Here is a 248,356-nt window from a genome sequence, read left to right as displayed (position 1 = left end):
AAGAACCCCACACTGTTCTCTACAGTTCTCTCAGTGTGGGGTTTTAATCGGGGCTTCATGCTTCTTTTCCAACCACTTCGATTCTTTGCTGAAGCACCTGGTTATGTCTTTCTTCCATTTTTCCTTGGGCTACTTGTTTTAGTATATCAGCTTTGAGAGTTCACTGTATATTCTGGACACAAGTGCTAATCAAATATATGGTTTTCAAATATTTCCTCTCATTCTGCATTTTGTCTTTTCATTCTTTTTACAGTGCCTTTTTATGAGCAGAAGTTATGAATTTTGATGGAGTTCAATGTATCAACTTCTTTTATGGATTATGCTTTTGGTATGTAAGAAACCTTAATCCAACATTGCAGAGGTTTGGGGCCTGTGTTTTCTTCTAGAAGCACTTGTGCCTGTGCGTGTGTATACAATGTATACAATGTACATATGCAGGTAAATAAGTACATGTTCGTATAGCTTTCCATCTGTGATCCATTTTGAGTTTTTTTATATCGTTCCAGCTATGGATCAAAGTTCTTTCTTTGCATATATACTTCCAAATACTGTTACAGCATCGTTTTGAAAAAAGATTTTATTTATTTATTTTTAGAGAGAAGAGAAGGGAGAGAGAAACATCAATGTGTGGTTGCCTCTTGCGCTGGCCCCACTGGGGACCTGGCCTGCAACCCAGGCATGTGCTCTGACTGGGAATTGAACCAGGACCCTTTGGTTCATAGGCCTCGCTCAATCCACTGAGCTACACCATCCAGGGCTGCACCATCATCTTTTAAAGGATATTCTTTCTTCACTAACTTGCCTTTTTATCTTGATCAAAAATCAGTTTTCTGAGTGCACATACTAGTTGGTCATTTCTGTACTTTCTCTCCTGTCCCATTGATCTATTTGCTTATTTTGACACCAATTATAGTTTCTTGATTATTATAGCCATACTGTCTTGGATCCAGTGATGTTAGATAAATAAATTCATTGTTTTTCCACAAAGTGGTTTTGGCTATGATAGGTCCTTTGCATTTCCATACAATTTTCAGAATTACATTTCTACCAAAAGCCTGCTGGGATTTTGATTCAGATTGTGTTGGATATATAGGTCAGTTTGGGATAATCTTAACAAGATTGATTCTTCTGATGCATGAATACAGCTCTCCACTTATTTAAACTGTCTTTTTAAATTTCTGTCCACAATCCTTTACAGTTTTTAATGTACTTGTAGCAGATTTATTCACAAATATTAAATATTTTAAATGGTATTGTATATCATATTGCTTTGAAAAATTTTGATTGTCTTTGTTTTCTATTGATAGTATATAGAAACACAATTGATTTTTGTTTGTTGTATTCTACAAGCTTGCTAAAGTCATTCCTGTGTTTTAGTTACTTTCATATACATGTCATCAATTTTTCTATTTAGACGATCATGGATTCCTTGATTAAAGACGGTTTTACATCTTTTCCAACCTGGACACATTTTTTTCTTCTTGTCTTATTGCACCAGCTAGCACCTTTAGTCCAGCGTTTAACAGACATTGTTACAGCAGATACAATTGATTTCTTCCTGATTTCATCTTTCATCACTGAGTTTGATGATAGTTACAGGTCCTTCACGATGCCCTTTATCCTGTGGAGGAATTTCCTTTCTAGTCATAATTTTCTGATAGGTTTAATCAGAAATGGATGTTGGAGTTTGTCAGATGCATTTATTTCCATCTATTGAGATGATTGTATCGTTTTTCTTTTCCTTTCTTTTATAGGATGACTTACATTGTTTTAAAAAAAAATTAAATCAATTTTGTGTTGTTGGGATAAACCCAACTTTGTCATGATCCCTTTAAAATATATTATTGATTTCTATTTGCTAAAGTTTTGTTAAGTTTCACATCTAAGTTCATGAGGAATATTGGTCTGTGGTTGTCTTGTTTTTTTGTACTGTCCTCTTGGTTTTGGAATCGAAATGTTGCTGGCCTCATAAAATGAGTTGGAAAGTATATTCTTACCTCACTTTTCTGGAAGAGTATGGGGAGAATTGGAATTATTTTTTCCTTAAATATTAGGTCCAATTTATCAGTGAATGTTGGTGCCCAGAATTCTCGTTACTGGAAGGTTTTTCACAAAAATTCTGTTTCTTTAAAGATATAGAACATATCAGGTTATCTGTTTCTTTTTGAATATGTTTGATAGTTTATGTCTTTCAAGGGATTTTCCCATTTCATGTAAATTGTTTAATTGGTTGGTCCGAAGCTGTTCATGAAGTTTCCTCATTATCCTTTTCATTTCTTCAGCCACTGCAGAGGTGTGTGTCCCTGCTCTCATGCCTGATCTTAATCATCGGCCTCTTTGATGTGTTTATTTATTTATTTTTTACTGACCGGCCTGGCTAGAGGCTTATCTATTTTATTTATCTTTTCAAAGAAGCAGCTTACAGTCTTATTGACTTTTTCCAGTTTTTTTTTTCAATTTTATCAATCTCTGCTTTTATCTTCATTGTTTCCTTTATCCTACATACTTCAGGTTTAATTTCCTCTTTTTTCCCCTAGGTTCTTAAGGGGGAATCTGAGGTTATCGACTTGCAAGCTTCTTCTTTTCTAGTATAGGAATGTGATGCCATCCATTTTCCTCAGAGACGGCCAAGCACGCCCCACGTGCAGCCCTGGGCGGAGTCGATTTCTTCTCCTCCTCATTTTGCAGCACATTTTCTGCTTCCTCCACGCCTGGTGTTTCTCAGTCAAACGCCTGTTAGCTCGTTAGGTATGAGATATATTTGTATTTCTTATAAATAGCCTTGAGCTTTGTCCTGGGGGGCAGAGAAGCACTTGGAAATATTTTGATCCTTTTGAGTCTAGTTTCTAGGGTTGGTGCGGTAGGACTGGGGCAGTGTTTAGTCTGTGACTCACGATACCCCATGATTGAGATACGATTGTTCCGGGTTCCCTGCAGAATGGCCCCTGACTCACAGGGTCTGGCTGGTGGGAGGCAGCTCTGCCCCCGGCCCTGCAGGGCACCAAACCCCATTCCCTCCAAACCCTTTGGGCCCTTCCTCCCTCGGCCTCAGGCGCTGGTTGTCTCAAGTGCATGCGCTGATGATACCCTCCTGACCAGGGTGGCCCTTTGCGGGTCATTGGGGTTCTTGCTCCCTGTTGTGCTGTCCTCTTCCGTACTCTTCCTGGTGACCTCTGGCCACGTTGACCTCTCTGGCCTCTCATCTCATTCCCCAAACTCGGGGAGCCTGGGCTCCAGCTGGGCCCCCTTCCCTGCAGCTGGGCTGGAGGGTGTCCCCAGACGGGGAGTGAGGGAATCGCAGAGCTTGCCTCAGTGGGTTCCGTCTCTCGGGGGCGAGGCCCTTCGCTGCCTGATGTCCAGGGTCCTCAGAACGAGTGCTCCGCACCTTCCATCCAGGGTTTTAAATTATTCAAGCGGGAGGGCAGAGCTAGTCCTTGTCGCTACGTCCTGGTTATAAGCTTTAAGCTAAAGTAGTTCCGGTTTAAAGATAACTTACCTTTCTCCTGTCAGCAAGGTTTGTGTCTTTTCGTACAACTAAGATTCTTTTTCTTTTTCTGTGAATTGCTTATTCATTCCTTGGCTTATTTTTCTCTAGGGTTTTTCCTTCTCCTATGATTTTGGAAAATTCTATGAGATTGATATAGTAGTGATAATAATTTGTTATTAACATTGTGTTTTAAGTTCCAAATATTTTTCAAAAGTAACATTTGTCACTTTAATTTTTATGTTTTTTGTTATGCAAATGTTTTTAGTTTTATATACAAATATCTTTTTTGCTTCTAAATTATTAACTATACTTCTTTAAAAACAAACAACATAAATAAGCACATTAGGTTCTAATGGAGCAAAACAGATCAACTCTTTTTTTTTAAATCCTCACTCAAGGATATTTTTATTGATTTTTTCTTTTTTAAAGAGAGAGGAAGGGAGAGAGACAGACAGACAGACAGACAGACACTGGTGTGAGAGAGGAACATCAATGAGTTGCTTTCCATACACACCGTGACTGGGGATTGAACCTACAACCTAGGTATATGCGGGAGTCAAACACACAACCCTCTGGCATATGGGATGACACTCCCACCGACTGTGCCACCTGGCCCGTTGGTAGGATGAACTCCAGTCATCCCCGGGGTGGGGGCACTAAATTTTGGTGTAATAGGTGGACTGTCTGCACCCAGGTGTTTTTTAGAGAACGGTGTTTGACGTACATTTGCACTGAATGTTTGCATGTACATTAGAAATCAGTGGCTAAAGTCGAGTGAACTTCTTCCTGTAGAAGTCAGTGGTCTAGTTCCTCCTTCTAAAGCTCTGGTTACAGCCAAATGGTTCCCGGGAGGAAGTTCCAAGTGCAACACTCCATCCCAACCGAGGAGCCGGGCCGGGGCCAGGCACCACCAAGCCCCGAGCGCCTCCTATGGGTCAGGCTCGGTAGGGAAGAAAGGGTCCTAGGAGAGAAAGGCGGCGGTGGATGTTGGCCTGTTCGTCCTCCTAGCCTCTGGAATACTCATCCCAAATTTGGAAAATTTCCTTCCTGATGGTCCTTGCCCCCCTGACCCCAAGTCGGTGACTCGCTTCCCAGCTTCCCTTGCAAAACAGGACAGTCATGTGACTCGGGCTTCACCGTGGAGAAACCTTGATTTGCGAGAGAGAAATGAGTGAGGACGGAGTACAATGGACATCTGCCTCCCTGTGAAGGTTGCAGCAGGGGCCACGGTCAGACCGGGGCAGGTGGGGCCGGACCTGCCGTGCAGCCTGCGGTCAGCCTTGGGAGCTCGGACGGCTGAGCTCCGTGGGTGCCGCAGTGCTAGAGATTTGCCGGAGGGGACCAGCGGGGCATTTGGATACTGTGGCCACCAAACCTGACCCTCAGGCCCTTTGGGGGCCTGGGGGCCCTAAGGCCTCTTGGTCAGAGCAGGCAAACTTCCGGCAACTGCCCACTATCTAAGGCTTGTCAGTAGGGAGACACATTGGAAAGTCACAGCTCCTTCACAGCTGACAAAAAGGAAAGAGAGAAAAACGAGAAGAAATCCTTTGTTTCCCGCAGAGAATAGAGATGAAAGAAAATAAAACCGCCAGCCGTCCCGTCCCTTTGTTCGGGGAAATAGGAATCGAGCGTTGTTTTCCTTGTGCCGATGCTGCGCAGCGCGACAGGTCGCAGTGGGACGCGGACAGGTGCCCGGAGAGCAGAGCCCCGCGCCGAGATGGGTGGGGATGCGGAACACGGCGCCAGCCCGGGTCACTCCACGCAGACACGTCTGGAAAACAACCCTGCAGGCTGTGAGGGTGGCAGCGTGTTTGTCGCGACCTAACAGGAAGCTCAAAGGTGTTAACTTGATAAACCAGCAGGAGGTTGTTTCCCACCCCACCCCTGTCCCACCCCCAGCAGGACCACTTAGCACCGGATGAGGACAGCCTTTGGGAGAAACGGAGAAACATCCTCAGAAGTGACCATTCACATGTATGTCCCACTGCTGTGAGTCCCGTTCTCTCGGGAAAGGCTTTAGACGTGGGGCGAAGCCTCTCCTCTTCGTGGGTGCCTCACGGGTCTCAAAGCCGACGCATGCATTCATGCACGCAGCCAGTCATTCGCGGAGCATCTGCCTGCCCAGCGCTGCTCCGAAGTCCGTGAACAGTTTGCAAATTGCCGCGGTCTGTGGACTGGACAGGCATCCCATCTCTCACAGCGTGGTGTGGCAACTCTTACCTATGTCATTGTCACACCCCAAACTGTAGGCCCTGCCCAGCCCCCTGCCTTTTCTCCTCTGCCAGACTGGTCTTCTTAAAAATGCAAATCACTTCTTGCTTACAGCCCTCCAGCAGCTCCTCCTAGAATAAAGCCCAGATTCCTTCCCGTGGCCTGCAAGGCCTTGGAGGGTCTGGCTTCTCTATGAGCGCATCTTCCGCCTCTCTCTCCCTGGTGCCCCCTAATTCAGCCACCTTTGTCTTCTCTCTGTCCTTCCAACATGCCACGGTAGGTCATCTTAAGACCTTGGCACTCCTGGCCTCGGACACTTGGCTCTCTGCACATTTCTTTGCCACTGCTCAGGTTTCAGCTCGGCGAGGACTTCCCACCCACCTATCTTCCCCGCAACCCCTCTTCTCTCCTTCCCACAGTGCTGTGCTGTCTGTCACTAGCGGTGGCAGTGGACTTGGCTGATGTCAGTGGTGGGGAAGGGAGCGGCAGCTTTCCTAGTCAGACACACCGGCCCGTTCTCCTATCCTCGCTGCCGCATGGCCTGAGACCGGCTCCTTCGTCTCTGGTTCTATAACGATGCAAGTCCGGCCATGTGTGTCCTCCGATCAGAGCGTGCAGGCTTCCCGGCCCCTCTCTGGGCCCCGGAAGCCATTCCAATGGGACCGTTACCCACCTGCCCTCTTCCCCCTCCTTCCCTTCTCCTCTGCTCCAGTCCCTCTGACCCTGGGGCAGCAGACCTGCTGCGGCCTCAGGCCCTTTGCCCTGGCCAGGCTCTCTCTGCCGTGCTCCTCTCCCCCCACCCCCGGGGATCGCCGCCTCCCTTCCTTTGAGCCCTCACTCCCACGTGGCCCCTCAGCGAGACCTCCCTGGTTGGCGGTGGCAGCCCACCCTCCCTCCTCTGCGCCTCCCTCCTCCCCTCCCTTCCTGCTGTCTTTCCTCCCTGGCACTCGGCGCCTTGTCGCTTGTATCAGTGGCTTGTTTACTGGTTTATTGTCTGTCTCTCCCGAGCCAAAGACGGCTCGGCTCCCTGGGGAGGGCTTGTGTCTGCTGTGTCACTGATGCGGTCTGGCACCTCGGGTGGGGCTGGCTGTCGGCAGAGCTGTTGAGGGAATCAGCGAGCAGGGTGTCCGGGTGGTGAGAGCCCCCTCCTGACATCGGGGTGGTGAGGCACCCCCCGGTGGGCCTTTAATGATGCCAGAGGCTCCCTCTCGCTTGAAGAGCCACCCTAGCACCACCTGCACTGGTCCCCGCAGCAGAGCGAGTTTGCTTAACACACAGCGCCGGTCACCCACACAGAAGGGTGGGGTGGGGAGACATGGATGGAACTTGGCTCCTAATCCATTTGACATCCTGTAAGAAAGAGCTCAGTGTGCGAGGTAAACGAGCCTGGGTTCTAATCCAGGTCTTTTCTTACCTGTATAACCTCCAGCAAGTTCTGTAACCTCCCCGAGTCTCCATTCTCATCTCTAAATGGGGGAAAATCACGTGGATCCTAGATCCGCTGGGAGGGCGAGTGAGGTGGCGTGCGAGGCGTGGGCCAGGACTCTGTGGGGTCTCGGGGGGGGGCATCTTGTCGAATCGGACTCCCAGGGAGACCCCTGGGGGTCAGGTCGCCGTTCCACCACCCACCCCGGTGGTCTGCTTTGTCCCCCTTAGTTCGGGCTCCTCCGAGCTGTCAGAAAAGCTCCCGAGGGTCGGGGAGGGCCCTTTTCATCCCCAGAGCTGGCCACCTCGAGCTTTTTGCTGATGCTCAGTTCAGTTTTCTCAGAGAAAAAAGAAAGGAAAACCATGAACTGAAACAAAATTCTGCTTCTGAAAGGCAAAGCCTCGGGAGACAGAGGGACTGGACGCTTGGGTGGTGACGGCCTGGTCCCCGTGCTGGGCTCGCAGGGTCTGTTCCCAAGAGGATGGGCACAGAGGCAAGGACCCTCGGGCCGCCCCGGGGTGGCTGGCCCTGCTGTTGACCGTGACACCCTTTGTAACCTGCGCCTGAAGGTGCCTTTGAGAAGCAGGGGAGGCCTGGCCAGAGAGGGTGGCTGAAGAGGCCTTGCCTTTGGCCAACAGAATTCATCCGGGAACCTGGCCCCGTCCCCTCCCTGGCCCTGGCATACGGTACGGACGCACCCATCAGTGAGGTCCCAGCTCTCCTGGAGCGTCCCAAAGCCCGGGCTGCACCACCAGCTCACCTCCTGTGACAGTGACAATTCCCCTGCTCCCGTCAGACTCTCCCAGAAGCAGAGCCTGGGGCAGGGATTTGGGCACACGTGGTTTATTAAGAAAGAGCCCCTGGGAAGTCCCAGTGAGGGGGCGGGAAAGGTGGCACCCTCGGGTCAAACCCAGCCTCAACACCTTCTGGAAAGGCAACAAAGCAGAGGGCACACGCCAGAGTTTGTCCAGCCCCACGCTCTGCACTGGTCGGTCACTAGCCGTGGGTGGGGGCAGGGAGGACCAGGTGGACCCTCGAGCTCTCTGGGCGGGGGGGGGGGGTGAGGAGGCAAGCCTGGGAAGGGCGCAGGGGCAGGACCTGGCAGCAGAGCCTCCAGGGGCCGCCTCCCCTATGAACGAGGGGTCCTGGCTGCCCCCACCTCGCTGGGTGTGGGAGTGTCCTGCGTGTGCAGGGCTCACGGGTCCTGGTGTCATCGCAGTCCTTGGTCTCCGTGTCTCAGCTCTCCCCTGGGCTCCGCTAATTTCCCCCTGCCTCTCAGCGCCACCAGGTTCTTCCACGTGCTCCTCCAGCCCTTTATTGAGTTTTTATTGTGGCAATAACTTTTCGTTTGCAGGAACCCTCCTACTCTTTTTTAATTTCTTCAGACTAGCTCGTCCTGTTGTTTTATGGCTGCAATATTGTCTCATATCTCTCTGAGGAGGTGAAGTCGATCGTTGCAAGTCCTCTTCTCTTCCCCGAGTTGACTGTTTCCGTCCGGAAGAGTCGTTCTGTGTCCCCTCCCCCGGGACACTGCTCTTTCCACATCTGTGTCTCCTGGCCTGGCCTGCGGTCGGGGGGTAAAGGACCACGCTGAGAGGCACAGGCGGCTCCGTGGGCCTCCGCCGGGCATGTGTGACCACGTTTGGCCACCCGGCTTCCCCCGTGAAGACAGGGTCATCTGCGGGCGAGCCCGTTCCAGGGGCGTCGCTCTGGTCCATACAGTTGGTACAGACAGGGCGCCCTCCCCCCCATCAGCTCCGCCCTGGGCACCAGTCCCTGAAGCGAGGTTTGCTCTCCTGGGGGACGCTCTTCCTTAGAAGGGAGAATCCAAGTTCCGTCTCGGAGACCAGTGAAATGCTGCTCGGGGGGGCTGCGGGGGCACTGCTGGGGGCTGCGGGGGGGGGGGGGGTGCCCGGCTTTCCCACAGGCATTTTCTAAACTTTTTATTGTATAACAATGTTGGGTTTACGGAAGAGCTTCAACGGTAGCATTAGAGTCCCCACAGGTCACTCATTTGTCCCCAGAGTCAATGTCTCACATGCCCCGTCCAGTTCTGTACTCTGAGGGACGGACTGGGTGTGCTGCGGTCACCTGAGCTTGGGCTTCTCCAGTTTTTCCACGAGTGTCTTTCCTCTGTCCCATGACCTGACCCACCATCCGTCATTCATCCGGTCACCCAGTCTTCTCAGTCTCTTGTCACCTCACCTCTCTCACCTCTTGTCACACTGCCCGGCGTCCCTGTCTTTCATGGTAGGTGATGCTCGGGTATTGTGTGGGCTGCCTCCCCGCCGCGGTTTGTCTACTATTTTCTCAGTAGACTGGGGTGACAGACTCTGATGATGATGTGCCTTTCTCGTCACTTATCATTGGGCACGAACGTCACTGGGACTTTTTATTGGCTCGCCCGGATGAGAGGGTGTCTGTCAGTAGACTCATTCTCCCATCTCTCCCCCTCCCTCCCCTTGCTCTGCGGGTTGGAAGCCACAGAGGTCAGCCCGTGAGGTTCTGGGACCGCTGCAAGGTTTCTGTGAACAACCCGGCCGCTTGGCATTGGTGGACCGACTGGGGCCTCCGGCAAGGCTGGCTCGCTCTCCGGGACCCGGAACTGGGAGACACTGGGTGTCGGGGCAGGCTCTCTCCAGGTGCATATGTTTTAGAATGAGAGGCCCATAGGAAAATGTTTCAGCTCATCACGGATGGAGCTGCCTGGTGGCTTGAGACCTGTCTGGATCCCGGGTTCCCGCTTTGTGAAAAGGGGTGAAGGATTTGGGCCTTGCAGAAACCTGAGGGTGCCGTGGGAGAGCCCAGGCAGAGGGCCTGGCCCGGGGCGCTGCTCCTGGCGGGTCCTCAGGAACCTCCGTCCCTCCCACCTCAGCGGCCTCGGCCCTTCCACCACCCGAGCCCTCATCCTGAAATTCACAGTCACCAGAGCACACAGGACTCTGACCTCAGTCTTTTCACAGGACAACATGATGATGAAAGATGAAAACCAAGAATTTACAAGGGCGTGCTCTCAGCTGCGTCAGGTCTCTCTGGTAAAACCGAGCCAAAAGGGCCTGGGCGGGGTCATCACCAATGAAACTGTGACTCGTGCTCTCAAACCAGGGGGCGTCTTGTTAAAAGCCAGGAGCTCAACCCAAATCTGTTTTCCCTCCCCTTTCCTGACAGAACCTCATTTTTGGTCGGGGGCATGTCACCACGTCCCCCCCGGGAAGGTGACCCTGTCTGCAGCTTACAGGAGCGGGGGACTGCTGGTCCAAACCCTTCAGAGCGCTGCCTCCTCCACACCAGCTGTCAGTGCCGGGCGGACGTGGCCGGTTCTGACCCACGAGCCATCAGGGCAGGGCCAAGGGACTACAGGGAGTTTCCCCGGGCCACACACTGTCCTCGGCCTGGATGGCATGTATTTCAGGTTCAAACTGCCAGGTGGGTAGGCTTATCGGTGTAAAGACCCTCACACGCCCAGGGTGCTGCCCAATGTGGGAATAATCCCTCCAGGGATAGAGGCTTAAACTGCGATGCCCAGAGCATGCTGGGAGCACGCCCACTGTGACCCTCAGGACTGGAGCGGCGGTGCGGGCCGGCGGGCGGAGGCCCCGTGGAAGGAGGTGTGCAGAAGGCGGGTGGATACATCCTGGGCTTCTCTGACTCGGGGCCTTGGTGCAGCAGGGCTCTCCAGCAGCTTAGCAGCTACTGGAGGGTAGGGATTTTCACACGTTTCCCCTGCCAGGCGTGTCTGCAATCAACCCTTACCCTCCCCATGAAAGAGGCAGTGGGCTTTGCTGAAGGGTTTGAACTGAACTTTGATGGGGGCCGCCTTGCTAGTGGGTGGGGCTGCCATGCCGGGCACCCTTGAGCTGGCCCTGGCCACGGTCACATTTGGGGAAGAAGTGGGGCCTTGCTAAGGCTTGGACGCTGGGCTTCTTGCTTCACTGGCACCTCTCACCAGCCCCGGCACCGGGGCGTCAGCTTGGCTGCAGTCGGTTCCTGTTTGGTTATTGTTTCCTGAGTGACCGTGAGAACAGGTGTGGTGGGGGTTGGGGAGATGGGGAAGGGCTTATTGGCAAAAGAGGACTCAGGATTTTCTTATTTCAATGATTTTATTTATTTATTTTTTAGAGAGAGGGGAAAGGAGGGAGAAAGAGAGGAGAGAAACATCAATGTGTAGTTGCCTCTTGCACGCCCTCTACTGGGGGCCCGGCCCACCCCAGGCATGTGCCCTGACTGGGAATCGAACCGTTGACTCTGGTTCACAGGCGGGCACTCAGTCCACTGAGCCACATCAGCCAGGGCATCAGGATTTTCTTGTCCGGCCCAGAACACCACCCGAGAACCCTCTGCTCTCACCCTTAATTATTACTATTATTTATTTTATTTTATTTCTTAATCTTCACCTGAGGATATGCTTATTGATTTTAGCGAGAGGGGAAGAGAAGGGGAGAGAGAGAGGGAGACATCAGTTGCCTCCCAGCCTGCCCTGCCCGGGATCGGACCTGCAGCCTTTCGGTGTTAAGGGACGATGCTCCAGCTGAGCCGCCGGGCCAGGGCTCACCGTTGACTATTGAGAATTGACTGACCATGACGTGTGAAATGAATTCCTGTTTAGAGAAAAGCATTGAGTGGAGCTTAGAGGCTGGCTGTACAAATAGATGCTTAGAATTCAGACGACGTGAGGGTGGCGGCGTGTGCCGGGCGGGGGTGGGGCGGGCAGAGGGTCTGTGTGTAGCCTGCGCCTCCCGTCTCTGTAGAGAGAGTCTGTGTGTGGGGGGGGGATAAACTCAAAGGGGTGAGACACGGAGAGGGCAGTCCCCACGCCACCTCTCTCTGACCTGGGAAGCAGCTACTTGTTCTTTGTGACAGTAATTAAACACCAGAGGCCTTGCCATGACTTCATGTTCAAGGTCAGAAGAGGAAATATTGAGAGACACTATGCATGGGGTAAATCCTCAAAGGGACAAGCATTTGCCAGCTCTGCCCCGCCGCTCGGTGGAGTTCGAGGCCTGGAGTGGGGTGGGCAGGGCACAGCGCCCTCAGTGGTCTGGTGTGGTAAGTGTGGCGGAAATGAAACCGCACAAAGCAGGGGCACTAGACAGAGGGCTGCTGGGAGGACGGAGCAGCACAGGACGGAGGCAGGCGGACGGAGGCAGTGACTTTCCATAACACCCGACTGGAGCGGGGTTATTGACGAGGGCCCACAGTGGGGAAAACACCCACCAATAACCCAGTGGACCATGGAGGTCTCTGCAAGTCCTTTCCCGTGGGAACCCTGTAGGGCTGCATTGCCAGTGAGCACGGCAGCTGTGCCTTCTCTGCCACCCACCCCTCGACCCACGAGTGCCCTGTGCTTCAGAGGCCCCCACACGGTCTCTGGGGCCATGCCCCGCCCCCTGCAGCTGTGGTGGGAAAGCACTGCGGACTGGGGGAAACGTGTGGGCGTGGCCAGGCGGGCCAGAGGGTGGATGGGTCTAGATTCTGATTACACTGAGGGCTGGCCCTGGCAGGGTACTGTCCGCAAGGCCCGGAGGTTTGTTAGCAATGCCGAGTCTCCGGCCCCTCCCAGACCCGCTGATGGCTTTCTCGCCACACTGGGCTGGGGCTCTGTACCCTGAGATCAGGGTTGGAAGGAGGGAAAAGGGAGGACTCAGGTGAAAACTCTGGACAACAGCTCTGAAGAAGGGGGGTTGGGCCCTCGGTTCAGAACAGCCTCTGAGAAAGGAGGAGGGGGGAACCGAGGGGAGGAAGTCCCGGGAAGTGGTGTGGGCCGGGCCAGACTCGGGAGGCCACCGAAGACAAGCTTCACCCCCTTCGAGGATTGGTGCGGGGCTCACTTTCATCTCATTCATCTGGAAATTATTGGTTACATCTCTGAGCCAGGTGCTGTGAGGACTGGGAGATGAGGGTGTGGGGGCGGGGTGGGCACAGCCAGGAGAGGACCCACCCCCTCCCACTGGAAGGCGAGGAGGATGAGTTGGGGCAAAAGTAACCCTACTGTACAGGTGGCAGCAATTGAGCTGTGAGTCGGTCCCAGAACACCTGTGAGTGGAAGAGAACACACGTGGCGTGGATTAGTGCCACGAAGAGACGTGGAAGGCTTCGTGAAAGAGTGGAAGTTACTGGTCGTTGAGAAACGCCTGCTCCAACCTGTCTGGACGGGAGTTGAAAGGCATCTCGGGGAGACGGCTGGCAAAGTCCGCATGGTACGGCCAGCCCTGGTCCCTCTGCACCCGCCCGGGACTGGGGAACGGTCTGACCCATAATTTGAGGACATTTTAAGGGTATTTTTGTTAAGGTGGAGAATTTTCTGCATATTTCCCCTAGTGTATAGGCTGCACCTTTGTAAGCATGAAATAATGAAGATGATGATAATAGTAATGATTATGTAATTATAGTAATTATGTAACTTGTGATCAAGTTGGATGGAGCCTTGAATTGCTAAGTTTGGTTTTATTCTCTGGACACAGTAAACACATCACTGACCTGTTATCTGCCCCCCTCAACACACACACACTGTGTGTTTATTGTTAAACTTGGGGTCTTAAAAGCACCATCCCACCCGGCCCCAAATAAGAAGGAAGCTGTGGGAAGGAATGTCCAAGAAAGTTTATTCTGAACAAGGAACAATGCCGACTTGAACACAGCCGGGAACACCAGCGTCTTTCTGGCTGCTTCCAGCTCCTGCCCCCAATTCATGAAGCCCACCCACCGAGAAGCCCCAGACGTTGCCGGGGTCCCCGTCGGGGGAGAAGCAGCCCGGTTGTTCCCCGGAGGGGACAGGACAGTGCCGACAGGGAATGAGGAATGAAAAGTGTGTGAGCCAAGTAAATGGACGTACGTGGGCGACAGCATCTAGCCATCGCCCTGGCTCGAAGGAGGAAAACAAGGACCGTTTAAAAAACTAAAAATATAAAACCACACATTACATTATAATGTCTCTTGAGGAAACAGAGAGGAAACTGACAGCCCCAGGGATTGATTTACGGTGTAAAACGTGAAAACTGGAACTTGGGTGAAAAAATAAAAACATGGTTGAACATCCACCCACGGGGACGTACAGATGAAGTTAGTTCAAAGAATCGCACACGCCGGGCTCATTTCTACAGAAAACCAACCTCGTGAGTGAAGAGGGTGGTCCCCCCAACTGTTGGCCACGCTGCTGAGCAACAGCTGCGTCCATTCAGCGGGTGGTCCGCGCAGGGCGCCTTGCAGCCAGGATCAGAGCTAACCCTGGAACAACCCACAGGGGGCGTTTGTCACACTGATTTTTAAGCCGAGGAAACTGACGCTCAGGTAGGTGGTGACGCCAGTGGCCTAAGGGCTTCCGGTCAGTGAACAGCGGGTGGCGTCTGAGGCCAGGCCTGAGCCCAAGTCTAAGCTTCATCCCTGACGCTGCGGCTTCTTCCCCATTCAAGGTGACTGGCCCTCAGGGAGCGTGTTTTCCGCCTGGCCCCATGGTCTTCCTCGGGTAGGCTTCCTGTAAGGACCCAGGCTGCCTTACCCCCTTCCCAGGGGAGAAATCCTGAAAATGGGGTTCAGGGACTCGGTTTGGGGAACTCTGATGGCGCTCAGGAGTGACCGATGGGCAGTAACTTGACCTCGTGAGCAGGCACCTACATGCCACCCCAAGGATGGGGTGGGGTGGGGACCTGCTTACATGAACAATGGGGTGAGGCGGTCTTCTGTGAATGTGGGGGAAGTACGTCTGCAGCCCCAGACCTTGGGGACCAGGCTGGTCTCCACGCCACCACAGGAGCTCAGAGCCGGGGCTGGCAGAGAACACAGGAAGACACCTTGGTCTGGCGCCAGGCCTGGGGAGGTGTGTCCACAGGAAGGGCACGCGACACTTGCGTACTTTGCCTTCCAGCTGCGTTTTCTAAAGTTCTGTCCGAGGAGCCAGATGGACTGTGCTGCAAAGTTGGGGGTGGAAGCGCACGTCCACCATTGCGGTTGGACCTGCACGTGCAGAGCTCACAGACGCCAAATGTTGTGCATGTCTGCTACCCGGCAGCCCTGCAGTCAGAGGCGGGGCAGGGAGCTGCTGAACCCCTTTGGCAGATGCAGGAAACCGAGGCACAGGAAGACCGAGGCTGGTCCCAGGTTGCACAGGGGATCCTTCTGGCAGCTGGGACCAGAACCCGGGCTTCCCAGCTCCAAGCCCCAGGCTCCGTCTGCATCTGATGTGGCCAGAGTGAGGCAGGGACTGTCCTGGCACAGATGGGTGCAGACCCCCTGGGCGGCCCCGGGTGGTGGCTTAGCTGCTGCAGCCCCGGGAGCAGGTGGGGCCCATGATGGTGTTGTTGCAGCCGTCCCGGAGCCCGCCCGGGGCCTGGCTCCCCGTGCGGCCCTCGTTGTCCGGGTGCGGGCCGCCCTGCCCCTGCTGCCTCCTCAGCCTGCAAGCAAGCACAGTACCGGCCTGCGTTAGTGACATGGGGAGGGGTAGCGGGATGTCCAGGACACACCGGGGCCAGCAGAGTGCTCGGGAGCCTTAGCCCGCACTTCCCCCCAGGCCTAGTGAGTGCAGCACTCTGGAGCCAGGTGGGCCTGGGCTCAAAGCCCAGCTCAGGTGTGCTCAGGTGAGTTAGGTGTGCTCAGGTGAGTTGTTGCCCATGCAGAGGCTCAGTTCCTCCATCAGCACAGTGCAGATAGTAATGCCCACCTGTGGCCCCCGTGAGGTCTGCAGGCATCGTGGACGTGACTCGCCTGAGCTCGCCATCAGTACAGGTGGTGGGGCCCCCACACCGCCTGTGCACACCTTTGCACCAAATGCCTACCAATGGACTGGCTGCCATGTGGGATGGAGGCAGGCAGGGGAAACTCTGGTGGGCAAGGCCGTCGTCGGGCACAGACTGTCCCACAGGTAAATACCCAATCGGGGCACTCAGACCTGAACAACAGCTCACGAGAGACCAGTGAAGGGACTGTGATTCTGAACGTTGCATTTTTTAATAGCGGGCCACTGGTCGCCTTCCAGTGAGTTAAGATGCTAACACCCCTCTGTTTCTGGGCTTCAAGTTCAGGTTCACGAATGATCCCACAGTGGTCACCGAATGAAACCAAGACATGGAAGGAGGAAGTAAGAAGTTGGAGCTCAGGGGGGGACGGCTCCAAGCCAGGCTCTCGACTCCTGCTGGTCGGACCATGCCCATCTCCCGAGCCTCAGTTTCCCCAAGTAACATGGGCTGGCAGCCTTCACTTGGCAGGAGGTTTAGGGGATCAGAGAGGCTGGGTGTGAAATACCCAGTGTGGGGCTGAACACGATCACATCAGTGCGCTCGGCCTTGTCTGAAAGACACAGGGTTCCACCCAAATGTACTTGACATTAGTAAGTGCGGAGGGCAGCCGTGCAGCCTGATTTAAATGAAATTCATGTCCTTTCCACGTGCAGGGCCCTGGGGACGATCCCCAGGTGAGTACAACACAGTCCACAGCCTGCCTGGATCACGGCTCTGTGTGTGTGTGTGTGTGTGTGTGCAGAGTGCATGTGTGTGCGTGCGCGCTTGCTCACGCCCATCACGTGGGGATGCCCAGTATTGGCAGCGGCGCCCCTGTCTGAGCAAGTCCTTGGCCATGCTGAAACGCCAGCTGCAATGCTGTTTTACAGGATGGTCACTCGGGGGCCCCTGCCTCCTGTCCTTTGTCCAACTGCAGGGACCAGGACCCAGAGGGCAGAGTTGAGGTCCGGTAGGTGGATGGTGTGTGGAGGGGAAGGGAGGGGAGGGGAGCGGGGTGGCCAGTTCCCTGGGCGGGGCTGCTGCGTGCCTCAGAATCTTCTGCCAGTTCTCTCCCCTGCCCTCCATCCTAGAAGACTCGGGCACCTTTGGAGAGAAAATCACCTCCAAATGAGGGGGAAACGCAAGTGACTAAGAGACCTGGGAGAATGAGAGTGGAATCCATTTACTTCCGAAGCAAGATGGCGCTGGGGAGCGCTCACCACTGTCCTGGGGGACAGTTCTCCAGGGCTTCTGCAAGGTAATCAGGAATCCCTTTCAGATTTCCTTTTAAATGCCCCAAAGCTGGGACTTTGTATTTAAAAATAGTGTGTGCACCCAAATACGGTTATCCTGAGAGCCAGCACAGCTGTCTCCAGACTGCTCTACTCCCATTTTAACAGAAAATGAAACTTCGATGCTGCTTCACAGGAGTGGAGCCTAGTGACACGGGAGCCGCGATGGCTTCTGACCCTGGTGTGGGTCAGGGAAGGCTTCCCGCAGGAGGCGGTGTTTGAGTCGGGCTTTGAGGACCACAGCTGAGCCCCTCCCAACTCAGTGTCCTTGCCTGTCTCTAGCTGGCCCTGGATGCTGGGGTCCCAGCACAGCCCACACCCATTAAAAATAATAATAATGATAATAGCAGTAGTAATCATTTTTACTATGCCAGGCATTGTATCAACAGCCTCATTTAATCTGGTAACAACCCCAGTGCAAGGCAGGGGGCCCCAGTGGCCAGTGCTGGAGACGAGGGCCAGGGCAGCCAAGCACCGGGCCTCAGGCCGCCTGGGCAGCTGCAGCACAGGACACGACCCCAGGCTGTTTCGCTCCAGCGCTCGGACCCCCAACCACCCATAATCCTGCCCCTGTGCCAGCACCCCTGGGCCGGCTCCGTCCGCTCCCCCATTTCCCACAAAGATGCTGGGGCCCAGTGGGGAGGAGCCAGGCAGGGACCACGGCTGCTGTCCCCCCAGGGTCACAGCAGCTTCCTGGGACTTACTTCTCTCGGTTGAACACGATGAACTCCTTGCGCACGGTCTCCAGGCCCTGCTGCAGGTGTCCGTTCTGCGGAAGACACAGACCGGCACTGTGAGTGACCGCGGCGGTGAGGAGAGACTGGTCTAAATGGGACCGGGGAGGCCTGGCGCTGGGGCCGGCTAAGGGGCAGCAGCCGCCTGCACCACGGGCAGCTGGGCCAAGGGGGCTCGGCAGACAGAGACGTTTTCCTCAGGGTGAAGCCATGAAATCCAACGTGAACGCCCTTTGGGGCGGGTTATGGATGGAAAATCATTAGCTTGGCTCTTTGGTCACTGGAATGTCCCTTAGACCCAATGAAGCACGCAGGGGTGGGTGAATGCAAGGCCACCCTGCAAGGTGCGCGTTCCCGTCCGGAACAGGTGCCAAGAGCCACCTGTGTCACCAGTGCTCTGTCACCGCACACCGGACAGACACCCCCTGCCCCCCCATGTGTCCTTGTTAACACACACTCAGGGGCACAGGGCCTGGGGCCCAGCGTTCTTCTAGGGGCTCCAGAGACAAGTTAATTTCTTTTAAAAGAAGCAGAAAAGCCCCAGCTGGTGTAGCTCAGTGGATTGAGCGCAGGCCTGCGAACCAGACAATCGCAGTTCGATTCCCAGTCAGGGCACATACTGGGGTTGCAGGCAGGTTCCCTGCAGGCCAGTTCCCAGCAGGGGACGCATGAAAGGCAACCATACATTGATATTTCTCTCCCTCTCTCCTTCCCTTCCCCTCTAAAGATAAATAAATAAAATCTTAAAAAAAAAAAAAAAGAATGCTTTAAAAAAAAAAAGCAGAAAAAATGAACTCTTAGTATTCAAAGTTACATTAATCCTCGCACCAATATGGCCATAAAATGTAATTTTAAAATGTTTTTATGGAGGAAGGGGCAGTTGAGGGTTGACTGGGCCCCCTTATGAAGCACGTGTTGAAGTTTGAAAGTCCTAACTCCTCAGCCGGTGAACGTGGCCTTGCTCAGAGACAGGGTGGTTGCCACTGTCACTAGTCAAGATGAGGTCATATTGGGAAAGGGTGAGCCCCCAATTCAACGGCAGGTGTCCTTCGAGGAAGGACACAGGGCCACGGAGGGGAAAATGCCACGTGACGGTGGAGGCAGAGGGGAGTGATGCAGCCACCAGCCAAGGACCGTCGGACGGCTGGCCTCCACCCCCGCCAGGCGATGGGGGGGACCCTCCCTGCAGCCTTTGGAGCGAGCCTGGCTCTGCCAGTGCTTTAATTTTGAGCTCCTGGCCTCCCAAATGGTGAGAGAGTAACTGTCACTTATTCCAAGCCACCAAGGTTGTGCCACCGTGTTACGGAGGCCTAGAAAACAAACACCTAAGGCCAGCGTGCCCCGGGCCCCACGGAAGTCACAGTGCGGCCCTGGCTGTCTCTGCAGCATGAAACCTTCCCCAAGGGTGCTCAGAGGACTCAGCACCCTTGGTCTGCTCCTGCCCTGGGACAGGCAAGGCTCCCCCTGCCCCGGGGGACTCAGCTAACCAAATGATCAGAGCGTGGACCGTGGCTCTGTTCCCAGTTCCGGGCGGTGAAAAGCCACGTACTGGATGGGGGCATCTCATTCACAGCAAGTGAAAGTATCTGGGTGGGTGGCCTGGCGTGCCCCCCCACCCCTCGCCCAGTCACCCCCACAGAGTGCAGCACCCCCGGCCCCGCCCACGCGGCACTCACCAGAGGACAGCTGCCCTGCGCGCCGTCTTTGGACCTGCTCTTTGCCAGTCTCTTCTTCTTCTTGTGCAGTGGCTTGGACTCGAGAATCATTTCCTCCAGTTCGAATGTGGGGTCGCAGTTCAATCGCCCTTTCTGAAAGGAGAGCACAGTTTCTCTTTGTCCCGCCTGCCAGGCTGCACCTCCTCTCTCGTCCGTCCATCACCCAGTCACTCATGCCACAGGCGATGACCGCCCACCACTGCAGGACGTGTCGCTCACGTGCACTTTTCCTGACGAAAAGCAGCGCATTCCCACGGCACACGTCTCCGTTTCCCCGTAACGCTCCCCGCCCACCGTGGACGAGCCCCCCATCACCGTCTGCGCACCCCCGAGGACTCCCCATGGACTCCCAACACTCTCTTCTATAAATATCGGTTTCAACTGTTCAATTTAAAAATGCCATTTCTGAGACTTCCGCCAAGATGGAGGCATAGGTGGATGTGCCGTGCCTTCTCACACAACCAAGTTTAGAGACAACTAAATGTTAGCAACAGAAAACACAGCCAGAACACGGAAAATTGAACTTTTCGGAAGTCCGTTAACAACAAATTCTTCAGCCTGACCGGTAAGGGGCGAAACCAGCGGCTGGTGAAGCGGGGTTGCACAGGAGGTCTCGGTCAGCCGGACTCAGGTGCAGAATCCAGATGCGGAATCCAGGCGCAGGGTTGGACCTAGTGAGCGACCGAGCGAGCCACCAGGCGAGTGACCGCAGGGGAGACAGCGGGGGAGTGGGCGGTTGGACCTGGCCGGCAGGTCCCCGCGGCAAGCGGCAGTGGAGGGCGCCGCCATTTCCCCGCTCTGACCCCACCTCCACATACAGCGTCATAACCCAGCGACTCTGAGTGGCCTGGCCCAGGTGAACCACCTAAGGCGCTGCTCCTCCACACCCAGCTGTGAGAAGCGGCAGAGGGGGCCGCCATTTCCCCGCTCTGACCACGCCCCCACATAAGCGTTACAACCCAGTGACCTGGGAATCCAAGGCGCTGCTTCTCACACTTAAAGGACCCAAACAGACCAAGAATGGCGCAGGAGGACCTCAGAGCCCCAGAGCCCATAGATCTAAGCGATAAAGAAATAGCAAAACTCACAGACGCACAGTTTAAAACATTGGTGATCAGGATCCTCACAGAACTAGTTGATTATACCGACAAATTAGACAAGTATATGAAGGCGAAACTAATTGAAATGAATGGAATTGCCCAGGACACCAATAGCAATGAAAAGGAAACTGGGACTCAAATCAATGGAGTGGACCAGAAGAAAGCAAATAATGGCCAAACCGAAAATAGTCAAGAAGCAAGAATTCAAAGAAATGAGGAGAGTCTTAGGAACCTCCAGGACATCTTTAAACGTTCCAACATCCGAATTATAGGGGTACCAGAAGGGGGTAAGGCACAGCCACCAGTGGAAAACTTATTTGAACAAATAGTAGAGGAGAATTTCCCCAATCTGGCAAAGGAAATAGACTTCCAGGAAATCCAGGAAGCTCAGAGAGTACCAAAGAAGTTGGACCCAAGAAGGAACACACCAAGGCACATCATCATTACATTAGCCAAGATTAAAATGAAGGAGAGAATCCTAGAAGCAGCAAGAGCTAAGGGGACAGTCACCTACAAAGGAGTCCCCATCAGACTGTCAGCGGATTTCTCAAAAGAGACCTTACAGGCAAGAAGGGGCTGGAAAGAGGTATTCCAAGTCATGAAATCTAAAGACCTACATCCAAGATTGCTCTATCCAGCAAAACTTTCATTTAAAATGGAAGGACAGATAAAGTGCTTCTCAGATAAGATCAAATTCAAGGAGTTCATCATCACCAAGCCCTTATTATATGAAATGTTAAAGGGACTTATCTAAGAAAAAGAAGTTAAAGAAACATGAACAGTGAAAGGACAACAAACTCACAGTTATTAACAACCACACCTAAAAGGAAAGCAAACTAAAAGGACAGCTAGATCAGGAGTGGAAACATAGAAATGAAGATCTCAAGGAGGGTTAGCAACAGGGGAGTGGGAGGAAGAGAAGGGGGGAGAAGGTACAGAAAATAAGTAGCATAGAAAATAGAAGTAGATAGAAGATAGTTGGGGGGGCAAGAATAGCATGGGAAATATAGAATCTAAAGGAATTGAGACACATGGTCATAAACTAAAGGGGGGGGTAATGGTGGGGATGGGGGTAGGGTAGAGGGGAATGAAGGGGGAAATAGAACTGTAACAGCATAATCAATAAAAAATTAAAAAAAAAACAAAAAAAATATCCTTAGGTGAGGATTAAAATAAATAAGTAAGTAAATTTAAAAAAGCCATTTCTGATCAAATTCCTCTCATTTCCAGTCCTGGTTGTCTGCTCCTGCTGCGGCTGCAGCCCACCCACTGTGGTCAGGAGGCCCCCAGGGGCTCCCTGCCTTCCAGACCTGGGATCCGAACCCTCAGGTGGCCTTTGTCTGTGCTGAGACCCAGGATGCCAGCTGCCCAGGCAGCAAGGCCTCGTGGTTGTAACATCAGCAGCTCTGGAGGCACAATCTCTCCCAGTGAGCAGGTCGGCCTTCAGGCCCGAGTCTCTGCTGGCCTGATGTATCTGCCTCTCATTCATTCACTGGTTCACTCATTCATTCCAAGGCAGGCTCTGGTGCAGACAGCCTGAGGTCCCTTGGTCACCGAGCGATCCTGGCAAATCTCCCAGCCTGAGACTCCCCACAGGCTCAATTCCCGGGCGCGAGGCGCGCCACCCGCAACACCCTCCACCCTGCAGGCTGCTGTCATTCATTCATTCACCCATTCTCACTGGTCAGCAGCCCCCGAGGCCTCTCGGCTCCCACAGAATCCAGCCGGTATGGCCTGGTCCCCAGCCGGGGAGTTTCAGGAGGATGGCAGCCACACCGAAAGGGGACATTACGGGCCACTAATGTCAACCTGGGCACCTCTGCAGTGGGGTGACCACTGAGGCTGCTGTAATTTGCAGAGGAGATAGGGGCTGGCTGGGAAGCACCCCCCGGAAGTGGGGCCTATGTTTGCTTCTTGTCCAGAACCCGTTCCCGAGACCCTCACGTGGGCCAGCCACTGTGTTTCACACTGAGTCTGGAAGGAGGGGTGGGAGGCGAGAGACTGCTCCTGGGTGAGAACGGCGTCCCTGGAAGGGGGAGCAGCGTGTGGCCGGGCACGGAGCGAAGGAGCAACGTGGCCAGAGGTGCACTGCAGGCTCCTCTGGGTGTGAGGGAAGCCCGGGTCCTCCACAAGAGGGCTTGTGTGGGACTGAGTGCATACGTGAGGGTGTCTGTGTGAGAGCAAGTGTGTAGTGATGGCATGTTGGAGAGTGAGTGTGCACGTAAGTGTGTTTGGATGGGGCAGGGGAGGAGCGGCAGGTGAGGACCGAGGAGACGGCCGTTGCCAGAGCGGGCATTCAGCCAAGGGCACCGAGCGTGACCTCCAGTGGGTGCGTTAATGAAAACAACAATGACACACACATACAACACACCTACACACTCACACACAACACATACAAGACATAAAACAGGTCACACACATGCACACCACACAGCACACAGCTCACAGCTGGCCCAGCAAAGCCCTCCAACTCCCATGGAGGGAGGAAGGGGAAGGGCAGTGACCGAGCAGCCGCTCTGTGCCCGGCCTGCCCGGGGCACCTGGCCTCCACACCCCACTTGTTTCTCCCACTGTCCGAGAGGTGCATGAGGGGACAGAGAACCAGAGACAGCTCTGGGGTGAGGAGGGAGGTCAAGGCAGCTTCCTCTGAGTGGGACCCTAAGGAGTTGGGCTGGGCAGGTGGACAGAGGCCTGGGCAGCGGCAGCGGGAGCGCCCAGGCCCGGAACACAGAGGCAGAGGGTTCTGTGACCACCGAGCCAGCACCTCTGCAGCCCAGCTGGGAGGGAAGTCAGGACAGGGTGGGCTCAGAGGACTGCAGGGCTGGACCTACGAGGACGGGGTGCCAGCCTAGCTGGGCAGGGACACCGTGTCTTCTTGTCAGGAGAGCCATGAGGAAACCAGCGTCACCAGGCTGTGCTGCCCCCGCAGGGCACGGATGGGCGGGGGAGGGTGTGAACTCGGAAGGGCGCCCATGCGTCCCAAACACCGTCTACAAAAGGGGAAGCCTTGGATTCTGGTAGGAACAGATTTGGGGAAACATTTTTGCATCAAATGGAGCAAGAGAGTCTTTAAGTTAATCTGACACAAAACACCGCTCTGGGAAGTCGGGGGTTCACCTCCACACCTACCCACCTGGGGCCTCAACAAGTCTTTTCCCCTCTTTTGCCCTTGTGGTGTGAGTGTGGGTGTGTGTCTCCGGGTGGAGGCCTGCTGGGCCTGGGGGCTGCCAGGGGTCCCTGCAAGGCCAGCTCCTGCGCCCTCGTGCTGCATCTTGGTGAACGTGGACAGACACTGGGAGACACAAGCGGGGTGTGGAGGCCGCACTGCTGCTTGGTGGCCAGCGACAGGGGCCTCCAGCACAGCAAGGCCGGGACCCTGCCGAGGGCGGCGGGCCACCACACGGGCCCCCACTCACGTGGGGCACGAAGCTGGGCGTCAGCGCCTTCTCGAACACCGCGTCCCAGTTCACGTCGGCCAGGTAGGGTGCACTCTGGACGTCGCCGAGGCTGGATAGGCGGCTCTCGGGGTCCTTGGTCAGGAGCTGGGGACACAGGGTGACCATGCTTGCCTGAGCTGAGTGCCACCAAGGTTAGCAGGCTCTGTGGGCGGGGTCATGGGAACCTGAGGGGCCTCTGCTTTGTGTGCCCTGGTGGTGCTGCACCCTGCCCGGGAGGCTGTCACTGGAAGTGCCACCTGCGCTCCTCTCTACAGCAGGTAGGGACCGAGAGGTCAGGCTGCTTCCACAAGGCCACCCAGCCAGGGACTCTGGGCAGGGACTCAGTTAGCCCTTGGGGACTATGGCCCTGTGACATGCTGGCCCTCACAGGGGTCTGCAGAGGCTTCCAGTTAAAAATAAAAAGAATCAGCCACCTCATCTCAGGACTTGCGGCTTGAAAATGGGACGTACAACATGTCTTCAAATTTACCCTGGACAGTAGGAGGTGACCCCCGTGGCCAGAGGCCTGACCTCATTGGTAGCCAAGGGAACACTTTTCAGCTTCTTTTCAAACAGATGTCTCCTGAGAAGGGCGACAAAGTAGAAAGACGGCCGTAGACTGTGACCTTGTACCCCAACAGGCCTCTGCCTGTCCGCACTCTGCCTTATCCAGTGCAAAAAACGCCGGGGATACGAGCACAAGGACAGCCTCTCAGGGGCCGCTGGTGCTCTGTGCTGGTCCGGGAGCAGGGTGGTCACTCCTCCGTGTCTAGGTCACAACCAGGACAAGACCCAAGGGGGACTGGGCAGGTTGACATCCACCTGCTGACAGAAGGGAGCTGCTCCTTAGCAGGCGGCCCCTGCATGAATGGAGTGGATTCAGAGACCCCACTGCGCTGCCCCGCAGGGGCTCAGCGGTTGGGGCAGCCACTGTCTGACTCACTGGGGGGAGCGGAGGGCCCCGGCAGGTGCAGAGGGCTCCCTGTGATTCAACGACCAGTCAGGCTAAGGACACTGACTTCTAAGGACCAGGCGGTGAATCTGCTCTACAGCGAGTCAACTCCTTAGTCATTCAGTGTGTCCGTTACAGCGAGGCGGCCGCGGGCACAGCTGGGCGTGGAGTTCGGACAGCTTGACTCAGACCCCGCCTCCACCCCTAATGCCCTGTGGCATGGATGGAACCATCTCGCTTTCCAAAACCTCAGTCTTGTCAGCTGTACTGTGGGGATCACACCACCCCTTGGGTGTAACTGGGGGTCACGTGAGCAGTGCCACCAGGGCCCCCGAACCAATGCTGGCCCACACACTCCAGTGCATTAGACTCTGCATCTTGGAGGTTCCAAATGACCAGAGCTGAGCACCAGCCTCAAAAGGAGGGCACCACGACCCCTGCCCTCGGGCAGGCCTCACGGCCACCTGGAGGGCTTATGAATATGCAGACGCCCCAGCCCACCCTGGTTCCTGACTTGGAGGGTCTGGGGGGTGGGACAGCAGAGGGGCTCCCAGGCCGAGCTGCCTGCCGCGGCCGCTCGGTGGACCACGCCCCGAGAACAGCTTCTGTGCTAACAGCAGCAGCTCTTGCAAAGAGCCAGGAGGTGCCCAATCTCCCAAAGCTCGGTGCATTAAAAGGCCGATTGCAGCAAACATTTCACAGAGACACCTGCGTCACATATTTCTACGTATCAGGAGCTAGCGGCCATGAGAAAGAGCCTGTGGCTTTGCAGCCAGAGACGGAGCTCTACGCCAGACTCCGATGCCCAGCGGCTTCGTGACCCTGAACGCAAGTTAGAGCCCCTGCTCTATTTCCTCGTCCCCTGAGTGGCTGGCTGGCCTGGCCTGCGCCCTGACTGGCTCCCTCTAGACAGGCCGGCGGCGTCCCCTCACCTTCTTCAGCAGGGCGACCATGCCCTGGCCCCACGTGGAGGAGTAGTGCACGCGCTCCACCTTGAACATGTGCAGGACCTCGTCGACGGGCGTGGCCGAGTGGATCTCGTACGGCCTCTGTGGAGGGCAACGGGCAGAATTAGGGGGGGCACTGCTGATGGGGACAGGAGACGGCGAGGGCGTGGCTGGCACTGTGCGACCACCAGGAACGGCTGCCTCTTTCCTGCAGGTAGTGCTGGGTGCTCCTGTTTCACAGCAGAGCAGGTGGCCCGGACCCATGGGCCACCAGCAACCAGCCCCGTGGGGCAGTGCGGGCACCGGTCAGTGGGTGCTCCGTCAAGGCCGTGGGAGGTTGAGTGAGTTGACCAGGTCACACGGCCAGTAAGGGGCAGAGGCACGATCCACACCCAATGGCCTGACTTGAGTCCCCACTCCTGGCTCAGGACTGGGAGCCTGGGGGTGCGGCCTAGAGAGATGGCGTCACCAGGAGCCCAGCCACACCTCAGTCACGGCCCCCACTTCCTGGCTTGACGAAGCAGGGAGTTATTACTTGTCACACAGCTCCCTTCGCCATCTTTGGCTATTACGTCTAAGTGAAATAACGGGAAAATACGTGCCGAACGCCCAGGACACTAGGGGACCGGGGACACGGGCACAGACAGGAAGGTGGCACACTCCTGGGCCGCACCGCGCGGTGGGCCCACACGGGCCGGCACTCGAAGCCACCAGGCCAAGCGGCTTCCTGGGTTTGAACTGCCACTGATCAGCGGCGGACCTCGGCACATGACCTTCACCTCTGGACATCTGAGGGGCTGGACCAGAAGCTTGCTAACGCTCAGGGACCTCAGAGCTGAAACCCAGGCCACCAGGACCGGCACCCGGGGCTCACTCCTCACACAGAGCTCCTTTCCGCAACCCGGCGTGTTGACTCCACACAGGCCTGGTTCCACCCGAGCGCCGCCCCCCCTCCCCAGCCCCTGTGCCCACTCACCCAGCCTCGAAGTAGCTCGTAGGCCGTGACGCCCAGGGACCACCAGTCCACGGGGTACGAGTACCCGGGGCCTCCGTCCACACACACCTGGAACACCTCTGGGGCTGCCAAAGACAGGACAGAGAGAATGTCACCATGTGTCTCAGTTCACACTCACCGCCCCTTAGGGAGGGGACGTGGGGACAGGAACCATGAGGCCAGTTTCCCACCTGCTGCACGACGAGCTTCCTGCCCCCATAAGCCAGGGGTTGGCTCCAGAAAAGCTGCAGGCGTCACGGGAAACACTGGTGTGACCACCTGGGCAGAACAGGTGGTGCCCCACATGTGCGGGGGGCTGCCTGCTCTGCCAGGTGAGGGGCAGCCCCCGGAGCCGGGGCATTCAGCGGAGCGCCCAGCACGGGGGATGGGTGGACAAGGTCTCAGTTAAGAGGGAGAAACCGCACCCAAGGGGCTGGGAACTTTGGTGACGGTCACTCTGCTTCCGGCACCAACACCGGGTCAGGAGGCGCGGCAACCAGGGGTGTTTAGAGCCCTTCGTGCCTGCTGCCCTCTTGGAGGCAAGTTTATTTCAGCAGACGTGGGGCCTGCCCCAAATACCCACAGCAGGTAACACCAGGGACTAAAGGCAGGTTGGGGGTGCCAGGGGCTGGGGGAGGGGCAATGACAACGGTCCGGAACTAGCCGGTGGTGGCGGCCACATGGCATTCTGAATGTGCCAAGTGACACAGAATTGCTGCTTTAACTCGGTTAATTCTATTATGCGAATTTCACCTCTGTTAGAAAGAAGCGCAGGAAGGACAGAGGCGCAGAGCGGGGGAGTCACCTTGTTGCCTCACCCCACCTCCCTGGGCTGGGAGTGCACCCTAAGCTGTAATTGCTCAGTTTGGCCTCCGGGAAAATCTAGTGAAATGTTTATAATTTCTAGCGAATGCGTTTGCAGATACGATTCTGTTTTGCAGTTGTCAGGGCAGCCAGAGTCTCCCGGAGGGAACCGCGCCACACTGTGATCGGGAGCGCCTGGACTCGGGTGTCGGACTGGCATTTGGACACAGTGGCGATGGGAAGGCACCGATGCTCGGTCTGGGTGCTGGGTGGCCGCTGGACACGGATCTGACCTTTGGCCCAACTCGTCTCAGTTTTGCAAACAGGATACAGCCATTTGTTCAGAGAGTGGTTAGGAGGATTCAGCGAGAGTTGACGCCCAGGCCTGGCGGGTTGGCGCGGGCTGAGAGCTGCGGGAATCTCAGGCAGGATCTATATCAGCGAACTCGGATGCACGCACCCCTTCCTGGCAAGCTCATCCTCCCCACTGTCCCCCCATTGCCCAGAAGCCTGGGACCCTCCTAAACTTCATCCCCCGCAACCTTGTGACCTAACGGTCGGCAGGCCCTGAGTTTTGCACTTTCTGCATCTGTCTCCCCCTCTTATCTGTCCTAGATCCGCCTGCATTCGACGGTGTGGGTCCCGCTTGTTCACGGAGCGTCTGGTGGGAGGCGTGTGGCGTCCTAGCATGAGCTGGCCCTGAGCAGTGCCGCGGTTCCCCATCCCGCCGGGCCCGCCCTGAGCCCCGTTCCCTGCCTCGCCATCCGCACACGTCCTCCTCCAGGCTGAGGGTCCCCCAGACAAGCAGTCATGTGGTTCCCTGCGAGTGTCCCCAGGGTCCCACGGCAGCTGGGCTGTCCACGTGCTCGGACTGAGTGGGGGGGCAGGGACGCGCCGTGATCAGGGGAGCGGCAGTGTGCGTCACGGTGTTCCCTGGAAACCTTCGTCATGCCCGCCAGCCCCGAGCCCACCCGGTGCTCAGGGTAGAAACAGCAGCTGACAGATTCTCTCCCGCTGTCACGAGCAGTCAAGTGACAAATGTCTGGAGCCTGTGAAAGGTGACATTCTCTCTTCCCCTTCATGCTTGGGGCTGATGATACAACATAACATTTATGTCATAATCCATATGCCACAAAAATGACTGCTCTGGTGGCCCAGAATCACAGCGCCATACGGACTTAGAGCTGAAGTGCGGGTCCGAGACCATTCCCGTCACTCCGTGTACAGGTGACGGAGCTGGCGCAACCGCAAGGCGCCAGGTGCTCGGTGAAGGGTTACGTGCATGGCCGCTCCGCACCCTCCCAGTCACCAGGCCAGCCAAGTGCTCCGGTAACTCCCACTTTTCAGATGAGGCAGTCAAGGCATAAAGGGGTGTGGTAGGCTGAAGTGTGTGCCCCCAAAAGGTGTCCAGGCGCTAACATCCAGCACCTGAGAACGGGGCTCATTTGGAAATAGAGTCTTCTTGGGTGTGACGGAGGTGAAGATCTCCAGATAAGATGTAGGGTCCACCCTGAATGTCTTTATAGGAGGAACAAGAGGGAGACTGACACAGAGAAGGCCGGGGAGGGGGCGGAGACCACCAAAGCGGCCACAGTCCCGGGGACCCCTGGAGCCACCAGGAGCTGCCAGAGGCAGGAAGGACCCTCCCCTGCAGCCTCCGGAGGAAGCACGGCCCTGTGGCACCTTGGTAATACCATGCCCCCAGAAGGTGAGAGGGTGACTCCTACTGTCTCCAGCTACCACACCTGTGGGTTTGACCTCACCTGTGGGTTTGCTGTGCAGCCTGGGATGTGGATGCGGGGTGAAGACAGTGCCCCCAGCCACCCGGCTGGTGTGGCCGAGCGGGGCAGTCCCTCCCCACCGGGTTCCTGACTCCAGAGTCCTTTCTCCGACGCTGTGTGGCTGCCAGGAGTGAAGGTGAGACCTGAGGATGGATGGGTCCTGGCGCGCCCTCACGCCTTCCTCCCCGCCCTGCCCTCCCACAGCCTGGAGCTCAGCCAAGTACACAGCAGGCACTTAATAAATGCACAATTGGCTCTTTCACCACTGAGGCCCCAGAGCTGGTCCAGCTCCCGGCCTCCAGGTCAGTGTGGCAGCAGCAGGGTCCTGTGGACGCCACCCTCTGGGAGTGGAGCCCTAGGCAGATGGAGGAAGGGTGGTGCGGTCTGTCACCACAAAGGACTCGGGGTGGGGGGAGGGGACTGGGCAGACAAGCCTCCTGGGCTTCCCGCTGCTGGGAGAGGACAGCACCGATGAGGAGGCCCAGTCCCCGAGCCCACAGGTGCAGAGCCCCCCGGAGACGCACTGAACGGGAGAACAGAGAGCAGGTGCTGCCCGCTCCTCCCCACCCCCAACAGACCGGCAGGTGTCGGGTGGCGGGAAACGAAGGTCTGCTGCCCAGGGACAGAGGGCCAGGGAGTGGCCCTCTGCGCACAGGCCTGAGGGATGGCCCAGAGCTGGATAACACACGGAGCAGACCCTTCAGCAGCCCCTCTCAGCTCGACCCCAGAAGAGGCAGGTGGAGAGTGACCAGGCATCAAGAATCTCACACAGGCTCAGGCCCTGGTGAGAGGGGCTCGGTTGTCCCTCCCCCTGTCCCCCCAAAATGAAGGGACGGTCCTTTGAACAGATGGCGCTGGAACAATGGGGTGGCTAGGTTCCCCCAGAAGCAGCCGGATCCATACCTCACGCCGATTCAATGATGACCCCAGAAGGGACGTGGCTCCTGGGTAAAACCCCAGAGCGTCAGACCTGGACCAGAGGACAAGGCGAACCCTCGGGAGCTCGTGTGAGAGAGTTTTAGAAGCGACACCAGATCCGTGATCAATAAAGGAAAAACTAGACTTCATCAACTCTGAAGATGAAGCTTTTAAAAGCTTCTGCTTTATAAAGACTCAAAAGATGCTGAACCACTGTCTGGTTGCAAATGTACGAACAGCACGCACCCGAGAAGGACTTACAGCCGGTACCTGTAAGGGCTCTCATAGGGCTTAGTGGGAACAGAGCAAGCCATCAGTGCACTCACGGGCAGGTGACTGAAGGGGCGCTTCCCAAGGAAGGCACAGGGAGGGCAGTGAATGAAATCATGCTCAGCAGTATCGGCCACTAGGGAATGGGGGATCGAACCTGCTACCCACACGTCGGGAAGGCTGGCCAGGACGGGGCGGAGGCAGAGCTGGGTGGGGGAGGCGGAGGTGGACCGGCCTCTCTGGAACACAGGTGGGCAGCTCCTCGGGAAGTCAAACGTGGACTTTCATGTAGCCCACGGACCCCCCACCCTCCACTAGGTAACTATTCCAGAGAATGGAGGACGGAAGTTCTTATAAAAACCTCTGTGCAAAAGTTCTCGGTGGCTTCATCAAAACTACGTAAACCTAGGAACAGCTCAAACGCCTTTTGGCTGTGACGGACAAGCTGTGTGTGTTCGTGCAGTGGGGCTCGGCTTGGCCATAAACAGGAACAAGGAACCGAGACGCAGGACGACACTCATGGATCTCATCGAGAACCACGTCGTTCTAGGTGAGAAAAACCAGATTCAAATGCCACAGACAACACGGCTCCGTTTGCGTGACTTTCTGGAACAGTCACAATCATTGGCTGCTGGGGACTGGGACGAGGGGATTCTGGAGGTGATGGAATGTTCTGTACCATCACAGTGGTGCCGGTTATATGACCGTAGGTGCTTGTGCAGATTCACAAAATTATATGCTAAGAGAGTACATTTTACTGCATAAAGTTTGTTCCTCAAAAATAAACACTTCAAACTATATGTTTATCAGTTTGATGATTTTTAAAGTGATTGTCTTCCTTATAAGCAGCCAAACCAGTGAGGGCAGAAACCTTGTCTATTGGTTCACAGATGTATCTTTGGCCCTAGAACACTGCCTGGCACACAGAAGGTGATCAGTTAAATCTCTGTTAGATGGATGGATGGATGGGTGGATGGGTGGGTAGATGGATAGATGGTGGATAGGTAGATGGATAGATGGATGGATGGACAGACAGATAGATGGATGGATGGATGGATGGATGGACAGATGGATGGATGGATAGACAGCAGCTTCTCAGGAAAGACAGTGAGCACTGGAGCCTCGCTGGCCTGGGTCGCAATGCTGGCCCCGTCACTTTCTCTGGGCCGCAGGGCCGCCAACCCCACTAGCCTCCCCCATTCCAGCCGGAGAGTATGAGCACCGCCATGGTGGCTCCACAACCACCTTGTTTGCTCACTGCGGGTCCTTGGGGAAAGGAACCAACATCTGATGAGCACCGATGAGGCACAAGCCTCATGCTCCCCCCAAGCACCCACCATCCCCCAGCGGACCCAGCTCCAGTACGAATTGTGTGCATCGGGGCAGGTAATGAGAGTTGCCCAAGTTCATCCAGCTGCTAAGGGGTAGACCTGTGAAGCCCTCAAGTCACCGGGCCCTGCCCCTGCAGGCCTGGTTACCCATCTGCATCTCCAAGGCCACACAGGAGGTGGATCCCGTGGGTCTGATCTTGACTGTGGCCGGCGCTGAACTCCCTTTGGCCTCCCGAGGCTCTTACCAGGGCACTGAAGATGCTGGTGCTTCAGCCTGTCTCACCTCTCCCTCCCCACCGCCTCTTGTTCTCCAAGCTATAAAATAATGGAGAGGCCAGGCTCACTGAGCACCACATTGTTTCTGGCCTTTGTGCCTTTGTGCTGGCTGTTCCCTCTGCCAGAAACGGCCTCTTCTTGTCCGTCCCCAACAAGCCACCTCTAGGTGTCCCCGAGAAAGGGAGTCTGTCATGACCGTGACCGTGGCCTGTTCACATCTGCCCTACACACTGGTCTGCCCCACCAGACGGGGAGCCTGAGGCCGGAGCACACGGCCCCTCTGAGCCCAGGGCCTCCTGGGTGCTCCGTAACTGTCTGCCGAGTGAAGGCTCGGTTACTCCCTCCGTCTCAGGTGAAGACCTGCGGAAGCCCCAGGCGGCTGCGGGCCGGTGCTGACATCTCGTCGGGCACATTTCAGAGATGCTTTTCCTCTGATTGTGAATTCCATCTGCTCTTTTAATGAATGAAATTTCACTTCCATGCAAATGCTTCTTCCAGGATCACCCTTCATGAGTCACCTTTGGGAGTTCACTCATCAGCCTGTTCCCTGAACTCGTGTTTGGAACAGGAACGTTTACTGGGCCTTTAAACTGAACAGCTCGAGTGAGCGAAATCAGCGAACCTGCCAGGTGACACCGTTGGGAGCCGACAGCCCCGGGACTTGGAGGACCTGGTGGATTTGACTTCATCTCTCCCCCGGGCACCCCCCGCCTGGTACTGCCACCCCGACCGTGTCTGCAAACACGTCCATTCGGAGACTCGGTTTTGCCCTCTGGATCCCATGCGCCCCACCCCTGCCTTCCTTCACTCACTCGGGACTGAAGCCGCTCTACTTGGAAGGGCACCAGCAGCCCTGACTCCTCCTCGCAGCTGGGACGCCTTTCTCACGTCCCAGGGACACAGCTCTGTGACACAGGGGACCTCAGTGTCCCGAGGCAGCCTGTCGTAGCGGCAAAAGCACGTGCTCCAGACCCAGACAGACAGCTTCAAACGCCGCTCCCTTTACTCGCTGGCTGTGTGGCGCTGGGCAGGCCCATCACTGTCTCTGGCCCTCAGGTTCCCCGTCAGTGAAATGTAGGACCCTCACGTGGAGCTGCTTCTGGGGGTTAAATGCGGAGACAGACACGCTGTAGGGTCACAATACGTGTTGATTTTCTTCTGCCTTTTGAAGGTGGGGTCCCCGTGGAGAGTGGCTGGCCGAGCCACCACAGGTCCTGTATCTCGGAGGCTGTGACCGGGACATGGTTGCCTGAGATGTCAGGGGTGGGGGGGACTGGGGACGAGCTGATGCACCTGAGCAGAGTCCCTGCCGGGGTGCCAGGAAAGTCCGCTGTGTGCGCTGGCAGAGCAGGCTGGGAGGTCGGGGCTGAGGCCGCCTGGTCTGGAACTTCTCCGGGGGGCCGGGACCTGCATTCCCGGAGATCAGTTTGCTTTGGGAGCCAGCTTACAGGAACCCAGAACTCACATACAGAATGTCGGGGGCCCACGGGGAGCTCCTTTTCTTTACGTCACTGCTCTCTCCTCAGCCGTCTCTGGGGAGATGTCTCCTCCGGCCTCTCCCTGCTCCTTCGGCAGGATGTCCCCCAGGACTCAGAATTGGGGCTCCTCCTCCTTCACCCTCCCGGATCGACTGGGTCACTGCCTCAGCTTTCTGCACCTCAGCACTGGAAACTGCCCCCGTCCAGAGCCCTGGAGGGTCTGACGGTTGTGGGCTTCCTCGCAGACACCACAGATTCCAGCTCGTCACCCCCCATCCCAGATGCCTGGGGGCAGCTTGGACACCCCGCCAGCCCACCCTCCTGCCCTCCTCATCTCTCCTGAATCTGAAGCCCGTGACCTCTCTGGACAGACTTGCCCCGGCTCTGGATCTTTCTGGAAAGGGACTTCAGAGAGACCTTCAGCAGTGAAAGCCTTCCTGGGGTCCCCAGGGGACCATGTGGAGGGAGAGGACCCCCCCCATGGGTGCACCTCTGGGGTTCGCACTGACCTGGGTCTGCCTGTCACCACTGACGTCGCCCTGTGCAAGTCACCCAACTTCTCCCAGCTTTGGGCCCACTTTGTGTTTGTGAGGGTGACGAACAGGGTGATGGACGGAAAGCACTTCACACAATGCCTGACACAGTAAATGCTAAAAAGTCACATTTTTACCATTAATTATTGCCAAACTTCATTTGTTGGGTGTATTCCATAAGTCAGAGAGGAACAGCTCAGCGGAGGATTCGGGGGAGGTGATGACGCAGTGTTCAAATCTCCGTACACCCACGTACAGAACCGACGGAGCAGACAAACAGCTAAACCAAGACTCCCGGGCGACATTCACTACAGAACGAAGTTGTCCTCACAAACCCCAAAATTAAGTGTGTAGGAAGGAAGCAGCAACGGCCACAAGCCCAGCCTGGGACCCCTGCGCAGAGGGAGACGGGGAGAAGCGAGGCAGCCTGGGGCGAGCCAGAGAGCAGAGAATCCGAAGGTTGCGGCCGTGGGGAAGCAGGACTGGCCGACAGACCCGAGGACTTTGGCCAGCCCGACAGCAGGGGCGGGAAGGGGCCCTTGGCACGTCTGCACAGGTGGCCAAGCTGGGACCCCAAGTCTCGCTGGTCAGAGCAGCAGAGCTTCCTGCCAGGACAGAGCCCAGGGAGATGCCATCGGGAGTGCAGTCGACGGGGGACATACGGACCCGGGAAGGGTAGGTCCAGGTGGGCAGTGGAACCGAGCCGGGAGCCGCGGCTTGAACGCCGGGTTCGTTGCCTCGGGTTTTGGCTTCACAAACAGAACAGAAGAGGTCAGTCCGTTGAGTCCGAAAAGCTGCCCTAAATTGCCCCGTCTTCGAGAAGCTCAGGAAAAATCATCTTACATGAAAAAGAGCAACAGAGAAGTATCCAGGTCAAAGTCCACTTTATTACGACACAGAGGAGAACAAAGAGCAGAGTAACACGTCACAATGAAAACGCACCAGAATGACGTGCCAAAAGAAAAAGACCCAAACCGTAACCAACTGCCTGGAAGAGTTCGGTGGCGGGGTGGTGGGCTGGCTCGGTACTGGCTCCCCAGGGAACCCACGAATCAGGCCGCCGGTAGCCCAGCCCGTGCGGCCCCTCCCACAGGCTCCCCGGTCGTGGTCACGGTGACCTGCTCTGGCCAATTGGACATCGGGAAATGTGAGGCGAGCAGGGACTTGACAAGCATGTGGGAGATGTGTTCCCCTTCTCGAGACTACTGTCACCATGCAGCAAGCACACCCTGATCCCCTTGATGACTGGAGGCCACACAGAGAGGCCCCTCCCTCCCGGCTGAGTCCCCGCTGAGCCCCGCCCCCACTGACCCACTGGCTGAAGCAGCGGGCCCAGCCGCAACGGAACCAGCAGAAGAACCATCGAACCAAACTGGGGCAGAATTGTGAGAAGTAATACGTTGTTATTGTTCTAAGCTACTAAAATTTTTAAAAGATTTTATTTATTCATTTTTGGAGATGGAAAGGCGGGGAGAAAGAGAGGGAGAGAAACATCAGTGTGAGAGGGAAACATTGGTTGGTTTCCTGTCATATGTGCTCCAGTTGGGGGCTGAACCCACAACACAGTCACATGCCCTGGTTGGGAATCGAACCGGTGACCTTTTGCTTCATGGGGCGACACCTAACCAACTGAGCCACACGGGCCAGGGCCTGAGCTACTAAGTTTTGACGTGGCTTGTTACTCAGCAATCAGGAATTATTACAGACATCAAGCACTAAGAACTAATAAAGACATTAATGAAGTTGTACAAGACATAAAAGAACAACATAAATTAGAATTTAAAACTTCAGAAATCAGGCAAGAGAACTCAAGAAAAAATTAAAAATGTAGGAAAATTATTCCACTAATAACTCCTTCACTGGAAAGCACATGAAGTAAATGAAAACAACAGACCGCGCTTTAAAAGAAAGAGAAAGAAAAATGAGGAAGAGTTAAACAAATGAAGGAAAAGCTAAGAAAGATTTGCAAACGATCAGTCTTGAAGGCCGGCACACAAGACCCAACATGCAGGTAATAGGCGTCCTTAAAGGAAATGAAAGGAGACGGAACGTTGACCAAGAAGACCACGTCCATCAAACGTCAGGAAGAAAAGCCACCCCGCAACCACACGCCGTGCACAAGCCTGCAGGCCCAGGCGACGGACACCGGCGCTACGTTCCGGCAGCACCCAGAACATTAACGGACGCTGATGGAAAGGAAGGACGGGCTCGTTCACTTGTTTGCTTGTTTTCCCCTAAGCCCAGCGGGGCAGCAGTTCTTAGAAGACACAGGGGAAGGTGTTCCTGGCAGGAAGGCAGCGTGGGGAGAGCCCGACAGTGTCGGAGAGCACAGCACATACTAGGGACGGTGGGGGCATAGGGACGTGGAACAGGGGACACACACTGAGGCCCCAGCCCCTGCGCAGCTCACACCCCGAAGGGGTCCAAACACTCACCCATGTAGGGCTTGGTCCCAGCCATGGAAGAAGCCTTTTCCGCCCCGTTCACAACTGTGGCGATGTTGAAGTCCGTGATGTGGACATGTCCTGGGGCAGAGAGAGAGAGAGCCGTTAGCAGGAGCTGCAGGCGGCGGGGCCCTTCCCGTGCGACTGAGGGCGGCGGTCTGCGAGGTGCCGCGTAGGGAGAAACCGCTAGAACCGCTACTTACATTTGCTTTTTGTCTGACACTTTGAAAACATGCTTTTCTTTTTCTTCTTTGCAGCATTATTCACAGTAGCCAAGGTAGGGAAACAGCCTAACAACCTAAGTGTTTGCCAACAGGCAAATGGGTGAAGAATGTGCTATGTCAATACCGTGAAGTACTACTCAGCCATGAAAAAGGACACCTGCCTTTGGTGACAATGTGGGTGGACCTGGAGGACATATGCTAAGTGAAATAAGTCATGCAGAAAGACAAATACTATATTGCAGGAGAACACTTACTTGGAGTCTAAAAAAAATGAACTCACAGAAATAGAAAAAGAAGTTGCCAGGCGCTGGGGGTGGGGCAAGGGGGGAGGTCGGTAAAGGGCTTGAACTCTGAGCTGTGAGATGAACAAGGTCTGAGCATCTGATGGGAAACACAGTGACCATGGCTGATGACACTGTTGGGCGACTGAAATTTGCCAAGAGTAGAACGTAAATGTTTATACCTACGTCTGTTTCATGTGCAGGTTTTACAGTACAGTTTTTTGGTGGTCCAGGCCTAGGACCTATAAATAAACGGATCTATTTACACTGAGGACATGACAAAAACGACGATGGATTGAAAGTGTAGAGGCACTGACCCAGAGAGGGAGGCGCCTGGCAAGTAAGAGACACGGGTCCACGTAGACTCTGGGTCAGGGAAACTGTGAGTGACCACGGAGGGGGCGGCGCACAGAGAGGACCCTCACACCCAGGGGGCGCTCTTGTGCCCAGTCTCTCTGCTGTGGTCAGTGGAGGCCTGAGGACTGTATCTGACCAATTGAGTGGGGAGGGAGCTGGGGGTTGAGACCCTCCTCCAGCCAGCCTACTGGGACGTGAGCAGGCCGGGTGCTCCCACAGGCAGGTGTCTAGACCCCCGTGAGGGAAGGGGAGGGGCTGGAGACAAGACCTGAGCAAAGGGGAGGCGGGAAGGAGGGGCAGGGGGCGCCTGAAGGGGCGGTACTGGCTCTCTAGGGAACTTGGAGCATAAACACCCAGCCTGGAGACCCTCGAACACCGGATGTAAGTGCCCTCACATTCTTTCTGATTTGTCGTCACAGGCTGTGAACATGGCTGGTTGGACTGTCACATCTGAGACACATTTGGCATGGTGGGACTTTCATACATAGGTGGGTGGCATGCACAAAGCTGGCTTTGAGGGGACTTGGAGGGCACCTCTAAGTGACGAGTCCTGGTGAGGAGCCCCTGAGAGAGGCATGTCTGATGCCATCAGCCATGGTGGACAGAAAAAGCACCAGCCGGTCCACAGCCAAATCCCAGAGGTCGGCTCAGCTGCCTGCACTGACGTGTGAAGGACCACACTGCCCGGCACTGTGTCCACAGTCCTGGGTGTGACACGGCCATGAGATGCTCGGGGATGACCGGCAGGCCCCTCCAGGTGCATGGACTCTGCTGGGAGCCCTTCCTGGCCCGTGCCCCGTGTCCCACCCAGGCAGGGTCCCTAGCGTGTCTGCAGCCTGTAGCAGCCTCCGGGGCTGAGCTGAGTGGCTCTGCCGTCCATTCATACGCCCACAGTCCTGCCTGCAGCCAGGCTGTGTCGGGCAGGGCCTGGGGGCACAGACTCAAAGCTTGACGGCCTTGGTTTCGGTCTCAGATTTGTTGTGACTCAGTGGGGGCCAGTGAGAACTGGGGAGATGACTTTCCGGGCGGATCAGAAAATGAAGAGTCGTCTTTGTTTCAGGAGCTATTAAAGTGATATTCTGTGTCTTTGTCCAGTGTGACAGGACCCCCAGAACTGGAGCAGCCTCGTGCTGCCACAAAGCAAGGCAGCCTGGAGATGGAGCCTGTCCACGGAGAAGCTACAGCTGCAAGGATATGGAGAAATGGGGCTAGAGCTTGATCAAGCCCTGCCTGAGGCTGTACCACTGGTCTTTAGTTCTACCAGCTGAAAAACACCCTTTATTGCTTAGGACAGCTCAAGTAGGGCCTTTGTTCCTTGTCACACACTGCAGGTGTCCCTTTGAGACAGCCACTCACTATGAGACTTGGACAACTTTGTCCACTCTGTCATCCTCTGATTCCTGAACTAGGGGGTGGAGCTAATATTAATAAGCAGCTTGCAGGGTAGTTTTAGGCATTAAACAGGGTGGTGAGGGACGAGAATGTGACATTTGAGCAAAGGCAGGAAGAAGAGAGGCAGCAAGCCACTGAGCCACTGGGGAAGAGGGTGGCAGTCACACAGGTCCTGCAAGGGACCAGCAATGGGCTCAGAGAGGGACAGGAAGGACCAACTGTGTAGGGCCCTCTGAACTAAGGACATGGTCATTTACTTCAAGGAAGACCAGGGGTGACATGATCCAACTCACTTTGGGACTTCACATTGGCTGCTGTGACCGGATGGCAGGGCCAGGGCCTGAGCAGGGGGCTGATGCTGAGGGAGAGAACCCACCCCCATCGGGCTAAGCCCCTGTGACTGGTCCCACGTGGGCGCCAAATCTCACGTCGATCCTGGAAGTACTCTCGTTATGAGGGTGCGGCGCCCTCGTTTCACAGGAGAGTAGCCTGAACTTCCAGAGACCAGTGGCCTGTGCGAGGTTACACAGCTGCATGGTGAGAAGCCACACTTTATCTCCGGGTCCCCTCCCTCTGCCACTCTCTGTTCTATTGAGGGGACAGCCCGGCTCTGCCCTGCTTCCTCCTGGCCTCGGGGGCCCAGATGCTGGGGAATCTCTGAAGCTGACTGCCGGTGACACCGAGTTCAGGCACAGCAGGTGTGACAGATGGCAGAATTCCACTTCTGTTCTCGGCACCATGAGGAGCTGTAACTTCCCTGAGCATTTCCTTTTACGGTTGAGTAACACGTGGGAGAGCGGGAAATTAGTGCCTTAGGTCTCCTAGGATTTCCTTCTGGGAGAATGGAGACTGACTATAAAATGTGCTAATATGAACCAAATTTTAGGCTACTTGCTTTGCAAAAATTGAAAACATTCAAAACTCAGAGAGAGAAGGAGCCCGGTACTATGTGGGACCCATCAGTACAAGTTCTGACGAGCATCACCCGTCAACACTCACACTCTCGGCCTGCCGATGCCTCCCGCACTCGGCACGCTCCTCTCCGTTCTCCGGACGCACGGAAACCTGTATCATGTCCACACCTTTGCCAGCATTTGGAATGCTTTCCCTCCCCCTCTGCCTGGTGGACTCCCATTCATTCTTCCAAAGCTGGACTAACAGTTATGTTACTGGTACATGCATATCAGCCTTTGCTTACATACCTCCACTAACAGGAAACTCACTACTGCAGAGAGTGGTCTCTGACTGTGTCTTCGTCTGTCACCTTGGACTACGAGACAGGGTATCATGGGCAGAAACATCCATGTTTATTTCTCACAGGACTGGGGCCGGAAGTCTGCGATCAGGGCGCCAGCCTGGCGAGGAGCCAGCACAGGAGCCGGGTGAGGGAGGCTGCTGTGCACACAACCCTCTGCTTTGTCTCCCTCTCATCACACTTGAACTGGGGGTAAAGTCTGGGAACATCTGCCCCCACCTTGGCTGGTCTACAGGGTCCACAACAGGCCTAAGCCAGAGCTCAGAGTGGTGCTGATGAAGAGAAAGATCTGGAAGCCCAAGAGAGTTGAAATCAGGTCTATGGGCAGGCCCAGCCGCCCCAGCTGCCCCTGCTCACTGCTCATAGTGACCGCACTTCCAGGAGCAATGTCATGCAGTGTATCACAGGCTGCCTGTCTTCCGCTCAGGGCCATATTTGGGCACTCCCTCCTCCATCTGCCCCCCTGCCCACCCCACTTATCTTCACAGGATCACAGGGAACTTATCACAGGGTAGCAGCAAAAGGAAAGAGAAATCGTACCGAATCCCCCGCACAAGCTTGTCCAGGCTCCATCACTGGCAGCGGTGGGGGCGACTGTTTCCCAGTTTGCCCTGCCTGGTAAGGGGATGGACAATTCTGCTTTCCCTCCACTCCCTTCGACTTCACTTCCTCCCGTGTCCTGGCCAGTGGGAACGAAAGCAGGGTCTCCCACCTCATCCGTGTGCTCCCGGCTCCCCTGTGCAGAGGGGAACAGTGGAAAACACGCAGGGAGAAGAAACCGACGCCTCCGGGACTCCCTGAGCAGCCTCACTGAGATTTCAGGCTCTCGTCCTCCTGTCCCCTGAACCCATTTCAACACCATGGGTGTTGTGCTTTTGCTGGGCCTGCTCGGCACTTGCACCCCATTCAATGTTACAGGGAAACCACCCTGTCCAAGGCTTTTGAGAGAGCTCATCAACTCTCCTTTCTCTACGTCCCTGCCTCTTGATGTTAAGCCAGTAGTCTTCTGGGTTCATTACTTATTGCAGCACAGCCAGGGCTACGTGACCCACGCCCTTCCCAGCACTTCCCTTCCACTCTGCAGGGCATGAAGTTTTATGCCATCGTGTTAATCACAGTGAATAGCATTTGCAGAGAAGTTCCATAAGCGTGACCCCCTCTCTGCAAGGACCCTGTGAGGTACTGTGCTAGAGACTATCTTCTGACACTCAGCATCCTTTTCCAGTCTGTTCTTTCCTACCTCCTGGATCACAGGGGCCAGGAAGAGGGGAACCACATTTCCCGACTCTCTTGCAGCTAGGCTCCTGGAAGATTCAGGCTCTGCTGATGAGATGCACCCGGGAGGTTTGGGAGGTAGAAAGAACAAAGAGGCTGTTTTCTGGGGACACAGCCAGGGATGAGCAGGCTTAATGGATGGGGGTCTTTGCTGGGGCAGGACTTGTTACCATTGTCTTGTCTCCTTCCTCACAGTGTCAAGGGCTGAGGAAGTTGCTACTTAACCCAGTGCCCCACACCCAGAATTCAAGCCCCACGTTCTACTTCATTAAGCCGCTTTCTCTTGAGGACACTCAAGACCAGATAAGTAAGATGAACTGAATGAGGACAAGCAGTGCCCAGGGATGGAGCTGTCCCTACCCCCAGAAATGGGTTGGCAAGACCACTGCTTTTTCTGCAGGGTCCCGTCACCTTCCCCAACTCATCCCAGCTGTGAGGCTCCTCTCCACACAAATGTGCTCCGTGAGGCCAGGGGCCTGGCCCTCCATGGCTCCCACCCAGCATCAAACACTGCTCTGGGGACAGGGAGCCATGAACAGTCACCATCAGGCAAAGCTGGAATTTGGACCCGTGTTGGCAAAAATCTAGAAGCTTAAAATGTGCCAAGGGTGGGTTTGATGTCAGTACATTCTTAGGCCCCGCCCACCCTCTCCTCACTTCCTGTGGAGGTGGGGCGGTTACAGTTACAGGAAGGGCCCCTTTGGGATGAATGGCAGCCTCGCTCATCCTGGCTCTGCCCAAGCTCCTGCTGGCAGGCACAGCAGCCCCTGGTCCTCCGACTCTCGGTCTCACCCCGGCAGCCAGTCACCCGCCGAGGAGGGGTCTGGGGGGTGAGGCTTCCTCTCTCCGGGGCCCTTTGGACTCACACAAACTCAAGCCTTTATCAGCAATGAAGGTGACACTTTGGCATCTGCCTGCCACTGCGTTGTCCTGTTTTGTATTTGTTAGGACCCCACACGGAAGGCAGGGCTATGATGGGTGGATTGGTGCCTCTGCCCCAGTTTAGAGACTGAAGCCCTCGTCTCCAGCCCCAGGACCACAGGGTGGGGCCTCGCTCGGAAACAGTGCGGCTGCCGATTGAACGGGTTCAGATGAGCCCACACTGAAGTACGGCGGGCCCGTGTCAGTGCACCGGTGTGCACACAGGGAAGGGCTGTCCAGACACACACACGCACACACACATGCACACACATGCACGCATGAGGAGGATGTCTGGGAGCTGGCATGACGTGGCCACACGGCAGGGGCTGCCTGACTCCCCAACCTCAGACTTTCCGCTCCCTGCCTGTGAGAACGAGTCCTGGCATTTGAGCCCCGGGCTCCATGGGACTGGGTCACAGCAGCCTCGGGAAACTAAGACGGGGGCTATTTACTGGGGGCGCTCAGGTCATCCCAGAGCCAGTGCCAGACAACTGGGGCAGCCCCTCGGCCCCAGAGCCCCTGCAGCCTCACCCATTTTGTTCCACAGAAACCACCGGGACGGCGCTGGTCCACCTGCCCTGGGCCGGTGGGACGTTCGGACTCTCCTATGACATTGAACTACGCAGACACTTCCCTCCCAGCAGCCTTCTGAGGGCTGGTGGACCTCAGAATCCCATGCCACCTCCCCTCCCCACCCCTACACACATGGATAAACCCAGAGTAGCTTGTAATGGCATTCCTACACTTCCTCCATAAACTCTTGGAGTCCCATCAGGAATAGTGACCCCCCACTGTCAGCTCCTCGGGCTCAGCAGAAACACCTGTACCCCCCACTGGTCAGCGTGGCGCCCCCCCCACCTTCTTCTCTGTGGCTCCAGCCCCTGCACTGAGGGTTCAGGAGCAAGACCTGCCTGGTTTGGCCCTTCCCGGAGCCTCTGCCTCCTGACATGGGGGCGATGGGCTCTCCGTGTTTTCACTGGGGAGGAGTGGGTGTCAATGAGCTGCCACCGCCGCTTTGGGGAGCAGGCTCTCAGTGCGGCCCATGAATAGAAGCTGGAGGCAGAAAGGAGCCAGCAGACCGGAGGCAGCCACCGTGGAACACACAGCTCGTTACTCACGGTCCCTGAGAGGAGGGGCGCGCCGTGGCATCGGCGGGGGCACACGGGGAAGCCCGGGGGTTGTTGCTAGGCAGAGGGTGGCACAGGGGACTGTGGGCGAGAGCCTTTTTGGTGGTTTCTGCGGGGGAGAATGAGCGAGGCAGGGTGCGCAGACTCAGGTCGGCTCCCCTGAAGACTATCCGGGCTCTGGGGTACAGGGGCTGTCGGGGTGCCTGGCACTTGGCAGGGGACAGTGGCCTGGAGTGTGAGGCAGTCAAGCGTCAGAGTGCAGCACACAGTGAGTTCTGCAGGTCACAGCCCAGCCCTGGGAAAGTCAGAAATGTGGTGGGGGGACCTCATGGCCTCCTGAGGGTGAAGCTTTCTCACTTGCCCTCAGGAATGCCAGGCCCCCAAACGCTCTGTCGACCCCACTCATGCTGCAGGATCCCACATGGACATACCCCCTCCTCCAGGAAGCCCTCCGTCCACCCTCCACCCCAGCCTCGCTGACGTTCTGCTGTTGCACAGCCCACCCCCGCCGGTCCCAGCACTGACCCTGCTGCGTCAGAATGGCCTCTTTATTCTCCTGCCGCTCCCTCAGCCCTGGCTGCACCTCCGAAACACCGGGGAACTAAAAAACCCCAGCGCCCAGCCCTGGTTGCTGTGGGTGCACTTGGCTTTGGTACATTTCAGAGTTCCTGGGTGATGTGCAGCCATGGCTGAGAGCCGCCTCCCCAGGCCGTGAAGTCCTTGACCGTGGCGGCTCTGTGTCCTTTGTCTCCAAGAGTGAAGGGGCACTTTCCAGAATATGGAGGACAGAGCTGCGTGAACTCTAACCAAGGGCCCTCGGGGTCCCCCCGGGCACCGGGCAGGCGCTGCCCTCCCTCCCTGACTGCGTCTCTTCTCCTGCCTGTGGGAGGTGAGCGCTCTACAGGAGCGAGAGTAGCCACTATGTCTGACGCGCCCACTCTGCCCACCGGGCAGGTGGCCCTTCCGTGTCCACCGGCCCCTCCCAGACGACTGCTCGGAAGACCGCGCTCTCCCCCCGGATCATCCTGTGGCCACGTAACACACAGTGTCCTCGCTCCGACGTCAGTCATGGGACTTGCTTTCCCCCTGGGGGTGGCAGCAATGTGACGCAGGCAGAGGCTTTCCCTGCTCTGGCTTCTGCTGTGGCCACGTGGGACCACATGGGACTGCCCTGCCAGAGGGGGCCATGTGGAGCAGGCCGGTGTAGCAGCCGGCAGCCAGGCAACCCTCAGACGGGCCAGTGAGCATAGCCAATACCCCCAGGGCTGCCTGGCTGGGCCCACCTGACCTCCGTCTTAGAAGCGAGCCCTGCCTACGAGAGCTCAACCTCCTGGGACCTGGGAGCACCATGGCGCTTCTCATTCACACCATCAAGGTCACGGTGTTGCTCCTCACCCAGCCCCACCGTTCCGACAGGGAGTGAGGGCGATCCTCGGCCTTTCATGATGATTCGAGTCCATTTCCTCCAGCCCTTTGCCCTTGGCCTCAGATCACACCCAACTCTTCCCCCACCACCCCAGCCTAGATGCTGTGCCTTCCTTCAACGCCACCTCCCCCCAGGTTGGTCTCTCTGCTTCCGCTACATAGCCGAGAGACCCCCGATCTCCGAGAGAATCAAAGCGTCCGTTGTGGGAGATGAGACCCAGCGGGGGTGGGAGAGCCAAGCTGGCTGGGGGGCACAGCTGTGTCTGCGAGAGCTGGGGACCGTGTGTGGGCAGCGGGTTCTGAACATTAGGAATAAACTATTCACGCGTTTATTTGACGATGCTTGTATTTCATTGTAAACACAGCTGACCAGCTTGTTCTCTGAAAAAGCACTTCACTGGACCAACGATCAAACTCCTAAAGGAGCCATGCACAGCTCTCTGTTGGGCCACCTGCTCTGTGATGCAGTCACTGAAAGGTGACAGGGATTTAAGGTGTGGCATGGCGGCTACAGCTAACGATACCAGCTTGTCCATTTGACACCTGCTGACACGTAAATCTTACATGTGCTCACCACACACGAGAAAACGGTGACTGTGTGAGGTGAAGGACGTGTCTACTAACTTCACTGCAGTAGTCACTTCTCACGTACACGTATCGCGCCACACCACCTAAAGATGCGATTTGAATTCCCAATCATGACTCCGTGAGGCTGGGGAAGAGGGCAACCGTGGCTAAGGACACAACTGGAAAGCTGACGGGCATCTGGGTCACAACTCGGGGGAAGGCGGGCCCCGCCTGCCGGGGGAGGAGACCTGTGTACCAGAGAGCGCCCTGCACTGCCCATGAAGGCTCCTGGCCATGACAAGGGAAGCGGGTAATAAGCCATTCACTCCTTAGTATAAAGTAGTGTGGTTAGCACTCCACCCCAATGCCCAGCAGAGACACTTGATAAAACAGGAGCTTGGAGAAGAGGGAGCAGGGCGGCTCCAGAGGCCCCTGGGGAGTCTACTGGGGGCTGCAGAAGGCAGGCTGGGGGCCTGTGCGAGTCTCATGAGAGGTGGCGAAGGATGGGGAGCTCAGAGTAGAGGGATCCGGGAGGAAAGTGGGAAAGGACGGAGGTCAGAGGTTGAGGACAAGGGCAGAAAGGGAGGGGAAGGGAAGGATGGGGAGCTGGAGGTTGAAAATGAGGGAGCGCAGAGGAGGCGGGGGTGCGGGAGCGCTGTGGCCGGGCTGTGCGGACAGGGCGGGAACTCCGGCGCTGGCAACGCCCAGGTGCCCCACAGGCTCACTGGGGGTCTATCCTCAGATGCAGTGGCGGAATTATTCTCATAACCTTCTGTTCCTGCCTTAATTTTGCTTCTGGACATTTGCCCAGGGCCTGAAAGGCCTTTGTCCAGCAGTCCTCCTCTGTCATTGGGGGAAGTCCCTGAGCATCTTGCCCAGGGCCCCTGGCTCCCAGACAGTCTCCCACTTCCCCTTGCCCTGCCTTGAGCAGGGAAGGGTCAGGGAGAGGCTGGGGGACAAAGCCCTCCTGCTGGCACACTCCACGGTCCTGTCTTGGACCTTCACCTCCCCTGCAAGGTGGTACCACTTCTGTTTTGTTTCTGGGGAGGCCGGGGCTCAGAGGGGTGGGGCATCTTGGCTATGGACACACAGCTAGTTGGGGGGTCAGCTGAGCTCACGTCCGGGGTTCCTGACTCTTAGATACAAACAGAGGACCTGCATTGGCACCCGAGCTCTGCCCAGTTCCCTGGCATCTCCAGGCCGCCCCTGACCTTCCATTCAGGGGCACGGGGATTTCAGCCCACTGCCCTGAAGTGTTCAGTCAGGTCTCAGTGGCCACTGGGAGACTCGAGCCCCGGTGGCCCACCCAATGTGACAGGCCTCTGGGACACTCTGGCAGCATGTGGGGCTTCTACAGGGGCTTCAAGAAGGAGCCACGGCCTCAGCCTGTGGGGGCGGGGGAAGGGGTCCGGAGGAGCCAAGCAGAAGAGGCAGCACCTCAGAAAAATCCCCAGCGCTTTCTCTAGCCGCCCCTCCCCTGTCCCTAAAGCCCGTGGGGGACAGTCAGCGAATGCAGTCTCCTGGCTGCAGAGCTGCCACTGGCCTTGACCGCAGGGGACTGTCAGGTCAGCTGGCTGTGCACTGTCGGGCCGTGCCCCAGACCCGTGGTCCTGCCGTGCCTGGGGGCCACCTCCCCGGGGCTGACCCAGAGCACGGGGCCCGGCTCACCAAAGCAGGTACAAAGTCCCCCTGGAGACTCCCACCAGACTGAAGGTGGGAACCGGCTGCCACGGAGCCGGCCTCTCCACAGGTGGCCCGTGGACCAGCGGAGCCGGCTCACCCGGGAGCCGCAGAGATGCAGAGTCTCAGCCCCACTTCTGACCGACGGGACCAGTTTAACCCGGTGGCCAGGCTCCTTTCGCCCACGAAAGCTTGAGGGACCAGGTGACGCAGGCTCTGTGGAGGGCTGATTCCTGACTTCTGGCTCACTGGCCACACACTGTCCTACCTGACCTCCAGATGGCCTGGAAGGTGGCACTGAGCCGTTTTCCGGAGCCACCGACCCACAGGTGGGGGACTGGGGGAGAAACCCTGGGACTCTCCCACCCTCTGTCAGCCCAATGTCTGCCTGGCTGTCCTTGCCAGGTCGCCAATACCCATGTCTTCAGACATGAATCCTGAAACACACTCACCTTGGCGGGACACGGACCAGCACTTCACACAGATGCTCACCCGCCAGCACTAAAACCCCAGGGAGGCTTTCCACTCCATCCTGAAATCCCCTCACCGGGACCCCCAACTTCCCCGGGCCTCCCTCTTCCCCCTCACCTGCAGAGCACCCCCCGAAGGCCTACCGTGCTCGTCCAGGAGGATGTTGTCTGGCTTGATGTCTCTGCAACAGAAAAGAGAGAAGCTGAAAACACGGTGCCTGGCGCCACAGACAAGCACGCGGCAAACGCGGCACTCGGGGACACAGGCCCCGCAGCACCCCGCCAGCCGGCCGCCCCAACCGGGTGCGAGGCCTCGGACGGAGCAGTCAGTGATGGCTGTAGTCCCGCGGAGCACCCGCAGTCTTCTTCCTCCTGTTTCCTGGGACTGCGAGCGGGCTCTGTGTGAGCGGTTCTCCCGAGAACATTTGTAACGATTTCTGGCCTCTCGTGTCCCCATAGCGAGCACCTCCCTGAGCACGTGGTCTCTGCCAGCAGGTGTAGGCGCTTTCCCTCGTGGATGTCATGAACCCCCCACCTCGCTGGGACACGCCTCCCGCACCACTGTCTCCTGTCTGTGGACACGGGAGCTGAGGCTCTGGGAGGGTCGGTGACGTGTGCGAGTTCTGACGCGCCCAGGCGGGGCTGCCACACCCAGCCCTCCGCCAGCGTCGCCGTGGTCTGTGAGTGAGGAGGGCCTGGCCTCTCTAAAGGGTGGTAAAAACCAAACCAAACCACACCACCAGCAGCAACGAAAGGGAATGTACCACAGAGACCATTGTGGCCCTAGAGCATTTAATGTCTGCCCTTCAGGGAGACAGAGCCTTTTTAGGGGCGCACAGCCAGCCACAGGCAGGAAAGCTGGGTCAGGGAGTTTCGGGGTCCGCTCCTTGCCACAGTAGCAGGGCCCCCGCCTCTCCGAGTTGCGCTGTTGAGGGAGGGGCTCCGCCTCTTCACTGCTGCACCCGTGGTGCCCGGCGGGAGCAGACGCAGGCAAAGGGAAACCAAGCTGGGCAGCAGTTCACACAGAAAAACGGACGGGACTTGGGCCGTCAAAGTAGGGGAACAAGATGCCCTCGTAGAACAGTCTCAATCCCACGTACGACACCCACAAGCGGGGTTCACAGCCACGGAGCAGGTGGGGGCTGGGGGGTGGACAGTGACCGACAGGAAACCTGCGGGTGAGGGGATGCTGGCTCAGCTGACCTCGGGGGTCCTGCGGAGGGCGGCCGGGGTGCCAGGTGTCAGACCGCACCCGGGCTGAGGGCCTGGTCGGGTGTGTACGGGGAGGCTGCCGTCTAACGGGCTCTGGCCGGGACTGGGCACGCAGTGAGAGAGGACCGGGGACCACGTAAAAGCCCCCGAGGCCTCCGCCGACACCAGCTCCTTATCGCCGACGAGCATGCGCTTCCGAGGCTCGATCTACACCACCGATTTCAGACGGCGAGCGCCATGCTCACTGACCGTGAATGTCAGCTGCTCTGAGGTGGACGGCAGCTTCTTCCCAGGTCAAAAGCACTCATTCCTGGTTTATCACATGGTAATTCCACCCGGAAACACACTCGGCTCTCAGTGACAACACGAGGTTGTCACGGCTCCAGGGTGACAGAAACACTCAACCTGTTTACACCGTCGTTGTCAGTGTGACTCTGGGAGTCGGAGAACGTTGACGGGCATTAAGTACATGGACCCCATGGCTGAGGTCACAAAACAGTGGATCTCAAGACTGATTATTCTCGGAGTCCCCCCGGGGAGGGTGACCTCAGGAGCTCACAAAATGAAAACGGGGGCAGAAGCTGCAGGGTCAAGTGACTGTGGATCAAAGCAGCGAACACTGGTTCCTGCCAGGTGCCCCCCAGGGAGGTTCCCAAGAAACGACAAAGGGGACGAGTGTCATCCCCAACCCACAGCGACTCTTTCGAAGGCTCAGTTTCAGCAGATGGGAGCGAGGCAGCCCCCCCGTGCTGGCTTTGAAGAGGTCAGCAGTCTCACGTGAGCGGGCCACACGGCAGAACCGCAGGTGCCTCCAGGCCCCGGGTCCTGTGGCACCAGGACTGAATCCTGCCACCAACCATGAGAGCTCAGGGGCAGTCCAGACAGGCCCAGACAGAAATGCGGCCCAGGGGGTTGCAGGTCTTTGACACCCTGGGCCGAGGGGCCAGCTAAGCTGCATCTGAACTCCTGACCCAGGAAAACTATGAGAAAACACATGTGAGTTATTTTAAGCTGCTAAGCTAGTGGTTATTTGTTTTGCAGCCACAGAAAACTGAGACACTACCTGATCTGGGCGGATGGACACAGTAGCCCCATCTGACTGCTGCTGGGTGCACGCAAGGATGCTCGAGATGCTACTCATGCAAGCAAGGCTCGGGACAGCTCCCAGGGCGTGAGAAGTGCCGGAATAAACGACAAATGATGGGGGTTACAAGGAGCTGGGGATGGGGTGGGGCTCAGGGGGGGATTCTCCAGCTTCCGGCAGAATGAGGTAGATCTCTCTCGGGAGACGTGCCAGCTGACTCCCGCAAAGCTGTGGGAGGAGGCACAGCCCCGCCCCGGGATTTAATGAGAACCGCACGTCACGGAGAGGTGCGTCATCGGAGCCGGCGGGCTGGCTGGGTCCAGGACCTTTTCCTCCAGTCTTGTTTTCCACTCGGATTGGATCGTAGCTCAGCTCCGGTGCGCCGCCCCGCCCCACGTGGGCTCGCGTGTTCAGAAACGGCGCTGGTGTGGGAGGGAGAGGCTGCCACAGTGTTCTCTGAGGACAGGGCCATCACTGCTGAGCTGGGCGCGATGACACTTTGATGGAAAGGACACATCCGAGGCTGCTGTAAAACCCAGTTCTTGCTCTTAAATGAGTCCCCAGCCCCCAAATAAAACAAAGCACGACATGTCAGCTCAGCTACTTTTAAAAACCGCCACAGAGATGGCCCTGGTCCAGAGGCCAAGGAAGTCTGTGGGGACACTGTGTGCGCGCCCCTTCACAGGGGTTTCTGAGTGATCCGTGCGGGCAGTCCCGTGTGGCAATGAGGACAAGTGACTGGGTGGACAGAGAGGCACGTCTGTGAGATGAGATCTGTGCATGTTTCACCACCAGAGAAAGAATCCTGCTGTGATGTGTGTGAAGGCGGCAGGAAGACCAGGAGGGCAGGCAGGGTGTGGCCGGGGCCGGGTCCTGGGTCTGCCTCCGGCCGGCTGACCGCAGCCTCGGCTTCCTCAGCTGTGAGTTGGATAATATTACGTACGCTGCTTGTCAGGGTGAGGGTTTGTTTGTTTGTCTCCGTCATTTTTATTCTGCCCATTGTTAAAGCACCTAAACCCTCATCCTAACCCTTACAGGAACTTAGCTTTATCATGTTCTAACACAAAGTCAATCAGGCCAGCCCTCTGATCCAGAAGCTTCTGTAGCTCCTATCGCCCCCCAAAGAACGGTGGCTGGGGCCAGCGGGGCGGGACTGGGGCCGGGGTTGGGAACGGCTCTGGGGCGGAGGAGGCCTGGCTGGGGTGGCGGCTGCAGCCTGGAGGCTGAAGGGACCCTCGTTTGGAGGGGGGGTCTTCTTTGATTCCGAAGCCCGCTGCAGGCTGCCGGCTGTGGGGAGGGATTCTGGGGGCTGTCCTCTGCTCCGCTGAAGTCTAGTGACTCCGTTTGAAATCGGTGAGCATTTATGAGAAGCAGCAGCATGGGGCCGGGCCTGCCGGAGGCAGGCTTGTCGTCAACGACAGAGGGAGGCTGGGGCCTGGCAGTGGGGGAGGCGTTTGCTGGGGTGAACGGGTGGGACTGACCTTGGTCCCTGACCTCTGTCTGAGGCAGTGTGGGCGGGGCCTTGCCCACATCTGTCAGTAAGCTGACGTGGGACAGAAAGCAGGTGAACTTGGTTCTCACGTTTGGGGATCTCTGAACATATTGACATGGACTGTTCTAGAAACTGGGTCACAGTTAGGAACTCCACCTCACTGCTACTCATTCAGTGTGGCTTCTGTCCCCTTCTCCAGCTTCCTGAGGGGGGCAGGGACCAGGCAGGGACATAGCCCCCAGTGCCATGCCTGAGAGTGAGCAGCTAACCTTTACTGAGCGCTTAGTATGTGCCAGGCTCAAGTCTGAGCCAGTCACATGACTTTAACCTGTCGTGTGGTGGCTCTGTGTCAGGTACTGGGGCAGTACTTTGTCACCGTACCTAATTCTGGCGCGACTCTTAGAAGCAGGTATCACTACTCCCATTTTATTGATGAAGAAGGAACTATTCAGAGAGGGTCAGAGGTTACGCATCAGCAGACAAGGCCCATGCTCTCGGAGCCTGGTCTCTAAGCTGGTGTTTTCTCCTGGGGAGAAAACCGAAGAAAAGCAATGAATCAGACGTCCTTGAATCTAAATCAGACAGCAGCAATTCGAGGAGCATGCTCGTAATGAGCATCCGATATGATAAGCAAAATTACGTCATCTGTGTTTCAGAACACGTTTACGACAGCGCCCTCATACAAGGGCGCATTTGCTTATTAACGGGACCCATCTGGCTCTGCAAAGCCCGAACTTGGCCCCGCAAAGCCTGAACTTGGCCTCGTCTCTTCCTACACAAACCCCGTTAGTGGCCGTCTGGGACCGGTGGCGCTGGCGTCCGGACTCTGGGCTTCTGAGTGCCCGCAGAACCTCAGCTGTGAAAAGGGAGTTGCTGATATGTGGCTGCCAACCTGTCAACCTGGCCACGGAGGACGTGGACGGTAAGACTCCAAAGCGCTAGCATCGAACGTGCCCAACAAGAGGGGGAGAGAGCCAGTGGGGTACAAATTCGGGAGGAGGCACCGCTGCCCCGCCGCAGGCCCCAGGCCCACTCCTGGACAAGCCTTTAGAAAGCGTTGGCCACAGGCCAGCATCCAGACTTCCTAGGGCTTTTCCTGATTGGCCGGTCCGCCTGGCTCCCACCCCCTCACACCGGGTTGCCGCCACAACACTGGGTCGTGTTGCTTCTGCCCGGTGCCCAGGTGTGGGATGCGTCTGCAAACGGCATCGCTGCAGAGGTAACCCAGTGAAGGCGAGGTCCTGCTGGATTGGAGCGGGCCCTGAATGCCATGACCAGGGTATACAAAGACAGGAAAGACTGTGACCCGCACAGAGAAGAGGGCGGTGTGCAGACGGGCAGAGACCGGAGTGACGCATCTACAAGCCCAGGAAAGCCGCGGAGCCACCCAAAGACTGGAGAGCGGCAGGGGACGGCTTCTGGCTCAGAGTCCCTAGGAGGAACTGAACACGCCAATGCCTTATTTCTGACTTCCAAACTGTAAGGGAATAAATGGGCTGTTTCAGGCCACCCAGTGTGTGGCACCGAAGTGTCTCCTCTGGCCCCAGGGCCCACCCTGCTTCCCTGTGCCCTGGCTGGATGGCTTGGCCCGGCCTCATTCACTTGCTCACCAGCTGCTCCTGGCGCTCAGCAGGTGCCACCTCACTCATCCTCATGGGACCTGAGCTAGCTTCCTGTGGTCACCACCACATGTGACCACAGACCCAGCGACCTGACACAGCACAGATCTGCTCCCTTACAGTTCTGGAGGCCAGACGTCTGAAGCAAGCCCACGAGGCTGAACTCCAGCCGAGACCCCAGGGGGGGAGTCTGTCCCCTGGCCTCTTGGCTTCTAGAGGTGCCCGGCCACCTCCGTGCGCCTTGGCTTGTGGCCCCGTCCTTACATCGCTCCAACCCCTGCCTCTGTTGTCACACCTTCTACCGCTGGCTCTGAGTCTCAGGCTTCTGTCTCACAGGGACACGAGTGGCTGGGCCGGACCACCCACGGGACCCAGAATCATTTCCCATGTCACCATCCCTAACTGGATTGCACAGCAAGGCAGCACAGTCACAGGTTTGGGGGATTAGTGTGGCATCTTTGCAGGGGGGACATTATTCAGTCTGCATTGTACCCCTCACAAGTCCATATGTGGAACTCCCAGCCCCCAGGACCTCAGAATGTGCCCGTATTGGGAGATCGGACCTTTAAAGAGACGATTAAGGTAAAATGAGGTCATTGCCGTGCGTCCTAATCCAACCTGGTGTCTGTATAAGAAGAGGACACCAGGACCCAGACACACACAGAAGGGCGACCACGTGAGGACATGGAGGGAAGGCAGCTGCCCACACGCCAAGGACAGAGGCCTCTGAAGGAGGCAACCCTGCCAGCACCTTGACCTTGGACTTCCAGCCTCCAGGACTGTGAGGAAACAAGTGTCTGTCCTGGAGGCCCCCAGCCTGTGGTATTGTGCTATGGTGACCCCAGCAGGCTCATACAGGCGGCCCGACTATTCCTGCTCTACCGACAGCGAGACTGAGGCTGAGCTCAGTGGGACGTTCCTGGGGTCTCAGAGCCAGTCCTGGGGGAGCCGGGCTCTGCCACGGGCCAGAGACCCATGACGGGACTGAATGGCGAGGAAGCAACTTTTAAACAGACACCCAGCCTAGTGAGGGGGCCCTGTCTGCATCCAGCCTGAAACCCCACACTGCATCTCAGATCTTTTTTTTTCCTCGCTTTCTTCTTTGGGACAGGAGGTGGGGCCAGTCGAGCCATGCTTGGGGGCTGCTGGTCTGTCTTTAATCTTACAAAGAACAAACATCAGCAGCGGGGCTGGGATTGATTAATTTTGTTCAAAAGCTGTGTCACTCCGTGGGGCCTGGATGGAAACTTGGTTTCTACGGCAGCTGCACTCAGCTAATTACTCCTCAGTCCATCTCAGGCAGGTCTGGAAGCTTTTAGGATTAACAGACACATTCAAGGATGCCCTGGGTTCCCTGATTCCTTCACGGATGGATGAGCCCAACAGCCCACTGCCCTGGATGCGGGGAGGGGGTCACAAAGACCCCGCAGGCCCGCCCAGCTCAGTGTGGCTTCTCTCCAGTCGCTCCTGGAGTACCGAATTGCAGCGGCCTGTCCTGAGCCATCCACAACCTCCACACGGCCCCAGCCACTCCATGCACAGCCTGTGGAGAAAAGTAAGCATCTGTGGAAGGGCAGGACACTGCCCATGGCCCCACGGCAGCTGAACAACCCTAGGAGCCCTTCACCCAGGAACAGCTCAAATCCTTATTCAACCACCGCTCGGTCTCAGTTTACATCTGTAAAATGGGCAAAAATAAAACGATATGCAAAGAACCTAACTCAGCTCCTAGCACACAGTAGGTGCTCAACACAGGTGACTCTTTCCCCCACCCCGACTGAGCAGGGAGTCCAGAGGGAACACAGCGTAGCAGAGGCGAAGGGCTGACCCCAAAGTGACTATGGCCATCTCTCAGGTCCGTGCAGTTTTATGGTTCAAAACCACCCCCTCCCAAACTGCAAGTCATTCGACCTGCCCGCAGCATTAAGTTCTCTTTGTGGACGAGAAACAGAAGCCGAGAGATGTGACGTGATTTCCCAAGGTCACAGTTGAAGAGTGGCAGCAGAAGGCTTTGAACCAGCTCTCCTGATGCTTGTCTCTTTCTCACCTGCTGGGTGGTGCGCAGGTGGTAGGGGTTAGCCCAGAGACCCCTGTGCATCGTCCCAGGCCTGGCCCTCTTTCCAGACTCCGCCTGGGGCCCCCTGCCTCTGCTGACTCTCACTGGGCGTCACCCTCCCTGAGAAGCCCTGGATGGACCAGGTCACTGTCCTGGGCCTCCCTGCTCCCTGCATGTCACGGCAGTGCCCACGATCCGTGTGTGTGTCCGTGGGATGAGGCAGTGGAATGGAGGCTTTTCCTTCCCAGCAGGGCCACGTCCAGACTTGCAGCCCTGAGGGGTGCCGGGCACGTGTGAGGTGTCCGCCCATGACTTCCCAATCTACAGCCCGTCGTCAGCAGGCACGGGGCGGACGCTGGCCGGAACGCTGACACTGAGTCCAAAGTCCCCGAGACGGACTCAGGTGCATGCAGCCAGTCGGTGTCAGGTCCCGGCTTGGGGCTCAGGCTCCCAGGGCCGGCAGGGGGTCCCCAACACTTCCCGCTCCCTGGAGAGCAAGGCCGAGCTCTCGGTCTAGTTCACTCACTTTGGGCAGCTTGGCAGTTGCCCCGAAGATTTGGTCTCACACTTTCCTCCAGGACTGAGTCACAGTCAGCTCCTGGGTAGACCCACGGCCCCCAAGAGCATGCATTTCTGTCCACGTGCTCAGACGAGGGCCTTCCATTCTTCCCCCACTTTCTGGAACACACTGGAAAGAGTTCCAGTGCACGACCAGGCCCAATCTCATTCTGTCCCTGTGACTCCCACCGGAATCTGGAGGCCCAAGGGCCCGGGAGCCCAGAGGCCCAGGGAGGCCTGACCACCGCCAGGAACACGCGGTCGTTCCCAGATGAAGAGACACACTCGGGAGAGCTGAGTGACGTCCCCGAGCCCCTTGGGAAATTAGCACTGGTGCTGGGGCTTGAGTTTTGCCTTCCAGGCAGCTGTCAGCTCCTTACCAGCGTGGATGGCGCCTGAGTCACCTGGAAAGGTGCTTGTGGACCCAAGAAGCAATTGTGTTCCTCCCTCTCTGTTCACAGTGAGGAGGGTGGGGCTCCGAGAGGTTCAAGTACTTGTCCTAAATTGCAGCTCAGTCTGTTTTCAGCTGGGCCTGGGGTGAGTCAGCTCCATGGCCGGTGCCCTTTCTACCTCCATGAACTTGCTGCCTGCCCACCATCGGCCCCTCGGACCACTGGTCACCACCCGGCATGCCTCGGGGGCACTGGGCAAGGATAAAAAGGCCCGCTGTGGTGTCTGGGAAAACACAGGGGTGCTGCGTCGGAGAGAGAGGATTTGGGAGGGATGCTGCCACCTCTGCTGTCCCTCAGGCTGTGTCCCCAGCTCTTCCAAGCCCAAGCTCCGTGGCCTCTCACCCAGCTCGTTCTGCTCCTGCCCCTCAGCCCCCTTGACGTTTGCCGGGCAAAACCCAGCGCTGGTTAAATTCTCCTTTCTGATGACTCCGCTGGTGTGCCCGCCCAGGCGACCTGACCGGGAGCTTCCCCGAGCCGGGGCGGCCCTTTGCACTCACCCTTCAATGACTCTCCTCTCTTCACACCCGGACACCTTCGGCCCCAAAGTCTCTGTCCCACCACTGGCTCTTCTGTCTCAGACCCACCCCCAACTGCTCCACCCCCTCCTGCCACCTTCTCACCACAGCGGCTGGGGTCGGGGGTGCTCTGGGCTCACAACCCTCTGCAGACTCCTCCTCGTGGGAGGACCGCACACTGACCACTGACCGCTGACCGAGGCTGCCCCCTCCTGTGCCCTCTCCTCACCCCACGTGCTCACACTGGTCTCCAAGACGAGCACCGTCCCACATGCCAAACGGCCTCTGCCTTGCTGTCCCTGGCTGGCGAGGCCCATCCGCTCTCCCTGGGACTCCCTCCCTGCTGCTGACCACCCTCCTTTATTTCTCTCCATACCTTCTCCCCACCTGATGATTTACTCACTGATTTGTCCTTGGTCCTTCCCAATTAGGATGCAAAGCCCAGGATAGAGGGGCTGTATCCCCAGGTCCCCGGACAGGGTCTGCAGCAACTGGCCCGGCAGCCCACAGTCGTCTGGAGGATGGCTGGGAGGCCCGCCCCCAGCACGGCCTGCCTCTGCAGATTCCTCCCATCTGTCTCTCAGTGCTGGCCCCACGCAGCACCCCAGGCCCCATCCTGGGCTGGTCCCAGCCTCAGACTGACTGAGGTCTGGGAACCAGCGTTTTCAGCAGGCCGTGGTGGGAAGCTGATGTCTCCTGGGCCTTTGGGGCCCTGCTCTGCTGGTGGGGCGAGATGGAGGTCTGCCTGCACTGTCTCCCAGCGGGCTCTGACTCCTCTGGGGAGCACTTAGCAAGATCTTGTCACAGCTGCCGAGTCCCTGGCACCGCTGGGTCTGACTGGCGTGGTGGAGGGAGTGTCACCTCCTGACGGACAGTGGGGGCACAGGTGCAGGAGGCACACCGGGGGCTCTAACCCAGTGCAACTCTAATGCGAGCAGACACCAGGGCGCTATCAGCTGGCCAAGGAAATGAGCAAATGCACACCTACCCTCCCCGACCCAGGGCTGACGGCAAGGCCCGGGGGGCACGCACTGGAGGGATGTACCACCCTGACTCCTTGGAGAATGCGGGGTCCTGATTAGAGAGCACAACCTACCTGGCACGTTACAATTCATATTTTAAGGGTTGCTATTTTTAGAGCCCAATCTCTGTATTGCACCTAACGGGGCACATTGCCGAAGTGTATAAGAACCCCAGACTGTCAACTGGAAGGGACCTTGACTGTGTCTGAAATGGACAGGCCCTGGCTCTCATACCCGCTCTGAGCCTCCATGTCCTCATCTGTAAGGGCGGGCATGGCACTGGGGGCTATGTCCCTGCCTGGTCCCGGCCCCCCTCAGGAGCTGGAGAGGGGGTGGAGGGGTAGGGGGTGGAGGGGTAGGGGGTGGAGGCCAAGGGAGGGGTGGCTGCAGACTCTGACCAACGACTAGGAAAGGGGCTGACTCTCCTGCGGGCCCCGCGTCCTGCAGCCACCTTCCATCACCCTGGAGCTGACTGATGGCCCCATTGGTGACAGTCCCCTGGCCTGGCCAGTGCCCTGAGTGACTCCCTCGTGGCTGGGGTCTGGCAGATGGCTGACGGAGAGCAAGGAGTGAGATGGAGAGATGGAGGGATGGAGGGATGGAGGCAGGGAGGGAGAGGAGAGGGAGAGAGGCTGGCCTGGTCTCCCCCGCCCCTAGCAACACGGGCATACTTTGGTGAGGGGAGTATGGGGGTTGGGGGCCAGGGCAGTGGTGAGGTCAGCACCCTCACTGGCACCCAACGGCCATCACCTGCCCACTTGGTGATCTGACCTGGCTTAGTGACCCGAGCCTTGCTTTCCTGGCCCGGGAGCACTGTGAGAGCTGGCAAAGCCTTGCGCTGGAGGTCAGAGGGAGGGGCCTGGGGACAGCCTGGGACCCGTGAAGGAGGATGGGGCTGGTCTGACAGCAGCGTTGGGATCCTGGTTGCGGGGGGGGTCCCCACTGGGGGCGGTGGAAGATGGTTTGAAAGCTCCCAGTGAACCCTGGAGACTGACAAGACACATTTGGAAAACTAGTACGCACTAGAACAGGGGTGCCCGACCTGCGGCCCAAACACAAAACAGTAAGTTTACTTAAAGCATTATGAGTTATTTTGTGATCATGTGTCACAGTGTATTGAACGTGTGGCCCGAGACAGCTCTTCTTCCGTGTGGCCCAGAGACGCCCAAAGGTTGGACGCCCCTGCACTAGAACACACTAGAACACAAGACCCAGGTGGACAGGATGTTTGGGCTTCTCGGATGTAGCTCGGTGCTGCAGAAGGCATCTGGTAGAGAGTTAAGTGGCCGACAAGCACTTACTAGGTGATTGAATGAGTCCCCTAGCGAGACAAGGGATCGAAACAGTGTAAAGCCCCTGGGACAAACAGATCAGCCAGTTTAGACCAAAGGAGGAACGCTGCCATCACAAGGAACAGAGCAGACCGGACGCAGGAGGCCCAGTCTGCCCACGGGGCCCCCAGCATCTTCAGCTGCAGAAGGAGCGGGGACCACTGCCGGGGCTGGACAGTGGACACGCCGCCCGCGGAGCCACTCCCAGCCCCGGGCTGCAGACGGAATCAGCACAGAAAAGGGTGGAGGTGGGCACGGGGCTAAAAGGGGAGGTGAATAAGCAAAGGTCTGATTCACAGATGTGGTCCCTGGTCCCTACTCCCTTCTCCGGCCATGCAGCCCCACCTTCCACAGCCAAGGTCAATGCCATGCACGAGACTGTGAAAGCCCCAGAGGGCAGACCTGCAGACACTGACGTGGCCAGCCGCTGTCTGACCATCCCACGGGGCATCAACCTTCCAGCTCTTGCTGTTTGACGCTCCACCATGGTGCGCTCCCTCCTCCACCCGCAAACCAATCAATCAGCGTTTCACTGTCTCCTTCTATAACAGTGGATACTTATCTGTGACCAGTAATCATTGGAAAAAAACCTTCAAAATGAGATGAAATAAACAGATGAAAGGACCTCAGAGGACATAAAAGAACGCAGGGAAGAGGAAGCTTTAGAAGAACGATAACTAACACCGTCAGAGTGTAGGGAGAACACAATGTGCCCATAAAACACAGGACACGAGAAAGAGGAACCTCGGGAGAGACAGAGCTCTCAGCAATGAATGTCTGAGACCTGGGAAAGCAGTCAGTGGGCGGGTTTGAAAGACGAGGTCAAGGGCACTTCCCAGGAAGTAGAAGGAAAAGCCCCAGAGGTGAGAAATAAGAAAAACCTAAGATGCACTGGAGATCATTCCCGGAAAGCCTGACGTGCAAACTGTAGGAGTTCTGGAAAGAGGAACGAGAAGGCAGGAGGGGTGTGTTTACGTGGCACAGAGGTACCTGGCCGTGAACCTGGTGGTACAGAGGGCTCGGTGGTGTCCAGACAGTGGTGTCCCTGAGAAGTTGCAAATAATTCAGGAGGACAGAGAGGTCCATCAGCAGAGAAACAGAGGGGACCAGGAGGCTGGCCGCACACGCAGGCAGCAGAAGGGAAGAGGGGCCAGAGAGCCGGCACGGCAGGTCGGACCTCAGGGAACACACAGGAGGTCTCATTCCATCGTGCTGGATCGCAGGACAAGAAAGCTATTCTCTAGAAACTCCCCTTCAGTCCCTCCTAGTGGGTCAAAGGGGTGTCGCAGTTGGACTCCAGTGTCTCTTGAACGTGGACACTTGCTGACCTCCCTCTTAACAAGGACAGAGGGGACAGCAGAAGGGAGAATGTGATTTTGATTTCACTCTGTTTATTTTCACCTACATTTATGACAAACTGTTTCCTCTTTAAAGGACTAACGTGAAGTGTCTTCTTGAAACCAAGTTATCCTACCGAAATGCACCGGGTCTGCTGTGAAATGTTTAAGGAACAACAGCGGTGGTGTGCAGCTGTGGCCGCAATCATAAAGGTGCACTTCCTAGGGTGGCCATGCCGCTCTGTAACGAACTGCGTGGTTTTGAACAGGAGAAATACATTCTCCCCAGTCCCGGGGGCCAGAAGCCAGAATCAAGGTGTGAGCAGGGCCACGGCCCTTCCTGCCTCTTCCAGCTCCTGGTGGCGCCAGTGTCCCCTGGCTTGTGGCCACCTCCTCCAGTGCCAGCCTCTGTCTTCGTGGCCTTGTCTCCTTTGTGTCTCTGAGTGTCCTTTGTGTCTAAGGACACCAGTCATGAATGTAGGGCTTGTGATGGTTCATCTTCCGTGCCAGCTGGACTAGGCCATTGGAGGCCCAGACACATGAAGCTGATGTCGTCCCTCGGATGAGCCCAGCACCCACCGGGGAGACGGAGAGCTCTGCGTGTGCCTCCTTCGGGAGGCTGCTGCGTGGGAAACTCTCAGATGTGTCTGTCGTGGGCACAGGCCCCTCCGCCGTTTTTGGGAAGCCCCTTACCCTGAGTGTTGGGGTGTCCTGGCCAGGTCCCCTCACCTGTGTGCTCTGGTGCTGCCCCTCTGTCTGCCGCTCTCCGAGTGCGGGGACTCGGGTCCAGGCTCGGCCCGGGCTGTCCAGTGTTCTCCTTGGACCCGGTCTCCACTCCCCTGTGAGTCTTCTCTCCCCTGACTGTCTTGAACACTGACCTCACAGTTCAACCCTGCAGTGTGACTCAGGATCTCTGAGTGAGCCTCTGGCAACAGCCCGCCTCTCGTACCTGGAGGTGAGAACTCTGAGGAATGAGACAAAGGTCAAGCTAGAGGTCAGCATCTCGGCTTTGTTGCTGGTAGGGGTTAAGCTGGACAGTGAGGTTTCTTAGGAGAGACTGGAGGGTCTGTGGCATCAGGAGACAGCCACCAGCCCGGGCTGACTCTGGACCAAGGAAGGCCCGTCACACAGAAGGGAGGATAAGCCCAGTTAACGTCTAGCACAGAGCGTGGAGCGGGACACGTGCTCCGCAGGCAGGGCTGAGCAGGGCGCGGCCTCTCCAGTGACGGATCAGCAGTCACTCCATGTGAGGGTGGGGGCCCAGAGAGGCCCCTCCAGAGGTGAGGCATCAGGAGTGGGAAGGACTGATGTGGCTGTCCCCTTCTTGTGCACCTGCTGTCCCACAGAGCTGGCTGTCACTGGCCAAAATTCCAGGTCAGCTCACAGACCAGCCACCCCGTGGGCACTGTGAATGGATGGTGTGATGGGTAATTTTAATGCAGCAACTGGACCGGGCCACAGGGCGCCCAGATATTGGGTCCCATGGTATTCCAGGTATGTCTTGGGGCGTGTTTACGGGTGGCATTAACATGTGAATCAGCAGACTGAGTAAAGCAGGCGGCCCACCATGATGTGGGTGGGTCTCACCTACCTGTCAAGGTCGGAAGTGAACAGACGGGCTGACCCTCCCCCTTGTAAGAGAGAATCGTTTCCAAGCTGATTGCCTTTGAACTTGAATGGAAATATCTGCCCTCCCTGGGTCCTGCTCTAGGACTCAGCCCGCAGGCCTCGGGGCCTGCGCACCTCTGGAGTCCTGGGAGCCCAGTGCACGCATGTCACTGGCATGCGTGTGCCCATCTCATCCGTTCTGGTTCTGGAGAACCCCCACTCCCACGGGTGGGCTAGCCATAGCCGTGCATATGCTGAAACTTGGGTGTCATCTCGTTTCTGATTCCTGGGTGACCCCCACTCATGCATTATGTCACGCTCCAAACCTGTGCCCTCCGGAAGCTCTGCCTGGCCCCACGGGCTGACCCCAGCTTCCCACTGGGGTAAATGGACTGCTAGATGCCAGTCGGCACCCAGTGCGGTGTGGCAGCCCTCGGAGGAGTGAAACGGAGACTCGCTGCTCAGAGTGCCGGTCTCACGTGGAAGGGCCTGGCCGTGCTAGACCCGGCCTTCGACGCAACTGGCCTCCTGGCGGAAGCTCGGCTCTCATGCCCTGCAGCACGAAATGCCAGCGGAGACCCATCTGAACTCAGGAAGAGCAGGAAGGAGAGTCGCCACCCCGCTTCTCCTGCCGAGGGCCTGGGCCCAGACGGTGGGGACAGAGTTACTGATGTGATGAGGGGGGTGAAACTGAACCTCGTAAGTAGTCTCTTCACCCCCCAAAAATGAGAGCAGACCTGTCATCTTCCCCCTTTTAAACGTTCTGGGTTTTTCAGTCTAGCAGGGGAGGAAGCACTAGATTCATGGCCATTTCCTCGGGAGGACGCCAACCCAGACTCGTAATGACAATGTCTCACAGGCAGAACTGCGGCGCAGGGAGCGAGGTCCTGAGTCCGGCTGGCTGGAAGTCAAGCCTCCTGCAAATAGAACGCAGGGCACCGCAGTGTTTTCAGTGAAGTAACCAAGTCCGAACACAGCCTGGCTGGACGGGCATGGCAAGACCCTGGGGGTCCAGGGCTGCAGCAGCTTCAGACACCCGCAGCGCCTGCCTCGCTCGTTCACCTGGTTCACCAGGACCCACACCCACCCTGCGCTGCCACACACAGTTCTCCTGCCCTGGTCCCCAGGCCTTTGTCCCCCTTCCTCCTCCGTAAGCCCTTTAGACCGACTACTGGAGTTCATCTCCCTTCCCGCGGGCCGGCTCCTTTCCTCGTGCTCTCAGGCTGGACCATCTGCGGAGCCTGTGGGACCGTCTGTGGGGCGAGGGGGTCCACACGCCCCACCCTGGCCTGTTGTCAGAGATGGAGAGATGCGGCCAGTGCCCCCAGAGCAGCTCTGAGTCACAGGGGTGAACAATCTCTCCCTGGCTGTTGACAAAGGCCTCTTCAGGGTCTTAAAGAAATCCTCGGTGCTCCAGTTCTCATTGAGCTAAGCTCCAGGGAGAAATGTGAGTTCTTTGCAAGGGATTAAACCACTTCTCTCTCTGTCTCCAAAATCACAGTCTAAACACAGAGTGACAGGGAAGCGCGGCCTCTACACTGAGCCCGGCAGGTGTGGGTGGCAGCTCATCGCACCCCTCCCTTCAGAGCCCCGCAGTCCCCCACAGGCTACCTCACCCCCATGGGTGCCTGGGCTCACGGCTGGGAAATGGGAGGCAGTGGCTAGTGAGGCCGAGCAGCCCGGTGGGTGTGAGGACTGGAGGGCACGGTGCACGCAGTGCACCCCGTGGGACCCTGTCCTTTGCACAGCGTGCCACGGCCGCTGCCACCAGGGACTTGGAATTTGCTGAACCTAGTAGTCCGGGGACTCGACACCGACGTCAACAAAGACAAGGTCAGGATCTGGACCCGAGTCCAGCCATGTGAAATGCCGGGCCCTTCCACCCAGTGCACAGCCTCCAAAGAGGCCACCAAAGAATCAGGTGCATCAGACGCCGCGTGAGCTGCCACCTGGGCCAGGTGACCAGGCCATCCCCGCCCCTGCCCCATGGCGGGGTTGGTGTCCTTTCCTTGCACGTCACTTTGGCACCTCCCAGGCACCAGGGGCGTTCAACCCACGGCCTGTGGGCCCCATGCAGCCCAGGACGGCTGTGAATGCGGCCCAACACAAAACTGAATTGACTTCAAACATGATGAGATTCTTTTTGTGATTACACGTCACGGTGTATCTAACGTGTGGCCCAAGACAAATCTTCCAGTGTGTCCTGGAGACATCTGAAGGTCGCACGCCCCCATATCATCTCCACCATCAGCCGGGGAGAGGCGCACACTCGCCTCATTTCAAAGATCAGGAAATGAGGGCCGAAGGGCTCCGCGGCTTGTTCCTGTGACTCAGACGGCAAGCGGGACAGCCAGCCTCCAGACTCAGCTGCGTTTCCTGGCCATTTCAGTCTGTTGTGTCTGCCTGCTCAGGCCCTCTGAGAAGGTAAGGGGTGGGGAAATGCAGCAAAGGGACCACGTGACGGTGACAGGACCCCAAGGCTTGGCGCTGGCGGCCGTATCTCTTCCATCGTCACAGTGAACTGAGGGCATCATCTCCACCCCCACAGGGAGGAAGAAAACGAGGTCAAGGCTCAGGGCAGGGACAGCACAGGCAGGGATTCGATCTCGGGACCTGGGCTCCTTGCTCACTGCCTTGCATGTGCTCTTTCCTCTTAGAAGTCCCCCCAGTTTCTTTAGAAGCAGGTCCGAGGGTGCATGTATCTCACAGAAATAAACGCACGGCAGGGAGTGATGTGCACATCGGCACAACCACGTGGCCAATAAACCCTCCAGCACATCTGTAAGCATCGGGGAGCGTGACAGCGTGGGTCCCGAGGCCCTGTAACGCTGCCCTTGAAACCAACCGCAGCCTCGGCACCCCAGCCCCCAGCAGCGCACCTCTGTGGGGCTCACGTGCGGGACACGCTCTCTGTGAGCTCCTCTCCCCAGGGACTCCCTGATCCGTCTCTTTTGCAAAACAGGTATTGTCAACACCAAAGACCAGCTCCTGGGTCAACTTTTCCACATGCCACAGGGAAAATGTGTGTGGACACGTTAAGAACGCCCCCCGCTGCCACCTGAATGGAAATTCTCTGCGTTCTCACACACTTGCCGGGCTGATGGTTGTCCAACACGACGTGTCCTCTGCAGCCCAGCGTCCAGTCTCTGCTGTGAACAGGAAGCTCCTGGACACGCGCCTCTTCCAAATGTGGATGAACAGACGGGCGGTGAAAATGTGCTAGGGGTTTAAAATCGGGGTGGAGATAGATTCCGTCTGGGTTCAGTTTAGAGAGATCTTAGAGACACTTGTTCGACTCCTTCACTCTTTCTAGATGTCTGCAGTCCTACTGTGTGCTGGTCACTGTGTTAGACCCTGGAGGCAACCAGATGCACGACCTCACCTGTCATGACCTCACCTGTCATGCTCAAATGAATGAGCCCCCATCTGGTAAAGAGGACAGATATGAAATACGTCCCTTCTGCCACAGAAGTACGCATGAGTCCAGTGGAAACACAAACGAGGGGATACCTCCATTGTTCAGAAGAATCCAGACAGGCTTCCTGGAGGAGGCAGTGTTTTCTTCCTGGGAGAGCTGGTAGAACAGGCGAGTGCAGGCTAAGCCAGCCCTGTGCACACGTGGGGGCCTCACATCTCTGGGTGGGTGTGGACTAGAAGCCTATTTTCCTGCTTAGCAGGGCTTCCTGCCCTCTCTCCTGGTGCTTTTGGGGAACCCCTCCCCCTCCACCTGGTCCCAAAGGGGCTGTCCATGGGGCTCGGAGAGATAGATGGGCACATGGTTCAAGCTGGCTGAATTAGAACATTCCACTCTCTGGCCACAGGAGTTCATTCAGGGATAGTTCTGTGATTGAAGCAGAGCCGATCAGAGGCTTTTCTGGGGTTGATAGGAGAACCCGGTGGAAGGGAAGCGGAGTCGAGCTGCTGCAGGCCAGCTGGGCCCACGGCCCTGTGGGGCTGGTGGGTGGCCGGCGTGCCGCCGGGCCGGGGAGAGCCTGCTTGCCAAACAGCATTCGCAGAACCTACGCAGCAAGATCTCCCCCTCTGTGTTTCTCTGAGGTTGAGCCTCAGAGACCTCAGATATGATGAACTTCCACATTTTAAAAAATAGTTTCCTTTTTCCGAGAAATGGCTCAATCTGGGCTTCTGTCACTCTGAACTCATGAAACAACTATGACAAGTTGCTGTACCCTAGTAACCTAACAGGACGAGTGGGCAAAATGAGAATTAGGGTCACATCATGAAGGACGGGGCTGTGGCCTCCAGATGTCATCCCACGGGCAAGGAGCGGGGGAGTCGGGACGCTTTGGAAGAAGCCAAGTGACGTGGTTCAGTTTTGTTTTACAAAGACACCTGCAGTCGGTGGCTGAGCCGGGGCACCTGTCATTCATCAGTCTGTGCAAATGTGGAGAGGGCCTCCCCTTACGGCGTGGGGGGCGTGGGGCAGAGAGAAGGGGGCACACCGTGACACCGATCCTTCCCTCTGACGGCGCCGGGGGCCCTGCCCTCTCTAGTAATGAAGATTATTTAATTAGCAGCGAGTATTGAATTTTTCTACGTTAAATAGTGGAGTCCACCCTTGAAGGGACATCTCTCATTCAGCAAAACCCCCACAGGTAACATGACACACACCACAATCAGCGAGCCCATCAATTAATAAAGGAAACAAAGGCCCGGGCACCACGGGAGCCTGGCCCGGTGCACTTTTCCACGTGTACTTCTCTGTCTGGGAGGAGCAGCTGTGCTTCTCCACAGCCCTGAACTTGAACTTGTCTTGCCCGAAAGCCTCTGACCATCCTACCTTCTCAAAGCACTAAGGCTGGGCCTAGTAAATGAGCCAAGGCTCAGGGCCGGCACCGCGATTGGAGTCCCTCTTTAACAGGTGAATAACAGGTGAAGTCTGCCCAGGACCCACGGGAGACACAGCACCGTGACCCTGAACTCTGAGCCAGCACAATGGTGGCAGGGCCTGCTTCCAACCTGGGCTGAGCTTGTGGCTGTGACAAGTCACGGCCTCTCTCTGAACCTCCATGTCCCCACCTGTAAAATGGGTGGAACCACAGCATGCGGCCCCAGCCCGGTCACTGCTGCCTGGATCCCAGGAACTAACACTGGGAGCCTCTAAGGTTGAAGTTCAAACTGCCAAAATGTTTAGGTAAAAGACGTATTTACATGAAAGCTGTATACACTCATTATAGGCATTCCACGCTCATACAAGCACACATTTCGGAGAGTCAGGCGCCGTCCGCGGTGCTGGGGCGATGCTGCTGTGGGGGACGCGGCTCCGAGCTCCGAGCAACAGAACCGAGCGGGGAAAAGGCACAGGCGACCACGGCAGCCAAACACCCCACTGTGGAATTGGAGGTCTGGGCGAGAGAGAACGAAGTACCGAGTCCACTGTGCTTCCCTCTGCGGTGGTGGTAGCCATCACGGAGGGGGCAATGCTTGACTTGGAAGTGACATTGTACCAACAACGTTCTAGCCAAACTGTCCGTGCCAGGTGCAGTTTGGTTAACTGAAGGTCAAGGTACCACAGGTCCGGCAGGTGGTGCTGACCGTGTGCCTGGGGGTGGTCAAACCCTTCTCTTGTTCTCTCCTGCGTGCCCGGGATGGCATTTCCCCGGCACCCTCATCTCCTGGTCTCCAGCTGGGCTGGCCCCACGGAGCAGAACTGCAGAGTGGGAACTGGGGCTCCTTCGGGCGGTGGCCAGGCACAGCTGCCTCTCCGCCATGTGGGTCAGTGTGTATCGCACGGTCCTGCCTCGGTGGCACTGCCCCATCTCAGGTCTCCCTGAGTGGGTGCTCTGAGGGTCCCACTCCCCTGCGGGACCTGCTCCAGGGCTTGGTGACGACACACTCACCACCCCCAGCTCCGCATCCCTCTAGGGCCAGGAGCAGAGCAGCAGGATGAAGCCGTTGCCTCACCCTCAGCTGATGGCCACTGGCTCCTCAGTGCAGAGCAGGAGCCCCCAGGCCACCGGCCCCCTGGACGAGGAAACACTCAGGGCGGTTTTTGTCCTGCCTGCGTTCCGCCTACATGTCCAAACACAGGCCAGTGAGCTGGTCCCTGTGAGAGATGGTGATGGGTGAAGGCTCCAGGGGAACGAGGGAGACTTTGAACTTCATGGACTTAGGAAGAGGAGAGAGGACGGTGGGCGGGTTCCCGGTGGGCAGGTTCCCAGAGGACCGCAGCTGCCAGTTCACAAACAGTTCGCGCTGGGTCAGGCTCCCACGCCAGCGTTCCGGTCCCTGCTGCTCAGTCGACTGCCTGGCGTCTGTGCCTTCCCATCTGCACGTCCAACCTGCAGTCTCCACTTTCAGCACGGACAAGAGCTCCTCCACCATGTGTGCGTTTCACTGTTTTTTCAGGGAAATACAACAGCGCCGTATATGTCTTGATGCAGCGAAACCTCTCATATTAAAGAAAGCATGTGACTATTGCAGAGAAAATCTGGTTCCCACATCAAAACCTTGTGAATTTGCAAGTACCGCCCGAGTGGTGAAAAGGAAGAATACGCATTAGTGTGGATCCTAGCGGTCAGTTCTAATGGGTCACATCCCCGACCTGAAATACCAATTTCAATTTTGTCTTTTACGAAAGCATTGCATGCCATTGCAGCTGCAGCCGCTCCTAACTGGCTCCCCCGACCCACCCTGTCCCTCAGATCGCCTCTGCGGGTGGCTGCTGTCCTGTCTTCCTAGAGTCCACGAGTTGTGTCTGTGGTCCACAGAGAAAGTCCGAAGGCCCCAGTCCAGCGGTTCAAGCCCTTTATGACAAAGCTCCAGCCTAGGTGGCCCTCAAACATCAAAACCAGAAGCACCGCGTGAGCCAGCAATCCTGCCTCTGGGTGAAGTCCCCGAACGCGGGCTCAGGGCAGCACACCCGCAACATCGGGAGGCGGAAGCAGAGCAGGTGCCCGTCAGCAGGTGAAGGATAAACAAACGGGGTCTGGCCACACGAAGAGACATCGTTCAGCTGTAATGGAAGGACATTCCCACCCCTGGTCCAATGTGGACGCACTGGGAGGACACTGCTCAGTGAGCAGTGACCACACACAGCAAGACAAACACAGTGGGGTCTCACTGCCATGGGGTCCAGAGAATCAGATTCACAGACGTGGTGAGTAGGACGGTAGGTGTGGGGCCGGGCGGGGGAGGGGACTGTTCAGTGGGTGGGTACTGGTTCCGGTTCGGGGAGACGGAAGGGCCCTGGAGCCGTGCGGTTACTTAACACTGCTGGGCTGCACGCTTCGGTGTGGGTAAGACGGTGCATTTTATGTTATGTGTATTTTACCGCAACTTAAAAAGTAAAAATAATGCTTGCACACTTTCCAGCTTCACGCCTCACAGGGCTGCGGGACTAACCGCCACCTCCCAGACAATGCCTCAAGCCTCTGCTCGCTGGCAGCTGACGCCGGACAAAGCCAACCGTGACGAATTCCCTGAGGTCTGGAGCAGATTTTTTAAAAATATATTTTATTAATTATGCCATTACAGTTGTTCTATTTCCCCCCTTCATTCCCCTCCACCCTGCACACCCCTCCCCCACCATTCCCCCCTTTAGTTTATGACCACGTGTCTCAAGTTCTTTAGATTCTGTACTTCCCCTACTATTCTTACCCTCCCCCCATCTATTTTCTATCTACTGTCTATGCTACTTATTTTCTGTACCTTCTCCCCCCTTCTCCTTCTCCCACTCCCCTGTTGCTAACACTCCATGTGATCTTCATTTCTGCAGTTCTGCTCCTGATATAGCTGTCCTCTTAGTTTGCTTTTGTTTTAGGTGTGGTTGTTAATAACTGTGAGTTTGCTGTCCTTTCACTGTTCGTGTTTTTTTAACTTCTTTTTCTTAGGTAAGTCCCTTTAACATTTCATATAATAAGGGCTTGGTGATGATGAACTTCTTGAATTTGATCTTATCTGAGAAGTACTTTATCTGCCCTTCCATTCTAAATGAAAGCTTTGCTGGATAGAGCAATCTTGGATGTAGGTCTTTCCAGCCCCTTCTTGCCTGTAAGGTCTCTTTTGAGAAATCTGCTGACAGTCTGATGGGGACTCCTTTGTAGGTGACTGTCCCCTTGTCTCTTGCTGCTTCTAGGATTCTCTCCTTCATTTTAATCTTGGCTAATATAATGATGATGTGCCTTGGTGTGTTCCTTCTTGGGTCCATCTTCTTTGGGACTCTGGTGCAGAGAGATTGAGTGTGAGCCCAAGAGCACCGCTGGTCCGGAACCTGCCAACCCTTTCCTGCTGTCAGTTCTTCCTCTGGGAAAGCCACCTTCCCCGTCTGGACCTGGTACAGTGCTGTTCGGAGTTCAAAGCCCAGCTCCTCCATGAGCCGGGGTGAGGCCTGAGGCACAGGGGGCGCTCACTCCCTGGAACTCTCTGGCTGTCTGGTACCTGCCTCCCTGCCTACCTGTCTCTCTTACGGTTCACATCCTGCATACCGTACGCCGTCTTCACCAGTAAGAGGAAGGGCAGGGGCTACACTGAGTTACAGTGAGATATACACATGTGTGTATATACCTGTGTGCGTGTGATGTACTGTGTGCGTGCGTGTGCACCCGGCATGTGGCGGTCAGTGCCCGGACGCGGTAGCTATTATCACTAAGCACCAGTGTGCCCCTCCCATGGGACAGGGACTTCTTAAGGGTGGACTTGTGTTGTCCTCACGTCCCTGACCTTCACGCCTGAGCTCTGACCTTCTCCACCACTGCTCACCAAACACCTGCGTGAATGACGAAGCATCCCCCTAGGGGAAGGTCTCGGAGCCGGAGGGAAGAGCACGGCAATGAGGCCACAGGGATCTCGGTGCCCTCCCTGCGTGGGGACGTTTCCGAAATGCCGCCCGGTCTCCCAGGCGGCGCCGCCGTCTTGCTTTGGAGCAGCTTCTGCACAGCGGCTCTGACTCACCAGGGCCTTTCGGGGTCTGCTTTCTGCTTTCACGTTCTGCTCCCAGATTTCACTCCCATCTCTCTGACCTTAAGTTGAGACAGAGGTCCCTCGTCCTGAAATGTATTACCTAACATTAACACTCTCCACCCCCTTGCGGGAGCAATTTATCCCCAGGAGATGGAAGACTCGCTTTAAGGAGTAAATTGGATTCTCTTGTATCATACTCGCCCATCTCCACGGAGCCATAAATCCTCACGGCGCTGGCTCGCTAGCCTGCAACAGAAGGGAACCTGAGCATTGTGCCTGGAACGAGAGGGGAATTTCTCTTCTAAACAGCTCTTCTGCATGTCTTCGGTTTTTGGTGTTCATCTGAAGAGTTCTCTCAGTTGCTACGAGCCCAGCACACGGGGCAATGAAGGAGGTCTGAAATCTGATGAGAAGTGGCGGTTTAGTTCGACGCAGTGGTGGGAGGGCGAGGTTGGGGGGATACCTGGGACGCAACATTGGGTCCCATCAGTTTCAGCCTGTGCGCACTAGTTACGGTCATTCAACTGTGAGTCTCACTGGGGCCCAGGATGTGGCAGGCAAGCACTGTGCTATTCATTTAAGGGTCATTTCCTTCCACTCTGCATACACCCATTTTACAGATGACAGAACCGAGGCATGGTGGGAGGAGCTGTTCGGAGCCCTCAGGGCAGGCGTACGCAGTGGCGCCAGGGCTGCGACCCAGGCCGTCCCATCGGAAGCTCACGTTTGACGAACTGAGATGGGACAGAGCCAAGTGCAAGTGCAAAGTGCCAACATTTAGGGTGCCGTTAAAGTGATGTGTAGGGCTCTAAACTTTTATCATATGGATGTGCTTTTCTAAGTCACTCTCTCCCAAATATGGAATTTTCAAAAAGGACCTGGGAAAAATATATAAGTGAATGAGAAGATAATTTTAGTCAGTTTTAAAAAGGCACAACTTCTATAAAAATGTGCAACTGTATATATAGAAATATATGAGATAATCAATATATACATAAATAAAACATGACTGTTATGAAAGATAAAAAAATGAAGTTCCTGTGTAATAAGCACCATCCTTCATGGAGAAAGTTAATCATGCTTTGATTTTCCTCATTGAAAGGATGACGTACTCATTCAAGGAAGCTTCAAAACAGCAAAAGAAATAGAGAATCACATGGACTCTCCCTTCAGTCCCAGCTCATTAGGAAACTTCCTCTGCGTCCTTTTGGTTTAGTAATCAGGAATCTCTTTACATAGTCCTGACATTTGATAAGCTATAATTTCACCCAAGATCACAAAAATAACCTTCCATGTCGCTGGGTGTCACAGCCAGCATTATACGTGGGCATCGTCAAGTCTCAGGTTTCTTAAAAGGAGGCACACAGTTTGTTTCCTTCAGGCTGTTTCAGAATTCTCCAAATTCTGACCACAGCACCTCTTTGATGAACAGCCTTGTGCAGAGAACCTGCCTGCCGGCCAGATTGGACGCAATACCTTCCAGCAGGCAAACTCAGAGGGTCAAAACGTGTGGACATTTAAAAAGCACTTGATAGCCCCGGCTGGTGTGGCTCAGTGGATTGAGTGTGGGCTGCGAACCAAAGGGTCGCCAGTTTGATTCCCCGTGAGGGCACAGGACTGGGTTGTGGGCCAGGTCCCCAGTGGGAGTTGGGACTCACTCCTTGCTCTTAGTGGGTCTGCCTCATTCTCTAAAATTTACTGGAGAGCAGGTGTGTGGAGGTCCATTTTCTGAGACCGTGCACTTGTGAAAACATACACCCACAGACTCAATCGATTAGCACGTCTCCACGGCCTTCGAGCGTCTGATAAATGACAAACCCTGTGGCTCTGCCGCCTGTGTGACCTGTGGCTCTGTGGACGCTGGGAGGGCCTGGAGCTCGCCCCCCGTGGGTCTGTTTCCAGCCATGGCTCGGTGTCCGTGCTGAGCCCTTCGACCTGGAAACCCGCGGATTTCAGATCCACAAGAGTTTCTTCAATATCTCACTGAGCGCTTCCCCTCGTTCTTTTTCTCTCTCTCTCTCTCTCTCTCTCTCTCTTGGGTGTTGGAATGACTGAGCTGGTCCTCTCATTTTCTTACATTTCCTATCTGCCTTTTTGTCCCACTGTACAAGGGACATCCTCAACTTTATCTTCCAACACATCTTTGGGTGTTTCATTTCTGCTTCCATACTGTTAATTCGTAAGTGCTCTGATGTTTGTTCTCTGAGTTTTTGAAGAAATCCGGTATTTCTTGTTTTACAAATGGGATTTATGAGAATTCTTCTTCATCCCTCTGAAAATGCTGATCATACCTATCTCGGTTTTCTCTCCCTGCAGAGTCTCTGTTCATCCCAAGCTTCTCTCTGTTGTCCATGTGCTCGTGTTGGACCCGGTGTTCGCATCAGACTTCCCGGGTGCCTGATGACCCTCGGCTGTGGCTGACCCAGCTGGGGCTTATGGTGAGCGAGTGGGCTTGCTGACTGAACCACCCTCTAAAGGGTCATGGGGACACTGCAAAGTCGCAGTGTCTGTCCTCTTGGCTCACTCACGTGCCCACTGGAATCGTTTGAGCTTCCTGCCGAGGGGAGGAAGGGCTGGAGACACCAGCCGCCACCCCGCTGGAAACGGTGGCGGGGGGAGTGTTTCGGCAGCCCCCGTCCTGTTTACGCCGAGTTAGACTCGGGCTTTCAGTCCAGGCCCTTGTCCCGAGGAGGTCGGTGCCCTGCAGTCCAGACGCCCTCTGTCTGCCTCTCTCTGGGGAACAGAGCTGCAGTCCTCTGCTGGGGACAGAGGAGGGGCCGGCCGCCCAGTTATTCAGAATGGGAAGCAGATCTTTATTCTATTGTGTTTTATTATTTATTTATTTATTTATCTTAGAGAGAGGGAAAGGGAGGGAGAGAAACATGAAATTAGTTACCTGTCGTAAGTGCCCCTTCTGGGGACTGAACCCACAACCCAGACTTGTGCCCTGACCAGGACTCGAACCGGCAACCTTTCTCTTTGTGCAGTGAGTGCCCAACCCACTGAGCCACACTCCTCAGCGCTGGGGTTTTCAGTACTTTCAAAAAAAGGGTTCAGGCTTCGGGTCAAGGTGAAGGTGTAGGCAGACACAGCACTCGGGACCTCCCACCACGACGTCAAAATTCCAACTAAACGAAACACCTAAAATCTCGCTTAACAGAAGTCCCCTAACTAAGGGCATAAAGACCGGGCCCCATCAGGCGGCTGGTGTTCGGGACGCTGAACCCTGCGTGTCACTCACACAAAGCCACGAAAGCAAAACCGTGAAGGGACACACGTGTTGGCGGATGTGCTGGACGGTTCGCTCTCTGCACTGTGGTCAAGACAGCAGCAGATCAAACAGTTGCTTGCCTCCCCTGTTCTATGAACTTGACATTGCTTTTGTCATATGGCTGCTCCCCCGCTACACCAAAGGGGCAAGTTCAATGCATAGAAAATTCCTTCGTCCACTCCTTTCTCTGACGGCGGGGGTTGAAGGTTATACTGTACAAGCGACGGGGTGAGGCCATGGGGCGAGGTGGACGTGGGCCGCGAGGCTGAACTCCGCCGCCGTGGGGAGCCGGCGACAGCCAAGCAGCTGTGGAGTGGCAGATGCACCATCCGACAGCCACCCGAGGGTGAGCATGTGGGGCAAAGCCCGCCCGCCCCTGCCCGAAATGAGAAGGAAGGAAGCCGGCCCCCTGAGAGTCAGCAGCCTATGGTGGTCCCCCCAACGGCGGAGATGGGAAGAAGGTGACGAAGCCGGCGGGCCAGGTTTGGATGGCGGGACATTGGCACAGCCAGGGCTGCGCAGACCGCAGAGCACGGGGCCTGTGGCAATGAAAGGACCAAGAGACACGGCCCGGGGCCACCGAGCCGTGGCTGAGACGGGACACCTTTCAGCCACGCGCACGAGTGACTCCAGACGGACCCCGCTAATAGGGCGGTGCTTTCAACGTCGTGTGTTTGGGGCTCCCAGGTTAAAGTTATTCTTTAAAGAAACACTTTCAAATAATTTGCCTGACTCTCCCCTCTTTCCACAGCCCCACCCCCCCTCCTGAGGGGCAGGGTGCCGTCAGTTCCTGAGCCTTTCAAGGGTTCTTTAGCGTCTGTCTGTCTGTCTGCTCTGAGCTCTGCCCAGGGCAACTTCGAGTCCCATTTCTGTCACCCTCAGTCACTTGCTGCTCCGTGTCTTCTCTGCCTCAACCCCCCGAGGTTTTCCTGTCCGCTCCTCTTTACTCTTCCCCAGCCTTGGAAATGTGCTGCTTTCAAACACACCTCACTGCCATTTAATCGGGGTTTTGGAACAAAGAGACGCAGATGTGTGTGCTCACTCTACTGTCCCTCGTGGGAAGTGTGAGTCCTCGCCTCCCTCCCGTCTCCCACAGCCGCGTGAGTCAGACGGTCGGTCAGCGAGGTGCAGCGCAGCGAGCGGGTCAGGCCACTCACTCCCGCCCTCCCCTGTGGTCAGGGAGGGGCCTCTGGCGGACTTCTGCCCGAGTCAACCCTCCTTGCTCACGGGGCTGGACCTGGCGGTGTGGCACACAGGTGCATAGCAGCCAGGCCCCTGCCCCTCCTCCCCCACCCCAAGGAGGCGGTGGAGACGGCTCACAGCCAAAGGGAAGTCCCCTAGCACGGAAGCTTCCAAAGAGGAAGACATTCTCCACAATGTGCACCACTGACTCCCAGGTCCGGAAAGGGACAGGGGAGAATCCCCTGCACGGCCACCTCACAGCACAGGACCGTTCTAACCCGATGCTGGAGGGACAGGCCATTCCAGCCTCCCAAAGACACTGGAATGGACAGGCAGAGGCCAGCCACCAGCCAGGTCTCTCAGCGTCAGAAAGGGCCAGAGGGTCGCGCCCAGGCAGCGGGAGGGTCCGCCTCCGAGACAGGACGGCAGCCAGCAGGCTGTGGGCAAGGCTGCCCAGCAAGGGCCAAGCTGTGCCGCTGCCCGTGGTCCCCGTGCCCTGTAGCTCCCAGGGAACGTCTAGGAGCAAAGTCCCCGCTGCAGACGGCTCCCGGCGCACCTGCACCCCCCGCATTGTCCCCAGTACCCCCTCCCCCGCCCGGCAGCCCGCTGACCTGTGGATGATGTGGCGCCTCTGCAGGTAGTCCAGCGCCAGGGCCAGCTCGCAGACGTACAGCTGCACCGCGCCCTCCGTGAAGCGCGCATTCCGCTGCAGGTGGTAGCGCAGGTCCCCGCCCAGCAGCAGGTCCGCCACCATGAACATGTCCTCCTCGTCCTGGAAGGAGTACCTGGGGGCACAGAGGGGCAGAGCTCCTTAGGGCCAGAGGACTCCAGGTCAGGACCGGTGTTCCCATCTTACAGATGCACACACCGAGGCCCGGAGAGAGGCCCTGGCTTGGCCTGAGTCACTGTGTGTGGTCAACAGAGGACAGAACCCCCGGGCTCTGGCAGACAAATGGCATTTTAGCCACTACTAGGCTCCGACACCTGACTTCGTGTTTGGCGGATGCCTGAGGTCCGTGTTTTCAGGACTTGCAGCCGCCCATCTCCGAAGATGCATCCCCCTCCCTGACGGTTCCTCCGTTCCCCACACACACACTGCTCCCCAGTAACAGGCGCGGGGCTCCTTTCTGCAGCCCTTGGATCCTGCAACACTGGCAGGTCCAAGGACAAGACTCAGGAAACCCCCAGTCTCTACTTCCTGCCTCTTGGAAACCGGCCAGAGCCCCAGCCCCACGGAGAAGCCACGAGAAGGGCAACCAAGGCGCTCTGGTCAACAGCAGCCTCGGGTGAGCAGCCAGTGACAGGCAGCTCCAACCGGGGGCCGCGGAGCGAGACACCTGGGCCCATGGATGCCCCACAGCAGCCCCTGCCGATGTCACGTGGAGCAGGACCACCCAGCGGAGCCCGTCGCCTCACAGAACAGGAGATAACAAAACGGCCGTGTCCTCAGCCATTCCTTACGCCTGCTCCCCAAAGCAAGAGGGGGCGGTCACGGCAATGAATTGATTACGTTTAGGATTTTTAAGGACTACAGAGCCAACACAGTGAATGTGAGAGTGGTGTAGGAGGGTCACAATGCCACAAAATAGTGTCACGTCCCCCAGAGAACTGTGGGACGTGATGAGGGCACCGGGACGTGTAATCACAGAGTGACAATGTTGTCATGGAAAGTGCCCCCGTGCCTCGGACCCCGACTGTGAGACCTGGGCCAGGCCACTCTCCTGTTTCGACAGAAGAGGAACCCGAGGCTCGGAGGAAAGAAAGAAGCTAGGGACAGGTGGGGACAAGCACCCAGCCCTCCAGCCCTCCTGGTGCTCGCGCAAGGGCACACTGGGACACGCGCACACTGTCTGTGACCTGGGCGTGGGGCCCTGCGGAGCGGACCGGGTGCTTGATTCGCCCACAGGCAGGGACGGCCGTGTGCTCACAGGATGGGGGACTCCAGGGCTGGAAAATGCTCACAGGCCACCCAGGCCCGCCGGCCCCATATCACAGAGACTGGGAGCCAGAGACCAGAAATGGTGGCCTAGACGCCACAGGTGGTGTTTGTGTCACCAGTGGCCCACGCGGTTCAGAGTCCAGGCCCGGAGGTCGGGGCCCATAAGGTGCTGCTCCAGCCATGAGTTTAGCAGCTGCTTACGGAGCACCTGCCCAGTGACCGGCACTGGGTCGAGTGCTGAGCACATTGGGACAGAGAGACTGCCCTCTCTCTGAGGGAGCACTTGGTCCCCTGGAAGAGGGGGGCCGAGGCTGCAGCACTGGCCAAGTGGGGAGACGGGCCCCCTAGGAGGCTGTCTGGGGCACAGCGGGTGTGCAGAGGGAGTCGGCTTTCCAGAGGTGGCGTGGGCAGGGGGTCTCTGCAGATGAGGGTGCACTGGGTCTGGAGCACTCGGGGACTGTCACTCAGATACGGGGACAGCAGGAACTCTCTCTGTGGGCTGTGTCTCTTCCCCTTCTCCCATGTCCAGCATCTCAGCCACTGACGGTCACAGGGGGCTGGTGGCCTGGCTGCCAGCCCAGGCAGGGGCCAGAGGGCCAGGGGCTTGCTGGCTGGTCTGGGGCCGTCTGCAGGGCACTAGCCGGACTTCCCATCTGCTGCAGGACAAGCAGACGCTCAGGCTGGCACGTGGTCGCTGCCTCTCTGGATGCATCGCAGGCTGCACTCTGGCTGAGTGTCAACGATGTGATTAAACGGTAAAGCAGGCCCCACCCCCCAGCCAGAACCCTGCGAGGTCGAGGCTGGGGGTTCTGGCCTTTGCCAGACACTGTCAGTCCTGGGTGGCCTTCCCAGTAATGTGTCTGGGCCACGTGGACAGAGAAAATCAAACACGGAGGCTCTGGACACATGAGCCCAGAGCAGTTAACCGAACGAAGGCTGTGGAAGCCCCTTCGATCTTGTCTTTGAACATGGTCAGAGCCATGGGAGGTGGTTAATGTTTCCTCTTCCACGCAAATTCCGGAATAAATGTATCTAGTTTCTGGAAAGACCCTTCTTTGACTTTTGTTGGAATTATATTGACTTAACAAATTCAGGAGAATTCACCTTTCTGACCCTTTCCATGAATAGGAAATAGTCTTTTAGGTCTGGCAATGAACTCTCTGGGGCTTCATTACTTTCTATTTAAAGGTCTGGCATAGATGTATTTTTATTCTGAAATGTAAGTAGATTTCACTGCTGTTGTGAACATAATCTTTTAAAACAAGGCTGACTAAACCCGGTCGTTGCCGAATCGGGGACATTTGCCTCGACCTAGAGGCCTGGCCGACCTCTGGTCATCAGCTCTCCTGCCCTTTCCTCTGGGCTCCGGCTCCGCTCACCCTGTGATGGTGACGGCGTCTCCTACGAAAAACCTGTCGTGGTTCCATGATTCTGGTTCTTTTCTTTCACCGTCCGGGGCCTCCAGGAAAACGTCGATTGTGAGAAGTGGCGGGTGTCTTTGCCTCGGTCTGGACTTCAGTGAAGTGTTCTCACCGTTAAATAATGGGTTTACTGTAGACATTCGATGAATTCATTTATCCAGTTACAAAAGCTGCTTTCTATGCTGCTGGGAATTCTGTCTGACCAAGAGTATGTGTGCGCACAGTTGTTTTTAAACATTAAACTGACTTCCGCCAAGATAGAGGTGTAGGTGGAAACACTTTGTGTCCTCACACAACCAAATCTAAAAACAATAAAGTTTTAACAACAATAAATGCAACCAAACCACACAGAAAATTGACAATACGGAGTCCGAAAACAACGAACTGCTCAGCTGGACCGGTGACAGGGGTGAAGCCAGCAGCGGAGCCAGTTGGGCAGAAAAGATTCCCGACTGGGGCGGTGTGCAGGCAACCGAGGGCTCGGATCCCAGGTGTGGGCTAGCTACGGGCGGACACAGGGAAGAGGCGCAGCTGGCTGTCTGCGGTTGGTCGCGCATTTGCGCACAGATAAACAGGCCGGGGTGAGCGGTGAGGACCGCCATTGCTCCCTCTCTGACCCCGCCCCCACATACAGCGTCACAAACCAGTGACCTGGGTAGCCCCACTCTGGTGAACAATGAAGGCTCCGCTCCTCATACGTAACAGGCACAAACAGATAAAAACATGGCTCAAGAACAACTCAGAGCCCCAGAGCCCATAAATCTAAGCAATGAAGAAATAGCCAGACTTTCAGATGCACAGTCCAAAACACTGGTGATCAGGATGCTCACAGAACTGGTTGATTTTAGTCACAAATTAGAGGAACATATGAAGGCTAAACTAATTGAAATGAATGATAATGCACAGGAAACCAAAAGTAATGGAAAGGAAATTGGGACTTAAATCAAGGGAGTAGACCAGAAGGAAGGAAAAAATGACTAAACAGAAAAATACGAAGAATCAAGAATTCAAAAAAATGAGGAGAGGCTTAGGAACCTCCAGGACATCTTTAAACACTCCAACATCCCAATTATAGGAGTACCAGAAGGGGAAGAGGAACAGCCACGAGTGGAAACCTTATTTGAACAAATAATAAAAGAGAACTTTCCCATTCTGGCAGAGGGAAATAGACTTCCAGGAAATCCAGGAAGCTCAGAGAGTCCCAAAGAAGTTGGACCCAAGAAGGAACTCACCAAGGCACATCATCATTACATTAGCCAAGATTAAAATGAAGGAGAGAATCCTAGAAGCAGCAAGAGATAAGGGGACAGTCACCTACAAAGGAGTTCCCATCAGACTATCAGCTGATTTCTCAAAAGAGACCTTATAGGCAAGAAGAGGCTGGAAAGAAGTATTCCAAGTCATGAAATCCAAAGACCTACATCCAAGATTGCTCTATCCAGCAAAGTTTTCATTTAGAATGGAAGGGCAGATAAAGTGCTTCTCAGATAAAATGAAATTCAAGGACTTCATCATCACCAAACCCTTATTATATGAAATGTTAAAGGGACTTATCTAAGAAAAAGAAGATAAAAAAGATGAACAGTGAAAGGACAGCAAACTCACAGTTATCAACAACCACACCTAAAACAAAAGCAAACTAAGAGGACAGCTAGATCAGGAGTGAACCATAGAAATGAAGATCACATGGAGGGTTAGCAACAGGGGAGTGGGAGAAGGAGAAGGGGGGAGAAGGTACAGAAAATAAGTAGCATAGACAGTAGATAGAAAATAGGGGGAGGGTAAGAATAATATGGGAAATATAGAATCTAAAGAACTTGAGACACATGGTCATAAACTAAAGGGGGGAAATGGTGGGGGAGGGGTGTGCAGGGTAGAGGGGAACGGAGGGGGAGAATAGAACAAATGTAATGGCATAATCAATAAAAAAATAAACATTAAACTGTACGCATTTCTAGACTAAACCCTGATACGCAAACTCATATATATGTATCTACTTGTGTACACATATATGTATATATTTACATATTATTTTTAATTGGATTCGAGGTGCCAATGTTTCGTTTAGGACTTCTGCCCCGAATGTGCCACACTTGCCTACCCACCGTCGTCCTGTGGCCTGACCCCCAGTCTGGGTGTACAGGTCAAGCCAGCCTCACAGGAGGACGTGGGTTTTGTCTCTGCTCAAGAAGAGTTCAAGAGAGGCATCACTTGTGGGAAGTCCAGTCCATGCGCCCTCCGTTCTGGGTCCCGCCCCCTCATCGCCCAGGCCTGCTCCTCCCTCCCAGCAAACAGATGAGCAAACACAACCGGGGCTTCGAAGTCCATGCCCCTCCCCTGGCTGCTGGTGCCCTGGGACCCATGTGGGCACACTGGGAGAAAGCCTCCTCTTCTGGGTTTGCCAGGCTGGAAGCTGTGCCCAAGAGGCCGCCTGGATCCTGTCGCCCCGAGTGCAACAAGACCCATCCGTAGAGCAAGGCTGGACAGAGCCTAGCAGGACGGAGGGCTAAACACTGGCAGCCCTGTCAGAGGGGCGGCACAGCCTGCGCGGAAGGGAGTCCGTCCCGGAATTCCATGTTCACGGTGACCGCGATGACGGGGCTGGTGGGCTTACGTGCTGTCACTTGGAACTGGAAGCGTCTGAACTGCTACATCTTTCCGTTGGCTCCTGGAGAGAGGGTTGAGACGCTCACAGGACACTACAGGACGCAGCTCATTGGGCCTCCTACAGAATCTCCACCCACGCTCTAACCTTGGGTGGCCGGCTGCAACACCGCATGGATTACCAGGGCGCTCTGTACCCTCTGTGCATGGGCGCTGCCCACGGCGCCTCACCCAGCTCTCTGCCGTCCCACTCTCTGCGGGGCAGCACGTGTGCTCGGGAGAGCAACTTGCAGACCGCAATGGGCTCTGCAGAGGAAACCCTCAATGCAGACAGGGCTCCGACTCAAGCCCTAACTCAGGCTCTTTCCTGCCAAAGGCGCACGCTGCCCTGAGCCTCGGCCCCTGCACTCCCAAAGAGCCGAGACGACATTATTGGAGAACGGAGGATGTCCCTCTGTTCCCCTCTCTCTGCAGTGTCGCGCCACCAAGCAGCTCTGTGCCACTGTCCCCTTTGCCTCCTCTCAGACTGGAGTTACACTTGAGTCCTCATGCTGCTCTCCGCCACGGAGATGACCGAGGCGAGAAGCCCGTGCTCTGCCGCAGGGGCACTGCCGTGGGGCAGGCTGGGTAACGGGCTCCCTGGACAAGTGCGGGAGGTCGGGGGCTGGGAGGCATCCCTCCCGGCCTGGATGCCCACGCAGACCAGCCTGAAGAAGCCAGTGTCTGTTTCTGCAAAAATGTGTTAATGACTGCCTAGTCCCCCTCCCCGAGTAAATAAATAAAGTGACCTGTGAAATACATAGAGTGTAATGACATTTAAAATAATGTTAAGCCACAGATGAGGCCAAAAAGTAAAAAACTAAAAGCTCGAGAAAATGGAAGCGGGAGGAAAGAGGCCAGTTCGTGCCCAAAGACCGTGCACTTGCCCGGAGCCGGCCCCCAGCGAGCCTCCAACCTCCCCGGCCAGCACGGCAAAGGGAGAGACCCGGCTGCCTCGTGGTTCCCGGTCAGTGTTGGGGAAAATCAATTGCTCAGTGAAGAAAAGGATGATTCGTGACACGGAAGCCAGAGGCAGAGCCTGCCGCTGGATTCCTGTAAGGAGGCATTCGGTCAAGTGGCGAGCGATGGCCTACGTAAATGAGCTCTACAACACGTCTACCAGGGATTTCTTATTTTTGTACGATGCTCCTCACAGTGAACGGGAGGCATCGCTGTCCAGTTCTGTAAGAGTGGTGCTGCGTGGGCATCACACTCATGGCTGAGCCGCCGGTGGACGGACACACGTAGAGAACACAGGTGAGTGTTGGTGGCCATGAAGCTGTAATGGGGGCTCACGTGCACCACACACGCCCCAGCAAATGCAAAGTCGGCTTCTCCCACGCTCTGCCCTGGGCCAGAGCTGGGATGTCCTGCGAGATGTCCCCCCAGATAGTTCACTTGAGCATGGGACCACCCTAAGGGGCTGCATTTGGCACCAGGGGCCAAGACGAGTCTCCCACGTGATCCACTGCTGCACATCCATTTCTCGGTGGGTGGGCCGTGGGCCCTACATCCCCAAGCTGACGCCCCACTCTCTCACCACTCACGTCACTCACCATGTCCCCTGCTTCCCCTCACTACTCCTGTCCATCGTTCCCTCCTCAGGGGCAATGTGACAGACTGGGGACATGTGACAATGTCTGCAGATATTTTTGGTGTCATAAGTTCGGTGCTCACGAGCAGAAGCCAAGGATGCTACTAAACATCCCACAATGCACAGGACAATCCTGCAGCAGAAATGACCTGGCCCCAGCGTCCACAGTGCCAAAGCTGAGAGGCCTGGCTCGGACCGAAGCCCCCTGGTTAGGAAGCCTGCACGCACCTGGAAGGCTGGGTTCTCTTTCTATCTGCTTCTGCCTTGTGATAAAAATAGTGAGAACCAACATGGCGCCTGACGCCATGTGGCAGGCGCTGTTCCATTTACTCTCCACATACGGGCCCGTCTCATGCTTCCTGAACCCCTCGAGCCAGGTATTAGGATGAGCTGCCCTTGGCAGATACGGGCATCGAGACTCTCAGGTGACGTGCTTGACCTTGCCAGTGACATCACCAGGAAATGGCAGAGCTGGGCGCTGAACCAGGAAGAGTTCTTCTCCAGTGTCCAGAATCCAACACTCATCCTGTTCAACCCGGGGGCTGGCCATCGTCACCCTCACTTTTCCAGTGGAGGAAATGGAGACCAAGAGATATCGGTGTGTCCACGGTCACTAGGTCAGGGTCCTTCTTGGATTGCATGTCCTGTCCTCTACCACGCGCCTCGGGAGGCCTGCCACTAAAGTTCAGCCGTGTTACCCACGTGTGAAAACACGTGTGAGCACATCTGAGGGGGGGTGCACAGTGGGAGAAACCGGACTTAGACTCCCCACGCGGCTCCCCCTTTGACCTCATCTTGCCTGGCCCAGCGCCTGGCACCAGGAGACCCTTCATCAGCTGCGCAGTGACGGGGAGGGGGCGTGGGAAGGAGACCGGAACGTCTGCAGGAAAGCCCAGACCCCTCTGACTCCTGCAGCACCGGGCCATCTCCAGCACCTGCCTCACTCCATTTCTTTCCTGAGGCAAAAGGAGCCGAGTGCCCAGAGATGACTCCGTGGGATATTCATTCTGGGGCCGAAACCAGGAGCCAGGACATGCCACGTGTGTCTGACCCTCGTCTCCTGTGTCCTGTCTGTGTGGTACCTGCAGAGATATGGAGCAAGCGTCTCTTGGGACCACGTTCCATCCAGTCAGATCTCCCAGGGGAGCAGACAGAGAGGAGGGCTCGCCTGCCACGCTCGCTCCCAGTGATTCTCAGGGATTTAACATCCAGCAGGAGAGGAGCTAAAAATACCCTCTCGGGCTGCAGACATTTAATTATGGGCGGCTGGGACTTCTGTCCATTCATACAGCACAAAGAAAAAGGAGCTTCTCACACTTGAATTCTGCTTGATGCACATAAGTCTCCGATAACATTCACAATGGGAGTTTTTTTTCTCCTTTTTAATTTGACTTGAGTTACCAAGTCCTCAGGTCATTCAAACATCCTGCCCCTCACCGCTCTCCGCACCAGGCTGATCCTGCCCCTGCCTCCTTCCCAGGAAGTCATGTTGCTGGGCAGTTTCCACCTGCCCCTGTGGTCCAGACGACAGCAAGGGAAGGCTCTCCAACGCCATCCGCTCCCCAGGCCACGGCAGTTTTGCGCAGGGGAAGTCATGGGCGATGCGAAGGCCAGCTGCAGGTCCGAGCCCGCAGCCTGCCTGCTACACAGCAGGACTTGGAGGACAATGAAGTGTCTTCACTCCATGTAAATGCAGAACACTGTTCCTGGGTCTAATGGTTTTGTTGATATGCTGCATGCCTCTAAAGGTTTTGCAGTGGCCAACAAAGTAAGTCTGGTGGAAGAAATGGAGAAAAATGTGGGGCCAGGGAGCGGCCCGTGTGCTGCTCACCTGGACGCCCTGAGCATGGAATGGCAGCGCCGACCTCCTTCCCCGTGCAAAGCATGCGAAGGCAGCACAGACTGGCCACCTTCAACTGGGCAGGGGCGTTCTCCAGGGAACCGTCCGGGCAGGGCGTTCCATCTCCAGGAGGCTTTAAACCACGAACTCAATGTGTCGAACAGGTATAGGACCATTTCAGTTCATACTTTTTCTTGGTTGATTTTTGGAGTTCTGTTAGTATTAAGTTGCTCGCAGCATTCCATTATTATCTTTTCATGGCTGCAGGATCTGCTTCGTCCTCGATTACGATTTGGATCTTCTCTTGGCTTATATTTGTGAGTCCCGAGAGCAGCTGAGTAACCCGTACATGCTTTTGAAGGGGCAGCTTATTGTTTCACTGTTTTTTTTCTATTGCTTACCTATTTTCAATTTCATTTATTCTTCCTCTTTATTATTTATTTCCTTCTTTCTGTTTGCTTTGGGTTTATGTTGAGCTTCATTTTTGTCATTTAAAAATATTTCAGACATACATATCAGATACATATTAGATATATCAGATATCATATCAGATATACATATATCTGTTCTTTGACATATATGTGTATATATAAATACACTATATATAATGTTTACATTACATGTAAACACATGTAAACAGTAGATACATGATGTGATTGGTAAGTAACAGAGTGTGTAGCAACTACCAGGGTAACACGTCAGCCTGGGGACCGCTGGCTCTGGAGGCGCTGGAACCTCTCCGCCCACCCACACGGCACGCACACTGGAAGGTCTGCCTGATGTGGCCGTGTTGGAACTCTGGTGTCTGTGGAAGGCTTGCAGCTTCCCGTTCAAGGCCTGGAGGGTGCACTGCAGTCCACTTCGGTCAACTTCAGCTCTGGGAAGAGCAGCAGCTGCCCATTGCTCGCCTGCCCTTGCCCCAGGGTGGTAAACTGTGCGCAGGCGCCAGGAACAGCTCACCCATGCACTGTGGAAGCCCTGGTGGGTAAAATGACCATGTGCCCCAGAGAGTGAAGACCTGTGCTTCTGACCACAGAGCTGCTCACACAGGCGCGGGGGGCCATCTTTGTTGCACCTCCCCCCATGGCAGCAAGCCCCGCCTCTCTGGCGAAAGTGACATCCGGGTCCAGTGCTCATTTTTATTCTCCCTCCTTCATTTTTCTCTCTCCTTCTTTTGGAATCCATACATTAAAGGCAAAGGCATTTAAAACCACATAAATGGGAGCAATTGGAAAGTTAACATGCATGCATGGGGAAGGACACAGGTTCAGGAAAAAAACCTGAGAAGACCTTAAGTTTATACTTTAGGATGATCCTTGATCCTTGGCAGAGACAGCCTACAAGGTTAAACAAACAAACATAAAAACCCTGAGCAAATCCTGAGGAATGGGAATATTCTGACTCTAGATTTACCACATTTTACATTCAAATGTTCAGTTTTCAACAACCATAAAAAAAAAATCACAAGGCAAACAGGAATGCAGGATCCATTCAAAGGAAGAAATGAACCAACAGAAACTATCTCTGTAAAAAGATATGATGGCAGATCTCTTAGACAAAGACGTTAAAATAATGGTCTTAAAGATGCTCAGAGAACTAAAGGAATGTGTGAAGAAAGTCAAGAAAATAATATATGAAAAGCTGGAAACATCAATAAAGCAAAAACCTAAAAAGAAACAAAAAAAAATTCTGGAGCCCAAAAGTACAATAACTGAAATATTCACTAGGAATTCAAAGGCAGATTTGAGCAAGCAGAAGAAACAATCAACAAACCTGAAGATGGAACAATGAAAATTATCAAGTCAGAGAAAGAGAAAGAAAAAAGCTTGAAGAAAAGCAATCACATCTGAGGGATGTGTGGGACACCGTCAAGTGAACCAACACATACATTGTGGGCATCCCAGAAGGAGAGAGAGAGAGGAAGAATAAATATTTGAAGATACAGTGGCTAACAGCTCCCAAAATTTCATGAAACATATGAATACAAAAATCAAAGAAGCCCAACAAACTCCAATAGGATGAACTCAAAAAGACCCACACTGAGACACACTATAATCATACTGTTGAAAGCCGGAGACAAAGAGAGACCTTGAAAGCAGCGAGAGAAAAGCAACGTGTCACATACAAGGGAGACTCAGTAAGTTATCAGTAGTTGTCCCATCGGAAACTTTGAAGGCCAGAAATCAGGGGGCTAATACATTCAAAGTGCTCAAAGGTAAAAAAAACTGTCAACCAAGAATCTTATATGCAGCAGACAGTTCTCCAGAAGTGAGGGAGGAGAAAAGAAGACATTCCCAGAGAAACGGAAGCTGAGCGATTTCATTACCACTAGACCTGCTGTGCAAGAAAGGCTCAGGGGGTCCTGCAGGGGGAAATGATAGGACACTGGGCCGTGACTTCAAACCATGTGACGAAGTAAAGCTCCCAATAAAGGCAGACACATGGACAATTACAAAAGCTAGGATTGTAACTCCACTTTTTGTTTTCCACATGATTTAGGAGAATAATACATTTTTAAAAAAGCAATGATTAGTATAAAACTTATTAGTATTATAGTTTTTTTGTTACTGTATATTGTTTTCTACATAATTTAAGAGACTAATGTATTTTTTAAAAATACTAGCTTGTGTTTTAGAAGCAATGTATAGAGATGTAATTGTGGGACATCAACAACCGGAAGGGGTGGGCATGTAAGGGGGCGGAGTTTATGTATGTTACTGAAGTTAAATTGACGAACATCCTAATTAAAGTGTTGTAATTTTAGGACATTAAATCTAACCCCTATAGTAACCATGAAAATAGTAATAGGGAATACACAAAAGGCAATGAGAAAAGAAGTTAGATGTCTCACAACCAAAAAAACTAGCTGAACACAAAGGAAGACAGTAATGAAGGAATCAAGGGACAAAAAGCTACAACGCACACAGAAAACAAACAGCGAAATGGCAGAATGAAGTCCCTTTTTACCAGTCGGCCTTCAAAGGAAGGAAATCTGGTCCCGTGCCACGGTGTGGATGAACCTTGAGGACGCTGCGCTGGGTGAGATGAGCCAGTCACAGACAGACACACACCGCATGATTCCACTCAGAGGAGTCAAAGCCACAGAGAAGGGACGAACAGCGGCTGCCGGGGGCTGGGGGGGCCAGGGGAACGGGCAGTTCGCATTTAGTGGGTGCACAGGTTCAGATGTGCAAGACAAAAAGACTCTGGAGGTGGACGGTGGTGATGCTTGCACAGTAAGATGAACGCACTTCGTACCCCTGAACCATGCACTTATGAGGGGTTGAGATGGTAAACTTTATAGGTACATATTGTCACCCACCCCCGCCCCACAGAATCTGACCCACAACAACTTCTCCTCAGTCACGTCCTCCTCCAACCCCCACATGGGGCTGCTCTTCTGAATCTCTATTTCTCCTTGTCTTCCTCTTTCATACATTTAATGCAACTGCACTGTGTCTAAAATGCGTTCCTCAGTTTATCGTCATGCAAAACATGATGTTAATTCATATTGTGACAGGCAGTGCCCCTCAGTAACAACAGAGGGAGTTACACGTGAGCCCCAGCACTTGTGAGGTGTGCACTCTGGGTTCCAGATTTACATGTGAAATGTCTTTTTCCTCCCAGAGCCCGTCACTGACTTCTTTGCCCCCTTTGCTGATGGACAGGGTGGTGGCTGTGTAGCAGAGCGTCACATCAAGCAGTAAAAATGGTCCATAGGTCGGTCGCTCATTCATTCTTTGAACAGATGACTAATATCTGTGGACAGGTAATACAGCAGCACAGCCGGGCAGGCAGGCGAGAAGAGGTCTGCCCACCTGGTACCCAGGAGACGCCCAGGCCGAGAGCACGCTCACGAGCAAAGCAAGAATCAACTCCCACTTCTCCACGTCTGTGTGAGCTGAACCGCTGCGACCCAACTGCAGTGGCTCCTGTCTGGTCACCGTGGTCCACTGGCCCAGCGCTGGGAGTCCCCAGAGAAAGTGAACACTAGGCTGAAAGGATGCCTGCAGCCCGTGTTCAAGGCAGCATTATCCCCACAGCCACGATGCGAAAGCAACCTAGGCGTCTACCCGTAGATGCATGGATGAAGATGATGCGGTGTATACACATGTGTGTGTGTTTACACGGTGGACTGTTACACAGCAATAAAAAGGAATGAATTATTACCATTTGTGATGACATGGAGGGACCCAGAGTGTATTGTGCTGAGTGAACTAAGTCACTCATATGTAGACTCTTAAAAAGCAAAACAAAAACAGACTCATGGAAACAGAGACCAAAGGATGGTTACCAGAGATGGGGGGGGGTGAAAAAGTAAAGGGGAATATAGCCAATTGCATTGTGATGTGCTTACATGGCGACAGACGATGACTAGCATTTGCGGGGTAATCCTGTTGTAAGATGAAAAGATGTGGAATTGCTGCATCGCACACTGAAGCTAATATGACTAATTCACTATTACATGCCAACTGTGCTTAAGCTGGAAAAGAATGAGGGGGCTGGGTGGACCTAGAACGTGCGTGGACTGCCTTTCCGCTCTCTGTCTGCAACACGCAAAACCGAACATGCTTGCTGTACTTGGTCTGGAACAAACAAATCTGTGGGCTCTCAAGTGGCCCACGTTTGTTACAAAGATTTGGAGCTGGAGGGAACCGGTTTCAGGGGGTAGAGGTCATCAGCAGCAACCCGTGCCCGTGCCCAAGCCTGGCCCTCCCATCCAGTGGGAACTGGCCCAAACGAATAGTGTCCTCATGAGTCAATTAACGAGGGAACTGGAAACTCCCACGGGCTCTGTTCTCACTGGGAGGCAGGCTACTGCTTCAGGAAAACACGGGAGCTGGGCACCTGGACAGAGCCGAGTGGAGCTCACGTCCCCCCACCTGCCCGCTGTGCCTCTCAGGCAACGCTTCGAGTCTTGAGCTGCATGTCCCTCTTTGTAATATGGTTAGTATAAAAATAGCAAAAAAAAATCACAGGGTTAATATGAGATGCGTATGAGAAGACACATGTGGAGCAGTTTGAAAATATAGGTGCAATCAGGACTCTATTATAACAAATGAGAGAAAAAGATGGAGTCCTCTGGTTTCCTTCTCGGCAAAGAGGAGGCTGCATGACATGCAACAAGCCTCATGGGGCTCCTTGCGGGGCTCCTTGGAGACTTGACACCAGAGGCTCTGGAAACACCAGATGCTCCGTGTTTGAGCAGGAGCCCCGGGGGGGGGGGGAGGCGCTGGAGACGCAGCCTGTGCCCAGCGAGGACGGCGTGTTAGGAGGGGGCTCCTTGCCACACTTCCCAAAGGAGGATGTGCGTTTTAAGAAGTTGGTATAATAGTTTTTTAAAAGGCATCAAAACTTAGTGAAATGATAAAATGTCTTTTAAGATGCGGGCCTGCTGTGTTGTCACTTTGGTCTTGAATGAAAAGTGACACTTTGTGGCATCTGCAACGTGTGATAGATGTAGTATGTGGGGCGCCTGGAGGAGCTGGGGTGACCGAGGCTCGGCTGCAGGGCTGCTCCTGTTTAAAATCCTTCACGGGGCTCTTCTGGCTTCTAGACCGTGGGTCCTGGCTATTCATCCAGCCCACCCTCCTCCTCACCACACCAGGGACCAGGGCCCTGGCTGCACTCAACATGAATCACTCACGGGTTGGCTCCTCCCCCAGGGACCCTCTCGGAACCCCTTCTACTCAGTCCTCCCGCCCCATTCCTTCCTCTGCCCGCTCTCCCGGTCTTTCCACAGCAGCAGCTACGAACACTGACGCAGACGCCATGCGGGCGATCACCGAGACAACATCGGAACTTGGATTTGAGAAGTGAACAGAAGCTAGCCGGCCAAGGCCCTGGGGGCTTCAGAGGGACGGGGAGGGGACAGAGCTGTTCTGGCGGAGAATGCACTTCCTCTGGAGGGCTGCCTCCCCACCTCCTCTGCAGGCCAGGCCAGAGTGCGCCCAGACACGGTCCCGGGTAAGAAGACATTGGCATCAGAACTGATTAGCGGCAGATTTAAATAAAAACAACAGAGTCTTGGAATCATGACCTGGAAAACAATGACCTACCATAAAATACAAACTAACAAATGGGAAGAGAATCAATTCACACTCTGTGATAATGGAAGGACATGAAAGATAAGTAAGAAGTAACCGAGTTGAGCTTACTCCACCATTAACGTTATATAACTGGTAGTATCTGAATCTTGTTTGCACAGCCCCGCCATTTGGAGGTCAGCTCCATAATGCAGGAGCTGTGTCAAAGCCAACCAGCCAAGTACCGGTGGGTCTGCTTTTGGCTGGACTCCCTATTCTGTGTCATTGGTCCGTTTGTCTATCTTGATGCAATGTAACACTGTCTTGATTCCTGTATGTTTACAGTAAGTCGCTTTTCAAATGTAAAACCATCGCTTTCAAATGTAAAACCAGACCTGAAAATCCCTGGGGTTAATGTTACTTGCAAATGGTGTATTATACTTTTTATACATTGTGGATTTGAATTTTTTACATCTTTGTGAAGAATTTTTGCGTCTATGTTCCTGAGGGATATTGATCTGTAGATTCCTTTTTTAAAAATAATTGTCTCCTTCTTTCTGTTTTCTTTTCTTTTAATGTCTTTGTCTGGTGTTCACATCAGGGCCTCACAGAATGAGCTGGGGCATGTTCACTCTATCGCCGTGTCTGCAAGTTCACTGGTCTGCTTTCCTGTAATGTCTAGTCTGTTACTAATCCTACCCAGTGTATTTTCAACACGGACATTGTAGTTTTCATATCTAGAAGTTTGTTTTAGTTCTTGTTTATATCTTCGTGTCTCCACTAAACTTGCTGAACATACAGACCCCAGTTATAATAACTGGATGGACCAGGCTGCTTCACGTGATTCTCCCTTTCCTTGCCTGTTTCAGGAAGGAGGGGAAAGCTAGTCTCTCTCATTCCATTTTGGCCAGAAACAGAAGCCATTAGCCTAATTTCTGACACAGAGTAGATCTTCCCAAACACACACATGTATATGAATTTAATCACTATGGAATGATCTAGGCAAGAGAAACGTACAGTAAACAGGACACGAAGGCCCCTGAATTCATGAGGCTTAGAGTCTAGTGATGGGCGGCAGCGACAGAAGGCAGACAATAAACACCGGAATGAGACAGTGCAGGCGGTGGGGGCCAGTGGCAGAGGCTGGAGGTCGGTGGGGAAACAAGTGCAAAGCCGCAGACCAGGGAGGCCTCTGTGGGAGGTGGGATCCAAGCCGAGTGCTGAGGGGGAGGTGCGTGTGCAGAGGTCATGGTGAAGGGCCCTCCAGTCAGGGTCAAAGGGCCTGGGTGGGGAATGAGCTCGGTACCCTGCCGGGCGGAGGGTGAGCCCTGCTGGCTGGCAAGGAGTGAGCGAGAGAAGGGCTGGGCTGGAAGAGAGGCACGGAGCAGAGTGGCAAACTGCGTTCAAATTCACAAGAAATGTCAAAGGGAGACTTAGTCCCGAGGGTCAGTCTATCTGTCCAGATAGTGAACAAGAAACTGCAAGGAAGCTGGTTCACCCTCCCTTGTGCTGCAGAGGTTTCAGCCCGAGGCTGGTGGTGCTCAGGAGAGAGCGGCTGTCCTGCCCCTCGTCCCAGTCCGCCTCCCAACAGCATAGCGCCTGCCGTCGGGAGTGCCAGCCAGCCTCCTGACCCTTGCCCCTAGAGGGAAGCCTTCGCATTGCCTTCCAGAGGTGACGGAGCTGAGGGAGGTACGCTGTCATCAAAGTCTTCTGAGCACTAGGAAGGGCCTTCACAGTAAAAAGCGAGGTGCTTCTCGGTCTCCTTCCCCCACACCCCTGTAGTCTGTCCTCCCCCACGCTCTGGCTGTGAGACCGGGTGAGCACTGGGAGGACTGCACAGCCAGAATGAGGACATGGACTTGACCTCAGTCCCAGCCGCGTGACTTACAGTGTGACCTTGGACAGGTCATTTAACCTCCCTGACACTCCATTCATTTCCTTTCCTGAGATGGGAGGATCCTCTCCTCTTTCTCCCCTGCCCCCAGAGGGGCTGTCATGAATCACGTTAGTGAAATGGAGTCCTTCCCCCTGACCCCGAAGTGGGGGCTTGGACCCACGACCCTGCACGGGAGAGGACTGGGCAGGAAGCTGAGGAAAGCTGGGAAGATGGGGTGGGGGCCGAGAGGGTATGAAGGGCTCACTCTGTAACATATTATTTTTCTATTCAATTTTTAAAGTATGAAGGCTGAACTTGATTTAAGAGCGTGTGGCTGCCACGGTCCCCACTGGTGCAGCCACGCCAGACTCTGGATAACTCTTCCCCATTCACCACCCCTGCTCCCTGGGAAGCCCTCTGGGCTTCCTTACTCCCGGTTAAAGCGGGATGGTGGGACTGCAGCACACATGGCTCTGGACGACACAGATTTGCAGCATCACGCCCTCCATCCCTGCATTTCACGCCCTCCCAGTTTCATGGTTTAAGACCCTCTCCTCTGGGTCCCACCTTGGTCCCACAGGCCCCCAGGAGTTTGGATGTACGAGCCGGGACACCTTGTGCCAGGCCTTTATTTAACCTGCTTGGAAGTGGGGAAAAGAGACTGAAAAGTACAGGACCGAGGCATATGCAAAAGACGCTAGAGGCTGAGAAGGAGTTGTAAGCAGAGTAACTCCAGCGTCAACCAAGCACACTCACTCTTTTCCCCTTATTTCACTCGGCAGAGTCAGGTGGCTACTCCTCCCACATACAGACAGGACGCGGCCCTGCACACATCAGGGGGCACCACCATGGACTGGAAAGGTGGGGGGAAGCGACACGCACCCAGGCTGCCGTGCCGACTCGGGGCTCCTTTAAGCAAACCCTGCTCAGACGGAGCTGTGACAGGGGCAAAACGCTGGATCACCGTGAGACCAAACTATTTTGACTCAGACTGCGGTGGATTTGCCCTTTTGCTGTGTGTTCCTGGGCAATGGCGAGAATTCTCCAACTCCTTCACCTTTTTCCAGAGTTCACTCCACCTCTCAGCTGCGCCCCGTCCGTGAATTTAATCAACTAGCTGTGTCAGCATCCTCCAGATCATTAATTAAGATCTCTGAAACCAGACTTAAGCCTCCACCCTAGCCATCCCCTGGAGACTTCCGTGCAGCCCCGAAAATAACTGTTGTTTTGACCCTCCGAGTATGGGCAGCTGGCAAAGGGAGTTTTATAACTGTACTATCTCAAAAAGTTAGTTTTGCCAGGGACAGACTGGAAGCCAGCTGTATGTTTTTGTCAAAATCTAAGCACAATAAATCGCCTCCAAACGCTGCTGATGCTTTCATTCTTACTAATGCTCAGTAATGAGAACAATTATTAACAAAATTCACTGCAGCATCTTTGGTTTAAATCTCAAGCTGCTTCATGCAGATGCGCAGGGTCATTGGGAGATTGCTCACACATCAGCAGACGAACAATCCCATCTACCTCTGCCTTCCACGCAGTGAACCGAGATCAAGAAAGGCTCCTTAGAGGACAAAGTCACATAAGGGAAACCGTTCATGCATCATTTCCTATGTTACCGAACGTTAGACCCAGTTCTGTTATCTATCGATGAGAGAATGGGGAAGTATCGATACGTGATGATGCATCCATGCTACGGAATAGTGTACTGCTATTCAACTAGCACTGTGTGCCTGGCTGGTGTGGCTCAGTGGACCGAGCGCAGGCCTGCGGAATAAAGGGTCGCCGGTTCAATTCCCAGTCAGGGCACATGCCTGGGTTGTGGGCCAGATCTTCAGGTGGAGTGTGTGCAAGAGGCAACCACACATCGATGTTTCTCTCCCTCTCTTTCTTCCTCCCTTCCCCTCTCTCTAAAAGTAAATGAATAATATCTTAAAAAAAAGAAGTATATAGAAACTAACACTATATAATTACAGGAAAGACACTTGGGCTATGGTACCAAGTAAGAAGTAATGAGAACGGAAATGCAAAGCCTACAACAATCACTGCAGATAAAACCAGGTCCAAACGGGCCGGGACTGAAATAACCTGGGGGAAGACGAAGAGTCAGCTGGGATTGTAAGAACGGGAGAGGTTTGTTGTCATGTTAAATTTTAAGTTCATATACGTATATGCAACAAATACAAAAAGTAAGACTGCCTTAATTCAAAATATTTCAGAAGCACCTCGACATTCCTGGTGTGATTCAGGACGTCTGCATTAGCACAGAGCACCTGTGCCTGTACCTGCCTGTAAACCCTGGACCGCACCCCCTCCGCCAGCTCCGCGGTCCTTCCGACCGCCAGCATCGGCATGTGCGTGCCTCGGAACGTCAACCTGCGCCTGCAGCAGGACGCGCACTCGGCAGGTTGGGGAGCCACAGAAGGACCACTTACTTTCCAAGGTGAGACCCCCGCTCAGGAGCCGTGTGAACACCCAGGCACTCTCCCTTCTCAGGAGGCATGATTCCAAGAGGGATGGTTTGCCCCGTTTCCCAAATTCTAACAAAAACAACAAAAAAAACCCAAAGAAAGTCGATGGAGAAAGAAAAGTTCTAACATTCAGGACTGGAACAACTGGTTATCCATACAGGCTAAGACTCACCACCTCACACCACACACAAAAAACCTGAGACAGATCTACAAGCTGTGTGCAGGTGTGGTTCGGTCCTCACTCTTACTGCACAGTATTCTGTTGGGAGCACCAAACTCCAGAGACGCCCCCTGTGATCTGGGGTGAGTGGAAATTCTCAGACAGGCAATGGGAAACAATGGGCATAAAGAAAAAAGCCTGAGCAACTACAGTTTATCCATAATAAAATCTCACTCACTGAAGATACCTTAAAGAAAATGAAAAGCAAGGCACAGACTGGGAAAAAAATATTCACAAACTATGTAACTGACAAAAGAACTTTCATTGGAATTTGTAAAGGACTCCTACAACTCCACAATTAAAAAAAACACAGCCCAGTTTAAAAAAAAATAGGCAAAAGGCTTACAAGGCAATTCACAAAGAAAGGTACATGACCACTGGTAAGTAAACCGGCCGCCAGAGAAAAGGAAAATAAAGCCACAAAAACACCAATGCACACTGACGGTGAGAACTACGGTCAAGACTGACAGCGCCGGACGCAGATAAGTGTGCGGGGCAATGGGAGCTCCCATTGGGGGTGTCAGTGTCATCCTGACTTCGGGGAACTGTTGGCCAGCTTCGTATGAAGACTCACGCCTGCCTCCCGCCCCAGCTATTCCGCTCCTCAGTGCTCACCCAATAGGGATGAACGCAGACGCTCCCAGAAACACTTACTCGGGAGTGTCCGCAGCAGCCTGACTCGTGGCCGCCCCTCACTGCCCGTGTCTCCTGGGCGTGGTCGGCCTTTTCACCAGCGTACCCCACAGTGACACGCACAGTGAGGAGGGGAGTGAGCTGCTGCTCTCCACGATGACATGTCCTTGAACCTCACAACCGTGTGCTGCTTGGCAGAAGCCAGCACACACTTCCCATTCGGATCAGGTTCCAGGAGAGGCGAAACCAGGCCAGGGTGACAGAGATAAGAAGAGTGGACTCCTGGATAAATAGTGACGAGGGTTGACACGAAGGTGCATGAGAGAAAATTGGGGGGTGATAAAGGTGTTCTGTCCCTTGATAAGAGTGTAGGTACAGGGGCACGCTTGTCAAAAGTGATCAGACTAAGTCACGCATAAGAACTGAGTCGGGCACTTAAGAGGCGTGCCCACCATCCTATGTGAAGTCGGCTTCTGGGGGAAGAGAACGGGGCTGTCCGCGCCGAGACCTGCCCTCCCGATCCCTCCTCTCGCTCACCGTGCGGTGAGTTGCCAGGCCGGGCGACTCTGTACCAATGGGTGGAGGTGAGCTCTGTGGCGCTTGCGTTTGGGGGATAATAAGCAGAACGTCTGCTGCATTTCTCTGGGGGACTGGACATCAGCAGCGCTCCAGTAGGACACAGATGTGCAGGGATTCTGCGGGGCGAGGCTTTGGGCGGGTGGGGGGCAGTCAGGGACACCTCCGTGGAGGAGCTGAGACCCGACTGAAGATTTTACAGGGGTGTAACTCAGTGCCTTCACTCCAGTTAGTAAAGTAACATAGGTTCGTGGTAAAAAAAATAAATAAATAAAAATAGAAATTAGAAATCACCAAATGTTGAGCGAAACTTGACCCAGATTCTATCATTTAGAGCCAAGCTTTGTAACAATTTGATGTTTCTCCTGCCAGGTCCCCCCTCCCCCATGAAATGTGCTCTCTAGGAGGTCATATCGTTTTATGCAGGGTGTCCAACGGTGGCCCCAAGGCCGCATGTGGCCTGGGATGGCTACGATGAACATAGCCCAACACAAAATTGTATGTTTATCCAACACACTATGCAATGTTTTGTGATTATGTGAACTCACAGCCAGCGGCGCCGTGACTCACACCTGGTCTGGGAGCGGTGGGAGCACTCACCGTCACAGCTCGTGGTCGCCGCGCACCTGTGTGTGCGGGCTCTGGGCCAAGGGCTCCAGGAGTACGGGCTCCACCGGTCCTCACGCCCGCCTCGGGCCGTTAGCCTGTCAACGTCAGCCTGCAGACACACACAGACGGGGCAAGTGACGTGGCCATGGCCACCCAGGTCATTTACGGGGAGGACCCAGCATCCAGCTGCAGTGGCTCAAGCCCTTGGCAGGGAGGCCGAAGCAGCGCCCTGGGCCGGGCCCTGGCCCCCACGGCACACCCAGCACGCGGCGGGGAAGCCAGCTGTGCACCTCTCGCTCTCCTCCAACGGGCCGCCCCGTCCGACCCCGCTCCGTGTCCCCACTGCCTGGCCTGCATGCTGACACATGCGGGTGGCCGGCAATGATTGGCAGGTAAATAGATAGAGGTGTGAATCAACGCACCTCTGTCTTCCTGGTGCCCAGCACAGAGCCCAGCATGGTGGGTGCTAAGTCTGCTAAAAAAAAAATCTTCCTCTTCCATGAACAGCGTCATTTTCAGCAGGAGAGAGCAGACTCCAGGGTCTCTAGGTGCTGCTGCCCACCCACCTGGACCGACCGCAGCCGGCCTCCTCTGAGCCACGTGCCGGCCCCAGGAGAGCCGGTTAATCAGACTCGGGTCTGACCGAGGAGAGAGTGGACAAACACAGGGCACACTGTTGAGGGCTGGGAGGAGGGGAGGGCGGGGGACCAGTAATATGCGGGAGGCAGACAAACAGCGAGCTACGGCCCCCATTCAACGACCACGGGTGCTGACTGTGCGCGCGACACGCCCTGTCGGCTGCCGCTGTTCCCACCGCACTGTTACACTGCAGTCGGGGATGGTGTTGGAGTGTCCGCCGCCCCTGCCGTCAAGATCCTGGGAGAGATCCCTCTGCAAGCCACCAAGCTCTTTCTCCTAGTGGAGCACAGACCCGCGCCAGGGCCTGCGTTTCATGCAGAAAGCGGTGGTGGTGGCCACGACATGGCCGACATGAATAATGACTTCCATTCCGCGTGTCCGCTGAGTTTCAGAAGCTGTCCATGTGCCAGTTCCTAACATGGTGCAGAATTTTGTAAGCTTGATAAAATTGGGTTTCGTTCCTGGCTTGGTTTTTCCCCGCTGTGTGATTTTAGGTGAATTCTGAACCTCTCTGATCTTCCATTTCATCCTGTGTAACAACATAAGCTCAGCATAACCACGGTGAAGGTTGACATCCACAGCTTCCTCCCTCCTGCAGCTGGTACGTGCCTGTCTTTCAAAGTCCAACTCTGCATGTTCCTCCCCTGCTCACGCACTGTTGGTGGCTCTCTGCACTTTCTGGGCCACATTCCGAGCCTCGTAAAGGACCCATGAAGACTTCCTGCACAGCTGCAGTGAGGGAGGCTGTGATTCACCATCCGACCGCTTTGCTGATTTTCACCTCAGAGTCTGCGTCCCAAAAATCCAACTTGCAACTCAGGCTGTGTCTCAGGATCGGCGTCCCACCTCCCCATCTCACATGCCTGATGTCTTTCCTTCCCACCCGTCCACCTTCCCAGCTCCCTGCCACTACTCACGCCTCTCCCCTGTCCCGATGGCCCCTCCACACCCACTTGGCAGCCCACAGGGCTCCTGCTCCCCCACAGGATCAGAGAAAATGGCTGCTCCTCCAAGAAGCCTCTCCTGACTGCCCAGGTGCTCATGTTCTGGGTCCTCTGTGCCCAGAGACAGTGCTGACTACACCGCATCGTCACTCCAGCAGGTGACATCTGCAACCTCTCAGTGCCCAGCCAGGGTCCGGCACAGGCAGGTGCTCAGCCAATTTCTGTATAATGTACGAAAATCCTGCCGTGCCTGGTGCTGGGCTCTTAGTGGGCATTTGTCAAGGGCATGGCTAATCTGCACCGTAGGAAAAACTGAGGGGCATTGGGAAGCTCCCTGCATTTTTTACTTGGTCAGAGACTTGCAGAAAATTGCCTGTTCTGTGCTCCGTGGTGTTCTGCTTCCATCCCTTGCTGCCCTGCACAGAACAGCCTGGGTGCCCCTTCCTGTGTGCCCAGCATGTGCCTCCCTGCAGGAAGGGGCTGTGCCTGCCTCACGCGGGCTTCCCAGCTCTGCTGTGCTGCCCATCCTGCTAAAGGGGCGGGAAAGGAGAAGGAAGGGGAGAGGCTTTGGAATTACAGTGCAACTAACAGGCCCTGAGAGCTTGCTGTGGTCCCGGCAGTGTCGGGAGAGCTTCAGCACCGCTGACTTGTTACATTGTCATGTTGTCACGCACTCTAAGACACACACTTTATGAATGGGAAGGAGGGGCCCGGAGACCTGGGGTAGCTCGGCCGAGAGAGACCTGTGGTCAGTAGGGTGGAGCCCAAATCAGAATCCCGGCGCCGGGGGGACAACTGGACCTCTGAGCCCTGGGCATTCTTGATTTCTCAGCTCTGGGCATCCACTCAGCGAACATCCATTTTCTGAGCACCTACTGTGTGTCGAGCATAGTGCTAGGGAACAGACCCATCATTGTTTACAGATGATCTGACCGCTTAACTGGAAAAATCCAAGATAGCGTAGTATAAATTATTACAATGTTTCTGCACATCAGATCAATAATGAAAAATAAATTGCATTCTAGTCACCAGCAACACTTAGAATATGTAATTTTAAAAAGATACAAAAAACATGTAAGTCACCTAGGAATCAGTTCTACAATTGTTTATGGAGAGAACGACAGTACTTTCAGGAAAGACACTGTATCATATGGTACCTAAATACATGGGCAGAAACGCCGCGTTCACCAATTCAGTAAAACATAAAAACGTCAGCTCTCCTCAAACCCATCCATAAATTCGGTCTGTCTCCTGTCAAAGCCCAACAGCTTCAAAGGAACTCCACAAACTGATTAAAGCCTGTCTGGAAAGCAGGGTGACAATGTCCGAGAGGATTTTGAAGACAAACAGGATGGAACAACTTACCAACCAGAACCTAAAACTTATAATTAGTGGGAGATTGGTGAAGGGACAAAGGGACCAGAGACGCAGGCTGGAGGGCTTAGACCCACGTGCGTCCGGAAGCATGACGAGTGACAGAGGTGGCCCTTGGCGTTTGTATATCAGCAAAGAAAGATGCAAAACACAAAAACAAAAACAACCAACGATCGACGAAGGAGAGGATTGAGAGATTTCACTACAACAAAACTAAAACTTCCGTGTGTCGAAAGCTCCATAAAAGAGTAAAAAGATAAGCCGCAGACTTGAAAAATATGTTTCCAATGTGTCTGATGCATAAGAGACGAATGTCCAGTTTGTAAAAGAACTCCACATGCTAATGAGGGAAAACCCCAATGGTCCAGAAAATGTTTCAAAGTGCAAAACGGGTCAGTTACAAAAAGTCAACCTAAACAGCAGCTAAACTGCAGTAACCTGTGAGCAGGTCCTCTTCTGAAAGAGCACATGGAAAGTTACAGAGCCCTCTCTCAACCCAAAGACCTAGAACAAACCAGAAACACTGTACTAGCCTTGTAGGTCCCCAATGAGGAAGAGCTGAGGCGTGAAAACATCTGTGAACTAAGTGCCTGAAGGCGATGAGCCATTCCTGGGAGACCAGAGGACCCCGCTGTCCTGGCCCCCCACCCCAGAGGATCACCAGGAGAAGGACTCCACACAGACGGCAGGAGGGAAAGACCAGCCTACTTGACCTTGGCAGGCTTGTCTTCCGGGGAAGGCCCTGCTGCCATGACGCGCCCCTGGGGCAGAGATGCTGCCCCAGTCTCCCCCCCCCCGTGACCACACACCACCCTCCTGAGGCGCGCTGGCATCTGCTTCCCGCACTGCACACACTTCCTTTTCCTTCTTACCGAGCCCTCCCCCACCCCCCCCAGGGGTGAGGCCTGGGAGAAAACCTCTCCAAGGCCTCCTTCTGACAGCGAACCCAGTGGGGACCACAGGCCAGGCTGCCGCCGAAGCCTGGGGTCCCCCATTCACCTCCCGCCGGTGAAGAGCTCACAGTCATGGATGGAGCAGACGCTCGGCGTTAATGACTAACATCTGCAGGTGTTTTCCCTGTTCACAGCTTTTAGATTCAATTCCTCCTGAGATGCTCCCACCCCTTCCCCCAGAGCAGCCTGGAGCAGGTGGCCAAAGGGAGGCGAACCTGGCTCTCTGGTGGCTGCGACAGATACCTACATCTGCCCAGCACGCTGCCAATGTGGCAAACAGTCCTCACTCCTCAAGGGCTTCTCAACCACAGGGTCCCGCCCAGGTAGAGCACCAGGGAGCTGGCATGAATGACAGCCAGGCTGGCCAATCAGATGACCCCACCCCCGTGGCTGTACAAAGTGGCTCCGGGATGGACACGGGCTGAGCCTGGCCTGAGTACACCTTTTTGGGGTTTGTAGACTTTAGGCTTCCTTTGGGCTGGACCTCCCTGAGGACTCCCTGAGATTCTGGATGATCCTGGGTGTGCATTTCCCTTCCCCTCCTGCAAACCAAGTCCACCGCAGAGCCTGCCTCTGGATCGGAGACTAGGTGTGGACAACAGAGGGTGTGGCGGGGCCGCTTTGGCTCGGTGATCGCCGGCATCCACCCTGCGTCTGACCCACCAGCGCGCCCTGAGCGCCGGGTGTGGGGCAAGGCGGCTGGGGCAGAAAGAAGGCCTTGTGAGCGGCTCACCTGGGAGCTCGGGGAGGCGCAGATGGAAGGAGGAAGAGCAGGTGCGGGAGGGGCATGGGAGGAGCGCACAGAATCCTCCACTTCTCCACCTGTGGGTCCCCACTCTGGCAGGTGCCACGACCCACCGCCGCATGGCCCCATGGGAACTCTGGGCGGCCCGGGAAGTCGTGTCTGCGTCAGCGGGGTGGCTCCATCGTCTACGGCTTTCTCCTGTGTGTCTCCAGAAACTTCTATTTAAGTAGGTCTGAGGGCAGGTTTCCGCCCATTGTTACAACAACCGAACACCCTATTCCCCCACCTCCACCACGCCATGTAGCTTTTGCTAATCCGTCCCTCAGGTACGGGGGTTCGTTCAAGTACTCTCCTCCTCTTATTCCCCGGTAACCTCCTGGGGGACTTTTCTGTGGGTCCATCTGTTCTCTGGAGTGCTCTGGGCTGCACCCCGCACTCAGCATCTCGCACGGTGTGTGCGCGTAGGTGCTGCTGGAGCACCGCATGCCGAGACCAAAGGCCCACTCCCAGGGCTGCACCAGCAGTTCCCAAAGTGTGTTCCCCTGGGAACCTCCACGCCCCTGTCGGAGTGTCTGCAGGTCAAAACTATTTTTATAATGTTAAGACTCTATTGGCCAAAGCTTTCATATTCTCATGAGTGTAGCCTGGAGCTTCCCAGAGGCTGTATTATGTGTGGTGGTGCCAAATTAAAATGATTGCAAGCTCATATACAGGGTCCAGCAGAAGTAACACCTGCTTGAGTTGGTTGGTAGGTTTACAATATGGGTGCCATACTTTGTAGCTCTAATTTGAATGTTTCACCTAAAATGCCACATGGTGTGCATGAGTGTGATACAGATTCTGTAATAAAAGGGGGTGTTGTTTGTGGTGGACCCCATATTCTTGGGCTTTGTCGGGTTTTCTAAGCTCCATGGTGGGTTTGTGGTATAAATACATCCCTTTTCAAAGATGATGTCATAGTCTGTCCTTAGACTTTCTCATTGGCCGTGTTTGGTTGTACCTACTTGATATCAGTAACCTTGAAATCCTGACATTCCCTGAGTTCGGAAGCAACTTCAAAATAGTTCCTAGCCCTGACCCGTGTGGCTCAGTGGGAGGGGGGGGTCATCCTGCAAAGCAAAAAGGTCGTTGGTTCAAGTCCTGACCCGGGCACATGCCTGGGTTGCCGGTTCGGTGCCCAGTTCGGGAGGGGCGTGTATGAGAGGCAACTGATGGATGTTTCTCTCTCACATCGATGTTTCTTTCCCTCTACGTCGCCCTCCCATCCTTTCTCTAAAAATAAATAAAATACTTTAAAAATAGTTTCTAGAAAATAAAAAATATCAAAATTTAAATCTTACTTAAAGCCATTATTTCATCACTTTGTAATACTCAGCTGTAACACAAAGGTACATTAGATAATGCCCCTCGCCCCCTCAGCCCACAACTAAATCACCTGCGTCTACAGGTGCTGGAAAAGGTGGACTCGGGGCCGCCGAGTTCCGACTCACGGAAGGGAAGAATCTACTCCCCAGAGGTTAGTGGGGAATACAAACAAAGCCACGACGGGAACACGTGAGACTACTTGTTTCCCCCTTAACATCACAGACAGAAACCATTTATCCCGCTGTGCATTAGGGAGTGGAGTTTTTCAGAAAAGCACCACAATGCCAGTTAAATTGTGGCTTCACTTGAGACCAATCATGGAGTATAAAGAAAAAAAACCAAAATATTTTACACATAGACAAAAACGTTCCTTAAAAGCCAAAAAAATTGCTTACTACAGATTTTCAAACTGTAATGAAAACACCACTGAAGCGCGTTACCGGGTAGGGGACGGCATTCTAGTGGCGGTGGCGGTGCAGCTCCGATGACACGCTGTGGCCCGTGGCCCTCACCCCACTGACAGCACAGAGCGCCTGCCGTGAGAAGTCAGAGAAAGACCCCGCAGCACCTCGGGTCTCCAGCAGCCCAGCAGCCCAGCAGCCCAGCAGCCCTCTGAATCAAAGACCTGGTTGCGCACAGGAAGACCGAGTCACCTTCTTCCATCTTACTGGTGGGTGTGTCTCTGCACACGGCCGGACTTGCATCCTGGAACCGGCACCCGCTGATGGCCAAAGACCTTCACGTGAATGCCTTGCCACGGCGGCGCAGGGGCGGTAAAGGGTTGAGCACCTTCCAAATCTCGGGATGTGCTCTCACTGATAGCAGATGCAGTGGTGGGCAGAGCCCAGGGCACCTTTGCACAAATCAAAGGGGCACCAAATGATGCCAGCAGCCCCTGTGTTTCTCCTTGCCACGCACTCCTGATCAAGAGCCAATTTCTCCTAAAGTCGGCGCTGGGGAAGCAGGAAAAATGTTAACGTGAGCGAATGTACATCCCTGGGTGTGTTTGTCCTTTTAATATTCTGTGGGGTGAAGGAGGGCATATGCACAAAGCACTTTCCTCCAGAAAAACAAAACCAAACACACACTTTGGCTGTGAAGGTACCAGCCGAACCGGCCCCTTTTCTCCATGGGAGACCCTTCCAACCTCAGAGACCGACTGACCTCCACACCTGAAGATGGATGAAATAAGCCTGTTTTTTTTTTTCTCACGGAAATTGTCTGACTGTATTTATTGCCAATGATGAAATTTGAGTTTTCAAGTGAAAATTACACTTCTAGGAAACTCGCATCTGTCACACGAGTTTAACAGCTTTCCACTATTACAGGTGTTTCTGGTGGGTTTGGTAGTGTTAGTAAATATGATCTAAAAATACTGTGTAACGGGTGCACCAACATTCGGAACATCTGAGTAAATCAGCGACTCTTTTCCAAATTGTATTATGTTCCCAAATCACACGTGGGTAAGAGCTTCCCTTTGATTTCAAGACAGAGTAAAAGATTTTAAGAAAACAAAATGTGAAAAGCTAATTAACGTGTTTTCAGGTCCTGTACCACAAAAACTCCCTAGGAAAATACCACTCGCTGCATTTTGGAATAACATCAAAGAAGAATATTCTAAATTATCTACAAAAGCTAACAAAACATTCCTCCCTCCTCCGACGGCACCTCTGAGTGAGCTGGGCTTTCTCCAGATTCCCCGGCAAAGCGACACACTGCAACAGGCTGGTGTGGAAGCAGGTATAAAAATGCTGTGTTCAATAAAACCTGATGTTCAAGAGATTTGCAAACTGTAAAACAATGGCACTATCTCACTATAGTTTTGTTTTGGGAAAAATAAGTATTTTTTAAAAGATTTTTAAAAATCCTCGCTTGGGGATACATTTACTGATTTGTAGGGGTGGGGGAAGAAAGAGAGAAAGAGAGAGAGAGAGAGAGAGAGAGAGAGAGAGAGAGAAATGGCCGTACGTTGCCTCCCTCACACACCCAGACCAGGGGTGGGACCGCAGCCTAGGCCGGTGCCCTGACTGGGGATCGAACCTGCACCTTTTGGAGCACAGGGCAATGTTACAACCAACCAAGCCATGTTGGTCAGGGCAAAAATAGGGTTTTTAAAATTAAAATGTTATTAATGTTAACACATAGGGAATTTATTAGGGTCATTTTAAAGTACATTTATAAATACCTGCGTTAAATTTCTCAGTTTTCACTTCTAAAACTGTGGACATTGATAGATAAAACTCACACAAACAAAACTCTTTGCAGTTGCCTGTAATGGTGATGTGGGCCAGGGTTGTGAAATCAAACACGTTGAGACCACTGACCTAAACCGTGTATGTGATGGCCACATGCAGGCCCACGAGCACCTCAAATAAACATCCCACTTAGAAGAAAATATGAGCTAACAATTCCCCAGTGTTAAGATTATGCCAGGCACATAATAAAGTCCTTGATAAGCATTATTGTGTTGAATCCTCACAGCTCTATGACCTAAGTACTGTGAGTGATTGTTCCCAATCTGTGTTTTGCTCCCCCAGAAGCTGGCCTTGAGGTGAGGGCTCACCTGAAAACAGTTCACCTGTAAGGGCTCCCAGGGAAACCAGTCAGGGAGCAGGGAAGTGGGGTCTGGAAGGAAGAGGCCAGGGACCCGCGGGAGAGGGAGCAAAATCCCAAGGGCGGCCCCTAGGGGGAGCTCTGGAGATACTATGAATCACTCCCCAATACCCCTGAGGGAGGCACGAGGGAGCTGGAGGACTCACCCACTGGCCCCCAGGAAGCTCCAGGAGGATATAATTCTTAGGCAACTCCAGCTTTATGCACATCAGGCATAGAAGGCTCTGGAAGGCCGACAGCAGCCCTCCCAAAAAGGTGTCAAGTGCTGGCAAGCTGGAAGGAGCCCCACTGGGGCTGACAGGCAGTAGAGGTACCCAAGGGGGCAGGTGTGTGGGCCGGGCACCGACAGCATCTGCTACCACCCCCTAGACACGCCTTCCCTCTTCTGTAGCACCCACCTCAGTGGGACATGCCATCCTCCTGAGCCTGAAACAGGGACCCGAGACTCCCCTCTTCCCTTAGTTCCTGTAGGAATTTGGTCACCGAGCCAGTCTTACTTCCTCCACACCTCAGGAACAGATGATCACTAGACACACCGGATGCATTTCAAGGCTGTGAAGTTGAGGTGAGGACCACAGCTTCTACTGGCAGAAGTCGGGGTACTGCCTAATACCTCCTCCCAGTGACAGACGAAGCTCATCATTCCATGAAAAGGGTTGCCCCTATAGATCAGGTCCTTAGCCCACCAACCTGGGGGCAGGGAGAAGTAACTGACAGAAGGACATCGATGGCTCCCAGGGGCAGCCCGTCCCTGGAGAACAGAGGGGTGGGAACCCTCAACTTTGATAGGCCAGCGACTTTCACTGACAAACGAGGCCGAGCAATGGGGGACACCCACTCGCTCAGAAACCCAGTAGGGCACTGAGAGGCACGAAGAGAGGATGACAGCTTCCTCCCCCATCAGTCCCTTACAGGACGGGGTTTTAGCAGAAGCCCCTGTCTGGGTCAACTTGATGGAGATGGCAGGCTACCCCGTACTTTCCGTCCCCACTGCCACTGTTGTGCAGTCGGTGATCACTGCCACGGAGGCCTCGCTGCCTGCCTGCCTCCACTGCACGCCCCACTCCCGCGGGCCCCCGCTGTGATATGAGTCATTCTGTGCCACACCCCCTCCTTAAGAGCCCTCTGTGTCCCCTCACTGCCTCTAGTCAGAATCTAAATGCCCAGGTCCCACCCACAGGCTCTTGGTGATCTGCTCCCTGTCTTCCCGGCCTCGACTTGAATCATTTGACCGTTTGCATGTTATGTTCTGTTTCTGCAAACTGTTTACGTATAACATTCCTTCTCTCTGACTCACAGGAACCTGGAAAGCTGCCGCTCACCAGTCAGCGTTCTGCTCGGGCACCATCCACGCAGGGAAGCCTTACCTGACTTCTGCTGGCTGACGCAGGTGCCCCCGTCCTGCACCTTCCGTCCTAGCACTCGGCACTCTGTTCTGGGACTCGCTGCACGTCTCAGTCATCACAAAACAGCCGTCCTACTCACACTCCCACCTCATCACAGTGCCTCTGCACAGCTGGAGGAGCTGGACAGATGAACAAGGGAGCGTGAGCTTCAGGACCCTGGACAGCTCCGGGGCCCCGGCTCTGGTGGTTTCAGAGACAGGGTTCCGCACCTTCAGGGGCTCTTAACTGTTCGGAATCCCTCTCGTTCTGTAGACCAGCCTTCGTAGTTCTCGCCCTTGAGGCCCAGTCCAGGATCTGGTGCTACATTCAAACACGCATCTCCAGTCTGTCTACTTTCCACTTACTTACTGCAAACCTGACATTATCATCTCTTTCCTGGGCCCCCACGAAAGCCTCCTGATAGGCTGCTGGCTGCTGGACCCCAATCTGTCCTCCACAGCAGTCAGAGCAGGCCTTCCAAAATGCAAGCCAGCTTTGTGGGCTACAGGCAGACGCGAGGTTGTCTGCCACCATTCCCAACAGCAGGTGTAACCAATGCCCCTCCCTTGGGTCTGGGTGGGCCCGGGGGCTTGTATTCACAAACAGGAGGCAGGAGTGATGTGCGCATATTCCAGGCTGGTCCTGAATAACAGCCGTGTAGATTTAAGCAGCTCACAGAGTCCAGATACACTGAGAACAAGGCGCCTGACCCACTGACGGATATATCATAGGGGAAGAATAACAGCAACAATAAAAGTAATAACGCAGTAAGAGCCTCTGTTGAAGGAGAACCCGGAGGAGGCTGGAGGCTGGCTCCAATGCAGGAATTTCAGTGAGAGCACATCCCGAGATCATTTCCGGTGGGGGGACTGCTGGGGCTCACACGCCTTCCTTTCACAGAAGACCCTCAGGCCACCCTCCCTCTCTATTTGGGGCTACTACAAATGCCCTCCTACCCCAGGTCCAGGCACTAAAGTTCTGACAAGCCCAACTGTGGATAAGATCTTATTTTTTCCAAATTATTAAAACAGTAAGTCAGATGCCACGCTGTGTGACCGTGGTATCTGTCCTGCCCTGAGAAACTCCCTGGAGGTCCAAGGGCCAAATCCTGCCAGTGCAGCGTGTGCTGCCCAAGGCCCCGAGCACCATGGTGCACACCCTCCTTCCGAGTCCACCGCTCTTCCAAATACGCTAACGAGGTGGGTGGGGACGGAGACAGGGTCTGCAGCCCCCATCGCTGTCATGACAGAGAACTCTGTGCTCTGTGCCACCTGCCTCAATGCTCCTCCCCCAGGGCCCCCTGACCCTCCCAGCTCCCCACCCCTTCTTTCTTCTGCAATGCAGGATGACCTCCTGGCAAAGGTGGATGGAAAACATTTCCCTCCTGGAGGTCAGCGATATGGTTATGAACTGTAAATTATAGCAGTCAATCATAATCTTGCCTCAGTATGAAAGAATGCAAAATTATGCCTTCTCCAAATCAACGCAATGTGTAATTTCAATTACCGACCGCTTTGGGGGCCGGCACCGTGGTGCCACCCACAGGGCGATGCAATCAGACGCAGTCCGCCCAAGGAAGCGGGGCACTGGCCGTCCTTCCTGCTGCGTGGGCTGAGGGCGCTGCACTGAGCTATTCAGTCACTGCCACCAGCACACACATGGCCCAGAAATGTCCTCAAAACTCCGGTTGTCAACACACATGAATACACACACATACAGGCCTCCGCTCACCACGGGGCAGGGGACTGATACCTGTGGACACTCACTGAGCAGCGAGGCCCCCCGTGCACCTCCGGTGCTAGGCACTAGACATAGCTCCAAACGAGATGTGATTTTATAAATTAACAACCAAATGTAAATGAATGAAACAGACATCACACCACCAGACCTGGGTTAAAACTCTGTAGAGTTTTAATGGCTTCTCTTTTGAAAAAGGAAACCCTTGAAGCTAGTCCTGAAAGCCCCTGCCACTCCTCCACCCTGCCCTTCCTGTCCATATGCCCGCCCACTGGCCGCCCCGTGGTCCTGTGTGGGTCGCACCGGCATCTCCCCCAGGGCTCCGCCCTCTCACTACCACTTCCTTCTCCCTGCCCCGCCCTTCCCTCTCTGTCTCACAAACTCCGATCTATTTCTCAAGTCGCAGCTCAGAAGCCACCTCTGCAGGGAGGCCTCCCTGACCCTGAGGCTCGGACCAGGTGAGGTTTCCTACTCCGTATTCTCGGAGTTTGTCCACGATAACAAACAAGCTCCGAGAGGGTAAGGGCTGTTTTGCTCACAGCCGTACCGGCAGCAGCCAACCCGGAGGAGAAGGATGCTCTTTGGCTGCAGCAGAAGTTCTCCAAGTGTGGTCCCCAGACCCACAGCATCATATCCTCTGGAGACCTGCTGAGAATGCGCATTCCCTGGTCCCACCCCAGACCTCTCGGGCCAGCAGGTGGTTCGGACGCACACTTGGTTGGAGAACCACTGGCTGTGTAATGTTAAGGCACTCGCATTCCAACAAGAGGCTGGCGCTGGACAGTCACAAAGGGCGAGACGGGAACCAGTGGCTGGTACTGTGTGCGGGCTGATTTTGGGTGAGGTACAGGAGTGGCTTTCTCACAATCAGAAAACTTCCACAATAGGATGCCCTTGTAGGCTCAGATGCAGCTCTGAGACAGAGCTGGGCACGGTGGACCCCCGCCGAGCAGGTGCGTTTGGGGGCTTGGCGCTCAGTCAGCGCTGACCTGCAATCTCAGGAGGAGAGATTCCCAAGTCAGGCGAGACTAGCTGCGAAGCCCCCTTCCTCTCTGCGAGTCCACACAGCTGGGTGTGCTCCGGAGGTTTGGAGGCGTGTAAGGAAGTGTAACGGAGCTTGAAGCTGTTTAGGTTATAAAACAACATCAGACGTTGAATAAGTGTAACAAAAACCGTAAACAGTCCCCACGCCACGTCACAAGAAGCCAAGCAATGAGGACTTTGTAAGTAACCCAGTGAGATCCAAGTGGGGCGCCGTCTGACTGGGGGGACCAAGCAGCCCTGTGTCCGGGGGGGGCCTGAGGGAGGGGACACTGCCTTCCCACGCAGGGAGGCGCTCCATGATCACGCACCATCTCCTGCTGCAGCTGACTGAGCAGAGGGTCGTTTGGAGACAGATGACACCGGAGATGCCGCAGTCAAATCAGTGAAGGACCTGCACTCGGACCCAAGTGACTCAGACCATTAACCTGCGCCCGAGAGCCATCGGTACAGGAACTGCCTGTTTAGAAATCGAGGTTGCCCCGTGGTCTGGACAGACTCTAGGACTGGTCCCCTCTGACTCAGAACTCGGTGAAGACACTTCCCCTGGCCCCACCCCGTGGAAAGGAGGAGACCCCGCCTACTTTTGAGATATTGTTTGTTCCTGGAATAAGTACCAATGATGGCGCCAGAGAGCAAACGGCTTCCTCCCTCCTACAGAGACTTGAAAAGATGAGGCTTAGGTTTTTAACGCATCCACTGGCCCCAGATGCCTTTGGGTCACGGTTCTGAATGGAGGACCCAACCCTTTCTGTGTGTAGTGACTGCCCCTTTATCCACAGGAGAAGAACCACGTATGCAGGTAAGTACATCAGAGATGCAATGTCTCCCTGGATGAAAAAACTGTCTTGCTTCCTACAAAAAATGTTAACACTGTGTTCATATCTTTCTCATAATAAAAACATAAATTTGGAGCATTTGCAAATATGCATCAAAATACAAGAAAAAAAGAAAACGCTTTCCCTCCAAGAGGAAAATGCAAATTCAAATCTCTCCTGAACACACGCATAAGCAGGGCTGAAAGGAAGCGCAAAGCACTCGAGGCAGACAGACAGTGTTTAACTCACAGGACTGTGAGGGCCTTTTCATTTCTTCTTGATTTTCATGCATCGTTACCAGGTGGTGACAATTCACACAGTGTGACTGTGGTGCAGAGCTGGACAAACAAACCAGAGGACGGAACAGTCAACTCGGACACAGGCACACAGCTGTAGGGTCACCGGGGAGAGTGAGTGTTTTTAATCCCTGAGGGACTAGACCAAATGAGGCAGGAATAGTGGGTTTTCTATTAAAAAAAAAGAGACCGGACCTAAGTATCACCACATACAGAAATCAACACCTCACACTATCCAGAGAAACCTCTTGAATTTAAGAGTAAAATGTGGAAAGCCGCAGTTCAAAATCGGTTAGAAGAAAATGTACGAAAATGTTGTCGAGATTGTGGAAGCCTTTCCAGAGTGGACATAAAAGGCGCCGGCTTTAAGACGGAAAGATTGGTAATTTAATGCCATTAAAACTTAAGACCATTTTTATCAAAAGACATCATAACATGTGAATGCCTGCCCCAACTGCTAGAAGATAATCAGCATCTATAACTCCCCCCACACCAGTAAGAAAAGAGACCACCTTGGTAAAAATGAGTAAAGCGGCACGGACACAGGTGGGAGGCTGCACTCAGAAACGTGACTTCCCCACGGAGGCCCCGGGGGGCGCCTAGAGGCGGGCTTCTGTTAAGGGGGAGAACGCTCAGTTGCGGGGGCACTGGAAGCCCACCTGTGCGGCAGGCCCAGGCCGTGTTCTCCAACGGCCTCCCTGTCAGTAACAAACATGAGACTTGGCTCTCTGCCTGCTCCATTTCTGGGCTCATTTCCCAGCCGGTAAGAGGGAGGAGGCGGTATTGTTCAACTCCAATCTCCACAGAAAGGAATCTGGATTTGATTCGGGATGGTTTTGAACAAGCCTGACATGATCTGACTTAAGCCTTTTTGAAGTTCATCCTGGAGGTTCTCTGGAGAATAGACTGCGGGAGACCAAGACGGAAGCAAAGAGATCATTAGCCGGCTCTCACTGCAACTGCAACCGGGACAGGCACGAGGGTGGCTTGGGGACAGGAGCACCGGGATAACGAGCTGTCAGAGCCGACAGCGTCTGCTGTTGTGCTGATCGGGGAGGCAGGTGAGGGAAGAGAAAAGATCAGGAGGAGCCAAGAATTCAATCACAATGAAAGGAAATAATGGATCAGAAGTGTCTCGGAAAGAGGTGCTACTTCCAAGGGCTCCTCTGTGTGGTTCTTTAACGAGGGAATGCTGATCGGTTTCGGCTGATTTTCAGAGCAGGAGGCTGGAGAGACTATTTCGGAGATGCAGCTGCTCTAGTGCCGGGAGCGACTCCTGCTTCCGAGAGGAGGGCCGACCCTCTGCCCGTGGTAATGAGCCTCCCTCGCCCAGTTGCCAGAAGCTGCCCTCCCCCCTCACCGAAGACCTCCTGTGGGTCCATACATCCCACCAACTGTGAACCGGGGCCAGCGGCCCCAGCCTAGTGCAATTAAGACATCCGTATCCAAATTAAATGTAAGATGTCATCCTCCCCTTGGCCCAGCACAGCCACTTCCAATGACATCGTGTTGTAAGGGACAATGACAAAGGCTGGAGACATCACCTAGTGGCCTTTGCCAAGATAACACAATTGGAAAGTTTGGATTAAATCACGGGATGTTGAGGGTGTTCTGACGGGGGTAGGGGGCAGTTAACTGCTCCAGTGACCAGTGGTGGCTTCTTTGGAGGGAACATGGGGAGGGGCCAGGTTCACTCCTGCCTTTTGTAGCCTCCGTGTGGTCCCCTGTCACTGCAGAGCGGACAGTCACAACTCGGGCATTGAGAGCTGTTTATCAAGCGGACAGCATGGCCACGGGTCATCAGGAAAGAGCATTTGTTTTGCGAGATGTCACATCGGAGGGTTACTTGGGTCCTGGTCGGCCAAGTTTCTCTGAATCTGGTACTTCAGCTGCTCCATCTGTCAAGTGTCACCACAAATCCCATCTACTTGCCGCCTAACTGTGGGGACTAAGTCCATGGCCTACACAAAGACCATGTCTTAGTCGGCTCGGTGGCTATGACAAACGCCACAGCTGGGGGCCTTCCGCAGCGGCAGTTGTCCCTCTCAGTGTGGAGACTGGAAGTGCAATGTCAGCTGCCGACAGATTCCAGTTCCCAGTCAGCTTCCTGGTGTGTCCTCCCAGGGTGGACGGGACAATAGCAGGGAGCTCGCTGGGGTTCTCTCTTCTGAGAGCAGTGCTCCCAGCCCCGAAACTGCACCCTCACAACCTGGTCGCCTCCCCCAGGCCCCGCCTCCTAGACGTGAATCTGCAGGCCGAGGCTCCGCGTCCGGCAGGCCAGCAGTACTGAGTCTGACGTACCATGCAAAGGTCCCGGGTAGTATCAGCCTTCGGTAGCAGCTCCCCTGCGTCACACTCCGCGACAGCACTTGGCCCCCAGGTGTCCCACACCAGTTCGTTGGGAGAGGGTGAGTGAGGTGGGTGAGTCATCACTGCCCCCTCGGCCTCCATGTTCTCTCTAGTAAACGGAGCAGTACATTAACTCCCAAGTTTATCATGGAGATGAAGGGTACGGAAGACATCAAATAAATGCTGGTTTACCAAAGGGACTTCAAAAATGACCTGGGGAGACTTGCCCCTTGGCTATTTTAGAGATTGCTTGATGCACAGTTTAAAATCCGAGTTTATTTACTTTTCAAATGAATAGACAGGCACTTTCAACTATGACACATGATCCTTTCATTTGCTTATTTCTCCCTGGGAGGGAAGGGTGCCCTCACAGGGCCATTGCAGAGGGAGGGAGTTGACACAGGGGGTGCCTGGCCCACGGACAGGCCCCACACAGGCCAGCACCTCCTTTCCAAAGCAAACGAGCAAATGAACAACTAAACAACGTGGGCACCAGGGACCCACTCCCGTCCATGTCCCCCTCCCTCCCTGACTGAGCCGCACAGGCTAAGGGACACAGGGCCCCTGCTCTTCCCGGCCCCTCCTGGTCACCCCCAGGAGCCAGCGGTCTGAGCTCCACCACTGAAGGGACAGCCACTCTTCTGGTCATTCTAGTGCTGGGAAGGCCACTTCTGGTGGGTGCTGAGGCCGACCTTGCTCTGGTTCCCTCCCCCCACAGCCCCCCCAAACCCGCAGCCTCACCCCAGAAATCTGGAGTGGTGGGGAGGCAAGCATGTTTTTTTTCCTCTTTCCCTCCCACCCCCAGAATTTCAAATCTTTTTCATTAGCATAGGACCACAAAGGCCTTACCTTTCTAATTTCTTACATTTCCAGGGAAGAGGTCTGATGGCCCTTGATGGAAAGGGGCAGGTCAACGGGCAAATAAGTTTCCTGGGTTAAAAAATGAAAGTGGTTTATTGCACAGCCGGTGTGGCTCAGTTGGTTGGGTGCCATCCTGCAAACCAAAAGGTCGCCAATTCTCAGCCAGGGCACATGCCTGGGTTGCAGGTTCAGCTCCCAGTCGGGGTGTGTGCGGAAAGCAACCAATTAATGTTTCTGTCTCACATCAGTGTTTCCCTCCTTCTCTTTCCCCCTCCCCGCTCTCTTTAAAGTGAAAAAAATTAAAGAAAAAATGAATAAAGTGGTTTCTTCATTGCAGGTCCTCCTGGTGCCTTTGGCACAGCACTGCCCTCATGACCCTGCGGGAGCGGAGATGGGGAAGCATCTCCACAGTGAGGCTGACCAGGCGCACCTTTGGGGAGAGCACACTTGTGCACACAGTAGTGTAACGGTGTTCCAAGGAACAGATTCAGAATGTACTAGGTGCCCATTTGTCTGCTGTTGAATGCTGCCCGTGCCCACCGTTGGGCTGGGCATGACCGTGACCTCCACACCCGGCCCCTGCCTCACGGAGGTTGAGGTCTGGTAAGGGAACGGCTGGTGAGTCACTGAGCCCACGAGCCGAGCTCACACCACCCACCATCGAGGATGCAAAAGCACACAGCTCACCTTTAGTCTGAGGCTAAGGCGGGACAAGAAAAGTCTCCATGGAAAAGTGTATGTGATCTGGATGAAAGGCCGGCCAAGGTGAACATGCAGAGGTGGGTGGAGCAGAAGGAAAGACGTGGAAAAAGGCAAGAGGCTGGAGAACACGGGGCCCAGGCCATTGTGCAGATACCAGGAGGGGAGAGGCAGAAGGGAAGGTAGGGACAGTGGGTCAGGGCACCTTGGGAAAGCCGTGGTGATGGCGGTGATGGCGATGATGGCGATGATGGCGATGATGGCGATGATGGCGATGACGATGGTGCCACATGCCGCCCCCCACCACTGGCCCTGAGCAGACTCCATTCCTTTCCTCAACTGCACCCAGAGGAAGGCATGTGTGTCCATAGGCTGGAGACTCGCCTGCGACACGGCACCTTCGTAATGAGACGCTCTTTTCAAGGAAATGGCTGCTAGATCGCACATGTGCTGAGCAGAGGGAGCGTGTTCACCATGTTAACTTTCCAGTGGAAGTATTTCAATGATGCATGATTTAAGCCTCCTGTGAATTGTGCTCTTACATCCAAGCCAGGCAGTTGGCCTCTACAAACACACATACTGGACCAAAATTCCTTGCATCGACACATGAACCACTGTCATTGGAGAAATGGGGGCAGAGAGGAAACGGCCTGGGTCTGGGAGGCGGGAAGTTAGGCGGCCACATCCCGTCTGTCTCTCCGGAGCCTTGCCGCTCTGGGCCAGGCCCTTCAAGTTTCCGAACGACGTCTCCTATGTCGCGTGGGGCTACTGTCCACGGTTCCGGGGGTTGTGTGACTGGCCAGCGAGATAATGCAGACGAAGGGTGTAGCACGGAGATCGCTCCATACAGACTGTGGCTATGTGACTACAATATCATCACGATCAATTCAGTCCAGTCCAACAACTGTTTGTGGAGCGACACGAACTATGTGCCCGGCAGTTGGTGCCTTAAAAAGGGGACATGCCAGAGACAAGGGGAAAAGAAGGCTGGGCCCCGAAACATAGGAACAGGATGGAGATCAAACAATTTCAGGAAACTACTGTCTTGTACACTGTTCCTGCCTTCACTGTCTGCAGGAGTTTGACTGCTGGTGGCCCCAGTCACGAAATGTCCACTTTACTGCCTGTCTGGTCTCCAAGCCCCCGCCCCCTCCCATCCTACTGTTAATGACTGAGTCCAGCCTCGCATCTTCTCTGCCCAAAAACACTGCCCCAAAACCAGCAGCACCGAAGGGCGGAAGCCCAGGTGGAGACATGGCACGTGAACAAGGAGGGGAGGCCGCGAGGGGAGAGTGCCCAGCTGGGCAGGGATCAGCTTCCCACAGAGACACGTGGCCTTCTCCCTGGAGGCCCCTGGGGGTCAGGAACAGAGGGAGGAAGTGGTTTCTAAAACTGGAATCTAATGAAGACGGCTCATGAGGCATTACGATAATTTATCTGACAAAGGACCAAACAATCGTATTTACCAGATGGGCTTGATCTGGGTGCATCAAGCTGGGATCAGTCTCTCACGTCCTGCCCTCTAATCACGGAGTGATCTGTGGGCCCCGCCTCAGTGCCTGCGGTGCGGACGTCGTAGGCACAAACCCCAAGCCGGAGCTGGAGCCGGGAGACTGGCAGCCCTTGTGGCATCGTGGGCAGGGGTTTGGGTATTTTTCTCCTGATTAATATTATTCTGTATTAGTTTCAGATGCACAGCAACATGGTCAGAAAACCATACCCTTTACAGAGTGGTCCCCGCTGCTTCATGTGGTCACCTGGGCCCATACGCAGTTATCACTGACCGCACTCCTTCCGCTGTGATCCACACCTGCGCGGACGTTCTGTAACCGCCGGTTCACGCTGCTGCACCCCTCGCGCAGCTCCCGATGCCCTCTGACAGCTGTCCATCTGTTCTCTCCCTGAGTCTGTTTCTATTTTGTCTGTTTATTTTGCTCATTAGATTCCACATATAAGTCAAATCACAGGGTATTCATCCTCCCCTGACTGGCCTGTTTCACTCAGCATAATGCTCTCCAGGTCCCTCCGTACCGATGGCCAGAGTTCTTACTTGGAGCCAGAACTTCTCCTGCAAGTCCCAGCAGCTGAGTGGCCTTAATCCGGTCATTGAGTCTCCCTGGGACTCAGTTTTCTCACTGGTAGGTGGGAAAACACCTCCTGGCTAGTGTTGGGAGCAAATGTCATAACAAGGACAGGGTGCCAGGTAGGAACTCAGTGAATCACTCAGCAGACTTGCCTCTCTACCAGACTAGGGTTTGTTCTTATTTGTCTCCATATCACCAGTGTTTGACAACTGTTCATTCCACTCGGCAACACCTAGTTCCTCTTCCTTCCCAGGCACACGACAGAAATACACTTCCTGACCCCCTGTGGCTGGACAGAGGCCTGGAACTACTTCTGGGCTGAGTTCTCTTTCCCTGTGGCCCTGACATGGACAGATGTCAAGGTGCACGTCCAATCTGTTGAGCTGGGTCCCTGCAAGGAGCAGAGCCTTGGGCCAAGCCAGGCTGGATGTACTGCAGCATGAATAGCCAAGAGAACTTTGCCGTTTGAAGCTATAGAGAACCGGGGATTGTTTGTTACTGCAGCAAGTCGTCACCCATCCTAACTGACACCGCAGTGCCTACAATATAACTGCAGCTCCCAAACACTTCCTTTTTGGATAAATGTACGTGGAAGAAATTGCAGAAAAAAAGAAGATGGGTGGGAGGAGGAAAAGAAAAAGAAAGGAAGTGTCCAGATGAGGGGGCAACAAATATATGACAAATGCCACATGGTCCCCTTTCCCGGCTCGCAGTACAGGCAGCAAAGCCCAATGACAGCCCTCTTTCCTGGAGGTAAGATGCAGACTCCACCCTGTCTCCAGACGGTGCTGTGGGGCAGCCAGGACCAGCCCGTTACCACTGGCTACAGAGCAAAAGCCAGTTTTCCCTCCAAGAGCCCCTCCCACTAACCTGGGCCAGGTGGGTGGGTCCTGGGGTGGGTGTTGGGCAAACTGCAAGGGCCGCAGTTCTCCAGGACCCTGGACGTGGAGGAGGCAGAGTGGGGATGGGAGGGGCCCGGAGAGGTGCTGTGGTGTCAGCAGCTCAGTGTCTGTGGGCCATTAGGTCTGTGTTAGGACGAGTCCACTTTGCCTGTGTTGCGTGAACACAGCTGCATGCACTGCACAGGTAAACGAGCACAGCTGTGTCCCCGTAAAACCCTGTCCACGGAAACACAAGGTGTGCCAGCGATGGCCCACAAGCCTCAGCTTGCAGATCCCACCAGGACTGAAAACCGGACACATCTGAGGCCGCTTGGACCGATGGCGTCAAGAATGGGTGGAGTCCACCACGGCACTTTGGCCCCGGGAGTGGCTGGCCAGGGCGGGGAGGATAGGAGGAGAATTACGGGGGAGAGAGTAGAAGAGTCTGTAGAAGCAGAAGAGAAGGGAGAGAAGACTGGGAACTCGAGATGAAGGTGCTCTAGGCCCGAGCCCCACCCCGCACTCTCCCAGAACCCCCTCCCCAGCTCCTCCTGGGGTGGGGCTTGTCCCGCAGAAGGGTCCTGGTGAATGCGTCTCGTTTCCATAGGAACAGGACAGGTCTGGGCCTATAAAAGTGCCCCGCAGACGGGCCTTTCTATATCACCTCCACGGCCGCCGCCACTCCCCACCTATGAGCGCGACTCACCACCAGTCCTTCCCCTGCCCGAGGCCTGCACCTGCCAGCCCTCCACCTGCCTGGCCACCAGCCACCACTGCTGAATGGCAGCCACCGTGTTGGGGGAAGACATGCCTCTGTGATCGGCTCAGGGCTGGACGACTGTGGTGACCTCTCCCAGCAAGAGCCACCGTGAACTAGGACCACAGTACTGATCCCAAGAAGGACCATAGCTCCGCGGGACGGCAGTGAAACCGGGGACCCCAGATGTGAATAGTTCACACAGTCTTCCGGCAGACACACACACACACAGACGCCACGGCGCGCCCGCCTGCCAGGCCCTCTTCTGCGGAGGGGAAGTCAGGGTCAAAGGAAGATTCTGGTGGATTATGATAAGAGAAAAACATCACAGCCCTCACCGGAACAGAAGGTGGTTGGTGGGTCAGCCGGGCATGATGAAGTGAGAAGATACTGGACCAGAACCTTTAACTGGCTCTCTGTCATTGGCATCGACCTGGGGGGCAAAGGGGCACTCCAGAGTGAGTCAACTGGTTCAGCCCTGTAAGACTTGCACCCAGTCCCCAGCTGGGAGGTCTGGGCCCCATTTGAGCTGGCTGGACCGAGCTGGGCTGCCTGGGGCTGAGACTCTCCTCTGGACCGAGGCAGAGACCACCCTGGTGGCCTGAGTCAGAGCCGGCTGAGCTGCCTCTTCCATCCGTTGCCCTATTAGATATTGTCCCAGTATCTAATGACAGTGGCAGGTAGGGAGCAAGAGTGATGGGGGGGAGTCCCTCAAAGGTAGCCGGCTTGTCCTGAGGGCCCAGAACAGAGGACAGAGCTCTGCACAAGCCTGGATGTCCCCAGATGAGCCACCTGGACACACATAGCCACTTACCACTGCCATCACCTCCCCCAATCACCTCACCCCTCCAAGCCCACACCTCAAAATTACAGCTGGACCACAATGAAACACCGCCCCTCCCGTCACCAGAGACGTGGGGCAGAGTGGCCCCGAAGGCTCCAGCCACTGCCGAGATGGCTCCTCCTCTGTGTCGCCACATGCCAGGTTCCCCCCTTGTCTTTGCAGAGGGTGGGGGAGGGGAGGCCAAGAGGGTGGCACCTCAAGAGCTCCCACCCTGCCCACAGCTACCAGAGGCCCAACAGAAAGAAGGAAGAACCAGGGCCAAGACTGACATTTCGCCCCAGAGCGAGAAGACTGGGTTCCTGTCCTGTCGCCCCCTCTGCTCTGTGGCCCATGGCCCGTCTCCAGGCCTCAGTGTCCCCATCCGCAGCCCAGCACAGTCCCAGCACAGAGCACATGTCTGATGCAATGTCCCCGAACTGAATTATGGGTTATTTATTATGGTCTGTCCCCTGGTTAACTCCCAGGGCTGCGTCCAGCTCCGGAGTTCCGTAGCTCCACCCTCTCAGACGTGCACCTGTCTCGGCCGGGCCTTCGCAGACCCAGAGGAAGAGGCAGAGGCAGACGCAGACGCAGACGCAGACCGCGATGAGGACTCATCAGCGAGTGACTCCAGAAGGGGCGATCCCCCGGAGACCAGCAGGACAGGGAGGCAAGGAGGTGACGTCACCCCGATCCAGGGTGGGGGGCGCTGGAGGACACATCAGGGCAAGAAAGCAGGGCTCTCCCAGTCCTGGGACCCTCCGCCACTGGCTACAGGGCCACCTGTGAAGGTGTGACCTCCTGGACATGGTAACAATAGCACGGCTGCCAGTGCACAGCCGCAGGACACGTACCCGTGTCTCGTGAATGACGGACAGCTTCCGGTGCGGAGATGTGTCAGACCCTGGGTTAAGTTCATCCTTAGTATGTTACTGCTTCCGGTGCTTAACTTCTTTTTCAAATAGTTTGTTGCTACTGTATAGGGATGCATCTGATTTTTGTACGTTGGTTTTATATTGTGCAACTTCACTGAATTTATTAGTTCTAATGGGTTTTGGTGAGTCTTTAAGGTTTTTTACATAGGGTTATATGATCTGCAAACAGAGACGATTTTAGTTCTTCCATTCTGATTCGGGTGCCTGCTCTTTCTCTCGCTTGTCTGATCTCTCTGGCTAAGACTCCCCACCACGTCAGATAGCAGTGCCAAGAGCGGATGTCTCTGTCCTCCTCCTGGTCTTGCAGGACAAGCTTCCAGGTTCCACCACCGAGTGTGCTGGTAGCCATGGCCTGTCACGTGTGGCCTTGGTGGTGTGGCAGGGTATTCCTTCTGTGCTAGTTTGTTGACAGATTGTACTGTGAAAGGAGGTTGATTTGGCTAATGCTTTCTCTGCCTCTGTTGAGATCATCATGCGATTTTTATCCTTCCCTCCGCGGATGTGGACCGCCTTTATTGATTCGCACGTCGGATGATCCCTGCATCCCAGGGACAAGTGTCGCCTAACAAGAATAAATCCCACTTTTAATGTGCCGTTGCACTCGGTTTGCTGGTGCTGTGTCGAGAACTTTCTTCTTGTGGCATCCTTATCTGGCTCTGGTGTCGGTGACGCCGGCCTCACAGAGTGAGTCTGGAAGTGTCCCCTCCTCTTCAGTGTTTGGGAGAGTTTGAGAAGGACTGGCATCATTCTTCCCGTGTTCGCTGGAATTCCCCAGGGGGGCCATCTGGTCCTAGGATTTTCTTTATTGGGAGGTTCTGATTACTAATTTAATTTCCCTACTTGTTACTGGTCTGCCCAGATTTTCCGTCTTCGTGATTCAGTCCCGGTAGGTGGTGTATCTCCAGGAATCCATTCATTTCTTCCAGGTGCTCCAGCACCGCAGACACAATCGTCCACGGTGTCTTTGTGCTCTTTGTATTTCTGTCGTATCAGTTGTGGTGTCTGTCTCCTTCCCTCCACAGTTTTATTTTTCTTCTTCTCTTTGTCTTGGTCTAGCAAAAGGTTTGTCAATTTTATTCATCTTTTCTAAAAATCAACTCTGAGTTTCACCGATCTTTTCTACTGTTTCTCTAATCTCTGCACGATTTCTGCTGGGACATGTATCACTTCCTCTCGGCTGCTAACTTGGTGCTTCTTTTTCTCACTCCTCAGGGTGTAAATGCAGGTGGTCCACCTGAGCACTCCCCTTTTTTCTCAGTGTGGACTCTTCCCACTGTAATCTTTCTTCCTAGAGCTGATTTCGCTGCATCACAGCGGGGTTGGTGTGTTTTCATTTTCATCTTTCTCGATATACTTTTTAATTTCCCTTTCAAGTTAAATTTATTGGGGTGATACTGGTTAATAAACTCACATAAGTTTCAAGCGTGCGGTTCTGCGGCGGGCCCGTCACCTGCATCTGCTCTGTGATTTCTTTGTTTCCCGTGACCGGCTGGAGCAGCACACGGAGGCGGGCAGCCGCACTGGCTTTCCCCCGAAGTTCCCTGCCCGGGGGAACCTTGCTTCCCTGGCTTGCCTTTCCCTGGAGTTTAAACACTATTAGGGAGGCCAGGAGACCATGCACATCTCAATCACCGAGAAGCACAGGGGCACCAAAGGGAACTTTCCTAAAGACTGACAGCGGAGGTCCCCCAGGCCCAGGTGGGGTGCAGGAGTGCTCACTGCACCCTCAGCCCAGACGCCCCCCATGGGCCCACCCCTCCCACTCTAGAATGTTGAGGGACGCTGCTGGTGTCTCTTTTCCCTCTCACGTCGCCCTCCGAGGGGAGACAATGACCACCCAGTTAGTTGATCGGAGCCTGACATTCATTTGCTGACCCTCGAGAACCGAGCCTGCCTCCTAGTCCTCCACCCGCGAGTTCCAGGGGAGGGGGTCTGGTCACCGCTCCCTGCACCCATTCGTCCGTCTGCACCGCTTGGCGCTGAAGGGCTGAGCAGCTGAACACTTTCCAGCCTGGTGGCATCTCACAGTCATCCAGGTGCCTTTCCAACAACACCCGGGTCCTCTCCACTTGACCGGCGACTGGGGTCCCAGCACCGTATCGGCAGAGCCAGCCCAGGGATCTGTCGCTCAGAGAGGTCAGAGTGCCAAGGGGCAGTTTGGGCGAGAACACTCGGGGCTGTTCACCGCGAGTCCTCCTATCTCTGCAGCCACATGTGGGTGCATGGATCCCCACATCTAGATCTGAGCTGGAGGTGGAAGGTTCCAATTTGTCCTCGAGTCCACACTGAACTTTCCAAACCTGCTTGTGGCAGAACCATGCAGTGAGGCGTGGGGACCCTGCCAAGACCTTGATAAAGCGGCACTCTGGCATCCAGCTCAGCATCCCTGCGGGTCGAGGAGAGAAGAAGCGTTGGAGGACCCTGTGCCACAACCCCTCCCGGACCAGCAGACCAGCGGGAGGGCTCCCGCCACTTTAAAAATAGAAGAGCTCGTTCCAGAATATCTTGGCTACTTCCACAAGTGACTTCAGGTGGCTTTACAACATAAACGTAGAAAACAAAGTGATGCTAAACATAGAAAGAGATCTGAGACCGAGGAATTTCAATGTCAAGTCGAAAGCAAGGCAATTAAAAAAAGAAGAGAGAACGGCAGGAAGTGAACTGAAGAGCAGTGTGTGGAGAGCTCAGGCATCATCTCCTTTAAAATCTCACATTGAAAATCTAAGAAGTTGACAGTAGCCCCATTTCACAGATGAGGCAACAGAATCTCAACACACTGTCCAAGCCCAGCAGCCAGGGACTGACCCTCAAACTCAGGCCTCCCTGCCAGGAGGTGCTCTATTCTTAGGGCCCCACGTGGCCTCTCTGCAGAGGGTTAACTCTGACCTGCCTGTCAATCAGAGGGGACAGGGTGGCACAGCCACTCGCACTCTCTTCGTTAAGAGAAGGAGCAAGTGTTCCACTTTCCCAGGAAAAACACATTTTTTCTCCCAAGCACTAACTTAAAAAAAAAAAGCATCACCCCCGTGGGATCAGAGAAAGCCTCACGGATGAGTGGTGGGCGGGGTTTTGTGGTTCAAGTAGGAGCTCATGGAATGAGCAGGGGTGGGGGGAACCTCAGGAAAGGGGAACAGCCAGGCAAAGCGCCTGGTGCTGGAGGCTCCGTGGAGTTGAGCATGGGGAGCGGGGCAGGGGCAGGGGGTGGGGCAGGGGCAGGGGGCGGGGCGTGGTGTGAGGTCAATGGATTAACTCATATTGTAAAGCTCAGCCAAGTTAAAAACCAAAGAGAGTGAAGAGAAAATACAATCTAAAGAAGCAGAATGAAATCTCTTTATGGTGGGCTCCACTAATTTGGAAACGTGGTAATTCAGAGAAGCATTTGAGGGGCTGCTTTATAATGTCAGCAAGATCAGAGGCACCAATAGGTGTGCAAATATTCAGGAACACATTAGCACATGGCAACAGAGATATGCTAATGACAAACACTTAACATATTCGTTAAAGTAGGTCCCCGTGGCACCGCTCCTGTCTACACTTTATTAGGCTTTCCACCTTCTGCACGATGTTGACCTACCTGCCTCGCGTGGGCTGTTTCTGTACAAATAACCAGCCTGCAGCGTTAGTTAAAGGGACACTCATTGCAGGCCCTGCCTTTAGCTGGGCTTGTGGCTGAAAGGGGTAACCTATGTCACCAGTGTGAAGTACAATGTCCCGCAAGCCACCTCCGTCACACCCAGGGCTCCTCCGAGATTAAAATGCAGACACAAAACCTGCGTCTGGCTCCTGGTTCATCAGAAATCTCATTACTCCCGGTGCAGACCTCAAGGGTGTGGATAAAATGGAAATTGTCAGAGTGGTTTAGACTGATTTTCCTTTCCACTGCACCTCATTCAGAAGCGTATAATTAGAAGGGAAAGACAAGATTAGCCACCTCTGCATAAACGCTGTGCACGGCAGGAATTCTGAACCAGCCCGACACCCCATCTGCCCTTGTGTCTCCCGTGCAACCTGCACCACCTCAGTGCAAGGCGAGGACACGGCGTTTGGGCTGGACATGAAGGCCCCGCTCCCACTCCTTGGCTCGTGTGCCCCTCCGCCTGCGGCTCCTTCTCCCTGCTCCTCGTGCTCCTGCTTCTCCCTCTGGACACAGGGTGACAGCAATACCTGGACTATCAGATGAGACACGGACCGTGGGGCCGGGTATGTGCGGGCTCCGCTTCTCCCGCCATGCCTGCCGCACTGATCGTTCCCCCAGATGGCGAAGTCTAACCGCTACTGAAATATTCGTTCAGAGACTCACTGAACTAATGGCCAGTAATTGTCTACAAGCACAAATCAGCCTCACAGGGAATCAAAGACACACGCAGGAAAAACTCCGAGGGGCCGTCTCTTTCCCTCCGTCCCACTGGCCGGCCAGGAGGTGGTGAACATGGCTGGTTCCTAGACATGGCTGGTCCCGTGCTCACATCTGAAATGCAACTCACGGCACGATTCCAAAGCCTTTCGGTCTGGCGTGTTGACTTCCAGGTAACGTTAACATGTTAAGCAAATAATCGGGGAAGCAGACCCAGTTTCACGGTCACGCTAATGGCTGACTCTGAGACGTAACCTCTGGGGGGCCCATCCCTTCACTGCACAGAGGTGTTGTGGGGGTCGCTCTGTGGGGAGCAGGACAGTCTGTCCTCAGTGGTCGGCATGACACGGCCTAGCACAGTCACACATGTCAGAGAGGAGCTGACAGGCCAGGAACACAGAGAACTCTCGAGGCTGCTGCTGTCGCCCTCGAGATCTGCTGGAAAACAGCACGCGTTCTCCCGTGAAACATGCCAAAGTGGGTTCATTCCAGGGAGGAAGAGGCTGCCTTTACGGAAAATGGGAGAGCACGGCCAACCATACTCCAAGGTCAAGGAAACCAAACGTCTGAGCGCTGTGATGACTCTTCAAAGGCCTCTCAGGTCTCAAAATCAATTCTAGAGATAAACAGACTCTTAGAAAAACAAGAATGAAAGGATAACATCCTAACAGTTACTGATGCAGCCAGACAAGGAAACAGGATAGAGGTGTAGCCATTGGGAAGGAGAGTATGTTCATTCGTTCGTTCGTTCGTTCATTTATTCTCCGCATACTTCTGGGAATACTGTCCAACACCCGTTACCCAGGAGGAGAACATAGTGTGGGAGACCGGGGAGATCAAAAGGCTTGACCTTGACCTTCCGGGGCCCTGGGGACCAGGCTATTAGCAGTAGGAGAGGTGAGGAGACATGCCGGTCCCCCGAGCTGGGCACCGCAGAGGTCTCACTGGTGACCCAGTGGCAGAAGGACCAGCCCTCGAGGTCCCTCAGGGTTTTCTAAAACAGCCCTCTTTCGAACTCAGGACCTCGCAGACCCCCACTCTGCCCTTGGGGAGCAACGTGGCCCTTAAACCAACACCGTCACTGACTGTCCTCTCAAGCTATCCTCACTGCAGGGGCACAAGTGGCCGCTGCCTGAGCAGCACCCTCTGAGAGCAGCCATGTGGCTTTCCACGCAGTGACCTCTGCTGCAGAGGGGACAGCTGGCAGTGTTGGTGGAGGGCCACCTGGGACTTATTTCCTGTCCCCCACAGTTCCTGTCCCCAGCCTGGGGCACGGCAGTTGACAAGGAGGTGGAACCAAACACTTTAACCATGAATGTGGCACCTTCAGTTTCACAAGCTGACCTTGACTTTCATGAAGCCCCAGGTGTTCTGGATTTGATCACACAGTCCTCCTGCTCATCCCACTTGGCTGTGCCCAGGAAGCAGGCCTGGTGCTGTCAAATCTCAGACTCACAGGGCAGGAGAGACAATCCAGGCCACCAACTATTAAAATGGCTAAGCAGCAAACCCTTCCTTAAGTGAAACCAAATGTAGAACCCTAACACAGAACAATGAGAATGTAGCGTGAGGCAGGACAGAGGCCCGGACTGGGCACAGTCCACCTCATGGGCCTCCAGGTATCCCCAGGGACTTCCCGGACCCCCATGGGCTCTGGAGACCCGGGGGGGAACCTGCAGACCCCAGCAGGAAAGAGTCAGGTTTCCAGGTCGTGGCTCTAGTCCCAGCGGCAGCTCTGCCTTCCCGCTAAAATCCCTTCACAGCTACGAACAGCGTCACTGCAGCAGCGAGACAGGAAAACGAGGCAGTGCCTGGGCCAGAGGGCCCTGGAGGGGACAGGCAGGGTGTCGATCCTGGCGCCTAGCCCTGTGGACGGTGGGCCCTGCCCGTCACTCGCTCAGCTCCGCTGAGCCCATTTCCCGGCCTGTAATGGCACCTGCCCTGGGGATCTGCTGGGGCTCGGCACCTCTGGGTGCCACTGCTCCGGAGGCCCCCTCATGCCACAGAGGGACGCCAGGGTCCTTCAGTTCACAGTCTCAGACCTTCCCGGGCACCCTCCTCTCAGCACGTGGCAGAATCTTGAATTCTACGTGTTTTTATAATTACTTGATTTTTGCTAGTCTCCCCGTTTGGAGGGGAAAAGGAGCTACTCGGCCTTGGCAAAGCCATGTCTGCTCGGCTCTGCCCGGACCACCAGCCCCCTCAGCACGGTGCCCAGAGCAAACTTCATACTGAACGAAGGTACTTAGTAAAGACAGACTGAAGAACTCCGGGGCCGGAGGGCAGTGCGCACTGTGTGCAGAGCGGAGGACACCGGTGCACACGTCACGTGCACGGGCCGTGGGCTGCTGTACGGGTGTGGGCCCCCCTGCCTCCGAGGTCACCCCCACCCGTTAAAACAGAGCAGCAGAGGGCCTGCCTGACAGGCCCTGGGGAGGAACAATGGGACAGCCATGGGAAGCACGGGGCACAGTGCCAGGCACCCGGCACGTACCCGAGGGGTGTCAGTGAGCAGAATCGCCACGGCTGGGACCCGGCGGCCAGTGAAAGGTCCCTTTCCCGCCCCGGAGTCACCAGCTTGCTCTGGGACAGACGTAGTGGGGTCGAGCAGCACTCCCTCCGCTCGGGGCGCAGACGAGCGCCTGCCGGGGTCGGGGGCTGAAGGTCCCGTTCTGGTTTGGCTTCCAGGTCAGTGTGGGTCAGGTGAGTGAAGCCCCGGGGGCGCTGGCCCCACGCGGCCCCCTGCACGGGGCTGGTGGGGGAGAGGAAGACGTTATCAGCCAACCTGTCCACTCGGTGGGTACTTCTGAGCGTTGTCCAGCCCAGCCCTGGTGCTGAGTGCTGGGAACAGCGGGGGCGGGGCGTGCAGACCAGGGTTCTCGCCCTCACAGAGTGAGCCAGCCTTCCCGTGTGTGTGTGTGTGTGTGTGTGTGTGTGTGTGTGCGCGTGCGCGCGCGCGCGCGTGCGCAGCAGGCCAAGAAAGTAAACAAGATAAAAAATAAAACAGATTGTGTCATAAGGTGGAAAGTCTCACAGCGTATAAACAGGGGCTGCTCAGGAGAGAGACCTCAGGCAGAAGGACACATCTGACAAGGGTCTGCAGGACATGAAGGGACACACCTGAAGTGTGTGCAGGAAATGACCCCACAGGAACACAGGTGCAAGACCGGGGAACTGTCACATGACTTTTAACAACTCCGCTTCCGACGTACTCAAGGTCACGGCAGCAGGTAAGTGCTTCCGTCACAGTGTGCTGCGGCTGAGGCGGTCGGTGCCGCCCCGGGGTGGGAGTCAGCCCCAAATCGCCCCAGTGTGGAACAGCCTCCATGACACCTGCAGTCCTCGCAGGTTTCACCGCATCCGCTGCCTCCCGCTACCAGTTTCATAACCCGTCTGCCACGTTTACAGGCTGTTATTCGCAGGTGCGTTCTTCTTGGGAGGCGGGTAATGTCCATCTTGCTCACAAACTACCAGTCGCACAGGGCTTTCCTGCACGGGGGCTCGTTTGATTGGGCCCCCACAAGGGAGGGGGTGTTCCCCTTCCACAGACGAGGAAGCTGGGGGTCTCTAGGGACACCCTCCGAGGGAGGGAAGGTGCATCTGCCGCTTTCCGTGTCCTGCCCAGCACACAGTCGCCACGCTTCTCTGTGTTCATTCTCTCAGAGCACCCCTCTCCTGGGGGTGGGGGTGGGGGGCAGGCCCATCTTCCGCTCGCCTTCATACGGGGAGGCCCAGTCCCGGGCTGGGCTCGCAGATGTTGGGTTGGGGGGAACACAGGCCTTGTGTCAGACCGAGGTCTGCCAGGACTGGGCTGGAGCCGGTCCGTGAGAACTGCTAGGTTCCAGGTAACTTCGCACACTGTGAACACCACGCTGCTACTGTGAAACTCACCACCTTTTCTTCTGGCTGCCGGAAGGGAATACCACGGAGTTGCTCAGAATCAGCAGAAATTCATTTCTCACTGTTCCGGAGGCTGGAAGTCCCAGACCGAGGGGCAGCCCGATCTGTGTGTGGCTGGAGCCCCCTCCTTCGTTCACAGCTGCAGTCTCTCCCCTTGTCGTCACAGGCGAAGGCGTGAGGGCGCTCACTGGGGTTCATAAGGGCACTGAGCCCCGGGATGAGGCCCCACCCTCATGACCTAAGCACCTCCCAGGGCCCCACCCCTGACATCATCACACTAGGGCTCAGTTTCAACACACGAATTTTGGGCGGGACACCCACAGAGTCTGGGGCAGACACGGGGAGAGCATCTACGCCTTGCAAACCCGCCGCACCAGGGTCTCGTCTCCTTGGAGAGCTGGCTGTTAGGCAACCCCGGCACGTCACTGCTTCAAACCCAGTGCTGCCCCTTGTCAGCAACGGGCCCTCGTGCAGATCATTTCACCCACTGATCTTCCACCTGCAAACTGGGGGCAGCAATGCCCACCTTGCAAGACGACTCCGAAGATGAATCAGTACGACATCGCGGCAGAGCCGGGCACCGCGGTGACCCACAAATGGCGGTGCTGCCACCACTATGAGGCACGGAAGGAGTGCCTCATAGTGAGGCACAGGGGTGGACTGAATAATTCCCCAGGGACTAAGGGGGGCCCAGCTACAGAAACACTCCTGGGGGGGCAAGAGGAAGGAGCAGCCAGAGAAAGGGGCACAAGAAGGTGTCATGTGGGGGCAGAAGACAGGGCAGCAGAGCACCCCAAAGATGGGGGGGAGGGGGCAGAAGTGAGTTCTGGTTCTCCCACATGACCTGGGGCAAACCCCACACCCTCCTTGATTGACAGCTGCCCCCCCCAATCATCCACAGGAACTGTCTCATGCACCACGGCCAATCCCCTGGTCTGATCCCCGGCCCTGAGCCCTGGTTTTGCTCAGCCCTATGTCCTCCTCACACAGCGGACCCCGGGTGCAGAGAGCAGGCTGAGGTACCTTCCAGTCCATGCACACGCCCCACCCCGTCCTCTGGAGAGTAACGAACCTATGTCACTTAAAAACAAAATTGGGAAAGCTGGCATTTTAAAAGCAGAAGCTGAAGTTACCAGTGACATTAACAAATCCTGGAATAGTAAAGGACAAAAACAGGACCCTGGATGAGAAGGCATCACCTCCTGTCCCCTTTCATTAAGGGGTTACCATGGTGATGTGGACAGATGAAGTCATTACTAACTGGAATCAGAAAAACCACACCAGTATTTCCTGTCTCTGTGCTGGGGGTGGACCAGGGCATCACCTGGCTCCCAAAACATGTTAGAATACATATTTGTAATCTCTACATATTTTCTTTTTTTTAGAGATTTTATTTATTTATCTTTAGAGGGGAAGGGAAGAAGAGAGGGGGAGAAACATCAATGTGTGGTTGCCTCTCACGCGTCCCCTGCTGGGACCTGGCCTGCATCCCAGACATGTGCCCTGACTGGGAATCAAACTGAGATCCTCTGGTTCGCAGGCCCGCGCTCAATCCACTGAGCTACACCAACCAGGGCTCCACATATTTTCAATGTACCCCAGAACTGAAAGGACAGTGACTACAAGATGTGAGCCAGAGAGCCAAGAACCAGAATCCAGTGTGGGTTTAGGATCTGTCCTTTGTCACCTGTGAGCTCTGTAAAGATGGGGCAGGATGGTCCCCCTCCTTCACTGGGCCAACGTCTCACACTGCGGTTGGCATATTGTAAGCCCTTTACAAAGGCTGAATGAACTAACTTCTCGAATGTCTGATGCTGGGAATACGGACATGAGTAGGGGGTGGTCCCATCCCCCAAGCGGCTCCCTACTAATGGAGGAAACAGAGAGGCAGATGGACAGAGGGGACCGAGCCGCCTCGCAGGGTAATGGGTCCGGCAGAAAGGCCTGTGGGCAGCGGTGCGGAAGGCAGTCCCCAGGACGCCTGGCGGAGGGGCAATGCCCGGTCAAGGCACAGCCGGGCACCATGTAAGAGTCCCGTAAATACGCATTTACTAGATGAACACTTGTGGGAAGATGAGCAGCGAGCCGAGGGGAGCCAGCGTCTGGGCAGAAGGAGCAGCAGGCGCAAAGGCCCGGGGAGATGCGCACAGCGAGGTCAGTGACGGGCAGCATCGGGTAGCATGGTTGGACAGAAACGCACCACCACGGTAGGTGGCAGGGGTGGGGTCAGGAGGGGAGACGCTGACTCTGCGCGCTTCGGGAGCCACTGCAGGGGTCCACGCAGCAGAGGGGCGGGCTCCGGTTTGCAGTGCGGCACCGTTATCCCTGTGCTACGGGCTAAATGTTTGTGTCCTGCAAAAATCCCCATATTGGAGCCCCAGTTCCCCGTGTGAGGGGGGCTGTTGGGAGGTGATCGGGCATGAGGGTGGGGCCCTCCGCAGGGGATTAGTGTCCTTTTAAGGGCAGACCAGACAGTTCCCTCTCTCTCCCCCACAGAAGTTCACACAAGGAGACAGCCTCGCTCACACCAGGGGCCAGGAGGAGGGTCGGCTTCAGAACCCAACTGCGCTGGGCCCCTGACCTCAGACCCCCAGCCCTCAGATTCATGACAAACAGGGGTGCACTGTCTTAGCACCCCATCTACAGCCCATCTACGGCTCTGTGCTGTGGAGGCCTGACCTGATGGAGGTACCCTCTGTGGGGCGTGCAGGTGACAGACGGCTGCTGAGTGTGGACCCACCTGGGAGGCTACAGCGGTGGTCAAGGCCAAGGACGATTCTTTTTACAGAAATGTGGCTGCTCAGCCCCTGGTGACTTTTTGTCAGGACAGAAGGACTTCTATCCTTCACCCAGGATTCCCCGGGGCTTCTGGTGTCTATCCTCCCCCCCGACCCCTCCCACCTGCCCCCACCTTCAGCCCACTCAGTGGCACCTTCAAACACCCTATACAGTTTTATTTTAATCAAGGGTCTCAGTGCCTTAAACAAATATTAGCCACTAATGTAAGTGGTTCTGTCTTGGCCTGGAGTGACATATTGACTCTGTCCATTGGGACTCAGGGAAGGTTCTAGAAACATGCACTTGCTATGTGAACTGTTTAAACTGATTCCAGGTGTCTGTTGCCACCTAGTTCTGCCAGGTAGCCATGCCCACAGTGACCTCAGTGATCAGCTGGGTGGGCAAACCTGTGCCCAGTTTTAAACAAAACATTTTAACAGCTAGTCAGGTAACTATACCCAGTCAGAGAAGTAGGAATGGACTTTGGAAACACAGTCTGAGAACTCCCGTGGAATACCGGCCCACTGCCGTTTAACTGGGGTCAAACTCCGGTACTAAAAACCCGAGACTCTTCGCTCAAAGCCAGCCGTCCGCATGTCCACTGCCAGACGGCAATGGGACGGCAAATCACCCATCCGAAGGTTTCATAACGGCAACCCCAGGGAGGTCCTGGGTGCGGGGGTCACCCCAGGCCCGAGCCAGGGCATCTGCTTTCTACTGCCCCGTGTGGTCCTCACAGCACCGCTACATGGAGCGGCCCCTCCACTAACCTCGACAACGGCCTGGAGACCTGCCTCCAGACTCGGTCACGGCGGGAGTTAGGTCAGGGCTTCAACACTCGGATGGGGTGGGGGCCCCATTCAGTGTCCTGCAGCCTCGTGGCCCAGAGGACACAGAGCCGGACTGGAGGAGTGGGGGCCGCCCTTAGAGCCGGAGTGCTTAAGGGGCCCCACTTGCTGCCCCCCCAGGGCTCCCACCCACACACTCCCCGCACAGGTCGGAATTTTTCCCTCCCTCCTTCACCCTCATTGTCAGAAGCTCAAGAGGAGTACAAAGCAGCTTTGCATAGGAACAGGTAACAAATACATCTCTCGATGAGCCAACTTGGACCACCCGGGGCTTGGGGCGGCCGTCACTCACTCTTTAGAGACAAAATGGTCACGAAAGCAACCCATGCCCGGCCTTTGCCCAGCCCTCACCCGGCCTGCTACGGATCCTGTCAGCCAAAGCAGGCGCAAGAAGGTGCCGAGCCAGGGTTCCCAAGGGATCGGTGTGTGCCGATCCCTCACCTGCCACACAAGGACGTGCAGAGCTGGCAGGTAATGGATACAAGGCGGCGGTGCCCTTAGAGCCTGACAAGCAATTTCTCATTGTGCTCCCATCCCACGGGGTGGCGGGGAGGCAGACAGCAGGGGCTCCGTGCAGTGGGGGGGGGGGCGCCATGAAGCCCGACAGCCTGGATTCAAGGTCCATCTCCTCCACTTACTGGTGCTGTGAGTTGCCCCACCTGTAAAATGGGGACAGTCACGTTAGGACAGTACCAGGAAAGCAAAGAGGCTGTTAGGGGACTGAGAAGGTCAAGGTGACACCGATCATTGACGAACGAGTGTCAGTGGTCACTTCCCCACAAGCACCGAAGGCCTTAGGCCGCAGCACGGCGGCCCAGGCAGGCTACACGGCCGCCCCGGGCCCCGCTTCGCCCCGAGTGAGGGAGCCCGAAGCCCTCACCCCGCAGGGCGGCACACGTGGGGAGCAGGTGCCGGTCGTGTGGCTGTGCAGCCCCCGCCGGTTTCTGGAAACACTCCCAGTCTCCCTCTGGAGTTCCCCCTGCTCATTCTCTGTTCCTGGGACTCACGTGGGACCAAACTTCCCCCTTCCCCCACTACTCCTGGGTGGGCATGCGACCTGAGCCAGGTCCCACACCTTCAGCTTCTGCTGGGGCGGTCCTGCCAGGAGGAGACGCTGGAGCAGCCAGCGGTCCACGTGTCTCGGCCCTGAAACAAACCAATGGACGATGCTGGGGCCAGAGACCATGTTGGCCAGAACTCACTCTTTAGTCACAAAGCCCGGACTCTCCCCTTTGGGCTGAAGGAAGTTGAAGTTTTTGTCCCCTAGACCTGCATAAATCCTGATGAATGCCCTGTGCTGCAGAGCACGCGCTACAGCCAGTGGATCGAGGACTCACTGCCACCTGTTCCTTGAAGGGGCACAATCTCCTACCACCCATCTGTCATCCACCTATCATCTATCTACCACCCATCCATTACAATATATATGCAAACATATATGTACCCAAAATCAAGCTACAGGCGCCCCCCCCCCCGCCAACCACAGAAACATCACACCATCGGGGGCCAACGTCTACAAAGGGTCTTATTTACCCACCCAGCACTTTCATGGAATGAAGGGACATCTGTCATTCAGCGGTTGGTGTCTTGGAGACCGTGAATGAAACACCCATACCGCTGCCGAAGGAGGGACCACTCCAACGGAACCCCCTCCTTCAGCACGTGGCACAGCCCGGGGTGCACCCAGCCCCCTGCCCACTCTGAGGACCCTCCCCCGGGAAAGTTCAGGCTCGCAGACCTTCCCTGCAGCGTTACATACAAGGGCAAGATCGTTAGAAACAGCCAAGTAACCTCTGTGACGGGACTACAGTTCGCCATCTCACCGAACTTCTCCAGGCAGAACGTTACGTAGCCATTAGAAAGGATTTACTGAAAGTCTGCAGTAATAATTCCAGGAGTTCCAGCCAAGATGGAGGTATAGGTAGAAACCCTTCGCTTCCTCGCACAACCAAAAGGAAGATGACAACCAATGTAAAAACAATAAAAAAACAGAAGTGCCAGAAAATTAAACTGCCTAGAACTCTGACAACCATGGAGTTAAAGAAACAGTCACCAGACCGACAGCACCACAACACAGCAAGGAGGGTTGGCTCATCCAGGTGAACACCTAAGGCCCCGCCCCCCTTACAACATAACCGATGAGCCAAGAGGAGGAAATACGGCCCAAATGAAAGAACAAATCAAAACTCCAGAAAAAGAGATAAGCGATGAAGAGAGAGCCAACCTATTAGATGCAGAGTTCAAAACAATGCTAATCAGGATGCTCACGGAAATGGTTGAGTAGGGTCAGAGAATGAAGGAACCCAAAGTGAAATAAAGCAAAACATACAGGGAACCAACAGAGAAGGGAAGGGAACCAGGACTCAAATTAATGATTTGGAACAAAAGGGAGAAACAAACATCCAACCAGAGCAGAATGAAGAAACAAGAATTTTTAAAAAATGAGGAGAAGCTTAGGAAACCCTAGGACAACTTTAAATATTCCAACATCCAAATCATAGGGGTACCAGAAGGAGAAGAACAAGAGCGAGAAGTTGAAAACTTATTTGAAGAAATAATGAAGGAAAACTTCCCCAATCTGGTGAAGGAAATAGATTTCCAGGAAGCCCAGAGAGTCCCAAAGAAATTGAATCCAAAGAGGAACACACCAAGGCACATCATCATTAAATTACCCAAGATTAAAGATGAAGAGAGAATCTTAAAAGCAGCGAGAGAAAAGGAGACAGTTATCTACAAAGGAGTTCCCATAAGACTATCAGCTGATTTTTCTAAAGAGACCTTGCAGGCAAGAAGGGGCTGGAAAGAAGTATTCCAAGTCATGAAAGGCAAGGACCTACATCCATGACTATCCAGCAAAGCTTTCATTTAGAATGAAAGGGCAGATAAAGTACTTCCCAGATAAGGTCAAGTTAAAGGAGTTCACCATCACCAAGCCCTTATTATATGAAATGTTAAAGGGACTTATCTAAGAAATAGAAGAAGATCAAAAACTATGAACAGTAAAATGACAACAAACTCACAACTATCAACAACTGAACCTAAACAAACAAACAAACTAACTAACTAAGCAAACAATTAGAACAGGAACAGAATCAGAGACATGGAGATCACATGGAGGGTTTTCAGTGGGGAGGGGGCAGAGAGAGTGGTGGGGAAAATGTACAGGGAATAAGAAGCATAATTGGTAGGCACAAGTAGAAAGGGAGAAGCTGAGAATAGTACAGGAGACAGGAGTCAAAGAACTTATATGTACAACCCATGGACATGAACTAAGTGGGGGGGAGGGCTGGGGGATTGGAGGGGCAGGGCAGAGGGAGAATAAGGGGGGGAAATTGGGAAAACTATAATGGCATAATCAGTAAAATACACTTTTTAAAAAAGTTTGCAACAATGAGATAACACTCCTACCCACCATTAGTTTGAAAGAGCAGGGTATAAAATGTTCTGCATGTTTGCATATCGCTGCTACAGTGATCGAGGGGTGGGAGGATTCTGGGTCATTGTCACCTTCTTTGGTATTTCATTTTCTGAACTTTGCAATGAACGTAGGTTGCTTCGGTGGTTAGAAATGTATTTTAAAAAGTCCCCTTGCACAGCAATGAAAACACAAAGGGGTTTATTTCCCTCAAATGGCTGAAATGTTTGGGCCACTGCCTGGGACATGACGAACTTGCCCTTCCTTCCCAGACTCTAGTAACACACGGATGGGTTTCCCCATGGAAATGCCTAAAGCTGCAGCGTCTGCCAGGCACCCCTGGGTTTCCCCAGGCAGGACGATCCGTGTCCCTCCTTGTTCCAGCACCCTCTGTTCAGGGTGCTTCTGCAGAGAGCAGTCGAAACAACCGGTGACATCAGGAAAATGGGCCAGACTAGACTTTCCCATCGGGTCCGCTCTAATGCTCTGAAGATCAGTGATCAATGATTAGTCCACTGAGGCCAGAATGAAACAGAATTCGTTTCCTAGAATAGTCTGCCCTGTCCCTTCAACAAAACCCAGCTCAGGAGACATTCGGCCAGGGCCACCAGCCTGGCTGAGACTGCTCCAAGGAGCAGCCCTTGCTCTTCAAGGCTCCTGGCCTAAGTCCTGCATAAGCTGGACGAAAGGCACACACGGGGTTTGGTTAGTGGAAGCTGGGGAGCCAGGGGAGGTGGGAGTTTCGGGAGGAGGCTATGTCCCGTGCAAAGGCCCAGCGGCAGAGAACCACCAGCAGGGTGGCGTTTCTTAGATGCAAATTTAAAGCAAAGATAATAACTAAGGATGGAGAGAAGGTTCCAGAACATGGATCCAGCAGGCCATGTGGGCTGGATTCAGCACTTGGAATTTAGGGTGCCGTCCCAAATCCTTCTTACTATCGGCACTATGGGTGTGATTTTGTAAAAAGGCCCCTGTAGTGAACCGGTTTGTCTTGGTCTGGCAAATGTGACCCAGCTCTGTATGGAAAACCTACAGAAGTGGTGGGCAGGAGCCAGACCTTCAAACCGAGTTTTCCTGTGGGAATCAGGCCTAGAAAATGCAGACGGACTGTTATGGCTTGCTCTTGCTAAAACTCCATCACCCCGGTTTAAAACAACAAATGTGTATTATCTATCTTCAAGGTAACTTCCAAAGCCTGTGTGAATTTGCACAAGGACAGAGCTAATCAGCTCATCGCCATTCCCCTCTGCATGTTATTTTCATTTCCTAGATTGTACCTAAAATGTAGACAATAATATTCTATGTAATAGATAATAAATCTTTCTCTGATGTAAGACCCAAGAAAAACAGTAAAAGCCTGTCTAGGCAAGGGTGGGGGCGCTCCCCTCTTGAGGGAGTGGCTGAGGCACCATAGGCACTCTCCCCGTGAGAGAGTGGTCGTGCCTGTTCCCTTTTTCCACACAGGGTTGTTGTCGCCTGTGCATTCATTCTCGTCTCAGACACAGCAGGCGACTCTGCTGCCCGGAGCCCCTCCACAGTCCCCCATGGAAGACTGTGTTTGGCATTCTCTTACCACACCCCACATGTTCTCAGATGGACAAAATTGCCTCTAATTTATCTTAAACTCTGACTCATCAGGTACGAAAACAATTAAAATTTAAATTAGGCATACGTTTAAAGATTTCATCATCAGAAAATGTACTTTAAAAAACTACTCATCACAAAATATACTCTGCAAAATATCCACAGGTGTGTTTGAACCCGGAAAAGCACACTCCTTTCTCTTCACAGCCCAGAGGATGCCTACCGCAGAGCCGCAGAGCCACACTGGCGTCAGCTGCCCCAGGACAGGGTTTTGCAGGCTGGGGGCGGGGTTTGCAGGCTGGGGGCGGGGCTACTCACCACAGGTTGACCAGGAAGGGGTGCTCCAGCCCCTGCATGATCTGCAGTTCCCGGAACACGTTGCGCACCTCATCCCTCTCGATGCATTTCTGCTTGTTCATGTACTTCATCGCGTACATCTTCTTCGTGTCTCGCTTCTGCACGATGCATACCTGAGTGACAGCAATGGGAGAACGCTCAGGCTGACATTGAAAAAGAAAAAAAGATCAGCCCTCACTGCTGTTCTGCTTGGGGGTTCAAGTCTCTGTTCTGAAACCTGCCCGCGGAGCAGCTCTGGCCACGCCTGCAGGTCCCCGCACCTGAGACGTGGCGAGGTTGCATCGGATTTGCCTGCTTATCTGATATTTACCCCTGACCTCGGCCAGTATGGGTGCTGGAGAAGGAGCCGGTACACAGGAGATGGAGGGACCGCCAGGGGGCCCCCTCTGCAGGCCTTGAAATAGGCCGGCAGGGCCGGAGGGTTCACTGAGGTGGAAGGAGCAAAGCCTGACCCACACTGGGACTTGGGCCACTAGCCCCAGGCCCCTTGGCCATCCAGCAGGGTAAGTCTGGGGCTCCCAGAGTCTGAGTGTGCCCACGGGGGTGACTGGCTTGGGGGCACCCCCTGTACAGGCAGCCTTCCTGCCCGTCCTCCCCTGACACTGTACACCTGTCTTCACGTGCCCACTGCTCCTGCTCCTGAATTTGCATCCTTGCCCCGGAGCTGCTCCTGTGAAAGCCCAAATGAAGGCTCGAGGCCGAGGCAGGAGCCCAGGAGAAGTTGGAGGGCGGTGACGGCAGTGACAGCGGTGACAGTGGCTCTGTGGACTGAGTGCTTCACTCAGGCCAGATGCTGAGCAAACTGTCTCCTTTACCTCACTCAGTCTCCACAAGACCCTGAGGAATAAAGCATCCTCTTCCCTCGAGGACGAAGAGGTGGCAGCCCCCAGGGGCCATTGAACTTGCCCACAGCTCCACAAGCTGTTGAGTGGCAGGGCAGAGGTTCAAGCCCAGGAGGGTCTGACTTCTGAGCGACTCCCTCACTGGGGGCAGCAGGACTGATGGCCGGAGGGGTCTCCGCAGGAACTCACGCCTCCCTCTCATCTCAGGGCTCAATCCCCGACTCCGCCTCCCCAGCCCCCACTTTCCACCTGTGACGCTTCCTCCCACGCCCACAAGACGCCCTGGTTCCGAGTCCCTGACTCTCCTCGGTGATGACCATGGGCCCAGGTGGCTCTTGCCTCCCGGGGAGGAGCCGGAGGAGGGTGACCCCACAGCAGCTCAGAGATGGGGAGGAATTAGAAGAGACCCTTCAAGATCGAGTAAGAATTCCCACTTTTGAAGTGGTGCTCAGGATATCTGAAGAGCCCTTCCGAGTCTGACTTCTGTCCAAGCTGTAAAAAGGGCAGTTGGTACAGGATGTAGGACAGAGCTCGGAAGTTTGGGTTTACAAGTAAAGAGAGAGAAGCCCGCAGCTGGAGAACTGGAATGTCACTTACACCGGGTCCACCAGGCCCGTGTGGCCGCCAGCAGGGTGGCAGACCTCACTGCCCGGAGTTCACTGTGTGGAGGAGGGGCTTCTGTCCCTCCCAGATCCGTTCCTGCAACGACCATGTGATGGCGACCATGTGATGGCAACCACGTGACGGAGGGATCCGCCAACCACAGCCGCATTTCGGTCTCCTGAGCTCAGGACCGGTGGTTCCAGAGGGTCACCAGCACTGCTCACCAGCAGGCCACATGGCACGGGTCCCAGGAGCACTCGATGTTGCAACCCCAGAGGTGGGTCCCCAGGGGCACCCCCACACCTCAGCTGGGCGGCCTAGAGCCTTTCCGCAAGAAATCACAGCCAATGAGGCGGAGAAGGAGCAATTTGGCCAAAGCCACCCAAGCGGCTAGAAGCAAGCACCCAATTAACATTCCTCATTAGTCTAATTCACTTAGGAACTGATGTATCATTAGTAATTACAACTTATTGGGACAAACAAATAAATGCCAGCTAGTGTGGATTTCGGGGGATCTGCCCTAAAAAGAGCCTGCGGCACGCACACTGCACGTCGGAAATGGGGGAGGGCCCCGCATCCGCAGAGAGTGAGGGTGCCGAGAACCCTTACCCCTGGCACCGGGGGTCTCTGGCCGGACTTGGTGCTCAGCCTGAGTGTCCTCGGTGTCCGTCACACCCGGAGCTCTGGGAGGAGCCGGAGTTCTGTATTTTCAAGGGCTCCCTGTAGGGTCCGACAAGCAGACCGGTTGAGAATCTCTTTGCTGGAATCTTCAGGACAGTCTGCCTGGCTGCACCCTCAGTGATCTTAGTGGTCGGGATTTGAACCCCTACTTTACAGCTCAGGCACGCCGGCTCTGAGGACCCCAGCCTCAGAGAGGCCGGAGTCGAGCTGGGGCCCAGAACAAGGTGGATGCAAGGCCAGCACTGTCCCTCCAGAGCCCTCCCGGGGGCCAGCCCGCACCACCCCCTCTCAGCTGACTCAGCTGACCCACCCCAGCCCCAGCTGGGGCGCACCTGGCAAATGCTGTTGAACGCATAAACAGCTAGAGTGTGACGTTAACAGGCACCAGCTTGTTTGCAGGAGGAAGATCCTGGGAAACACCCGATGTGGGGGAGGGGAATCAGGATTAAACACGGTTACTATGGAGAGGGGTCACACTGGGCCCAGTGCTCCAACACCCCCAGCTGGCAGGAACGCTGTCTCTGCAGGCAGTGACTGTGAACTGCCGGAGCACATCGTCCTCCTCCTTCTGAAACAGGATGACGCTTTTCTTCCAGGAGGCAACACAGTCCAGGAACTACCTGCGGCCAGGTAACTGTGGTTATGTCTGTCTGCTAGAGGCTTCTGGGAAAGGTCCTGCTTTCTGGATAGAAGGGAACAGCTACAAATGGTCCATGTTTCTATCCTCTGCCACTTTCTTGTCTTTCCTTCCTTGAACATGCACGTAATGTCTGGAGCTGCAGCAGCCCCTTATGACCATGAGGCCAAGAGCATCTCAGAGACGCTGAACCTGTTACCATGGAGCCACCTACCTTCCCACTTCTTTTTAGGTGAGAAAAGTAACCCCCTCTTTGTTTAAGCCACGGCAAAGTAGGTTTTCTGCTTCTTGCTGCTGAGCGCATCTGATGCACAAGGTGCAGGGCGATTTTTCACAGCATGCAAAGCCCGCGTGGGATCTGATCAATGGCGGCCTCACTGGGGCGGGCAAAAGCTGGCCTCACAGAAACAGAGACCCAAAGGGCGGTCACCCGAAGGCAGGGTTGGGGGATGGGGGAAAGCGGGAGGGGCATGCCATCAATAATATTGCCGTAAGTTAGCACCGTGACAGGTCATTACTAGAATTATTAGGGTGATGACACTGGAAGGTATAAAAGTATCAAATCACTACACTGTAGTACAACTGAAACTAATATAGCCAATATCAGCTCGTACACCAACTATCTTTAAGGAAAAAATTTAATTAAGATAAAACAGTTGGCCTCGAAAAAATAACTCACTTGGATGAGCGAGCATTTCTTGAATGACATCCTGAGGATGGGACAGGCCCCCCAGAGGATGGGACAGGCCCCCCAGAACTCACGGTTCAACGGGATAAACAAACGACGCTCGGAGGCAAAAACCCTCCCCGTGGGTCATGGGCCCTCCCTAGCCTGGCCCACCTGTTACTCTCCCCCGGCCCTGGCCTGGCCTCTGTGCCGTCCCTGTGACAGTGACAGTCTTCCCCCTGTGCCCATGGTCGTGGGCCCTCACCTGCTTAGGCTCCGCTCACAGGTCCCCTCACGGGGGAGCACCCGGTGCGAGAGAGCCAACGCCTCCTCAGCCCCCTGCTCCCTGTCCCCTCCATCACCCTGACCGGCTCCTGCCACGGCACACGCATCTTACTCATTAATCCACCGTCCATTCCCCCCGCTGGTCTGTGAACCCCATGATAATGGGGGCTTTTCTCTGTTTTCTTCACTGCTCCGCCATCAGTGCCAGGACGGCACCTGGCAGGACGCAGGCGTCTCCGCGATACCGGAGGGGAGCTGAGTGAGTGCATGGGTTGCTTCTCTCCAGGAAAGGGCATGAGTACGTGGGCTCAGGGACTGCAGGGGAGGGACCCGAGCCCGGGTACGGGTTAGGGAAAGGCCTCGCGGGAGAGGCTGCCTTCGAACCGTTCCTCCCTGGTGTGGACCTGGCTTCAGGAAGACGGAGGTGCAGGGGAGGCGGGAGCAGGGCATTGTGGGGAGGGGCCCAGCCCTACTACGAGCAGTGCAACGGGACCCGCCGGGAGTGTGTTAGATGCATCAGTAGTTTTCTCATCTGTAAAAGGGGGGTAAGAGTAGTAATCACCTTAACAGGTGGCTAGGAGGGCCACACGGTAAGCACTAAATTATTTATTTTGACTGCCACTATGATTACCATTCATACATGTTCTGAAGGCAAGAGCAGAGAACATTGTACAGATGGGCAGAAGTGGCCGCAGAAGGACCCCAGGAACAAGTTCCCAATTGCCTGGGGTGATGGTTAATTTTAGATGTCAGCGTGGCTGGGCCACGGTGCCCAGATATGTGATCAAATATTACTCTATATGTGTCTGTAAAGGTGCCTTTGGTTAACATTAATTTTTGATGAATTTAAATCAGTGGACTTTGAGTGAAGCAGATTGCCCTTCGTAGCATGGGTGGGCCTCACCCAACCAGTTGATGGCCCGCAGAGAACAAAGACAAACCCGCACAGGAGGGAATTCTACAGTGGACAGCCTTTAGAACTGAACTGTAGTATCAGCTTTTCCTGGTCTCTAGCCCGAGAGCCTATCCTCTGGATTCGGGGCTCATATATACACATCCAGTTAGTTCTGTGACTCTGGAGAACCTTCAGGAATACATCGGGCAATGAGCCAGCCAGGGTCAGAAGTCAGCACCTGAATTCAACTTCCCATGGGCCCAGGGCACCACCGAGGTGTCCATGCTGGACACCCGGTTATTCCCCACTGTCCCCTAAAGTGCTCAAACTGCTAGGCACCTGATTCCAAACTGTTCTCCGTCAGCACGTGGAAGGAGCAGCACCACGAGGAGCATCCCTCCAGGCACGTCCAGCTGCGCTCCGAGCCTTGCTGACCTCTCCTGGGGCCGCCGAGAGCAGCACACCCACCACTGACCCTGGTCCCTGAGCTCCAGCCTCGCCAGACGCGGCGCCCTGCTGTTCCCCCGAAGCAGTGCGGCAGACATCGTGGAGACCGTGGCAAAAGGAAAGGAGACAGAGGTGAGAAAGGGGCAGGTGACAGATGGCCTTAAGGACATATTTAAGAGGGGGGTGCTGTGGGCTGAACTGCATTGCCCCAAACCCCGAAGTCGAAGCCCTAAGCAGGGGTGCCTCAGAGTGTGACCATATTTGAAGAGGGTCTTCGAAGAGCTAACTCGGTTACAATAGGGTCGTTCGGGTGGGCCCTAGTCCCGTGTGACTGGTGCCCAGGTAAAAACGGGGAAATGTGGAGACGCACACACAGAGAACAGGCGACGTGAGGACACAGGGAGGAGACGGCCGTCCACAAGCCCAGGACGGGGCCCCCAAAACAGTCAGCCCTTCACACACTCGACGTCAGAGCAGAGATGGCGACCCCGCCGTGCAAACCCCCCGCCCCCGTCCTGTCCACTCCTCAGGGTTTTGCCACAGCAGGAGCAGCAAACTCACACAGTTGGCTTTTGTCCTGAAGGCACTGGGGAGCTTCTTTTAAAAAGCCAACCCTGGGCATACAACTGTGAATGAATACGTAAAAGAAAAAACAACCCACGTGGAAAGTCTGAGGTTTGAGGGGGAGAGGGCAGGGTGGAGGAGAGATTGCAGGCAATTCCCAGGTGACCATGGGCTTTATGATGGGGGAGTCTCAGGGACAGGGTCCAGGCCAGCCCTGGTGCTTCTGCCGCCCTCAGTACTGGGAACGTATCACCAGGGGGAGGCGAGGTCAGAGCCACGCCGCATGACGCCGCACGTAAGAAGGCCTGGGAAGGCCTGTCCAGCGGACGCAGCCAGAATCATCGTGGGAACCCGGCAGCAAATGCAGGAAAGCGATGAAGTCTGCCAAACCGGTCAGTCATGGTCAGCTGCTCTGGCTGAGCCCCGAAAGGCATTCACGAGTGAGCCTGCATTTCCTGTGATATTTAGCTCTTAATAAAGCAACCCTAGGAGCCAGCCAATTCCTCCAAAGTATGCCTCAAGCCAAACACAACCTAATTAATATAAAATGAATAAATATTTCATTGAAACAAAATGAGTCCCGTCCCTGATGAAAGACGTCCGTGCGAACAATCGAGGCTCCCGAGCGTAAGCATCCTGGTTCAGAATTTCTAAAGGGACCCATGCAGCCTGGCTCACTCGCAGGCGCCGAAAAGCAGGCAGCTTGCCCAGAGCACCTGCCTGGGCGGAAGTCCAGCTCCGCGCTGCCAGAGTTGGAGCTGAGGCCTTCCCACCGCTGTGCTGTAGCCTGATGAACTCAGGCATTTTCCTAGAAGAGCAACCACGTCCGAGGCCTGTCCAGAAGGTATCCAGCCAGGTAACATGAAAGAGAGACATCTACTGAAGAAGATACCAGATACAAAAAACATTGTTCATGGAACAATGACGCCTCAGTCCCCTTCAAAGAAGGCACCTTGGGACCTTACACAGTTCTCCCGATCACCATCAGCTGCCCCATCTTATTTTCCTGAATCTCATTGATGGTCTGAAATCTCTTCCCCTTCAAAGATGATTTTAGTTTGGGGAAAAGCCAGAAGTCACAGAGCACCAAATCTGGGCTGTAGCAGGGCTGAGTCACCAGGTGATTTGATGTCTCACCAAAAAACTGCATGAGACGTGATGTGATGCTTAAGCAGGTAGGTGTGTGTTGACGTGATAAAGCTGCCAGTCACCAGCTGCCCATAGCAAGGGCCTTCTGAATTATCCGGATAGTTTCCACAGAGAAATGTGCAAGCTGAACATAAAATGTGATGCGGATTCATTGCTCTACTCAGTCATTTTGAATGCGACAGCCACACAGTACCTATGCTCACTCAATGGCATCTACTGCCCCCACTGACTAGTACAGTGAAGCTGTCATTGTTCACACATGCGCATTCCAGTCCACTCCCCTTGGCTGCCAGGTCACATCAGTGTCGTGCAAACATTCTCGTTATAGTAACAATGGCTGGGATTTTTCCCGACAGTCCTTGTGTTCGAGGCCCTGCTTTGGCAGACACGGTGCCCCTGCCCCATTACTAATGCCACACCTGCCTCAGGGCCTTTGCATCTGCTGCCCCGCTTGTCTATGGTGCCCTCTCCCCCAGATCTTCACGTGGTCTGTATCCCTCTTCACAGTTAAGTCTTGGCTTAAGCATTCCCTCCTCAAAGACGCCTTCTCCCAGTCCTCCCCGCTCTCTGGGTCACAGTCACTGCTGAAACACCACCTTCGTTTATTGTTTGCGTGTTTGTTTGTTCCCCTGCTGACCTGTCGGCTCCGTAGCCTCATGGGCCTCGGCACACACAGCCCCCTAGAATGCCTGGCCGTGAACATTTCCCGTCCGACTCGAAGTCCCACGTGTGCCTCTCCTGTGCCGCCACCTCCGGCGGGGGGCGGCCACTTGAAAGATGAACGAGATTCCAAAAGACTATTATTTTTAAGAGGAAAAAAAAAACCCTGGGCTAAATGTTTCTGAACATTCAAACTGATAAACGCGTATGTAAAATCTAATCCCCGCTTAATTCCGAAGAGGCTGTGTTGCATCTGGGCCCTAAATTGGTGAGTCTGCTATTAATCAAATATTTTCTTCACACCATAAACTCACACGCAGATGTGAGAGTCTGGAGTGCGGATGAGACCACGAATGGCAAGTTGTGTGCGGAAACGATCGGCCCCGCATAATAAGGCCGTGTGGAGCCTGGGACTGCGCCCGCCTGCATGTCCCTGCCCCGCCTCCCCAGACCCCCCTTCGAGGGACGTGAAGGACGATCAGCACGTAGCCCGCGGCCACTTTCCACTGTTCTACGAGCAGACTGCCTCTGGTGGTTCCACGAATTTTAATGAACTCCCTGTTCATTTCGCTCCAACCCTCTGGCTCCTTAAGCACAGGGTCCATTGTGCATCCAGAAAAGACACCTTGGAAGCAAACCTCTCAGAAAACTCTCCCAAAGCCCCCCTCCTCTCTCCCTTGAAGATCATGGAGCCCTGTTCACTTCCGGGTCCACTCAGAGTGGGCACTTCACCCTGGACTGTGCTGGTGCAGAAGCAGGATTCAGTGGACACCCACACCACGGGGAGGGCCCGAGGGGGGACGGGGACTAGAGCGGCGAGTGTCAGTAATGCAGTTTTGTCACTGGGGAGGTGGGCAATCGGCCTGAGGACTCTAGTCCAGAGACAACCGGTGCCAACCGGTCACCCAGATCTTCCCAGTTGATTGGTTAATTGTAAAGTTCTTTTATACACACTCATTTATACTATATTTCAAATATGGTCTCTGTATCATTTGTACATATGTGTATACTATATATATGCATATACATTGTGTAGTGGGTATGTATTCATGTGCACACATGTGGGCATGCATGCACAGGTGCATGTGTGTATCTATGCTGTACGTGTGGGTGATATATGCACACATACATATATGTTGCCTAGTGGGTGCCTATTTATGGGCCTATACATGTACACCGGTGTGTGCACACTACCGGGAGTGTATGTATGTGCATGTGCACATGTACTGCTCAGAGGGCACATGCATGTACGTAAGTGCATGTGTACAAACACTGCATACATGTGGATAAGACACGCGCACCTGTTTCTGTTTCTTTGCTCTGTGCCTCATTCTTTCCCCCTCCAGACAGACCTGCACCTTCGCCAACTGCTGAGGAAAACAGTGAACAAACGTTGGTGAACAAACGCAGACCTGCTTCCTCACAGCACCCACTTCAGGAGGGAAAGCCAAGCCTCCAGCCTCAGGTTCTGGGGAAGGTTCCTCGTGGCGGGGCTTGGGGCACACGCAGGCACTCCCTGGAGCAAGTGTGGGGGGAGCTGGGTAGGGTCTGGGGGGCTGGAGCCCAGGCCCATCTCAGGGGGAGGGCGGGACCGCAGTGACTGACAGTCCTCTGGGCCACAGGCAGTGGGGAGGCGGTCTCCAGTGGAAAGGAATGTTATCATGAGAAAGGGGACCGAATAGCAAGCAGAGAAGTAAAAAACAAAAAAACAAACAAAAAAACAGCTGCCACTGCAGTTCCTCATTCTTTTTCCATTTTACAGATGAGAAAATTCGGCTTCAGAGTGGCTAATCTACGTCCCCAAGCACCCACAACTAACACCGGGCAGAGTCGGCTGGACTCCTGAATCTCGGCGCTTCCGCCTCACAGGCACGAATCCCTCTGCCGTGCCCTGGCTGTCCCAGCACTCGGTCCCAAAGGGGTTATTAAAAATGCAGTATATTCCTGCTAAGATCAGCAACCGCCTGCAGCTCTTTACTCCGGCGCAACCCTAGGGAGGTCAAATGCGCCCAGGTTTCTGTCCACTCACGTGCGCTCCCTTCTGATAACTGTGGCTACTGTCACAGTGGGACAATGGCATGTCTTTCTGGAAAACCAGTAATAAACGCCAGACAGTGAAGCTGCCAAAGACGGAAAGCAAAGCCGAACCATTCCCCGGGAGGAGAGTGGCTTTCTCCGCCCTGTGCTGGCCCCCCCCCCCCGAGTTAGTGACAGTCACGCAGGCTTCTGCACGCACGTGAGAGGCAGCGATTACCTGGCCTTGTGACCAGAACAACGCTGTGTTCTATTGCCCTGAAGTAAACTAACTTCGTCCCGAACTCTGGAGGTTTGTACCCGTTCCCCACGAATTTGGGAGTCATCAAGAAATTGCCATAGCCCCAGAGTGACTTAAAAACAGAGCCTCTACACAGCTTGCATTTTTCAAAAGATCCATTATAACCACATTTAACACATCTTTGCTCCGGACTACAGGCTCTGAGAGCCAACCACCAAGCACACAGCAGCACAGATGTGGGCAGAAAGGGCAGACAAACCTTTCGAAGGATGATGACGGCATACAACCAATTGGAAAATTGCGAGCTGCATGCTAACTGATTTGGCTGCATGCTGGGAAAGGACACAAAGGTACTCAGGACCGAAATCACCAAGAACGTGAGGTTGAAAGTGATATGCTTCCACGTCTTCCACGTGGCGCCCCCCCCACCCCCACCCCCGTGCTGTGGACTAAAGGACAGGCATCGTTTCCTTAGGTCGGGAAAAGCTCAGACTGAGGACTACAAACAACAGAAGGTGAAGGTTGGATGGGGTGTTTAAACGTTTCGTGGTTGCTGTTGAAGTCCAGCCACTACCCATGAGATTACAGGCAAACTTCCAGAACTCTCTGGGCTGCAGGTTTCTGAGAAGTGTAGAGAAGAGGAGCCTCCAATCGGCATGTGAGCTCTGCCCAATCTCCGGCCCCCAAAGATCAGCGTCGGGAATCCAGCAGAGAAGGGAAGAGAAGGCGACCGAGGTTTGTGGGCCTGCCCAGGAGGCAGAGCAAGTCCAACCAAGTCCACTGCTTGTTAGAAGCGCGTTTCCAGAGTAATACAACAGAACCGAAAGTCCCTACAACATAATATTCACAACCTCTAGGATGTCACCTAAAATGACTCAACCTATAAAAAGTGGGAAAATGTGACCCATTTTCAATGGAGGCAAATCTGAAGATGACTCAGATGCTGGAATTAGCAGAAAGGACATTAAAACAGCCTGATGACTATGACTAAGCTGCATGTTATAAAGGGCAACACAGCACAAACAAACGAGAATACAGAAAATCTAAGCAGAGAGAGAGACTCTTTTAAACCAAGAACTTCCACCTACTCACACCACAGTCAAATGGCTGAAGTCAACGACGAAAGGAAAATCGTAGAAGCAGAGAGACAAAAGTGACATACTCTGTAATAATGGTTCAGTGTCATGACTTGTCATCAGAAACTATGGCGATCAGGTGACAGTGGTATAGAATCTTTAAAGTGATGAGGAAAAAAAGTCAACCCAGTAATCTGTATCCGGTAGAAACAGTGTTCAAGAAAGAAAAGGAATAAATACAGTAAGTTTAGGGGGGAAAAACCAAATATTTGGAAATTGAAAAATACATGCCTAATTAATCCATGAGTCAAAGAGAAATTAGAAAATATTATAAACTAAATAATAAAAATACAATACTTAAAAGTTTGTGGAATGTAGCTAAAGTAGTACTTGGAAGAAATTTTATAGCTTAAAAAACTTACATTTTTAAAATGTCTAAGATAAATATTACCTATGGCTTCATTGTGAAAATCTAAAAATATATAAACTGGTCAAGAAATTAAGAACAAGAACACAAATTTCTAATATCAGAGATGATAGAGAAGTTATAATTATAGATGCTACAGAAATTTAAAGGTTCATATGAGAATATTATAAACTACTTTATGCCAACAAATTTGGCAACCTAAAGAAATTTGCTAAATTCCTTGAAAATTACAATTTACCAAAATTCACACAAGAAAAAACCCAGAATATCTGAATAGACTCACATCTATTAAAAAAATTACCCCTGAATGGTGTGGCTCAGTGGATTGAGTACTGGCCTGAGAACCAAAAGGTCACTGGTTTGATTCCCGGTCCTGGTCAGGGCACCTGCCTGGATCTCGGGCCAGGTCCCCAGTTGGGGGCGTGCGGAAGGCAACAGACTGACGTATCTCTTCACACATTGATACGTCTCTCCCTCTCTTTCTCCCTCCCTTCCCCTCTCACTGAAAATAAATAAATAAAATCATTTTAAAAAGAAATTCATCTTTGTTGTCAAAAGCCTTTTTCCAATGAAACCCTTACCCAAATGGTTTTATTCATGCTCATAAATCCTATCAAACATTTAAAGAAGTGACCCTAATTTTACACGGTCTTTCAGAAAATAGGGAAGAAAATGGCGCAACTCATTTTGTAAAACTAGTGTAAATCTAAAAACAAATCCTAAAATAACTGCAGAAAACCACAATATAACTATCACAACTAAAAAATTAATTAGCAAGATTTCAGAATACATGACACAAAGGTCAAGTGTATTTTTATATCTAGCAATAAACTATTAAAATTAAATTAACAACAATTCCGTTAAAATAGTGACCCCTCCCTCATAAACTGTTTAGGGAAAAAATTAATCCAAAACAAGGGCAAAGCCCCTGCCCCCTGAATTACAAAACATTGCTAAAATAAATTAAAGAATCTCCAATAATAAATGAAGGAACAAATAGAGAGATGTGCCATGTTTGTGAATTAGAAGCCGCAATGCTGTTGTGATACCAATTCTGTTCCAATTGATATATAAAGCTGATATAATCCCAATTATAATCCTAGCCATCTATTTTATTTTTAGAAACTGACATGCAACTCCAAAATTTGTATGAAAATCCAAAGACCTAGAACATCCAAACAATCTTGGAAAAGAATAAAGTTGGAGGATTTATGCTAGCTGATTTCAAGACTTACTATTAACTAAGACAGTCTGGCATTTGGAAAAGTAGGAAGATCAACAGGAGAGGAACCAAAAGGGGTGCTCCCACGGGCTCGAGCCACCGACTCTTCACAGGACACCAAAGCAGTCTGACATGCGCAGGAAATCCTTTTCAAGAAATGGGTATCCATGTGCAAAAAAAAAAAAAAAAAGAACCTCAACCCTTACTTCACATCATGCAAAAAATTTAACTCCAAAATGAACCAAAAATGTAATTCAAAAGCTATAAACTAATCCATAAAGCTTTTGTAAAGTAAACAGGAAAATATCTTCATGACTTGAGCATATTTTCTTCAGCCAAATTTGCTTATACAAGTCACGCAAACCAATAACCCTAAAAGGGAAAATTCAGTAAATTGGACCTCATCAAAATGGAAAATGCCTGTGCACCAAAACGCACCACTAATAAACTTAATGGGTGAGCCACAGCTTCGTAGAGAGTAGTCTCATATCTGACAAAGGGCTGGTAACCAAATACATACATCCCACACCTGAATAACAACAACACAGCCCAATTTTTAAAAATGGCGATAAGTTTGAATAGAAACCTCACAAATGATAATATATGACTGGTCATTAGCACATGAAAAAATGTGCATCACCATTTCTCATTAGGGAAATGCTAATTAAAACCATGCGGAGACACTCTGAAACACTCAGAACACCTAAAGAGAAAAATACCGATAGCACCATATGTCGGCACGGATGTGAAGCAGACGGCAGCCTTGGGAGGAGTATGAAATAGTACCGCCAGGCTGCAAAGCCTTTTGGCAGTTTTATACGAAACTAAACAAACACCTACTCTATACCAAGCAATGCCAATTCCAGATATTAACCCATGAGAAGTGAAATCATAGGTTCACAAAAAAGACTACAAATTTTCACAGCAACTTTCTGCAAAATCACGAAAACCAGAAACAGTCGTGGAGTCCAGCATGATGAAAACAGATTCATAAACCATAATGTGTTTAATACGGCGACTGTCAACCATTTTCATTTCACACCAAAAAATTTACTTTTGGCCAATCTGATCAAAAAATAGGTATGATTTCGATTTGTTCACACTGGATGGCTATTGTTGTGTTGGCTGTTGTCATTTTTTATTTGACAATCTACGGGGAAAGAGGTCAGTGCCACTGTATAGTCAGTTACTGCCTGATTTAGAAATTCTATGGCACACGGGTGAAAATCCCCAGGTTGATAGAACGGAATATTATTTATCAGTGAAAAGGAAAAGGTGCTGGTATGTAACAACATAAATAAGCCCCCAAAACATTATGATGCAAATCATTATGCAGAATATCATGAAGCTGCATACAAGTACTTGTTGTATGATCTCATCTCTGTTAAGTTCTAGAGCAGCGACTTCCAGCCAAGATGGAGGCATAGATAGACACACTGTGCCTCCTTGTACAACCAAAATTAAGGACAACAAAAATTTAGAAACAAACAAAAAAACAACGAGAACCAACAGAAAACTGAACTGTACGGAAGTCTGACAACCATTCATCCAGACTGCAGACTGATAAGAGGGCAGAGTTGGCGGCTGGTGGAGGCGTCGTGGCAGGAAAAAGTGGTGGCTGGCCATCTGGGTGTGCAGGCGGCAGCAGGCCAACCCCAGGTGCACAGTGTGGCAATGGGCAGACCCAGTGAGGCACACAAGGCAGCTGACCTTGGTCACACCTTCACACACAGATAAACCAGGCAAAAATGGGCAGAGAGACAGACCACACAGCCCAGGGTCCAAGCGCCAGGAAATAAAGCCTAAAAACACCAATTGAAAACACTTGTGGGGTTGAGGTGCCGGGAGAGACTCCCAGCCTCACAGGAGAGTTCGTTGGAGAGACCCACAGGGTCCTAGAACATACACAAGCCCACCCACCCAGGAACCAGAACCATGAGGGCCCAGTTTGCTTGTGGGAAGCAGTGGAGGGGGTCTGAAATCTGAGAGAGCAGAGCAAGAGCCATTGTTCCCTCTCTGACCCTGCCCCCACATACAGTGTCACAACCCAGCAACTGGGTTGCCCCGCCATGATGAACACCTGAGGCTCTGCCCCTCACTACATAACAGGTGTGACCAGAGCTCCCCCAAAAAATAGCCGAAACAAAGAACAGATCAAAGTCCTAGAGCAAATACATCTAAGTGACTAAGAGATAGCCAACCTATCAGATGCACAGTTCAAAGCACTGGTGATCAGGATGCTCACAGAAATGGTTGGTTTTGGTCGCAAATTAGATGAAAAAAATGAAGGCTACACTAAGTGAAAAGAAGAAAAATACACAGGGAACCAATAATGATGGGAAGGAAACTGGGACTCAAATCAATGGAGTGGACCAGAAGGAAGAAACAACCAAACAGAAAATAATGAAGAAACAACAATTCAAAAAAATGAGGAGAGGCTTAGAAACCTCCAGGACATCTTTAAATGCTCCAACATCCAAATTATAGGGGTACCAGAGGGGAAGAGGAACAGCAACAAGTGGAAAACTTACTCGAACGAATAATAAAGGAGAACTTCCCCCATCTGACAAAGGAAATAGACTTCCAGGAAATCCAGGAAGCTCAGAGAGTCCCAACAAAGCTGGACCAAGGAGGAATACACCAAGGCACATCATCATTACATTAGCCAAGATTAAAATGAAGGAGAGAATCCTAGAAGCAGCAAGAGATAAGGGGACAGTTACTTACAAAGGAGTGCCCATCTGACTGTCAGCTCATTTCTCAAAAGAGACCTTACAGGCAAGAACACAATCCTCCTTACAGTGGATGAAAGGAAGGATGCATGGAAGGAAGGAAGGAAGGAAGGAAGGAAGGAAGGAAGGAAGGAAGGAAGGAAGGAAGGAAGGAAGGAAGGAAGGGAGGGAGGAAGGAAGATGTATGGATGGATAGATGGATGGATGGATGGATGGATGGATGGATGGATGGATGGAAGGATGGATGGATGGATGGAAAGAAGTATTCCAAGTCATGAAATCCAAAGACCTACAACCAAGATTGCTCTATCCAGCAAAGTTTTCATTTAGAATGGAAGGACAGATAAAGTGCTTCTCGGATAAGATCAAATTCAAGGAGTTCATCATCACCAAGCCCTTATTATACGAAATGTTAAAGGGACTTATCTAAGAAAAAGAAGATAAAAATATGAACAGTAAAAAGACAGCAAACTCACAGTTATTAACAACCACACCTAAAACAAAAGCAAACTAAGCAAACAGCTAGAACAGGAACAGAACCACAGAAATGGAGATCACATGGAGGGTTAGCAACAGGGAAGTGAGGGGAAGAGAGAGGAGGAGAGAGGGGGAAAAGGCACAGAGAATAAGTAGCATAGATGGTAGGTAGAAAATAGACAGGGGGAGGGCAAGAATAGTGTGGGAAATGTAGAAGCTAAAGAACTTATGACACATGGACATGAACTAAAGCAGGGGAATGTAGGTGGGAGGGGGTGTACAGGGTGGAGGGGAATGAAGGGGGGAAATGGGACAACTGTAAGAGCATAATCAATAAAATATATTTTTAAAAAGTTCTCAAGTGGGCAAATCTAATCTACGGAGGATGGAGGGGTCGGTACAGATGAGTTCTGGCTGGTAGGGGTCGACAGGGGACTTCCAGGTGACAGCAATATTCTGTATCTTGGTAGATGCTCACATGACACAGGTGGTTGCAATTCTAAAAACACAACTGAAAATGAGGTTTGTGCATTTCATTGTACGTGATTTTACAGCAAAAGAAAAACTATAGACAAATCTCTGTGCTGAAATAATTGGGGTAAGTGTACAGCTATTTGCAATTTACTATAAAAATGCATAAAAAATGAATTGATGGATGAATAGGTGTTTCATAAAGTAAGTTTGGTAAATGTTAATTGTAGAATGTAGTGGGTGGATATGGGTGTTGACTATAAAACCCCTTCAACCTTGCCTCATGTTTGCAAATTTTCACACCAAAGTGTTAAAAAATATTGCAGTACATAGACATCTGGTCAACCCTGCGCTCTACAGAGAGGGTCCTTTTTGAAGTCTGCATTTGGTATACTCCAAACTCACCCCCATACACCCATCCCTCCTGGGCTTTCCTCCATCTGTGTTTTTCAGACTGGACTTTAGTTATATTTATTTCTCTGCCTCCTGCATGTATCTGAGAGATTCCCAAAAGCAGACACCATACCTGGTTCATTTTTGTGACCTCAGAATCTAGAACAGGATCCAAACAACACGATCCTCCTTACAGTGGATGAAAGGAAGGATGCATGGAAGGATGGATGGATGGATGGAAGGAAGGAAGGAAGGAAGGAAGGAAGGAAGGAAGGAAGGAAGGAAGGAAGGAAGGAAGGAAGGAAGGAAGGAAGGATGGATGGAAGGAAGGATAGATGGATGGAAGGAAGGAAGGAAGGAAAAAAGGATGGATGGATGATGTATGGATAGATGGAAGGAAGGAAGGAAGGAAGGAAGGAAGGAAGGAAGGAAGGAAGGAAGGAAGGAAGGAAGGAAAAAAGGATGGATGGATAGATAGATAGATGGATGGATGGATGGATGGAAGGAAGGAAGGAAGGAAGGAAGGAAGGAAGGATGGATGGATGGATGGATGGATGGATGGATGGATGGAAGGATGGAAGGATGGATGGATGGATGGATGGATGGATGGATCTCTGGATGGAAGAATGAATCAATAGATGATTGAATAAAAGAGTGAAAAAAACAGCCTGAGATGGCTAATTTTATATTAGTTCTACACAAACTACCAATAACAGGTCAATTAGAGAAAATTCAATGACGAGGGTCCTGTTACATAGAACTGTGTGGTTTTCCAGAACGAGTGCTGTGAAAGATCATGAGCCTTGCCAAACCTCATCCCACCACTTTTCAACAGTGACGTGTCACATGTGACGAGATGCTCTGGGAACTGAAATGCACACCACAGCCCTGCCTGTCTCAGTGCCACTGTGTGTCCAAACAAATGCCCCTCCATGCAAGAACCAGGCATGCCCACTACTACCATCTCCTTCGGAAAAGCACATCTAGTTAGAGCCTCCTCTTCCCCACTCCCTGCTGCCTGGGAGGGAAAGGCCCCACACAGTGAGGGGAGCAATACTGACTGATCGCGGGTCTGGTTTTGTGCCGGGAACGGCGCTGTATAACCTCATTGATTTATCACGACAGCCCGATGTGGACACCACGGACAGGTCCGCTTTCTCTGCCCTGCACACTCATAAGCCCTGGCTGACTGACTTCCAGGGGTGGCAACTGCCCCAAGGGAAACCCCTCTTTGCCCGAGGACACTGGGTAAGGGCGAGATGCCCCCGATCAACACAGACTGCTCCTTGAACTGCCCTCTGACCTGGAGCCAGATGGTGACACACATGGACACATCTGGGTCAAGGGGACAGACAGGTGAATGAAGAGACAAGACACACAGGCACAACAAAAGCCTTACACAAGAACAAAAATCTGTAGCGTGCTGCATGTGGGTGCCCCCTGAGGACATGACCCCCACTGCGTGACTCCACGTGAATGAGGGGTCTGAAACAGTCAGAGTCACAGAATCAGGGCCGAGTCAGGGAGGGGGACCTGGCAAGTCACTAACTAATGGGCACAGAGGTAGTGGAGCGAGAAGGAGAATCCCCGAGACCCACCGCATCCAAGGTCGAGGGTGACGCACCGCACTCCGAAGTTTTGGTGGGAGGGTGGATCTCACATTAAGTCCTCTTTCCAAACAAAAATTTTAAATAAAATGCCTGTGGCACAGCAAGGAGCTGATGTTGGCCATCTCCTGGGTGTGTGGGTTTTTTCCACTTTCCTCATTTGGATCCTCCAGGGAGAAATGGCATTAGTGTTCTTCAAATAATTACCATTATGATTCACCTAACCGGGGCTGCCGTGGTCATTTAATTTTCAGAATGAAATTACAGCGGATCCGAAGGAAAGGACTCAGACTTCCTCCCACATTTCAGATGTGGCGGGTCCAGAGCTTTTGGCCGAGCAGCGCCCAGCAACCAACCAGCAGGAAAGCGGACGCCCCAACCTATGCCCAGCAGGTGGGACTTTCGTGCTTCGTTGATGGAATTTTTTAAGATCCATCAGTCTTACCTTTCCAAAACTCCCCTTCCCAATGGCCCGCAGAATCTGAAAATGGTCAAAGTTGACTGCAAAAGAAAAAGGGGGGAGGGGAGAAACAAGTCAGATTTGCCACAGCTTGTACTGGTTCTCGCAAGTTCTTACCTACGTACCATTCATTCCAAACGGCTGCCAATTTCAACTGGGCACTCTCAGCACCTTCCGCCCCCACCCCCAAGGCAGCAAACACTTCCCCAGCGGGTCTGTGGTGGAAGGAATGACAGAAGGTATCTTGCACACTTGGACTGCCAAATTCTCATACGTCCCGTGGTCCCCTCCACCAGGATGACCTTCCCGCACGCCTGGTCCCCATCTCATCCGCCCAGCACTCGCCTTACACACACAGAAAGCGACTCTCCTGCCCAAGTGACCAAGAAGCTCATCCCGCCTCCTTTATAGAAACTCTGAGCTCGCAACTGCCAGGAGCAGGTCACGGTCCCTTCCTGCTTGGATGCCGGCCTGCGCCCTGGCATCCTGAGCTCCCAGGAGATGAGAGCAGTGAGCCCACGCCCTCCTCCTGGATGACCCCGCCTCATCCCTGCCCCATGCCGTAGTTCTTGCTGTCGCCAGCTCCTCACTCCTGACTGGCTTCTGTCCACACCACTGCGCACAACAAGGTGCGGCCGCGCACTGCAGGCCGTGGACACCCCTCTGGCTCCATCCTCCTCTGCCACGTGCTCCTTGCTAAAGCACCTGCCTGCCCCCCCGCCCCCGGCAGGGCCCTCTCCCGAGTTCCCCCTTTTGCACATGCACAGCTGCATCCCCCCGCCCCGTCCTTGCGCACAGAGGCCCACCGGGCCCACGTCCTGCAACCCTCCTCCCTCACTGGGGCCGAAGCCCTCCATCTCTGATGGCTGCCGGCTATGACAGGCTCTTCTGGTCTCCAGGCTGCAGGGTCGGGCCCTGCCCACCTCGCAGGGCCTCCCAAGCCACCATAAACTGCACAGGTCCAGGGCAGAAGCCGGGTCAAGCATCTCGCATTCAGCTGACCTCGCAAGCTCAAAGCCTAGAACTCGCCCTTGGCCCCCCTCTCTTCTGATCCCACTGAACCTCCAGCACACTGGGTCCATTTCACCTTTTCACTGCCTGCAGGAATGATTGAAGGAAAACCTCCGTGTGCACGGTGCCAAACACAGGCGCTAGTCCGCAGCAAGTGTTCGGGACACGTTCTTCAATCAGGCTGGGTGACAGCCAGTGTCCGGAAACTAGGGAAGACCTGTCATTTACAACAGGTGAAGAGAACTGACTGGTTCCCTGCATAAGGTGACGAAGGCATGGGGACGTGACCAAATACCGCTGGTCCCCTGTGGATGGAGCTTAGGCAGTGGAGGGTAATTATGTGGACCGGTGTCCCCGGTCAGCATCCCGCCTGCCACCTAACACCTGACGTGCTTAGAATAGAGAGACAGGGTCACTGGTTAACTCGGCAAAACCCAGGGGACTCGACAGAGACCGGTTTCCTTTGAGAACAACCTGCCAGGAAAAGAAATTCTGTATTTGTAGGCCTTCCCTGCTCACTGAAGGTCAAGGGAGAAGAGTGACGGGCTTGGACCGCGCTTGCATGTGACCCGCAGGGAGCCCCCAAGGTCCCTCGCGGGTGCCACTGTTGGCATTGGTCACCTGCCCTCCATCAGCACTTGACATCTCGGCTTCCCCGAGGACCCCGCTGCTTCCCGCTCCCCAAAAGCCAGCCCCCGCCCCCCGGGTTTGGGGGAAAGTTCCCGCCCGGCCTTTGTCCTGTATCCCCCCCGAGCTCTCTCTCACGAAGTCTTTCCCCGGCCCCACCAACCACCTCTGAACTTTCTGCAGGGACCAGAGAACCCAGCCGGGATCTACACTGCTTAGGTTCACCTGTGCCACGCTCTGAGCGACCTCAGGTGAGGCACCTGGCTTCTGTGTGCCTGGCTCACCCCTCGTAAACTGGGGGAGCCCAGCAGTGGGCCACAGAGGATGCGGAGCCACCCTCCCCTCCCTGGGGTCTCCCGTGAACAGCCCTGGCCGGTCGTCCCAGCCATGTGCTGGCGACGTAATGCGCAGCCTGTGTCTGCTTGTCCTGCTCTTTGTCATCTGTCACTTTGGGGGACAAGTCTCACCTCTGCTCCTTCTCACCAGGAGTTTTTCAGAGCCTGCAACCACGTGGAGAGGTTTGTGGGATCCAGACATATCCCTGGTGAGTCTGGCTAATTGTGGGTGCCGGTCCCCGGGGCCCCTCCCAGGCCCGGCTTTCTCCCCACTGGGGGCAGGCGTGGTTCTCCAGGGCCTCCTCTTCTGTCCTGCCTGCTAACCCCAGGGGGACGTTAACTACTCAGCAAACTGGCAAATGCCAGAGCTATTACTGTAATGATCGGAAAGGTGACATTGTGAGTAACCTCCCCCACATCCCCGGTGAATCTGAGACCCTGAGTGTGGTCTGAGGACTGACGAGAGCTGGCCAGGGCAGAGGTGGGGGCGTAGTGATCCCAGGAAAAGCCACAACAGACACAAGACGCTGCTGCTGTGAGTGGGCAAGCTGCCCCAACACGGACAGGCTGTGCGTGGAAAGGCGGGAGTTGGCGCGGTGAGGGGTCACCAGACTCTTCCTCGGGGCAGGGATGCATCGGGACTCTGGAGCTGGACAAGCCCTGCTCAGGGGTCCCTCTCCCCATGGTCAGCACGCCGTCCTCCCCGGGCTGATGCAGTGTCCCGCAAGGGGTGACTGGGGACAGGAGACGAGACCACGGCAGTCCTCAGACAGGGCCGCCCTCGCCATGAATTCCCCACCCCGCTCGATGGTCTGGCTGTGCTCCCAGGCCCATGACCGAGAATTCCTTTCTTGCACCTTTGCCCACTGTCCTCAGAGCCCCCAACCCAAGAACTGCTTGTGTTCTTCAGCGGCATCTGGCTGTGCAGGTAACAAGACCCACAGTCCTCGCCATGACCTTCGGGGAGCGCGCCTCCCTCCTGCCGTGCCCCCACGCCCTCTTCAATCATCAGCCTCCTCCCCCCCACCCCCGGGCCTCCTGGCGGGTTTCCAAACACCCAGTGCTCTTGATGCACCTCGTTCCCCTGCCTGGCCACTGCCTGGTCCCCGCCCCGACGCTTGGCTCTGCTTCACCCCTGTGCCAGCTCCTCCACCTCCTCAGGCCTCCCCTCCCAGGAGAGGGGAGGGGCCTCCCTCACTGCCACTCCGGTTGCTCCTGGAGACCTCGCATCTGTATCCCAGCACAGAGCAGACGCCCAGTGTCTGCGGCCCTGAGCCGCACCTGCTTCTCAAAGCTGCGTTAGGAGCTGCTCTGTTCTCTAGTTGGTGAACGTGCTCTCCTGAAGCCCCACAGGCTTTTTTCTCACTCTGCACTCTGACCGGCAAGAGCACCGCGCTGGAGCATTTGGACCACCTCATGCCCGGCTCGGGCAGGGACGCAGGGTAGGGCGATAACCACGGTAGCGGCTGGTTTGGATGCTGGTGGTGATGCAGGATCCAGGACAAGGAAGGCATTTGAGAGGAAGAGAGTGTGGCCCTGACAAGTCCTCGAAGTGAGGGCTGTCGGACACCTGTGCCTCCCCTCTGTCCGGCGGACTCATGTCCTGGGCCTTCTGTGACAATGCCCTTCCACCGGGGGCTTGAAAGAGCGGGCGTTTCTTCTCTCAGGTCTGGGGGCAGAGGTGGGACATCCAGGTGTGGACGGGGCCACGCTCCCTCCCCACGCTCCTGCCTCTTCGGGCTCCGCTTGGGCCAGCCACCTGTGCTGCGCCCTGGCTCGTGGCTACGTCACTCTGGTGCCACCTCGCCTGGCTCACTTCCCTCTGTGCCTGTCTCTGTCCCTCCTCTCCTCATAAGGACACCAGTCACTGGATTGGGGCCCGATCCAGGGTGACCTCATCTTAGCTGATTACATCTGCAAAGCCCCTACTTCCAAACAAGGTCACATTCTGAGGTTCCAGGTGAGCGTGGATTTGGGGCGGGGCACAGCATTCAACCCCGCACACCCAGACCAGCACCTGGCCCACAGGAGAGGTTCAATAAAGGGCGACTTTATCTAAGACAAGCACCGAGGAACGGGGGACCAAACCAGTGAGCCCACAGGCCTGCGCACCTGTGTGGTCGCACCTGTGTGCACACTGCAGAAACGACAAGGTATTCTGGACCCAAACTGGCCCTTCATTCTCGTCGAGTGGGGGCAGCACTCGCCAGCTCCAGGAGCGGCAGGGGTTGGTTAGCTCTCAAACCAACGTCCCCTGTGCTGCTTGGGACAAATCACAGGGGCAGGAAGCGACAGATCATGTGCCAGGTCCCGGCGGCCAGGTCTCAACGCCACGATCCAAAGATAAAGTCCGCAAATCCGTGGGGTGGGGCCACGGCTCTGAAACCAAGTTGCCGACGCCCTGAGTCTTGTAGGGGAAGGGAGAGCAAGGTTAGGGGCCTCACTTGTGTTTAGAGTCTGATCTTTTTTGCCCCTCTGCTGGTCAGTGCAACAGGGAGGAGGTGAGAGCCAAGGCAAGACGACAGAGGTCCTGGCTGGTGTGGCTCAGTGGATAGTGTGCCGGCCTGTGAACCGAAAGGTTGCTGGTTCAATTCCCAGTCAGGGCACGTGAGCAGGTTGCAGGCCAGGTCCCCAGTTGGGGGTGTTGAGAGGCAAGCAGTCGATGTATCTCTCACACATCAATGTTTCTCTCCCTCTTTCTCCCTCCCTTCCCCTCTCTCTAAAAATAAATAAATGAAATAGTTCAGAAACATCCCTTAGACTTATGCTAAATTAAATTAATTAGTAGCTATTCATTAAATACCCAGATCATTTTTTAAAAACCCCTCCTCGTATGTGTTGGGTCTTCATCATCCCGAGACCGCAGACTTCAACTCCTGGGACCAATCCTCAGCAGTGAGGCTGGCCTGGCATCAGAGACTCGCCATCAGCCCAGGGCCGCTCTGGAAAGGCCGGGCCGAGGGAGGGTCTGGAGCTGCGGTGCGTGAACAGCATCAGTCACCCCGCCTCTTCCCCAGTCCGTGACCCATGTCCTCTGCAAGGTGTCCTGCTGGCTCCGGAGGCAAAGGACATCTCCTCACGACTGATTCTCTGTTCAGCCACATCCCATGTAACCGGAAGCAGCTGAGGACAGGCCGGCAAACTTGACTCATGCCAGGCCGGGGAAAGGGCTCGTGCGTGTCCACTTCCTGCCTTGCTGTGTGCCTTCAGCTCAGGGCCATGGCCGGGCCCCCTGTGGATGGAGACATGGGCAGCCCCCGCAGCCAGCTTGTCCCGGGTGAAGCGATCTCAGACCGACAAGCAGCCAATCTCCAGACAAGGGACACTGTCCAGCCGGGGGGAGCGGAGCCGACCTGCAGGGCCGTGAGGGCACCGAGGCTTACAGGTTTGAGCCGGGAGTGGCGGCTGCGTGGCGGCATTGACCAGGAGATGCAGCGGAGAGGAAGGAGGAGGACGGAGGGAGGCAGCTACCGGCTCAAGGACTCTCTGAAGAAGGGTGACACGCTATGACCACAGAACAGCTTCATCTCCAAAAAGAAGAACAAAGGAGGAGGACCCGCTCTCTCCAGCTGACGGCCTACCGAGTAGCTACAGAAATCAAGGAAAACGAGCGGGGGGCAGTGGTGGAGGGATGGACAGACAGACATGTGAACGGGACAGACAGACATGTGAACGGGACAGAAGAGAGAACCCAGAAAGAGGTCCACTCGACATGCCCGACTGCTTCTTGACAAAGGTGCAAAAACGGCTCAGTGGAGGAAGGACGGCTTTTCAGTAAATGCAACCAGATGTCCACAGGCCCAAAACGACCCTCAACCTGAGCCAAAGCCAGCGCCCCCAGGCAGAAGGCTGTGGGTAGGTCGCTGAGCGGTGCACCCAGATGGGAACAGGACAGGGCCCTGCGGCGGGGTGGGGGGGGGGGTGTCCCAGGAAGAGCTGGGGCTGCAGAGCTGGGCCGCAGGATTCAGCTCCAGGTGGCTCAGCAGGATGGGGTCCCCATTTCTGTCCTGGCTGTGAGCCCAGAGTTCTGACAGGACATCAAATCCTTCCCAGGCACCCAGTCTCTCTGACTTCACTTTCACTGACCAGTTGGAGAAATCTCTGCTTTCGGGTGATGGTTGTATTAGGTCCATCGTTACAATCTCTTTCTGACAATATAATGTTAATCATCAAGGGGGTGAGCGGGACAGGAAGCTCCAGTGGCAGCTGCAAAAGACAGCAGAGACGCCTGTCCCTGATTTAATGAGGAGCCAATGACTCGGCCAGGTCCCTGAGACCAGCAAAGCCACAGTGAGAGCCAGCGCCCCGATGACAAGCGTGGTGCCGTCCCTCAGGGCCAGGGCTCCCCAGGTTTCCCCTGGGCGCCGGGTTGGGCTTCTCTGCACAGACCTCCGAGTGGGCCCTGAGCTGGGTGCGCTGTTTCCATGGGCCGTGAGGAAGCTCCACTCCACATGGGGCCGTTAAGGCCCACACTTTGAACTTCTCGCCGATGTCACTTCCGCCCCATGTCTTGTTTTCCTTCCATCTTCACTCACATCATCACTCGTGCAACCTCACACGTCACGTGCCTGCGGAGCCAACTCCAGTGCTTCCTGGACACAGTCACTAGCAGTGTCTCAGGCCCAGCACGTGGCCCCCCACTAACTGTGCCCCTCCCAACTGTGGCCCTTTCCAGGGCAGCGCTGCTGGGGCGGCGTGGTGGTCCAGAGGCTGGAACTGGGCTTGGGCGAGACTGGCTGTGTGCACGTCAGCATGGGAGACCCGAGGGGCAGCAGGCGAGCCCCGAGGAGTGGGGGCTGGATCTCCCACCTGGACGACACGTCAACACGGCAAAGCCATCCAGCAGCACGGGAGGGCTCTCGATGAGATGCTCACAGAGAGCTGCCCTTGGCCATCGCCCAAACCCCTGTGCTTCCACCCAAGGATAACTGTAATGCCACCGTTATCCTTGAGAACAGGTGGTAGAGCCCCAGGGATGTCTCTGGCTACTCTCTCACACTCAGAGGTTTCTTGCACGCCGTGGCCTCTGCCTGACTTGGCTCATTCGTGTGGGGTCAGGGGAGCAGAAGGAGCAGGGCTGCTGAGAAATCCCCAACAAGTGACAGGCCCCCGACCCGTGACAGGCAGTGCAGCCCCCCATCCCCCCCGTCCACCTGGAAACAACGAGCCTGCCCGGCTCCCAATCAGAGGCGGCTGGGAAAGGGCTTGGATACGGATGTTATTCCTCATCCTGAGGAATGTGTTGTGTCGTGTGCGCCTGTGTGTGCCTGCACGTGCACATGTGTGTTTAAGCAATGGAGTGATATGACCTGTCTTGCCATGTAACAAGGTGCCTCACCCATCAGTATGAGCTGGGTTATGCTGTGTAACAAACACGCCCCAGATCTCAATGGCTTCTAATAATAAATATTGATTTTCACTTGTGTTACTTGCCCACACAGATCAGCTGAGACCTGGCTGGCTGACAGGGGCTCTGTTTGATCTGCTACGTGTTTTATGCCTTTGGTTCTTGTCTGCCTCTCTCCCGAGAACTCGCACGTCTGTCTGTTTAGTTCACCCTCCTCCCCGGTGCCTGGCAGGTGGCAGGTACTCGGTCATACCCGTTGAGGAAGTGAATGTTGTCTGTTCGCTTTGGCCAGCCACCTGTCCTCCCCTGGAGCAGCCGGGCTCCTCTCGCCCCCAGCCCTGACTCCTGCCTCCCGGCTCTCTGTGAAGCACAGCCGTGTCTGCTTCTCCAGCCTCAGCCCAGCTCTCTCCCCAACACAGAGACTTTCTCGCACTACCTTGTGATGGTCAACTTTACATGTCAACTTGATTGGGACACGAGGTGCCAGGTGCTTGTCGAAACATCCCTCTGGGTGTGCCTGTGAGGGTGCTTCTGGGTGACAGTAATATCTGAATTGGTAGACTGAGCAGAGCAGATAGCCCCCCTCCCTGGGTGGGTGGGCCGCATCCAATCAGTGGAAGGCCCTCAGTTGGGGGAGGCTGATTCTCATCCAAGTAAGTGAGAACCCCTCCAGCCGACTGCTCCAGCTGGAAAATCAGCTCCTCTTGGGTCTTGAGCCTGCTGCCTTTCACACCGGACCTGACGCTGAGGGCCCCCCTAGGTGTCCAGCTTTCTGACCGCACGTCGTGGGGCTTAGCCTTCAGAGCCAAGTCCTTATAATACATCTCTGTCTGTCCATCCACCCATCCATCCTACTGGCTCTGTTTCTCAGCATCCTCCGACCAGTACAAACTCATAGCTGATGGGCGCGCCCACCCACCGCCCCTCGGTCCTGGTAAGGAGCACACAGTGCAAGCCCCGGGCCTCTTCACTGGAGGGCTGTCTCCGGCGCTGGGCCTGGGGTCTGCCTGTGCGTCGGGTGGGAAGTAGCTGAAACAGAAGGTATGCCGGGAGCAGCCCTCCACCTGTGACTGATGGGCATGACCGGACCGCTGCCCTATATGGTCTCAGCCATAAAGGATGACTCTGATGTGTGCTCTGCATGGCGCCCCAAAGCCTGCAGGTGCCCCAAAGCCCGCAGGCGCCCACGGTGGCAACTGCTCTACTATACGTGCCTTACTAGCGGCCTCCCCTCCCCATCTCACTTCCCCACCCTCCCGCGAACTCGGGAGCCCCTCCTAACAGACTGCTACTACTTGCCATGGATCCTCGTGTTGGGGTCTGCTTCTAGGGAGACCCAACCTGAGACCACCCCCGTGCGGGGGCCAACGCACGCACGCCATTTTCTAGCTCAGGGCCCTGCACCCTTCCTTCCTACTGTAATAACGTTCTCTCGGTGTCAAGAACTCATTTGTTAGCTCACGGCCTGTCTGTGACAAGGGCCCTTGTCCCTGTTTCCTTTGTGCCTCGAGTGAAGTAGCCGTGCAATTAGTACCTCACGTGCACCTGTCAAGAAACAAAGGAAGGACTCTCCCTGACAAGTGCCTTCTCCCCTCGGCCCCCTCGGCAAGAAGAGGAGGGCTCTGGAGGGTCACCTCTGGCTTCCACAGCCTGGGCTCCTGCCATGTCGGAGGCTCCGGGACAGGGAAGCGAGCGGCTCTGTTGCCGGTCAAGGCTCCAGATAAACGCGCGGCTTCAGCCTGCATTGACGTGACAGGGAAGCAGAGACAGCGTGGCAATTAGGGAGGAAGGAGGCGGGGGAGGAGGTCTGCGGCCAGGGCCGGGATGAGGGGGGGGGACAGCCCGAACTCTGGGAGCGTCTGCGGTGAATGGCCTTGTAAGGGTTCCAGTCTTCAAAACTAATGAGTGTTTCGGACTTAAACATAACAATTCTCTGCTCATTACCGTTTTAGTCACCCCCCCCGTCTTGGCTCAAGCTCTCCACGTGTGAGGCTGGGAGGGAGGAAGATGCCCCCACTTCCCGGGGTCGATCAGCCTCAGCATCTTGAAGAAGGATGACAGGTCAGAGGGGTTCGGATGCCACATCGGAAGTGCCAGAGCCGGGTGGGTGAAGGCAACCGACCACCCGCCTGGGGCCAGAGGTCAACGGAGCGGAGAGAGCCCCAGACCGAAGCTCACATGCTTGCGGCCAGTGCCTTTGAGAGAGGGTGGGAGCGCTCGGTGCTATCAGCAAAGGCCGGGTTTGATGGACTGCTGCAGGACGGGCCCCAATACTGACCGCATCTCCTGTGTCCATGACGGGGCAGTCCCCTCCCACAAGGAATCCGGGGTTGGCCACCGGCCTTGCTCCGGCCAAAGGGGGTGACTGATGTGACGGAAGCAGGAACTGAAAAGTGCTCCCGAATGATGAGGAGCTCCCTTGTGCCCCTGGCATCTCTCAGATCCCTGCAACCCTGTGAAGTAGCCCAAGTGACCCTGCCACGAAATGACAAACCCCACAGAAAGGGGCCCCGCCAAGCAGGCAGCTGGCTGCCCCCAGGGAGCCTCGGCCCAAATGGCCGATGTGCCAGATGGTGACCGAAATCAGTGGTAGCTGTCGGAAGGGACAGAGTTTGAGGTGGCTTTGTTACACAGCGACAGCAAAACTGTTACCGCGGTCTTCGGTGAACCGCAGTGAGCCCACTGGAAGTAGACTTTGTCCGCCCCCCCCCCCCGGCCCCACCGCGGACACCCAGCCAGCTCCACAGAGATGGCAAACCAGTGCCCGGAGGTGAAGACGTGACCCTTCGGAAGGTCGCATAGGAAGAAATCTCTGTGACTCACCAGAAGTAAGGACTTTTAAAACGAGAAACAAAATGTGTCTAACCAATAAAAAGGACAAACTTATTATGTGGGCTGCATTAAAGTAACAATTTCTGTTCACTAGAAGATAGCACTTGGAATGACCAAATGAGAGTGTGGAAAATTTTTACAATGTATATAACTGATAAACGATCCTTTTTTTTGCATGTACATCTGATAAATGGTTTTTAGTCAAAACACATCAAACACATAAAAATCAGTAAGGGAGATAACCCAATTTGAGAAATAATTGGCACAAAACTTGAACAGACACTTCATAAAAGGAGTAGCAAGTGATCATTTACATATGAAATGTGCTCAATTTCATCACGTATCAGAGAGCTATAAATTGAAATTACAACAGAATGTCATTACACTACCCACCAGAATTTCTAAAATTACAAAGAGCTACAAAGAATACTAAATGTTGGCAAAGATGTGGAGTGACTAGAATTCTCATAGATCGCTAGTGGGAGTTCCAATTAATTAAAAATCCACTTTGCAAAACCGTCTGGCTGTGCCAGTCGAAGCTGAGCGCTCGCACATGAGCTGGTAATTCCACGGCGAAGGCCACATCCCAGGAAACTGCGGGTACAGCAACCACCACGACGAGCCCCACGGGGTGTCAGCCCCAAACTGAAGACAGCCCCACCCCCACCAGGAGCCCGGGGGAGAGGCTGCGGTGTGTGCCCACACCGAAGCGCCGCTCGCCCACAACAGTATGGGACGCAGGTGATCCCCAGGAGTGACCCGGAGTGAAAAAGCCACACAGGCTCAGAGACACCCCACGGGGCTGCTTCTGTAAGTTCCAAGCCAGGAGGAAAGTACAGGAGGGTGAAGGCGGGGCTTACCTGTGGGCGCAGGTGAGTGGGGGAGAAAGCACAGGGTCAGGGGCACTCTGGGGGCCTCGGGACACGTTTACTGACGCGTGTAGTGACCACGTAGGTGTGCTCGCCTGTGACGACTAACTCGCGCTGCACACTCGGCTGGAGCAACAATCTGCACACGTGTTATGCTTCAGTAAAAATATGTGTAAAAAATGAGACCGACATTTATAAAAATGCATGGAATTTATGGAAACAAAACTCAAAACGGGCCTCAAGGAAAGGAGCAAAACCCAAGATATTACACGGCAAAGACACCGACTCTCCTGACACGCAGTGAAGACAGGGAGAGAACTGGGCGTTTGTTCTGCCGTTCTCAAGGACGCCGTACTCCAGGGTAACCACCGGGCAAAGGGGACGAGTCGGCGGCGCTCTTCCTAAACACGGAGGAAGAGGTAGGGCTACAGTCTGCCACTCACGGTTCCTCGGCTAACCCCGGTTCTGGCAGTGGTGGTCGGTGGACGGTGACTCACTGGGCGGGAGGCCGACCAGGGGTTTTGCAGCAGAGGGACCCGGTCGTCACCCCCCGGCCCACTGGCCCACGTCAGCATCTCCCACGGTGGCACACCCACAACGAGCAACGATGCATAGCCCCGCCAGTGAGGAGTGCACGCCCCCCGTATTAAATTCATATCCCACCTATGCTTTATATTTTACAGTTTATTGGGCGCCTACGGTCCAGAGGAGTAAATTAAATGACACCACAAGGAAGCAGTAACAAAGCCCAGTACATGGAACATTTTTCAGAAAAGCCTACCTCCTTCTCTGGTAAATAGCATGAGGAAGCAGTCTGAAGAGAAAGAGTTCCTGCAGGTTAAAAGACGAAGAAAATTTGGAGGCATAGCAATAAGAAACAGACAGCAGGTTTGAATCCTGATTTCACCCACCGACGGGAGGCACGTTTGGGGCAATGGAGAAGATCTGGGTGTGGACTGAATGATATGGACAACTGTTAGTTTCATTAAGTGCAGCGAAGACTTTTATCTTACACTTGAGTCAAAAATCCGTCCCAGGTAGGTTGTGGATCTGAGCATGTACGGTTAAACCCTAAATTTCCCGGAGAAACCTGGGAACATAGTAAACGTCCTTAGTGTGCTAACAGTTAACAACTGAAAACTTTAAACACACATCATGTTTAATGTTAAAACTTCAGAAACATCTCACCGAACTCAGGAATAAGAGAACAATGCCTCTATGCCTGAGGCTGTTCCACAATTCAACCCATCGTGGGGAGGGCAGTGTCCTTCGCCACCGGGGACACCTTCGCCACCGCAGAGCGGGCCAAGACTCTGCAGCGCCCGCCATGAGAGGAAAGGCTAACAGATGAAATGGGAGAATCTCTGTTCATGAAAAGGCACCACTAGGAGAGTAAGAGGCACAACACAGGACAGGGGAAGACGCTCCCATCACACCGCCGAGACCTCCATGCGAGTGCACACCCAGAGTCAGCGGGGACCACAAGAGGGAGAGAACCTCACAGAGAGGCTGGCACAGAACTGAGATGTGCGTCGTGAAAGGACATCTCAATGCGCATAAGCCCGTAAAAAGGTATTCAACCGCTCGGACAAAGGAGAATGGAAATTAAACTGCCACGAATTGTCACCACACACCTACGGGAACAGCTGAGATAAGAATGACAATGGCGGCAGGGGGGGGCTGTCCCCTGGTGTCCAGACCAGGGCAGAAAAGCACAGCCTACTGCACACATACAAGGGACCACAGCAGAAGGAAAAACATGCTAAAGCTGCAGAAAACGACAGTGTTGAGAAGCCAGAAGCAGACGAACGTATATTCCTTGACTCAGGTTCACACAAGGTCTGCAGGTGGAGGACACTAATCCATCGTGCCGACTTCACGACCAGCTCCCCTGGGGGGGGTGGCGGCGGGAGGGCGCGTGGGCTCCTGTTGAGGGTCCCGTGCTCGATCAGCGTTGGCCGCAGGGGGGCGCCCCCTTTCTGAAAACGTGCCGGCCTTTGCGCCGAGTTCTTGTGCACCGGCGCATGAGCGATATTTCCACTAGAGAGTTAAAATCGGCGCCCATTCCTAACGCTTTATGAAACTCATAGCACATGGGGAATACAGGGAACTTCCCTAACCTGGTGTGAGTTAACATCATTCTTCTTTAAAAAGGTTTTACTTACTTTCAGAGGGGAAGAGAGGGAGAAAGAAAGGGAGAGAAACGCCGATTGGCTGCCGACACCCCGACGGAGGACTGAACCGAACCCACGACCCGGGCGTGTGCCGTAACCGGGAATCGAACCAGCGACCTTTCACTCTGCAGGACGGCACCCAACTGAGCCTCACTGGTCAGGGCCACACATCACTCTCAATGTGAAAACTTTGGAAACCTTTTCATTGAAGACAGGAACAAGCGAAGAATAATAAATACTTCAAAAGAGGTTCAAACTCACAAGTGTCAGGAAACGCAATTTGAGAAACTCATCATACTGACAAAAATTTAAAGTGTTGACTGAAAAAACTGAGAGTCAACCAAGTGTTGACTGTGTGTGGTCAAGCAGGAATTACCAAAAATGGCAGGTGCGTGTGCAAATTACCTCTCCGGGAAGTAATCCGTGAAGTGATATCTTAGCAATTCCGGGGGCACGCCCATGACCCAGCGACTCCACTGTTTCTCTGTGTGCGTTTGTTCTACGGCAAGTGTGGGCCAGAAACTCCCAGGCACGTGCACGAGAAAACCCACCGAGCAGGCGCCCGCCCACCGTCGACGAGGGGATGAGTCAGTAAACTGGGGATAATCACAGGAAGCAAGCAGAGACGTGAACACAGCTGAATCAACGTAAAGCCTCCCTGGGGCGAAACCGCGGCGGGCAGAGCGGTCTCATGTCATCTGGGTAGAGTCTGGAAACAGAACGCATTGCTGTGGGTTACACAACGTGAGGCCGAAGAATAAAAAGCCCCGTGGAAACGACTTGGGGGGTCTCTGGATTCGGTGTGGCAGACGAGGGCTCCAACAGTCTATGCTGTTTCTTCTCTTTGCTGGGGGAGGAGAGGCTCACAGGCGTCGTAGTATTTCCACATGTGTCCGTGTCTGACACATTTCACTGTAAAAAATCATTCAGAACTGAAGAGAGACCTGGTTCGAGAATGCTCATGGGGGACTCCAGGCCGGCCCCTCCCCACGGCCAGGGGCGGCCGTGTCTGGGTAGCCAAGGCGCCCCGATTTCCCCACGACTGGGGAGAGCCGGCGCATGTGGGGACCTCTCTCCCTCTCTCCCGGTCAAAGGGACCGGCCAGCCGCAGACCCTGGCGGGACACTGAAGCCCTAGTGGACGGGGTCCCCGAGGACCCCCGAGCCAGGCCTCCCTGGGAGCCCTGTTCCTTCCTCCTGCAGCTGCCTGGCTGGCCCTCGATTCTGGAAGACAACCATCTGTGTCTTTCTCCCCCGAACACTCTAGGCAGCCTCATCTCTTCGTTGTCACCTGGGATTTGGAGTCCTGTGAGGTGACTGGGCTGGAATGGAGCTCAGAGCACCCTTAGTGAAGGGGGCGGGCGGTGGGCCGGCCCCCAGCAGCACTCACCAGGTGGCCAGGTGCGCCCACCACTGAACCCACATCTGGGCCATCGGCAACACCTGCCTGGGTGCCCACTGCCCTGGGAAGGTGTGTCAGGGTCCTGGGGCTGCTGTGACAGCCTGCCCCAGAGGACAGGATTGCTCACTCCCACAGGTCTGACCGGGTGTCAGTGGAACAAGAGGCTGGGAGGCGGGACCTGCCTGGGCTTGGCCCCGCCTTCAGGGCGTTGCTGGTGTCTTTGCTGTTCTAGGTTTGCAGGCTCACAACCCCAGTCTCTGCCCTCATCTGTCCCCTTTTTACAAGGACACCCATCACACGGGATCAGGGCTTACCCTGGTGACCTCCTGTTGTCCTGATTCTCTCTGTAAAGATCACACCTCCAAAGAAGGTCACCTTCTGAGGTCCTGAGGTTGGGGCTTCCATACGTGAATCTCGGGACAGCTTGCCCACCACTGAGCCTCCCTCACCCTCCACGAGCCTTCGCTCCTGCACACACAGGCCTCGGCAGCTCACAGTGCTTTCGGCCCCGTTCTGCAGGGGCCACCTCCTGTGCACCGGTGAATCCCCAGAACCCAGTTCAGAGCCAGAGGCATTTAGAAGAAAACGTGAATTATTTGCTAAATCGATCAACAAATAAAAATGCCTTTGGACTCTCATTTTGAATGCATGCTGGCCGACGGCGTACCTCGGTGAGCGCTCTCCTCCTGCGTGTACTCGGGGCCAGTCGGGAGGAAGGTCAAGGACACTGATAATGAACCTGTGTCCTGCTCGCTCCCTGGGCCTGGGACTCTGCTGGGCCCTCTGCGTGCGGTGGTCCATCTGATTCCCGCAACAACCACACCAGGTAGACCCGGCCCACCTCGTTCCGCAGATGAGGGCGCTGAGGCACAGTGGCGTGCGGAGACCCGTCCAAGGTGGCTGAACTACAAGGTGGTTCTATGAGGACTGAGCAGGGGCAATGTCTGCCCCTCACCCCTTCCCCCGGGCGGGGAAGATGCCTGGCGCAGAGTGAGCCCGTCACAGTCAGCACGACCACGTCCTTGCGTGAGAACCAGGACACTTGTGAGAACAAACGGACAGCAAACCGAGGAGGCACTGGAGAAAACGGACAGTCCCCAGCAAACTGGGACACGAGGCTACTTTAGCAATAAATATCGAATGAGTTAACTAGGACCTGTTCTACCTGAGGGCCCAGGTTTTAATGGCCACCGAACATGTAGGGGGACGCACGTGCGAGACCGAACCGCACTGGCTGGGGCGTTCGGCGTGAATCCACAGCAGCTCCCACCAGACGGGAGTTCCAGCTGAGATGCTATCACCGCGAAGCCTGTCACTCAGCGCTGGACAGTAGAAATGCAAGTTAAAGAAATGCTTCCTATTAACGAAGAGCTTCCCATTAAAGAAAATCTTTCAGAAGATTAAGTCTTTATAGTCTGTAATTGGGGAACAGATGGGATAAAGTTTCTATTCTACCGGAGGCGATGATAAAGGAATCATTTCTATCGTTCCGCTCCCGAAGAAAATAACAGGTTCCAATGAACTTTCATATCAATAATGGTCTTAATTATCTATCCCCCTTTGTGAGCCAAATGTCTTTTCTATTGGCATAAACAAAAGAGGTAATTTTAGTATTTGCTCCTACTTTCTTTTCTTCCTTCTCCTTCCCCACCCTCCTCCCTACTCCCCCACCTGTCCTCTCTCTTCCAGGAAGACTCGGGTCCAGGACTGGAGCCCCAGACTCACGCTGCGCAGGGCAGCCCCCCCAGGAGGCCACGCAGCGTGACCCCCGTCTTCCCACAGGGACGGCAGCTCCAGGCTGAAAGAAAGCTTGTCCTCTTGCACCAGTGCTCTTACGGGGCCACCTCAGTGACCGGTGGCCACCTTCTCCCGGCTTGAACACCTCCGGTGGCCCATGACATTGGCCCATCTGCCTCTCTAGAGGACGTCCACTTTGGCCGTGTAATTCAGAGCACGGTACCAGGAACCCAGGGGTCGCTGAGCACACTGGCTTTGCTTCACTGCTGTGTGACCTTCTGCAATTATCTCACCCTCTCTGGGCCTTGCATCAGAGGTTATAGTTGAAAATGCTGTGACTTCTATTTTGCCTATGCCATGTTTTTTTTAAAAAGAACTTAATGAGACACTAACTTTTAAAATCTAAACATTTCCCATAAAAACTCAGATATCTGGCTGCTTTGGAAAAGCAGTCAGCTGTCCACCCCGGCCCGGGTTCCTGAAGGAAAACCATGAGCTGGAGCTCAGTGGTGATGGCCCACAATGGCCGGGACAGGCCCTCCTGAGAACCCGGGAGCCATCCGGCCATTCCTGTGACTTCTGTCCCCTAAGGCGGCTGAGATGGGGACCGTGACTGGCCCACGTGCAGCACCGTGCCCATCCTGTTGATAGGAACTGTGTGCCAGGGCCTTTCCCTTCGCCTGCAGTGTTCTCCCAATGAACTTCACCTTTAGAAGCTGCAACCAGCCTTCAAGGCCAAGTGCACAGAGCACCCTCTCCACAAAGCTTTGGCCACAAAAGAGCCAAACCACAGTGCAAGTGCCGTGAGCAAGACAGCCGGTTCGATTGAATGGGATTTCACACAGACGGAGCCACAGTCAGACAAGAAATACTATGGTCTTTAGAATGACTGAGGTTCAGCTCTCAGCTCTGCCACTTAAAAAAAAACATTTTATTTATGTCTAGAGAGAGGGGAAGGCAGGGAGGGAGAGAGGTCAAGATCAAATGATGTGTGAGAGAAACATCGATCTGTTGCCTCTCGAACGTCCCTGATCGGGAACCTGGCCCACAACCCAGGCACGGAATCGAACCAGCAACTTCTCAGTTTGCAGGATGATGCCCCACATACTGAGCCACGCTGGTCAGGGCACGGCTCCGCCATTGTGAGCTGGGCACGTCCCTTACTTTCTTGTTTCCCCTTCTCTGGAGTGGGAATAAAAGTGCTTCCCGGGGTCACGGAGGTGGCAGAACGAGCTTCCACGAGGCGTGTGCAGGACACAAGGCAGGAGCTCAGTGGCTGTTAGTCCGTTCACCCTCTGCGATCAGGCAATGCCATGGGCATAACCTCGATGTCATCAGGAAACACACGCTCATAATCCCAGAGTTAGCACTTGCTCCTGTTTTTCCGGCCATCGAGTCCCCCAGGCTCCTCGTGTGGCATCTCAGAAGGTACCCGACTGCAGGGGGACCACGAACTCGCCCCTTGGCATCACTTGGGGAAGACCTCACGCTGTCCCCAACCGGCCCAGCGGGTGCCACAGATGCCACGTTTCTAAGAGCCACCCCACGAGGAACCCCTCGAGGGCTCAGAGGCTGATAAAGGCGAGCCTCAAAGTCACAGCGAACGAAGGCCTGAAAGTAAAGCAGCCGGAGGACAGCTCCAGGGAACATCGGAGAGCTGACTGAGTAGGATGTGCGCCCTGACTGTGAGTGCTCGTCTTGGTTGCCGAAATGCCATCTGGCGCGAGGCAAACCTGGCGACCAGCTTCCCCACATGGTGGTCACTCCCCGTGGCGGGTTGTGCAGGTGCCACCTGCCCGCCCGCTGGCCCCTCGGCTGCAAGCTCCGCAGCCGTGCGGAGGAGGGATATGACATATGACTTTCTGATGTTATTACTTGTACCGGAAAGTACAAACGTCCTGAAGTGCAACGGTCGCCCCCCCCCCCACCTCGATCCCTTGTCTCAGCTGTCTGGAAATTCCCAAAAATATTTGTGTGGACCCAGAACTTGAGCTCTCTCAGGAGCGTTCAGAAGGCGTGTGGAACGTTTGGTCACTGTGCCAGCCCGACAGGAGGTGTGTCCCTGTGTGGGGCGTGTGGGGATGCCCGGAGGGGCGGTGCGATCCCCACGGTGGCAGCTTCCCCATCCCAGCTGAGGCCTTCTCCCCACAGTCCTGCACGCCGCCACCCAAACCGCCAGCAAACGTCATCAGGAAGACTGACAGCGTCTCATCGTGCCCCTCCCCGATCACTGAACCGTCCATGCTGCTAAGATCATCCTGAGCTGCGTTATATACCCGGTCCCCACCAGAAAGCCTGTTGCCACCAGCACGTCTAGTCGCACAGCTGAAGGGCCACATGAGCGGTGACCAGTGTCCTCTACTCTCCGACACCAACCCAAACCAAGCGCATCGGCTCCTCACCTACGGGCCTCAGGCAGCAATGACAGACAGGTGCCTGGGAACCATTTGGCCCGGGCCCCCCCACTGTGGCGAGTGCAAGGGTGAAATGAAGGTCAGCCAGCAGCCAGGTCAGATGACAGTTCTTTGGGACTGAGGTCCGGATGCCTCCTCTGGTACAGGAACGGGGACTGTTCTCTCCAAGGCCATGGCCGAGGGAGAATGTGGGCGATAGGACCAGGGTGAGTGAAAACGCCACAAATCGTGCTGTGCTTTATTAGGAAGACTCAGCTGTTTTCTTGAGTAAGGGCTCCATGGGTTTCTACAGAACTCTGGTTCACTTCGAGAGCTCCAAAGAGCTGATTGACGTTTTTGGCCCGTTTTCTCAGAATTTCAGAGTTTCTGACTCTGCCACTTCTGCCCGTGCTCCGTGGACATCTGTTCTTCACGTGGCCGAGGACGCACTTGAACTGCACGGTGTGTGTCCTTGGAACGACCCAGAGCTACGTTTCTGATGTGTCCTTAGGACCCTGGTGCGGGGGAGGGCGCTGGCTCTCTGCCCGTGTGCAGTGACTTTGGGACACGCTGCTGAAGTGAGGTCACACGCGTTTCCCCCTGTGGGCTTTCTCAGGGTCCATCGTGTGCTGCCCAGAGATGCTGCACGTCTTCCGGGGAAGGACACAGGGCACAGACGAGAAGAGCAGGTAGCCCGTGGGCCGGGAACAGTGCGGACGCTTCTGCTTACCTCATTTGAGTCACACTGTCATACAGCATTGTTCCCGCTCTCTGGGCCGGGGCACGGAGGCATAGGAAGTTGAACAAAATTACCGTAACTGGTGGTGCCAGAGTAGGGCATTTGATCAGTCAGTAACCCGCCTGTGCCCGGGCCAGCGCCCCATGGGACAGAACGGCCCTCACTCAGTGCTGAGCCTGGCCACAGGCTCCCGTGCTCACAGAGGACTTTGGAAACCTCAGGTGTCTCAGAACTCATCCTGGAAAGAGCTGAGCAGAGGCACAGTAATTACGGAGACACAGATCCTCACTCTTTGCCCCACGTTTGCAGTCGTAAATCACGCCAGAGATGAGACACCTGCCGCATTGCGTATCGATCAGAGATGGGAACATGAAGTTCTTCAGCCTGTTGGTGATCAATACATGAAAGTTTCTGAGCCTCAGTGTTTCCTTGGGGCAGGCATTAAAGGTGACCTTAAAACAGCAATGACAATAACAAAACCCCAGAAGATTCTACCCTGAGGTAGGATTTAACAATACAATTTTAATTTATGAAATTACAGAAGGACGAAGTGAATCGATTCCACCTTAAAGATCCGTGTTCTCAGATTTTTTGCACAGTTATTTTTCCCGACAGAGAAAGCCATTTGCTCTCAGCATTAAAGACAATGGAGAACAACAACGTGAGAAGGGATGGGGTAAAAACACCTCGGTCCCTCCCACGCAGAAGCAGGTTCCGCCAGCAGAGCGCTTTCTAGCATTTTCCGTATCCAGTGTTCTTTTCATCCTTAGACAGACCCTAGCCATAAATACCATTTTTTAATTATAATTATTTTTATACCATGAAACCTCTTTATAAACAGCTGGGGGTTTTTTTGCCTCCAAACACTTCATTCCTGGAAATGTCATAACTCGCCGAGTCCTTCCACTCGTGCTGACTGTCTAGGTTCTTACCCATCCTTCGCTGTTTTAAATACCGCGGTGCTAAGCTCCTCAGCTCGATGCACTGGATGCTGGTGCCTGCCGCGTCCATGGAGGCGGGTGTGGGCCGCAGCAGACAGTGCAAAGTCCACAGACATGCCCACTGACAAGGCCAAGGGCAGCAGCCGCCTCCCCGGCCACAGGGAAGTGAGAAAGGACCCATGTGACACCATGAGACAGTTGAGGAAATATTTAAAGGATCCACAAATTCGCCAAAGAACATTCTATCTAAAACAGGACACACCCAATAAAACCACACAGATCTAAGAACAGAGGGGGGCTGCTGTTACCGAGAGGCAGCGCCTTGCAGAGGGAAAGATATAGGACAGCGACTCAGGGAGAGCGGAGAAGCAGCCTGTGCCCCAGGAAGTAAAACGGATGTGGGGCCCCTCCGCCGCTCTTCAAATACAGGATGGAAAAGCACTGTTCTGTCCGTTACTTTTGTACGTAGGGAGCAGTGGGGGCGGTTCCTGTCGCATGAGTGTCCCAGCTAGTGGGATGTGCCTCGTCCATTTATTGAGCACCTGCTGTATGCTGGTCTCTGTGCAACAGGCTGAGTGTGCCCCATCTCACTGAGCCCTCACCACGAAGCAGGTGGAACTGCACGCAGCTGACTGGGGCAGGGAAGGAGGCTCAGGAGCAGATCAACTGGCCCAGAGCTTTCTGGGCAACAAGGGGCGGAGCCAGAGCTGAGAACACAACTCGGGAGCCTGATTCCGTCCCCAGTACCAGCTGGCCTCTCTGACAAACCCCACAACCCGGAGGGAAAACATCTCAAAAAGCATCTGAAGCAAACAGAACGCAAGTTTCTGGATCTATCTTCAAAGGGAACGACTCAGTGCCCCTGATGTCAGCTGTCTGCAGGACCCCCAAGGGAGGTCTCAGGCTGACAGAATGTCGGAGCCTTCTATCTGCTCACGAACTGCTTCCACTTTGGGAAGATCCAGTCCAGGAAGACGATCCGGAAGGCAGGGGGAGTGATGTGCACCAGGATGCTCGTCTCAGCGTTGATGGTGGCAACTAAAGTGGAAATGCTACCAGGAGCCAACAACAGAATCCAAGGAAAACAGAGTAAGTTCATTTAATGTAATTTTGAAATCACTAAAAATGGTAAGGTAAAATTGTTATCATTACATGGAAAGTGGAAAAGCTGAATGTAAAATTGCACTACACAATAAACACATTTAAAAATTATTATATGCAGCCCTGGCCAGTAACTCAGCTGGTTGGAGCATTGCCCCGCTACACCGGGGTTGCAGGTTCAATCCCCAGTCAGGGCACATACAAGAGGCAACCAGTGAGTGCATGGGTGGGTGGGACAACAAACCGATCTCTCTCTCTCTCTCTCTCAAATCAATAAATGAAAATTCAAAACAAAAAAAGAACTTTCGCAGAGAAAAAAAGTCCTCCCAGGAAATGAAGTAAAATTTAACATAGGTTTCCTTTCAGAGTGAGAACCACTACAGTGATTTTCTTCCCTTGTATAAGTTTTGGACTCTTCCCATTTTTTAAAACCATAAAATGTATTATTTTTATGATAGAAAAAATTTTAACGGAGATCTCGACCAACCAAATGCAAGGATCTGGGCGGACCCTGCTCGGGGAAGGAAATGCACCAGGAAGGAAATGGACTGACGAGGAAATGCACCAGGAAGGAAATGGACTGATGAGGAAATGCACCAGGAAGGAAATGGACTGATGAGGAAATGGACCGGGAAGGAAGTGCACGCGCGCCCTTTCGTTCGAACACTCGGGGCTGCTGCCACATTCCCAGCAGGTGCTGGGTCCTGGGGACACGGGGGTGGGGCAACAGGCAGAGATCCTTGCCTGTGACAGCGTAATTTCAGTGGGGAGGGGGGGCAACAGCAGTGAAGACGAGTAAGCAAACCACACAGCAGCTACACAGTGACTAGGGAGCGGCGCATGCCTGCGGGGACAGAGGTTTCCAGGGAGGGCTCCCTGAGAAAACAGTTTTGTTGGAGGGGAGATCGAGGACACTGAAATGCTGGCACCTTGTCTTAGGAAGCTGAAAGTGGAGGGTGGCTCTCCAAGTCCCCAGTCTTCCCCCGGAATCTGACCATGGAGGTGCCCCAGGTGATATTTAAGCCGCAGGGAACGAAAGCCACAGGAGCTGCTGGGTGGAATCTGGAGCTGAGACAGACTCAGACCCAGAGACCCCAGAACCGCAGGACCCCAACATTTCCCACCAGCCATCTACTGGGCTCCCCCGTATGGAGTGTCAGTGTGCGCTCTCCTTGGTGGGATTTTCAGCCTTCACGTTTCAAATCATGGCAGGGTTTTTTTAAAGGCGGCTTCTGCTTGTTCTCATTGTCATGACACACTCACGTCATTTGTAAATTGGCAGAGGGCCGCCCACGCAGAATGTTGTGAACACTCATTTATTCTCACTTACAACGAGTATCACTACGGGGACGACTGGGCAGTGTGGGGGGCGGGTGAGTACACAGAGAGAAGCTGGGTGACCAGGTCCCTACTCAGTGGAGGTGATGGACCAGGGGGGCAGCGCCCAGCAGTGGGCATCCTCCAGTCTGGGGTGTCACTGTGGATGCTGAGACCCGAGCAGGGAGCCCACCTTCCTCTCTGTTCCTTTCCCTTCCTCCCCCTGTGGCCTAGCGACCCAGCCCTCCCAAAATAATTCGGAGAAAAACCACTGTCCTGGAGAATTTTACAAGGAAGGCGCACAGATCTCCCCTTGACCCAGGCCTCGTTACCAGAAAGGCCCGGGTGCCCTGCAATACTGGCATCTCCCCCCGCAGCGCAGGCCCCCGTCCCCAGGGCGGACACTCACGCCTGCAGAGTTTACCACCATGCCCCTCTCCAACCTGCCATGGCCAAACATGCAGCTCACCGGCTCCAAACCCCACCTTTCTGGTGCATTTTCCTATAGCATTAGCTGATAAGATGCAAAACGCAGATTATGTCAGTACAGATCAGCCTTGTGAACACGCGGTGTTTACCAGTCAATGAGGAACTGACGCAGAGAAAAACGCTTGTCAGCAATGCAGAGTAAGAAATTGTGCCTCGGAGGACGTTGGAAATGCCTCAGTGCCCGGCAATCCCGCCTCCCACCCCACGACTGTAGGAAGACAGCCCTGCACACAGGAGAGAAAATCATAAGCCAAGATGGCCGATTGGCATCATGTATAAAAACAAAAGCAGGAATGAGCCAAATGTCCCACAATAAGAAACAAGCTCAGAAACTACAGCACACCCATGTGCGAGCACAACATGAAACAGTTAAAACGTAACATTCACCCACTGTTGTTGTGGATTGGACCGCTGGTCCCTGCTCTCCACTCCCACGGAGCCTTATTAAACACCCACGTGAATGCCACGGCTGCATGGTCACGGGGCGCTCTGCCCGCCCCTTAACTGTGGGTTCACCTGGGTGTGTGACTCCTTCAGCCAACGGTGGTAACAGGCGTGACACAGCAGGCTGTGAATGTGCCAGTGCCCTTGGCTTGTCCCCTCGCACTCCTGCCTCACCGTGAGGCCCCCCTTGGTTTGCTTCTGCTCTCCCGCTTAGAGCCACAGGGGCAGGGGCAAGAAATAAATGCTTCCTGTTGTGCGTCATTGAGTGCTGGGCGTGCACGTCACACAGCAAAAACCAGCAGGTGCAACCAGGCCAACTTGCAGCTACAGGGAGTCTTGCACTGTGCCAGGTAGAGACACAATGATCGGTATTTATTGAAAGAACAGGAAGCTGACTGTGTGCCATCGTGAAGTGAAAAGAGGGATAAAAATGGCATTTGCAGTCTAAAGAGGGGGCAGCCTGTGTTTGGGAAGAGAATATGAGAAAATGCATCAAAATGAAGATTACTGACAATCGTCTAAAGTCTTCTAAATGTTTAACATGTTTCTCTAGTAAGTCTGTGTGAACTGTAAAGAGAATTAATATAATGTACCGAAACTGAATGTGGTCGGCATTCGATTTATCCAATGATAAACGAATGTCTAAAGGAGGAGAAAATAAATTGGACACAAGGATTAATTGCTGGAGTGAATTAAGAACCTATTTAGATATATTTTTAATCAAAAACACAACAGAAAAAGGGTAGACAAACGTCTAAAAAGGCAGTTTTCACAAGGACATATAAACAGTGTGTAAAGACACGAGAAAGGGCTTTATTCTCCTCGGGACCCAACATCATGAGCATTAGTAACGGCTCGACTCACACAGCAAATCTGCTGAATGAAGAAAACAAGTGTGGAGAGCTAACGCTTTTGGAGAGAAGGTCGGAGAACTGTGATACTTCTGCTGCTCTGGTGGCAACAAATCTTAGATGTGTGGGGAGCCGATGTCTCGTGAATTATGAAGTTATAGGCATTTACACTCTCTATTTCAATCATCATACTGTTGCAGCACTTATACTACAGGAATAGCTCAGTAAGACCCAACCAATTCTAACGCCCCCAAAGTGCAGGTTCCCCTTGGAGTCCGAGGCTGGCTGCTGAAATGGGCCTGAGTGCGGTGAGACTCTGAGGAGCCCAGTGAAACAAAAGGTGAAAAACCGGAAGAGGTGGGCAGAGAGGTCAGCAGCTTCCCAGTGCTGGGGACACAGAGTTTGAAGTTCAAGTTAGGACCAGGGAGAGTGCGTATCAAGTCCTAGAATCAAAGGCTACAGTCTAGAATATAAACTAAAACCACCCTGGCTGGTGTGCCTCAGCGAGCTGAGCATGGCCTGCGAACCAAAAGGTTGCCAGTTTGATTCTGAGTCAGGGCACGTGCCTGGACTGTAGGCCCAGTTCCCAGTTAGGGGCGCGTGAGAGGGAACCACACATTGATGTGTCTCTCCCTCTTTTTGTCCCTCCCTTCTCCTCTCTCTAAAAATAAATAAAATCTTTAAAAAAACTATTCTTTAAAAAAATAAAGTAAAACCAAAAGATAGCCATCATAAACCTAAATCCAAGACTCTGAATATCAAAATGAACTTGCAGTTAATTTATTTTCCTAGTGGAACAATAAATTTCACACTTCTGAGAGAAAGAAAGTAACCAAGGGGAAATCCTAGAACTAAAAATTAACTGAGAAGAGTTAATTGGATAAAAATGATGTCTTCGTTAAAGAATTCTAAATTCATAATGTGTCAGGGATGAAGTTAGCGCTTTGCATGGACCACCTCATGTAATGGACGGTCCACAATGTCTGGCTTACAAAGAAAATGACCAGATACGTGAAGAAACAGAGAACGTGCCCCACAGAAACACACACACCACTAAGATGTTAAATAGCAGAAATGTTAAAGAATGTATAGACAAATAGAAATTTGATGGAAAAACACAAGACATTTCGGGAGAGGTATAGGAAATCTGAAGAAAACAAATGATCTTAGAACTGAAAAATACAGCATCTTAAACTTTAGGATTCATTTATTTGAAAGAGTAGACTGGACGACACAGAAGAAAGAGTCTGTGAACTTGAAGACAGATCAACAGAAAAATATCCAAACTGAAACAAAGTGAGAAAATACATTTCACACACACATGGGGAAAAAAACAAAGAGTCCCTAGTAATCCGCAGAGGTACCCCAGTGGTCTTCCGTGCAGGTTTTTGGGGGTCCAGAAGAGCGGGAGACGGAGAGAGAGAGAAACTGGAAAAATAGCGGTCAAGGACGACTCCGAAGTTTTGGCCTGAGCGACTGGGAGAATGGAGATTTTATTCGCTGAAGCAGGAGCAGGTTTTGGGGGTGAGTCAGAAACAGGATATCGTTCCACTGGGGGGCAAGAGGAGTAAGGCCCCTATCAGATGTCCACGTAACAACTCGGGGCTGGCAATTAAAAATTGAATCTGTGGGGGTCAGGCTGAGCCTGGAAAAAAATGACGCAGTTGTCAACCTGTAATATAAAACCACTTTACATGGCGGTGACTGTCAACCCATCCCAAACCAGCGTCCTCTGTGAGGACCTCTGCCCTTGCACCTGGGCCTGAAGCCTGCACCAAAATCCAACACAACATCCCCACTGTGTACGAACTGGTAAGTGCACCTGAAGGATGGGCAGCGGTGCCCCTCCCACGGGGCTCGCCGGAGAAACCAAACTGCCGCCCTGCCTCCCGGGCCTGATCTTGCGTCTTATGTGCTGGCTAAGAAAGACAAATCATAAAGTACGGGTTTGTTTCTCTGCCACCAAAATTAAAAGGATTGATAAACAGAAGCTCTGAAAGATGCATAACTTCAGCTTAAGAGACTGGGACACCTGAGGAAGCTTCCTGGAAGAACCTAACTAACACGCCAATGCAGACTGCTTTCACAAGGCAAGGCTGAAGGCCGCCTGATCCTGGTTCTCACGCCCCACGCAGGCGCCCTTGGACTCTCCCAAGGTCGGATGGAGTAACTGCACTCGGGTTAGGGAACCGGAAAGGAGGGTTAAGGGACCGCGCTGTAACTCACTGAACGTGGCACACAGGGGCTTTTCGTTTGTTTAAAAACAATTACATTTTAAGTGGCCTGTATAAATGTCTTCCGCCACTTAAATGGATGGCAGAAAATCCTGCCGCGCGATGGTCTGGTTGGGTTCGATGGGCTGTGGTGCCTGTAAGTGACACTTCGCACAGGATCGGGGGCTGGACGACTTGGACAGGGTCTGTGGGGGCAGCAGTGTCCTCACGTGCATGCAGCACAGCAGGACAGTCTCCACCCTGTACAGCCGACACATCCCACCGGGAACGCAGAGGACGCAGGCCCCTTTCCCCACCCCAGCCCTCCATTCTTCAGCTCGCGTGGTCCTCCTAAACTGCAAACGTCAGACCAGAGCCGTGAGGAACGTGCCATCCCCTCCCCCCCCCCCCAGGATGCTGTGCGGCCCGGGCAGCCCTGCCAGGCTGTGTCCCAGCGGGGCCCTGCGCTGGTTGACACCAGCCTTGCTGGCTGCCCTGTAAGGAACTCGAGGGAGCTCGCCGGAGCGGAGGCGGGGCCCCACGCGCCTGTGCCTCATTTGCACACTGCGCGAGTGACACCCGTGAGCACACATCCTGGGGGAGTGTAAGGTGTGGAGGCTCAGCAAGACCCCAGTGCCTGTGTTTCGCAGACGCCCGCGCGAGTAGGCGCACTGACAGCACACAGCGCTGGGCCTTCTGTCCCACCCGGAACTGCCCCGCTGGAGAAGGCGCAGGAGGAAGGCGCTCTGCTCTGTGTGCGAGGCTGCAGACCGCGGGACCCTGCGGTTAACCTCTGTTGCCTGGGGGTCCGTCCCGTGCTAGCTAATGGCTGGTGCCCAACCGAGGACCCACCGGGACAGGAAAAACAGGGCGACCCAGAGAAGCTTCCTTTCAGTCTTGCTTGCTCTCAGTGAGCTGGAGGGAGACCCGGCCGGAGGCGGTGCCTGTGGATCAAGCCGCAAAGCTAAACGGCCAGTGACTTTCAAGCAGCGTGTCCACCGTCTGGTGAGGACGAAGTACCTGTGCAGGTGCCTGTTCTGAAATGTGGGTTCTCAGCAATGCACCCCCCACACACTTAAATGCTCTTATGTTTGCAGTTAAAACTGGCATTGCACATCGTAGGGATAAATGGTAAAATCCACACTAATATTGAACTTTTCAACTTTCTTTACTACTCAGAAGCAAGTAAAAAACACCGTAACAAACGAAGACACTGAGAGAGATCATAAAAGAAAGAAAAAAGCTTTACAAAGTAATATTTTAGTACCTTTGGGAGCATTTTTCCAGCTTTTGAACATTTTTAGTTTGCACTGAGTCCCGCAAATTATGTAGCCAGTCCTGAGAATTAAGAATAAAAACCAAATTCCTTAGTGCTATGAACATGTATATTGGTGGGCCCCCCCCCCCAAATTCATATGCTGGAATCCTTGGTGGGATGGGGTTTGGAGGTGGGGCCTCTGGGAAGTCATTGGCTTAGTTGGGATCATGAAGTTGGGGCCCCATGAAGGACTGACGTCCCTGTAAGGAGGGACAGAGGCTAGCTCTCCCTCTCTCTGCATGAAGGGGGTACAAGGAGAAGGCAGCTGTCTGCACACCAGCGTCCTGATCTCGGACTTCCAGCCTCCAGAACCGTAGGAAGTAAGCGTTTGTGGTTTGAGCCCCGAGTCTGGTAGTCGGAGCAGCACGAGCTGACTGTGACCGGCAGCTCGACACCCTAGGCCCTTGGACGCCTGGCTGCAGGGGCTGCCAAGGAGGAGCAAGGACGAGACTCAAAAGTCAGGTCGATACCCCGATGTGAGGACCGCTGCTCCCCAGGCCCTGGGCCGCGGGACTTGCCAGTGTCGGGGCCTGGCCCTCCCGGACAGGTGCAGCGAGGACTCAGGTGAGGGACTTTCAGCCCAGGCTGTCCGGCCGGCTGTGTCCTAGGAGAACGGGAGCGAGAAAGATCCTCCCAATCGCGGGCCGGGCAGTCGGCGGAGGAAGTCAGAACCGCGGCCCCCTCGGCCTCCCGGGCCGTCTCTGCCTTCCTGTTCCTGCTGCCAGGAGTTGGGCCAGGCGCCGCCTCCATGCAGCCCGCCGCCAGCTGGTCACACTGTCGCCTCATCCCGTTCCCATGGCGACTGGGTGGGACCGTGCCCCCATTCTCCAGAGGCAGAAACTGAGGCTCAGGGAGGTGAATTCATTGTCCCCAGGTTACACAGACAATTGGTAGAAAAAAAAGGATTTGAACCTGTGATGCTCCGCATCTGTGCTTCTAACCCAGAAGCCTGTGCCTTTAACCTCTGTGTAGGTTCGTCAGCCACAAAATTTAACTGAGTAAACCTCACAGAGCACTCTTAATGTGTCAGACTGGGTGCATTCTACCCACGGCCCCCAGTTACCACGCCCCCCAACAACTGAGCAAGTGCCGTTCATCCCCATTTCCCGGAGGAAGACCCCGAGGCTCAGGGAGGTGAACACACGGGAGTCCAGGTGGTCGGCTAATAACTGGCAGGGCCGGCGGGGGCTCCAGAGGATCGGGCTCCAGAGTCCGTGCACCCAGCCACCACGCTACGTGAGGGCGTCTGTGCTGGAAGGTTCTGCGAGGACCCTTGGCAGGGGCCAGGGGTACTGCAGAGCCATGGAGACCCGACCTGGCCACGCACTGGGGCTGGATGTGGTTTGAGAGAGAAACAGAACTGGGTAAGAGATCAGATGCAGCTCCAAGGATGGGAAGGAAGGGTGGTGTCCCACCTCTTCGAGGACCTGCCGTCCCCCTTGTGCTAACATGCCCACCCCCGAGCTGGGCCTGCGCTGCAGACCTGTCTGCTGCACAGCTCTGCGCCCACACACCTGCCGCGTGGTCCTGCGGACGGGCCATTCGTTAGAAACCCTTCGCAAAGCGTCCAGTGAGCAGGCCGCCCCCCGAGGACGTACAAAGGTTGGCGATTTCCCCACACCGAGTACCAGTGTTTGGCATCGTCTCGTTCACCTTCCTTCCTATCTACAGAAGTCTTAGTCTGTTTCCAAGTTAGGCTGGAATATGAAGTTTCTTTGCAAAAGGTCCTGTTAAAGTAAAAATCAGTCAAGATACAGAAAAGTCTTAAGTGAATAACAGTGCAGGCAGTGCCTGGCTATGGCAAAAAAAATAATACTTCTGCAGGTGGGATGTGAGCAGCTGCATTTGGGGAAAGACTGCCCTGGGGTCACACGGCAGGAGGTGAGACCAGGCACCACCACTCTGTCACCTAAGAATCTTGGTTAACCCCAGAACCCCACAGTCTCCAGGCATAATGTGAAGCTGTGACCTCCCTCGTGTGTTACTAGGAAGAGCAAATCAAATTGTGCATGGGAAGCATTGGACCCAGAGTAGGAGCTTCTTAAATACAACCTGGTCTCCGTCTTGCCTGGACCAAATCTCTTAGGTCCCAGGAGGGAGCCTGTCACCTTTCTGAGATTGTGCGGTGACCTCTGTCTCCTCTGGCCAATGCCCCAGGACAACAGCCCGAGGACAGACACTCTTAACGCAGGGAAACCCACACTAGAACCGCAGAGCCTCAGGTCCTGTCCCGGTGGAGACTCGGGTCTCAGGATGGGGGTGGGGGACTGGGGACAGACACTCAGGAAGTACTCACACTCAGAAGTGTAGAACTGCCACTGTGATAGACATGACGTAGGGGCACGTGGTCATGTGAGGGGGTGCCTGGGGGTCTTGACCCATCTGAGAATCAGCCTTGAAGAAGGAAAGTGGGAGAAAACCACGACAAGAGGCAAGGACCTACCATAAGGCTCTGGGGCTGAGCATGCAACTTACAGGAAGCTGAAAGAATGCCACGTGGCTGAAGAACCATAACATGGATTATAAGGACAGAAGCAGGGCTCGGAACTTCAGGCGCACTGAGTCACTTAACCTGTGCTCGCAGGGAACACGAGGGGAGGGGAGAAGGAAGCACAGGGTGGGTTCTAGACCTCGGCGCCTTGGAGGCCACATCACAGCTCCCCCTCTTGACCCCAGCAGCAATGGAAACCGTTAAGGAATGCTAAGCTTAGGGCTAGCCTGATCCTACTTGCAATTTAAAACAATGATTCTGGATGGTGGGTGGGGGACGGCTGAAGGGGCAAGGGAGAGAGCGGGAGGCAGTTCAGGGTTCCCAGGAGGTGCTGCTGGACAGACAGGGTCAGGTGTGAGAGATGTTTAGGGGTAAAATCAGCACAGGCAGGTGCCTCATTGGATTTGTGGGCATGAGGGAGGCGAAATGCCAAGGAAAACTGAGACAGCCTGGCTTTGCCACTGGCCAGACTCGGTGCTATCCACCAAACCGGGAGATTCGGGAGGAACGTGAGCTTGGCTGAGGTCATTTTGAATTTGAAGTATTCATTCTTTTGAGACAACCGTGTGGAGTTATACCCAGGATCACAGATCTGGAGCCCACGGGACACACGTGAATTAAAGAAATAAATCACTGAGTCACTGTCATACGGGAATATGCACCAGTTATTAATGTCACCTCTCGGCTCCAAATCCACTGCTCTGTGGCCGCAGGGCAGAACCTCATGGACGTGTCTGCTTTTCATGTCAGGCTTCCAGCAGAAAGATTCACAAAGCTGTGAAGAGGCACTTCACAATGGTGGGGGCTAAACACACGAAGACACTCGGCGTCATACGTGAGGAAACGCGGTTTAAAGCAGCAATGAAATCCCACGCTAGGCTCACCCGACAGGCAGATGCGAGAAAGGCAGGGATACTGACCGCTGGCGGGGCGAGAAGGCCGCCCCCGCACGGCAGCCCCACCCTGCCCTGCCCCCCCGCCCCCCCCCCCCGCACAGCTGCCGCTGAGCACCCCAAACGCAGCCAGTCCAAAGAAGACACTGAGAGCACACAGCACACACTCAACACCCAACACGAACAGAAGATGAAAAATATCTCCACGACTCTGATGTGGCTTATACATTGAAAGCACATTATTTGGGGTACATTGGGTTTAATACAACGGATTATTGAGTTCATCTATAGCTTTATACTTATATAATGTTACTGCTAGAAAATGTAAATTTTGCACGCGAGGCTGGTGTTTGTAGATTTATCCATATTTCTTTAGGGCAGTGCTGACGTAGAGCGATGGGAACGTCCTCACGGGCGTGTTGGAGGGGAAACTGACTCAACCGCTTGGAAAACCCTTTGCATTTGCTTAGGTTACAAAGTTGCGCATGCGCTTCCTCTATGACTCTGCCCCTCTCGTACAGGGGTGTCCCGGGCAGACCCTCACATGTGCATCAGAGGCTGTACCCAAAATCCATAGCGGCATTGCTTACAAGAGCCAAACACTCGAAAGTACACCAATGTCCACGGGCAGGAAAAAGGTGCAGTCTCCTATCAGAACATTACACAGCCGGGGAAAATGAGCGGCGCTACACAGTAGCTTGATGAACCTCGGAAACTCAGTGTCTTGAGCAGAAACAAAATTACAGAAGAATATATAATACATGGTACAACTTCCGTAGATATCCAAAGCCGTGAGGTGCTTGCACCTGCCTGCCCGGCGTCCACCCGCCCTTCCTCTGTGGACTCTCTGATACTCCTTACGGAGACTGTTCACACCCGCTCTGCCCCAACGCCTCCAGCAGAGCCAACTCCAAGCCCCAGGCCCAAGCCCGGGCATGGGGCCCGCCCAGCCGGTGAGTCTCGTTCTTTCTGGTCACTGCGCTGGTTCAAGAATGGCCCACCAGGCTCCATCCGAACCGATCAGAACTAACCCGGGGATATTTTCCGCCACAGCCATGAAAAAGATGCTCCCTCTTCAGAACCCGGACACGTAACAACGTGTTTCTGGAGCCCTAACACGTCTCCAACCCCTTCGATGCAGTTGCCTCCCTCCTCGCACTTTGTGGTAAGGAATTTTTGAAAAGAAGAGAAAATCTCTACGTATAAAATTCTGAAGCAACTATTTATAAAGATGGAAAACTGGAAACCTACATCTCTAACAATAGAAGATATTTAAGTAAATAGGACAGTTCCATTTGATGGAATATCTAAACCCATTAAATTACTCATTTTGAAGACACTGCAGCAAGCAACGTAACTACTTAAAATACAACACGAAGAGAAAAAGCAGGATCGTTTGATTTGTGGTAGGTGTATACGTACATAAAAATGTCGCAATGTCAATAACATCAGTACAGGGAAAACTACTCACAAGCAATTCTAACAATTCTGACACGAATTTGAAGCGGTAGATGCTTCTGTTTTTGTTCCCCAGTCTTGCATTATGTTAAACTGCTCAACAAAGGTTTGTGGAAGCTGGTATCCCCATGACCGCGTAACTGATCAAGTGCTGTCAGAATGTATCCTCACCACATTCCTGCCTGCCAGTGTATAAAGAGACGCCCTCCGGAGTCCGGTCTGCATGCTGCTGTCCTTCCGTGTGCTCCTGCGCACCTGCGGGGGACGAAGTGGCCCGTAGGCCTCCAGAGGCAGCACACAGGACACTACCCGGTCCCCAGCTCTGGAGGTGAACAGACCCGGTGTGAGTCCCAGCTCATCCACACAGGCTGAGGGACTCCGTGACCTCTCTGGTAGGGTGGAGATGCCGAGGCTTCCCTGGCTGAGTCATGATTATCCCCACCTGGGTCAGAAAAAACTGTCCCTGCGATGTAAGTGACACTCCCTGTTCGTATCGTTGGGCTCGGGTTAAACTTCTGCCATCGGAATACACCTGGGAAATTTTCAGATCTAGCTCAGCATTAAATTACTTACAAAGGACACGTGCTCTGGTCGGGTGGGTGTCTGCATCTTCGACCGCCTGACCACTCTAGGTGGAACGGTGTGTTCCTGCACGGGACCCTCTCACTTCCCAGCTTAAAATCCTTCAGTGGCCCCAGAATACCTCCACGATCAAGTCCAAACTCATGGTCGGCTGGGCACTCAGGGTTCACCCTGTGCCCTCCAGCCTCGCAGGCCACTGCGGGAGTGCTAAGCACCCTGCGGTCCCCCGGTGACCAGGATTACCCTTCACCATTTGCACCTCCTGTCCCCTTTCTCTGAAACCCCCCCCCCACCGACTCCTCCTTCCCTGGTAACTCCTACCGCAGTCTAAGCTGAAATCTCCTCCCAACTGTCCTCCTGGCTCCAGGGTTAGGGACCCCCACCCCCCACCAGCGCAGCACAGCCCCCTGGGCTCCCCGCATGGCCCTGGCTCTGCCTTTGCTCAGGGAGCTCCCTGAGGGTTAGGACTTGGCCTCCAGCCCCTCCGTGTCCCTGGTGCCGGCACAGGGGCAGATGTGGGAAAGACTAAGTGCCTACGACATAAAGTGCCACTGACTGGTGGCAAATAGACGAGTTTTACTTGCACGCGGAAATAATTAAGAAATATGCTGCAACATTGAATAAGTTAATGTGTCACTGGGCTGGCAGCTGTTGCTAGCCTTGTCTTTCAACAAGCCCTGAAACAGGCCCTTGACCTTGGGCGCCAGCCCCTTCTGGAATGAGGAAAAAGAGCGCGGACGTCGAAAGGCTGGTGACGCCAGCTGTGAGTAACTCTTTGGCCGGTAAGTCTCTTCCAGCTCATTTGGGAGATAAAGAACAGTCGTCAGTATGGGGGGTGAATCTCTTCTGTGAATGAAGAGAAAGATGCTGAGAGGATTACCCAGAGCGTGACCTGGGGCCCCCACTGGGACCGCAAAGGCCTGACCTTGGACATGGTGTGAAGGGGGTGCAGGGCTCCCATCAGTGGGGATTCTGTAACGGGCTGAGCTGTGCCCCCAAACTTTCTGTGTTGAAACTCCAACCCCCAAGGGGCCTCAAAGGAGATAATGAATGTTGAGTGAGGTCACAAAGTGCGCCCGAATCTGATGGGACTGGTGTCCCTACCCGAAGAGGAGCAGCCTCCAGAGACCTCTAGTGCCTCCAGCCACAGCGAAAAGGCCACCTGAGGACCAGCGAGAAGGTGGCCGTCCGCAAGCCAGGAGGCGAGTTCTCTCCGGAAACCAACCGTGACGGCACCTCGATCTCGGCGGCCCAGCCTCCAGCACAGTGGGAGGTCCCACATTTCTGTTGTTCACTCCGCTGCCTAGAACGAGTCTGTTGTTTCAGTGTGTGTGGTGTCTGGTTAGAGCAGCCTGAGCTAGAGACCCGGACAGACCCCTCCCCAAAACAGGCGGGACCACGCTGACTTGTGAGGAAGGAAGTTTTCTGGCCCAAGCCCTCCTGCCCACGGCCAATGAGTGCGCCTTCTCGGAGGGTCTGAGCCCCTCGGAATGCCAGCGCACGGGACAAAGGTGCTCCAGAGAGGAGACCCACCCCTGCAGCCTGTCCCAGAGCAGAGCAGGCCTGGAAATGCTGACAGCCACATCAAGATCACTGACTTCCGTGACAAGGTCAGGGTCACCGGGAACGTAGCTGAAGAGGAGCTCAGCTACATGGGGTCCGAATTCTTCCTGGGACACACGAGAGCCTCCACCCTCTCCCTGTCCTCCTCTCCTCTGTCAGCTCCTGGATGCCCCCCCACCTGTGCTCCACCCGGAAGGACCAGGAGGAAGGGCTTGGGCCTCATCAGTCCCCCGGCCCCTGCCCTGGCCCCGCCCACTGTTCTCATCGCCAGTGCTGGTCACTGACTATTAGGTGCCTCTGGACCAGAAACTCCTTCAAGAAAGAACCGCATGGGCCTGACTCAACTGTCTTGGGTGGCAGGACAGCACCAAGATGCCGTCTGGGCCAACAAGCAACCAACCCCCACCACCACCCGGGCACACGGGCCCAGGGGCAGACTGTCCCGCCTCAAAGCCAGCTCTGCCCCTTCGGAGCCGTCACCAGGACACGGCGTTTCCTCAACTATAAAATGGAAGGAGAGAAGTCCAGAGCTCCCAGGCCCGAGTGGCCACAGGAGGCTCCCGCGCTGGGCCTGGTGCTGGGGAGGTGCTCAGTAGGCTTAGCTGTCCCTTGGGGCCCGCCACGGAGACAACGCACGCTGAGAGGAACAGAAGCCACGCCGCGGTGCAACCGCTTTCATGTGGTTGCCAGAGGTTCAGCTGCCGGCAACCGCGCAGAAGAGCAGGTGGTGCCATAATCCAATCTCACAGGCGACAAAACTGGGTTTCAGGGAGATTAAGTAAGTTACCCACGGACACAGAGCACTGGAAATGGGGTTCTGCTAGTCCAAATACCTGGCTCTAGCGCTCCGGGACGCAAGGCCCCCCTTGGCCCTGGAGTTCAGAGGCCGTGAGACAGCACGCACCACCCCACCCCGCCTTCCTCGGAGCCACAGAGTTCAACCACGAGAAGTTTCCCTCGGCCGCCCTGGGCGGTGAGGCTGGCAGCAGCGTGGAAGCGGCGCTGCACGAGGCGCACGCATTGTGGACACACATGGTGGGCACACCCGCGCCCAGGCCGCCTCCTTCGGCCTCATGCAGGCGCCGCCGGAGACCTGGCTCCCCGGGACCAGCGCCCAGGCCGGCGGGACTTGCCTCCGCAGGCCACACCTCCCTTCTGCTCCCGAATCAAGGTCTCGGGTTCCCCTCTCCGAACCTGCCACCCCCCTTATGGCCCCGACAAGCAGGGGCTGCCGGGGTGGAGGCCCCGTGCCTGGGGCCCGGGCACAGCGTGGAGATAAAAGGGGGACCCGGCCGAGGCCCAAATGTGGCGCGCGGTGGCCGAGCCCCTCGCCTTCTTACCTTCCTCGTTCTCGTCAAAGGCGGCGGGCTTGTGGGAGTGGTTCCCGCCCATATTCCGCCGCCGCGACCGCCGCCGCTACATGCCCGGCCGGGGGATGCGGGTGCTCCGTGCTCGGTGCGGAGTGAGGGGTGCCGGGTGCGCTGTGAGGGTTGCAGGACTCGGGGTGCGGGGCGAGTGCCCAGCCCAGGCTGCAGCCGTGCGCGGAGCCGTAGGGGGCCGAGCGCCGCGCTAGGGCGGGGATCGTGGTCGCTGCGCCCCCTTCTCCTGAGTCCCCCTCCTCTGGGGCGCCCCCCGGGCTGCGCTCTCCAGTCCACCGCGCCCTGTGCTCCCAGGTGCCCTGGGGCTGCGCTCTCTGGTCCACCGCGCCCGCCCGGGAACTTGTGGGCTCCCTCCCGTGCCGTGCCGGGGCCACGGAGCAAGCTTCTCACCAGCTGCAGCGAGCGGGAGGATGGAGGCGGCAAGGGCGGAGGAGGAGGGAAGGAGGAAAAGGGCGGGGGCTGCACGGAGGTGGCGCCGCGGAGGGCGAGCTCAGCTCGGGGACAGCCCGGACGAGGGGGCGTGGCACGCTCGGTGTGGGAGCTGAGGGGGGCAGCCCGGAGGAGAGGGCACGGAGCGAGCACCGCCTTCCCGCCACACCCACCCTAGCGGAGAGCAGGGTCAGCCGCAAGGACTTGAGATTCTGGCCTCGGAACCTCCCTCCATGCAGTAAGCGATATGTAAGCACCTACTGTGTGCCGCGTCCCCCTACAGGCCCCATCCCCAACCGTCCTGCCAAGTGCCTCATTTCCATGGTCAGAAAAAATCAGTGCCCCCCATTTCAGAGCCAGGCAGAGGGAGTTCAGAGGTACAGGGGCTCCAGGGTCTGGAGTCAGTCCTCCCTGGCTGCGGGGAGCCCCCACTACGCCCCGCGGGGCCTCCTTGCCCATTCGGGCTGAGACCTGCTCAGCAAGGTTTTTCCCCTTCACGTGTGTTCTAATGAATTAACACAGGTCTAGACCTTTTAGGGGCCAGCCTGGCCCCTTCATTGTACATGGGGAAACTGAGGCCCCGAAGAGACCGTTGCCTGCACCACACCATCAAACCATTCTCTGCAGCACTCGCTGCTGGGCGTCAGCCTCTGGATCCGCTCCCCCCCCCCTTCGGAGTCTGATTAAGGGGCGGTGCGCCTACAGGTTGGTGGGACCCTGGGGACAAGAAGTGGGAAGCCCAGATGGGGGCGAGGGGTACGTGCCAGGGGCAGGGTACTAAAGGCTGGGGTGCAATGGGTACACCCCGAGGCTCATGGGGCCGAGTGGGACGAGCACGGACCCTTAGAGGGCGCTCCCAGAGGGACACACTGGTTAGAGGAGTACACGCAGCCCCGCTCCTGCTGACGGCATCTTCGGCCACAGCCTGCCATCTGCTGGGCGCCTGAAGCCACTGCCCGTACTTTGGAAGAAAGCGTTTCTTTCCCAGCCTGTGTCACCCCATCTCTCTCTCCCTCTCTCCCCTTCTCCCCGGCGTGGGCCGGGGGTTGTCTCTTTATCCAACACAACAGAAATGCCCAGACACATGAAAACACGGAGTCGGCCGCATCCGGGGCAACCAGCTGGAGCTCCTGACAAGCCTCCTTTACAGCCCTGAGTCTCCTACCACTTCCTGTCTGTCCCGCTGCCTTGGAGTTCCTTCCTGCAAAATGGGGAGCTTAATATTAATGGTCAGGGTTGCTGTGAGGATTACGCCAGGTGATATTTATAAAAGCGGGTGACATAACAGTGCCAGGCATATAACACAGGATCAATAAACACTTGCCTCTCATTCTACTAACAAACACGGATGGGCTGGCGCACCCCCCCCCCAGCAACGCACTGACAAGATACCTCAAGAGGCAGGGGGAGGAATAAGTCTGGGCCCTGCTCTGGCCAGGTTTTATCCCACTTTGCTACACTCTAACAGGCCAATGTGGCAAGCTGTTCCAGCCTCAGTTTCTTCATCTGTACAATGGGGATAATAGTACTTCCTTCCCTAGGGTTGTTGGGGGAATAATGAATTAATGTTGGTGCCTGAGACATAATAAGCACAACACAGGCGTTAGTTGGTATCCTCGGTCATGAGCTATTCTGTAAAGGGTGCCATGTGCTCCCAATTCTTCCTTCTCCCCCTGCCCTCACCTGTGCTCGCTGGGGTGAGGGATGGCCCCCTCCCCCACACAATGGATGTGGAGCCGTCGGACTCAGTGTGGCTGATGGGATGTGGGAGGAAGTGACCGTGTGCCTGTTCTAGTGAGTGACGGCCCGCAGAGATGTCACATGTCTTAGCTCCCTTGTGCTTTTCCCATCCATCCCGGGGAGCCCTGGCCCTGGAGCGGCCTCTGTTCCCAGCATGAGAGACACGAGCTGCAGACTGAACCCGCCTGAATCCTAAGCAGAGTTGCAGGCTCATGGGTAAGAAAAATACATGTTCTTGTAAGCCACAGAGATCCGGGAGGGGGTGATTTGTTTCCCAGCATTATCACAGAAACTGCTGACTGATGCACACACCAAATGAACAGTCATATGTGCAGAGACCGTACTTCGATGTGCACTCGGTGCGAGGAATCCCAGGAGGCCGTGGGGACATGGAAGGCACTTGTCCCAGCCCTGAGAGGCAGGAGGGGCAGACGGTCCTCAGAGAAGAGTCCTGAGCACATGTTCCCTTCCCTCCCTTCTTTGCTGGACAAGCATTTCCCCAACACTTACTGTGGGCCAGGCCTGGGCTGGGTGCTGGGCACAGACCCAGTAGGGGATAAGACAGGGTCTGCTTTCATGGAGTTCAAGTTCCGAAGTCTGGTGTGGGATAAGAACAACACTCAAGAATGGGTCGTACCTGCAGGCAACCCCTTCCTGTGCCTCTCCCCATTTACGGACGGCGGGCCAGGCCCTTTCCCTCCAGTGCGTCTCCTGGATCGCCCGTCTGAATCCTCACGACAAACCCGCCAGGTGGGTGTGATCCTCCCTGCACTAAAGGCGACAAAGGCCCAATGACTGAGAAGCGGTGGACCGGAGATTCAACTCCACAAATTACCCATGCGTATCAAATCCAAAGAAAGGACATAGGGAACGGCAGCTACTTCCGGAGCTGTGCAGTCCAGATCATTTTCATTTTATTTTTAAGTGCCTTTGTATTATGTCACATTATTTTAATAATCAGGGAAGAGAGGGATAAATATTTTCACCTTGAAAAAATCTTGCGACAGTGAACTACCCCTGATTTTGCAAGGCGTGTCTCACGTCCATGTTCACAGTTACTGTTTGATCTGAGGGGTGTACTTCCATCAACCCATCTTACAGATGGAGAAAAGGGTTCAGAGGGTCCAGTGGCTTGTCTTTCAGGCCATATTCTTGTGTGTTTCCTATGGCTGCTGTGACAAGTCACCACAAACTTGGTGGCTTTAAACAGCAGAAATATACTCTCGTCCCGTTCTGGAGGCCGGAAGTCTGAAATCAAGGCGTGGGCAGGGTGGGTTCCACCTGGGGGGTCCGAGGGGGAGTCGGTTCCCGGGCTCTTCCAGCTTCTGGTGGCTCCAGGCATTGTTTGGCTTATGGCTGCTTTTTTTGCTTTTCACTTTTTTTTTTTTTTCATAAAAGCAAAAATCCTCCAGATTTCTTTCAGTTAGCAAAACCAGGTAGTACTATGGGGCTTTCATAAAATCAAAGTGGTATTAAACAAACTTTTGAAAAGTGGGGGCTACCTGTACATTGCAAGCAATCAACACATGTTTATACCGACCATGTGGACAGCATAAGAAATGGACCTGATCTTAAAAAGAAACAACAACGACTAGTTCACTCAAGGTCATGTTTAACTGCTCCTGGCGAAAGGCTTTCTCACCGCGCCTGTATCTTGGGTGGGACTCTGGACTGGGGTGACTGGGGGGAGTGAGCAGAAACGGCAACCCCTCTGTGATAAAAGGCGTCTGGAAGCTTCATCGCTGTCTCCGCAGGCTCATGCGAAGTAAGCAACTGCCCCAAGGGTTACGTGAGAGATACGGCTCTAGACTGATGAGAGACCCGTGTGAAACCATACACATAATCAAGAATAACACATGGAAAATGTGCAAGTGTGGTTGCATCCCCCACAGAGGGTCCAGCTTCTCGCTCGTCCTACAGGTGGGTAGCTCCATAAAATGCCGCCAGAAAGAAGCTTCCCGGGGCGCACAGGCAAGGACTGAAACAGAGGACACTCCCTGGACACCTACCTACCAGGCAAAAGAAGACAGGCGAGAACTCCAGTCTCTTCCTGCTGCCTGGGTGGGGGCTGCTGCTTTGGACAGTGGGCAGGTCTCACATTTAATCTGGCTGCCCTAACCTGGGCCGTCCCCCCAGGCTCATTTTCAACCCAAAAGGTCTCCAGGCAAGGAAAGTGGGGTGGCTGGACTGCAAGGTGGCACCTGTTCTTTCTCTGGTCGCCCGAGAGACCAGCCGCGTGTGAAAACCCCCAGAAACCCCAGTCAGGGCCGGAGAGACTGGTCACATCCTGCCCACCGCCCAGTCTGGCTGACGTCCTGCCCAGTTAGCACACCCCCACCCCCACTTCCTACGCCCAGTTGCTGCCGTCCAGCCCCCTGGAGAGAGCGGCTGGGCTTGGTTTCAGCTGCGTTCTAGCTGGAGCCAGGCTCCAGGCTCACAGCCTAACAGAGATCTGTATGGTCTTCTAACTCTGCGCAGAATAGAGGCATGAGTAGAATAAAAGCCAGCTGCTTCTCTGCACTGAGCATGTCTGGCATTCCCGGGAGGTTGGCTGTGGGAACACCATGGAAGTTACAGTCCGGGTCAGTGATTTTCAGCCCATGGAAGAATTTTTAAACCAGGCAGTCAGTCCCCAACTAGTCAGGTGCACTGACCTCTTTCCCCTTAGATTATCAAATTTAAAAAAATGACAGCAGTCAACACAACAGCTGCCGTCTGGTGTGAATGAGTCAAAATTATACCTATTTTTTGTCAGATCAGCAAAAAATGTATTTTTGAGTGTGCCACGGAATTTCAGTCATGAGTTTACATGAGCTGTGAGATGAACGAGGTCGGGAATCACTGGCCTCGGGGGTCTTCCCTGAAACCGATGAGGGGTCTGGCCCACAAGTCTGTGTTCTCAGAGCTCCACGGAGGGACGGAAATAACGACTGGGACCCTCTCCTGACCTGCGCTGTCATGAGCAGAGTCCTGGGGCCTCCAGTCCTGTCGCTGAGAGCACGACCAAGGCTCCACCGGACTTGCACCCGGAGCTGCAGACTGCAGTGGCTGTAACCTCCCGTTTTGTGTGAGGCGACCACGCTGCAGAGGCCGATGTCACTCCCCAGGGCAGGGCGTCTTCCCACCACGCGGTTTTTTGGAGTCAGCTAGATCAGATTTTGTTCTCATGTCCTGTAAGCCTGTTTTATCTAAAACTTGCCTCGGGTTCCCTGATCCGAAATGCCGTCTGCTTGCCCTCCTGTGCAGCGCTGGCCATCGTGAAGGAGGAAAGAAAATGACGGGGTCGAGGTAGCGCACCAAGGCAAGACGCCGGCTGCACACTCCGTTCTGCGGTTGGAAATCGTCTCACTCGGGGAGCAAGTTATTCCGAATGATGAAAAAGGGGCAATTTCAGGAGCAGCCCTTTATTGAGCCCATGTGTGCACGTGTGTGTAGTCTCTCTGGACGAGAAGTCCATAAACTGCTCCTCCTGTGGAGCTCTGCGTTCCCTGGCACCATAAAACCTCCCGGAGGCGCTGCGGGGTTCAGGCGTGGTAGCCCAGCGCGCCTGCGCTCCTCCTTCTCACATGGAAACAGTTTGCAGATCAGCCGCCCCGCGACCTCGGGTCAGGTGACTGTGGAGGGTTCTAGCCGCCAGGTGAGCCAGGCTGGGTCGGGAGGAGGGAAGGCTCCTTCGCTGCTAAAAGCAGCGTCCGTGGAGTGCTCACTGCGTCACCCTCCCCATCCAGGGTTTACAGGGATTCGTCAGGGCTTTAAGGGGGTCGTCATGAACACTCTGAACCTGTACTTGAACTTGTGTGTGTGCGCACAGGTGAGCATGTTTATGGGGAGAAGTTAAAGTCTTCCCCAGTTCCTTCAGAGGCGCCAGGACCACCCCCCCCCCCAAGACAAGGAGTGAGGAGCAGCGACCCAGAGGACAGTCTGGTGCAGAAAATGAGTTCTTCGCTCAGAAACCAGAACCCCGGGCCGCAGGGGCGGAGTTCACTGATTTCCTAAATGCACCAGTGATGAGGCGGAGGGTGTGGCCTAGGAGGCAGGAGGGAGGCCTTAGAAGTTCTACTGCCACGGGCTCACTTTGTGACCTCTGCTAAGCTACTTCCCTTTCCCGGGCCTCAGTTTCCCTTTCTGTAAGTGGAAAGAGCGGAGGAGCTGTGCTCTATGGCAAAGACTGCTACTTGATCTTTGGTATCCATTTGTCCCTTTTTTTGAAAGATAACACTCACACCCCCACTTTTAGCAGAGCACATGACTATGTGACTGGAGACTACCTTCCCAGAATGCTATGCACCCAGTTGTGGCCATGTGACTTAGTTCCAGCCAGTTGGATGTGAGAAGTGATATCTATAGGGCCTGCACTCTCTGTCCAGGTTCCCGTAGGCCTACAGGATAGGGTGAGCCAGCCTCCCCGCACTGGTGAAGACCACACCCTAGGGAGTCACAGACAGAAAAGCAGGTGGAAGGAGCCCCACACAACTCATGCCACAGTGTGCCCTACTGGACTGGGGCGGCCCACCCACCTCTGGACCGTGAAGAGAGAACACAACACTGTTCTAGTTCAACTACTGTATTTTGAACTTGAGGCTTTCTTTGGCTGGGCAGTTTAGCCCTTATTTAACAGCGATCGGATGAATGCCATCCAATATCATCCTCCTCCCCCTCCCACCCCCTGCATCCGGAACAACAGAGGCTCGTAGCAGACATCCAGCAAATGGGCGGGAACGGAGGGATGAACTTGCGAATGGTTTCCCAGTCTGGATACTGTGGGGATGATTCATGAGCCAGAGCGGCTGTGGGTGAGGTCATGTCTAAATGTGCTTCCAAACCTAAGATCCTGTCGTGTTGCTTCTCAGAACCGAGGGTCACTTGGGAGCAGTGCAGCAGTGACTGGCATGTCTCAGCCACGTGTTCACCAAACGAAGGGTGGGGGGAGGTTCTAAGAGACACCCCTCTACCACCCTTCTCAGTTATTCATTCAGTCACTCAACAAACATGTGCTCACCACATGCCGCACACCCGTGGGCACGGAAATAAACTGGTCCTCACGCAGCCAGTGGATGGTGCGCTGGTCAGTAAAGGCATTTTGGGCTGAATGGAGGCTATAACCCGGTGCTGTGGATCGTTGAGTCTTCAGAGTTACCCCGGAGCTGGGCTCTGGGAGAGAACTCTCTTCATCTTTGCTGCCTTTTAACGTGGCCAGGACTTCTTGGTTTGCCTTGGGGAAGCTCGTCTGTGAGAGCCGGTTCTCAGAGTCCTCAGGGTCTCCTCCTCAGTCTTCTCAGTCCACTCCCTACATCTGCAGAGCCACTGGCCTTTGTTAGCCATGAACCTGGGGCTCTGCAGAGGTCAGAGTCCCAGCCGGGGAGCGAAAGGAGCTGGCTATGGTCTGAACCCATCACTGGCCATTGGACCGACCGCCCATTCAGTACCCAGCCATTTAGCCTGCACAAGTCATTGTCTTTCAGTTTCTTCATTTGTAGAACGGGGATCATGTTTCCTGTCTCATCTTACAGCGCTGTGTGAACTCTGACTCAGAGCACCCAGCCGAGGGCCTGCTGCCCACCCACGGCTCCATGCACACGAGCAGAGGCTGATTCCGTAGCATGAGGGCTATTCCTCTTTCCAGAAGTGTTGCCGGCATCTGGTGGACAGAGACCAGGGGTGTTGCTAAAATAGGACAGCCCTCCACCACAAGGAAGTATCTGTCCCAAAATGTCAATTGTGTCAACCCTGGGAGCCCTCACTCTAATCCATTAAAAGTCCAACTTCAGCGTAATACATTCAAACTGCGGCCAGGGAGCTACGGTGTGCAGTGCAAACTGCACCCCTGCCTCGGTGTCTAATGCGTAACTGCAACACAGCATTCCTGGGACTGCAGTTGAAATTCTGGAAGCACTCACCTCCAAATACCAGCAGCACGAGCTCTGGTTTTCCATTCACATGTGCATCGTTGCTGGTAAAACCCGATCCTACCTGCTCGGGTCCCCTTGATTTCAGGACCCCCGGGATCAGGAAGCCTCGCTGTGGCCCAGTCTGGCTGGCCCCTGGAGAGTTCCTGTTCTGAACGCAGGGGTGAGCCCACCGGGGCCCGATCTGCATAGTCAGAACCATGTGGGGCCTGAAATAGGGGAGGAGAAGAGGTGGTGACGATGGCGATCACCAGTTAAGGTGTGACAACTGTAGCACTTTTCAACCACTGTTTATCAAGCACCTACTATGTTCTAGGCACCGTGCTAAGTCCTGGGTATTTTGTGGGGAAAAAAACAAGCAGTCCCTACAATCGTCCCCACACCCAGCTGCTTCCAGATGGCTTTAGCATGTAGTGTTTTATTTACTCAGACCTTTGATAAAGGCAGAAATGGTGTTGGTTACAAGTGAGAAAATGACACCTACCAACAAACGCACAATCAGGAGCAGAGTGACTCCCAGGTCACAGAAGCATGAAAGGAAACTGTTAAAGGGTGTCTGTTAGCTCACACAATCCCTGGGATGCCCGGGGCCTGGTGCAGCCAGGAGCCCGGAGTATACGTCCCACTGAACAGGCTGCAACAGGTCCCATTGCTTCTAGGCACCGGCATGGGAGATACTGACCATCTCTACCCTCCTGCCCCCGAAGGACAGCCCAGGGCTAGATGCCGCACATGCCAACGGGTCACCCAAAACACTGGGAAAGGAAGCATTGCTGAGTGTACTGTCCCCCTTTTCTAACTCCCTCCTCCTTTCTGCCTGATACCCCAAATCCTCCTCCAGCCCCTACCAGGACCGAGAACACTAGTCACCATTTACCCATTCACTGAGCAATCGCTATACGCCGAGTAGAATAAGAAGCATGTTGCAAAAGTCAACACTTTAACCATCCTATAAAGGCTATCTTTCCATTTTGCATATGCGAGCAGTGAGTGTCAGGGGCTGATTTATCTGGTCCCCTCCTCCGTGAACCTGCATCGAGACCCCCTGGGAGGCGGGCCCCGCTGGGCGCTGGGATGAAGGACACAGGCGGTGCTCACAGTGCATGATGGAACGAAGGCGCTGGCCCTGGAATCCCGCAGCATGCCCTGCGAGGCCGTGGGCTCCAAATGTCACGTGCTCCCTGTGCATTAAATGCCTCCCCAGGGGGGCCTATAAATGGGGGCGGGCGTTTTCAGACGACTGTGCAGGTGCTTCTGGGATTCCGTAATCAAATCTATATCTCACCATAAAGGCGCATTTTTGGCAGCATTTGAAGGAGCTCACTGATGGCTGGTAGGGGGGCAGCAGACACCAGCAGGGGGGAAGTGTGCCCTGCCTCTTGCTGTGGTCTCACTGCAGGGCTCTGGGCCAGCGCTGCCATGAAAACGTGCCCAGAACCAGTGTCGGACGGTGGAGCCTGGCAAAGAACCCAAGACCGACATAGAATCCGCTGAAGGAGGATGAGGACGAGGACAGCTTTATTTCTCCTCTTTTTGAAAGATAAAAACCAAGCAGGGAAATGTGAAGATTTCTCTGTAAAACACCAGACATGTGCACAACAGGCAAAGCTGTTTTTAAATGTGCAGATCAATTTTTGCAAAGGCATCAGGCACAAAAAAAAAGAGAAAAAAAATCACGCCTCCAGTAGTAAGATGAGAAAGCTGTGGCGGGAGCCCCGTGGGAAGGCAGAGCTTGTGAACGCCATGGGTGACGTGGGTGTGTCCTGCCATTCATTCCTCAAATGCTCAGAGGAGGGGGCATGTGGAGTATTCCCGGCGTCAGTCACTGTGCGGCGTGCTCAGAATCCAGCTGAGAATGACAGAGAAGACGCTCAGAAGGAGAAACAGCAAACAAACAAAGATGTATGACTGCCGTCGGGACAGGGACTTGCAGGAGTCCACGGGAGGACACAGCAGCGGGCTGCGCGTCTCGTCCGGGGTCCGAACACGCCTTGTCAGGGAAGGGACGAGCCTGGCAGCAGTGGGGCTCTGAGCAGGGAGCGGTGGCCCAGTCCAGGGACAGCGAGGTCAGAAACCCAGGCGCCAGAGGGGAAATGGTGCATATGATGCCCACGTATAAAGGATTATTATTGTTACCGTGCAATCAGTGAGAAAGACTTGGTTAATTTCCACACTTTTCCGGTTCATGTTCTAAAGACTAAGTGCGAAGTTGTAAGAAACAGAGTTGCTACTTCACAAATTTCTGCTGAGCAAATGAATAAGCAACTAAGTAACAGGCCCCACCCCCTCCTCCGGGTGGGGGTGGAGTTAGGAAGAGCCAGGTAACATTGTGTGGAACCCACTGTGTGCGGACCAGCCTGGACCTGGCTGCGATATTCTTCTATCTCCTTATTCCCTTCGTTTTGACACGGTTCGATGGGAAAATGCTATATTGTGCTTCGGGGGTCTTCTGACTCCCACCCGACGGTGAATTTAGCTCGATTCAGGAAACTCCGCAGCCCTTTGGAAAGTCTGTGTAAGTGAACACAGCCATGTGAGAGTCAGAGCACCCGGTGGGCCAGGCCCGCCGTGAAGGTGTCTCTGGGACATTCGCACCACAAAGAGCACTGGCTGGGCCATCAGCAAGACCCAGGGCTCACTGCCAGTCTGCCCATCAGCAGCAGTGTGACCCTGGCAGGAGGGGTGTCCCCTTTGAGCCTAAGAGCGCCCGGTGTGAGAGGGACTGATCCTAATCTCTGAAGCTGTTCCGAGACAGGTGAGCCCATGTGCTTGACAAATGTTCCCTTGCACCTTACCTTCCTTCCAGGCCCTGGGCGAGCCCCACTTCCGAAACTAGGGCCTCCTCGGGAAGGAAAAAAGGAACCACGCAGAGATAAAGAAAAAAAATATGGAGGTCACACTTAGCGCAGCTTACCGTGCCAAGCCGTGTGGAGAGGCTGAGCCAGGTTTCGACACGGATTCGGAAGAGGCTGAGCGGCTTCCTGCCCTGGGCGAGGGCCTGCTCCCCAGCCCAAAACACTCCCGGCACTTCCCAAGGGAGGAGGCCCAGACTTGGCAGGAGCCGGAGCCCCTTGCATCAGACGGGAGGCGGGCTTGGGGGACGGGGCCCTGCTGGGCACCTGTGTGAAGTGCGTGTGCTGGGCGCTGGGCTCCAAGTGGCCGTCATAGCAAGAAAGGCAAGGCAGCTGGGGCATCGTGTACCTGCTCGTGCCGCTGACCCACTCTGTCCTACTGGGTCCTGAGTGCTGGGCTGGTTCCTGGGGACAGAGGTGGCAGGCCCCAGCCCCACGGCCCACACCGAGCCCCTCAGGGGCCAGTGTGTAGGTGTGTGTTGGGGGCTGAGGCAAGAAGCTGTGTTTCTGGGGCTGGAAGTCACAGTTAATAATAAAAGCCAACCCACAATTCTTATTCATCCCAGCACTGGCCAATCTAAGGGCTTCGCATAATGACTGTCTAATCCCCTCTCCGTCCTGGGTGGGGGTCGTGGCGTTGTTTCCGTCTTACAGACGTGGAAACAGAGAAAGTCACAGCAAGAAAGGCGCAGAGCTGCATGTGAGCCCCGAGCCTGGCTCTCTGGTGTGGGTTTAAGTCCCCAGGTCCAGCTGGCCCCTCAAGAAAAGCAGAACAGAGGGTGCCAGGGGCCGGGGGAGGGGCGCTGGGGAGTCAGTGTTTCATGGGGACAGAGCTTTGGTTTGGGAAGATGGTGGGGACCATCGCACAGTGATGTGAATGCACCTAAATTCACTAAACTGGACACTTAAAAAACGGCAAAAAATTTATCTTATGTGTATTTTACCACAATAAAATAATTCTTCTGCAGGCACAGGGCAGTAATAGCGCCAGAAACGCCTGTCGCATTGCACAAGAAACAGATCATATTTCGTTATGAGAGTGATTGTCAAAGGGGTGGCTCGGGTGGTTGGAGTGACGTCCCGCACACCCAAAGGTTATGGGTTTGATTCCCAGTCAGGGCACGTGCCGAGGTTGAGGGTTCAGTCCCCTGTTGGGGTGTGTGCAAGAGGCAACGGATCGACGATTCTCTCTCACCTCAGTGTCTCTCTCCCTCTCTCTCTCCTTCCCCTCTGTAAAGTCAACGAGCAAGTCCTCGGATGAGGATAAAAAAGTGATCAGCGAAGAAGGAAACGCGGTACAGATTTTTCATAGATCAGGAGCCATAACTGGCTGATTGTTTCATTTCCCAGAGAGAAAAGAGACCCCGGACACCAGCTCTGGCCAAAATGAAACACTAACTCTGCTGCTGGAAGGGACCCTACGGAGTGTACAGACCTTACAGGGCAGCCGACAGAGTCTAAGGGGGAGTTCGAGGACCCGGCCCCCAGGACTGGAACGAGAGCTGCGGCCCCATCCAGCCGTAGCTCCGACTACCCCCCAGCTCTGCCGATGTGGCCCTGACCCTGCCTGCTCCTCCACGGACAGGCCCACTCCCGGGCAGGGACACACCCCTGGCAACCACGCAGCCGCACCGGTGGGATTGGACAGCCGCTTCCTCCTGCATCCCCCTGTTAATCCCAGGGAAGGTGCCAACTGGTCCATCCTGGGACATCTACCCATCACGGTCACCGTACTGGGAAGGTAAGTATTGGCCTAAGCTGCAGTTAAGGAACAAGGTCTATAAACAGAAAAAAAAAAAAAGAAAAGAAAAAAAAGATGAAGAAATTGAAAACCATAGCTCCCAAAGTCACTCCAGCTGTTTCGTGTTTATTTCATCTTCACAAAAAGTCTGTGCAATAAATGTTATGAGCCCCATGCATCAGAAAAGAATGAAGGATGACAAGGTTTGAAGTGAAAGGGATTAAAGTACAAATTGCCAGTCATAAAAGCAGCGACATAAAGGGCAGCACAGGGAATGGCCATGACATTGTAACAACTGTGGGGCCACATGGGCCCTGGGCTTAAACGGGGATCACTTGGTAATGCACTTGGAGTATATGAATATCTAACCACCATGTTGTACCCCCGAAACTAATGCACATTGTATGTCAACTGTGACTAAAAAGCAAATTTAATAAAACACACACACACACACACGTGAGGTGGAAGCCCAAGTCCTCATTACTCCAAACCTGCGCGCTCCAGGTCAGGACTCTCTGGGCGGACTTTTTTCCGAGCCCTTCCCGCACAAACAGACCCAGGGAACGTGTGTGGGGAACCTCGGCTGCACAGTGCTTCTCATTACGTTTTGAATCCGCGTGTTGAGACTTGATAGAAGGTCTCTATTCGAGAACATGGGGTCCTTTTCATGATCACTGTCCCAAAGCCAAGTGCAACGTCGGTGTTTGTCTTCAGCCCTTCCCTCTGCGCCCTGCAGGCCAACTTTCCATGTGGGTTTGCCAACAGCGCGAGGAACAAGCTCAAAAACACGTAGCTGGGGCGGGCGCACGATTTTAACCAAAGGAACACTGATGTCAACAGGAACTTCGGAGGCAGCAGTCTGGCGAGGGGGGGCCTCCTCCCCACCAACACCCACTGGCTGCAAGCGCTGGGCCGGGGGGCACCCACAGCCCTGGCTCCCGAGTTCTAACCTCGGACGGCAAGCAGGCAGGTGGGCAGGGACCCCCAGGTGGCCCCCAACGCCAGGCGCTGACGTTAGCGTCTCAGACTCTATGTCTGTCCGGGGTGATGTTTTCCTCAGAATGGACACTGCCGCTGGGCTCGCCCAGTCGCTGGCAAAGACAGTTACTGGCTAGACATCAGGCCACCGAGGAGACCTGAGAGTGGCCAAGCACGCACAGGACGGGAACATAGGGGCCGCTCGGGAAAGGTGGGATTCTGCGTCTCAGCCAAGTAACCAGGGCCCAAGAAAACAGCCAGTTCCTATTTCTTGTGGCCTCCTCGGGAATTTCCCATAACCCCTTGGGGCTGGGAACAGGGAGTATTTCTCCAGATACTGCATCACTCATTGAAGCCTGCCAGTCCGAACAGCCACAGAGAAAAGGGTAAATGGTCTTTATCCAGAAATGCTAAAAAGGAGCCCCAGGCTACAAAAATGCTCACTAGGTCACAAGACAGCCCCAGGGAAGGGTCTGCTCCCAGAATGGAACTCAGGACTTTCTCCAGGGGTTCGAGGGGCATTGCCTCTCTGGACGGGGGATGAGAGAGCAGGTGTCCTGGACTGCATTGGCAGCCACTTTGTGACCACACAGGGGCCCGGCTTTAAGATGGCATGAATGGTACACGTGTCCCTTTGGGCTCTGCCAAAGCGGCAGAATCAGAGAAAACAGCCTGTGTGAAGGTCAAAGGCCACTTGGTTGGTAACTACGGACCCTACGGATTGCCGGGGAGTGTGATTTGGAGCAAGTCACTTAACCTCCTGCCCGGAAATGACAGTAATAGAGCCAACACATTAATACTTGCACAGGCTCAGAGCAAGGCAGCACTTCCAGAGCCAGTGGCCATCATTGTCATCATTGTCATCATTGTTACTGGGGTCAGAGTGCAGGCCAGGATGCAGCACAGGAGGGCTGAGGGCTGAGCCCGGCGGAGACCCAGCCGCAAACCTCAGACTGTGCTGCGGGCCCCAGGGAAGCAGGGAAGAATCTGAGATGGGCTGGCCCGGGTGTATCTCTGGGAGGAGACGGCACTCCGGGCAGAGTGATGTTAAAGGTGATGTGACCATGGGACAGGGTCCTGAAGCCACTTCCCCTGGAGTAAGGTGCAGGAAATGGGGATGCGAGGCCTGAGAGAGCGCAGAGTCTGTTTCACCGGGGAGGGGCGGGCGGGGCAATTGGTGGGGACAGGATGAGGAATGACCGTGGTTTGGGGGTCCCCACGGGCTTGTCCTGTGGAAGAGGGGTTAGGCCACGCTGGCAGCGGGAGGGGTCGTCGCCGCATCCCACCTTGCCCTTGGGAAGCATCTGTGGGAGTCAGCGCTGCCAGAGTCCGGAGGGCGGCCTTGGGGGGCAATGGCCCCATCGGGGAGGCACGCGAGCAGACTCCAACGGAGCACTGGACAGGGAGGCTGTTGGGGGGCGACCAGGCAGGTGGACTCGGATTAGGCCGAGTTCCTCGCAGCCTACGTCTCTGTCATTCTCCCGAGCCCCAGAGAGGTGGGGCATCGGGCAGCTGCGATGAACCACCAGGAACTGGGCGTCTCAAAACAACGCACATCTGATCTCTTTTGTTCTCCGGAGACCGGATGTCCATGAGCCACCTGGGCTAAAACCAAGGTGCGGGTGGGGCCCACTGGCCTGGTTCCTCTGGAGGCTCCAGGGGAAGGTCCTTGTCCTCACCCCGCCCAGCTTCCAGGGCTCATGGCCTCTCCCTCCAGCATCAAAGCACTGCCCAGCTCCTTCCTCTCCCTTCGCATCCCCCCTGCCCTCCCCCACAGGTGCAGCGCACACCCGTGTGTTTCCAGAGTTAGTTGCCAGCTTCCTGCCCTGTGAGGATGGGACCCCCACCTGTCCCATGGTTTGTCTTCACCGTCCTTCCAGGAGACTCTCAAAACCATAGCTGTGTGTCCAAGAATGAACAAAGGACCCACTAAAGAAAATGCTGCCGTGGCACTGAGAAACCTTCCCCTGCTTGCTCCTGAGCGCTGGTGGGCGGCTCCCCGGACATCCCGAGGCCCCACTCGGCCCCACGCACGAGGGCCCAGGCTGCGGATCAGACCTGGGGGGTGGCAGAGCCTCTGGGAGAAGACAGAGGCTCTAGTCTGTGGGGAACTCCCGCCCAGATGTTTAACGCACACACTCTGGGCGGAGCAGCCTGACACTGCAGGGCTGGGGGGCTGAGGGGCTGGGTGCGGGGGATGGTGGCAAAGGAGACCCTTGTGAGCACAGACATGGGTCTCCGGAGCTGCCCACTCCCCAGCAGGTCTTGGGGGGCAGCCAGTGTGGGGCTGGCTCGGGCTGCACCCTGTGGGTTTTCAGTGGCTTCACCTCGCTCTCCGTAACAAGATTACCAGCCATGGGGTTAATTAAATAGCAAAGCCTTCTGAGCATCTGCTCTGCCCGCTGGGCACTGAGTGCTGACGAGCCGAAACGAAAGGCGCCCTGGGTGGGTGAGGGAGATGGAGAAACCCCCTCGGCTCTATCGGGTGCTCCAGGTGCAGCGGAGCTTCGGATTTGCCGAGGGAGCCCACAGACCCACTCGCAGTGTCCTGAGTGGGACAGGGTCAGATGTCTCCAAGGCGCATCAGCTCGAGGTCAGAGGTGTCCCTGGGTCCTGATTTCCAGCCCAGGGACTTGTTTGGGTGCCAGGGCTTGTTTTCCTTCCCTGTCCCCAATGTGACACTGTTCCCACGAGCACGTCCAGGGGCCCCGGAGCATTTCCCAGGGGACCTGGAGGCCCTGGCTGGGTGACGCCGCAGGCTCCCTCACTGAGGGAGAGAGGGGACTCCTTCATCCAGAAAGTACATCTGTGTTCACCGCCTGTCCCTCCAGTTCTGCCCCATCCTCAGCTGGGTGCCCAGAGGACGGTCCCCAGGTCATCTTGCTAAAGGCGCAGAGAACACACACCAACAAAACAGAGAGGCGTGACTGTGATCCCTGCCCAGAGCCGCAACACCAGAAAACCCGATGACTGGCGTGGCGGGGCTAGAAGGGACCTCTGGCACAGCCCTGGTGACGCCACTGTTTGCAGACAGGGAGTGGGTCCCAGGGCCAGGCCGACAGGGCTGGAGCCGCAGCCAGGGCTCCCTCCCTTCGACAGGCCCGGAGCCATGCTGTGCCGGCTACCGCGGTCCTTTCCCTCATCCCGCTGGTCCCCATCTTTGGTTGTTTTGTTCTGCAGCGTGGGGCTGGCCTGGGCCCCTTTCTGCCCCTCTCTCAGTGACCGGTGACGAGGCTGTGGAGACAGGCAGACCCAGGTCCGAGGCTCCATCCGTCTCCTTAGCCTTGTGATCTCAGGAAGTTTCCTGTGCCCTGAGCCTCGCTAGCCCCCTCTGTGAAATGGGAAGCACCCCCACTCCACTGGCTTTCTGGGAGCTCGGGCGTCGGCTGTGCCTAAGTGACGCCTGGTATAAAGTGAGAACCTTCCTCTCCTCTCACAGCAGCTCCTTCTCCCTGCGGGTCCCACGGTCTCAGGCAGCCCACGGGCCCAAACTCCTCTCCAACCGCAGGTCCCGTTCCAATCGCCCATTTCCCTCCAGCTTTGTGACCTTGGGCAAGTTGCTGGAACTGCCTGAGCCTGTTTTCCCACCTGGAACAGGGGGCTGTTTCCTGAGGCCCCGGTGGCGCAGGGACGGCTGCAGGACTGGAGACGGTGACATCGGCTCTGACATTAGCCTAGTGGCATTAGCTCAGAGTCTTTTATTCCTCACCATTAATTCATGTCACTGACAGGGGGACAGGGAGGGAAGTGTTAGGAAACCCACCCAAGGTCAGTGCCAGAGGTGAGTAACTATGTGTCCCACCAACCATCTAAGGAGACCACTTACTGTGCCCATCGCAGGAGCATGGCCTGCAGGGGACCCTGTAACAGAGCAGCACATTGGGGGAACTGCTGGCCTGGCCTTAGGGCCTGCTCCGTGCGGGGCCTGGGCTGGGAGCTTGGCGTGGGCTAGCTGGGGGAATGCTCACCCACCCCCTGCCATGGGTGCCAGCACCTGCCCACCTTCCAGACGCCCAGTCATAGCTGGTCAGTGGGGGGTGGATGTGGACACCCAGCTGCGTGACCCCAAGCTCCATTCGCTGGTGCTCAATCCGTCACTGCTGGTCCTTTCCCTCCGCCATCTGCTCCAGGAAATCAGCCAGCTTTATAACAGGTCCCCAGTCTGAGGGGACTGGCCGCCCACCCCTGGCCTCGGCTGCCCCTCCCCCTCATCCATCTCGGTCTCCCTCTTGTCCTCTACTCCCCTCATCTGTGGGTCCTGCCCCTTCAGGCAAAGCCCCTGACCAGGGAGACGCTTGTATTGGAAGTGCACAGAGCACCGCCCCGCTTGCCCTCCAGGCATCCAGCACCCCCCAGGCAGCCCCTCCTCTCACAAGGGGTCTGAAAGGAGCCAGTGTCCAGGTGGGCGTGCTCCATGGCCTGGCTGGGCCCCACAGGAAATGGAGGCCTGGAGGCCCACCCCCAAGCAGCTGCTTAAAGGGGCAGCTGGCCTGGAGCTGCAGGAGGTCCCTCTGTACCATGACGCCCTGGCTGCTCTCCCTGCTGCTGCTGCTCCTGGCGGGGCCCCCCACCGTGTGGCCCGCGCCCCCGACCTGCTACTCCAGGATGCTGGGCCTGAGCCGGCAGATCACCCGGGATTTCCAGAGCCTGCAGGCCACTGAGCCCTCGGTGAGTCTCCTCTGCCTGCACGGACCAGGAGGGTCTGTGCAGACCCAGTCCCCAAAAATGTGCCTTTGAACCAAGAAAAAAAAAAGAAAGTGCTCTTTCTGGTCATTGTTACTCTTAAAGGTATTTTTTATTTCCATCCTTTTAAATATAATACCAATGGTTTGCACTTTTTCTTAAGTACAAAGGAACATAATCTAAGACTTCACAATTTTTGCTTGTAACTTGCTAGCAAATATCAGAGGATCTGTTGTGCAATGTGAAAAGGAAGGAAAAACCTCCCATTGAGTTTGGCTGATGAATTCTCTTCCCTGGCCAGTGGGCTCTCTGGGGGTGACTCCCAGAACTGGCTCCACCCCCGGCTGCTGTGGGACCTGAGACCTGGACCTGAGACCTGGGCAAATTTCAGCCCCTGACCTCAGGGTCCCACTCCGGGGTCAGGGGCAGCTGTGAGGGTGTGGAGGGTGACCACGGGCCTGGTGGGGGGCTGCGGGAGTGGCAGCCGCTGCCTCAGTCAGACGGAGGGCGGCCCAGAACTGGAACCCAGGCCTCCTGACCACCGTGTTGAAACAAAGTGAATTCTGAACTCATTAAAAACTTGGGTAAAATTTAGGTGTCTCTTTAACACTTGCAAACACTTCAAACAAAACATAACGTTTCTCAGATGTGGAGTTTATGGTGCCCTAACGATTTCTTTGCATTTTCTTTTAAAGTTAAATAATGTTTACTTTCTTCTAATTATGAAAGTTGCATAGTTTGTGGAACGGCTGGAAGAGGCACAAAGGACAAAGAATTACTTGCAGTCCTGCCCCCTAGAGGTGACTGCTGACATGACACCCCGGGGGGAGTATTTCAGCTCCCAGTCTGCGCAGTGGTATGGAAGTGTGTCTGCGGGTGTGTGTGAGTGCGTGTGCACACGTGTGAGTGCATGTGCACGAGAGGACTGGGTCAAACAGCACAGCAGCTCTGCAGTTTCCACAGTTTGCCGCCATCTAAGTCAACGTTCTTCTGTAACCACGTTCCGCCGAGTTCCTGCCCCAGTTCACCCACGGACTCCTTGGGGTTGCCTGCGCAGAGCAACCTCTTCGGAAGGACTCTGGTGTTAAACCGTGACACTGTGTAGGGGTCAGAACTGCAGAGCTGGACGGAAGAGGCGCGATTACGCATCCTAACTCCGATTTCACAACTGGGGCGCCGAGTCCCATAGGAGACCCGCCCCGGGCCACACAGGGAGTTCCAGAGAAGGTGGTAGGGGCCCGCAAACCCCATGCTGGTGGCGCAGGACCGGAATCTGGGTCCCCGGCCTTCAGGCCCGCACCAAAGTAAAATACAGCAAAGTACACGTGCGTGTGCGCTTCTGTACTAATACAGTATATCATATACATCGCTACACCTAGACCGCAGCTACAGAGCTCTTTAATCTATGCATACACGTGTGTATATTTGTGGGAGTGGGCACATTTACATATATTTACAGGTGTGGCTACATACAATATAAGGCGGTCCCCTAACTCACAGTTAATGACACCAAGTCTGCACTCTGACCGTTGGGTTCCGGAGCAACACGGCCACAGGACATGGAAACCCTGCGCATGGTGGCCTCACAGCCCAGCACGTGGGGCGGGTCCTGTCGAAGGGCGGCCGGGAGCCCTCTGTGCCTGGGCTCAGGCTGCGTCCCTCTCTGCAGGAGCCGTGTGTGCGGTACCTGCCCAGGCTGTACCTGGACATACATGTAAGAAGGGTCCGCCTGCCCAGGGGAGGCACGGGCGAGGGTGGGGGCGAGATCTCGGGTAAAAGTCACAGGAGCCCCCAGCTCCCACTCCTGTGGCTACTGGAGTCCCCCATGAGACCCCTTGCCCCCACTCCCAGAACTACTGCGTGCTGGCCAAGCTGCGGGACTTCGTGGCAACCCCCCAGTGCTGGAGAGTGGCCCAGGTGGACGCCCTGAGGGAGAGAGTGCGGAAACTCTACACCATCATGAACTCGTTCTGCAGGAGGGTAAGTGACCCGACACCACTGGAAGGGCTAAGAAAAGGTTAAGAAAGGGTTAACAGGGGCCAGCGAGGGGAGGAAAGATGACAGACGCTTCCTGCTCTCTCACACACGCACACAGCCCTTCCTCAACCAGGGTCTCCCTCAGTGAGTGCTGGGGACTCAGAACAAGCGTCTCACCTCCACAAGCTCCGCGCTGATTCGGGGACACCACCAGGCCCACGTGTTAATAACCAAGTGACCCAGACTCTGCGGGGAGCCAGGCAGGGCCACAGGAGGGGCAGGGGCCACAGGATCTGAGAACTCCCCATCCCCTTCCGGGGTCAGAGGAGGCTTCGTGCGGGGGTGGGGGTGGGGGGCTCGAGTGTGATCGTGGCAGGAGAAGAGGGGCCGGAGGCAGAAGCAGCGGGAGGCCAGCAGTAGCTGAGATGTGGACGGGCAGGGGCTCGGCCTCGGACGCACCCGAGCTCCGGTCTTTGTTTTCCCACTTCACCGACGACGATGGCAGGACCCCTCACCTCTCTGAGCCAGCTCCCTCGCTTGTGAGCTGGGGACAGTGACCGCCTCGGGGTCACTGGGAGGATAATAACGGTGCACCCTGACCGTGTGTGTCTCGCGGCACTGTGGTAACTCCCTGACCTAAGAACCCAGGACGGGGACTGAGGCAGGGTTCCTGGCAGCATGCTGGCCCGGGCACACCCTCGGGCGACTTTGACAGTCAGCAGTCCAGTTATACTGCATCTGTTCGTGCGTCCAAGAAACGTCAGGCGCCTGCTCCCCACACCCGTGCTCCCCGTCCTTTCCTGCCCCCCGTGGTCCATGGGGTGGGGTGGGGGCAGCGGAGATGGGAAGAAGACACAAATAACACACCCGTGCGGCTGCTCTGACTCTGCACCGTACGCACGTGCGCTCTGGCCCCTTCCCACGGCGTCCCCACTGCCTGGCCTGCAGGTGTCGGTCGGTAATTAAGGGCCATCCGCTCATTCCCACCCTCCCCATCTATCCATCCGGTCAACCAACGTGTGAGCGAACTCAATAAATAGAAAGAAGACAGGAGACTCTGCGGGAACGTGAAGATGTGACCAGCTCTCCTTGGGAGAGTAAGGGATGGGCAGTTGCCACCCCAAGGAACGGTCTGAGGGCAGCCAGGAGTCCGGCATTTGAGCCTGGGCTCTGCAGCCACCCCTGGTGACAGCCCACTCATGGCTCGCCTTTTCCAGGACCTGGTGTTCCTGACCGACGACTGTGGCGCCTTGGAGTACCCAATGCCGACCACCACGGCCCTGCCCGACCGTCACGGCTAAGGCGGCCCAGCCCGGAGCCGGGACCCGAGGGGATGGGATGATGCCGGCAGCCCAGGGCAATGGGCTGCAGCCTCGGTCCCCTCAGGTCTCCCTGTTTACTGTAGCATCTCAAACTGTCACATGTCTCCCCACCTTCTGGGAAGCAGGGCTTGCGCCCCGACCCCAGGACTCCCCTTGAGCACAGCTAGAGGCCTCGCTTCCATCCCCCTTGGCTTGCCTCACCAGGACACTTAGGCTTAGACACTGGAGCCAGCAGGCTGAGCTGACCACTAAGAAAAGCGGACACCAGCTTCCCGCTTCCGAACGACGAGCTGGGGAACAACAAAGGCTGAGTGCCCAGTGCCCTTCGAATGCAGCAGCCGCACTGCTTTCCTTTCCCGATAGGAGCCGGCTTAGATTTAACCCGACTTCTGCTCCCTGCCCTCCTCCACCACAACCTTCCCTAGAGTTACCTCTGGTTTTTAAGGAAACATTACTGCCTGTAAGACCTATTCGCAAGGTCCGTAATTTCACAGCACCGAGACCACCCTTTCCCTGAAAGGTGATGAAAAGCAAATAAAGACGATCCTTCCAGCGAGAAACCCGTGTCCTGCTGTTCTTGTCTAAGGTGGGTGCCTACCCACTTTCGGCAGGGCACTGCTCTCAGCAGGGGGCACCCTTCCCCCCCCCCCACCTTCTGCACCTGGCACCAGCATTTCTGGGTCTGCTTCCACCCCCCTTTGCGAGTGTCTGTCTTTCCAGCATTGGGAAATGCTCCAGTTTGGGCTTGGGGACACGCTGGACGCTGTGTGGCACCGATGGGCAGTGTGGCCTCTGGTGCTCAGTGCAAACACCAGTCCACTGAGTACGTGGAACAGAGCTGGGGTCAGGCACGGCCGCAGACCGAGCCTCTCCTGGATTAAGTGACTTGCCGAAGGTTGCCAGCAGGTAAGGGGGTGGGACTGGAGGGCGCTGAAGCCCATACTCTCCCCAGGGCCCCACCCTGGTTCTCTGAGGCTGAAACAGCTTAATTCAGGACACCTACAAGAACAACTCAGTTAAGTAACTGGATTGCTGAAAATCCGTCATGCGTGACCTACGTTTTGTGTCTTTTCCTCCCTTTTGTGCGCACGGGCCGTACTTTTCAGCCTCCGGCCTCTCAGATGGTTGATGAGGAAGCCTCGTCAGGGTTCCATCTTCTGTGCAGAAGCCCCAGCCCCAGTGCCACCGCGTTGGGTTTCTAGGATGGCTAGAACCAGGCACCCCAAACAGTGTCCCCCGCTGCCCCCTCCCCACCATGCGGCTTCCTTCCGACAGCAGAACACTGTTTCCAACACCCGCCTCCTGACCGGCTCCCCACGGCTTCCACCCTGAGCGACATGTACCTTCGCAGCTTGGTCTGCAATTCCCCATTTACCACCCCCACACCTGTCAGTCTCTGCGAAGCACCCCTGACACATAGCACTTGGCCACCAGGTCACATGTTCATGTGCTCACCTGGTGTGTCCCACACACATGACGGGGAGCCCCAAAAGGCAGGGACCACCACATCTTCGTGCCTGCACCTGGCACCATGCCTGACCTCTGGAGGTGCTCGGTCACCACGCTGTGGGTGTTTAGGGACACTGGACATGGCTTACTGGGAAGGCCACAGCAGTTAAGGTCTGTGGTTCCAGGTGGTCTGTGCCCCTCCTTCATAAAGTGCACCCTGTCCACACATGGCCTGTGCTCAGCCTCAGAGGCCTGCTGCCTATGTGCAGGAACTGCTGATTCTCGCTGATTTGGTCAACATCAAAGCCTCAGTAACTCGCGAGCATATATGCACACACACGTCTTGTGGGTGTTCATTGTTCCGGAGCTCTGACCATCAAACATGACCGGCAGGGCCGCAGCCGGCAGCAGGGACAGCACAAAGCCCCAAGCTTTGCTCCCTGAGAACAGCTGAAAGCTCTGTCGTCAGTCTGACTGGCCCTGAGCACCGACTGCAGAGATCAGATCATCCTGACACCTTCACGCCCGACAGTGGTGGTTTAAACCAACTGAGCATCACTTGGCCAAAATCCTCACGGCGCAAGCCTCACTGATTTGCCACAGGGCTGACGGTGTGACAGCACCACCTGCATCTGCACGGTGTTCAGGTCTGCAGGTGGTCGGATCCAGACCTCAGGGGACAGAGCAGGGAAGCGCCCTGAGATAGAGGAAGCGCTGGAGGAGGCGTTAAAAACAGAAGAACAGAGCACAGTTCTGCAGAAAGCAGCCCAGGCAGCTGTCGCAACTCGTTATTACTTCACACTGAGGGCATCGTGGGAATTATTCAGACACTGGACGTGCATTTTTAAAACATTTGCAATCATGATCTTCAAATGCAGCCCGACGTATTTTTTCAAGCATTTTCTGGCCGTCCCACGAAGAAAGTGGGGTGTGCTCTGGAGGTGCTGCATTTTAATTCACTCCCTTGTGGTTCCAGGCTGCTTGGAAGAGGTGCCTCATTCAGAAGACGGCTCAGACTTTGGTGGCTGTCACAGCAGTGAGCGCCCTCCCCCGCGCCCAGAGTTCTGCAGACCTGCCGGGTCTGGAAACTGTGCGGCTCCTGCACGGCCAGGCCCAGAGCAGAGCTCCGACACCCTGCCCAGGAGCTCCAAGATGCGCCACATTTATTGGTGGTGATACCATCTTGAGTATGTGGAGAGTGTGCAATTTCCAAACTCTTTCCAAGTCTATTTTCCCCCTTGCCAACTTAGCTCTCATGCCGACCTTTGGGAATGGGTGGATTCGGACAATGTGTCTCCATCTCTGGATTTAAGAGTGAAGCTCCAGTGAAACACCCTTTTGTACCATAAACAAGCCTAGCAGTGGCAAGTGTGACAATATCAAGCATGAGTGGGGACACCTGGTACTTGACGTGATGCTGCTGGAGGCGCGAAAACTTAGGACAGGGTATGGTGTTACCTCAGAAATATCAAGGGGTGTGCACCCTGTGACCCGGCCGTTTCAACCCTAGAACATACCCCAGAGAAATGCCTGCGCTTGTACCCCAGCAAGCACATCGACGGGTGTTCAGGGCAGAAAGATTCCATGATGGCAAATTACTGCAAACAACCTGGAAGTCCGCCAATGATGGTGCCCGCAAATACCCTGCGGAGTTCTGACAGGGGTCACGTGGCGGAACCTCAGTACCTAACACCGAGGAGCAGAAGGGATTCGGAACCACCCCGTTTCTATAAAGGAAAAAAGCAGGCAACGCATAAAATACATTTTGGGGGTGCCCAGCCAGGCGGCTCAGCTGGTTGGAGCGTCCTCCGGTACACCGAAAGGTTACAGGTTCAATTCCTGGTGTCTCTCACATTAATGTTTCTCTCCCTCTCTCTCCCCCCACCCCTTCCTCTGTCTCTAAAATCAATAAAAAATACCCCTGGGCGAGGATTTATATGTATGAATTCATATATATATGAATTCATATATATGTATATATATATGTATATGAATTCATACATATATATACACACATACATATATATGTTCAAGAAAGTGCTTAAAACAATATTCAGGACAGAAGACACCCCCGTGGGAGCGGAGGAAGAGGACAGTCTGAGGTGGGCAACAGGGAGCACTGGAAAATAGTAGCATGATTTTTCCTTAAACTCGCTGATGGTTCGCTATTTTGTCAGTCTTCAGGAAAATATATATATTATTTAGTTCACATTTAATAAATAAAAATATAGCATTCGCATAAAACATCAAAGGTTAATTACGAAAGCTATTTAAAAACCAATCTCATTTATAATAGCAGCAAACACTATAAGGTACCTGGAAATATGAGAAATTATGTACCAACTTTACAGAGCAAATTATTATAAAACTTTAATAAAGGACATAAAAAGGCCCTATATAAATAAAAAGACAGGCTATGCTGATGAGTCTGAAAATAACATAAATTCAGTATAACCAGTGAACATCCCAGCAGGACGAGTATTGATATGCTGAGCCTAAAATTTACAGAAAAGTATAAAAGATCAGTGAATTTGGAAAAAGACTACTTGGGGGAGGGGATCTCCCAGCAGGCATCGGGACTTGTTCTGTCATTCCATAAGTCATGGAGTTGGGGTACCCACGCAGGGATCACAGGAACCCAATGGCACAGAACAGGGGCCCAGAAAGAGACCGACGGGAACGGGCGAGTTTCTGAGCACACGTCACAAACCTGGGGACAACAACAGACAACACACCCAACCGCACCCGGACGACCGGCTGGCCCCCTAGAAAAGATGGAGACCCGCTCCTCCCTGACACCGCACACAGAAAGGAATAAGTGAAGCTGTATTTTCAAATATTTAGAAGAACACATGGCAGAATACCGTTGTGTTATTAGGATCAGGGAAGAATTTGTAAGCAGGATCCAAAGATGGCATTCAAGAATGAAAAACATTAATAAATACAGCATAACATTTTTAAAAGACACAGTAAGCAAAGCTAAAGAAACACGCGCACCGACTGGAAAACGCATGTGTTGACTGCCAACTATTGGCACCCAAACTGCCCACAAACCAGTAAGGAAGACAGAGAAGTGCCAGGACCTGGACGTCCTAACCTGGAAGGAGACACCCTAAGGGGTGTTTGAATGCACGGGAAGACGTGGAGCGTTTCCAGCAACAGGAGAGCGCCCGCTAAAACCGCAATGCAGTGCCATTTTCAAGCCACCAGCAGGGGAGACACCGAGCCTGCTAACGCAGGACTGGCAGAAACTTAACCTCGTGGTGCGCCCGGAAGTGTAAACTGATACCGACTGTTCCGCCGGCGGTTTCCTAACTTTGGCAACCGGATTTCATTTCTGCGCATGCGTCTCAGGCGAACACCTACAGGCCACGCAGACAAGGGTGTTAGCCTTTGCCTCGTTATCTGCCCTACCAGAAACAAGGAAAAGGCAGCACCCTAAAAGTCTCCCGGAGGGTGAAAGAGCCCTGCTGCGCTTGGCCCGTGACACAGCCAAGCCATGGGCTGCGCTCATTCCTTGACACAGCCATCAAAGGGATGATCCAGGCGCCTGAGCTCAAAGCCATTGTCCACTAGGAAAACGAGTCAACACCGCAATCAGTCCTCCCTTAGGGTATTTGCATATTTTCAGAGCTTTCAAAAATTTCTTGGGGCAGATCCTCCGCAGTCCCTCCAATCTGTCTCTCGCTGCAACAGGGTTAGGACACTTCAGACCCACGGACGCCCCCTTTTCCAGCCTCCGACCCCCTCCAGCCTCCATTCCAGTCTCCACCCACCTCACCCATCCTCGTCCTCCGCCTCTGAGACCAGCCAGCAGCGTTTTTGAGCCTGACTCTCACTGCCGGGCAGCCACGAGCTCCCAAACTTGTCAGAATTCTTCCACTGCAGTGGAGGCCCCGCGAACAGAGGAGTCACCCTGCGTCTGTGGGCCCCCACACCTACCTCTCTCTGGGCTTCTGTGTCCACGGCGAGGACATGCATGGCCCTGGAGGGCGTGGGCGAGGCCAGCGGAAGCAGCTCTTGAAGATGCAAAACCAGCTCGGTGGCCGGGTCTTCTTCCAGGGCTTGCAGAGGTCGTCCCAGGATGAGGGGGTAACTCTCAGGACGCCATGGGACCGCCGCGGTCCTGGAGAAGAGCCTGACACAGGCGCTTATGGACCTGCAGGCCCTGGTTCTGCCTGCACGGACCCAGAGCTCTGTGACTTCCGGAGGAGCCACTTCCTGGGTGAGCAGGTGAAACTCATCAAGAAGAAGGGTGACCACCTGACTCGCCTCTGTTGGCCGGCGGGCCCTCAGGCTGGATGTCTCTTGGAAAAGCTTCCCCTTGAACACGGGCCCCTTTGGGGCCCAGAGGCCTTCGCGTCCCCCTGGTCCCTGGCCTCTCCCTGTTGTCACTAGGCAGCCTCTCACCACCCTGGGGCCCTCTCCCATGCCCTGGGCCAAGTGGAAACAAAAAAGCTTTGTGCAGCAAGGTGGGGGGTGAGGACAACTTCTCAGAAGCACTGGAAAATGGGCAGGAAACAGCCTGTTGATGAGACTGGTTGCTTCAGGGGACCAGGGTCCAGGAGGGAAATAGGACCGAAACTACAGCAGCTATACTGGATTAAAAAAAACACAAGCATGGGAGAAAAATGTTAACATTTACTGAGTCTGAGTGGTGGGTCCATGGTACTTAATGATCACTCTACGTTTCAGATATTCCAGAGTTTACAGGTTAGAATAGCCGTTTCATTCCGGGGAATAACCGAACCCACCTCCCATTACAAGACGCGAGTACTATTCAGCTGGGGCTGGTTTCCCACCACCTCTCCCTGCAGAGAGCGGAGCTACACTTTGGCATTTAACACAGAGCTGGGGAGAGGGGTTTGGTGCTCCACCAAAGGCGACCAGGCTGAGAGGGGGCAGAGCTGGTACTCACCCAGGGCTCCAGACCTGAGCCCGCTGCTCAGAAGCCTTTCCGTTTTGGGGAAATCAGCAGAAAGGATTTCTCCGGGGACTTTTTAGGACTTGCCATGTGCTTCTAGGAGCCCCCAGGGACTGGGCCGAAGCTTCGGCTTGAGTCTCAGAGACGTAAACAGCCTGGCCGGGGCCACCCAGCTGCCCAGCTGCACAAGCCTCGAGGCCTAAGTACTTCTTCCCTTTCCAGCTGCTGGCCGGGGCCTCTGCGCCCTCTGCTCACCCACTCCCCACAGTGGGAGCCCTGTGCCCATCTCCTCCATGTCCTGAAGGCTCCAGGGAGACCCACCCCGGCCACCTGATGAGAGAACCTCATCCGACCTCTTCACAGCCTCTCACCCTGACGACCCCGTCCGCTCTCCGAGGCCCAGAAATGCCCCTGACACCTCTGCTGCTTTGGATAGCCCGTCATTCGTCGCGCTGGCAATCTGTGCTTTGTGTCCCACGGAGAATTTTTTCCCTGTGTTTTCCCTTCAGACGGGCCTTTTCGGTGGGCTGCTGTGACAGTTCTCTGCTCCGGCCCAGGACTCAGCATGTCCCCGTCAGAAAGGCCATCCGCCTGCCCCCCACCCCTCCCCTTCCCCTGCACTCAGAAACCCACGTTTCCAGGTCAGTTCCTCCTCCGTTCAGTTTCAGATAGAAAGTTCTGGAATGGTTCATCAAGTTCACAGCCTCATGGGAAGTATTTCATAAGGGAAAAAAAAAAGGTGGTTTGGATTAAAAGCGAGGAAGCAAGGACTCAGTACTGTGAAGTGAGTCAGATACAGCGCCTGGTTCTCGGGAAGGCACAGGCGACAGGTTTAGCAGAGACAATGAGCTCAGATGCACGCTTTTGAGGGTGGAAGGCTTCCCTGGAGCCACAGTGCCGTGAGGACAAATCAAAAACCCCTCACTGGGGAGGAGAACAGCCACCACGGGGCGCAGTGCCCCTGAACTGCTGGCACCGCGGGGTCCCTCTGGTCCATCGGCCGCGCTGAGGTCTCAGTCCCCTCTTACAGGTGGCATTGCCACAGTGGTGACACAGGACTTCTGAGACCACTTGACCAGCCTGGCTCCCAGTCGGCCCAGCCTCTCCGGCTGCAGCCTGGGGGGGGGGGCACTGCTGGGGGTGAGCGTGTGCGGCTGTGCACGGTCCAGGTGCCCGAACGCCCGAGTGGCCCCTGCTCATCTGTGGTCACAGGCGGAGCCTCCTCCAAGGAGACTGGGCCCCAGAATAAGTGCCCCCTCCAGGCACCGGCGCAGACGGCCAGCCAGCCGTGGATCCGTCTGCAGGAGAGGCAGCAGCCCGTCCCTGGCCCCTCCTCCCCGGACGTGCACATCACCCGTCCCCGAGTGCCTCTGTGGTCCCGAATGCTCTGGGCTTCAGGAAGCCCCAGTGACACAAGGACCCATATGATGTTTTGTGGGTCAACACTAGGCCGAGGTGCATTTAGGAAAAACGGGATTTCCCCCATTTTAAAGATGACAAAGGGGAGCCTTCCGACGGGGAAGTGACTACCTGAAGGTGCAGGTGTCGGGCAGGAACGGCCTTGGAGCCGCTCCACTGTCCGAGGTCACGTGACTTTCTTTCCGCCTGCACCCTCAGGCTCTCAGCGGCAGGGTGACCCTCACCCCTCACGGTTGCACGTTGTTACACATCCTTTTGCAAAGTTCTTGCATGACTCATGCTTTGGGAGGGAAAGGGTTACTTTTACCACTTCTAGGCTCTGGGAGTGGCTGGGGCTGGGGGCCAGCGAACTTAACAGGGCTGCACGGGAAATGTCCTAGCTGTTTGTGATGCCACACAAAGGGGGCTTGTTTTGACCTTGAAATCAACCCACCCTCTGGTTACTCTTCCAGCCAAAAAAAGCAAATAGGATAAACCCATGGACTGTGCTCCCGCATCTCAGGGGGAATGTTGGTGGTAAACAGGACAGAGTCAGGCCTTGGGAAGCCGGGGAGGTCGCCGTGGGCAGAAGTTAAGGGATGCAGACCCTTCACCACAGCAGGGAAGAAAGCATCTTCTCCCAGTGGACAGACCCTGGGCACAAACTGAGGACTCCCCGTGTTACCAGCAAGGGGCCAGATGCTAGGAAGACCTCCTGCAGTACGGGGTCTAAGGGGAAACCTGGGAGAGCGTTGGAGTTGCCGGAAAGAAAGGAGGGCCCGGAAGGCGGCGCGGCCCACCTAGACCATCCAGGACGCAGGCAGATAGATGGCTCCGTGCCGGACAGAGAGGACGGCACACACGTTAACCAGACACGCCCTCGAGCCTGCAGCCTGCACTCAAATCTTAATTCTGTCCCCTCAGTTTTCACATCTGCAAAAGGGAGTTAATCGTAATACCTCCCAGATAGGGCTGTGCGAACAGGCAGATGGATGAATGTGGCATGGAGAACCTGGGAAAGAGGCTGGCACACAGTAGGTGTTCCGCTGATAATCGGTGACACGCTGATCAAGGTCAGCAGCTGCCTTCACTAGGGAGCGGGAGATGTGGCGAGTAGGGTGGGCGGACGCCGCCTGCTGGAAGGACTCAGGGACAGCGGGGCACTCGGAGGAGCCCAAAGCTCCACCCGGACTTCCCATCAGCGGGAAAAGCCGGAGCCCTCGGAAGCTGGCCAAGGTGGTGGAGCGGTTGCCTGCCAAATGCTGTTAATTATGAGCAGATTCACACATGCAAATGAGGCTCTCAGCTCCTCAAGCAAATAATTATTTGGGGGTTTTGGAAACAAGGATTAAGGAGACTTTCTATGCCTGTTTCTGAAGGGACTGAGGATTCTCAGAGGTCAAGTCCAGTAGTAGACAGATGCTTACAAAGATCACGCTCTTCTCAGAGGTCAAGTCCAGTAGTAGACAGATGCTTACAAAGATCAGCTCTCTCAGAGGTAATCAGTAGTAGAGATGCCGGCTCTTTCAGAGGTCAGTAGAAGATGCTTACAAAGATCACGCTCGCTCGGTTAACGTCCTCAATGATTCCCACAGCTGAGGATTCTAACTCGGTTTGCCGTTCACGATGGCTGCTCTGCGGTCTGCGGACGAGAAGAAAACGGACCAGGGCTGGCATCCTCCCTGATGGGCCGCTCGGCCCTTGTTCCCACCGGGAAGCCACAGAAACTAATCGGACCCTGGGCACCCCACATAGTCCCCCTCCTCGGCCCCCCTGTGTCAGCCGGGCCGAGGAGGTCCCTGGGGCCACAGAAAAGTGTCACCTGGGAGAAGGGCTGAGTCTCAGAGACCCCAGCAACCACACTGGCATCGAGCCCCCATGGGGCCTGGGAAAGTCCTTACCCCCTTCTGGGCCTCGATTTCTCGGGTATAAGATGGGGGGATAGGAAGGGGTATAGCCATGTGGGCTTCGATGGCCCAGTCCAGTCTCCACCCAGGGTCCTCAGATGTGTCCTTCTCCTCTGGCCACAGCAGGGGGCTGGGCTGGGGGAGAGGTCACCAGTCAGGGGCTACCCTCGCCTGTGGACCTGGGACCAGCCAGTGCTGACTCTGGGCCTGAAGCTGGAGTCAGGCAACTCTCTTTGCAGGGAAAAGCACTGCTGCCCTCTTGTGGCCACTAGCTGGAATGAACCATGTCCCCTGAAGATGCGGAGCTCGTCCTGGATGGCGCTGAGCCCTACTGTGTGCTCAGTGTGGGATACAATGAAGGGTCAGACCTTCCCCAAGCCCATGGCCCAGGGGGACAGACGTGCAGGCTATGTGGGTCCCGTACATAGCCCTCATCTATGTGACCTTGGGCACATTTTTGGACCTTTCTGTGTCTCCAATTCTTCATCATTAAAATTGGGCTAAAAATAAAATGTCCTGGTTGCCACAACTACCTGTACTCCAAGCACCCCTTTGTGCCTTTTCCACTGCCCCCAAGCCTGGGCCAAGCCACCAGAACCCCTCTCGGGTTTGTCTGCTCCGCCCCCGCCCCCCTGCAGCCCCCCACAGTCCCTCCCACACAGAGCAGCCCGAGGGTCCTGAGGACAAGGCGGTCCAGCCACAGCGGTCCACGGCTGACTGCCCGTTAGTGGGTCTCCACACCCCTCGGAGCAGGGCCCGAGTCCCAGCCGCGGCCTGACACCCACAGGACCTGGGCCACCACCTCTCTGACCTCACGGCCTGCCTCTCCGAGGGCCACTCTGCTGCAGCCACAGCGGCCACGCCCGGTCCTGGAGCACTGGTTGGGTCAGAGCCCGGCCCTTCCATCGCAAGTTCCCACTCCGACCCCCACGCCCTCCCCCGACCTTGCTCTTCTCTCCTGGGCCTGCCGCCATTACCGTGTTGTACGTGTTTGCTTCGTCACGGGTCCACCTCCCCGCCAGTGTGTCGGCTCCATGGGGACAGGAACCTTCGTCTGTCTTGCTCACTGCTGGGCTTCCAACGTGGATCATCGTACGTGACTCATTGCAGGTGGTCACTAAATATTTGTTGAATAAATAAACAAACGAGTGAGTGAGTAGGGCTTTCACTGGCATAAAGCTGGCTAGTCCTGGGTGGGGCAGATGGAGCTCCCAGTGTCGTTGCTCTTAGTAGACAGTGGAGTGACCCCGAGAAGGGGGTGTCCTGACCGCTCCGGGGCACGGCAGTGCCTGTCTTAGCGTCCCTACCTCAGGAAGGCTCCGGAGAAGGAGTCACAGGCACAGAAAGTGGGTTTGGCAATAAGTAGGAGTTTGCCCGGGTGAGGTGGGTTTCCAGGCGCCGGGAGCAGCACGCAGCCCAGGGCCCCCGGGGCCCCAGGGTGGTTTGAAGCAGGGAGGAGGGCCACCACCACCCAGAGAGGTCACCCTGTCAGCTGCATGCACGGTGGACTGGGGGCAGCACCGGAGGCGGGGAGATCCCAGAAGGTGGTGACAGGTCGGGGGACACGAAGGCAGCTGCTCGCGGCAGCAGTGCGGTGACAGCGGTTCCCCAGGGATGAGGTGATTCCTGGAGCCTCAGGTGGAAGGGTGTGGGGAGTCGGGCAGAGACCGCCTCCCGGGGCTGAAATCATTGTTTTCCGCAGCGATTTCCCACGACCTTCGGGATTATTAGCCTGCTGATATCATTCAAACCCATAAAAGAGCCAGTTTAGTCTCCTGTAGCAAACAACCCGCAAGGCCTCAGCCATCCTCACCTGAAGTGCCCTGCAGGCCTCGGCCGTGAACGCTCGCGCCCCTGCGGGCCACAGCGGCGGGGAGTGGCCAGGACCACGAAGACTCTACCCACCCGCGGCGGCTGGAGCACGTGACCTAGACTGCGCCCCTGCCCAGAGCAAACATGGCCGGGCTGGTGTGCCTGGGCGGGACCCCCGTACACACCCAAGGTTCCAGGGGCTACGAGGGTCAAGTGCAGGACCTGGGGGTCTTCCAAGAGCTCTCTGTGGCTGTGTGCCTCAGCGACATCTGGGGGCCGGGAGGTCAAAATCACCTTTGTTCTGGCTGACGTCACATGTGAAATTAAGGAGCAGAGGCTGACTTGTTGGAAGGTACCTCCCACCAGTAGGAGCTGTCCGTCAGAGAAGCCGGTCCATGCTGGGGAGTTCCCTGCCCCCTGGGTGGTCAAAAAAAAAAAAAAAAGAGAGATGGCATCACCTGGCTGGTGTGGCTCAGTGCACTGAGCACTAGCCTGCGGACTGAAGGGTCACCAGTTCGATTCCCAGTCAGGGCACACGCCCCGGTTGTGGGCCAGGTCCCCAGTAGGGGGCGCATGAGAGGCAACTGGGGGAAGTTTGATGTTTCTCTCACACATCAATGCTGCTCTCCCCCTCTCTCTCCCTCCGTTCCCCCCATAAAAATAAATCAATAAAATATATTTTTAAAAACTTTTAAAGATGACGTTGCCTCCTGGGAAGAAGTCGATGGCATTCCTGGACTTGAGGTTGGACCAGGCGATCCTCAGGCCTCCTTCCCAAACTGCAAGCGCACAAAGCCGAGGCTTGGCTCGGTGCTCCCCCCACCGCCGTGCCCCCCACACACACACCCCCGCCACAGGCCTGCACTCACACCCTGCATCCGGACGCCTCTGAAACCGTCCGAGCTGCAGGCCCACGGTAGCCCCGGGCTGCCTGCCATTCTACCGACGGGAATCAGGGCTCCGAGAGCAGGGTGGGCTCCCACGAAGGGGCGCGGCTTCCGCCTGCCCACCACGGCCTGGGCCCGAGGTCGCTGACGCCCAGGCCTCCACTCCCTCCACTTTTAATTCTGCAAAAGGTCAGTTTATTTCCACTCGGCTACAAAAAAGGAAGCTTCCGTTTGTGCAAATGTTTGCTTCCATTTAAGCAAGGAGCAACTTGGTTCCCACGGTGTCTAAACTGGGGAGAGGGGAGAGCTGGGACTCCTTAAAATTAGCGGGTGACGCCCCAGTTCCACTGCCGTCATCGGGCCTTCGTCACTTGATCTGCCGCCCTCGACCCCCGCCCCTCCCGGTTCCTTAGGTCTGTCTGGCTTTGGGCCCCCGACAGAGGCCAGGCTGCGTCACGGAGCTGCCTGGGCATGGTGGCTCCGGGGTCCCAGGGGCACTGCTCAGCCTCACAGGGAGTCAGGCCAGCCTGGGGACCAACCTCGGCTGGCCGGGCTGGACTCCTCACTGCAGGGCACCTCTGCCTGGGGACGAGGACCTGACGGTTAACCCCTCACCGCGGGCGACCGTCCTGGGCATTGCAGATGTTCAGCAGCATCTCCGCCCTCCACCCACCGCGTGGCCAGGGGCACCAGCCAATGAGCCCCCGGCCATGAAAATAAAAAACACCCCAGACGTTGCTGCTTGTCCCCCCACGGGGCAAAATCACCCAGGTTGAGAACCCCTGAGCTAGAACCAGCAGCGTCTTCCCTCTTCTCCTTGCTCCCCCAATATTCTCTGAGACCCCACAGCAGGGAAACAAGCACAGCTACGTTGACAGGTCGGGACGAGCACCTTAATGGGTGGGCGCAGACCCTGGCTTGAGCCTGGTGGGGGTGGGGGTGGTGCTTCCCACATGGACATCGCCGTGCCGGTACCTACAGGCACAGGGTGCCCCTGGTCCATTTATACCCACCTCTCTCATGGAGGAAGAGAGTGCTGCTCAGAGAGGTTAAGCAACTAGCTTGAAGGCACACAGCAGACTTTGTCATATTCTGTACCCAGCACTGTTTTCATGGCCCCACGCCAAGCCTGGATCCAGCCAGCACCGATCAGGGGGCTAAAACCTGGGACAAGGCGCAATGTCCTCTCGGGACAGGGAGCAAAGACTCGGATGGAACCTCACGTCCTCATCACAGGGCCGGGGAGGTGTGCAGAGAGCGGGGTGCAAGACTGTGGGCGGGGCCAGGGCGGGGCCAGGAGCACGCCCAGGAAAGGAAGAGCTCAAAACTGTTTGTTGCTATTATAAGGGTCATTTTTCCCTATAAAAACAGTAATTTTCATTTACGGGAGCCCCGGGCAATTTTCCATCTAATTTGATGTTTTATAACGTCTGCAAAGCCTCGCAGTCTTCATTGGCTGTGCGGCCGTAGACATTTTATTTTCAGATTTTTGAGGTTATTGGTTCGTCAAGAGCAAAGGAAAAACGTGGCTGGGTTTGCACAGGTCCTGGTGAGGACGGGAAGGGCTGGTGGTCTGGGGACTGGAAATGAACTTGCAGCGAAGCCCCCAAAGCCATGCCCTTCTCTCCCCCTGCAGAGTCCGGAAGAACAGGCTGGAAAGGCGAGGTGGGGAGGGTGGGGGCCACAGACCCCACCAGGAGAAGCCACAGGGGGCTGCCCTGCTCAGAGGCACAGTCGCATGGCCCGAGTCCCTTCCCCTGGTCCAGAGCACCCCGACTGGTCCAGCCGCACAGCTGGCCGGCCCGGCACCCCCTGGCTCCAGCTCTCCCGTGGAGCACCCCGAGTAGGTTCTCTCACTGAATCACCACCCAGGCTGTGGGGCGGCGCTCCCGTTGCCCCCCGTTTACAGAGGGGAAACGCGGGCATCGAGAGGTCGTCTCCGAGCAGGAGGTAGGGACCCCACCCAAACCTGGTCATTGGATGCCCTCTGTCTACACAGGGGCACGCTGTCCCCATCATCACACGGACCCTCTGTTTCCCGGGGCGGTGCGGAGGCTTCTGCCAAAGCCTGGGCAGCAGGGGGCCCCTTGCCACCCGCCCAGATGAAGGGAGGGGGGTTATGGGAGTGAGGACTAGAGGCAACAGGGAGATGGAAGATTGGGAGGATGAAGCCGAGAGGCTCAAGGACGAGCAGGAGAAGAGCCCCAACTAGAACAAGCAGGACCCGGTGGTCCTGGGCGCGTGCTCTGGGCCGGGCCTTGGCTCACAGGGTGGGTGCTTTCACTCTCAAAGGAAGATGGCAGAAAACTGCTTTTCCTTTTTTACAGACAAAGCTCCAGTGCAGAGGCCACATGTGGGCGTCCCCCACACCCCAGAGGCTGCCGCGTTCTCGTGGGCCCAGCTGGGGAGCCCCCGCTCCTGGGCCAGCCGGAGGGACTCCAAAGCTCTCTGTTCTTCCAGGCGGCCTCTGCGCCCGAGCACAGGCCTGGTGGAAACCGGGAGGGACTGTCTCCAATGAGACGGTTGTTGTTTCCTGGGCAGCAGTTCTGGTGGCAACAGGGAGGGCCACTGACAGACTCAGGAAGGGGAGACTGCCTGATTCCAGCCCGGGGGCGACAGAGGGCACACCTTTCCAGGTATTTCAGCCTCGAGGGGTTGTGATGCGTGTTACACCCTGGGAGTTCTTTTTTTGCTCGGTAGTTACGATGGACATCCTCGCACAGGTCAGCGTCCTGCACAGCGTCTGGGAGGCCAGCAGGGTGGACAGCTGCCTGGCTATGACAGAAGGGCACCCACCCTTCCCCTGCAGGTGGCCACGGAGGTGGTCTCCAGATTTTGCGATACTTTAGAATGCTCAGCGGGACACCCTTGTGCCTGAGGGGCGTGTCTGTCTTCACAGGAGCCCTTGAACTGCGGGCGACACGGCAGAGACCCCAGAAAGGCCTCAACTTCCAAGAAATCTGAATTCACCGCCACCTTCTTCCTGGAGCAAGGCCAGGGCCCGACCCCCGCCACTCGGCCCCCTGCCCGGCGTGGGAGAATGTCTCGGCTTTCTTACCTGGGGTGTCAGTAATGCTGGCTTTGCCGGTCGTGCGAGGGCTGAAGGAGGCAGTCACGCATTTTGGATTCTCTTTCCAGATTTCCCTGGAGAATGCAACTTCCAGGCCCAGCTACCACCCAGCAGGCCTTGAGATGTGGGGACAAAAGTGAGAAAGACTGTATCAAATGAAACCTCAGGATGAGATAGGAAGGACCAGGGGACGTGGAAGGACCAGGGGACGAGGGCGGGCAGGAAAGCAGAGGTGGTCAGAGGGGCTGGCACTGCCCCCAGGCTCCAGGCCCTGCTCCTTCAAACAAGAGAGGACACCAAGACGCAGGTGGACCCCAGCTGGCTCGGCTGACGTTCCTGCCATCTCAGGGCCAGGGAGGCCCCCGGATCGCCTGAGCTGCCCCCAACTCCAGCTGCAATCCCACTGAGCTGTGCCCCTGTCCTGCCCCCCCACGCCACCCGGCCTGGAGGACCGTGAGGATGAGGACCACGCTGGAGTCATTCCTCTATCGCCCGAGCACCCAGGCACTGCCTGGCACAGAGTCAGCGACCTCAAAAGAGCCTGGGAGGGAATGAATGAACTAAATGAATGAATAAGGGTTCCAGGTGGGATTTAGAGAGGGTCCCATCAGGTGCCCTGAGACAGGTGCCATGAGACACGATAGTGCCCAGTCTGGTTGCCCAAGGTTCGGGGGAACCGGTGAGGTCCTGACTCGGTTCCCTCCTCCGCACTGATTTCTCTTGGCCTCAGACAAGTTCCTCACCCTCCCCGCCACCCAGCTGCCCCCGGGGGTCAAGTGGATGTTGAGTGGCTGCCGGCTTTTCCTGTGTGGAGCCACGCCCCCATCTGAGCACCTGGTGCTGCTGGGCTGCTGATCATCTGGGAACCCTTGGGTTATAGGGTTTGTTCGGCAGGTGCAGTGAGACATGTGGGCACGGAGGTGGCTGCCGTGCAGGAGAAGGTTTTATACTCTCAGATCCCGAGAAATGGGAGGTACGCCACGCCAGGCAGGGCCACGCCAGAAGGGGCCACGCCAGAAGGGGCCACACCAAGAGGCTCCAGGGTCGGTCAGGAGGTGGAGCGAATGAGGGGGTGTGGGCTGGCAAGAGCTTTTACTGAGGCTTCTGCAGGAAGAGGCAGGAAGGCAGGCCCCGCAGGCTTCGGAGGGGCTAGTCTGAATGATTTCAGGGGCTCAGGGCGGTTTGAAGCAGCCTGGTACCTGCCCGGGGGTGATTGGAAAGATGGAGGGGACAGGGGCCCTGAGTGCAAGTGCCAGGTGGGGGGTGGGCCCCGGGTTGGGCGGTGTGCAGAGGAAGGGGTGCTCTCAGAGGTCCTTCCCCTGCCTGGGAGCTGGCTCACCCTGGGAGGGGCAGCAAGACCTAGAAGTCAGAACGTCCAGTCCTAGACGGTGACAGACGTGGTGGACACGCCGAGAGGGCCAGGATGGTACGGCCAGTACAGAAGAGGGCTCTGCAGCCAGCCGGGTCTACACCCCAGCCCTCTCCCTTGCTGGCCCTGTGACTTCTAGCTGATTACTCAGCGTCCCGGGCTGTACGGAACGGACAGAGTGACAGCCTCAGTGGCAGTCTCCGCCTCCAGTGGTCCAGGTGGGGACACCCGCCTCTGGCTGCAACACTGTGGACGTGAGGACGTGGCTGGCGAAGAGCAGACATCCTGGGCAGGGGAGGGCAGGTCTCCACACAGGAGTCCTGGTGGGGCCGGCAGAACGGGGCCTCCAGCCCTGGTCCTGCCCAGGTAGGTGGGTGCCGCCTGAGTGGAGAGGAAGCCTGGCTCGGCCGCCCCCCAACTGCTCGCCGACCCCCCCTGGGCCTGCCAGCGGCACTGCCTCACTCCCACTCCCGCCAACGAGAGCGTGTGTGAGGGCGCAAACCCCGGCAGCTGAGGTGCCAACACAGAATGAGGTATTATGCGGAGCGGCTTACCCCAAACCAAGCTTTCTTTCATTATCTACATTTTAAACCCTTTAATATGCCTCCCAAGATGCTGTCTGGTTGGAAAACCGCCTATAACAAATGCACATACTAAATTTCTTATTTTAATGTAGAGAGACATGCAATTTTTTTTCAGTTTTTTTAACTTTTTTATTGATTATGCCATTACATTTGTTCTATTCCCCCCTCCATTCCCCTCCACCCCGCACACCCCTCCCCCACCATCTCCCCCCTCAGTTCATGAACACGTGTCTCAAATTCTTTAGATTCTGTATTTCCCCTACTATTCTTACCCTCCCCCCCATCTATTTTCTACCTACTGTCTATGCCACTTATTTTCTGTACCTTCTCCCCCCTTCTCCTCCTCCCACTCCCCTGTTGCTAGCCCTCCATGCGATCTTCATTTCTATGATTCTGCTCCTGATCTAGCTGTCCTCTTAGTTTGCTTCTGTTTTAGGTGTGGTTGTTAATAACTGTGAGTTTGCTGTCCTTTCACTGTTCATGTTTTTTTAACTTCTTTTTCTTAGATAAGTCCCTTTAACATTTCATATAATAAGGGCTTGGTGATGATGAACTCCTTGAATTTGGTCTTATCTGAGAAGCACTTTATCTGTCCTTCCATTCTAAATGAAAACTTTGCTGGGTAGAGCAATCCTGGTTGTAGGTCTTTGGATTTCATGACTTGGAATACCTCTTTCCAGCCCCTTCTTGCCTGTAAGGTCTCTTTTGAGAAATCAGCTGACAGTCTGATGGGAACTCCTTTGTAGGTGACTGTCCCCTTAGCTCTTGCTGCTTCTAGGATTCTCTCCTTCATTTTAATCTTGGCTAATGTAATGATGATGTGTCTTGGTGTGTTCCTTCTTGGGTCCAACTTCTTTGGGACTCTCTGAGCTTCCTGGATTTCCTGGAAGTCTATTTCCTTTGCCAGAACAGAGAAGTTCTCCTTTATTATCTGTTCAAATAAGGTTTCCACTCGTGACTCTTCCCCTTCTGGTACCCCTATAATTGGAATGTTGGAACGTTTAAAGATGTCCTGGAGGTTCCTAAGCTTCTCATTTTTCTGAATTCTTATTTCTTCATTCTTTTCTGTTTGATCATTTTTTTCTTCCTTCTAGTCCACTCCTTTGATTTGAGTCCCAATCTCCTTTCCATTACTATTGGTTTCCTTTGTATTACCATTCATTTCAATGAGTTTAGCTTCCATATGTTTCTCTAATTTGTGACTAAAATCAACCAGTTCTGTAAGGATCCTGATAACCAGTGTTTTGAACTGTGTATCTGAAAGACTGGCTATTTCTTCATCGCTTAGATCAATCGGTTCTGGGGCTCTGAGTTGTCCTAGAGCCATTTTTGGTCTATTCATGCCGTTAAGTAAGCAGAGCGAAGCCTTAGTTGTTTACCAGGACGGGTGGACCCAGGTCGCTGGTTTGTGACGCTGTGTGTGGGGGCGCGGTCAGAGGGAGCAATGGCGGTCCTCTCCGCTAGCCCAGTCCGTCCAGTCACACCACTCGCCCTGGGCCTGTTTATCCGATCTGAATTGTGCGAGCCTGCTGCCCCGCGCAAGCTTCCCTTCTCACTGGTTTATCCGCAGGCAGATGCGCGACCGACCAGACAGCCCGCCGCCCCCTGCCTCTTCCCTGTGCGCTCCCCTAGCCAGCCCACGATCAGCGCCGCCGCGCACCACCCGTTCGGGGATTTTTTCTTGCCAACCTGCTCCGCTGCTGGCTTCGCTCCTCCTACTGGTTTAGCTGAGCATTTAGTTGTCTTTGGACTCCGTATTGTCGATTTTCTGTGTGGCTTGGTTGCGTTTATTGCTGTTAAAAATAGTTGTTCTTAGATTTGGTTGTACACAGAGGCAAGGTGGTTCCACCTACGTCTCCATCTTGGCGGAAGTCCGAGAGACATGCAATTTTTATTTGTAGAACAAAAGTCCTCTCTGCCCCTCACCTAATAAGCAAGCATTCAGCAAATCTCGGCTCAGCCCCTCCTGTGTTAGAGTCTGTGGAAAGGGAAGGTGTTCCAGAAGGTTCCAGCATCAGCTCCCCTCCCCATCACCACAAGGGGCTTGACCACTTCCAACCCTGTGCAGCTCGACCTGCTCCCACGGTCCCTGGAGAAAGTCACACGGGTGCACAGCCTCCACACTGCTGTCCCCACGTCCCCAGTGAGACTCCCCGGTGCTGCTGCCCAGGGCTCCTGGCCCCCTGGTTCCTCGCCCCCTTCATCAGACTCCCTGCAAACTGGCCCAGGGCAGGGAGACGAGGACACCCAGGGAGTCCATCCCGGGCTGCGGGTCTCAAAGTGCAGCGCTGGGGCAGGTGGGGAGGAGGACGGAGAGGAGGAGATGGGGAGAGACAAAGGGAGGAAGAAAGACAAAAATGAGATGCAGGACTCAGAGTATCCCACAGAAAGTAAAAAATACACCCACACGAGTAACAACACACACTTCATAAGAACATCCAAGTAAGCAGACACACAGGTGCACGCATGCGCACACGTGTGGCTGGGGGCGGGCATGCAGCTCCGAGGGAACAAACACGTCGGTGAAAAGCGAGGCCGGGGGAAGGGGCGTCAGGCGGTGGGGACCTGACTGCCACAGCACCGGCACCTGGGGGCTAAGGAGAAGGAGAACAGCCCCGAGGACTCCAGACGCCAACACTGCGTGTGTCCACCCTTACACGGGCAGGCACATCCTGCCCTGGGCTGGCCTTTCCAGTGACACACACGAGCCCTGGGCCCTGGGTGTCCGGCTCTGGCCGAGCTGCTCCCTCTGCCAGAGCGCTGTCTCCTGCCCCCTCGGCCACGTGCCTTTGCCGCATCCTTTAGGTCCCCTCTGTCGTGGTGCATCTTCCCACGCCGCCCCGGCCTCACACCCCCAGAGTCCCACACGTAGGCTGTTACCCCTCCATCTGTCCTCTGGCACCTCCCTCTGTCGCCCTGAGCCCCGCCCCTTCATCACCTGTGCCACTGGCCCCCGCCCCGTGGCCTCATCCCGGGCTTCCGATGGGAAATCCTCTGCCCTCTTGGCCCTGCCTAGGGCTCCGCCTACCCTCCCGGACCCCACGCTCCCTCCGGCTCTCCCCGCACTTCCCCAGCGAGGGCCTCTCCCTCCAGTGTCCGGACAGGCTGACCCCAGGGCCCACTCCCGACTCCCTGTGCACCATCCCTGAGGGCCTCTCCACCCCATGGCTCCCTTGTCCTCCGATCCACTGGCCATGGGGACGGCCGGGACCCCTCCAACGGAGGTGAGTACCTCTGCCCACCCCCAGGCCCTCGGCTCTGCCAGGCAACCCCCTCGATGTGACTCTCCTTGCACAGGCCACCAATGTGTCACCCTCCCGGCCTTTGGTGTTCTCTCACCTGCCCACAGGCGGTGCCACTGGGGGGCCAGGACACCAAGGCGAGCGATGCAGAGGCCCAGGCTGCAGGTGCTCGCTGTCCTGCGGCCACTTTGGAGGCAGACGGGTCCAGGAACCACACTGAGGTGGCCGGAGGGGAGTGGTCATCTTGTCAGCTCACTGATCTGTCCCCATGTGCCAGACAGTGTCTGGGCAGGAAACAGATCCTCTCAGACCGTGTGACGAAGAGACTTTAATTTAAAGCCCTCTGTAAAGGTGTGGGTGAGGTTTGGTGACCATCGAGGGACAGGGCACACTGGGGCATTGACAGCAGGGGGGCCACCATGGCTCTGTGCCTAGGGGTCCAGCAGAGGGAGGCCGCCGGCCCATGGCGCCTGCGGCCTGATACAGGCTCTGCCGCTCTGGGGACACGGAGAGGAACACAGGCTGGAAGAGGGCTGCCGGTGAAAAGGTTTCTGCTATGTTCTCAGATCTGGAACAGGGGACACGCCACGCCACGGCGGGCCACACGGGGAAGCACCAGGCTCGCTCACCCGGTGGAGGAAAGGGGAAACTGGGCGGGAGCCTTGATGAAGTTCCCAGGGGGAGGAACAGAGAGGCAGGGACCACGGACTTGGGATGGGCAGGGGCCGGCCCCAGGGCTCCGGTACCCGGCCCTGGGTGATTAGGTGCGCAGGGTGGCCCAGAGTGAGTGAGGCCCCCTAAGGAAGGTGGTTGGAAGGTGTGGGCTCCAGGTGGGTTGGGCGAACTTGGAAAAGGCACAGGTGAGCGTTTGCTGCTCTCTCTAGGGCTCAGTCCGCCTGCGAGGGGCGGGCCCTGCAGAGTCGGCAAGGCCTGTCCCCACCCACCTTGTCCCTGGAGGTCAAAGCATCAGCATACAGAAAACAAAAGACACAGTGAACACACCCTAGAGAAGGACCAGGCCACCAACGCCACCCCTCACTCTGTTCCCACACCTGTCCCCTGTCAATGTCACCCATCAGCCAAGGGCAGAGGGGACCTGGTGGGGCAGTTGGCCTCCCTGTCCCAGGCTCCGAGGGGGTGGTGGGCTGTACCCAGTGCCACTCCAGGGGCAGGTAAGGGCCCCCTCCCCGGCCGGAAACCCCCCAGGACAGCCTGCTGTGGGTGACGTGGTCCATCCCGGGGGTGTGCTGGAGGACACACCCCCTTAAGCTGCATTTTGAGGGAAGAAGAGGTGCTTCCAGGGAGTGCCAGACGACACGAGAGCCTTCCCGGAGCTCGGGGATGAGCACAACGTGTTTGGCAAGCTCTGCGATATCACCGGATTGTGAAATTTCCCGGGAGGAGGTGGCTGGCGCGGACAGCATACTCAGGGAATGTGTCTGCCTTTAGTCAGTTCACTGTCCTCTCCGGGCCCGTCTGGGAGGCGGCGCGGTCATGGGTGCAAAGTGCTTCCCACGGGGGCTGCTGCCCAGGGTCGCCCTGGTCACGGCCACTCCCTGGACACCTGTTCTCCTGAGGAGGTGTGATATGTCCCTAGGACCACCTCCTGGGCTCCAGGGCAGCTCCCGTAGGAAGTGCGTGAGAAAGTCCTTCACAAATCAAAGGACCAACGCCCGTGACCGCGTGGGCAGTAAGTAGTCTGATGTCTGCACAGGGGAACCGCCGAGGGGTCAGCTCAAAGGCCCCAGGGCTCTGGGACAGGGAGAGGGCTGACCTCTTTGGCTGCCCCAGCCTCATGGACCACGGCCCCCAGTGGGATGAGGGAGGATGACATGGCCTGCCCCCCGCTATGATTGGCCTTGACTTCCAACTCACACTCCACACCCAGGTTTCTGGAAGAGAGAAATTGCCCTCTGGGGGAGCCAAAGAACACAATACCCTTAGGCGCCCTGGCCGTGTGAGACCGGCTGAAAGGGCTTTATCACTGTGCACAGCGCTGCCAAAGTCAGGCCGGAGCCCTTCCCAGCAAATTCTTGGCTCTGGGAGCAGCCTGTCTCGTGGAATTAATTCCAGCCTATATGCTATGAAAGCTGTGCAGAGACTTGTAAAACAGCGCTCCCCAGGCTTTGCATGGCAATAACTACTACGCAGCTCTGGATTTATGCACATTTCGAGCCTGCCCTTCTGCAGGGGGGTGTGAAAGCCATGGAGGGGGGCAGCTGGGACAGGAAGATGCTCCTGGCACCTCTTCCCAGGCTCGCTGGACGGTGGGTTTCCGGGAAGCCCACGGGGAGGGACGCCTGGGTGGGTGTTTGCATCCTGAAGTCACTAGGCTGGGGTCTGCGAGGCTGGAAAGAGGTTTTGAGGTCACCTCATGTAATTGGACGACTTCGGAGCTTTTAAATGCCTCAGCCAAGGTCACCCGAGTTCGTGGAAGGACCCAGGCTCTGACATCCTGGCGGAGAAGACCAGTTCAAGGGTTTGCAGCCGGGGACAGAATCCAGACTCCGACCATTCCTCATCTCTGGTGTCCAGCAAGTCGCCAGCTCTGAGCTTTGGTTTCCTTGTTTGTGAAACGCCATGTTCTGCTATGTACAATGCGCATTTTTATGCCTAGAGTTTTTGAGGGAAAAACAAGAATGTGCATTATACATGGGGAGTACTAATTCTGTATCTGTATACATGTTTTCAGTTCTTTTATTCATGCTTATGCATCAAAGTATAACTCTAGAAAGCAATAATGATGTCCATATGCAAAATAGTACTGTGGAATATGATCAGAGATTTTTGTTTCTAAAGATAAATAAATAAATAAATAAATAAATAAATAAATTCATTAAAAAGTTAAAACAAAAGATTTTTCTCCCTGAAAGTTTGAGCCATAAATGTGAGTGCATATTATACACAGCAAAATATGGGTAAGTGGCAGCAGCCCCAGATATTGGGGGGTTGGGGGGATGTGTGTGTTCAGCGTGCCCTCGATGCCTGGCACACGTAAGTGCCTAAGAAATGGCAGCTGTTGTTACAACAACATCTGAACAAGTGCGTACCTTCTCCGTGCAGTCCCGGGTGGAGGCAAGGGCTGAGGCACAAGCAGCGTGTTGGGAGCTGACCCCAGGAAGCAGGCATGAGGGGGCAAGGAGGGCAAGAGGAGGAAGGGGGAGAGCTGTTGTCGGGGCTCTCGGGGGGGCAGCCGTGGACCATGGCAGCCAAACTGCCACTTGGTGGGGACTGTGGGGAACGTCATCGAAGGATAGAAATGAGGCCTGAACAAATGGAGAGCCAAACCTCTGGGAAATTCGGTGTGCTCTTGTAATCGGTCCGGGTTCGGTCAGGAAGACGGAAAGCCCAGCAGGTGTGGTCGGGAACTTGGGGCCTCATCGCTCTCTCAAGATGCTGAGGGAGCAGAGCTCAGGAAAGGCTCTGGGGCATTCTGAGGGTGCAGGGACCCGAGGGGGACGCTCAGGAAGGGGCTCAGCGCTGCCATCAAAGCCCCACAGCTGTGGGCCCTGAGACCCGCAGGGGCCTCTGGGAAGATCTGAGATTCTGGCCCTCGTCCCAGCCCTCACACCAGCCCACATGACGGCCCCACTGGGCCTGATGGACAAGGGCGTCTGGAAGACCTAGTTTGTAGGCTTCCCAACCCTGCAGCGCAGGGTCGAGCCCGGTAGCACTGAGCACAGTCACCGATGACGACTGTCCCCTACATTCACCTGTAAATGCAGTGGATGCCAATCAAATCCCCAGAACTGTAAGCTGTACAAAGAGGAGCAGAGGTTCAAGGGTAACCAAGGAAACACAGAGGGAAAGGAGGAGGAGGTGTGCGCTGGGTCCCCTTGGAGGAGCAGGGAGCGGGAAGGGTGTGTCAGGGGCCCCAGGGCCCCCTGGACTCAGCTCGCTGGCAGAACTCCTGGGACTCAGCCTAGAGCAACCTTACAGTTACGATTTATGGCAGCAAACGTGTGCAAAGCACAGTCAGCTGAGAGAAAGGTACATGGGGGAGACCCAGAGAAAACCAGGCCCCAGCGCCAGAGTCCTCTCCCAGCGGAGTCCCAAGGGACACCCCGAGATCCCTGAGCAGCATGTGTGATGACACCTGTGAAGGGCTGTCCCTCTTGGAAGACTCAGCACCTGAGGACGGCATTGGCCACAGGTCACGTGTTGTCCTGTGCCCGGCACATACCAAGTTTTCAGACCCCCAGAAGGAGAGCAGGTGGTCATCACGAACCATATGGTTTGTACAAATGGTGAGCCACTGGTGTCCATTCTGGGAGTAGTGACAACTGTCCTGAAGTCCGTGGTTCCAGACACCAGCCCAGGGCCCAATGCAGGCAGGCAGGTCTGTCTAGGGAGAGCAGACTCAGGCCAGATGCATGAACTCTGCTCTGTGCAGAGTGGACTTGACCCTGCCAGGTGTCAAAACTTATTGTGACACTGTCTTAATGCTGTATCTATATCTGTTAATAAAATCAGTCTAGTGTGGACCCAGGGACAAGAAATATGTTAATGAGGACAGAGAGAATGCTGGGAGTAGATGCCTGCATCCCCTCATGTAGGAGCAAAGCTAACATTACAAATCTTTGGAGAAAGAGTGTACTTCAAGAAATGGTCTGTGCCCCTGGATGGTCTGGCTCAGTGGATTGAGTGCTCCGCTGCAAACCAAAGGGTCGCTGGTCCAATTCCTAGTCAGGGCACGTGCCTGGGTTGTAGGCTGGGTCCCCAGTAGGGGGCGCACAAGGCAACCACACATTGATGTTCCCTCTCTCTTTCTCCTTCCCCTCTCTAAAAATAAATTTAAAAAATTTTTTAAACTTTAAAAATAAATGGTTTTGTAGCAATTGGGCAATCATACGAAAATAAATACAATTAGATCTCTTTCTCATTTCATTCATGAAAATATGTTCCTCCTGGACAAAAGACTACATTATGAAAGATAAAACAAGTATTTTGAAGAAATTATCATAAATTTAGTGTAGGTACGGATATCTTAAAACACACATATACACAAAAACCATAGAAGTAAAGCGTCACGAGTGGATCTGCCAACGATTTCTTGGATACACCACGGAGAGTACAAACCACAAGAGAAAAAACTAGTTGCACTTCATCAGAACCAAAACCTTTTGTGCATCAGAAACAGTACCAACAGAATGAAAACAAACCCCGTGAAATGGGAGAAAATACCTGCAAATCACGCATCTGGTAAGAGACCGATCCACAGAGCGCACGAAGGACTCCTGCCACTCAGCAGCCAAAAAACCCAAGAATCCAACTTAAAAATAGTCCAGAGGTTGAACAGACGTTTCTCCAGAGAAGTTGTACAAATGGCCACACAAGAGGATTCTCAACACCACTGATCCAAACCATGGTGAGATGGAACACTGCACCTCCCTCAGGAGGCCCACTATCGAGACGAAAAACAAAACACGACAGCAAAGAAAACAAGCTCAGGGAGTGGGGAGAAGCATGGGGCGGAGTCAGAATGCAGAGCGTTGCTGGGGCGTGTGAAGGGGCGTGGCTACGACACCAAAGGGCACAGCAGTTGCTCTAAACAATTGAAAGTACGACCCAGTCACTTCGCTCCCGGGTGTTTACCCTAAAGCTTGCGTCCGGAACTTAATCAGCTATCTGAATACCTGTGTTCACAGCAGTATTATTTACAGTGGCAAATAAGCAATATGTGTGTGCATGTATACACGCATATATGTACACGCACATATATAAGATTATTCAGCCTTAAAAAAGGAGGACATTCTGACACGGGCTACAACAGGGGTGACCACTGAGGACATTATGCTGAGTGAAATAAGCCAGTCATCAGGGACAAACACTGTGTGACTCCACTGATAGGAGCGAGGTTCCCCAGAGGAGTCAAATCCGCAGACGGGAAGCAGAATGGTGTTTCCAGGGGCCGGGGCCAGGCAGTGGGAGGGCGCGGTCAGTGAGCACCGAGGGTCAGAAGTTCTGGAGACGGTGGCGGCCGCACAGCACTGTGAATGTATTTAATGGTACAGAACGATCCACTTAAAGGGGTTAAAATGGTCAACTTGACATTTGTATGTTTTGCCTCAGTTAAAACCCACACACACAAACCACAAAGACACAAGTCGAAGCAACTAGAAATGACATGCACAGGTGACAGAAAGCACTGGGAGAAGTCGAAAGACACAGCCCAGCCCGAGAGAAGATGTTGGCCATCTTGAAAAGAGGCACTTAATTAAATCACTTTGAAGCCGGTACAAAGAAGGCAACCAGTGCGAGAGAGGAAAGGACAGAACGTGTGAGAGAGCGATTTGCAGAGCAGAGTCCACCCAACGGCCTGCTCGTCTCCTCTGGGGGTCGTCTCCTCTGGGGGTCACCCAAGTGTGACGTCAGACGGTGATGCTGCCGCACCTCTGTTTCTGAGCGATAAACCGCGTCCGCGTCTGGCGGTGCCACCACCAAGGGCGTGTGGGCTCACGGGGCTTCTGCACAGCGTTGTGAGAGCAGCCCGTTCAGCCGCTCGAGAGCGGCTTAGCAATATTTAGCAAAACTGGAAAAGCGCACAGTTTGGGCCTTCCCACGGCAATGCACGTAAGCAGCCAAGGACACTCACCAAAAACAGATGAGGATGTTTCGGCGGTGGCCCCGGGCCATCTGTTGGCTGGGCTGCAGATCCTCTCAGATCTCTGGGGAAGCTGAAGCCACCAAGGAGCCCCTCTGTCCCCAGCTGGACAGATTCTGCAGGTGGGAGGGGACAGAGACACACGGTCAGATGCAGGTTAGATTATGGGGCAATGATGCATCTTCTACTGCTCGGTACATTATTAAGGTAATTAAAAGAGAACGAATAAGCAAACAACAGATAAGTGTGTCCATATATGGACCAGTAATGACAGTTTGTTGCAAATCAAGAACTGTGAACAGTTTTGTTTCGTGAACTAATAAAAGAAGGAAGTAGGGAAAGGACAGACGGAGGCAGGGAAGGCACTTGCCATGTGACCCAGTGGTGACAGCCCTTGGCCTGCAGGCCAGAGAAAACGGAGGTTGAGCAAACCTTGCGTTGTTGAAGACTTGGAAGCAACGCCCATGCCCACCCCACCAACGGGGAAATGGAGGGGTCAGTTGCCGTGTACGCATGTAACAGAATATTGTGAACAGTTCGAGTGACAGAGCCTGTGTTTGGATCAACAGGTTAGAGCAAAAGAGCAGAGCTGAGTAGGAAAAAGTTTTGCACGATGACACATGTGGTAGAGAGCCATTCCTGCAGAACCCAGGCCCTCCCGACAGCTCACCCCTTCCTCCTGACCTCCTGCACACGCGGTCGGCCTCTGAAACCCTGGACGGGCGCGTCTGTCCTGTCCAGAAACTGCTCACCTCTGGGACTGCGTCAGGAAAACCGAGCCCAGAGAAGGGGAGGGATGGGACCCCAACTCCACCCACAGTGTTTCACTGCTTTCGAAAATACTTTATTCGAAAATAAAAATCTGAGCCGACAGGACAAAAGGTTAACATTTTACATTTTTGGTGGTGCTGCGGAGCTGTTTTTAGGTTGCTCTCACTACTTTAGTATGTTTGAAAATCTGTGTGTGTGTGTGTGTGTGTGTGTGTGTGTGTGTGTGTGTGAAAAAGGAAAGGAAAGGTTTATTTAAAGCTATACAGACTTAAAGTAGTGACCCAATGTCCCCATTAAAATATCGAAGTCCTATTGAATACCCGCAAATGCCCACAGTGCTTCCTTCTCCCCCTGTCCTAACGCCGGTACCGTATTTCAGGAAAAGAAGCACACGTCTGTCTTTCAGGCCGCTGGAACCGTCGGCTGTGTCACCATCCAGGCAAGATCTCCAATTAATCCAAAACCATGTGTCACCTTCTCATGGCTTACTGGCGAAGAGTTCTTTCACCCTTCTTCCAGGCAAAGTCTCTCCTGCTTCCCAGGCCACGTGGCCAAAGGGAGCACCCGAAAGCCACATGGGCCTCCTCTACCAGAGCTGCAGGGGTCTGCACTCTGGCCAAAACCGAATGGCTCTTCTCTCCACCAGAGCTACAGGGTAGATGCAGATTCTCTGCTACAGCCACACGGTGGTTCCCCCTACTAAAGCTGCAGGGGTCCCCACTCTGGCGAAGCCTCATGGCTCTCTCTCCTTCACGTGGCTGCAACGGTCCCCACTCTGTCAGAAGCGCGTAGCTTTCTCTCTGCACTGCCACAGCTGCGTGGTTCCCTCTCCTTGAAAATCTTCAATTAAGAACCAAAAAAAGAAAAGGAAAGGCCCACCCCAGCGCTGCCCGCTGGGCCAGTGGCCAGGGCCCCGTCCCGCACCGCCCCGGGCGCCCTGCGTCCTGGCAGGAAGCCGAGGCCTCCACTGGAGCCCACCAGGACGTGCCACTAACCCGGCCCTTGCCTTTGTCCCCTCGGGCCCCTATACCAGACACCCAGATGGGGACTTTAAACTACAGAAATTCGGGTCTTGTGGTCTGGGATGCTGGAAGTCCAAGATCACGGTGCTGGCGGGACAGGGTTCTGAGGAGGGCTGTCTTTACGGTTTGCCGACCGCCACTGTCTCCTTATATCCTCTGATGGGGAGAGAAAAACCAGCTCTTTGGTGCCTCTTCTGACAGGGGGACTAATCCCACCCTGGGGACTCCCCCCTCAGCACCTGGTCACCTCCCCACGGCTCCACCTGCCCATCACACCGTGGGGGTCAGGTGAGGGCGGGACGCGGGCATTCGGTCCCTAGCAGGCTTGTTTCGCTTCCCCCTCTAAGCCTCGGTTTCCCCATCTGAACTCAGGGGCAACACAGGCATCTTCCTCACAGGATTGTCCTGGGGATTAAACAGCTGAGCTCGCAGCACCTGCCACGTCACGAGCACTCGGGGAACATGGGTGCCTTCGGATCCTTCGAACAATGCTTTTACGCCAGTTGCTGGCCAGCTACGAGGAAGAACATCAAGCGTGGAGAAAGCTCTTGTTTTCTATGACATTTCTCTCAAACTGGAGGTCAAACTCCAGGACTTCTTCAAAGTAAGATGACCGACAGAGAACAGGCAGCGACTAACATTTGTCACGCTGCAGATTTAAAAATCGAGGCTCAGAGAATGACTTGCCAAAAGTCACACGGCTTAAGACAGAGAGGGACTGGAGCACGTCATCTGGATCGTCCCCTGCCCCAGCTCTGGTTCGGATTCTGTGAACCTTGTCGTGCTTGTTCTCATTTCAGAAACCTGCTGAGTCTTACAGCTTTGTCGATTTTTCCTCCAGAAAAGCTCTCCTTGAAGCCCCATCCCAGGTCAGTGGGTGAGTTCCCAGCCAAGACCCAGAGCTGAGACATGTGTTTTCTGACTCACGCAGAAGAGGCTTCATGGTCAGGGTCTGGACTGAGCTCTCATGAGTCACTAAGGCTTGGCCCCAGGTTGACACTTGGAGGGCCGTGTTCCACAGTCCCCACGGAAGTGCCCCACAGTCACAGCCCAGGTGAACACTGGGTAGGCGGGTGCCTCTGGGTCATCATGCATACTTCCACACATGATTAAATAGTCCCAAGTGTCTGTTAACCGTGAAGGAGGGAAAGGGGGTCGTGTCTGCACATTTCACAGGCAGGGTGTCACTTAGTTCTCACAACAATGTAGTAAAGTGTGAATCATAAATCCTCATTCTTCAGAGGCAGAGACCAAGCCTCACAGAGGGAAAGTCACCTGCCGACACCTGTGCAGCTGGTTGAGGGCGCAGCTGCGACTGGGACTCAGCATCTCAGACCCCTCAGCTGCCATTCTGTCCACTCCTCCCTCCACGTCAGGCCAGGCCCTCTTGGAAGCAGATGCCAAGACAGGGTTAAATGGGCAAAGATACTGTGAAGAGCCACCTGTGAGAGGAGCTGGACAGGCCAAGACCCCCGACTGACCTCAGTGCAGCCTGTCCCAGAGACAGAGAGGAAGGAAGTCCGGTGGAACTGTGCAGTGTCAAGAAGATCCCACAAGACCGCTGGGTGTCTTCAAGCCAAGGTCGGCTGTCAAAAAAGTTCAGTTTCCCCCAGAAATGGTGATAAAGTTCAGAGCAAGCACAGCCAGGAATGACACGGAGGATAAAATCAAAACATCAAAACTATTATTATAATTATATTCCATATGTCCAAAAATCTAGATGGAAGATTGAGTATATTAAGGAGCAACATAAAAGATATTTTTACAAACTCAGTTGAACTTCTAGAGTTAAGAATCATAATGTCTGAGATGAACAATACACTGGATAGAATTAGTGGCAGATTTGACATTGCAAAAGAAAATATTAGTGAAATTTAAGATATAACAATAGGACTTCCGGTCAAGATGGAGGCGCTGATAGACACGTTTCAGCTAGCCGTAGAAAGAATTACAACCCATCTCAAAACCAGTAACACCCAGAACTATCAGAAAATCAAGGTCTATGGGAGTCTGACCATGAGCTCTTTAAAGAAGACGCATTCATCCAGACAGGTAGGAGGAGCAGAGGTGTGGAGATGGGTGCAGAGGCGGTGTGGTGCAGAAAGGTGCCGGCGGCAGCTGTGGTGGACGGGCTGGGAGGGATACCTTGGAAGCCAGCCATCCCAGCCTGGGGCCAGACTACCCAGCCCAGGGTTCCAGCACTGGGAAGATAGATCTCTCTTACCTCTGGCTGTAAAAGCAGCGGGTTTGGGGTGGCAGAAGAAACTGCCAGATTTTTACCACTTCAAGGGCCAGCATGGTCTTAGAACATATGCAGACCTACTTAATCCTGGATTCACCACCCGGGCAGCATCTGGAAAGGCACCAGTAGTAAAGAGGAAGTGGGTAGAATGACCGGAAACAAGGCAAGTGCTGGGCAAACCGCCGAAGGCAGGCAGCAGCATTGTCCCCTCCCGGGACCCTCCCCACAAAGCCACCAAGTGGTGAGAGCAGTTGCCCCGCCCTGGCAATTACTAAGGCTCTGCCCCACACAATTTACAGGTGCCTTTTCTACAATAGGTCACGCTACTAAGACAGAAAGTCAAAGGAACTCTACCTAATACACAGAAACAAATACAGGGAGGCCGTTCAGTTGAGGAGATGAAGAAAAATGGCCCAAATGAAAGAACAGAACAAAACCCTTAAAAAAGAACTGAGCAAAATAGAGATTGCCAACTTATCAGATGCAGAGTTCAAAACACTGATTATCAGAATGCTCAGAGAACTCCTTGAGTACAGCAAAAAAAATAATAAAGGAAGGGATGAGGGTCACACTAAATGAAATAAAGAATAATCCACAGGAAATAAACAGAAGGGAAGGAAGCTGGGACTCAAACCAATGATTTGGAACATAAGGAAGAGATAAACAATTAACCAGAACAAAAAGAAGAAACAAGAATTAAAAAAAGAAAAAACAAGGATAGGCTGAAAGACCTCTGGGACATCTCCAAATATGTCAATATCTGAATCATAGGAATCCCAGAAGAAGAGGAAGAGCAAGAAATAGAAAACTTCTTTGAAAAAATAATGAAAGAAAACTTCTCTAATTTGGCAAGGAAATACACATACAAGTCCAGGAAGCACAGAGAGTCCCAAACAAATTGGACACAAAGAGAACCACACCAAGACACATCATAAGTAAAATGCCATAGGTTAAAGATAAAGGGAGACTCTTAAAAGCAGCAAGAGAAAAGCAGAGAGTTACTAACAAAGGAGTCCCCATAAGACTATCAGCAGATTTCTCAAAAGAAACCTTGCAGGCAAGAAAGATCTGGCAAGAAGTATTCAAAGTGATGAAAAGCAAGGACCTACAACCTAGATTACTCTATCCAGCAAGCCTATCCTTTAGAATGGAAGGGCAGATAAAGTGCTTCCCAGACAAGGCAAAGTTAAAGGAGTTCATCACCACCAAGCTATTATTACAAGAAATGTTACAGAGACTTATTTAAGAAAAAGAAGATAAAAACCATGAACATTAAAAAGGCAACAAATTCACAACTATCAACAACTATATCTTTAAAAAACTAAGCAAACAACTAGAACAGAAAAAAATCATAGATATGGAGATAATTTGGAGGGGGAAGGGAAAAAGTAGGAAAATGGTGCAGAGATTAAGAAGCATAATTGGTAGGAACAAAATAGACAGGCAGAAGTTAAGAATAGCATAGGAAATGTCCCTGGCTGGTGTGGCTCAGTGGGTTGAGTGCCAGCCTGTGATCCAAAAGGTCATTGGTTCGATTCCCAGTTCAGGGCACATGCCTCGGTTGCAGGCCAGGTCCCCAGCAGGGGGCGCACAAGAGGCAACCACACATTGATGTTTCTCTCTCTCTCTCCCTCCCTTCCCCCTTCTCTAAAAATAAATAAATAAAATCTGTTTAGAAATAATGAAAAGAATAGTATAGGAAATGGAGAAACCAAAGAACTTATATTCATAACCCATGGGCATGAACTGAGGGGGGCATTGTTAGAAGGAAGGGGGGTACTAGGTGGAGGGGACAGAAGGGGAAAAATCGGGGCAACTGTAATAACATAATTAGTAAAATATACTTTAAAAAAGATATAACAGTAGATATTGTTCAAAGTAACAAAACAAGATTTTTAAAAGCCTGAAAAAATAAGCAGATGTATAATTGGAGTCACACAAAAAAAGAGAGAGAAGGATGAGACGAAAAATTCTTTAAAAAAATAATAGCCAAAATTTTCCAAAGTTACTAAAACCATAAACCAATAGATCCAAGAAGTTTAACACAGCCCAAACACAATAAAACTGAAACAATACCACTAAGGAACATCCTAACTGTTATGGTTCAAACCAGTGACAATGAGAAAGCATTTAAAGTGGCCAAAGGAAAGAACACATGTCACATACAGAAGATGCAGATAAGAATGAGACAGACTATTAGTCAGAAATAATGAAGCTATAAGGCCGTAGAGCTGTATCTTTAAAGTGCAAGTAAAAAGGAACTGTCTAAATTTTTTTAATGGTTCAACAAAGAAAAGAAGAAATTGTTCATCTATAATTCTATACCTAGCAAAAATATCTCTCAAAAAATGGAGCCACTTTCAAAGATACAAGAGCTAAAGGAATTTATCAACCGCACACCTGTGCTATGATAAATGTTAAAGGACAAAGTAGAAATACTACCCAATGAAGTCTGGATCAAACAAAAAGAAAAACTTTTCAATGTAAAGATGCAAATAGGGCTAAAAGTGAGGTATGAG

The 248,356-nt window shown here is 54.7% G+C and overlaps 2 protein-coding genes across 8 annotated transcripts; one reads left to right on the top strand and one right to left on the bottom strand.

Annotated features, from left to right (window-relative positions):
- Nucleotides 1–15,274: 15,274 nt before the first annotated feature.
- On the bottom strand, nt 15,275–220,034 carry STK32B (serine/threonine kinase 32B). Of its 7 annotated transcripts, none has more exons than XM_053672497.1 (13): nt 219,948–220,034; nt 156,409–156,464; nt 137,815–137,966; nt 76,082–76,255; nt 47,957–47,994; nt 36,830–36,919; nt 26,986–27,089; nt 25,995–26,111; nt 24,090–24,215; nt 19,535–19,666; nt 17,829–17,893; nt 16,991–17,083; nt 15,275–15,511 (listed from the first exon to the last, which is right to left on the bottom strand). In XM_053672497.1, exons 3-13 carry the CDS (start codon nt 137,931–137,933, stop codon nt 15,373–15,375), a joined length of 1,197 nt encoding a protein of 398 aa, XP_053528472.1. In that variant the 5' UTR covers nt 137,934–137,966; nt 156,409–156,464; nt 219,948–220,034; the 3' UTR covers nt 15,275–15,372. The 7 variants fall into 7 exon arrangements, 6 of the variants coding, with proteins under 6 accessions (XP_053528472.1, XP_053528469.1, XP_053528467.1 ...); XM_053672494.1 differs by lacking the exon at nt 219,948–220,034 and adding an exon at nt 219,103–219,228; XM_053672492.1 differs by lacking the exon at nt 219,948–220,034 and adding an exon at nt 192,890–193,033.
- CYTL1 (cytokine like 1) lies at nt 210,915–215,077 on the top strand. Its single transcript, XM_037126976.2, is given in 5 exon segments — nt 210,915–211,061; nt 211,063–211,242; nt 212,927–212,971; nt 213,109–213,237; nt 214,452–215,077. Coding segments are annotated over 5 exon segments (486 nt in total). The 5' UTR covers nt 210,915–211,013; the 3' UTR covers nt 214,536–215,077.
- Nucleotides 220,035–248,356: the final 28,322 nt, after the last annotated feature.

Source organism: Artibeus jamaicensis, unplaced genomic scaffold (genome assembly GCF_021234435.1).
Source record: "Artibeus jamaicensis isolate MK-2021 breed Jamaican fruit bat unplaced genomic scaffold, CSHL_Jam_final contig_76, whole genome shotgun sequence".
NCBI lineage: Eukaryota > Metazoa > Chordata > Mammalia > Chiroptera > Phyllostomidae > Artibeus > Artibeus jamaicensis.
Note: the sequence above shows the minus strand (reverse complement) of the source record. Positions and strands in the feature narration are given on the sequence as shown.

Bases quoted from the DNA above. Each gene is read 5' to 3' on its own strand.
- STK32B (XM_053672492.1), bottom strand. From the start codon at position 192,941: ATGGGCGGGAACCACTCCCACAAGCCCGCCGCCTTTGACGAGAACGAG. The intron at 137,967-156,408 runs GTAAGACTGATG...GCTGTCACTCAG, and splicing joins GGAAGGGGAGTTTTGGAAAG to GTATGCATCGTGCAGAAGCG. The intron at 24,216-25,994 runs GTGAGGGGACGC...CTGTGTCCCCAG, and splicing joins TGGTCGCCCTGCTGAAGAAG to CTCCTGACCAAGGACCCCGA.